The sequence below is a fragment of the Saccopteryx leptura genome, chromosome X (genome assembly GCF_036850995.1).
Source record: "Saccopteryx leptura isolate mSacLep1 chromosome X, mSacLep1_pri_phased_curated, whole genome shotgun sequence".
Taxonomy (NCBI): Eukaryota; Metazoa; Chordata; class Mammalia; order Chiroptera; family Emballonuridae; genus Saccopteryx; species Saccopteryx leptura.
The window spans coordinates 37,207,837-37,496,194 of record NC_089516.1 but is presented as its reverse complement, the minus strand read 5'-3'; the positions used below and the strand labels follow the sequence as shown (position 1 = coordinate 37,496,194).

Sequence of the window (288,358 nt, the reverse complement as noted above, 5' to 3'; positions counted from 1 at the left end):
ATTTATGTGTCCCACCAAAACCTCTCTACATGTGGATGAATCTTTTTTTTTTTATTGTGATAGAGTCAGAGAGAGAAATAGAGAGAGGGACAGAGAGGGAGATCAGAAGCATCAGTTCTTTGTTGTGGCACCTTAGTTGTTCATTGATTGCTTTCTCATATGTGCCTTGACCAGAGGGCTACAGCAGACCAAGTGACCCCTTGCTCAAGCCAGTGACCTTGGGTTCAAGCTGGTAAGCTGTGCTCAAACCAGATGAGCCCCCGCTCAAGCCAGTGACTTTGGGGTTTCGAACCTGGGTCTTTTGTGTCCCAGTCTGATGCTATAACCACTGTGTCACCACCTGGTCAGGTCATATGGATGAATCTTATCTGGCACTTATGGGCAGGGAAATAAAAACATCTGTTCTTAATATATATTCAGATTTAGAAGTAACACTTAAGAGTCCATGGAATTGAACCAACAGGTTTTACTCACAAAGTCATATTGGCTTCCTTTCTGCACTGTAAACCAAACCCAAATTAGCTCATTTTTTATGCCATTTCCTTCAGCAAGTCTGGATAGAATAGTGACTTGAGTACCCAAATTTAACAGGGCCATAGGAGTTTGATTTTCTCCTGTCACCAAAATTTCCCAGCATATTCAGACAGGTGCATATGACTCTTGATTTCCATTAGGGATAGGGAGTCCTCAGCCTTCACCCTATAACCACTTCCCTAATCTCTCATTAAAAGCGATAAGACAATTTATCACATATTTGAATTATACATTTACTACTAATTCTTATAAATTACCCTCAAATTCCATTAATAAGCTGGTAAGGTCTTCATTCTTCTTCTTACAGAAAATCATGTCTCTTTCAGCATTTTATCCTTATTTCTACAAGTATCAAGAACTGTGAAGATTATGTTACCCTATTTGTGCATTAACAAGTTAGCATGTTAGTTTCTATAGAAGAAGACAGGAAACTTCTGGGTAGTAGAGGCCCTCAATAGGAACATAGAATAGGGCAGGGGTCAGGAACCTTTTTAGCTGAAAGAGCCATGAACGCCACATATTTTAAAATGTAATTATGTGACAGTCATACAACTCGTGTACATTACGCATTATCCAATAAAAATTGGTGTTGTCCCGGAGGACAGCTGTGATTGGCTCTAGCCACCGCAACCATGAACATGAGTGGTAGGAAATGAATGGATTGTAATACATGAGAATGTTTTATATTTTTAACATTATTATTTTTTTTTATTAAAGATTTGTCTGTGAGCCAGATGCAGCCATCAAAAGAGCCACATCTGGCTCATGAGCCATAGGTTCCTGACCCCTGCACACAGTACGTGATAAACACAGTACACAGTAAGGATAGAATCAGCAATTCTGGTTAATCAATAGGCAGGGTAGATATCTCAAAAGTAAACTATTTCCCTTGCCCTTTTGTCTGTTATAAGACAAGAAGTTTCCCTTCCTGACTTCCTCATTCTTATATGTTTCTACTTGTATGTGTCAATAAATATCCATAGGGACTGGGGGTCAGGGCTGTTCTCATGAAATCTGTATAGGAATTGTAAGGCGGTCTCCCCTAGGTCCCTCAGTGCCCTCCATCAGGTCTCCAAGTACTTTTTGTATCTGCAATATTGGGTTAGAGACAAAGGATAGTTTATTATTCACAGTAATAGTATTAACCTGAATATCAGCATTTATACCCAGAGAGCCTGAGTCTCACTTTGCACTGGGTGATATAAAATGGTCATATGACAACTACACGTAATGTAAATTGCATTACAAGAATGGGAGCCTAGTTTACAAAACTCAAACTTTTATAATGGGTAGTAAGTATCCCTTCCCTTGGCTTTTGAAATTGTTATTTTTATTATACTGAAATAAGCATTTCTTCACTTTGCTCCAGAGTGAATCACTCAATCTTCCATACTCTAAGCAAACCTGCTCTTTACTTCAGAGATAGATACTATCTCTATCTGCTCAAGTTGCCTGCTATTCAAACACCTTTAAAAACACATCTTAGAAGAGACTAGTTAGTGCCTTTCTTTCAAGATGTACAGAAACATATCAGACAAATGCACAATTGCCTTCCAACAATATGAGTAAAATTATTGGTAATGTGCCAGTTTCAGGCTCATAAGATAATGGCAAGTTTTTCTCTGACATAAACTATCACCTAAAGTGTGTAGTACCTCCCCCTTGTTTAACTGATCAATAAATATTTTCAAATTTCACATGTGTGGGTGGTTTGGTATTTAATATTTATTTATTTTATCATTTCAAATATTGAAGTTTGTAGCCTAATCTCATTCTAGTCCAAGTTGTATATGATTTTGAAATAGAGGTTTGCATATTTTCATATATTAAGATTTATCAAACTTTTCCCTCAATACTAGTGTATTTTTTGCCAGTAAGCAAAAATGTTCATTATTTCCACAAGTAAAAATATATTCTCTTCCATTTGATTTTAAAAATGTTGCATTCCAAAATTAGATAGTTTTTCCATCTACAATTTATTTTGTGTGTAAAGTGTGATGACGGAGCTCAAGTTAATTTTGTCCTAAGAGAAAAGAAACGTACCAGTTATTGAATAAATACCTTTCCTCATTTTCTAAAATGTCACTTGGATTATGATTAGTTTCCTACATGCAAATCTGTTTCCAGGTTCCTCTTACTTCACTAACATATTTGAACTTGATTTTTTAATTCTTGCACTTCATACAAACTACTTTCCAGAACTGCAAGTAATACTGTTAAAATATAAGACAAATCATGTCATGCTTCTGCTGAAAATACTTGAGTGGCTTCCCATAACAGTATAAAACCCAAATTCATTCTAGTTACCTCCAAGGTTCCAAGGTATCAGCTTCTCCCAGATCCCTATCACCTCTCTGAACTCACTTCCTGGTATTCTCTACCTTACTCACTCAGCTTCAGCTGTGATAGCATCCTCAGTGTTTTTAGAACAGGGCAGACCGACCACAAGTGCCTTGGGATATCAGCACTCACTGTCCCTCTACCTGGAATGCTCCTTCCCCAGACACAGGGTCAGTTCTCTCCTTGAGTACCTTTAGGTGGGTACTCGAAGGCCATTTTCTCAGGAAGGCCTGCTCTGCCCTTCCAATTTATCAAACTTCAGACTCCAGTGTGGAATTTCCTTCCCCATTTCTTGCTTCCCTTTTCTTCTTAACACTTATCACTTTGAAAATACTTTATATTTACTAACAGTATCTTGGCTATTGTCTGCCACACTAAACTGAAAGTTCCATGAGGGTAAAATTATTTGTTTCTTTTGTTCACTAACATACCATAAGTGTCTGTGCCTACAAGACAGCCTGGCAGAGAGCCTACCTGTAGTAACTATTGGTGGGAGAAAATAAAATAAAAAATTGTGGTCCAAGTAAGCCTAAAGGGGAGCTAGGCAGTTTTCGCTGGGTCTTGCCACAAAATTACACACATAAATGCACCCAAGGCACAACTGGACATTTTATTAGAGAGAAGCAGGCAAGCTGGGAGCATGGCCAACTTGAGAGAGGATTCTGATTCTATAATAGGCTGAGGCCCTCTTCAGACCCAGCTGCTTGTATTCTTGTAGGATCCTTGTTGAGCCTTAAATGTTAGTTTACTGTTTTGATTTGACATGATCTAGAAATAAGATTTTTTTAAATATGAAACCTTCCATTGTCAAAGAAACTAATTTAAACATAGAAAGCAATAAAAACATGAACACCAAACAAAGCAAGACAGCTGATTGAAATTGGCCAATGGGTGACCTACAGGTGTTTACCAGAATAAATTGACTGCTGTATGAAGAAATACTAACTCCTGCCGTGGTACAGTGGCTTGCTTGTGTAATTCCTGAGGTAAACATCTTCAGATAATGTTTGGTAGAGAAGGAAGAGGAAATACCACCTTCTTTCAACTCCTGGAATCTCCCTGCCTCTCTCCCAACATGTTATGCATGGAGTTTGGGAGACCCGAGCAGTAAGGAGTCCTCAGAACACTTCCATTTGAGGCAGTTGTATATTTCAGTGAAGTGTGCGGTAGGTAAATCAGAGAGAGGATTTTGAAGGGAATGTCCCTTGCAGGAGTGCAGAAAGGCGGGGGGGGGGGAGAATAGAAGGATGTAGACTCATGTGTTAAGATATATCTCTGAGAAACTTTACTGTGGTTACTTCAACCACTTGCCACCAACCACGAACCTCTATGTGATAATATAAAGTTAAGGATTTAAGTTATACCAAGCCTGACTGTTCCATGTATTTTCCATCACTTCCACAAACTTCCATTACTGTTCCCCTGTGCTTGGGGTGAACAAGACAGACCAGGAGGTCCCTGAGAAGAGTCAACAGTGACCCAATTTATTGGGATATAGCCAACAAATGGTGCTTCTGGGGGCAGGAAGCCTCAATTTGGTGGGGTACTAGGTGAAGCCACCTGTGGTTTCAGAAAGCTATTGAGAGAGCCATGGTCTGTCATGCCCCATGCCTTGGATATTAACAGTACACTCAATGTTCTGATGTCTCTCCTCTGTAGAAAATCAAGGTACAGTCCAGGGGGAAGAACAATGAAGGGACTGATGTATCTGGGTTCAGCTAGGTTTCATTTCTGTGGATAAAATACTTCCCAAAAGCAAGGTAGCACATTTCTTCACTTCTGAGAGCCCCACTGACCCATTCCCCATAGGAATACTTTCTACAGTATAGGGTAAAGGAGCCAAAACCTTCAGGTCCAAGGTTTACTTCACCTGGGTCCTCTGGGAAGTGTAAGGCAACCCACAGTCGCATGCCTACGTGTGCAATGGTAGTGCATTTAGGCTGAAAGTTTGGGGTTCTGCCTTGTAGTTGTGGTATGAATTCCCTGAAATAAAAGTTTTAGGTATAAACTTGGCTCCTGCTTAACCCTTGAGTCATCCCTGTCAAAATATGCATTTAAGGAATGCCCAGTCCATCTGGTTTCGCTGACAATTGCCACATCTTTTGTTTACAGAACCAGGGACAGCAATGCAGATACTGTCAGAAATCCAACTTTTCCTTGGGCTTCTGCATCTCACATGGACCCCACTACCCACACCTCTTTTTCTGTATTTTCACTCCCTTGTTCAGTCTTTCTTGATAAGAATTCCTCCTTTGTCCTTCGTCAGTGTCCCTGTCCCTCTGGTCTCTCACACATGCATAGACCCTCTCTTTGTTATTATATACCCTCTGAGTATTTGTTACCTCTCCCCAAATCCCTGCTAACTTTGTCTTTCTCCTGCTTCTTCTGGGCCTCTTCTAAGCTTCTTTGTGCCCTTCTCTACTCACTTTATTCTGTCTGCCTGTCTCTAAGCCCCAACATCTCCCTCTCCCTCTGTTTTTCTTCACCTCCACCCAGTTGGGTGCCCCCCCTCCTAAGACATCCCTCCTCCCAGGAGCTTCTCTGTTTCTGGCACATCCCCACCTCTTCCTAAGCAGTCACTTCCCTTTCACCTCTCAGCACAGTCCATGTCCAGTTCCTTCTCCTCCCCACTCCCCAGACCAGGACACCTAAGTCCTATTCCGTTCTCAGCTGATGATCATGACACTAGCCGAACTTAATCACAGCCTGAATTTACAGCTGTCCCTTCCTTTCATGCCCCATCCGCCAAACATACCCATTCTGTTCAACATGATAAAGTCCTTACACACAGCACGTCATGTCCACATACATTTGTATTTTTCAGAAGAAATCAACAGTTATGATGGCAACGATGTGGGTTAGTAGGGACTCTATAGCTTTCTACACATTGAAAAGTTACATTTTTTGTGTGTCTCCAAATCATACATGTGCCTCCACAAAATGTGGCAAAATTGTACCCTAACAGTTAGGACTTTTTCACCAAATCATAGACATAGATATGAAAATCATCATCAAACTTGATGAAATACACAGAGGGTTTAGCTTTGACTTGGTGAATTACCTTGCCTGTCCTTTTGGAACCATCTTCTTTGGTATATTCCACATGTTTACCTATCAGGCCATCTACAACTCCTTCTGGCTCCCTCTCTGCTGAAGGAGACTCAGTGGACTCTGGCATGATACGGAGGTCTCCTTCTTTATAATCATCTAGAAGCTGGTACATGTACAAGACAGGATCTTTCTCATAGGTAATGTAAAACCAGGCTTTCATGATTGGTGCTTGGGCTAAGACCATCCCTCTCCATTCATCCTTAGAACCATGCTCACCCTCAAACATATGTTCCACAGCTTTACCAATTATAGTATTTGCAAGGCGCACATCTCTGACTCGAGAAAATGGCACCTTATCAGGAAGGATTTTAAGCTTTAAAATCCTTTCATCTTTGTGAAGTTCCAGTCCATAGACACAGTCAATTCCATCATATTTCACCAGGTAAAGAGAGGGATTTATAGGCACCTGATCCAGAACAGTTCCTTTCCACTGGGTGATGGGCTCATCGCCTTCCTTCCATCCGTGTGAAATTCTGCATCCCACGATATTCCTGCGGGGCTCGGATGAAGGTCTGCCCCTTTGTTTCTTTTGAGAGGTTTTTTTCTTCCTCATATTTGCAGATCCGGTGTGAAGATTGACAGCTTCTCTGGTTTCCTGACTCCCAGCTACTTTTTTGTGGGGGGTCTTCATACCTGCAGAGGGAGGAAAGAGGCTAGGGAGAAATATTTAGTGTATTATAGCATGAAAATATTTTTCTCTATCGCAAAGTCCCTGGGCACCATGTAAACTGCTGCCAAAATTATTCAGATCCGTCCAGCAGGAATACTGGTTATCAAGACATACTGGATGCTTGCCTGCAGCGCCCTCCCTCCAGGCTCCTTTGGCTGCGCTGGAGTTTTAGATAAGTGGTGGTTGTTTTGATTGAGGCCCCTGCAACAGGGATCAGAGTCTTTTGCATAATTTCTGATCCGTTGTTGCTATTCAAGAGTCCCCACACCAAACACAAATATTCACCATTTCTTACATCCCACTCCATCTCTCCATTTCCACTAATGTAGTCCACATGTCCCCTGCCCATCACGGTCTGCTCTTCATACCTCTAGCTTCCCATAATGATGCCTTCTGCCTGGTGTTCAACTCTCTTTTCTTTATCTCCTTCCTGTTCATCCCCATTTTCCCGCTGGGTGCCCACAACAATCCTCTTTCCCTTTCTGTCCGCCTTTGTACACCATCCAGGTGCTTTTTGTCTCCCCCCGCCTCCCATCCCTAGTCTCCAAGTTACTCGTCTCAGTTTCTCTTATGTCCCATCCCAGAACCGACCCCAATTGTCCTGCCTACACAAACCAACCCCCATTCTCCAGTTTTCTAGTCCAGTGCCCACCTCCCCGCGTCCGGGGATCGCGGGCTTCACGTGCCCAAACAGAGGACACTTCACTGCTGCCTTCGCTGTGAGTCTGTGGCGAAAGTGGTTCGGCAGGCGCGGAGCCGGGAGCTTGTAAAAGCTGCTCGGGGAGGATCCGTAAACCAGGAGCGCTTCTGGGAGGGCTGCCTGGTAAGCGAAGAGGATGGCGGCTGCCTCTCCAGCACTGTGCCCACGGGCCCTCTGCCTCCCAGTCTGCAGCGGAGGGCCCAGTGCCACATCGGGATCCCACCAGCCGCTAATGCTGCAGCAGTCTCCTCCCTCTTTCCGTAGCGCAGCTTCCTGCCAGGAGAGAGGCCTCCCCTTCCTGCCAAACAACGTGCGCCCCCTCCCCCAACTCTCACGCCCACCTCGGCCTTGGGCTTGGGAAGGGTTTCTTGGCTGCCGTACCCGCCCCTTTCCAAAATTAAGAGCAGCTTAGCCCACAACCCCACTCACTAATCACCTAGTGTTCGTTTCTCCAGTTCGGGGCCCCCGGCTCCCCACCCCCACCTTACCCCACCCCCACCACGGTGCCCTGCCCCATCTGCTTTCCATCTTCTAGGAATTCGCCCTTTCTTTTCCCTGTGTTTTCCTGCTGTTATTCTTTATATACAGAAACCTGCTCTTATTGTCATTTAAAAGGATTTGTGGTAGGATGAGAGAAATGCATTAGTGCTCAGTCTGCATTCTTGATCCAATCTCTAGGTATTTTTACTGCGTGGTCATTTCTAGACTTTAGTTCTTGAGGATAATCTTTTTTCTTTCTTCATTTATGTTTTTTTCCACCAATTGGAAAAAGAATTGCATGCACAATGTGGACACTGTAACATTCAGAAATTCACTTGAAGAAAATAATCCACCCTAAATCCAGTCATTCACCAGCACTCCTTTGCCATTTTTCTAATCTCAAAAATCTGAGATCATTCTTGCAAAATTAGTTTTCAAAATTATTTGTAAAATACCTTTTATGATATTTTAAAAATAGTGTTTATAACGTTAGAACTACTACTCTGCATTAAATTTAATTTAACTTATTTTTACTGAATCATTTAAAAATAGAAATAAAATATTACAAATAAAATTTAGTTCTTTGTTATCCTCAAGTCTTGATCCTATTTTCTTCTTTAGTATTAGCATTCATGATTCAAGTTTTGTGTATTTTAATAATCATATCACACACAAGTGAGGAGTATTCATTTTGTCTCATATTTATTTTTAAAATGTACATTATGAAAGAAAATGACTGCATACTCTTAGGGGAAAAAAGAATAATTTTTTTTAATGGCCCATACATGACATCTGGGATATGGTTCTGGGTCATTGTGACTCAGGTGTATATACTGTGCAGCTGATAGGAATATGACATCTATACACATTGTAAAGTAACCAATAATGCATTTAGTTAAACAATACTTTCTAGAATTTCTTTTTTTACTATATAAATCTACTGTAACAATATTGAAGAAAATGTTTGATTTTTTTCTTTTGTCAACAAACCTGAAATTGAACTCTGATATTTCTCATAATCTAACTTGGCTCAGCATTATTTTAAACATAAGTTTTAGCTCAGGAAAGTTATTTTTTCTGAATCTTGTTTTTATTACTCAGTATTTTGTTTTTGTTTTTGCTCTTTTAGTATATATGCTGCCAAAGTGAGCACAGTATTTTTTTAAAATTTGTCTATGTTATATTTCTAACATTTTTTGTTACCTTCAAACTCTTGCAGAGTATATGTATATGACCTTTCGTCACTCATTGAACAATATATTCAAATATCCATTCTGCTTTAAATGATGATTTTGGTTCATTACAAATTTCATTAAAAATATATATATTGCAATAGCCTGACCTGTGGTGGCACAGTGGATAAAGCGTCAACCTGGAAATGCTGAGGTTGCCGGTTCAAAACCCTGGACTTGCCTGGTCAAGGCACATATGGGAGTTGATGCTTTCTGCTCCCCCCCTCCTCTCTCTCTCTCTGTCTCTCTCTCTCCCTCTCTATAATGAATATATAAAATCTTTTTAAAAATTTAAAAAATATTGCAATAAATATCTTCTTATACTCGTTCCATAGTTTCTGCAGTGTATACATTAAAAGAAGAAATATTGAGTTGTATGTATCAGCCCTTCAAAGTTTAAAAATGGAACCAACTGCTACATTAATTGGCTGTGCCAAATTATGGTATACTTAGCATTGTAGTTATTCCATCTTCTCCATATCCTAGACTACTCTTGATATATCATCTTTTTGGTGTGCACCAAACTAGCGAGTGAGTAATGGCAGCTCATTGTTTTAGTTAATATTTTACTGATTATTAGTGAGTTTCAACTTATTTTCTAGTTTGTTTTTTTGCCATTCAGTATTTCTGTAGTGTGTGTTTTAGAATTGTGAATTTTTTTTCATTCACTTGTATGTCATTTACTCTAAAGTTAGCCAGTTTTACATATTCTACATAAAATTTTATATACACATAAAATATTGGCATCCATTCCCCTTTTAAGTTATTAGAACATTGCACATAAAAATTTATAAACCTTCACAAGGAGTTATTCTCCCGATTGTTATTCCTGTTTTGAGTTTGCTTTTTTGCCTTCTTTACTTATGTACTTATAGAAAATGTATTTTGAATATCATCGAGTGTAACATACTATTCTGTGACACACTTTAATTTTGTGTACCAATAAAAAAGAAAATTACTGCCAATTCAACTATGATGAGTCATGAATTGTAAAACATGGACCACATTTACAGAGGTTAAAATATGAAAAAATAAAAAGGGAAAAAAGAAAATAAGGAAAGCAAATAGAAATATATATTCAGATACTACGAAATTTGTGAAAAACTTCTTAAATTAGATGAAGTATGGTATTATTGATGAAAATTTTAAAGTATAAATTGTGCCATGCTGTTTTTCCCTTCTACAACTTGCATATTTTTGCATCAAGCATTATGTTATCAGGTTATATAAACATAAGAACATGTTATTACTCTTTCCTTCTCAAAAAATACTCTTCTGATTCCACTTAATCTTCTAGTAACTATCTTATTTTTCTATTATTCTATGCAACAAAACTTAAAAGAGTTGCCTATCCATTTTCTTCAATGTCTTTCCTCCCATTGTTTCTGTATAACCTATTCTGATTCTAGTCTGGTTCCCTTGCTCACTCCCCGAACATGTCATAAAAACTGCTCTTAAGGTCATCAATGGCCTCTAATTTTCATTTATTATTTGCCTTCTTACTTTATCAATCAGCAGTCTTTGATTATCAATTTTCCTTGAAAAACTTCTCTATTTGACTCTCAGGGTCCCACACTCTCTAGGTTTTTTTGGTAATTCACTGACTACTTTGTCTTTTTTTATTCAGTCCTCCTTATTACTTCCATAACTTAATGCTGTTATGTCCCAGGGCTCAGTCTGTAGATATCTTCTCTAGCTACACTTTCTTCCTTGATTATTTCATCAGGCTTATGACTTTAAATGTCATCTGTAAATTGTCATCTTTCAGTTGACCTCTCTATGTACTCAAGACTTGTAAATCCAGTTATTTACTTGACATCTCCATGGGGCTGTCCAACAAAATCAATATACCCAATCTGAGAATGTTATGTTTCTCCTAAGACCTGCTTCACCAGCAGACTCACCTTCCCATCACAGTAAATGGAAGGTCCATTTTTCCATTTGCTCAAGGTATAAATTAAATATAATTCTTTCTCACAGCCCACATATAATTTTTCATAAATTTTTTGGCCCTACTTTCAAAATTTGTCCCAAATATGACCATTGCAAAGCCATCCTAATTCTATAACCAGTTTACTGAAAAGGTCTCTTTACTGGACTGATTGCTTGTACTCATGTTCCTTTATAGTCTGATCTATATATGAGTCAAAACCTACAATGTCTTCCCATTTCACATAGAAAAATTCCAAAGTACCTAGAGTTTCTTACAAGACTGTACATGGTTCAGCTTTTATGCCCCCTCTCTGTTATCTTTCTGATATCATCTACTATTCTAACAAAGTAGAAACAGACTTGTCAATACACAGAACAGACTGACAGCTGTCAGAGAAGAGGCTAGGTAAAAAAGGCAAAGGGATTAAGCAAAGAAAATAAAAGTAAAAAGACACAGACAACAGTGTGGTGATTATGAGAAGGAAAGGAGTGTGGGAGGAGGTAGAAGAGGGTAAAGGGGGCCAAATGGTAATGAAAGGACACTTGACTCGGGGTGGTGAATGTGCAGTGCAGTGTATAGATGATGTATTTTGGAATGGTAGACCTGAAACCTATGTAATTTTATTAACCAATATTACCCCAATAAATTCAATTTAAAAATTCACTCAAAATGAATTAAAGGGCCTGACCAGGTAGTGGCACAGTGTATAGAGCATCAGCATGGGACGCAGAGGACCCAAGTTCAAAACTCCAAGGTCGCCGGCTTGAACACAGGTTCATCCAGCTTGAGCACGGGGTCACCAGCTTGAGCACGTATGTGGTCACTGGCTTGAGCACGAGATCATAGATATCAACCTCTGGTTGCTGGCTTAAACCCAAAGGTCACTGGCTTGAAGCCCAAGGTTGCTGGCTTGAGTAAGGGGTTATTGGCTCAGCTAGAGACCCCTGGTCAAGGCACATATGAGAAAGCAGTCAATGAACAACTAAGGTGTGGAAGCGAAGAATTGATGTTTTTCATCACTCTCCCTTCCTACCTGTCTGTTTCTCTCTCTCACTCACTAAAAAAATGGATTAAATAAAACATAGGGAAGCACTTATTTGACACTGGTCTTGGTGGTGATTTTATAGATATAACACAAAGGACAAGCAACAAAAGCAAAAATCAACAATAAGGACAAGGTCAAACTAAAAACTATGCATACCCTGGCCAGGTAGCTCAGTTGGTTAGAGCTTTATCTCAATGTCTCAGGGCTATGGGTTTGGTCCCCAGTCAAGGCATGTGCAAGAAGAAGCCAATGAATTCATGAAGAAATAGATCAACAAATTGATGTTTCTCTCTCTCTTGTTTTCTTTCCTTTCCTCTCTCTCTAAAATCCATCCATCCATCAATAAAATGATATGCACGACAAAATTAACAATCAGAAAAAAAGAAAGGATGGGGAAAATATTTGCAAACCACATATCTACTAATAGGTTACTCTCCAAGATATGTAAGGAACTCACACAACTCTATGGCAAAAAATAAAAACAATCCAAATAAAAAATAGGCAAAGGAACTGAATAGACAATTTTCCAAAAAAGATATTCCAAGAGCCAACAGATACATGAAAAGCTGTTCAACATCACTAATTATCAAAGACATACACATCGAAAACATGATGAGATATCACCTCACACCTTTTAGAATAGCTAAAATAAAAAAGCCAAGCAATAATAAGTGTTGGCAAGGATGTGGAGAAAAGGGAATCCTTCTATACTTTTAGTGGAAATGTAAATTGGTAGCAGCACTATGGGAAATAGTGTGGAGGTCCCTCAAAGATTCTTAAATAGAACAATCATATGATTCAGCAATTCCACTTCTGGGAATATATTTGAAGTAAATGAAATCACTATCTCAAAGAGATACCTGTACCCGTACGTTCATTGTGACATTACTTACAATAGCCAAGACATGGAAACAACCTGTGTCTATTGATGGCCGAATGTATAAATAAGATATGACAATATATATAATGAAATATTTAGTTATAAAAAGAATAGGGGCCCTGGCCAGTTTGCTCAGTGGTAGAGCGTCAGCCTGGGGTGTGGATGTCCCAGGTTTGATTCCCAGTCAGGGCACACAAGAGAAGCGCCCATGTGCTTCTCCACCCTCCCCCTCTCCTGTCTCTCTATCTCTTTCTTCCCCTTCCACAGCCAAGGGTCCATTGGAGCAAAGTTGGCCCAGGTGCTGAGGATGGCTCCATGGCCTCTGCTTCAGGCACTAGAATGACTCCAGTTGCAATGGAACAATGTCCCAGATGGGCAGAGCATCGTTCCCTAGTGGGCTTGCTGGTAGATCCCAGTCGGTCACATGCAGGAGTCTGTCTTCCTGCTTCCTAACTTCTCACTTCAGAAAAATACAAAAAAAAGAAAGAAAGAAACAACGACAGAAAGAAAGAAAGAAAGAAAGAAAGAAAGAAAGAAAGAAAGAAAGAAAGAAAGAAAGAAAGAAAAAGAAAGAAAGAGAAAGGAAGGAAGGAAGGAAGGAAGGAAGGAAGGAAGGAAGGAAGGAAGGAAGGAAGGAAGGAAGGAAGGAAGGAAGGAAGGAAGGAAGGAAGGAAGGAAGGAAAGAAAGAAAACAGGGACACTTTTGACAATATGGATGAATCTTGAAGGCATTATGTCAAGTGAAATAAATCAGAGAAAGACAAATGCTGTGTAATTTCACTTTTATGTGGAATCTAAGATCCTCAAACTCATAGAAGCAGAAAAGAGTGGTGTTTGCCAGGGTTGTAAGTGGCTGTGAGTGGAGAAATGGGTGAAGATGGTCAAAGGGTACAAACTTCCAGTTAAAAGATGAACAAGCTCTGAAAATGTAAAGTCCAGCATGGTGACTATAGTTAACAGTTATGTATTCTATGTTTGCAAGTTGCTAAGTGACTATCCAGCCGGAACTCAGACACAAGGTCTCAGTCTAGCTGGAAGGGATCTACAAAATTCAAATTAAGTGAATACTTAGAGGAAAGAGGAGAAAAGCCGATATTGGTGAGCATAACAATCTGTCTCAGTACTAAGTCAAGTAGAATATTGAACTCTTCCTGGTTAATGGCAGAGGCACTCCTTTTCTCCCATTTATTCATTCAAACATTTATTAACATCAGTATTACTTAAAGTATTTATTACATTTTCTAGGTAATTAAATACCTTATTTATTTTATTATTCAAATTATTCCCACCGTGACAATTGGGGACATGTTCAGGTTAGTTCTTGTGGTCTTTTGACCACAAGGTTTATTATTCTGTTATTCCTCATTTGCTTCATACTTTATATACAGCAGTGAGAAACTTGGGTTCCAATATCTGTAATATTTTTACTTAGTTGTTTAACCTGTGAACATGTAGTTTTAGAATTGCTAACCCATACCAATGTAAGAAACAAACTTACCAATTTACCAACCAGAATACTAACTGGTGTCAGCATACAGTTCTTTTTGTCTTTAGTCAACAGTATTCAGATAAGATCATGTTTTCCAAAGTCATTTAGTTACAAAGTTACTTTTTTCCTACCCCTTTCAGTGTGTTTATGACATTTTCTGTAATACAGTTGAATTTCTTTGTCAATGTCTGTATCTTTGTTTCTCCTGAGACGGTAATTAACTTCTTTTAGTTAGCAGGCAGTAAAATACACTGTTTTTTGGCATACAGTTCTATGGATTTGATAACTGCAGGAAATCCTATGTCCACCACCATAGCATCATACAGAACAGATACATGTCCCTTAAAAATTTCTTCATATTTCCCAGTTTTAATCAACACTTTATCTCATTTCTACCGAATAAAAACTACTCATCTTTTTTCAATCCTTGTATCTTTATCTTTTCTAGAATTTTATTGTAAGTGGAATCATAAATTATGTAGCATTTAGAGTTTGGTGATCAATGAACAGCTAAGGTACTGCAACGAAGAATTGATGCTTCTCACCTCTCTCCGTTCCCGTCTGTCTGTCCCTATCTGTCCCTCTCTCTGTCTCTGTCACACACACACACACACACACAACGAGATATCAGGTATTTGTGATATTTGTCAGAATGGCTGTCATCAATAAATAAACAACAAGTTCTGGCAAGGATATGAATAAAAGGAAACCCTTGTACCCTGTTGGTGTGATTGTAAATTGGTGCAGCCACTATGAAAGATGGTATGGAGGTTAATCAAAAACTTTAAAATAGAACTACCATATGACCCAGCAAATCCAGTTCTGAGTATTTAGCCAAAAAAATCCAAAACAGTAATTCAAAAAGATATATGCACCCTTATGCTCATTATGGCATTATTTATAATAGTCAAAATGTGGAAGCAACCAAAAATGTCCATCAGTAGATGAGTGGATATTATTCAGCCATAAAAAAGAATAAAATCTTGCCATTTGTGACAACATGGATGGACTTAAAAGGGAATAATGCCAAGTAAAATAAGTCAGAGAATGATAAATACCATATGAATTCAGATATATGTAGAATGTAAAAGAACACAAAATAAATGAATAAACAAAACAGGAACAAACTCAGATATGGAGAACAATTTGATGGTCACCAGATGGGAAGGCAGTTAGGGGGATTGGTGAAAAAGTTGAAAGGGGTTAAGAAGTACTAATTTTCAGTTATAAAAATAGTGACACGGATATAAAGTAAACCATATTTAATATTATCAATAATATTGTATTATCTATGTATGATGGTAAATGAGTGCTAGACTTATTGGGATGATCAGGTCACAAGCTATATAAATATCTAATCATTATGTTGTATACCTGAAACTAATATAATGTTGTATGTTAATTATAATTTTTTATTAAAGAAAGAAAATCAATTAGTGCAAACTGTACTTGAAAGTATTATTTTTTAATTCTATTGCAAATGTAATTTTTTTCTTGATTTGCATTCATAGGATAGTTCATAGGATTTAATTTGGATAGTTTACTTGTATAGAAATACAAGTGAACATACACACATCTTTATCTATATCATCTGTATCTATAATCTATCTATATTCTATATCATCTATCTACATCTATCTATCTATTTATTATCTATCTATTTATCTATTTATCCACACACATATTGATATACTGAAAGACAGGCAGACAGACAGGAAAGGATAGAGATGAGAAGCATCAACTCATCTCTACTAAGTACCTTAGTTGTTCATTTATTGCTTTCTCATACGTGCCTTGACTCGAGGGGTTCCTGCCCAGCCAGTGATACGTTGCTCAAGCCAGCAACTTTGGGCTCAAGCCAGAGACCTTGGTCTTCAAGCGAGTGACCTTTGGGCTCAAGCCAGTGACCTTTGGGCTCAAGCCAGCAACCATGGTGTCATGTCTAGGATCCCATGCTCATGCCAATGACCCTGCGCTCAAGCCTGTGACCTCGGGTTTCAAACTTGGGTGCTCTGTGTCCCAGGCTGACGTTCTTATCCATTGTGCCATCGTCTGGTCAGGCAGCATTTTTTTTTTCATGACAGTCACATGCTTTTATTTTATTGTGTGTGTGTGTGTGTGTGTGTGTGTTGTTTTTTATTTTATTTATTTATTTATTTTTTTACAGAGACAGAGCATGAGTCAGAGAGAGGGATAGACAGGGACAGACAGACAGGAACGGAGAGAGATGAGAAGCATCAATCATTAGCTTTTTTTTCATTGCGCGTTGCAACACCTTAGTTGTTCATTGATTGTTCATTGTGCCTTGACCGCGGGCCTTCAGCAGACCGAGCAACCCCTTGCTTGAGCCAGCGACCTTGGGTTCAAGCTGGTGGGCTTTTGCTCAAACCAGATGAGCCCGCGCTCAAGCTGGCGACCTCGGGTCTCGAACCTGGATCCTCTGCATCCCAGTCTGACGCTCTATCCACTGCGCCACTGCCTGGCCAGGCAGCATATTTTTATATGTAGCTTTTGTATCCTGAAATTTTACTGAATAAGTTTATTAGTTTCTATCAGTATTCTACCTCTATTTTTATAGTTTTACATATATAATATATACATATTACTTCTTCCTTTGTGATTTGGCTTTTTATTTCTTACTCTTGTCTAATTACTGTTCTGTTAATGTGGTAAGTTACATTTATTAATCTGTATATGTTAAACTACTTTTGCATTACAAGGACAAATACCACCTGATCATGGTGTATGATCTTTTTAATGTGTTCTTTATTTCAATTTTCTGATATTTTGGTGAAAATTTTTGTACCTATATTCAACAGGGATATTAGTCTATAGTTTCATTTCCTTATAGTCCCCTTGTATGGTTTCGGTATCCGAGTAATGCTTGTCTCATAAAATGAATTGGAAGTGTTTTTACCTCTTCAAATTTTGAAAATTTGAGAATGATTAGTATTAATTATTTTTTAAATGTGTGGTAGAATTTGCTAGTAGAGCCACTGGCATGTTATTTTCTTTTTTGAGTGGCTTTTGATTACTGATTCACCCTCCTTCATCATTATTAGTCTGTTCAGATTTTCTATTTTAAAGATTCACCCTAGGTATATTGTATATTTCCAAGAATGTCTATTTCTTCTAGGATATTTACTTTGTTGTCATGTAATTTTTCATATTTTTATGATCCTTTGTATTTCTGTGTTATCAGTTGTATGTCCTCTTTTACTTTTCTGATTTTATTTCAGTCTTTTTTATCTCAATTAAAGTTTTGTCAATATTCTCTTTAAACAAACAAACAAACAAACACCCCTTAGTATTGTTGACCTTTCTTTTTACTCTTTATTACATTTATTTGTGTTATGATCTTTGTTGTTTCCATTTTTTGGCTAAATTTGGGTTTAGTTCTCTTTTTTCCTAGGTTCTTAAGTGAAAAATTAGGCTGTTTATTGGAGATCTTTTTTATTTTTACTTTTTTATGTAGGCCATGAATTTCCCTCTTAGTGTAGGAGACAACCCTGCACCAATATAAACAGCAGTTAACTGCAGAGCAAGGGTACATTGGAGACAAGAGATCTTGGAGTATATTAGCCATAACAGGAGACTGGCCGGGATTACTTGAATGCAAGTATGCAGGATTCTTGAAGGAATGCCTCCAAGAACCAGATGTCCTTTACGATTGATAAGCTTGGAGACTCTGACTCTTCTTGTGTCCTTGTTTATGAAAAGAAACAGTAGACGTGCAGGATTGGGGATGAAACGGATGGGAAAAAAGGCTTGTGTAACTTTCTAGTTTTATCTGCTGAGCTATGGCTTTTGGAACTCAATTAATATGCAGTGGCGCTATTTCTCAGGGCTGATACCGCCTAAGAGTTTCAGCCCTCTGCCCAGTTATTTGAATCTGGTGTGTCTTTTGCTTTGCAAGTCTAAACCGTAAAGAAATTTGTAACATCTTTGAACTTCTTTTATTGTATCCCATAATTTTTGGTATTTTGTGTTTCTTTTTTCATTTATTTAAAAACATTTTTTATTTCCCTTTTCTTTCTTCTTTGACCCATTTTTAAGTGTATTTATTTTCCACATATGTATAAGTTTTTTTAGTTTTTCTATTGTTATTTATTTCTAGTTTTATACTATGACTCTAGGAAATACCTGGTATGATTCCAATTTTCTTAAACTTTTTACTTATTCTGTGACTTAATGTATATTTTTATTTTATTTACAAAATCAAATTTAATGGGGTGATACTGATCAATAAGAGTACATAGGTTTCAGGTAAACATTTCTATAGCATTTGAACTGTTGATTATGTTGCTATTCCATGTGCACTTGAGGAAAACATTTATTTTGCTGCTGTTTAATTTGATGTTCTTATAAGTCTCCCAAGTCCATTTGTTTTAACATTTTATTCAAGTTTTCTGATTCTTTATTGATTTTCTGTCTGAATGATTTACTCAATTTTGAAAGTGGGGTATTGTGCTGGCTGGTTGGCTCAGTGTTAGAGCATTGGCCCAGCATGTGGATGTCCCAGTTTTGATTCCCAATCAGGGCACACAGGAGAAGTGACCATCTGCTTCTCCATCCTCCCCTTTCTCTCTCTTTCTTTCTCTCTTCTCTTCCCAGAGCCAGGGTTCAATTGGTTCGAGCGAATTGGCCTTGGGCACTGAGGATGGCTCCATGACCTCTGCCTCACGCACTAAAGAAATGTCTTCATTGCTGAGCAATGGAACAACAGCCCCAGATGGGCAGAGCATCACCCCTTAGTGGGTTTGCTGGGTGGATCCAGGTCTGGGCGCATGCAGGAGTCTGTCTCTCCACCTCCCCTCCTTTCACTAAAATAAAAAAAAGAAAAAAGAAATTAAAAAAAGGAATTGGGGTATTGAAGTTTCCTAGTATTATTGTATTGCTGTATCATTCTCCTTTCAGTTCTGTTACTATTTGCATTGTTTATGTAGGCATTCCAATATTAGGTGCATATACACTTATAATTGTTATATTTTCATGATTTAATAACACTTTTTCATTACAGAATGACTTTTAGTGTCTCTTGTGACAGATTTTGACTGAAAATCCATTTCGTCTTATATAATTATAGTTACTCTTGCTTTCTTTCGATTTCTGTTTGCATGTACTATTTTTTCCAGTCCCTTCTCTGTCAGGCTATATGTGTCTCAAAGCTAGAGTAATTCTCTTGTAAGCATTGTATGGTCATTTTTTTACATATATTCAGACTCTTTGTGTTGTTTTAATTGAAATATAACAACATTATATAAGTTTAAAGTATATATATGTGTTGGTTTTATATATTTACATATTGCCATATGATTACTACAGTAACATTAGTTAACATATCATATATCAAATTTACAATTTTTGGTGTTGAGAACAGTTAAGACTTATTCTATTAGTGACTTTTAAGTTTATAATATACTTTTGTTGACTATAATAACTATATTGTGCATTAGATATCCAGAACTTATTTATCTTCTAGTTATAAGTTTGTACACTTAAACAACATCTATCCAATTTCCCACCATCAAAGCACTGGTGACCACCATTCTAGTCTTTGTTTTTAGAAGCTGATTTTTAGATTCTACATATAAATTCTACCATGTGGTATTTGCACTTTTCTGTCTGACTTTACTTATGTAGCATAATGTCTTCAAGATTCATACATGCTGTTGCAAATGGCAGGATTTTCTTATTCCTGATGATTTAATAATATTCCATTGTGTGTGGGGGGGTTTAAGACATCTTTATTCATTTATCCATTGACAGTTTGTTTTTATAACTCTGTTATTTTGAATAATGCTGTGAGGGACAAGGGTATGCAAATATCTCTTCAAGATAGTGATTTAATTTTTTTTCAGATTTATACCCAGGAGTGAGATTCCTGGATAATATGGTATACACTTTTTAATTTTTGTTGAGAAATCACCATACTGCTTTCCATAATAGATGCACCAATTTACATTTCCACTAGTAGTGTATAAGGATTTTCTTTTCTTTACATCCTTACCAAAATGTATCTTTTTTCTTTTGATTAAAAAACATAACAACAGGTGTAAGGTGATATCTCATTGTGGTTTTGATTTATACTTACATGATGATTAATGATGTTGTCTTCTTTGGAGAAAAATCTATTCAGGTCCTTTGTCCATTTTTTGTATATTAAAATATTTTTAATTGATTTTAGAGATAGAGGAAGGGAGAGAAAGAAACAGGGACATAGATATCCTCCCATATATGCCCTGACCAGGAACTGCACCTGCAACCTCTGCACTTCAGGACTATGCTCCAAACAACCTATCTTTCTAGCCAGGGCTTTTGAAAAAAAAATTTTTTTTTGTATTTTTCTGAAGCTGGAAACGGGGAGAGACAGACAGACTCCCGCATGCACCCGACCGGGATCCACCCGGCACGCCCACCAGGGGCGATGATCTGCCCACCAGGGGGCAATGCTCTGGCCCTCTGGGGCGTCGCTCTGCCGTGACCAGAGCCACTCTAGCGCCTGGGGCAGAGGCCAAGGAGCCATCCCCAGCGCCCGGGCCATCTTTGCTCCAATGGAGTCTTGGCTGCGGGAGGGGAAGAGAGAGACAGAGAGGAAGGAGGGGGGGTGGAGAAGCAAATGGGCGCTTCTCCCATGTACCCTGGCCGGAATCGAACCCGGGTCCCCTGCACACCAGGCTGATGCTCTACCGCTGAGCCAATCGGCCAGGGCTATACACTTTTTTATTGAATGTTTTAATATTTGCTATTGGGTTGTATCAGTTATTTATAAATTTTGGATATCCTTTATCACATATATGGTTTCCAAATATTTTCTCACTTTATGTAGTTTGTCTTTCCAATTCATTATTTTTTTTGCTATACAGAACCTCTCTATTTAATATTTTCTTACTTGTTTATATTAATTTTTTCCTAATGCTTTAGTGTCTCACCCTAGAAATTATTTCCTAGAATATCAAGGATATTTTTCTTAATGTAGTCCTCTAGGTGTTTTATAGTTTCAGATTTCACACATGAGTCTTTGATCCAATTTAAGTCAATGACTTGAGGATAATTTCTTTTTAAAAAATTCAATAACATGATACCTACAAGAAACTCACCTTAGTCTAAATACATTATAGACTAAGAGTGAAAAAAATGGAGAACATATTTCAAGAAAATAAAAAAACACACTAAGCACAAATTAGTAGAAGGAAGAAAATAATAAAGATTAGAGCAGAAATAAGTTAAATAGAGTACAGGAAAACAGTTTTAGAAAAGATTTAAAAAAACTAAGATTTGGTTTTTCAAAAAAAAGAAGGAACAAAATTGAAAAAATATTAGCTAGACTAAAAAAGATAAAGGACCCAAATTAACAAAGTTATAAATAAAAGAGCAGGCATTAAAATATTACAAAGGGGCCCTGGCCGGTTAGCTCAGTGGTAGAACGTCAGCCTGGCGTGCAAGGGGTCCCGGGTTCAACTCCCGGCCAGGGCACACAGGAGAAGCGCCCATCTGCTTCTCCACCCCTCCCCCTCTCCTTCCTCTCTGTCTCTCTCTTCCCCTCCCGCAGCGAGGCTCCATTGGAGCAAAGATGGCCCGGGCGCTGGGAATGGCTCCTTGGCCTCTGCCCCAGGCGCTAGAGTGGCTCTGGTCACGACAGAGCGACCCCCCGGAGGGGCAGAGCATCGCCCCCTGGTGGGCGTGCGGGGTGGATCCTGGTCGGGCACATGTGGGAGTCTGTCTGACTGTCTCTCCCTGTTTCCAGCTTCGGAAAAATACAAAAAAAAATATATTACAAAGGATCATATATTAGAGGCTGTTATGAACACTATATAACAACAATTAGATAGATCTAAAAAAAAATGAAAAATTCTTAAAACATATAATCTACCAAGACCAAACAATGAAGAGATACAAAATCTGAACAGAAAAATCACTAGTAACAGATAAAATTAGTAATCTGATTATCTCCCATAAAAGAAAAACCCAGGAACTAACAGTTGACATCACTGATGAATTTTACTAAATATTAAAAAAAGAATTTGTACCAATCCTTCTCAAACTCTTTCAAAGAACTGAAGACCATTATCATTAATAAAAATTTATTAAAAAAAAAAAAAGAACTGAAGAGAAGGGAGCACTTCCCATCTCATTTCACAAGGCCTGCATTATCTTGAAACCAAAGCCAAAAATGAACAAAAGAAGGAAAGTAAACTACAGGCCAGAATAAATAAAATACTAGCAAGTATAATTTTTTTTCTTTTTCTTTTTTTTTTTTTTTTTTGTATTTTTCTGAAGCTGGAAATGGGGAGAGACAGTCAGACAGACTCCTGCATGTGCCCAACCGGGATCCACTCGGCACGCCCACCAGGGGCAAAGCTCTGCCCACCAGGGGGCGATGCTCTGCCCCTCTGGGGCGTCGCTCTGCTGCGACCAGAGCCACTCTAGCGCCTGGGGCAGAGGCTAAGGAGCCATCCCCAGCACCCGGGCCATCTTTGCTCCAATGGAGCCTTGGCTGCGGGAGGGGAAGAGAGAGACAGAGAGGAAGGGGGGGTGGAGAAGCAAATGGGCGCTTCTCCTATGTGCCCTGGCCGGGAATCGAACCCGGGTCCCCCGCACACCAGGCCAACGCTCTACCGCTGAGCCAACCGGCCAGGGCCACAAGTATAATTTTTAGCAAATTAAAAGAATAAGTCACCATGACAAAGTGAGATTTATTTTTGGGATAGAAAGATGGTTCAACATAAACACATCAATCTTGTGGTACACCACATTAATATAATAAAAGAAAAAATCAAGTGATCTCAATGGACACAAACGAAGCATTTGATATAACAAAATATCCACTCATGATAAAAATCTTTTAATTAGGTATAGAAGGACTATATCTCAACATAAAATTTATATATGACGAGTGCACATCTCACACTATACTCAAATGTGAAAGGTTGAAATATTTTCTTCTAAGATATTAACAGGACAAAGATTTCCACTCTTATCAGCCTTATTCAACATAATACAGAAATATTAGCCAGAGAAATCAGTTAAGAAAAAGAAGTGAAGGCCTCAAAATCAACAAGAAAGAAGTAAAACTATATTTTTAGATTACAATTTCATACAGACAACATAAAGACTTCATTAAATGTTTTTAAATGTTTGGTAAATCTACTAGATCTAATCAACAAATTTAGTAGAGTTGTAGGACACAAAGTTAACATACAATAGTAAGTAGTGTTTCTACATACTAACAATAAATTTTCTGAAAAAGTAAAGAAATTATTCCATTTACAACAGAATCAAAAACAATAAAATGCTTAGTAATAAATTTAACCAAGGAGGTGAAAGTTCTCTACACTGAAAACTATAACACATTAATTACAGAAATTAAAGAAGACATAAATAAAAGGAGTCCTGTGTTCATGGATTGAAAGAATATTGTGAAAATGTCAATACTCAATGCAATTTATACAAAAATTTTGATGACTTTTTTTTAGTGAGAGACACAGAGAGAGATAGATAGGGGCAGACAGACAGAAAGGGAGAAAGGTGAGAAGCATCAATTTTTCATTGTGGCACCTTCACTGATTGCTTTCTCATATGTGCCTTGACTGTGGGGCTCCAGCTGAGCCAGTGACCCCTTGCTCAAGCCAGCGACCTTGGGCTCAAGCCATATGAGCCCACATTCAAGCTGGTGAAGTCAGAGTTTCAAACCTGGGTCCTCTGCATCCCAGGCCAATGTTCTATCCATGGCACCACCGCCTGTTTAGGCTTGATGACATTTTTTTACAGAAGTAGAAAAAAAATCCTAAAATTTACATGGAACCATAAAAGACCCTGATTAAATGGAGCAAGTATGAAGAAAGGATGAAGTTGAAGGTATCACACTTCCTAAATTCAAGCTATTCAAAACAGTATGGTACTGACATAAAAACACACACATAGAACAATAAAACAGATTGGAGACCCCAAAAATAAACCCATTGATATATAGTCAAATATTTGATAAGGGAGCCAAGAATAATCAATGGAGAAAAGATAGTGTTTTTTTTTAATTTATGATGCTGAGAAAAATATCCACATGTAAAAGAATTAAACTAGACCCCATCTTACACCAGTTACAAAATAACTCGAAATGGATGAAATACTTAAATGTGAGACTTGAAACTATAAAATTCCTAGCAGAAAATAAGAAGAAATATCTTTGACATGGGTTTTGGCAATGGTTTTTTGGACATAACACCTAGAGCACAAACAAAAAATAAAGAAAAAAAGATGTGGAACTATACCAAACTAAAATGCTTCTGTAAAGACAAAGATACAAGAAACAAACAAAAAAAGGACATCTTATAGAATTAGAAAATAATATTTGTAAGCCATAGAAGTGATAACTGGTTAATATAAAAAATATACAGAGAACTCACACAACTAAATAGCAAAATATAACAATTAAAAATGAGCATAGGACATAAATAGATATGTTTTTGAAGAAGAAGACATGTGAATGGCCAACAGGTATATGTAAGGATGGTCAGCATGACTAATCAGTAGGGAAATGCAAACCAAAACTACATTTAAGCCTTTGATTAATTTTGAGTTAGTTTTTATGACCGGTGTAAGGTAGGGCTCCAGTTTCACCCTTTTGAATGTGGATATCCAGTCTTTACAGCATTATTTATTGAAGAGACTGTACTTTCCCATTGTTTCTTCTTGGCACTTCTGTCAAAAATTAGTTGAGTATATATTTCTGGGTTCTCTATTTGCTTACACTGGCTATGCTCACGTTCTTATTCCAGTACTGCACTATTGATTACTAGTGCTTTGTAATATAGTTTGAAAAACAGTTTGTGATGCCTGCAGCATATTTTTCTTTTCAAAACTGCTACCTCATTAGTAAAATAATATCTCGTATTTTCTTACATATTTTCAAGATAAAAGCTAAGGAACTTTTCCAGGCATGTGGGACTGATCAAGAATTTACCTACATTTCTTTGATTCAGTTTCTCCTCTTTTGGTCGTTAACTTCATTAGAAAAATATTGAGCAGTAAGAACCCAAATACTATTCAATGACTCATTTATGATACAATCGGAAATTGGTTGTCTTAGAAAATCTCCCTGAGAGGGCCAAAACTCCCTTAAGCAGAAAGTAAGCACTGTTAAAACCAACCAAACAAACAAAAAGTAATTGAGTAATTTGCTCTTATCTCTGAATGCATTTAAGGTTTGTAAGGCCATGTGATGGATAAGCTGAGTCATAAGACAGCCAGCTGTTTACATCCTTCACTACCAGCTTTTAAAAATTCTTTCCCAGTCGTCACATCTCCAACTTCAAATAGCAAAAGTTCTGCATCTGGCAGCTCTTTTTTTTTTTTTCTCTGTGACTTAACTTCCTTTAAGTCACAGTGTCTCTATGTGTCTCTCTCTGTGATATGAAGGGAAACAAAAAGTTCTACTAACCCAGGATCAATCTTAGTACTATTTGTTACAATGTAGTGAACCTGAAGTTAATGAATAGATTTGAGGCTTCACCAAGAGTTGGAATCACAAACAATGCATGGTTCCAGTGTCTGTCTTTGAATCTACTCTCTGGTAATTATCCTGCAACCATTTTTCAATTCCTCCTCATTAACAATTTATTATTTACAGCAACAGCAATAGCCAGGGCATTAGCAATTTCACCCTAAGTCCCTGAGCCCCACTTACCACAGTGTGATGCAAAATGGGCACCTGACACAGAAGTACACAATATAGAGCAATAGAGGAAAGGAAACTTCAGTTTAATTAACCTCATCTTTTATACTGGGCAGTAAACATGCCTTCCTTTTGCTCTTGAAGGAGACATTATATTTATTACATTGCAGTAAACATTACTGCCTATTGCTACAAAGGGCACCACTATCTCATCTTACAAAAATGTTTGTTATTCAAACATGCCTCAAAGGAAAGTAGCAAACAAAAGACATTCAGTGATTGCTTACAAAACCCATAGAACAGTGAAAGATCCACACAGAATCGTCTTCTAACAATGCAAAAAGTAAAATTGCTGGAAATATACCGTCTTCAAACTCACTATATAATGGAAAATTTATCTCCATTTAAACTCTCACCAACAATGTATAGATTCTCCCACTTGTTTATCTAATTGAAAACACATTTCCAAACTTCATACATGTAGCTGATCTGATGCATATGAAATTGTATGTCATTTTAATTTCTATTTTTCTGATTCTCAGTGAGACACAAAGTCAAGATGTATTACTGAGCACCAAATATTCTCCAGATATTATTTTAAGTATGTGGGCATCATGGGTGAAAAAAAAGGAGGAAAATCACATACTTACATACTTTATGTTCTGACAAGGGTAAAACAATAAATTTATTAACTAAGTAAACTATACCGTACCTTATAAGTTGACATATGTTATGGACAAAAGATAAGGTAATGAACAGCAGATTAAGATAATGCATGTTAATTGACCATATGATTTATTTTGTGAAATGACTATTAATGTTTTTGTTAAATTCACTATTGCAAAAATCTTACTGATTCTTTTTATTCTTACTGAATACATTTTATTTATTTCATTCATTTTAACAAATTAAGTTTATAGTATATTTTTATTCTTACTGAATACATATTTTTATTTCATTCATTTTAACAATTGACATTTGCAGTCTAATAATTTTTTATTTATTTTATTTTTGCTCAGTGTACAATGGAATAATTTTAAAATGAGATGGTTTCATATATTAATGTTATCAAATTTGTCAAAATTCCCATCAATATCTGTGTGTTTTGGCCCTTTAAAAATATTCCCCATTCCCATAACAAAAACTAGAAATATTCTCTTCCATTTGAATCTAAACACTATCACTTTGAAAATCCTTTATATTTACTTAGTGTATCATGGCTACTGATTGCCCCACTAAAATGAAAGTTCCATGAGGGTAAGATTACTTTATTTGCTTCTTTTGTTCACTAATATACCATAAATGTCTGTTCCTAGAATACTGCCTGGCAGAGAGCCTACCTGTAGTAACTATTGGTGGGAAGCAGATAAACAAACAAAAAATTGGGGTCAAAGCAAGCTAAAAGGGGTGCTAGGAAGATTTCCTTAGGTCTCATTTCAAAGCTACATACAAATGCCTTTAGAGAAAAACTGGGCATTTTATTAGAGTGAAACAGGCCAACTTGAGATAGTATTTTGAGTCTATAATGCGCTGAATATTTCCTCAGACCCAGCTGTTTGTGTCCTTGTTGAAATATGGGCCCTAATCATCAATTTACTCTTCTTATTATTTTTTTACACGTGAGCCAGAATAATAACTCTCCCAAATGTTCAAATAGCTATTTAAACACAGAAAAAAAACCCACAAATATAAAAAAAAGAGAGAGAGATAAAAGTTGGTTACGAAGTAGGCGGAGGAACATTCCACTTGCCCACTCCCAGGACCAAACTGGAGTTAGAACTAAATTTAAGGACAACCATCATTAAAAACCAACTCAGGATTCAAAGAGGAGTCTGTAAACAAGGTTTTACAGAAGCCACATTGAGACTGGTAAGAAGGGCAGAGACACAAAAAGGGCTGTCCCAGTTCCCAGGAGTGAGCAGGTTCTGAAGGTCCCAAAGGAAGATCTCAGCAGTGGGGGAAGTTAGCCCTGATAGGTATGGGTCCTAAGCCCCAGACTCAGTGCCCCAGGCTAGAACACTGGGGCTTAGAATAGAGGCCCACATAGGATTTAGCAGTGAAAAGCAGTGAGATTTCTGTCGCAAGAAAGAGACAGGAGTTGACAGAGACTCAGACACCCTCATAAAGGGCCATGCAGAAAATCTCATTCACAGCCACCCACCCTGGGCTCCTGTGGAGAGAGGGCTGAAGGGACTAGAGTCCCGTGAGGAGAGTGTGAAATTGGAAGACACAGTGGGGGACAGCCACAAGAACCCCAGTGCTGAATCATTCTCCAGTACCGCAATCACTATCTTTCTTAGGTGGAGCAGTCTCCTCCATGGGACATCAATTTGGAGGAAAACAACTTTCCCACCCTCGGGCTCTCTTGCCCCACCCTAAGGAGATAGGGCCCTGTTGAGAAGTAAGCAGTCTTGGCCAGGGACCAGGAGGATGAAAAGGCTAAGGAGGTGACAGTGACTCAGTGGTCTGCCGTTGATGCTGGAGCTTTCCTGTGAATATGACTGGTGTTTCCACCTAACGGGAAATTCAGTAGAAACTGTTGGAACTGTTGGCAGACCAAATCTCTGGGTTTCAGAGGCCATACCTATCAGACTTCTAATGTCCACACCTTACTGAGAATTATGAAAAAATTCAGAACAGAACAACACCTGGGTCCTTGGGTAAAAACCACACCCACCACCTTTCCTGATGCCTGATTAGCTCTAGCTTCTAACTATACCAGGGATGTTTCAGGGGCCAAGCCTAACAAGCAGCCAGCAGACCGAGGCAGGAGGAAGTGGTCTCAGGGAACCTTGGGTCTTTTTCTGAATTGCCCCCAGGTTCTCTGCTGGTAAAAGCCAGCTTAGGTGTGCAGCTTGGTCCTTACATGTGCATCTAGGACTAACAAAGGAAGCCACTAATCCTGGATTACTTGTAGCTCCAAAATGGTTGCAGAGGGCCAGTCACAGGCAGTATCTTACACTGGTCTGCACCAGGCTCCCTTATAAGAGGCCCAGAACCAACACATCTAGTGGCAAGCTACAGTTATCAGAGGAGGATCCAAGTAGCATTACTAGCAACATATCCAAAGAGAGATCTTGGCAGGCAGTAAATCCAGCTGAGCCGCATTCTGCTATCTGTGGTCAGCACCTGTACAGCAGCACACATGCATTGGATGAGACAGAGCCTCACAATCAACTGGCCCAAGTCCCAGATACCCTGCCCCACTGGGCTAAGCAACACAGCAGGAAGGGAGAGAGGCTTAGAGATCAGATATTCAAAGAGTTCCTTGGAGCCTACTTTTGGATCCAGTCAAGGAGCTTAGACACTTCCTGGGGGAAGGATCCTAAATAGCACTAGGGGAAGACTCTCACAATCTTTCTCCCTGACAGCAGGGGATACTCAGCTGAACAAACTACTGCAGAGAGGACTTTTGGCCCCACCTAACCTGAATCTGATGTTCACTTCTCTGGGAAAAAACATAATTGGAGTATCCATCAGTGGCTGAGGGATTAGTCTCTGGAGTAGGGGAACATGTTCCCCATATGGAACCCATGACCAAAAACCACCCAAGTAGCGGGTCCCACTAACTTGTCCTCCTTACCTCAGTTGCTCTAATTCACCAAGCTTGTAACCTGTGGAAGCATTGGTGGGGTGAGGTTAGTCTGAATCCACTCTACATTCTTCCTACAAAAGACTGCAAGAAGACCAGGCAGCTGCAAGAGGAGGTGTAGCAGCTAAAAAGTGGAGGGAAATCTTAAGGAACTTGAGCCCTTTTACAGAGCTGCTATCAGCACTAAGTAGGAAGAAATCAATCCCTACACACAGATTGACCCCTCACATACACACGCAGGCACAGGAAATGCAGACACACATAGTGAACAGATGGTAGCTCCAGACAGGTTGCCCACGGTGGGTTACAAACAATGTCTAAGTCAACCAATACCCAAACTGCAGGAATATGCTCTGAAAATATGCAGAGTTTAGAATAACAATCAGAGACAGTAAGGCACCCTAGGGAGAAAACCCTGAGCAGATGAGAGTTCAGGGGCCTCTCTGACCCATACTGGAAACAGTGTGTGATGCAAACAGCAAAACAGCAGGATACAATTCAGTGACACAAATGTTTAGGCTTTCAGAACAGAGATTAGGAGTCAGCATGTTCCTTGTCTTTTACTTCACCCCCTGAAAGCTTCTGCTGTCTGCTTCCTTGAGTTATTTGCACTGGCTAATAATTATCTGAGTAAGGCTGGGGATGGGGCTTCAGTCGTTCAGTCTGCTAACAGGGGCTGATGCCTTCCTTCAGCCCCTCGGAGCATATCATCTGGTCTCCGAGTAGTTCATCATTATCACAACAAGTTGGTGTCTCATGTGAGGAACAGGAATCAAACGATAGGTTTGCTACTCTGAGTGATTCTTTGCCACTGCAACAAGTGGTTCCTCAAATAAGGAACCAGATGAAACGACTTCCCAAAGCCTGGCAAAGGAAAAGGACATCTGCTTGTCCCATTTGGTAAGAGATACAAGCAGCAGGGGAATAGCCCTTGAATGCTTGCCGTGAGGTCAATTTTAGGGATTAGGCTAGGGGATTTCTCTTTCCCTTCAGCTCTCCTTTATCATGGGGAATTCCCCTTCCCCTGAGCAGTGGAGTCTCAGGTTACAGCTATGGAGACTCCTTGGAGCTGCAGGGTGTTGTATTGGAATTTAACTGCCCTCTTGCTCACTCTGACAACAATGCTCTTGGTATCCGAAGAGGGAAGGTCAGACTTAGAAGACTGAAAAAGCACTTTTACCAAGGGGATGGTTGAAGCAATAGGGATGGGATATGAAATGACCCCTTGGTATTTGAAAGGGCTTGTAAAAACTGTTCTTACCACTTAGCTTGAACCTCAGACCAGCCCCACTTCCTAGATATTTCACCAGCCCTAATCAGCAGGAAGTAGCTACAGAAGAGACTTTTTGCTCTTTTTCCTTAAACAACAAAAGGCTGGGATGTTAGGTTTGGGTCTAGGGCTCCTTTAAATCCAGAGCCCCTTTAAACTCAAATTCCCCTTACCCAAACTCCCACTAGGGTAACATCTTCATTAACCATCTCCCTCACCCAACCTTCTCCTCCCCTTAAACAACTCCCCTCCACCCTGGGAAAGTTCTGGGAAGTGTCCTTGGGACAAGGCCTTCAGGAGGGACCTGAGGGTTGGGAAAAAGATAATCTATAACCAAGGCCACAAACCTGTTACAACTGTAGAAAAGAACATTTTCAGAAAGATTACAGGCAAAGCCTAATAGCAACTGTGTAGCTTGGCTTTTATGTGTGCCCTGAAAAGCTAATTAAAATTCAATCTAAAAATTCCTTATAAAGTTCCAGCAAAGCAGATTGTAAAATGCCAGTAGTATGATCAATTACTGTTTTTGTTGTGTTTATACAGGCCAAGTTAAAATTAGACTTGATATTGTAACTAGGATAATCTTAATTTGTCTCTTAAATAACTAAGTCCAATTTTAGGAAGAAAAAAAGATAAACCAGGTCATTTAAATAATTCAATTAATGTATTTTAAAGTTCTTAACAAAAAATATGTTTGTTTTCCTTAGGTTTACAAAAGGTTCCAGTTATCTCTAGTATATCTTTTGAAAATATGTTTGTTTGCCAATAGGAAAAAAAAAAAAAAACTTTCTAAGGGTCATAAAATATGTTCATAAAAGTATCAATCTCAACTTGCTAATTACTGACTTAGTTGTCCCTGAAAGTTAAGGTTTTTATAAGTTGAGAATTCTGATTAATTAGAAAGAAACTGTATTGTTTTAATGATAAAAGGTATAAGGTATGGAGATACTTTTGATAAAAAAGGAAGAAAGTAAATTGTTCTGAAAGCTGGTTATTTCTAAATATTGAAGAAAGTTTATGAAAGTTAAGGAAGTTTTGTGTAAGTTGCAGAAGGTTTGTGCAGGTTGTAGAAGGTTTGTGCAGAGGGAAGAAACAAAAAGAGAAAGAACTGAGAAAATGAACAAAGGTGAGAAAAGTAAAAAAGGAAAGACTTTAGAAAAAAGATTGTCCAGAAAGGAAAATAAAAAAAAATTTTGGGACATTCTTGGGGGCCTCAGAAGTTTGAGAAATTCACTCAAACTTATAAATATTGCAGAAAGACCCAATGGCCTTCTTAAGCCCCAACTGCACAAAGAAAAAAGGGGGAGTCAGGAGGACTCACCCCCTAAGAACAATTCTATAAGGCTCTTTTTACTCCGAATTTTTAAAATATTTCCTCATATGGACTTACTGCAGCGAAGGGGCATTTTATACCAGCCGAGCAATGGCTTAAGCCTCTCGTGTTATACCGGGACATATTAGCTGGCCCTGAGTGGCAGAATCAAATTGCTAATGTGGGGGTGAGGGTATGCTGCAAATTTGTCATCAACAGGTCCTCTTTGGATACCAGTGAGGAACTTGTGAAGCCTTATCATGAGTTGGCACCAGCCCCTAGAAAGCAACCCAGTTCTAGAGGTCCAGAAGCTGATAGTGAATCCACCTCTAGAAATTAACCCCCCAAAAAGGACATCTAACTCGCTCCCAAGCACCCAGGAAACACCTGACATCACCTGGATGCTAAAACATCTAACCAGTCAGGTTGAAGAAGCTTTGCAAAATAGAGACATACCTGAAACCCCTAAAAACCTGTTTCTTTCTATGTTTGCCCTTCAGCTTCCACTGTAACCACCTAACCATCTTCCTCTCTGTTAATTTTTACTAAAACAAAAATGTGAAATATGCTATGAAGACATGCAGAGTTAGGAACACAGTTAGAGACAGCACATTGCCCAAGGGCAAAAGCCCTGAACAAATGAGAGTTCAGGGACCTCTCTGACCCTGTACTACAAACAGCAAAATAGCAGGATAAGATCCAGTAACAGAAATGTTTAGGTTCTCAGAACAGAGATTAGGAGTCAGCATGTTCCTTGCCCTTTATTTCAACCATGAAAATTTCTGCTGTCTACTTCCTTCTATTATTTGCACTGGCTAATAAATATCTGATTCAGGCCGTGGATGGGACTTCATTCCTTCAGTCTGTTGATCAGGGCTGTTGCCTCCCTTTAGCCCCTTGGAGCATGTCATCCAGTCTTTGAGTAGTTCATTGTCATTGCAACACCAAAACACACCCTAGAGGAACCAAAATCAACACAACCAGTGGAGGGTTGTAGACCACACCAACAATAGACTCAATTAGCCACATGAACAGCATGCTGAAGGGAGGAGTCTGATGAGTCCAACACGCACCAGGCCCTGCTGAGAATAACTATCCTAAAATGACAGACATTGCACAGCGATTAATACACATGATCAAGCTTGACCCTTAGAGCAATCCAGCCTGAAGGGTTAACTCTGCCCAAGCTAGGCCCAATAGCATTAAAGACACACATACAACAGGAGGGTAAATATAACCCTCAGGAAGCATTCTTAGAGCAAAGAGCTCAGGTTGCCTAGAGTTTGTTCCACTGAACACACCTTCCTCAAAGACACCAGAAGAAATTTAGGAGTCAGAGAATAGCTACTTAACATAAAGAAAAAATGGACAAAGAAACAGGCCTCAAATGAATCAACATGAGAAATCCCCAGAAACAGAATTAAAGGAAATTGAAGAAACCAAACTACCAGACTCAGAGATTAAAAAGTAATGGTTATTAAGATGCTCAAGGATTATAGAGTAAGAATGGATGATCTTAGTGAAAACTTAAACAAAGAAGTAGTCAACATTTAAAAAGGGCAGTGAAATCATAAAAATAAACTAGTCAAAAGTAGCATATACAATATCTTAAGACTGCACTAGAAAGTATCAACAGCAGGTTGCATGAAGCAGAGGATCAAGTAAGTGATTTGAGAATGAGACAAATGTAAATACAAAAGCAGAGCAGCAAAAAGAAGAGGTTCAAAAAGGCTGAGGAAATTCTAAGAGACCTTTGCAACAACATGAAATAAAACCACTTCCACATCATAGGGTTTCCTGAAGGAGAAAAAAATGAAAAAGGAATAGGGAATTTGTTTGAAGAAATCATAGCTGCAAACTTCTCTAACCTGATGAAGGAAAAAGTTACACAAGTTCAAAAAGCACAGGGAGTACCATTAAAGATGAAGCCAAAGAGGCCCACACCAAGACACGTCATAATTAAAATGCCAAAGATGAGACAAAGAAAGAACCCTAAAAGCTATAAGAGAAAAGCAATTAATTACTTACAAAGGAGCCCCATAAGGCTGATATCTGATTTCTCAACAGAAAAACTTTTGGTCCAGAATTGGCTGTGAAGAAATATTCAAAGTGATGAAAAACAAGAACCTACAACCAAGACTAATCTGTACAGCCAAAGCTGTGATTTAAAATTGAAGAAGACTAAATAACTCCCTCACACACACACAGGAAAAGGCTCAAAGAGTTCATTACCACCAAACCAGCATTGCAAGAAATGTTCAAGGGCCTATTGTACAGAGGTAAGGAAAAAATAAATTGAAACAAATAGGGTTATAGCTATAATGAATACAATGGCAATAAATAAGTACATATCAATAATAACCTTAAATATAAATGAATTAAAATCTCCATTCAAAGGTATAGGGTAGCTGCATGGATAAGAAAACAGGACCCATACATATGCTGTCTATAAAAGACCCACCTCAGAACAAAAGATATACATAGACTGAAAGTGAAGGGATGGAAGAAAAATTTCCACACAAATAAAAATGAAAAAAAGTTGGCATAGAAATATTTATATCTGACAAAAGAGTCTTTAAATCAAAGTCCACATGTACTATTGTCAAAAAGACAGGTAATGGCATGTGTTGGAAAGGCTGTGAAGAAAAAGAAACCCTTCTTCACTGCTGGTAGGAATGCAAATTAGTACAGCCATAATGGAAGAAAGTATGTTGGTTCCTCAAAAAATTAAGAATAGAATTATCATATGACCCAGCAATCCTTCTACTGGGTATCTACCCCCCAAATTTGAAAACACTGGTACATAAAGACACATGCACACTGCCTTGGGCATTTGGCTTAGTGGTAGAGTCTCAGCCAGGCATTTGGAAGTCCCAGGTTTGATTCCTGGCCAGGGCACATAGGAGAAGCACCCATCTGCTTCTCCACCCTTCCCCTTCTCCTTTCTCTCTATCTCTCATTACTTCTCCCACAGCCAAGGCTCCATGGGAGTAAAGTTGGCCCAGGCACTGAGGATGGCTCCATGGCCTCCACCTCAGGTGCTAAAATGGCTCCGGTTGCAATGGAACAATGCCCCAGATGGGCAGAGCATCACCCCCTAGTGGGCTTGTCAGTGTATCCTGGTCGGGTGCATGCAGGAGTCTGTCTCTCTGCTTCCCTGCTTCTCACTTCAGAAAAATAAAAAAAAAAAAAAAAAGACACATGCACCCCCATGTTCATTGCAGCATTATTCACAGTGGCCAAGACATGGAAACAACCTAAGTGTCCCTTGATAGAGAATTGGATAAAGAAAAAGTGGTACATATATACGATGAAATACTACTCAGCCATAAAAAATGATGACATAGTGAAATTTATGACAATATGGATGGAACTTAAGAACGTTATACTAAGTGAAATAAGAAAATCAGAGAAAGCTATGAACTGTATGAGCACTGTATGATTTCATACACAGGTGGGATATAAAACTGAGAGTCACAGACATAGATAAAAGTGAAGTGGTTATCAGAGGGAGGGAGATATGGGGTAGGGGATGAGGGAAGGTTTTAAAGAACAACATATATAAGGTGATGGAAAATGATTTCACTTTGGGTAAAGAGTATACAACATAATCAACAGTTCAAATGCTATAGAAATGTCTAACTGAAAGCTATGTACTCTTATTTATCAATGTCACCCTGTTAAAGTTAATATTCTAAATTAAACTTTAAAAATCAAAGTCTATAATAAGTGACAATGAAGGTCACTACATAATAATAAAGGGAACAATCCAACAAATAGATATAGACATTTTAAATATTTATGCACTCAATATAGGAGCACCTAAGTATTTAGTGCAAATTTTGATGGACATAAAGGGAGAGAACGACAGCAACATACTCATAGTAGGGAACTTAACACCCAAAGATATCAATGAATAGATCCTCCAGACAAAAAAAAATCAACAAAGAAACAGTAGTCTTAAATGATAGATTAGATCAACTGGATTTAATTTGTATCTTCAGAACATTTCACCCCAAAGCAGCAAAATATACATTCTTTTCAAGAACACATAGTACGTTTTCTAGGATAGACAACATGTTAGGGCACAAAAAATTTTTAAGACTGAAATTATTTCAAGCATCTTCTCTGACCACGATGTCATGAAATTAGAAATCAAGTAAAATAGAAAAACTAAGGAATGACATCAGAGTAATGGTGGCATGAGAGATACTCCTGAGAGCTCCTTGAAATTTCAATAAATTGAACTACAATGCAAAAAAAGAACCTCAGCTTGGCTCACAGACATGCCTGAAATATCCACACACCAAATGGGATAAATGGGGGAAGGGTTGAAAGGGGGACAGAAGTAAAACACTTGCACTTAGAGTTGCTCCTGGAATGACTGATGTTTTTTTCTCCCTTGGCTGGGACTACAGGAAGATAGGAAGCTCGGGTAGTCTGGGTTCTGTCTGCTGGGATACAGAGAGAGAAACCCAGGGTGACTGGGTCTTCTTCTGCCAGGAGGAGCAGAGAGATTGAGAGGCATAAGGGGAGATAGTAAACCAAAGAAGTGACAGAACGAAGGGTAATGATCAGTGTTCCCCTGGTCTTCTGACAGCCCAACTTGGAGCAAAGATAGAGAAAACAAAAGTTCAGCCCCCCCAGGTTCCCAGATTCTGCTTCCTTCACCACATAGGTATGGAAAGTGGAGGACAGTGGTAGTCAACCTGGTCCCTACCGCCCACTAGTGGGCGTTCCAGCTTTCATGGTGGGTGGTAGCGAAGCAACCAAAGTATAAATAAAAAGATAGATTTAACTCTGGTAAGTTGTTTTATAAAGATTTATTCTGCCAAACTTAGGGAAAATCCAACAAAGTACTTGGTAAGTAATTGTTATTATATGCTTTAACTTGCTGTAACTCTGCTTTCTAAATTTTATAAACTAAAGTTACTTCTCTACTTTATAAATCACCATTACTGTGGAATCGGTGGGCGGTTAGAAAATTTTACTACTAACAGAGATACAAAAGTGGGCAGTATCTCAACAATGTAGGTATAAGAAGGTTGACTACCCCTGGTGGAGCAGATAGACATCACAGCTAACTCCAAAGCCACCAAAGTCCTTAAAAAACAGAAGTGATCCACATCTGATCCTCTGTTCAGTTGAGAAGAGGGGAGGAGTACCATGAGTCCTGAAATCTCCATTGCTAAAGCCATAAAGCTATAAAGCCATAATACTCTCAAAACACCTTCCACCCACCAATGCAACTGCAGTCTCAACTACATCATTGCAACAGTAACATCTCAGCAGTGATCAGCCCAGGAACTTCACAGAGCTAAAGCTTATAATACTGTGACACCTAGAGGAAGATAACAGTAACCTCTCAAACCCTTATTTTTTCCTTTTTTTTCTTTTTTTCGCTTTTTCTCTGTAGAATTTCATTTTATTTAACTTTTATATTTCATTCTTATTTTTTTAAGGATGTTTTGTTTGTTTTGATTTTTTGTTATTCACTCATTGTTTTTTGTGGTTTTTACTTTTTACTTGTCCATTATTATTAAAAATTTTGTATTTTTCATTGTATTATTTCAATTTTTATTTTCAGTTTTTAGGTTATTTTTATTAAAGTTCCTAACAATACCACTCTCAAAGATCATTAAGAAAGAAGAAATCAAAAACCATAGCTACACAAGACAGGCAAGAAGTTCAGGAAGAAAATAAAAAATCTCCAGAAAGCAATCTCCATCACAGGAAAACCTGGGAGTTAAATTATAGAGAATTCAAAATCAAAGTCCTGAAAATATTCAGTGAGATGTGAGGAAACACTGAGAGAAAAATTAATGAGCTAAATAAACAAATTAGTGAACAAGGAGATTGAAACTTTAAAAAAGAACCAAACAGAGATGAAGAATCCAATATATGACTGAAGAAAGAGGTAACAAGTTTACCTAAAGGAACAGGCCAGACAGAGGAAAGAATCAGTGACATCAAAGACAGGCAAACAGAGATGCTACAGAAAAGAGAGAGAGAGACTAATGAATTTTTAAAAAGGGCTCTACAAGAATTATCTGACTTCATCAGAAAGAGCAATAAAATAATAATGGGTAAAACAGAAGAAAAAGAGAGAAGAGAATGGAGAGCTTGTACAAATAAATAATTTATGAGAACTTCCAAAGCCAATGGAAAGAGTTAGAGCCTCAAATTTAAGAAGTAAACAGAATGCTGAGTTACCTCAACCTAAATAGATCTTCTCCAAGGCACATCATAATAAAATTGTCAAAAATCAAAAGCAAAGAAAACATCCTAAAGGCAGCTAGTGAAAAGAAGAACATAACCTATAAAGAAAAGTCTATTAAATTATCATCACATTTCTCAGCAGAAACTCTACAAAGCAGAAGAGAGCTGACTCAAGTATTCAATGTACTAAGAGAGGAATTACCAGCCAAGATTACTATAACCATCAAAGATATTCTTCAAATATGAAGAAGAAATAAAAACTTTTCCAGACATAAAGAAGCTGAGGAGATTTATCACCAGAAAATGCCCACTCCAGGAAATACTCAAGGGGTTTAGTTGACCAGATACAAAAATCAAAACAAATCAAAATTACAAGTAAAAGCTCCAACAATGTAACAATAAAAACGAGGGAAATCTGGCCCTGACCGGTTGGCTCAGAGGTAGAGCGTCGATCTGGCGTGCGGGGGACCCGGGTACAATTCCCGGCCAGGGCACATAGGAGAAGCGCCCATTTGCTTCTCCACCCCCCCCCTCCTTACTCTCTGTCGCTCTCTTCCCCTCCCGCAGCCGAGGCTCCATTGGAGCAGAGATGGCCCCAGCGCTGGGGATGGCTCCTTGGCCTCTGCCCCAGGCGCTAGAGTGGCTCTGGTCGCGGCAGAGCATCGCCCCCTGGTGGGCATGCCGGATGGATCCCCGTCGGGCGCATGCGGGAGTCTGTCTGACTCTCTCTCCCCGTTTCCAGCTTCAGAAAAATACAAAAAAAAAAAAAAAAAGGGAAATCTGTGACAATTATAACATAAAAGGGGAGAGGATAAAGATCTGCAGTAGAAAAGGAGGATGGAGTGCAGAAGCACACAAAAGATAAAGAACTCTTATACATATGGAAAGCTTTCCCTTAATAACTTAATGGTAACCACCCAAGAAAAAGCCACTACTGAAACACACAACTTTAAAAATGAAGAAACGGGGAAAAGTAAGGAGAATCACCAAACAAAAACAACTCACAGAAACACAAAAGAGAAGAACCAAACAAGACACAGAGCTACCAGAACATAAAAATAGAATGGCTATAGGAAATCCTCAAGTATAGATAATTACCCTAAATATAAATGGACTGAACTCACCAATAAAGAGAATTTCCAAAAGCAAAACTTTCAAAAAGAGAAACTCAAATGTATGCTGCCTTCAAGAGACATATCTGAGGCCCTGGCCGGTTGGCTCAGCGGTAGAGCGTTGGCCTAGCGTGTGGAGGGTTCGATTCCTGGCCAGGGCACACAGGAGAAGCACCCATTTGCTTCTCCACCCCTCCGCCGTGCTTTCCTCTCTGTCTCTCTCTTCCCCTCCCGCAGCCAAGGCTCCATTGGAGCAAAGATGGCCTGGGCACTGGGGATGGTTCTGTGGCCTCTGCCTCAGGTGCTAGAGTGGCTCTGGTCGCAACATGGCGACACCCAGGATGGGCAGATTATCGCCCCCTGGTGGGCAGAGTGTCGCCCCATGGTGGGCGTGCCGGGTGGATCCCGGTCAGGTGCATGTGGGAGTCTGTCTGACTGTCTCTCCCCGTTTCCAGCTTCAGAAAAATGAAGAAAAAAAAAAAGAGACATATCTGAGCTGCAAGAACAAAAGTAGACTCAGAATGAAAGGTTAGAAAATGATTCTCCAAGCCAATAATATAAAAAAAAGCAGATGTAGCCATACTCATATCTGAAAATGCTGACTACAAGACAACAAAGGTAACCAGAGACAAAGATGGACATTTCATAAGGATAAAGGGGACATTATATCAAGAAGACATAACACTTCTTAATATATATGCAATGAACCAGGGAGCACCAAAATATATAAGACATCTACAGACTGACCTAAAAATAGAAAGAAACAAAAACACAATCATAATTGGAGATTTCACTACACCATTGATAGCTTTAGATAGATCATCCAAAAATAAAATCAATAAACAAATAACAGCAGTAAACAACATACTAAGACAAATGAACATAAAAGACATGTGCAGGACATTTCATCCCAGACCATCAGATTATACATTCTTTTCCAGTGTGCATGGAACATCCTCAAGGATAAATGATATGTTGGGCCACAAAACTAACAACAAATTCAGGAAGAATGTAATTATACCAAGCATATTTTATGAACATAAGGATTTGAAATAATAATTTAACTGCAAAAAGGAAGTAAAGCAACCCACAAAACTGTGGAAATTAAACAACAAACCTCTAAATAATGACTGGTTAATAAGAAATAAAAGCAGAGATCAAAAGATATATACTCTACAGACAAATGAAAATAACAACACTACACATAAAAATTTCTGCAATACAGCAAAAGCAGTATAAGAGGGAAGTTTATATCATTACAGGCTTATATCAAGAACCAGGTGAGATCACAAGTAAATTACCTAACATCACATATAAAGAACTAGAAAAAGAAGAACAAAGGCAACCCAAAGTCAGCAGAAGATAGGAAATAGTAAAAATTAGAGCAGAATTAAAAGAGAAAAACAACAACAAAACTACAGAAACATTTAATACACAAAGAGCAGGTTCTTTGAAAATATCAATAAAATTGTCAAACACATGGCAAGACACACTAAGGAAATAAGAGAAAAGACTCATATAAACAAAATACAAAATGAAAGAGGAAAAATTACCATGGACATCATAGATATACAAACAGTCACAGTAGAATACTATGAAAAATTATATGCAACCAAATTCAAAAACCTAAAAGAAATGGATAAATTCCACGAATTATACTATCTTCCTAGATAGAGTTGTGAAGAAGTGGAAAACCAAATTCATCCATAAGCAGGGAGGAAATAAAAACCAACTATCAAAAATCACCCCTAAAATAAAAGTCCAGGACCTGATGGCTACACTAGTAAATTCTATCAAACATTCAAAAAAGAGTTGATACCTATCCTTCTCAAAGTCTTCCAAAAAATAGAAGAAGCAATACTCTCTAACACATTTTATGAAGTCAATATAACCCTGATAAGAAAACCTGGCAACAACAAAACAAAGAAAGAAACCTACAGACCAATATCTCTAATGAATACAGATACAAAAATCCTAAACAAAATACTAGCAAATCAAATACAGCATCACATTAAAAAAATAGGACATCATGATCAAATGGGATTCATTCCAGGAGCAGAAGGAGGGTTCAACATATGTAAGTCAATCAACATAATACACCACATCAACAAAAAAAAGAACAAAAATCATATGACCTTATCAACAGTGGTAGAAAAGACATTTGATAAGAGACAACATCCCTTTATTTTGAAAATACTACATGAAATGGGTATAGAAGGAAAATATCTCAACATAATAAAGGCCATATATGACAAACCACCAGCTAATATCATACTAAATGGTGAAAAAATTAAGGCTTTTCCTCTAAAATCAGGAACAAGACAAGCCTTCCACTCTCTTCACACTTTCTTAACATATTTCTTTATGTTTTAGCCAGAGCAGTCAGGTAAGAGAAAGAAGGCATCTATATTTGGATAGAAGAAGTAAAGGTATCACATTTTGCAGATGACACAATCTTGTATCTAGAAAACCCCAAAGACTCCATCAAGAAATTTTTAGAAACAATAAACCTATGAAGTTGCAGAACACAAAATCAGTATAGAAAGGTCTATTGTGTTCCTTTACACCAATGATGAAACTTCAGAAAATGCATTAAAAAAAACAGTTCCTTGGCCCTGGCCGGTTGGCTCAGTGGTAGAGCGTCGGCCTAGCGTGCAGAAGTCCCGGGTTCGATTCCCGGCCAGGGCACACAGGAGAAGCGCCCATCTGCTTCTCCACCCCTCCCCCTCTCCTTCCTCTCTGTCTCTCTCTTCCCCTCCCGCAGCCGAGGCTCCATTGGAGCGGGGATGGCCCGGGCACTGGGGATGGCTCCTTGGCCTCTGCCCCAGGCGCTAGAGTGGCTCTGGTTGCAATGGAGCGACGCCCCGGAGGGGCAGAGCATCGCCCCCTGGTGGGCAGAGCGTCGCCCCCTGGTGGGCGTGCCGGGTGGATCCCGGTCGGGTGCATGCGGGAGTCTGTCTGACTGTCTCTCCCCGTTTCCAGCTTCAGAAAAATACAAAAAACAAAACAAACAAACAAACAAAAAAAACAGTTCCTTTTACAATTGCAACAACAATAAAATAAAATACCTAGGAATATGAAGAAACTATATACTGAAAACTACAAAGCATTATTGAAATAAATGGAAAAAAACACAATGAAATGGAAAAATATTCCATATTCATGGATTGAAAGAATTAATACAGTTAAAATTGTCATATTACCCAAAGCAATAACAAATTTAATGTAATCTCCACCAAAATCCCAATGTCATTTTTTAAAGAAATAGAACAAAAATCACCAGGTTTGTATGGAACAATAAAAAACCCTGAATAGTCAAAGTAATTCTAAGGAGAATGAGTGAGGCTGGTGGTATCACATTACTGGACTTCAAATTGTACCATAGAGCCACAATAATCAAAACAGCATGGTATTGGCAGAAAAACAGACATACACACAAATGAAACAGAATTGAGCCTCCAGAAATAAAACCACATATATATGAACAAATAATCTTCAACAAAGGAGCTAAAAACACATAACAGAGAAAAGAAAGCCTCTTCAGTATATGGTGCTGGAAAAATTGGAAAGCCACATATGAAAGAACAAACCTTGACTACAGTTTGTCCCCCTGCACAAAAATTAATTTAAAATGGTCAAAGACCTAAATATAAGATCTGAAACAATAAATTACAAAGAAAACCCGACAAAATAAAAAACAAACAAACAAACAGGTGTATTAAACTCATGGACCTTGACCATAGAAAACAATTTACGAACTCGACCCCAGAGGCAAGGGAAGTAAAGGAAAAAATAAATGAATGGGTTGTATCAAACTAAAAAGCTTCTGCACAACAAGCCAAACCAGTAACAACACAGTAACAAAATAGGAAGCCAAATAAATGGGAGATGATATTTGCAAACAACAGCTCCAATAAGGGGGTTATATATCCATAATATATAAAGAACTCACAAAGCTCAGCAACAAACAAGCAAACAATCCAATTAAAAAATGGGGAGAGGACCTGAACAGACACTTCTCCCTGGAGAACATACAAATGGACAACAAATATATGAAAAGATGCTCATCCTCACTAGCTTTGAGAGAACTGTAAATCAAAACTACAATGAGATACCACCTCACACCAGTTAAGTTGGCTATTATCAATAAGACAGGTAATAGCAAGTGTTGGAGAGGCTGTGGAGAAAAAGGAACCCTCACTCACTGCTGGTGGTAATGTAAATTAGTACAACCATTATGGAAGAAAGTATGGTGGTTCCTCAAAAAATTAGGAATAGAATTACCATATGACCCAGCAATGTCTCTACTCGGTATCCACCCCCAAAACTCTAAAACATTGGTACATAAAGACACATGCACCCTCATGTTCATTGCAGCATTATTCACAGTGGCCAAGACATGGGAACAACTGAAGTGTTCCTTGATAGAGGATTGGATACAGAATATTTGGTACATATATACAATGGAATACTACTCAGCCATAAAAAATGATGACATATTGCCATTTATGATCATGTGGATGGACCTTAAGAAGATTATACTGAGTGAAATAAGTAAAACAGAAAAAGCTAAGAACTATGATTCCACACATAGGTGGGATATAAAACTAAGACTCATGGACATAGATAAAAGCAAAGTAGTTATTAAGGAGAGGGGAATGTGAGGAAAGGTAGGGGAAGGGAGTAAACAGAGACAAATATATGGTGACAAAAATGATTTGACTGTGAGAGACAGGTATACAATATAATCAACAGTTCAAATGATATAGAAATGTTTACCTGAAACCTATGTACTCTTATTGATCAATGTCACCCTGTTAAATTAGTTTTCTAAATAAAAAATTTAAAAAAAACTAAAAAAACAAAAAACTTAAAAACAGTCAAACACTTGGAAACTAAATACCATGTTATTAAATTATGAATGGGTTAACACAGTGAGATCAAGGAAGAAATAAAAAAGTTTCTTTGAAACAAATGAAAATAAACACACAAAACCCTAAATCTATGGAAATTCATAGCATAACAAGCATTCCTCAAGAAGCAAGAAAAATCTCAAATAAACAATATAACCGTGGCTCAGACCCAGTGGCTCAGTGTTAGAGCATCAGCTATGTGTGTGGTTGTCCCTGGTTGTATTCCTGGTCAGGGCACACAGGAGAAGCGACCATCTGCTTCTCCAAGCCACCCCCTCTCCTTTACCTCTTTCTCTCTCTCTTTCTCCCTCACAGCCATGGCTTGATTGGTTAGACCATATCTGTCCCAGGCACTGAAGATGGCTCCCTGGAGCCTCTACTTCAGGCACTGAAAATAGCTCAGTTGCAAGCATGGCCCAGGTGGCAAAACATCAGACTCAGATGTAGTCTGCAGGATGCATCTTGGTCAGGACACATGAGGGAATCTGTATCTCTGTCCCCTTCATCTCACTTGGAAAAAGAGAATAAAATCTAAACATACACCCTAAAGAATTAGAAAAAGAATAACAATCAAAGCCTAGCGGAAGTAAAATGAAAGAAATAATAAAGGTGCAAGCAGAAATAAATGGCACAGAGGCTAAAAATCCGATACAAAACATCAATGAAACCAAGAGCTGGTTCTTAAAAAGGTAAACAACATATACCTTTAACCAGACTCACTAAAATAAGAAAAGAGAGAAAGAAAAGAAAAGGAGGGAGGGAAAGAGGGAGGGAGGAAGGGAGGGAGAGAGGGAGAGAGGGAGGGAGGGAGGGAGGGAGAGAGGGAGGGAGGGAGGGAGGGAGGGAGGAAGGGAGGAAGGGAGGAAGGGAGGAAGGAAGGAAGGAAGGAAGGAAGGAAGGAAGGAAGGAAGGAAGGAAGGGAAGAAGGGGAGGGAGAGGGGGGAAGAAAGAAAAGAGAAAAGGAAAGAAAGAAAGAAAGAAAGAAAGAAAGAAAGAAAGAAAGAAAGAAAGAAAGAAAGAAAGAAAGAAAGAAAGAAAGAAAGAAAGAAAGAAAGAGGAAGGATAGGAAAGGAAAGGAAAAAAGGAAAGGAAAGGAAAAAAGGAAAGGAAAAAAGGAAGGGAAGGGAAGGGAAGGGAAGGGAAGGGAAGGGAAGGGAAGGGAAGGGAAGGGAAGGGAAGGGAAGGAAAAAGTGGAGAGAGAAAAAAGAGGAACCAAAAAAATAAGAAATGAAAGAGGAGAAGTAATAACTAACATCACAGAAAAAGAAATGATTGTAAGAAAATATTATAAAGAACTATATACCAAAAAATTGTAGAACCTAAGTGAAATGGATAAATTTCTAGAAATATACAATTTTCCAAAACTGAGTGTGGAACAATCAGAAAACCTGAGCAAACCAATCACAACAAATGAAATTGAAAAAAATTATGAAAAAACTCCCAGCATAAGAAAGTCCTGGACTGGATGGCTTCACAGGCGAATTTTACCAAACATTCAAAGAACTAACACCTATCCGTCTTAAGCTACTTTAAAAATTCAAGAGGAGGAAAGACTTTCAAGCTTATTTTAGGAGCCATGCATTATTCTAATTCCAAAAACAGGTAAAAACACTACAAAGAATGAAAACTATAGGGCAATATCATTGATTAACATACATGCTAAAATCTCAACAAAATATTAGCAAACCAGATCCAGCAATGCATTAAAAAGATCATACACCATGATCAAGTGGGATTTATTCTGAGGAGGTAAGACTGTTACAATATTTGCAATAAAAAAACATGATTCATCACTAAAATTAAGATAAAAATGACATGATCATATCAATAGATGCAGAAAAAACATTTGATAAATCCCAGTACCCACTTTTGATAAAAACTCTCAAGAAAGTGGAAATAGAGGGAACATAATTCAATATTAGAAAGTCCATATATGACAAACCTACAGCTAACATCATATTCAATGGGCAAAAACTAAAAGCGATCCTCCTAAGATCAGGATAAAGACAGAGGAGTCCCCTTTTACAGTATTATTCAACACAGAACAGAAAGTACTAGCCACTGCAATCAAACAAGGAGAAAAAATAAAAGGCATCCAAATTGGAAAGAAAGAAATAAAACTGTCATTATTTGCTGATGACATGATGCTATACATAAAAAAAAAAAAAACCCTTAAGTCTCCGCCAATAAAAGAGTAGACCTGATAAACATATTTGGCAAAGTGGCAGGATATAAAATTAATATTCAGAAATCAGTGGCATTTTTTTTTTTTTTTTGTATTTTTCTGAAGCTGGAAACGGAGAGAGACAGACAGACTTCCGCATGTGCCCGACCGGGATCCACCCGGCACGCCCACCAGGGGCGACGCTCTGCCCACCAGGGGGCGACGCTCTGCCCCTCCGGGGCGTCGCTCTGCCGCGACCAGAGCCACTCTAGCGCCTGGGGCAGAGGCCAAGGAGCCATCCCAGCACCCGGGCCATCTTTGCTCCAATGGAGCCTTGGCTGCGGGAGGGGAAGAGAGAGACAGCGAGGAAGGGGGGTGTGGAGAAGCAAATGGGCGCTTCTCCTATGTGCCCTGGCCGGGAATCGAACCCGGGTCCCCTGCAAGCCAGGCCGACACTCTACCGCTGAGCCAACCGGCCAGGGCCAGAAATCAGTGGCATTTTTATATTCCAATAATGAATTGTCAAAAAAGATATTAAGGAAACAATCCCATTGACTATTGCAACAAATAAATAAAAAATATATAATGTACATAGGAATAAAATTAAAGAAGGAGATAAAAGACTTGTATTTGAAAAACTGTAAGACATAGAAAAAGAAATTGAAGATACAAACAAGTGGAAGCATATACTATTTTCATGGATAGGAAGAATTAATATCACTAAAATGTCCATACTACCAAAAGCAATCAATAGATTCAATGTAATCCCTATTTAAATACCAATGGAATACTTCACAGATATAGAACAAACACAATATTCCAAAAATTTATATGAAACCAAATAAAAGGGCCTCAGCAATCTTAAAAAGAAAAAAAGAAATGGGAGGTATCACACTTCCTAATATCAAGCTATATTACAAGACTATTTTAATCAAAACAGCCTGGTACTGGCATAAGAACAGGCATACAAATCAATATTAGAGAACCGAATAGAGAAACCAGAAATAAATCCACACTATTATATTTGAAAAAGGAGACAAGAGTACACAACAAAGTAAAGACAGTCTCTCTAATAAATGGTGTTGGGAATATTGACAGGAACATGTAAAAAAATGAAACTACACCATCAATGTATACTATTCCCAAAAATAAACTCAAAATGGATAAAAAACTTAAAAATAAGTCATAAACCCATAAAAATCCTAGAAAAAAACATAGGTAGTAGGTTCTCAGACATCTCTCGTAGCAATATTTTTGCCAGTATATCTCCTGGAGCAAGTGAAACAAATGAATGGTACTATATCAAATTAAAAACTACTTGCACAGCCAAAGACACCATTAACAAAATCAAAAGATAACCCACACAATGGGAGAACATATTAGCCAATATGTCTGATAAGAGGTTAATAATCAAAAGTTCTAAAGAACTTATCAAATTCAACACCAGGAAGACAAACAATCTAGTTTAAAAATGGACAAAGGACCTGAATAGATACTAAACCAAAGTGGACATACAGAAGGCCAACAGGCATATAAAAAAAATGCTCAGTGTCACTAATCAAAAGAGAAATGAAAATTAAAACCACAATGATACTACCTTACTCCTACCAAAATGGCTTTTATTAATAAACCAATAAAAAAGTGTTGGGGAGGGTGTAGAAAAAAAAGGGAACATTCGTGAACTGCTGGTGGGAATGCAGACTTGTGCAGCCATTGTAGAAAACAGGATGGTATTTCCCCCAAAATATAAAAATGGAACTACCTTATAAGCCAGCAATCCCACTTCTAGGGATATAGCCTAAGAATCCAAAATCCTAATCCAAAAATGAAATGCACCCGATGCTCATTGCAGTGTTGTTTGCAATACCTAAGATGTGGAATCTGCCCAAGTGTCCATCAGTGGACAGACAGATAATAAGCTTTGTACACTTACAAAATACAATACTATTTGGCCTTCTAAAAGAAGATCTTACCTTTTGCAACAGCATGGATAAACCTGGAGATAATTATACTAAGTGAAGTAAGCTAAGTGAAGGATAAATACCACATGATCTCACTTACATATGAAATCTAATGAACACAATAAACTGAGGAACAAAATAGAAACAGAGGCAAGGTCACAGAAAACTGATGGACAGCTGTAAGAGGGAAGGCTGTAAAGAGAATGGGATCATAGAAAGTGAAGGGATTAGTCAAAAAGCAAAAATACATTACACATATATTCAGATAATAGGGTAGCAATAACCAGAGAGAAAGGGAGGAGGAAGTAGAGGGTCACATGGGCAGAAAAGGGGGGGGGGGGAGAAGACTTCGCATGGGCCATGGGGACACAGTGGGTGTACAGATAGTGTTATATTGAGTGGGGAATTTGAAACCATGTCAACACTACAAATTAAAAATAAAAATTAGAAAATTACCGCAATAATTAAATGAAACGTGAGAGCTCACTGACTGCAACTGGCACATGGGTGGCCTGCAGGTGTTTGTCAGAATAAACTGCATGATACATGAAAGAAAATTAATCCATGCTCTGGTGAGGTGGACTTCCACTGTGTCATTCCTGACACCAATAACTTCAGATCATGTTTCCTGGAGAATGAACAGGTGTTACTACTTCTTTCAACTCAGGGAATCTCCCTGCCTACCCCTCTCCATGCTTGTCATGAAGATAAGAGAACCTGGGCATAGGAGAGTCACAAGAACTCTTTCTTTGAGTGTGGGAGTATATTATGCTGAAGTTGTGGGGTGAGTGACCCAGAGAGAAGATTTTTGAGGGGAACTTCCATAGCAGGACTGGGAAAAAGCAAGGAAGGAGAGGAAGAGAGGAACATAGACCCATGCGTTGGGATACCATATCTCTGAGGGACTTTATTGGGGTTAATACTCCCAGTTACTACCAACCACTACACTTCTATATGGCAATACAGAGTCAAAATTGGGACATACATGGTGAGATATCCAAGCCTAACTGCCCCATGCCATCTATCTCACCTAGCAACAGAGCTGTACAGACTTCCATCACTGTTTCCCTGAGTTTGGGGTGAGCAGGAATGACCAGGAGGTCCCAGGGAAGGGTCAGTAGAAACTCAGTTTGTTGGGGTATAGCCAACAAATTGGGCTTCTGGAGGCAGCAGACCTCAGTTTGGTGGGGTACTGGGGGAAGCCACCTGTGGTTTCAGGAAGCTACTGAGAGAGGCATGGTCTGTCATGCCCCATGCCCTGGAGATTAACAGTAGACTCAATCTTTTCATGCCCCTTTTCCATAGAAAATCAAGGTACAGTCCAGGGGGAAGAACAATGAAGGGACTGATGTATCTGGGTTCAGCTAGGTTTCATTACTGTAGATAAAATACTTCCCAAAAGCGAGGCGGGAGCCCCACTGACCCATTCCCCACAGGAATACTTTCTACAGTATAGGGTAAAGGAGCCAAAACCTTCAGGTCCAAGTTTTACTTCACCTGGGTCCTCTGGGAAGTGTGAGGTAACACGCAGTCGCATGCCTACGTGTGCAATGCTAGTGCATTTAGGCTGAAGGTTTGCGGTTCTGCTTTGTAGTTCTGGTATGAATTCCCTGAAATAAAAGTTTTAGGTATAAACTTGGTTCCTGCTTAACCCTTGAGTCATCCCTGTCAAAATACACATTTGAAGAATGTCCAGTCCATCTGGTTTCACTGACAATTGCCACATCTTTTGTTTACAGAACCAGGGACAGCAATGTAGATACTGTCAGAAATCCAACTTTTCCTTGGGCTTCTGCATCTCACATGGACCCCACTCCCCACACCTCTTTTTCTGTATTTTCACTCCCTTGTTCAGTCTTTCTTGATAAGAATTCCTCCTTTGTCCTTCGTCAGTGTCCCTGTCCCTTTGGTCTCTCACACATGCATAGACCCTCTCTTTGTTATTATATACCCTCTGAGTATCTGTTACCTCTCCCCAAATCCCTGCTAACTTTGTCTTTCTCCTGCTTCTTCTGGGCCTCTTCTAAGCTTCTTTGTGCCCTTCTCTACTCACCTTATTCTGTCTGCCTGTCTCGAAGCCCCAACATCTCCCTCTCCCTCTGTTGTTCTTCACCTCCACCCAGTCGGGTGGCCCCCCTCCTAAGACATCCCTCCTCCCAGGAGCTTCTCTGTTTCTGGCCCATCCCCACCTCTTCCTAAGCAGTCACCTCCCTTTCACCTCTCAGCACAGTCCATGTCTAGTTCCTTCTCCTCCCCACTCCCCAGACCAGGACACCTAAGTCCTATTCCGTTCTCAGCTGATGATCATGACACTAGCCGAACTTAATCACAGCCTGAATTTACAGCTGTCCCTTCCTTTCATGCCCCATCCACCAAACATACCCATTCTGTTCAACATGATAAAGTCCTTACACACAGCACGTCATGTCCACATACATTTGTATTTTTCAGAACAAAACGATAGTTATGCCGGCAAAGATGCTGAATTAGTGGGACCCTGAAGTTCGCAATACACTGAAGAACAACATTATTTTGCATGTCTACAAAGTATACACTTGCTTTCACAAGTGTGGCAAAATTGTACCCTAACAGTTAGGACTTTTTCACCAAATCATAAACGTAGATATGGAAATCGTCATCAAACTTGATGAAATACACAGAAGGTTTGGCTTCCACTTGGTGAATGACCATGCCAATCCGTTTGGAACCATCTTCTTTGGTATATTCCACATGTTTACCTATCAGGCCATCTACAACTCCTCCTGGTTCTCTCTCTGCTGGAGGAGACTCAGTGGACTCTGGCATGATACGGAGGTCTCCTTCTTTATAATCATCTAGAAGCTGGTACATGTACAAGACAGGATCTTTCTCATAGGTAATGTAAAACCAGGCTTTCATGATTGGTGCTTGGGCTAAGACCATCCCTCTCCATTCATCCTTAGAACCATGCTCACCCTCAAACATATGTTCCACAGCTTTACCAACTATTGTATTTGCAAGGTTTGCATCACTGACTTGAGACGATGCCACCCTGTCAGAAAGAATTTTAAGAGACAAAACTCTTTCATCCCTGTGAAGTTCCAGTCCATAGACACAGTCAATTCCATCATATTTCACCAGGTAAAGAGAGGGATTTATAGGCACCTGATCCAAAACGGTTCCTTTCCACTGGGTGATGGGCTCATCGCCTTCCTTCCATCCGTGTGAAATTCTGCAGCCCACGATGTTCCTGCGGGGCTGGGATGAAGGTCGGCTCCTCTGTTTCTTTTGCAAGGCTTTTTTCTTCATCATGCTTACAGACCCAGTGGCGCGTCCCACTGGTGCCCTGGTTTGTTGCCCTCCGACTTCCTGTGCACTGGGGGTCTTCATGCCTGTCACCGGAGGGAAGAGAGAAGATAAGAGGAAGGAAAGGAAGAACACACTCAATATGCCGTAAGGTGAAGTTCTAGCGACAGCGACGTCTCTATATACCGTGCGCTGGCAACTAAATTTCCCCTATGAGCCTGGAATCACTGCTGGAAATCCTGGCTGCGTGCCTGTAAGTGCTCTCCCTCCTGGGTTCCTTTAGTTTGCAGGGAAAGTTAGCAGGGGCAGTGGTGCTGGCCGGGCTTAGGAACTCCACAGGAGAGAGCAGGTTACCTCCGTGTGCAGGGACCCTGCCTCCAGTTCCCGCCACTAGTGCTCACTCTAAATCCCCAGCAAAGCGTTTATCTCTTCCCCACTTTGACCCGCAAGCCCTCACTGCCCTCCAACCCTGAACCACCCAGCCTGCTGCACCCACTCTCCCTGCAACCCTCAACTGCTGTCCTGGCACCCAGTGCCCACGCTTCAATTTCGTGCCTGTCTCCTAAAGCCACCCCCCTTTTCCCTAAGGCTCATCGCACTCTCTCACCCCAGCCTTGCTCGGAGTCAGCCTCCACCCCCTATCTCCTGCAGGAATCACACCGTGTCCCTTCTCCATCCCGGTACCCACCAATGGCCTTGGACTTTCTGGCGTCCACCGCCATAAATCGCGGGTCTCACGTGCGCAAATTGGACACCTGGTTTCTGCCTTCGCTGTGCGCCTGATTAGCGGGCGCAGAGCCAGGAGCTTCCAAAACCTGGTTGGAGTGGATCTGTAGACGTGGAGCGAGTCTAGGAGGACGGCAGGGCAGACGAAGGGATGGTGGCTGTGTCACCAGTACTGTACTCGCCGGCTTGCTGCCTCCCAATCTGCAGCGGAGGGCCCAGTGCCACATCGGTATCCCTACCCGCCGCTAATACAGCAGCTGTCTCCTCCCTCTTTCCGTAGCGCAGCTTCCTGCCAGGAGAGAGGCCTCCCCTTCCTCCCAAACACTGATTTTCCCCGCCCCTAACTCTCAAACCTTTGCATTGCCTTTGGCAATTGAGATAATCCTAGTCTCCTGTTCCCGCCGGTTTGCAAAATCAAAACCTACTGGGTCCACAACTGGGCCTCCATTTTCTCTCCTTTTCAGAGCTCTCTGGCTCCTGTGCTTACCTCTATCTCCAGCCTCTAAGTAGTTTATCTGTTTTTCATCTTCCAGGAATTTGTCTTTTCTATTTTACTGTCCTTATGCAGTTATTCTTCATACATTAATCTGCCTTTCATGTCATTTGTAAGGATTTGTGATAGAAAAAGGGAAATGTGCTAATTCTCAGTCTGCCATCTTTACCCAATCTCTATGTAATGTTTCCTGAGTAGTCTTCTTGGATTTTACTTCTTAAAGATTACCCTTTCCGCCTGACCTGTGGTGGCACAGTGGATAAAGCGTCGACCTGGAATGCTGAGGTTGCCGGTTCAAAACCCTGGGCTTGCTGGGTCAAGGCACATATTAGAGTTGAAGCTTCCTGCTCCTCCCCTCTTCTCTCTCTCTCTCTCCTCTAAAATGAATAAATGAAAATAATTTTTAAAAAAGATTACCCTTTCCTTTATTTTTCATTTTTTAACTATTGAAAATGTATTGCTTGCACAATATTAATTAACACTGTGTAAATTTCAGAAAATTGATTTGAAAAGAATAAGCACCTAAAATTCCAGTTCCCATTTCTCAGAGCTCACAGCAAAATATGAGTACTTATTTATTTTGCCATTTTTTTCTAGGTTCTTACAAAACTGGAATCATTTTGCATATGCAATTTCAGGCTTTGTTCTTTTTCAATAGAATAAGTATTTTCTCAGGATATTAGATATTTTTTTTATAAAATCATTATATCTCTTATTCAGTTGTCAATTATTTCTTGAGCACATATTACATATATGACCATTTATCTATAAAATTAATTTTATAGTGACAATTTAACTTTTCCCTCATTACTGAATGTTACTCAAAAAAGTTTGTAAATATGATATATATGTTTGCTCGCTTATAGTTTGCATTGGGTGTGGGAGACAGGCTGTAAACTGGCAAGGTCCTCATAAGCCTTTCCCACCCTTTCAATACTAAGATCTTTTAAACATCCTTCTAATACTAAGATCTTCTCAAAACTAAGCTTTTCCCCACACCCTTGACTGTTGCATGATGTGGGATGGTGCACTCTTATGAGGAATCCCATTTATGCCTCAGATAAGTGGCTTTGCATCAGAGACTTCCTTATTTGTAAATTGGCTTAAAGGCTTTAATTTCTACACTATAAAATAAGGGGAACAAAAGTGAATAAAGCTGGTTAGGTAGAAACCTTTGATTCTAGGAAACTCCGATAAGTCATTGGCTTTGGGAGCCCTGAATGGAAAGGAAAGTGTTTTCCCACTGTGTGTGTTTCTCACCTGCTAGGTACGGTGCGGTGCGAGCTAAGATTAATGCTAATGGCCCACCAGTTCTTGGCTCCCTTGTTTCATTACCATCTGTCCGAATCAAATGCAAACCTGAACAGGCCAGGCAGCTGTGATGGTGGCCACGGCTACTAGCTTTAGTTACTTTCTTAAAAAGAAAAAAAATGAAAAAGAGGGTAACTGTTGTTCTAGTGACACATTATGTACCTGTAGGTGATCAGGGCCAGGCCACGGACTTCCCAATATATAATATATCTCCTTCTAAAATGTTACTCTAAGCTAATCGTGGTAATACCTTCCTCCTTATAAGTGATTGGTTTAGCATTTGGCATATGATATAATCCTGAACAATTAAACATGACAATCTGTCCACTAGGGGACTTCTGGAAAAAATATTTACTCTCAAGAGAAACAAGAAATAATATTTTCCTTTTCTTATTTAGGGTAATGCTATGTCACATGCAGAGCAACCAGCCTGAGGGCAAAACCAGAATAACCAAGATAACAGAAGAGAGAATGGGAATATTCTGAGTCCTTTGGTCACTTCATTTAGCTGCTGATCATATCATCTCTCAAGTCTTATTTTGACCTCAATTTATGACATTAAAAAATTTTGTTATAGTTAAAGCAACTTGAATCTCAATTGTTTATTACTTGCACTCAAATTTAAAACAATTAAATATCTGTTTAGTAAATGTATGTGTTTTGTGCTTAATACATATAATTACATAAAATAGGAAGTTTTATGTAGGATAGGAATAAATAAATTTGAAGACAGACATTAAATTAAAATTTAAGAAAATAACATCTATTTTATCTGTTGAGTGACTTTTATTTTTTTTTGTATTTTTCCGAAGCTCGAAATGGGGAGAGACAGTCAGACCGACTCCCGCATGTGCACGACCGGGATCCACCCGGCATTTTCACCAGAAGCGAAGCTCTGCCCACAAGGGGGTGATGCTCTGCCCCTCTGCGGTATCATTCTGTTGTGACCAGAGCCACTCTAGCGCTTGGGTGTTGAGTGACTTTTAATGGAATTTATTTACTTTATATATATTATAATGGCTACAATTTAGATATGTATCAGTATAATAATTTTTAAAATAATTCAGAACCTATTTTCCAAAGAAACAAAACATTTCAAAAAATCAATTTTTAAAAGCTCTTTTTAATGAACTTGACTTTTAACTTTTGCCTAATATGAGAAAAGTTTTAAATAGCTGCTAGATTTCACTCGTAAATTACTGACATTTTTTCTTTTCACCACTTGATGAAATAATTGATGGCTTGAATAATTAAATATATACCATTTTTATTTAATTTTCAAAGCCCAACAGCACACAAGGGCCTGGGGGACAAAATATAAAGACAATCAATGCCAGCCAATAGGCACACAGGCCACTTCTTACGATATGACTACAAGAATTAACAATAGATTGAAAGTCCTCCAATCACAGCCATCTATTTGCTATGGTCTTGTAGCACTGATCTTAAATGGACCTTGTATATCTCTCATGAACTCAGTGTTTATGGTGATTTTGTGATATCCACAAAATCCTAAAGAGTAATTGAATCTAAGGAATAAGATTTTGTCAGGTATAGTTGAGCTTTGGAAGACTACAAACCACTGTAATAGCTAAGTTCCTTTTTTTTCTTCACACAGAAGGATTAATTTTCTCACCTTTGTGGGCAATATCATCTTAATTGAGAGTACATGGTCTACAGTTTGCAGGGTAAAGCAAGAAAATTGGGAAGGCTTTGAAGAGTTTTAAATAGGAGAGTAATACAATAACATTTATATTTTTAAAATTTACTCCGACCATTATGTGGAGAATTGAAAGATAAAGAGACCTTAATATCCAACCCAATTCAATCATAGTTAAGACCTTATTTTCTTTTCTAAATCTTTTTATTTTTGAGACAACACCCTTCTCTCTCCATGCTACCAAAGCATCAGGGAATGCGCTTAGCTGCTTTTATTTTTAGTTCTCTCTTTATCATTGTTCTCTGGGGATTTTATTCAGTTTTTAATGCTCAACTATACATTTAAAAGGAGGTCTGCCACCTGACCAGGTGGTGGCACAGTAGATAGAACATCGGCCTGGGACACAGAGGACCCATGTTTGAAACTTTGAGGTCACTGGCTTGAGCACAGGCTCATCCTGCTTGAGCACGGGCTTTCCAGCTTGAGCACAGTGTTAACAGCTTGAGCATGGGATCATAGACATGACTCTGTGTTCAATGGCTTGAGCCCAAAGGTTGCTGACTTGAAGCCCTACTGGCTTGATCACAATGTCAGTGGCTTGAGCAAGGGTTCACTGATTTGGCTGGAGCCCCCTGGTCAAGGCACATATGAGAAAGTAATCAATGAACAACTAAGGCACTACAACGAAGAATTGATGCTTCTCATCTCTCTCCCTTCCTGTCTGTCTGTCCCTATCTGTCTCTCTCTGTCTCTGTCTCCCTCACTAAAAATTAATTAATTAATTGAGGTCTATCACATTTTATCTGAGATTTTTAAGTGATTTTAGTGAAATAATGTTCCTCTATCCACATTTTAGTCTTTTTTTTTAAGCAAGTAGGTTTATTAACCACTTCTATGGTCAACCAGTGGTATAGTTCTCTCCCTTCATGGTAAAGACAGGAAGATTATAGGGAGCCAGAGGAGTCTTGCTCACAATTTATGAGGGCCTTCCTTCAATATCTACCATTGCTTCTTTAATGAATGTGTCAGAAAGTTCATGGTTTTCCTCAGAATTCTCTTGGATTGATTTTTAAAAGTATATTAAAGCCACACTGACAATATTAATCCCTTAAACTATAACTCATTACAAATTATGCTCAGATATATTATGTAAATATTAACTGCACAAAGTTAAGAAGTGGTGAGTGAAATGGGTGAAGATAGTCAAATGCACAAATTTATAGTTATCAAATAAGTCATGGGGATGTAATGTACAGTATGGTGATTATAGTTAATAACAATATGATGAATATTTGAAAGTTTCCAAGAAAGTAGATCTTAAAGTTTCTAATCACAAGGAAAAAAACTGGACCTATGTATGGTGACAGATTTTAACTAGACATATTATGGTAATTATTTTATAATATATACAAATATCAAGTTATCATGTTGTACACATGAAAATGATATAATATTACATGCCAATTATATACCTTAATAAAACTTATTTTAAAAAATATTTCATCTGACCTGTGCTGGCACAGTGGATGGAGCATTAACCTGGAATGCTAAGGTCACTGGTTCAAAACCACATGCTTGCCTGGTCAAGGCACATATGATAAGTAACTACAAGTTGATACTTTCCACAACCTTCTACTCTCACCTCACTCTCTCCTCCCTTTAAAATCAATAAATAAAATCTTAAAATAAAAAAGAGATCTCATTTTGTTTCTCCTACCAAATACTAAGTATAGTGGTTGCCAAATAGGATGTTAATTCTTCTGGCTTAATATTTCCCAATAATGTCGCCAAATGATGAGGTTGAAAGCAGTTGGGTATATGAGAAACCTGAGTTATTTCTTGGATTTATCTCTCTTAGGTAGAATATGCAATCTATTTTATTCTCAAACAGAGAGTAAGTTTTTGGGGCCAAGGGCATATATTCCTATCTAGAGTTAACTAGCTCTGCCTATGACTGGGTGAAGTATGAGTGTCACAGAGAAAATAACTACTCAAAGACCAGATGGAGTGCACCAAGGGACCTAGGGGAGAGCGCCTCACAATCCCTTATTGGGTTTCATGAGAACAGCCCGATCCCTAGTCCCTATGGGTATTTATTGATGCACACAGAAGCAGAGATGAGAATAAGGAAGTCAAGAAGGGGAACTTCTTTAGAGCAGACAAAAGGGAAAAGGAAGTAGCTCACTTTTGAGATCTACCCCACCTATTGATTAATCAGAATTGCTGATTCTATCTTTATTGTGTGCTGTGTTCAGCATGTACTGTGTTTAGTACTTTCTGCCAGTGACATCACTGTGGCTTTTGCCTCAGGGCATTGAACTGTGTCCCTGTTCTATGTTCCTATTCAGGACCTCTACATCTCCCCCTTTTTTCTTTGGGCTGTCTAATAACAGTACAAATCTTCAACAGGTTTAGGAGGACATTTTTCTTTTTCTTTTTTTTTTTTTCCACAGTTAGGTTCATTTTTTTTTAATAATTTTATTTTTAATGGGGTGACATCAATAAATCAGGATACATATATTCAAAGATAACAAGTCCAGGTTATCTTGTCGTTCACTTATGTTGCATACCCATCACCCAAAGTCAGATTGTGGAGGACATTTTTCTACAGGTGGCGGTAGTTGCAGTGTAAGGTGAAGGGCAAGCATAGAGAGAAACAAGTTTTCAGGGGTCATAGGTATGTCTGTATTTTTGCAAAACTTCTTCAGTATTCCCAGTTAGAAGCTTCAATGCACCCCAAGTGGTGTCAGGTACTCCCTGAGTGCTTGGGAGCAAGTTAGGTCTCCTATTTGGGGGGTTCATTCCCGGAAGTGGACTCATTTTTAGCTTCTGGATCTCTGAAACTGGGTTGCCTCCTAAGGGTTGATGCGAACTCATGTTAAGGCTGGGATCCAAAGAGGACCTGTTGATGACAAAATTGCAGCATACTCTCGCTCTCAGGTAAACAATTTGACCGAACCCTGACACTCAGGGCCAGCTAATACATCCCAGTACAATATGACAGGCTTAGGCCGCTGCTCAGCTGATATAAAATGGCTCTCACTGCTGTAAGTCCAGAGGAGGAGATGTTCAAAAAATTAAGAGTAAAAACCCAGCATTATAGAATTGTTCTTGTAGGATGAGTTTCTCCTCCTGATTCCCCCTTTTTTGTTTGTGCAGTGGGTGCTTAAGAAGGCCATTGGCTCTTTCGGCAATACTTGTAAGTTTGAGTGAATTTCTCAAGCTCCTGAGGCCCCCAAGAATGTCCCAAGGTTCCTTTTTATTTTCCTTTAAGGACAATCCTCCTTCTAAAGTCCTTCCTTCTTCTCCTTTTCTCACCTTTGTGCACTTTCTCAATGCCTTCTCTTTTTTATTTCTTCCCTCCGTGAAAACCTTCTACAGCCTGCATAAACCTTCTGTGACTTACACAAACCTTCTTCTTTATTCAGAAATAACCAGCTTTCAGAGCAACTTACTTTTTTCCTTTTGCTTTTAAAAGTACCTCCATACCTTATACTTTTTATTATTGAAACCACACAATTTCTTTCCAATTAATCAGCATTCTCAATTTTCAAAAACCTTAACTTTCAGTGAAGACTAAGTAGTTAGGAATTTTAGATTGATAGTTTTATAAACATGTTTCATGACCTTTAGAAACAGGTTACTTCACTGGCAAACAAACATATTTTCAAAAGATATAACAGAGATAGCAAGAATCTTTTGTCCAAAACATTCAAGAAAATCAGAAAAATTCCGGATCTAGTCTAGTTTCTGATATTCATAATTGTATGCTAATGGATTTTACTGAAATATAATTTTTCTCCCTAAAATTACCCTTAGTTTTTTTAAGAGCCAAATTTAGATTATCCTAATTACAGTATTAACTCCAGTTTTAACTTGGCCTGGTAATTTGCATAAACAACAAGAATAGCAATTGATCGTATTGGTTTTTTACAATCTGCTTTATAAGGAATTTTTAGATTGAGTTTTAATTAGCCCCTGAGGACACACACAAAAGTCAAGCTTACACAGTTGCCATTAGGCTCTGTCTGCAATCTTTTTGGAAATGTCCTTCTTTGCTGCAATGAAAAGATGTCTGTGGTCATAATGTGGTGGCAAAGACTTGGACCTTGTGTATTTCTGGCCCTACATTTTAACACGCTCTAATCATTTCTGCTATATTAGGGAACTTTGATTTAAGAGGAGCCAAGACCTTTGGGCAATCAGTATTTGCATTCTCATAAGCTAATTGTAGGATCAGCACCTTTGCTGCTTGTTCATTATCTACCTGTAGTATGATGGCAGTTTGCAGGCGATTAATGAAATCAATATAGTGTTTGTTAGGTCTCTGATGGATTGTTGCAAAGAAACCCATGAGGGCCTTAGTATCTGGAATCCAAATCCATACCTTAAAAGCCACCATAAAAACCTGAGAAAAGGCAATGCGGTTCATGTGGACCTGATCTTGGGGAGTGTCATAAGCCCCGAATCCTGTGAGCATATCACCAATTGGAACTTCCACATTCAGATTCCCTACAACTTGTGTCTGAGCTGCATCCTGGTATTCTTGTACCCAAACATTGTATTGAGCAGTAGTGGTTACTGCTTGCACTAATCCCTTCCAGTCTCATGGGATCACCTCATACCCTGTGTCAATTCCCTCAAATATTCCCTTGGTAAATGTGCTTTGTACCCCATTTTTGATAATAATTTTTCTGAATTCCTTAAAGACCTGGAATGGGAGACTCTCATGTCGCACAGGCTTCCCTGGAGTTCTTAATACAGGAAAAGCCTAAACAAATTCTCCATATTTCTCTAAACCTTCCCTTAGACACTTTTCAGCCTTGCTTTCATGTGGAAGTAAAGGTGGGAGAATTGTATCTAGAGTGAGGGTCTTGGTAGAAGTTGACTGATTGGTGAGATTCTCATCAGGAGAGGGCTGCTGCTTATCCTTCCTCTGGATAGGACAGAGTGCTAGCTGGCATAAGTTCCAATCAGTAGGGTGTTGTATGGGCCTGACTGAATTATGTAACGATCTCTCAATGTTTTCCCAATCTTCTAAGTCTAGGCTACCCTCATGAGAATACCAGGGATATTGTTGCTGAATAACTATGAGTAAATCAGTGAGATGTTAGTCTGTTATGCTACATCCAGCTGCTCATAAAAGGCCCTGTAGTTAGAGCTTATGATTTTGCTTCTCTGGGGACAGGGAATTCCCCATAATGTTCAGGAGAAAGAAATGGGAAAAGGGAGGGGGAAAATGGGGAATCCTTTGGTCTGAAAGCTATTGACCTCACCAAAGATATTTGGAGGCTATTCCCTTGTCTTCTGTGTCCCATTTACTGGGATGTGTCAGACGTCATTTCCCTTTTCCAGATTTTGGGAGGTTGTTTCATTCCTGTTCCTCACATGAGACAACACTTGTCGTGGAGACAATAACTACTTGAAGACCAGCTGGAGTGCACCGAGGGACCTCGGGGACATCGCTTCACAATCCCTTGTACGGGTTTCATGAGAATAGCCCTTTTCTCAGTTCCTATGGGTATTTATTTATACACAAATCATAAGCAGAGACAAGAATGAGGAAGTCTGGAAGGGGAACTTCTTTAGAGTAGACAGAAGGGTAAGGGAAGTAGCTTATTTTTGAGATATCTACCCCACTTATTGATTAATCAGAATTGCTGATTTATCCCTATTGTGTGCTGTGTTCAGCATGTACTGTGTTTAGTACTTTCCATCAGTGACACCACTGTGGCTTTTGCTGTAGGGCACTGAACTGTGTCCCTGTTCTATGTTCCTATTCAGGACCTCTACATAAGAAGAAATCCTTGTGATTTCATAAAAAAGATGTCCTACTAATTCAGCTTCTATGAATTATAAAAATATATTTTGACCTCTATTTTTGTGACTATTGTACCTGTCTCTCAAATGGTTACAAAACTTGCAAAAAGATAAAGGATTGTATTTATTAGTCTTCTAAAATCTCCACTGAACATTATGTTGAACTGTGACACAATTTCAATCTGGAAAAGAAGGTAAGCCCATTGCAAGTATGGCAAGACCTAGCACCACTTCACTAACAAAAATACAGTATGATGGTTCCTATCTCTAAGATAGGAAAGACGACTTTTGGCATTCCAAAGTTGTATTTTGCAATTGTTTTCAATAATTGCCTGAGGAAAAGCTGGAAGACTCTGACCGTTCTCATTAACAGTAATACATGCATAAACCAAGAATGATTAACTGTGTAATCCCATCACTAAAAATTAATCATTAATATCATACCCAACCCACTTTAACTCACTTATACTTAGAAAGGACAATATCACTTGGGTTTGGGGAATGGAGAATGGGTTGTGACACATGCAATACACTTGAAAAAATTCTAAATCAGCATAGGCATCTGTCCTTTCTCAAGATACAGTACAAGTTCAAGATCTTTCTGAATCCCACCTCCTTTTGAACAAACACTTATTTTAAATTCTGTACTATTTTAATCCATGACAAACACTATTTGAGGTACTTGCTCCTTATTACAATCATAGCACATTTTAATCTCACCTAGTTTGAATAGAGAGGTAGGTAACATTCTAAGAGGTTGAATTTGACATTAACAATTTACACAGGTTTGTTTGTTTTTTGTTTGTTTGTTTTTTTGGGGGGAGGTTTGGTCAGTTTCTCATCCTCTGGTAGGTCAATCCATCAGCATAATACACCCAGACAAAAGCAGTAACAGGCCACATCCTTCATATGATTTTACACATAGGAGGTTGTGTGGTTCAAGGATATCAGAAAATGCATTGTTATTGCCACTCATTGTATTTCTCTTCCATAATATATCTTGTCTAAGGTAAAACATGAAGCAATTCTTCAAAATATAACCAGAATTCAAACAATTCTCATCATACCCACTATTACTAGACTGATTTAAACCACCATAATCTGTTACCTGGAATATTAGAAAGTTCCAAATTTCCACCATTGTACTCCACACAGACTACTCTTCAGAGTTTTCAGAGTAATCCTGTTGAAATATGGGACAAATCACATCACATCTCTGATAAACATAATCAAATGGATCTGCATTACATTTAGTGTAAAAGCCAAATTGACAATAGTACCTCCAAGGCTCTTAAGTTATCTTCTTCTTCCAGATCCCTATTATCTCTCTGAACTCACTAACTGATATTCTCTACCTCACTTATTCAGCTACATACTACTAGCATCCTCAGTGTTTCTAGAACATGGCAGACCACAAGTGCCTTGGGACATCAGCACACTCTGTCCCTCTTCTTAGAATGTATCTCCCCTAGACAGACACAAGGCCAGTTCTTTCATTGTCTTTAGATTTTTACTCAAAAGCTATGTTCTTATTAAAGTCTGCCCTGTCCTACCATCTATCCAACCTCAAAATTCCAAAGTTGTGTGGAGTTTCCTCCGCCAATTCTTGCTTTCTTTTTTTTCTTCTTAACATTTATCACTGTGAAAATATTTTATATTTACTTACTGTATTTTAGCTACTGTCTGACATCTACAATAGAAATTTTAAGATGGCAAGATTATTTTATTTGTTTCATTTATTTATTAACATATCACAAATGTCTGTGCCTAAAAATCTGCCTGGCAGAGAGCCTACCTGTAGTACTATGAATGGGAAGAAGATAAAACAAACAAGTAAAAAATTCGGGTCAAAGCAGTCCAAAAAAGGTGCTTGGCAGATTTTCCAGGGTCATGTTCTAAAGCTACACACACAAATGCCTCCAGGGTATAACTGAGCATTTTATATGAGTGAACCAGCCCAGCGTGAGATAGCATTATAAGTCTATAATAAAATGAGCCATTCCTCACCCTAGCTATTTATGTCCATGTTGAAATGTGGTTCCTAACCGTCAGTCCACTCTTCTTATACTTCTTTTTTTTTAATAACTGAGCCAGAAATAAGAATTCCCCCAAATGTCCAAGTAGCTATTTAAACATAGAAAACCAAAACAGAAAGAGCAAATGAATTGTGAGAGCTGATTGCAACTGGCACATGAGTGGCCTGCAGGTGTTTGTCAAAATAAACAGCATGATACATGAAAGAAAATTAATCCATGCTATAGTGAGGTGGACTTCCACTGTGTCACTCCTGGCACCAATAACTTCAGATCATGTTGCCTGGAGAATGAACAGGTATTACTACTTCTTTCAACTCAGGGAATCTCCCTGCCTACACCTCTCCGTGCTTGTCATGAAGATAAGAGAACCTGGGCATAGGAGAGTCACCAGAACTCTTTCTTTGAGTGCAGGAGTATATTATGCTGAAGTTGTGGGGTGAGTGACCCAGAGAGAAGATTTTTGAGGGGAACTTCCATAGCAGGACTGGGAAAAAGCAAGGAAGGAGAGGAAGAGAGGAACATAGACCCATGCATTGGGATACCATATCTCTGAGGGACTTCATTGGGGTTAATACTCCCAGTTACTACCAACCACTACACTTCTATATGGCAATACAGAATCAAAATTGGGACACACATGGTGAGAAATCCAAGCCTGACTGCCCCATGCCATCTATCTCACCTAGCAACAGAGCTGTACAGACTTCCATCACTGTTTCCCTGAGTTTGGGGTGAGCAGGAATGACCAGGAGGTCCCTGGGAAGGGTCAGTGGAAACTCAGTTTGTTGGGGTATAGCCAACAAATTGGGCTTCTGGAGGCAGCAGACCTCAGTTTGGTGGGGTACTGGGGGAAGCCACCTGTGGTTTCAGGAAGCTACTGAGAGAGGCATGGTCTGTCATGCCCCATGCCCTGGAGATTAACAGTAGACTCAATCTTTTCATGCCCCTTTTCCATAGAAAATCAAGGTACAGTCCAGGGGGAAGAACAATGAAGGGACTGATGTATCTGGGTTCAGCTAGGTTTCATTACTGTAGATAAAATACTTCCCAAAAGCGAGGCGGGAGCCCCACTGACCCATTCCCCACAGGAATACTTTCTACAGTATAGGGTAAAGGAGCCAAAACCTTCAGGTCCAAGTTTTACTTCACCTGGGTCCTCTGGGAAGTGTGCGGTAACCCGCAGTCGCATGCCTACGTGTGCAATGCTAGTGCATTTAGGCTGAGGGTTTGAGGTTCTGCTTTGTAGTTGTAACATGAATTCCCTGAAATAAAAGTTTTAGGTATAAACTTGGCTCCTGCTTAACCTTTGAGTCATCCTCTCAAAATACACATTTGAAGAATGTCCAGTCCATCTGGTTTCATTGACAATTGCCACATTGCTTGTGCACAGAACCAGGGACAGCAATGTAGATACTGTCAGAAGTCCAACTTTTCCTTGGGCTTCTGCATCTCACATGGACCCCACTCCCCACACCTCTTTTTCTGTATTTTCACTCCCTTGTTCAGCCTTCCTTGATGAGAATTCCTCCTTCATCCTTCATCAGTGTCCCTGTCCCTCCGGTCTCTCACACATGAATAGACCCTCCCTTTGAGTATTTGTTACCTCTCCCCAAATCCCTGCTAACTTTGTCTTTCTTCTGCTTCTTCTGGGCCTCTTCTAAGCTTCTTTGTGCCCTTCTCTACTCACCTTATTCTGTCTGCCTGTCTCTAAGCCCCAACATCTCTCTCTCCCTCTGTTGTTCTTCACCTCCACCCAGTCGGGTGCCCCCCCTCCTAAGACATCCCTCCTCCCAGGAGCTTCTCTGTCTCTGGCCCATCCCCACCTCTTCCTAAGCAGTCACCTCCCTTTCACCTCTCAGCACAGTCCATGTCTAGTTCCTTCTCCTCCCCACTCCCCAGACCAGGACACCTAAGTCCTATTCCGTTCTCAGCTGATGATCATGACACTAGCCGAACTTAATCACAGCCTGAATTTACAGCTGTCCCTTCCTTTCATGCCCCATCCACCAAACATACCCATTCTGTTCAACATGATAAAGTCCTTACACACAGCACGTCATGTCCACATACATTTGTATTTTTCAGAACAAAACGATAGTTATGCCGGCAAAGATGCTGAATTAGTGGGACCCTGAAGTTCGCAATACACTGAAGAACAACATTATTTTGCATGTCTACAAAGTATACACTTGCTTTCACAAGTGTGGCAAAATTGTACCCTAACAGTTAGGACTTTTTCACCAAATCATAAACGTAGATATGGAAATCGTCATCAAACTTGATGAAATACACAGAAGGTTTGGCTTCCACTTGGTGAATGACCATGCCAATCCGTTTGGAACCATCTTCTTTGGTATATTCCACATGTTTACCTATCAGGCCATCTACAACTCCTCCTGGTTCTCTCTCTGCTGGAGGAGACTCAGTGGACTCTGGCATGATACGGAGGTCTCCTTCTTTATAATCATCTAGAAGCTGGTACATGTACAAGACAGGATCTTTCTCATAGGTAATGTAAAACCAGGCTTTCATGATTGGTGCCTGGGCTAAGACCATCCCTCTCCATTCATCCTTAGAACCATGCTCACCCTCAAACATATGTTCCACAGCTTTACCAACTATTGTATTTGCAAGGTTTGCATCACTGACTTGAGACGATGCCACCCTGTCAGAAAGAATTTTAAGAGACAAAACTCTTTCATCCCTGTGAAGTTCCAGTCCATAGACACAGTCAATTCCATCATATTTCACCAGGTAAAGAGAGGGATTTATAGGCACCTGATCCAAAACGGTTCCTTTCCACTGGGTGATGGGCTCATCGCCTTCCTTCCATCCGTGTGAAATTCTGCAGCCCACGATGTTCCTGCGGGGCTGGGATGAAGGTCGGCTCCTCTGTTTCTTTTGCAAGGCTTTTTTCTTCATCATGCTTACAGACCCAGTGGCGCGTCCCACTGGTGCCCTGGTTTGTTGCCCTCCGACTTCCTGTGCACTGGGGGTCTTCATGCCTGTCACCGGAGGGAAGAGAGAAGATAAGAGGAAGGAAAGGAAGAACACACTCAATATGCCGTAAGGTGAAGTTCTAGCGACAGCGACGTCTCTATATACCGTGCGCTGGCAACTAAATTTCCCCTATGAGCCTGGAATCACTGCTGGAAATCCTGGCTGCGTGCCTGTAAGTGCTCTCCCTCCTGGGTTCCTTTAGTTTGCAGGGAAAGTTAGCAGGGGCAGTGGTGCTGGCCGGGCTTAGGAACTCCACAGGAGAGAGCAGGTTACCTCCGTGTGCAGGGACCCTGCCTCCAGTTCCCGCCACTAGTGCTCACTCTAAATCCCCAGCAAAGCGTTTATCTCTTCCCCACTTTGACCCGCAAGCCCTCACTGTCCTCCAACCCTGAACCACCCAGCCTGCTGCACCCACTCTCCCTGCAACCCTCAACTGCTGTCCTGGCACCCAGTGCCCACGCTTCAATTTCGTGCCTGTCTCCTAAAGCCACCCCCCTTTTCCTTACGGCTCATCGCACTCTCTCACCCCAGCCTTGCTCGGAGTCAGCCTCCACCCCCTATCTCCTGCAGGAGTCACACCGTGTCCCTTCTCCATCCTGGTACCCACCAATGGCCTTGGACTTTCTGGCGTCCACCGCCAGAGATCGCGGTCCTCACGTGCGCAAATCGGACACCTGGTTTCTGCCTTCGCTGTGATCCTGATTAGTGGGCGCGGAGCCTGGAGCTTCCAAAACCTGGTTGGAGTGGATCCGTAGACGTGGAGCGAGTCTAAGAGGACGGCAGGGCAGACGAAGGGATGGTGGCTGTGTCACCAGCTCTGTGCTCGCTGGTTTTCTGCCTTCCTGTTGGCGGCAAAGGCCCCAGTGCCACATTGGTATCCCTACCAGCCGCTTATACTGCAGCAGTCTCCTCCCTCTTTTCGCATATGACCTAAGATCTTCGTTTTTTGTCAGTATTGAGACCTTCCCTCCCTGCTATAAACTGCACAAGCATCCTTTCTTGCTTAGGAAAAAAGCCTAAGCTTCTCCTGCCGTTCCATAGTTTTAACTTGTGTGACCTGTTGGTGGTCCTTTCTTCTTCTTTTCATCCCTATCGCCACCCTTTCAGGCTCTGTAGCTCCACCCCTCCGTTCCCTGCTGGAGTTTTCCATTTTTAACACATTCCTCACAATTTTGTATAAATACATAACACAGAGATATACATTACTTTATTTAGAACATATATGGATACAGAAATCCTTTATGTTCATATACAAATACATGTGCATATGTACATTTCTTATATTTTAGCAGTCATTCCTAGTCACCAGAACATAATCCCAAATATACACCTTTTCCCAATCACAACACACAGATAAAATTTTTCAAATACTCATACACAAAAATACATATAATGTGAGTTTTTTGAAAACAAGAACATGCTCTTTTTATATATGGAGACCTAATTTTGGAGAAAGAAAGCTTAACCTTAGAGAATATTTTTCAAATGTAATTGCAATTTATGACAAACCATATCTAATTTTGAATAAACCAACATCCATTTTGAATTTTGTTTTATCCTTTTTTTTATTCATAGTTTTTTGTCCATAGTATACTAAATACCAATATATATTTTAGATATGCTAATATCTAAAATATCAATATTATTAGGTTGCTATATCAGGCAGAACATTATCAGTTACATGCAAGTTGAAAACTATCTCAATCTGATTTAAACAAAAGGAATTTATCGGCTACTTATTTGAAAAATCTAGTAAGTGTTAGATTAGATTTAACCAAAGTGCTTAGTGTGATGGGCTGAGTTCTGATTTCTTTCCCCTCCAAATTCACATGTTGATGTCCTTGCCCCCATTACATCAGAATGTGAAAATATTGGGAGGCAGGACCTTTAAAGAAGTAATTACGGTAAAATTGGGTCACATATTTTGGCCTTCATCTAACATTAGCAGGATCCTTATAAGAAGAAGAGAATAGAACACAGATGTACATAGAAGAATGATCATGTGAATACTGAGGGTGAAGATGGCCATATATTGATACAAGCCAATGGGACAGACCTCAGGTAAAAAAAAACAACAACCTTGCAGACACCTTGATCTTGAACACCTGGCCTCCAGAACTATGAGAAAGTTAATTTTTGTTGTTTAAACCATTGAGCTTATTGTGCTTTTTTATGGGAGCACTAATGAATGAATGCACTCATTGATGTCACCAAAAACCTAGTTGTGTTCTAACATCTATGTTCTCTCTGATGTCAGTTTTATTCTAAAGTTTATGTTACATTATAGCTGTTGACAACTTTGGGAATGTATGCTTCCTGCTTCCTTATTCATATATAGTGACAGAGAGAAACTATTTACAGCAACTTTTTAGAATTATATTTGACATTCAATATTATATTAATTACAGAAAGTTTTTAATCAAAATTTTGTTTCACTTTGATTGGGATCATCATAGGTCATTTGCCTGCCCTTGTAATATGGACAAAGATAACGCTATGTCCGCTTGCCTTAGATCCCATTTTTTATAATTATGTCAGAAACAATCACATTAACAAAATGGCACTGTTTGACTAATTGACTTATGATAATCAAGTGCCATCCCTGAAGTAGGGGGTGGGATCAATCCCACCAAAATGACGTAGATACTACACAATCAAGGAAGATTGAAGTGGATATTGGTGAGCTAATCAACAATGTCCACAGCAATTCCAAGTTTTTATTATCAAAGACAATCTAAAATTTTTATTATTCTTCTAAAATTTGTGTTTTTCTGATACTATTCTTAGATATGTCATTGCCAATTAATTGAAAATTTGTTTATATTTCTTTGACTAAGTCAACAATTTACCCCCTTTCACAATTTTTATTTCTAAATTCTTTAAACTTCTTGGTATATTTACAACATTCCCTGTGAAATCACCTGTCTTGGTGGTTTACTTATGAAAAACATTCACACATAACTGAACCAACCCCTTTTACAATTATCCTCTTGTAGTCATAATTTTGAATAGTCAGGTCCGATAAGGGTAATCAGTAGAGATAGTTAGTGCATTTAGATGTTCCAGGGCATTGAAGCTCAATTTTTGAAAGATTTTATTTACTCATTTTTGAGAAGGGAAAGAGAGAGAGAGAGAGAGAGAGAGAGAAGGGGAAAGAGCACAAAACATCAACTCCCATATGTGCCTTGACTGGGCAAGCCTAGGGTTTCAAACTGACAACCTGATAATTCCAGGTCAATGCTTTTACCTACTGTGCCACCAGAGGTCAGGCTGAAGCTCAATTTTAAGTTGAAAACCAATGCAAATCTGAAACACAGCTTTCTGACAAACTTTTGTAGAGGATCATTGTCTTCAAAGGGAATCTGGATACCTAGTGAGTTTTAACTTATGCACCTTCTTAAGAATTAAGATGAAGTAGAAATAAGTTGATAATAGGCCCATTACGTAACAGGCCCAAAGTCCTATAGGAAAGGCTTTGATGTTGCCTTAGAAAATATTTATTCTAGTACCACTATATCTAAAAACTGTGCAGTGCATAGGAATGGCCCTTTAAATACTGACCACTAAGGGACTACCTGACCCAACTATTTTTATTCATCCCACCTTGTGACTTCCAAACCACAAAGATTTTTTTTTTTTTTTTTTAAATAAATTTTTATTAATGGTAATGGGATGACATTAATAAATCAGGGTACATATATTCAAAGAAAACATGTCTAGGTTATTTTGTCATTAAATATGTTGCATACCCCTCGCCCAAAGTCAGATTGTCCTTCGCCACCCTCTGTCTAGTTCTCTGTGCCCCTCCCCCTCCCCCTAACTCTCCCCCTGCCCTCCCTCCCCCCACCCCTGGTAACCACCACACTCTTGTCCATGTCTCTTAGTCTCATTTTTATGTTCCACCAATGTATGGAATCATGTAGTTCTTGTTTTTTTCTGATTTACTTATTTCACTCCTTATAATGTTATCAAGATCCCACCATTTTGCTGTAAATGATCTGATGTCATCGTTTCTTATGGCTGAGTAGTATTCCATAGTGTATATGTGCCACATCTTCTTTATCCAGTCTTCTATTGAAGGGCTTTTTGGTTGTTTCCATGTCTTGGCCACTGTGAACAGTGCTGCAATGAACATGGGGCTACATGTGTCTTCACGTATCAATGTTTCTGAGTTTTGGGGGTATATACCCAGTAGAGGGATTGCTGGGTCATAAGGTAGTTCTATTTGCAGTTTTTTGAGGAACCACCATACTTTCCTCCATAATGGTTGTACTACCTTACAGTCCCACCAACAGTGAATGAGGCAAACCACAAAGATTTTAAGGCCAGATATATTTATTATATGTTATCTTTTCTCTTGGTTTTATTTATAATTTTTTCAAACTGAGCCCCCACATCTTACCATTTGTCCTCAAGATCCCATTGCTTTATACGTTTCAGGCTTCTCGTTTACTTTTATAAGTTTTTATATACCTCAGATTCACACAGAAATGTTTTAATTCCACAACACTGTCTTGATTTTCTACATGTTAACTGGATCATATATTTATTAATAAATTACAGTTAAGTTTATCAGGATGAGCATGTATAATGGCATTACATACTGCCATGGTACAAACTCAACCTGGAAGAAAACAAAAACTATACCACATTTATGGTTTCTGGTCACTGGACTAGTACTCTACTTCTAAAGCAAAAATTTTTATAAGACAGTTACAGTGATCTTTAAGAAAGATGTCTTGTCATATCATATTGAAATCATCACTTTCTTTGGTTTGGTGCACTGGAAAAAAAAGGGAAACTCTTTATCATGGAGCTGTCCATTGAAAGACTGGCTTGAGACAGGATACAACATAGTGTCAGAGTAGATATATGTTCCACTCACCTACTCCTAGAACCAAACTGGAGTTATAACTAAATTTAGGAACAATAATCCTGAAAAACCAAATCAAGAACTAAATGAAGAAGAGTCTTATAACCAAAAGAGCTGGCCCTGCTCAAATGAGCGGTGGCTGAGGTTCCAGAGGGATATCTCAGCTGCAGGGAGTTCACCTTGACAGTTGTGGGTCCTAAACCCAAAGTCAAGTTCTCCAGCCTAGAGCACCAGAGTCAAGAAGAGGTGCCCATATAGCATTTGGAGGTAAAAAGAGGTGAGGTTTCTGTCTGCCAGAAACACATGGATGTTCTCAGAGCTGCAGGCACCCTCTTAAAGGACCAATGCAGAAAATCTCACTCACAGTCACTTATCCTGGGCTCCAGTAGAGGAAAGGCTGAGTGGACTAGACTAAAATAAAGAGAGTATATGATTGGCAGATTTGGGGAGAGACATGGTGGGGTACAGCCACTAGAACCTCTGTGCTGAATCATCCTCCCACACCACTGTTACCATATTTCTTCTGTGGAGGAATCCCCTCTGTGCAGCATCATCCTGGGGGAAAACAACTGCTCCATTTCAGGAATCTCTCTTGTCTGACCGTATAGAGATTGGCCCTGCAGAGAAGTAAGCAGCCTTGGCTAAGGAGCAGAAGGCTGAACTCTCAGGGGGTGAAAGTGACTCAGTTGTCTTGCTTTGAGGCCATAGCTTCTCCCTTCACTTTCCTGATAATATAACTGGTGCTACCCCCTCACAGTATAAATTCAGTAGAAAATTTTTTAATTTTTTAATTTTTATTTTTTATTTATTCATTTTAGAGAGGAGAGAGAGAGAAACAGAAAGAGAGAGGAGAGAGAGACAGGGGGGAGGAGCTGGAAGCATCAACTCCAATATGTGCCTTGACCAGGCAAGCCCAGGGTTTCAAACCGGCGACCTCAGCATTTCCAGGTCGACACTTTATCCACTGTGCCACCACAGGTCAGGCCATAAATTCAGTAGAAATTGTCTGTGCTGTTGGCAGACCAAATCTCAGGGTTTGGAGGCCCCACCCACTGGTTTCCTAGTAGCTACACCCTACTGAGGTCTGAGAAAAAAATCAAGACAGATCAAAACCTGGGACTCTAGGGTGGGAACCACACCCACCATCTTCCTGATGCCTCATGGACACCTGCCCCTTAGGGGAAATTCTCTAGCCCCCACCTCTCTACTCTCCCAGAGGATTTTTTTCCACAGGCTGAGGCTAACAAGAAGCCAGACAGAGGCAGCAGGAGGTAGGTGTCAGGGAACTTTGGGTCTTTTGCTGACTTACCCCCAGGCCTGGTGCTAGTAAAAGCAGCCTAGGTATGCAGCTTGGTTCTTCCATGTGCACATAAGACCAGCACAGGAAGCCACAACCACTGAATCACTTGTAGCTCCAAAAAGGTTGCAGAGGGCCAGCAACAGGCAGTGTCTTACACTGTTGTGCACCACATTCCTTCATAAGAGTCACAGAACCAATACATGCTGTGGCCAGCTACAGAAAACCACAAGGCAGGATCTAAATAGCATTACTAGCAGCACATCCAGAAGGAGAGCTCTTCGGGCAACAAACCCAGGTGAGGTAAATTTTGCTTTCTGTGTTCTGAACACAGCTGACCAATTGTCCTCCTTTTGGGAGGACAGTCTTTCTTTTGTAAATTCTGTCCTCCCTTGAAAAGTGTCCTCCTACATGTCCTCCTTTTTGATATTGGAAGAATAATCTGTAAGTGTCTGTAATCAATTGATGCAGAATCAATCCATTGCGTGTGATGTGACATACATATTTGTATTTGACATGATGATTCATCAAGGATCAGTACAGTGTGGCAAGACGCAATTATGAGACACATTCGCTCTGCATGGGAGACGTTGAGAAAGTGTGTGATATACTGAGCATGCAAATGGCTTTGTGTACTTCTTACTGAAACATGACACAGCACATATGACATTGTAGATTCACAATTATTTCTTTCTCAGTGAATATTCAATCCTAGACAGGTAAGCACAATTCACATTTTATTAATTCATTATCTATTTAATAATTTTCAAATGCATATAATTTTATTTACAAGTATGTTCCCAAAATTCGAGTTTTAAAGTGGAAATCCAACCTCAAACCTTATCTATTAATAATGTATTTTGATTAAATAGTTGCATAAAACAGACATTTTTAAATTAGAAAATGATAAATACACCTGAATATCACTCCAAATTAGTGGTTTTGTTTGATATTTAGTTTTACTAAATGAGTACTTTTTTCCTACAATTATTATTGAAAAATAAAAGGCATGTAAGCATAATTACAATATAAAATATTACAAATGTTTTATTATGCATTTATTATATTATAGTCTATTATTGTTGCAGTGAATAAAATGTTTCTTTTATTTATGATACTGTTTTCTTCTATTTATTTTTGTCCTCTTTTCCATTGTAAAAAAGTTCATCACCTTAGTGTTTAGCATCTGCATGCATTGGATGAGGTAGAGCCTCACAGTCAGCCAGCCCAAGTCCTAAATACCATGCCATACTTGGGTAAGTTCTACAGGAGGGAAGATAAGAGGCTTAGAATTCAGACATTCAAAGTGTAGGTTCCTTGGAGTCTATTTTTGGGAATGGACAATGGTCTTAGCCACCTTCTGGAAGCAGGGTCACAATTAACTGCAGTGGAAGACTCTCTCAGCTAAAAGAACTTCTGCAGAAGGGACTATCACATCACCCAACCAGTATTTTCTGCTCACCTCTCTGGGGAGAAATAACATTGGAACATCGAGCAGAAACTGAGAGATTAAGCTCTGAAGTAGGATGACTAACTCATACTGAGTGCCTGACCATAAGACCCCCCCCAGGTAGAGGGTTCCACTAACATTGTCTTCCCAAACTCAGTTGTCCTAACCTACCAAGATTGCAACCTGTGGAGGGGTTGGTGGAGTGAAGCCAGTTTGAGCCCACTCTGCTGTCTTTCTACAGAAGAATCTTCAGAAGACCAGACAGCTGCAAAGGAAGGTGGAACAGCTGAAAGCTGGAGGCAAATCTTAAAAAGCTTGGTGTCCTTTACAGAGCTGATTTCAGCTCTAAGCAGGAGGGTGTTATCCCTTAAACACAGGTTGCTCCCTTCCACACATACACAGGCAAAGAAAATATTGACAGAAACAGTGAACAGAGTGGAAGCTCCAGACAAGTATTCCACAGCTGGTTATAAACAATGTCTGATATCAACCTGTACACAAACCCCACCCAAGAGGTTCCAGAACCAACACAATCAGTAGTGGGTTGCATATTGCACCAGTACTACATCCAACTAGCTACACAAGCAGCATGCCAAAAATGTAGAGTCTAGCAGGCACCAAGCCTTGATGAGAATAACTATGTCCAAAGGAACACTGTACAGCATCTAATAAACGTGATCAAAGTAGACCCATAGAGACAGACAGCTGAAACGTTAACTCCACCCATGAAAGAGACAACATCATTCAAGACTCTTATACAACAGTATGGTACATATAACTCACAAGAAACATTCTTAGAGAAAGAAGCTCAGGTTGCCTGGAGTTTGTTCCAATGAGTCCACCTCCCACGTAAAGACATCACAATAAGTTTGGCAGTCAGAGTAGAGCTAAGTAACACACAGACAAAATGAGCAGACAAAGAAATATACCATAAATGAATCAACAAGAGAAATCCCCAGTAAAAGAATTATATGAAAGTGAAGCAATCAAACTATCAGATGCAGAGTTTAAAAGAATGGTTATTAGGATGCTCAAAGAGTAGGAATGGATGATCTCAGTGACAACTTAAGCAAAGAGATAATAAGCATTAAAAAGAACATTGAAAACATAAAAATTGAACCAGTCAGTAATGGCAAATACAATATCTGAAATAAAGACTGCACTAGAAAGAACCAACAGCAGGTTGGATAAAGAAGAGTTTCAGATCAGCAGTTTAGAGCAGTGGTCCTCAATATTTTTTGGGTCACGGACTGGTTTAATGTCAGAAAATATTTTCATGAACCAGCCATTAGGGTGGGATGGATAAATGTATCACCGTGACCGAGACAAGCGTCAAGAGTGAGTCCTAGACAGATGTAACAGAGGGAATCTGGTCATTTTTAAAAAATAAAACATTGTTCAGATTTAAATATAAATAAAACATAAATAATGTAAGTTATTTATTCTTTCTCTGTGGACCAGTACCAAATGGCCCATGGACCAGCACCAGTCCGTGGCCCAGGGGTTGGGGACCACTGGTTTAGAGGACAAGATAAATGTAAACACAGAAGCAGAGCAGCAAAAGAAAAGAAGATTAAAAAAAGGCTGAGACGTCGGCCTAGCGTGCGGAGGACCTGGGTTCGATTCCCGGCCAGGGCACACAGGAGAAGCGCCCATTTGCTTCTCCACCCCTCCGCCGCGCTTTCCTCTCTGTCTCTCTCTTCCCCTCCCGCAGCCAAGGCTCCATTGGAGCAAAGATGGCCTGGGCGCTGGGGATGGCTCCTCGGCCTCTGCCCCAGGTGCTAGAGTGGCTCTGGTCGCAATATGGCGACGCCCAGGATGGGCAGAGCATCGCCCCCTGGTGGGCAGAGCGCCGCCCCATGGTGGGCGTGCCGGGTGGATCCCGGTCGGGCGCATGCGGGAGTCTGTCTGACTGTCTCTCCCTGTTTCCAGCTTCAGAAAAATGAAAAAAAAAAAAAAAAAAAAAAAAAGGCTGAGAAAACTCTAATAGACCTCTGCAACAACGTGAAGTGAAACAACATCCATATCATAGGGGTTCCTAAAGAAGAGAACAAAAAAGGAATAGAGAGCCTGATGGAAGAAATCATAGCTGAAAACTTCCCTAACCTGGTGAAGGAAAAAAATCACATAAGTTCAAGAAGCACAGAGACTCCCACTCAAGACAAGGTCCAGACCAAGACATGTCATAATTAAAATGCCAAAGATAAGATAGAAAAAAAGAATCCTAAAAGCTGCGAGAAAAGCAATTAATTACCTAAAAAGGAGCCCCCATAAGGATGGCATTTGAATTCTCATCAAACACTTGAGGCCAGAAGGGATTGGCAAGAAATATTCAAAATGATGCAAAACAAAAACCTTCAACCAAGACTACTTTATCCAGCAAAGCTAACATTTAAGATTGAAGTAAAAATAAAAAGCTTCCCAGACCAAAAAAAAAAGTATAAAGGAGTTCATTACCACCAAACCAGCATGGAAGAAATAATAAAGAGGAAAGGAGGGAAAAAAGAAATTGAGACAAAGAGCATTATAGTTTTAATGAATAACATGGAAATATGTAAATAAGTATGTATCAACACAGAAGGTCCTTGGGTTACAACACAGTTTTGTTCTGACAGTGACATAACCCAAATTTTGGTATAAGTTGAAACACACTCTAGCCACTTACCTATCCTAACACAGATGTAAAATTAAAATCTAGAACACAAAAACACAACTAAGCCACAGAAAAAAGAAAAGGACATAAATATACTGTACTGTATTAACAGAAAAAAGGACAAAATATGAGTGTAAAATAAAATTCTTTACCTTGTGGTTAGCTTGCACATTGGAAGGGGAATTACAATATGGGAGAAAGTGACCTATTGGGAGGAGGAAGCTGGAGAGGCAGGAGAACCTGCAGAAGATGCTGGAGATACTGGGTCAGGTGAATCAGGATTGCCTAAGGAACATGCAGGAGACACTGGAGATGACTACTTGTACTATAGGTGTTCCATCTCGAGAAACAGCTGATGTAGAGGGTACTGGATCTGTTACAGGGCTCTATACCTTCTTAAAGAATTGTTCCAAGCTAGTCTGGAATGTTGATGACTTGTTATCTTCCAAAATCTGCTTATAACATTGCAAAGCATCTATTACAGCTCTGTAGACCTTACTGATTCTGTCATGACTGGGATCCTCAGCCTGAAATTTTGCCAACCCATCCTCTAACATAGAAAAACCTTCTGCCAAATCTCTAGTAGTAGATCCCTTGAGTTCTGGGGTTTCTATCTCTTCCTCTTCAATCAGCTGCTTCTCCAGCTAAATCAGGTGCTCAGCAGACATCTCCTCTCCATGTGATGCCAGTAGCTTGGTGACATCCATCGTGATGGCTTTCCTTTTCTTTGAAGCACTACCATCTGAAGACTCTTACTTTCATTTAGAAACCATGATAAAGGCCAAAAAGTCGCCAAACAAGGCAACACAAACAGAATATTTGTGCTTTTAACAGTCTGAAATAGCATAGTAAGCGTACTGGGAGACACCGAGTCCTTCATTCATAATCTGCATTACTGAGTGTTCTTCTGCCACATGCAATCATGTAGTCCATAAGTACTATGCTAACAGCATAAGCCAAAACACTCACATGTCAATTTTTTTTTGTTTTTATGGGAATGAGTGTAGTAAACTTGAAATGTCATATGTCAAGACTGTTGTAACCTGAGGACCCCCTGTAATAACCTTAAATGTAAATGGATTAAATGTTCTAATCAAAAGACATAAGAGCACTTCATGGATAAGAAAACAAGACCTATACATATGCTGTCTACAAGAGCTCCACCTTAGAATAAAAGATACACATAGACTGAAAATGAAAGGTTGTAAGAAAAATTTACACACAAACAAAAATGAAAAAAAAAAACTGAGGTAGCAATACTGATATCTGACAAAATAGTCTTTCAAACAAAGGGACATACACGCTCACTACATAATGATAAAAGGAACAATCCAATAATAAGATATAACCATTGTAAATATTTATATACTCAATATAGGAGTACTCAAATATAAGAAGCAGATTTTGATGGACATAAAGGGTGAGATCGACAACAAAATGTCATAGTAGGAGCTTTTGACACCCTATTGACATCAACGTATAGATCAATCCTTTCTCATTTTTTTTGTTAGTGAGTTTATCCAGAGGCTTGTCAATTTTATCTTTTCAGAAAAAAGCTGTTATATTGTTTTTTGTAGTTTTAATGTTCTCTATTTCATTAAATTCTGCTCTAATTTTTACTATTTCCTTTCTTCAGATTACTTTGGGTTGCTTTTGTTTTTTCTTTTCTAGTTCTTTAAGATGTGATATTAGTTTGTTTACTTCAAATATTTCTTGTTTCTTTTTTCTCTTTTGACAGAGACAGAAAGTCAGAGAAAGAGACAGATAGAGACAGACAGACAGGAAGGGAGAGAAATGAGAAGCATCAATTTTTCATTGTGGCTCCTTAGTTGTTCATTGATTATTCTTTCATATGTGCCTTGACCAGGGGACTACAGCAGACTGAGTGACCCCTTGCTCAAGTCAGGACTTTGAGCTTAAGCCAGTGACCTTGGGCTTCTAGCCAGTGACCTCTGGGCTCAAGCCAGTGACCATGAGGTCATATCTATGATCCCATGCTCAAACCAGTGACACCACGCTCAAGCTGGTGAGCTCATGCTCAAGCCGGATGAGTTGCACTCAAGCCAGTAACCTCAGGGTTTCAAACCTGAGTCCTCCATGTCCCAGTCTCATTTTCTGTCCACTGTGCCACAGCCTGGTCAGGCCTCTCTTGTTTCTTGATATAAGCTTGTAATGATGTAAACTTTCCTTTTATTACTGCTTTTTTTGCATCCCAGATTTTAATATGTCATGTTGTCATTTTTGTTTGTATATATCTTTTGTTCTCTGCTATAATTTATTCTTTTACCCAGTTAATTTTTAGAAGTGTTTTGTTTAATTTATGCATTTTTTTCTTTCTTTCTTCTTTTTCAGTTAAATTCTAATTTCAAAGCCTTATGGTCAGAAAATATGCTTGGTACAATTTTCATCTTCTGGAAAGAAGAAATTAAAAATAATGACAAGTAAAAAAGAAAATGGACAAAAAATGAAGAGCAAAACCCCAAAAAAACCCAAAACAGAACATCCACAAAAAATAAGAATAAAAATATAAAAATTAAATAAGATTAAATTCAAAAGTAGAAAAGAAGAAAAAATATTTCACTTTTGAGAGATTTTCTCTTTTGCTCCAGTAGGTGGCACTAAATTACAAGTTTTAGCTCTGTGAAATTTCTGGGCTGAACTCTGCTGAGACACTGCTGTTGAAATGATGAAGGCGGTTGCAGTCACATTGGTAGGTTGGGCACATTTTGAGGGCATTTTTGGCTTTATGACTTTAGCAATGGTGATCTCAAGCCTCCAGGCACTCCTCCCCACATCTCAACAAACCAGGAAACCAGACACAGAAAACCTCTGTTCCTCAGAAGAGTGGCTCTGGAGAGTTAGCTATGGGGTCTGTCTCTGCCACTCTCCATACCTGTGAGGTGAAGGAGGCATGGTCTGGAAGACTGGGGGCCACACTTTGTTTTTCTCTATCTCTTCACTTAATCCTTTATTCTGCAGCTGCTTTGGCTTAGTGTCTTCCCCTCTGCCCCTCAATCTCATCATGCCTCCCTTCAGAAGGAGACCCAGTCACTTTGAATTTCTCCACTGTCTGTAGCCCCAGCAGAGGAAAAACTCAGACAGTCCTGACTACTCCCTTCTCCATAGTTCTGGCACAGAAAAAAAGAAAAAAGAAAAGAAAAAGAACCAGTCACTCCAGGCTTCTTTCCTCTCGCAAGTGCAATTAGATGAAAATCCATACAGTCTGGGCCCCTCTCCTCTCTGGAGCTGACCACAAGTGTGTTTTATCTTTGACCTCCCCATCTCAACCTTCCCCAGCTATAGTCCATTTCATGCACTGATATTTCAGACAAGCCTGTGATCCCAGCTGGGATTGTTTCACTGTGCTATAGCTATTCAATTTGTTGAAATGTCAAGGGAAGAGATCAGGGTTCTCTCTTACACCACCATTACTCTAACCTAGAAAAAAAACACATGTGAAATTTATAAGTCATTAGCTAATGTTACCACAATAAATTTAATTTAAAAATTGTATTAGAAACAAAATTTGGATAACAGGTGTGCTTGATGCTGCTAAAGTGTCATTTCTTGGAGGATCTTCAGCTGACAGAAAAAGAATATATTTATTACCTTTTCAATCTATGTATACATATATACACATATATATGTATTTATATATGTATATAAATATGTAACCATCTGCATCTGTATACTCTATAATATGTAACCATCTGCACATATATTAAGCTAACATAAATTTATACTAATGAATTCACATCAAAATAATTACCATGTGGATTATTTGACCTTTGCTTGTCTGTAATCTCTCTACAATAGTGAGAAACCTGACTCCCAAAATACATACAATCATTTTTTAATTGTTCAATTCCAGTATATGTATATACTGATTTCAGATTTGTTTAGCCTGAAACTTTGTAGGAAAATACTTTATCAACTAGAATACATTGCTTATGCACAGTTATATTTGCTATTAGGCTTATAGGCTCCACTCATTTCTGACGTTAATTAGGTCAGCAACTTTTCTCCCCATTCTCTTCAGTGTATTTCATATATTTGTAATACAGTTAGATTCTTATGTTACAGTCTGCATTACATCCTAATATCTCCTATCTACTAAATTATTTTTAAAATTCATATATGTTAGGCCCTGGCTGGATGGCTCAGTGGTAGAGCGTCAGCCTGGCGTGCAGGAGTCCTGGGTTTGATTCCCGGCCAGGGCACACATGAGAGGGGCCCATCTGTTTCTCCACCCCTCCCCCTCTCCTTCCTCTGTGTCTCTCTCTTCCCCTCCCACAGCCAAGGCTCCTTTGGAGCAAAGTTTTCCTTGGGCGCTGAGGATGGCTCTGTGGCCTCTGCCTCAAGCGCTAGAATGGCTCTGATTGAGGCAGAGAGATGCCCCAAGATAGGCAGAGCATCGCCCCCTGGTGGGTGTGCCGGGTGGATCCGGGTCAGGCGCATGCGGGAGTCTGTCTGACTGCCTCCCCGTTTCTGGCTTCAGAAAAATACAAAAAAAAATTCATATATGTTAAAGTTTATTATGTGTACTCTATAATTTTCAATGGATTTTTGGCACATAAATACATTAAATGTCATTTATCTATCTCTATTGACTTACTCAGTCTACCATAAGAAAATATCATGGACTGAGTGACTGAAACAATAGAAATTTATTTTTTCACGGTTTTGAAAGTTAGAAGTACAAGATAAAAATACTGTTCTGTTTGCTTTCTGGTGTGACCTCTCATCCTTATTCTGTTCTCACATGCTACTTCTTCTGAGAAATCTTAGAGAAAGATAGAGAGAGTGTGTGTACTCTGGTATTTCTTCCTTTTCTTTTAAGAACACCTGTCCTATTAGATTAGGTCCCCACCCTTATGACATCATTTTAACCTTAATTACCGCTTTAAAGGCCTTTTCTCCAAAATAGTAAGGTTAAGGGATTAGGAACTCAACATATAAATTTTGAGGGGACACAATTCAGCCCATAACACAGTTATAGTATATTATACAGCAGGGGTCTCCAAACTACGGCCTGTGGGCCTCATGTGGCCCCCTGAGGCCATTTATCCGGCCCCCGCCGCATCCGGAAGGGGCACCTCTTTCATTGGTGGTCAGTGAGAGGAGCATAGTTCCCATTGAAATACTGGTCAGTTTGTTGATTTAAATATACTTGTTCTTTATTTTAAATATTGTATTTGTTCCCGTTTTGTTTTTTTACTTTAAAATAAGATATGTGCAGTGTGCATAGGGATTTGTTCATAGTTTTTTTTATAGTCTGGCTCTCCAACGGTCTGAAGGACAGTGAATTGTCCTCCTGTGTAGAAAGTTTGGGGACCCCTGTTATACAGGATAGTTTCATAGCCTTAATAATTGCCCTATCTGGCCCTGGCTGGTTGGCTCAGCGGTAGAGCGTTGGCCTGGTGTGCGGGGGACCCGGGTTCAATTCCTGGCCAGGGCACATAGGAGAAGCACCCATTTGCTTCTCCACCCCCCCTCCTTCCTCTCTGTCTCTCTCTTCCCCTCCTGCAGCCAAGGCTCCATTGGAGCAAAGATAGCCCGGGCGCTGGGGATGGCTCCTTGGCCTCTGCCCCAGGTGCTAGAGTGGCTCTGGTCGTGGCAGAGCGATGCCCCAGAGGGGCAGAGCATCGCCCCCTGGTGGGCAGAGCATCGCCCCTGGTGGGCGTGCCGGGTGGATCCTGGTCGGGCGCATGCGGGAGTCTCTCTGACTGTCTCTTCCTGTTTCCAGCTTCAGAAAAATACAAAAATAATAATAATAATTGCCCTATCCTTCACCTATACAAATATCCTCCTTTCACAAACCTCTGGAAACCACTGTTCAGTTTATCAACTGAGAGGATTAATTTCATGTGTCAATGTAGTAGACTATAGTACCCAGGAATTTTGTAAAACATCAGTCCAAAATTACTGTGAAGGCATTCTAAATGTAATTAATATTTAAAGCAGTAGACTTTGATTAAAGCATACTCTCCTCATTAATTTGGGTGGACACAAACATATCCTATTGGTTACATTTCACTTGAGAATCCTGACGAACTAAACACTCTAGAGTTTGACTTTTATCAGAATGTTATAAATGGATTATTGCACTATATAGCCGTTTCCAATTGAATTCTCCCACTTAGAAATATGCATTCAAAATTTGTCCATATTTTTGTTTGCTTTATTTCATTTTTATTATAATAAAAATATATAAGAAAACTTGTCATATTAAGCATTTTTATGATCCTATTTTATTTTTTACTTTTTATTTTATTTGTGCATATATGTATATATAAAATCTTTTAATTACAGTTTACATTCAATATTATTTTGTACTAGTTCAGGTATACAACATAATGGTTAAACAATCATATACTTCATAAATGTTCCCCAGATATTTCCAGTACCTAACTAGCATCATACATAGTTAGTACAATATTACTGATTATATTTCTTATGCTATACTTTACATCACCATGACTATTTTGTAACAACAAATATGTACTTCTTAATCCCTTCACCTTTCATACCCAGTCCTCCAGCTCCCCTCCCTCTGGGAACCATTAGTCTGTTCTTTGTATCTATGAGTCTCTTCCTGTTTCATTTGTTCATTTATATTGTTCTTTAGATTCCAAATATAAGTGTAACCATATGCTATTTGTCTTTCTCTGACTGTCTGATTTTACTTAGCATACTATCCTTGAGGTCTACTCATGTTGTAGTAAATGGTAAGACTTTGCTTTTATTTATGGCTGAGTAATATTCCATTGCAGGTATGTACCACAACTTGTTTATCCACTTGTTTATTGATGGGTATAGGGTTGCTTCTATAACTTGGCTATTGTAAATAATGTTCCAATAAACATAAGGGTGCATAAATTATTTTAAAGAAGTGCTTTGTGATTTATCAGATTACACTCAGAAATGGAATCACTGGGTCACAGGGCAGTTCCATTTTTAATATTTGAGAAACCTCCATACTGTTTTCTGTAGTGGATGTACCAATGTATATTCCCACTTTCAGTGCAAAAGGGTTTTTTTTTTTCTCCTCATCCTTACCCAACACTTGTTTGTTGTTTTATAAATGAAAGCTATTCTGACAGGTGTAAAGAGATATCTCATTAGGGTTTTAATTTACATTTCTGTGATGATTAGTAAATTGAGCATCTTTTCATATGTCTGTTGGCCATCTGTATGTCTTCTTTGAAGAAGTGTTTATTCAGGTCCTTTGCTTAGTTTTAAAAGTGTTGTTTGTTTCTTTGGTGTTGAGTTGTATGAAGCCTTTATAAATTTGGATACTCACCCCTTATCAGATGTATCATGAATGAATATGTCCTCTGATTTAAAGGGTTGCCTTTCATTTTTTATGTTTGTTTTTGTTATGCAAAAGTTATTTTTAAATTTGATATACTCCCATTTGATTTTTTGTTTGTTTTTTTCCTTTGCCCAAGGAGAAAACACTACTAAGAAAAATGTCTGAGATTTTACTGCCTATGTTTTCTCCTAGGAGTTTTATGGTTTTAAGTCTTATGTTTAAGTTTTTAATCTACTTTTGTTTATTCTTGTAAATGGTGTAAAGACATGGTTTAGTTTAATTTTTGTGCATGCATCTGTCTAATATTTCCAATACTATTTATTAAATAAACTGTCTTTAACCCATTGTATATTTTTGCCTCCTTTGTCAAATTTTAATTGACTATATATGAGTTTGTTTCTGTGCTCTGTAATTCTGTTCTGCTTATCTTTATGTATGTTTTTATGCCAGGACAATGCTGTTTTAATTACTATGGCTTTGTAGTATAGTTTAATATCAGGTAGCATGATTTCTACCATTTTGTTCTTCTTTCTCAAGATGGCTGTGATTATTTGTGTTTTTTCTGATTCCATATAAATTTTTGGAATATTGTTCTAGTTCTGTAAAATACGCCACTGGTATCTTGATAAGAATTGCATTGAACGTGTAAATAGTTTTGGGTAGTATGGACATTTAATGATGTGAATTCCTCCTATCTATAAACATGGAATATACCTTCACTTATTAGTGTCTTTAATTTCTTTCTTTCTTTTTTTTTTTTTTTTTTTTTTGTATTTTTTGAAGCTGGAAACAGGGGGAGACAGTCAGACAGACTCCCGCATGCGACCGACTGGGATCCACCCGGCACGCCCACCAGGGGCGAAGCTCTGCCCACCAGGGGGCGATGCTCGCTGCAACCAGAGCCACTCTAGTGCCTGGGGCAGAGGCCAAGGAGCCATCCCCAGCACCCGGGCCATCTTTGCTCCAATGGAGCCTTGGCTGCGGGAGGGGAAGAGAGAGACAGAGAGGAAGGAGGGGGGATGGAGAAGCAAATGGGCGCTTCTTCTATGTGCCCTGGCCAGGAATCGAACCCAGGTCCCCCGCACACCAGGCCGATGCTCTACCGCTGAGCCAACAGGCCAGGGCCTTTAATTTCTTTCTTAATGTCTTATATCCTTGATTAATTTTATTCCTAAATATTTTTGATGCAATTGTGAATGTGATTTTTTTTAGTTTTCTTTTCTTTTATACACCATCATTGGTGTATAAAAATACAAATGAAATATAGATATTAATTTTGTATCCTGCTATTTTACTGAATTAATCAATTTTAGTAGTTTTTGGTGAAATCTGTAGGGTTCTCTATATATGCTATTATGCTATATGAAAATAATGAGAGTTTTATTTCTTTTTTTCTAATTTGGATGCCATTTATTTCTTCTTCTTGTCTGAATGTTGTGACTAGAATGTTCAATATCATGGTGAATAAAAGTGGTGAAAGTGAACATTCCTGTCTTTTTCCTGATCTTAAGGAAAATATTTCTAGTTTTTCCTGGTTGAGTATGATGTTAGTTATGGGTTTGTCATATATGGTGTTTATTACACTGAGGTATATTCCCCCTATTCTCAATGTATTGAGAGATTTTTTTTACTATAATTGGGCGCTGGACTTTGTCACATGACCTTCTGCATCTATTGCAGTGACCACATGATTTTTATCCTTCATTTTATTTATGTGGCTTATCATGTTAATTGACATGTAAATATTGTACCAACCTTGCATTCCTGAAATAAATCCAATTTATCATGCTCTGTGATCTTTTAACTGTAATGCTGAACCCAGTTCACCAATATTTTCTTGAGAATTTTTGCATCTATGTTCATCAGGGATATTGCCCTATAATTTTATTTCTTTGTAGTGTCTTTACCTGGTTTTAGTAAAAGGCAAAAGATTTATGCGATCTGAAGAGAAACCAGAGTATACCTGGTTTTAGAACTAGGATAATTATGATCTCATAAAATGAGCTTAGGAGTCTTCCTTCATCTTGAATTTTTTTAGAATAATTTAAGAAGAATAGGTGCTAGTTATTTGAATGGTAAAATTCACATGTGAAGCCATCTTTACAGGACTTTTGTTTGTGGGGAATTTTTCATTACTGCTTCAGTTTCATTAGTTGTAATTGGTCTGTTCTTATTTTTTATTTCTTCTTGAATCAGTTTTGGGTGATTGTATGTTTCTAAGAATTTATCCATTTCTTTCAGATTGTCCAATTTGTTGGCATATAATTGTTCCTAATACTTTCTTCTGATTTCTTTTTGTATTTCTGTGGGGTCACTTATTACTTCTTTCTTTTTTCTTTTTTTTTTTTTTTTGTATTTTTCTGAAGCTGGAAACAGGGAGAGACAGTCAGACAGACTCCTGCATGCGCCCGACCAGGATCCACCCGGCACGCCCACCAGGGGCGACGCTCTGCCCACCAGGGGATGATGCTCTGCCCCTCCAGGGCGTCGCTCTGCCACGACCAGAGCCACTCTAGCGCCTGGGGCAGAGGCCAAGGAGCCATCCCCAGCGCCTGGGCCATTTTTGCTCCAATGGAGCCTTGGCTGCGGGAGGGGAAGAGAGAGACAGAGAGGAAGGAGGGGGGGTGGAGAAGCAAATGGGCGCTTCTTCTATGTGCCCTGGCTGGGAATCGAACCCGGGTCCCCCGCACGCCAGGCCGACACTCTACCGCTGAGCCAACGGGCCAGGGCTTTATTACTTCTTTCATTTCTGATTTTATTATTTTGATTAAAGATTTATAAATCTTGATTACCTTTCAAAAGAGCAAGCTTTTGATTTCTTTGATCTTTTCTATTTTTGTTTGGACTATTTTGTTTATTTCTGCTCTTATATTTATTATTTCCTTCCTTTTACTTACTTTGAGCTTTCCTTGTTTTTCTTTTTCTAGTTTGTTAAGTGTAAGATTAGATTGTTTATTTTATATTTTTCTTGGTACTTTAGGTAAGCCTGTATGGTATAAGATTTATTCTAAAGACTGCTTTCACTGTGTCCCATCGATTTTGCATTGTTGTTTCCCATTTCCATTTGTTTCAAGGTATCTTGATTTCTTTTTCAATCTTATTATTAACCCATCCATTGTTTACTAACATATTATTTAGCCTGCATGTGTTTGTGTGTTCTTCAGGGACTTTTTTTTGTGTGATTGATTTCCAATTTCATACTAGATTTAGAAATGGTTCTTGATATGATTTCAATTTTTTAACAATTTCTTGAGATTTGTTTTGTGTCCTAACATGTTGTCTACCTTGAAAAATATACCATGTGCTCCTAAAAAGAATGTATATTCTGCTGATTTAAGGTATAATGCTCTTAAAATATCAATTAAATCCATGTAATCTTCTGTGTCATTTAAGGCTGTGTTTTCCTTGTTGATGTTCTGCCCAGAAGACCTACCCATTGATATCAGTGAGGTTTTAAAATCCCCTAATATTACTGTGCCACTGTCAATCTCTTCCTTTATGTCCATCCAGATTTGCTTCATATATTTATATGCTCCTATGTTGGGTGCATAAGTTTTACAAGGGTTATCACCTTTTGTTGGATTAATTTGTTTCTTATTATGTAGTATCTTTTGGGACTCCTGTTATAACTTTTACTTTAAAGTCTATTTTGTCTGATACAAGTATTACTGCCCTAGATATTTTTCTCATTTCTGTTTGCATGAAATATCTTTTCCAGCCTTTACATTCAGTTGGTGTGTGCCTTTCAATCTGAAGTATATCTCTTGTTAGCAGCATATATATATATCTGTTTTCTTACTGGTTCAGTTCTCTTAAGTCTTTTGATTGCAGAGTTTAAGCCATTTATATTTAAAATGATTATTAAATGTTATGAATTAAGAACTTTGGCTTGAAGAGGTCAGAATAATTATAGCATGAGAGATATACTTGATCACTCCCCTTGAAATTTCAACAAATTGAACAGCTATAATGCAGCAAAAGAAACTTGGCTGGGCTTGAAAGATTGCTTGAAAATATCCATGCATGGTTCTCTGGAGAGGGGAGAAACCCAGAGTGACTGGGTGTTCCTCTTCTGGGAGAAGCAGAGAAATGGGGGGCAATGGGAGAGACACTAAACCAAAGCTGCAGCAGAACAAGGGATCATGGCCAGTGTTCTCATAGTCAGTCGGCAGCCTGCACTCTGCACAAAGATAAAAAGAAACAAAGTACAGCCCCAAGCCTCCCAGATCCTGCTTCCATCATCTCATTGGTATGGAGAGTGGCAGAGACTTATGCTACAGCTACTTTTCTAGAGAGATTTTCTCCCCTGAAGAATAAAGGTGCTCCATGGATGGTCCCTTACTCTGTTGAGATGTGGGGAAGAGAAAAGGGAAGACTGAGATGGTCATTGGTAAAGTGGTAAAGCCTTCACAACACACCCCACCCAGCATTTTAGGGAATCATGAAACATCCTGAATAGCCCAAGCAATCCTGATGGAAAAAAATAAGCCAGAGCTATAACTTCAAATTATACTACAGAGCCACATTAATAAAACATGGATGGTATTGGCAGAAAAAGAGACATACAGACCAATGGAACAGAATTGAGAGCCCAGAAATACAACCACATATGTACAGTCAAATCATCTTTGATAAAGGAGCCAAAAACACACAATGGAGAACATAAAGCCTCTTCAATAAATGGTGCTAGGGAAATTGGATAGTCACATGCAAAAGAATAAAACTTTAATACAGTTTGTTCCCCTGCACAAAAATTCATTCAAAATGGATCAAAGCCCTAAATATAAGATAAGAAACAATTAATTACATAAAGAAAACATAATTACTAAACTTATGGATCTTGGCCGTAGAGGAAAATTTATGTATTCGACCCCAAAGGCAAGGGAAGTAAAGGTAACAATAAATGAATGGAACTATATTAAACTAAAAAGCTTCTGCACAGCAAAAGACACTCAGAACAGCCTGACCCCGCAGTGGCGCAGTGGATAGAGCATCGGACTGGGGCACGGAGGAACCAGGTTCAAAACCTTGAGGTTGCTGGCTTGAGTGAGGGCTCATCTGGTTTGAGCAAGGGTCACTGGCTTGAGCCCAAGGTCTCTGGCTTGAACAAGCAGTCACTCCATCTGCTGTAGCACCCAAGGCACATATAAGAAAGCAATCAATGAACAACCAAGGTGCTGCAATGAAGAACTGATGCTTCTCATCTTTCTTCCTTCCTGTCTATCTGTCTCTATCTGTCCCTTTCACTGTCTCTGTCACAAAAAAGGATACTTAGAACAAAACAAAAAGTCAGCCAACCAAATGGAAGATGATATATATAAACGACTCCAAAAAGGTATCAAATCCAAAAATATATACATAATTCACAAAACTCAGCAAAAAAACAAAAAAATCCAATTAAAAATGGAGAGAGGACTTAAACAGACACTTTTCCCAGGAAGGCATACAAATGGCCAACATATATATGAAAACATGCATATCTTCACCTCACGCTTGTTAGATTGGCTATTATCAACAAGACAGGTAGTAACAAGTGTTGGAGTGGCTGTGGAAAAAAAGGAACCCTCATTCACTGCTGGTGAGAATGTAAACTGGCACAGTCATTATGGAAGAAAATGTGGTAGTTCCTCAAATAATTAAGAATAGAACTACCATATGACCCAGCAATTCCTCTACTGTGTATCAGTGCCAAAACTTGAAAACATTGATATGTAAACACATGTTCACTCCCATGTTCATCATAACATTATTCACAGTGGCCAAGGAATGGAAACAACCAAAGTGTCCTTTTATAGAGGATTGGATGAAGAAGACGTGGTACATATATACAATGGAATTCTACGCAGCCATAAGAAATGATGACATATTGCCATTTACAACATGGGTGGACCTTGTAAACATATACTTAGTGAAATAAGTAAATCAGAAAAAGCTAAGAACTATATAATTTCACACACACAGGTGAGAAATAAAACTGAGACTCATGAACACAGATAAATGTGGTTGGTACTGGAGGGGTTTTTGGTATAGAAGATTATGAAAGAGGAGAAAATAAGGAGAAGTATACACTGACTGAAAATAATTTGACTTTGGGTGATATGTATACAACATAATCAATAGTTCAAATGCTTTAGAAACTTTAACTTATAATTTATGTACTCTTGTTGATTAATGTCACCCATTAAATTTAATATTCTAAATAAAAATTTAAAAAGTAGCCAAAACTACTCTAAAAAATCTATGTTTTAGAAACAAAGAAGAAATAAAAACTTTCCTGGAAAAATAAAAGCTGAAAAAATTTACCTCTTTAAGACCTGTATTATAAGAAATGTTGAAAGGATTTTTACTACCTAAAAACATATTAGTAACTGAGTAAAAAGACAAAGAGAAAGGTAAAAAAAATAAATTGTATTTCTGTTTCAGAATAGTGTGCTAAACATTTAATCATAATGTGAAGTTTAAAGGGAAAATCATTAAAAATAAATATAGTTACTTCATTGTGTTAATAAAAACAAAACATAAGAAGGGATAATTTATGACAACAAAAACCTGAAAAAGGAAGGAAGGAAAAGATGAAAATTGTATAGGCACATGAAAAGATAGTATCAGAAAGAAATTATTTTATTTATGAAAAATTTTATACAAATATCATAAGTACAAAACAAAAATCTAGAACTAAGACAGAAAACATAAAAAAAAGTGAAAATAGAGACAAACATTGGAGAAACAGGCACCTAAAATATATAGAATACAGAAAGAAAGGGGAAAGACACAAAGTATATACAGAGCAATCAGTAAACAGATAAAATATTAATTGTAATTCTTCATATATTAATAATCATCTTAAATTTAAATGGAATGAACGCACCAATCAAAAGGCACATAGGTTTGGATAGATTGAAAAACAAGTGTAAACTATATACTGCCTTCAAAAGAATAATCTCAACTCTGAAAATAAACATAGTCTAAAAGTGAAAAAGTGGAAGGTGATACTTTAAGCCAATGGTATCCAAATTAAAGTGACAGAACCATATTTACAACAGGCAAAATATAGTTTAAGACCAAAAGAATGTAACAAGAAATAAAGGTGTGGCATATTATAATGATAAAGAAGACAATCTACCAAGAAGACATAATATTTATTAATATATATGCACCCAATTTAGGAGCATAAAATATATAAGGCAATTATTATCATACCTAAAAGAAGAAATAGCTGCACATAATGGATAAATCATCTGGACAGTAAATCAGCAAGGTTCTCTAGTGCACATGAAACATTCTCAAAGGTAGAAAATATGGCGGAATACAAAATACATCTCAAAATGTTTAAGAAAATTGAGACCCTGGCTGGTTTGCTCCATGGTAAAGCATTGGCCCAGTATGTGGATGTTCCAGGTTCAATTACTGGTCAGGGCACACAGAAGAAGTGACCACGTTTTTCCCCACCACTCCCCCTCCACCTTCTCTCTCTCTCTCTCTTTCTATCTCTCTCTCTTCCTCTCCCACAGCCATGGCTTGATTGGTTCCAGTTCATTGGTCTCAGGTGCTGAGGATAGCTTGCTTGAGAGCATTCCCCCAGATGGGTAGAGCATCAGCCCCAGAGGGGTGTTGCTGGGTGAATTCCAGTCAAGGTACATGAGGGAGTTTGTCTTTCTATCTCTTCTCCTCTCACTTGAGAAAGAAAAAAAAGAATAAAAGAAAATTGAAATCATATAAAGCATTTTTTTTTACCTCAATATTATGAAACTAGAAATTAACTATAAGAAGAAAACTGGGGGAAAAAAGTCCATGAATATGTGGAGATGAAACAACATGCTACTGAACAAGTATTGGGTCAATAAAAGAATATAAGAAAAAAATCAAAGATACATTGAGACAAATATAAATAAAAATATGACACATCACTTGATGTCAGAGGAATGATGATGTAACAGATCCCTTTGGCCCCTCTTGAAATTTTAACAATTTTGGCAGTTGTAATTCAACAAAAATTTCACTGCTCAACACAATGCTCACAAACATGCTTGAGAGATTCACACATTGAAACATCTAAAAATGGGCAAGTGAGAGTAAACTAGGGAGTCCAGAAGGGTGAAAAGTTCAAAGGAACCTTGGGTGAAGCCCCATACCTGGAATCCCACTATGGGGCTCACCTTGAAAAGCGGAAGAATCAGGTTGTGGCTGGCACTCCCTTCATCTGGGAGGAGCAAAGAAACTCAGTGAGCATTCCTGAAGAAATAAGCAGTAAAGGCTGTGACTCAGCCCAGTGATCTCAGCCCAGTGATCTGGGCTGAGACACAGCACAGGACTGTGCTATGGTTTTCTGGCAATAAGCATTCCCGACAGAGAAACAATCTACAGAGAATGACCACTGTTTAACCTCCCAGAGCTTGTCTTTCTTCATTCTTCATGTCACGTTTCAGAGCACATTATCTCTAAATGCAAGAACTAGTACTATAGAAACAATTTTCCCTTATCAAAGGGCACACTCTGTGAATAATCCCAGGGTTGGAATACAATGTGGACTCCATGGAAGTTTAAGCTGCTGGTACAGTGATGACAAACCAACAAAGGAAGTGTCCAAGTTCTTGCAGCCCACCCCACCCCCACATATCACAGCTACACTGGTGGCAGCATCTGACTGCAGAAGACAGCACTGAAATTTCCTGGACTTGAAGCTGCATTGTCCAATGCATATCCCTGTAAGATTGATCCCTTGTAATGGGAACAACCAGATTACAGGGACAAATCCACCTCCCCAGTAACATAGACCATTTCCCCCTACTCCACAAAGATCTGAAAAGCTAGAGAAGTGCAAGAAAGCTAAACAACTTGTGCAAGACTTCCTCTTATTAATCTACTAGAGAAGTGCCACTATACATCAATGCCTAGACAGAGAAGGAATTTGTTAAATATCATGAATAGTCAAGGTAATGAGGCAGCTCAAAAAGAAAATTAAAAATATCCAGAAAATAAATTTAGAGATGTGGAAATATGTGATTTAAATGAAAAAGCATTCAAGGTTGCAGTTCTGAAAAAAGTCAATGAGATGCAACAAAATACAGATAGGCAGTTTAATGAGCTCAGAAAATACATTTTAAAAATTAGTACTTTACCAGAGATTAAAATTTTAAAAGAGAACCAAACAGAAATTTTGGAGATGAAGAACTCAATAAAAAAGATCATGAATGAACTAGCATCACACCAATGTGATGTCAGAGGAGTGGTGCATGAGAGATCTCCTTGTTCTATCCCCTTAAAGTTACAACAATTTGAACAGCTACGATTTAACAAAAGATACCCTGCTCAATAAACAAACACACCTGAGAGATCAGCTCATTGAAACACCTAAAGGTGGGCAAGTGAGAGTGAAAAGGGAAGACAAGAAAATAAACAAGCTGAGATGAGCAACTGATGCAGCCCTACAGCTAAGAGGTCACAGCAGAGCCAAACCCAGAAGAGGAGTAATTAGGTTGTGGCTGACACTCCCTTTAGCTGAAAGTAGCAAAGAGATTCGGTGGGCAATCTTGCAGGAGTGGGCACTACAAACTGCAGTTGAGCCCAGTGACCTGGGCGAGGACACAACAGAGAGGTAAAGCCACAGTAGTCAGGTGGTCAGCATCCAGACAGAGAAACAAAGCCACAAAGCCTGATTCCCCATAACCTTTTAGAGTTTTCCTCTTTTTGCCCTTGCTGTCAGGTTGTGGAGCACATTATCTGCAAACCTGAGAAATGGTACTATAAAATCACTTTTTTCCCCTGAGCAAATGGTATACTTCATGACTGGTCCCAAGGTTGGGCTGCAAGGTCCAAGGTTGCCATTACCAGGAAGGCAAAATAACACAGAACCTTGCTGGGTTTACCCAGCCCATCCCACCTCCACATATTGCAGATACACTGGTGGCAGCATCTGGCTGTGTGGGACAGCATTGAAATTTCACAGATTTGGAACATCATCACCCACTGCAGCCCCTTGTGGAGTTGGTACCCTCGCCACTTGGGAAACTCAATGACAAAGGAGGCATTTACCTATCAGAAAACACAAACTCACACAAAACTAAAAATCCAGAGAAGTACAAGGAAGCTAAACAACTAGTGATTCAGCATCAACAACTGAAAAGTAATAGAAAGACCTCTTGGTAGTATCTGTTAGAAAAAAGCCACTCAAACACATATGCCTAGAAAGAAAAACAACACATCAGGTACCATGAATAATCAAAGTAGCAAGGCAGCTCAGGGAAAAAAACTCTTCAGTAAACAAATTTGAAGATATTGGAATATATGATATAAATTACAGAGAATTCAAGACTGAAGTTCTGGAAAAAATTGAACAGCATGCAATAAACTACACTCAGGTAGTTTAATGAACTCAGAAAACAAATCAATGAACAAAACAAGTACTTCGCTAAAGAGATTGAAACTTTAAAAAATAGAACCAAGCAGAAATTCTCGATAAGAATAACTCAGTACAGTTTTTAACTTTTTCTGATTTACATATTTTGCTCAGTAAAATGTTATCAAGGTCCATCCATGTTGTTGCAAATGATACTATGTCATCATTTCTTATGGCTGAATAGTATTCCATAGTATATATGTACCACATCTTCTTTATCCAATCCTCTATCGACGGGTACTTTGGTTGTTTCCATGTCTTGGCCACTGTGAATAAGGCTGCAGTGAACATAGGGGTGCATGTGTCTTTGCGTACCAATGTTTTTGAGTTTTTCAAAATTGAGACTTAAGCTCACTGACATAGATAAGAGTGCAGTGGTTACCAGGGGGAGCAGGATGTGGGGGAAAGAGAAGGGGGAGTGGGTAAAGGGAAGGGTATAAAGAGGAACAAATATAAGGTGATAAAAGATGATTTGACTTTGGGTGATGGGTATACAACATAATCAACAGTTCAAATGATGTAGAGATGTTTACCCAAAATCTATGTACTCTTATTGATTAATGTCACCCTGTTAAATTTAAATTTTTAAATAAATAAAAAGATATGTTTTTTAAATACAAAAAAAGAATAACTCAATAAAAGAGAGCAAGCATGAACTAGTGAGCATAAGAAATACAGCCAATAGTATGAGAGAAAATATTAGTGATATTAAAGGTAGAAATCTAGATATGAAGCAGAGGCAAGAAGAGGGAGAGTTGGGCATTAAAAATATAAGGAACTCTACAAGAACTACCTGACTCCATCAGAAAGAGGAACATAAGAATAATAGACATATTAGAAGAAGAGGAGAGGGAGAAAGAAATGGAGAGCTTATTCAAACAAATAGTTGATGAGGACTTCCCAAACCTATATAAAGAGCTACATGCTAGAACCCAATAAGCAAACAGATCACTTAATTATGTCAATCCAAAAAGACCTTCTCCAAGTCACATTTTATTAAAACTTTCAAAAAATAATGACAAAAAAAGAATTCTCAAGGCACCCAGGGGAGAAAAGAAACCTATAAAGGAAAGTCTGTTAGGTTATCATTGAATTTCTCAACAAAAACTCTATAAGCTAGAAGAGAGTGAAATCAAATATTCAAACTACTGAAAGAGCAAAATTATGAGCCAAGAATAATGTATACAACAAAGTTATCCTTTAGATATGAAGATGAAATAAAAATTTTTTCAGACCCACAGAAGATGGGGAAATTTATTAACAGAAGACCTCCACTGCAAGAAATATTCAAGGGGATAATTCAACCTGGAACAAAAAAGTGGTCACAAAAGTAGAAGTAAGTTCACCAAAAATATTGCAGCAAAATCATGGATAATTTGTGACAACAAAAACATCCAAAGGGAGGAAGAAAAGGTCTGAATTTGTCATCCTAAAGTAGGATAGATATCAGATGCCCTGAAAAGAAAAATGGATACTGTATATATATGAAGCTTCCCTTTTCATAAACCTAATGATAACCACACACACACTACCAATCCCAAAACTGGGATACATCGCATAAAAATGAGGAAACAGAGGAAAGAAGTATGGAATACAAAGAAACAAAAACAGAAACACAAGGGAAAAGAACCAAAGGAGGAATAGAGCTACCAGAAAACAAAAGATAAAATGGTTATAAGAAATCTTCATACATTAATAATTATTCTAAATGTAAATAAATTCACCAATAAAGAGGCATAGAGTAGCAGATTGGATCAAAAAGCAAAAACCAATCATTTGCTGCCTTCAGGAGACACATTTAAGCTGCAAAGATAAAGTTAGACTCAAAGTGAAAGAGTGAGAAATGATTCTCCAAGCAAACAGCATCCGCCAAAGAACAAGTAAAGCCATACTTATAACTGATAAAATAGATTTTAAGATAACAAAGGTAACAAGAGACAACGATGGACATTTTATAATGGTAAAGGGGACAACATATCAAAAAGACATAACACTTCTAATACATATGCACCCAATCAGGGAGCACTGAAATTTATAAAGCAACTACTAACAGACCTAAGAGGAGAAACAGACAAAACCACATTCATAGTTGGGGATTTTAATACTTCACTACTATTCAGTACAGCTCTAGATAGGTCATCCAAACAGAAAGCAGTAGAGAAATATCAGCCTTAAACGACACGTTAGACCTAATGGACATAATTTACATTTACAGTACCTTTCATCCAAGAACAATAGATTACACATTCTTATCCAGTGCACATGAAACATTTTCAAGGTTAAGGTCACAAAACTAGCCTCAGCAAATTCAAGATCAAAATCATACCAAGCATATTCTCTGACCACTATGCTATGAAATTACAAATCACCTGAAAAAAAGGAACTAAAGAAATCCACAAATATGTAAAGATTAAACAGTGTACTAATAAAAAAAAATGATGGGGTTAAAGAAGAAATAAAAGCTGACATCAAAATATAGAGAGAGAGCCCTAGCCAGTTCACTCAGTGGATAAAGTGTCAGCCTGGTATATGGACATCCCGGATTCAATTCCAGCCAGGGCACACAAGAGAATTGACCATCTGGTTCTCTTCCCCTCCCCCTTCCCCTATTCTTCCTCTTCTCCACAGCCAGGGGCTTGATTGGTCCAAGTGTCAGCCCAGGTGCTAAGGATAGCTTGGTTGGCCTGAGTGTCAGCCTCAGGTACTAAAAATGGCTCAGTTGATTGGAGCATCAACCCTAGATAAGGTTTGCTGTATGGATCCTGGTCGGGGCACCTGCAAGAGTCTGTTTCACTGTCTCTGCTCTTTACACTTAAAAAAAAAAAAAAAAAAGAACCTGACTAGGCAGCGGTGCAGTGGATAGAGTGTCAGACTGGGATGTGGAGGACCCAGGTTTGAAACACTGAGGTTTCTCACTTGAGTGCTGGCTCATCCTGTTTGAGTACAGGTTCACCAGCTTGAGCAAGGAGTAGCTGGCTGGAGCGTGGGATCATAGACATGATCACTGGCTTGAGCCCAAAGGTTGCTGGCCTGAAGCCCAAGGTCGCTGACTTGAACCCAAGGTTGCTGGCTTGAACAAGGGGTCACTCACTCTACTATAGCCACCCAGTCAAGGCATATATGAGAAAACAATCACTGAACAACTAAGAAGCCAAAATGAAGAATTGATGCATCTCATCTCTCTCCCTTCCTCACTGTTTGTCCTTATCTGCCCCTCTCTCTGATTCTCTATGTCAAAAAAAAAAAAAAAGATATATAGAGACAAATGAGAATGACAGTATGACATATCAAAACTTTTGGGATACATCAAAAGCAAAAGTAAGAGGAATGTTTATATCATTACAGGCCTATCTCAAGAAACAAAAGAAATCCCAAGTAAACAACCTAACATTACATCTTAAAGAACTAGAAAAAGGACAAAAGCAACTAAAAGTCAGAAGAAAGAAAATAATAAAAATTAGAGCTGAATTGAATGAAATAAAAGACTATAGTGAACAAAAAGACTATGCAAAAGAATAATACAACAAAAAGTTGATTTAAAAAATATTAATAAAATAAACATACCCCTGGCTACATTCACTAAGGAAAAAAGAGAAATGAGTCATATAAACAAAACCAGTAATAAAGCAGGAGAAGTTACCTCAGATATCATAGATATGCAAAGGGTCATTGTAGAATACTATGAAAAACTAACTATATGCCACCAGACTCGATAATCTACAAGAAATGGATAACTACCTAAAACTATATAACCTCCCTAAACTGAATCATGATGAAAACCTAAATAGATCAATAAACAGTGAGGAAACTGAAGAACCATCAAAAACTTCCTTCCAAAATAAAAGCCCAGGACCAGATGGCTTTACTAATAAACTGCACCAAGCATTCAAAGAAGATTTGATATCTATTCTTCTCAAACTGTTACAAAAAAATGAAGAAGAGTTAGTACATCTTAACAGAGTTTATGAGACTAGCATAATCTTGTTATCAAAATCAAGCAAGGACAACACAAAAAAAGAAAAACTATAAACCAATGCCTCTAATGGATACAAGTGCAAAAAATCCTAAACAAGATACTAGCAAATCAAGTTGAACAATCTATTTTAAAAAATAATATATTATGATAAATTGGGGTTTATAACAAGAGCACAAGCGTGGTTCAATATACACGAATCAATTAGTGTAACACACAGCATTAACAAAACAAAGGACAAAAATCATATGATCCTCTCTTGATAGTTGCAGAAAAGGAATTCGATAAAATACAACATCCACAAGTTATGATTAAAACACTCAATAAAATAGGTATAAAAAGAAAGTCCCTTAACATAATAAAGTTCATATTTGGCAAAACCTCAACCAATATTATACTCAGTGATAAAAGCTGAAAGGTTTTCCTCTAAAATCAAATGCAAGACAAGATTGCCCACTCTCACTACTCTTAGTCAACATAGTTCTGGCAAGAGAAAGAAATAAAAGGCATCAAAAATGAGGAAGAAGAATGAAAGGTGTCACTTTTTGCAGATGACATGATTCTGTATATATAAAACTTTAAAGACTACACCAAAAACTTAACAGAAACAATAAACAAATACAGTAAAGTCACAGATTACAAAATTAATATACAAAAAAACAAGTACTTTCCTGTATACTAACAGTCAAAAAAAAGAAATGAGGCCCTGGCCGGTTGGCTCAGCGGTAGAGCGTTGGCCTGGCGTGTGGGGGACCCGGGTTCGATTCCCGGCCAGGGCACATAGGAGAAGCGCCCATTTGATTCTCCGCCCCCCGCCCCCCTCCTTCCTCTCTGTCTCTCTCTTCCCCTCCCGCAGCCAAGGCTCCATTGGAGCAAAGATAGCCCGGGCGCTGGGGATGGCTCCTTGGCCTCTGTCCCAGGCGCTAGAGTGGCTCTGGTCGCGGCAGAGCGACGCCCCGGAGGGGCAAAGCATCGCCCCCTGGTGGGCAGAGCGTCAGCCCCTGGTGGGCGTGCCGGGTGGATCCCAGTGGGGCGCATGCGGGAGTCTGTCTGACTGTCTCTCCCCGTTTCCAGCTTCAGAAAAAAAAAAAAAAGAAATGAATGAACAATTATTTTTACAACTGCAGCAAAAAGAATATAATACCTAGGAATTAACTTAACAAATGATGTGAAGGACCGATATACAGAAAACTACAAAGCATTATAAAAGAAATTGAAAAAGACACTATAAAATAAAAATATATTACATGTTCATGAATTGGAAAAATCAACATAGTTAAAATAGCCATGTTATCCAAAGTAATATACAAATTTAATGCAATCTCAATTAAAATCCTAAAATCATTTTTTAAAGAAATAAAACAAAAAATCATCAGATTTGTATAGACCCACGAAAGATCTTGAATATCCAAAACAATACTCAGAAAAAAAAACAAAAAAAGCAAAGCAGGAGATATCACACTACCTGACTTCAAATTATACTAGAGCTACAATAATCAAAACAGCGTGTTATTGGCAGAAAAGTAGACATACAGACAAAAGGAACAGAATTAAAAACTCAAAAATAAAACCGCACATGTAAATGGGCAAATAATTTTTGCCAGAAGAACCAAACACACACAATGAGAAAAGAAAATTTCTTTATTAAATAGTGGTGGGCAAATTGGAAAGCCACAAACAAATGAATAAAACTATAGTTTGTCCCATGTACACAAATTATTTCAGAATAGATCAAAGACCTAAATATAAGATCTGAAACAATTACATAAAAGAAAAGATAAGTAGTAAATTTATGGAGAACTTCTTAGGGAAGATTTTATGAATTTGACTCCCAAAGCTAAGGGAATTAAAGGCAAAATAAATGAATGGGACTATACCAAATAAAAAAACCTCTTCACAGTAACAACAAAACAAAAATGCAGTCAACCAAATGCGAGAAAATATTTGCAAACAACAGCTCTGATGGGATTACTATCAAAAAGATATTTTTAAAAATTTATAAAACTTAACACCAAACAAACAATCCAATTAAAAAATGGGTGGAAGGCCTGAGTGGTGGTGTATAGACCACCGACCCGGGATGCTGAGGTCCCATGGTTGAAACCCTGAGATTGTCAACTTGAACATGGGCTCATCACCTTGAGTGTGGGGATGCTGGCTTGAGCATGAGATTATAAACATGATCCCACAGTCACCAGCTTAACCCCAAAATCATTTGGCTTGAGCAATGGGTCACTGGCTCAGCTGGAGCCCCCCTGATCAAGGCACATATGAGAAGCAATCAATGAACAACTAAGGTGCCACAATGAAGAATTGATGCTTCTCATTTCTCTCCTTTCCTGTATCTCTTTCTCTAGTGCCTTGTAGCAGATTATAGGAATTATTTAGAAATCCAAAAACCAAGTTTGCAATAAAAGATCACAGGCTACGCCTTTTAAGAAGGGCGGCTAGACCCTGGCCAGATAGCTCAGTTGGTTACAACATCGACCTAGAGTGCAGAAGTTGCTGGTTTGATCCCTGGTCAGGGCACATACAGGAACAGATGTTTCTGTCGCTCCCTCCTGCTCTCTCCCTTCCTTTCTCTTAAAAAATGTCTCCAAAGAGGACATAGAAATGGACATATAAAAATAATACACATATAAAAAATGCTCAGCTTCGCTAATCATCCAAGAGATGCAAATTAAAATCACAATGAGATGTCCCCTCATACCTGCCAGAATGGCTATCATCAATAACAAACAACAATTTCTGGTGAGGATGTGGGAAAAGAGAACCCTCATGCATTGTTGGTGGGAATGCAGACTGGTGCAGCCACTGTGAAAAAAAGTATGGAATTTCCTCAAAAATTTTTTAAAAAAGGAACTGCCTTTTGACCCAGCTATTCCATTTCTGGTAATATATCCTAAGAATTCTGAAACGTTAATTTGAGATAATGTGTGCACATCTATGTTCCTTGCAGTGTTACATACAATAACCAAGATCTGGAAAAAGCCCAACTGCTCATCAGTAGATGAGTGATGAGCTGTGGTACATTTACACAGTGAAATACTACGCAGTAGTATTTATAATATAATAAATAATAAATATAATAAATAATATATATAAAATATATATATATTACCTTTTGTGACAGCATGGATGGGGTTGGAGATTATTATGCTTAGTGAAATGACAGTCAGAGAAAGACAAATACCATATAATCTCACTTATATGTGGGATCTAACCAGCACAATAAATTGATTAATAAAATATAAACAGAAGCATGCATATCTGGATCAGACGCAGTTGTCAGAGGTGAGATGGGTAGGGAGACTGGATGAAAGAAAGTGAAGGGTTAGCCAAAAACATATATACATAACACATCATCACAGAAAACAGTGCAGCGATAGCCAGAGGGAAAGCAAGGAGGGGTTTAAGTGGATGTGGGCAAAGGAGGGGGGATGAGGACAACAAGAGACTCTGCTGGGGGTGGAGGGCACACGATGTGTAGTCAGGTGACTTGTTGAGCTGTGCACTTGAAACCTGTTTGGTTTTGTGAATCAATGTCATTCCAATCAATTCAATTAAACAAATTAAAAATAATTATAGCTACAATACGATGTAAATGGACACAATAGAAAAATATTTTCAAAGAACTAGCTTTTAGTTTCATTGAATTTTATTGCATTTTTAATCTCTATTTTGTGTATTATTTAAAGTTTTCTAGTTTCTTGTGTAAACTTAAGTTGTTTATTTGAGACTTTTCTTGTTTCTTCACGTAAGCATTTATTGTTATGAACTTCTGTTTTAGAACTGCTTTTGTTGCATGTGATAAATTTTGGCATGAAATACTTCCATTTTATTTGCTACCTAACACCTTCCTCTTTATCTCTGGTTGCCAGAGAAACTGAAGAAGATTCTACCTGGTTATATCTGGATGATGCTGGGTTTTCTTTCAATTCATTGAAAATTTTGGTTGTGTCTGAATTGTGGTTATAGCCATTCTCAATAACAACATTGGCAGGAGAATTGAGGGACTAGGAAATAAAGGTGAAGGGATTAAGAAGTAAAAATGGATAGTTACAAAATAGTCATTGAGATGTAGATTATAGTATAAGAAATAGAGTCAATAATATTGTACTATGTATGGTACAAGACAAGTACTAAAAATATACTTTGCAAAGTATATGGTTGTTAACAACAGTGCTATACAACTGAAACTAATACAAAATAGTATTAAATGTAAACTGTGATTAAAAATAAAAAATACTAAAAAAGATTCTGAACTCACCTCTTCCCACAGACACACTGAGTATACAGCTACACACAAAACAGTTTCTTCTTAAAAGTAAATAAAAGCTGTCTGAGTGATAACTACACATGAAATAAATGGGAAGAAAACTACATTAAAGAAAGTAGGAGAGTCTGGGAAATAATCATACCATAAACTCCACCCAGAGAGTAGAAATTCACAATTGGGAGGAAATTCAAAACCTGACAAATAGAGGGTTCAAATAAGCACCCAGAATTTCGATACATGCCTTTGAGACATGATCTCCCAAAACATGTACTTCTGAAAACCAGAGGAACTTATGTTCTGAGACCCACAGACAGTAGCAATCTGAGGAACAACTTTTAAAGGGCTCATGTGCTTGTCCTCACCCACCCCAGGGTCCAAGTCAGAGATGTCTGATCATTCTCACACTTAAACAGGAAGCCCACTTGTTTAAATTAAAACCTCAGGCTGAGGTTAGTTACGTAATTTAAGATGCACATCTAGGAGCCTGCTAGAACTCTCTTTACCACAAGGAGCAGCAGGTTTCATGTTTGTTCTTTCCCTTTGTCATACTCCACAGTGCCAGTATCCCAAGAAAGGGAGTTTTACACACATCTGGTGCCCTGATTTTTCTGTCTGCTTCCCAAGAGATGTCTTAGCTCAGGAGACCATAAGAGCATGTGTTTCTGGTTACACGGGACTGTAATAATTGGTGTCACATGGAAAAGAGCTCATAACCAGGAAAACTGAATCTGGTGGCCAATAGGTTACGTTTCTTAGTTCCTCAGGACTGTAACCAACAGAGAAACGGTTTTTAAACAGCTATCACTCTTAGGACACAGGAGAAGGCAACAGATTCAGAGGGTCAGTCTCTTCGTGAAGAAAAAATAATAGCTAATCATTGTGATTATGGCCTAAGGGGCAAGTTTCTAATTAAATACACATCAAAATACATCTAAGGACTGGTTATAACTTTTTCCAGAGACTTCAAAAAGCAAGCACTATCTTTGTGCTCATTCTTACTATGCACCAGAGCACCAGTGACTTCTGGAGGAATGCTTCCATGCACCTTGTGCCCAGTTTTGTGGCTCATGCCCAGAGATTCTCCCTTGATTACCTGGCATTGCTGACCAGGAGGTCTGTGTTCCTGGATTTTGTGAGTGATTGGCAATTGGAGAGATGGTTCTTGGCAAGCTAACATAGCTAGGGCACTTCACAGACACCCTCTAGTATGTCTGTGAAGTAGAATTTTCTTGTCTGAGGTTCATACTGAAGTGTAGGCTTCAGTTTGTGACATGTTTAATAGCTTCTCTTAAAGAGGAGCTCCTCTTAAAGAACACACTGTGGGCACTATCTTCATGCTTTTCCTCTACCTTCCTCCAGTTCATTAATATCTCCCAGAAAGGAGCTATATACTTATGTGAAGCTCCAATTTTGCAATTGTAGCTGAAAGAAAGCCTCCAGATTGCCTGGTTCAGGTAGCCAGTGGACTTTAAGTTTATGACCTTTCAAGGAATATGTATATATATAATTCAGTCAGCCTGAATATGGATGCTAAGATTCTATGTTTGAAAACTGACAGGTTTTGGCATACCCTCAACTACTGGGAGCTTTCAAAAAGTAAAATCTCGCCCTGGCCGGTTGGCTCAGTGGTAGAGCGTTGGCCTGGCATGCAGAAGTCCCAGGTTCGATTCCCGGCCAGGGCACACAGGAGAAGCGCCCATCTGCTTCTCCACCCCTCCCCCTCTCCTTCCTCTCTGTCTCTCTGTTCCCCTCCCGCAGCCGAGGCTCCATTGGAGAAAAGATGGCCCGGGCGCTGGGGATGGCTCCTTGGCCTCTGCCCCAGGCGCTCGAGTGGCTCTGGTTGCAACAGAGCAACGAGCATTGCTGCCCCCTGGTGGGCAGAGCGTCGCCCCCTGGTGGGCGTGCCGGGTGGATCCCGGTAGGGCGCATGGGGGAGTCTGTCTGACTGTCTCTCTCCGTTTCCAGCTTCAGGAAAAAAAAAAAATAAAAAAAAAATGTAAAAAAGTAAAATCTCAGGTGTTTCAAAAAAGCATATGAACTGGGGTAAGATTGAATAACATGATTTCTCTCATACATGAGTCCACTCCTTTAAGACTGGAAAGGTAGCTATTTCATATCCTGTATAGAAACCAACACAGAGTCAAGCTAATTGAAGGACAAGAGGAATATTTTCCAAATGAAGAATAAAGTAAAACCTCATAAAAATCTTAATAAAATTGAGATAAGTAATTTACCTGATAAAAAATTTAAAGGAATAGTAATAAAAATGCTCACCTAACTGGTATGAAGAATGGATGTACACAATGATACCTTCCACAAAGTGATAAAAAATGTAAGAAAGTTCTAAAGTACAAAAACTGAACTGAAAAATATGCTAGGAGGGTTTACCCAAGTAGATAAAGGAGAAGAATCAGTCAATTTGAACACAGTGTAGTAGAACTCATGCAATCTGAGCAACAACAGCAAAAGAATTTTTTTTTTAAATTCTAGCTGAGGGGACTAGCTTAAGGAGTTATGAAACAACATCAAATAGACTAACATTTACAATTTAGGGCTCCCAGAGGATAAGATAGAGAAAAAGGATCAGAAATCTTATTTTTTTTTTAAAAATGGCTAAAACATTCCTCAAGATGGGAAACAAAGCAAACATTTAGATCCTGAAAGCTCAGAGAAACTAAATAAGAAAACCCAAAGAGCCTGACCAGGCAGTGGTACAGTGGATAGAGTGTTGGACAGGGATGCGGAGGTCCCTGGTTCGAGACCCTGAGTCGCCAGCTTGAGCACGAGCTCATCTGGTTTGAGCAAGGCTCACCAGCTTGAGCCCAAGGTCTCTGCCTTGAGCAAGGGTTCACTCGGTCTGCTGTAGCCCCCCAGTCAAGGCACATATGAGAAAGCAATCAATAAATAAAGTGCCACAACGAAGAATTGATGCTTCTCATTTCTCTCCTTTCCTGTTTGTCCCTATCTGTTCCTCTGTGACTCTCTCTGTCTCTGTCACACACACAAAAAATAAAACCCAAAGAGATTCATATCAAGTTGCATTATAATTAAAATGCCCAAAGTTAAAGACAAGGAAAGACTGTTAAAAGCAGCAAGAGAGAACAACATTTTATAACAAGGGAACCACCATAAGATGATAAGCAGAGTATTCAGCATAAACTCACAGGCCAGAAATGAGTGGGACACTATATTAAAAGTGCTGGGGGAAAAAGAGAAAGAGAAAGAGAAAATCTTCAACCAAGAATATTCTCTCTGGCAAAATTATAATACAGTACAGTACTGAAAAAGTAGATTTTTCCAGACAAGCAAAAGCTAAGGAAGTTCATAACCAGTAAACCAGCATTACATGAAATGTAAAAGGGACTTGTTAAAGTTGAAAATAAAGGATACTAATTAGTAACAAGGAACACATATGAGAGTAAATTTCCCTAGAAACATAAATATATATTTAGTAAAGGTAGCAGATTATTAGTAAAAATGCTGGTCTTTAGTTTAAAAAACAAAAGTAGTGAAATTAATTACAATGAGAATAATTAGTTAAATACACAAGATAAAAACATGTAAAATATGACATTAAAAACATAAAACAGCTTGACCAGGCAGTGGTGCAGTGGATAGAGCTTTGGACTGGGATACAGAGAACCCAGGTTTGAAACCTCAAGGTTGTCATCCTAAGCGTGGGCTAACCAGCTTGAGCACCAGGCCGTTGGCTTGAGTGTGGGATCATGGACATGACTCCATGGTCACGGTCTTGAGCCCAAAGGTCATCAGCTTGAAGTCCAAGGTTGCTGTCTTGAGCCCAAGGTGTCCTTCACTCTGCTGCAGCCCTCCAGTCAAGGCACATATAAGAAAGCAATCAATGAACAATTAAGGTCCCACAATGAAGAATTGATGCTTCTCATCTCTCTCTCTTCCTGTCTGTCTGTCCTTATCTCTCTCTCTCTCTCTCTCTCTCTCTCTCTCTCTCTCTCTCTCTGTCTCTGTCACAAAAAAATCATTTGAGTGGAAAAATAAGAATGTTGAACTTAGAATGGAATCAAACTTGAGTTGTTATCAACTTACAAAAGGCTATTATAGATATAAGCTGTTATATGTAATATTCATAGTAACCACAAAAGCAAAAACCTAGAAAAAATTTATAAAAGGTAAAGAGAAAAGAATATAAGCATACCATAAAAGAAAGTCATCAAACTATAAAAAAAAGAGAGAAAGCAAAAGAAGTAGAATAAAATAGCTAGAATAAATAAAACAAGACTGATTTATATGCTGCCTACAAGAGAATCACTTTAGATAGAAAGACACACAGATTGAAAGTTGAAGGGATTGGAAAATATAGCTCAGGTAAATAGAAGCCAAGAAGAAAGCTAGAGTAGCAAAATTTACATCAGATAAAATAGACTTTGAAACAAAGACTAATAAGAGACAAAAAGGGAACTAAATAATGGTAAAGGGGTCACTAAAAAAATAAACTAGGACATTAATAAAAATGTATGCACCCAACATAGGGCCACCTAAATATATAAAACAAATATTAACATAACTAAAGAGAGAAATAAGCAGCATTATAGTGACACTAGTGGATCTTAATACCCCATTTACATCATTGAATTGATCATCCAGACACAAACACAGTTAAGAAACATTGGCCTTGCATGACGTGAGACGAGGCAGACTTATAAGATATTTACATAATGTTTTATCCAAAGTAACAAAATGCAAATTCTTCTCAAGTGCACATGGAACATTTTATGAAGTAGACCATATATTAGGCCACAAAACAAATCTTAACAAATGTAAGAGGATTGAAATTATATCAAGCATTTTTTCTACCACAATTGTATGAAACTAGAAAATAATTGCAAAAAGAAAGCTGGAATATTCACATATATGTGAAGAGTAAACAACATGCTACTGAGCAACGAATTTGTCAAAAAGAAATAAAAAAGAAACTTTAAAATACCTTGAGACAAATGAAATTGTGTAAGATGCAGAAAATGTTACAGAGGAAAGTTTATAGCAATAAATACCTCAAGAAACAAGAAAAGTCTCAAATAAACAACCTAGCTTTATGCAGTGCAGGGTGTGGCAAAAGAGGGTTTATAGGCATGAGCACATGAAACACAGAATTTATTCTTGTATTATTATTAATTATTGTATTATTTTCCATATGAACAATTGTAAACCTACTTTTGTCCCACCCTCTATTTCACAAAATTGTATTTCTGAAAATTGTTTCTGCTGTTGACAAGAGTACATCTTCTGTCAGTTTTGATGACAAATATGTCTGTTTCATACACTGCAATTCAGACCACTTTTGCCTTGGCCTTGGACAGTTCTTTACACATAGACCCAAGAGCAGACATGAGAAATGTGAAAAATGAAGTACTAGGAAAAAAACTAATGAAGTTCAAAATTAGTATAAGGAAGGAAATAAAGATTAAGGCAGAAAAAATGAGGGCTAAAAAGACAATAAATTGCTGGGATTGCAATAAGAGCTGGTTCTTTAAAAGATTTAAAAGATTTATAATCCTTTAGCTAAACTCATCAGGAAACAAAGGAACCTAAATAAAGAAAATCAGAAATATAAAGGTGTTACAACTGATACTACAGAAATACAAAGGATCATAAAAGACTACAATGAAAAATTCTGTGGAAAAAAATTGGAGCAACCTGTAAGAAATAGGTAAGTAGCTAGAAACTTACAACCTACTAAGATTGAATCATGATGAAATTGAAAATCTAAACAAACTAGTTATTAACAAAGAGATTAGATCACTAATCAAAATCTCCCAAATAATAAAAGTACAGAACAAGATGGCTTCACTGGTGAATTCTACCAAATATTCAACCCAAAATTTATAGCAATACTTATCAACATCTTATAAAAATAAAAGAGGGGAGAACTTTTCCAAACACATTTTACCGGTGTCATTAACCTGAAACCAAAAGCAAAGAATACCACAGGAAAAAAATATTAGCAAATCACATTCAACAATACATTAAAAGGATTATACACCATGGTCAAGTGTAATTTATTCTAGGTATGCATTGATGATTTTGACACACAAAAATCAAACAATATGATGAACCACATTACAAAATGAATAAAAATAACCAACTCAATAGCTCTAATAAAAGCCTTAAAAAATCAACATCCATTTATGATAGAAATTTTCACCAAAACAGTTATTCAAGAAACATACCTCGCCCTGGCCGGTTGGCTCAGCGGTAGAGCGTCGGCCTAGCGTGCGGAGGACCCGGGTTTGATTCCCGGCCAGGGCACACAGGAGAAGCGCCCATTTGCTTCTCCACCCCTCCGCAGCGCCTTCCTCTCTGTCTCTCTCTTCCCCTCCCGCAGCCAAGGCTCCATTGGAGCAAAGATGACCTGGGTGCTGGGGATGGCTCTGTGGCCTCTGCCTCAGGCGCTAGAGTGGCTCTGGTCGCAACATGGCGACGCCCAGGATGGGCAGAGCATCGCCCCCTGGTGGGCAGAGCGTCGCCCCTGGTGGGCGTGCCGGGTGGATCCCGGTCAGGCGCATGCGGGAGTCTGTCTGACTGTCTCTCCCCGTTTCCAGCTTCAGAAAAAAAAAAAAAAAAGAAGAAACATACCTCAACATAATAAATGTCACACATATGACAAGCCCACAGAGAACACCATAATCATTGGTGAAAAACCTGAAAGCTTTTCCTGTAATATCAGGGGGAAAAAAGATTTCCACTTTGACCATTTTAATTTTACATAGTATTAGAAGTCTTATCCAGAGCACCTAGCAAGGAAAAGATTAAAGAACTGTGAATCATATATCTGATAAGGGCTTCCTATTCAATTATATATATATATATATACACACACACACACACACACACACACACACACACACACACTCATTCAATAGCAAAATATCTAACAATTCAATTTAAAATGGGCCAAAAATCTGAAAGGCATTTTTCCAAAAACTATACATATACATATGACCAAGAAGTACATAAAAATACAAATCAAAATCTCAATAAAGAACCTGGCTGGTTGGCTCGACGGTGGAAACTTGGCCAGCGCGTGAATGTCTCAGGTTCGATTCCCATTCCTGGCACACAAGAGAGGCGCCCATCTGCTTTTCCACCCCTCCCCCTCTCGCTTCTCTCTCTTCTCTTCCCCTCCTGAATCCATGGCTCAATTGGAGCGAATTGGTCCTGGAACCTGAGGATGGCTGGCTCCATGGCCTCTGCTTCAGACACTAAAAAATGGCTCCAGTTACAACAGAGAAAGGGCCCCAGATGGGCAGAGCGTCACCCCCTGGTGCACTTGCCCCGTGGATTCAGTCAAGGTGCATGCGGGAGTCTGACTCTGCCTCCTCTCCTCTCACTAAATAAATATTTTTTTAAAATCTCAATAAGATCTCACTTCACAATTGTTAAAATGACAGTTATCAAAAAGACAATTATCCTGACTAGGCAATGGCACAGTGGATAGAGTGTTGGCCTGAGATGCTGTGGACCCAGATTCAGAACTCCACAGTCACCAGATTGAGCACAGGCTCATCTGGCTTGAGTGTGGACTCAGAAGCTTGAGTGCAGGGTCACCAGCTTGAGCATGGTATCATAAACATTACCCCATGGTTGCTGGTTTGAGCACAAATGTCACTGGCTTGATGTCCAAGGTCGCTGGCTTGAGCAAGGGTTCACTGGCCAACTAGAGCTCCCAGGTCAAGGCACATATGAGAAAGCAATTATAGAATCACTAAGGTGCCGCAAAGAAGAATTGATGCTTCTCATCTCTCTTCCTGTCTGTCTGTTCCTATCTGTCCCTCTCTCTGTCTTTGTTTCTCTCTCTCTTAAAAAAAAAAAAAAGACAAATAAGAGTTGACAAGAATGTGAAGAAAAAGGAACTCTTTTGCACTGTTGTAGGAATGTAAATTGGTATAAACACTATGGAAAATAGTATGGAGGTCTCTCAAAAGATAAAAATAACCACCATATGATTTAGTAATCTCACTCTGGATATACATCCCAAAGAAATAAAAGACTATATTGAAAAGATATTTGAGCCTGACCAGGCAGTGGCGCAGTGAATAGAGCATTGAACTGGGATGTGGAGGACCCAGGTACAGACCTTGAGGTTGCCAGCTTGAGCGTGGGCTCATCTGGTTTGAGCAAAGCTCACCAGCTTGGACCCAAGGGCGCTGGCTCGAGCAAGGGGTTACTCGGTCTGCTGAAGGTCCGCAGTCAAGGCACATATGAGAAATCAATCAATGAACAACTAAGGTGTCACAACAAAAAACTAATGATTGATGCTTCTCATCTCTCTTTGTTCCTGTCTGTCTGTCCCTATCTATCCCTCTCTCTGACTCTCTCTCTGTCTCTGTAAAAATAAAAAATAAAAATTAAAAAATAAATAAATATATAAAAGAAAAGATATTTGAAACCCATGTTTCTGGAAACATTATTCGCAGTAGCCAAGATATGGTAATACCTAAATGTTCACCTACAAATGAATGAATAAAGAAAAAGCAATACATATAGTAGATACACAGTGGCATATTTGTCTTATAAAGAACAAAAATCTTGTCATATGTGATAACATGGATGAACCTGGAGACACTATGCTAAGTGAAATTAGTCAGATAGAAAGAGAAATATTATATAATGTCATATGTGGAATTTGAAAAAGTCAACCTTAGTAGAATGATGGATACCTAGGCATAGGGTTTGGGTAAAAGGATAGATGTTGGTCGAAGTGTACACACCTTCAGCTATCAAGTAAATTCTAGAAATCTAAATATATAACACAGTGAGTATAGGTCATAATAATGTATTGTATATTTGAGAGTTGATAAGAAAATAGATTTTAAGTGTTTTTATCACAAAAATTATAACTGTGTGGTGATAATTATGTTAATTTGCTTGATAGTAATAATAATTTCACAATGAACACATCAAAATATCACCTTATGTACCTTAAATATATGCAATTTATTTTTACATCATATTTCAATAAAACCAGGAGAAAGTTTAATGAACACCACTGGTTCTATAATACATCACAGATTCATATATTTTCTGCAAAACACCAGTTGAATAATGTAATTAGTAATCCTAGGCTTTAAATCTATTATAGCTTTACAAAAGTGTGTATTTTTAACTTTATCTTTCTTCTTTTTACATATTTTACCACCATCAGTTTTAATATATACTAGCAGATTCCACCTTGAATGTATTGAAATAGATTTTTCTAGCTTATTTGGAAATATCCTCACCTCTAGCTCTTTGACATACAGAATATATAAAGATTTATTTTCTAAGCACTTTAAAATTGGCATAGATTTCTTCAGTAAGCAACAGCAATTGAGAAATATTTATAACACCATATACAAGAATAAACTGAAAATGGATTAAAGACAAATGTAAGACTGGAAACCACAAAAATACTAGAAGAAAACATAGGCAGTAAAATCTCTAATATTTCTCTTAGCAATATTTTTTTCTGTTACATCTCTTCAGGCAAAATAAAAAAATTAAAAAATAAACGAACTACGGCAAACTAAAAAAGCTTTGCATAGCAAAGGAAACCATCATCAAACTGAAAAAACAACCTGCTAAATGGAGAATATATTTGCCAATGATACATCTGATAAGGGATTTATATCCAAAATTTATTTAAAAAAAAAACTCATACTACTCAATAACATCAAAACAAACAACCCAGTTTAAAAAATGGACAGAGGACCTGAATAGACACTTCTTCAAAGAGGACATACCCAACAGAAACATGAAAAGATTCTCAATGTCACTAATTGTCAGAGAAATGCAAATTAAACCACAGTGAGTTAGCATATTGCACCTGTCAGAATGGCTATCATTAATAAGTTTACAAATGACAGGTGTTGGCAAAGATATGGAGAAAAGGGAAAACTAGCATACTGTTGGTGGCAATGCAGATTGGTGCAGCCAATCTATGAAAAACAGTATGGAGGGACTGCCTTATGACTCAGTGATTTGAAAGAATATGTGCATGCCTATGTTTATTGCAGCATTATTTATAATAGTCAAGGTATGGAAGCATCCTAAGTGCCTATTAATAGATGAGTAGATAAAACAGCTGTAGTATATATATACAATGAACTGCTACTCAGCCTTAAAAAAGAATGAAATCTTACTATTTGCGACAGCATGGATGGACCTACAGGATATTATGCTCAGTAAAATAAGTCAGTCAGAGAAAGACAAAAATCATATGATTTCACTTATATGTGGAATCTGAAGAACAAAGTAAGTGAACAAACAAAATTTATACTGACTAATAGACACAGAGAGTGAACTGTCGGTTGCTACAGGGGAAAGGGACTGGACGACTGGGTGGAAAAGTTGAAGGGTTTAAGAAGTACAAATTGTGAGCCTAACCTGTGGTGGAGAAAGCATCAAACTGGAACGCTGAGGTCGCTGGTTCAAAACCCTGGGCTCACCTGGTCAAGGCACATATGGAAGTTGATGCTTCCTGCTCCTCCCCCCCTTTTCTCTCTCTCCTCTCTAAAAATGAATAAATACAATGGCCTTGTAGTATAGCTTGATATCAGGAAGTGTGATACCTCCCCCTTTATTCTTCTTTTTTAAGATTGCTGAGGCTATTTGTGTTCTCTTTTGGTTCCATATAAATTTTTGGAATATGTGATCTATATCTTTAGAGTATGTCATTGGTATTTCAATTGGTATTGCATTGAATTTATAAATTGCTTTGGGTAATATAGACATTTTAATGATGTTTATTCTTCCTAACCATGAGCATGGTATATGCTTCCACTTGTTTGTATCTTCCTTGATTTCTTTTATCAATGTTTTATAATTTTCCAAGTACAAGTCTTTAGTCTCCTTGGTTAAATGTACTCCTAGGTACTTAATTTTTTGGTTGTAATAGTGAAGGGGATTGTTTCCTTAATTTCTCTTTCTGACTGTTCATTGTTGATGTATAAAAATGCCTCTGATTTCTGAGTATTAATTTTATATCCAAGTGTCCATCAGAGGACGAGGGGATTAAAAAGCTTTGGTACATATATACTATGGAATACTACTCAGCCATAAGAAATGATGACATCGGATCATTTACAATAACATGGATGGACCTTGATAACATTATACAGAGTGAAATAAGTAAACCAGAAAAAACTAAGAACTACATGAACCCATACCTAGATGGGACATAAAAATGAGACTCAGAGACATGGACAAGAATGTGATGGTAATGGGGGGTGGGGGGTGGGGGGTAGGGAGGGGGTGAGGAAGGAAAGAGATGGAGTGGGGGGAGGGGAGGGTCACAAAGAAAACCAGATAGAAGGTGACGGAAGACAATTTGACTTTGGGTGAGGGGTATGCAGCATAATCAAATGTCAAAATAATCTGGAGATGTTTTCTCAGAACATATGTACCCTGATCTATCAATGTCACTGCATTAAAATTAATTTTAAAAAGATTAAAAAAAGAAAGAATAAAAATAAATTAATAAATAAAAATGAATAAAAATTTAAAAAAAAGTACAAATTGCTAGTTACAAAATAGTCATGAGGATGTACAGTACAGCCTGAGGAATATAGTCAATAATACTTTAATAAGTATGTACGGTGCCAGGTGTGATACTGGAACAAACTGGGATTCCAGTTGCCAATCACTGCAGAGACAAGCACAGAGATGAGAACTGAGTGGAATGAGTATCTTTAGTCAAATTGCCTGCAACCTGAGAAGGCAAGAGGCCTCACTGTATCCAAAGCCTGCCTTACTGGTCTTGGCTGACTGGCCTATATATATACAATATATATTTGGGGGAAGTTAGTGATTTATCATTGAGCATGCAGTTAGTCATGTAGCAGTGTGCAGGAGGTGTGAAGACCGGTCTGCTGGAGTGCCCTCCTGGAATGTCCTCCTGACACAAACTCAGGTCTATCTGGCATCCTTGCTGTTATCTCTGGAACAGAGGGGCTCATGATGCCTCTGGGAACTATCTTCAAGAGAATTCTCTGTATTCTTAAGGCAATAAAGTAAAGATTAAGGTTTGTGAACTAAGCTCCTAGCCATCTATAGTGCCTTAACCCATTATAAGAATTACTGTGACTTAACCCCTTACAAGTGGGTACTGGAAGTATTGGGGGAACAATATGTAAAGTATATGATTGTCTAGCCCAGGGGTCAGGAACCTATGGCTCATGAGCCAGATGTGGCTCTTTTGATGGCTGCATCTGGCTCACAGACAAATCTTTAATAAAAAAAAATATATAACGTTAAAAATATAAAACATTCTCATGTATTACAATCCATTCATTTCCTACCGCTCATGTTCATGGTTGCGGGTGGCTGGAGCCAATCACAGCTGTCCTCCGGGACAACACCAAATTTTTATTGGATAATGCGTAACATACACAGGTCATTGTATGGCTCTCACGGAATTACATTTTAAAATATGTGGCGTTCATGGCTCTCTCAGCCAAAAAATTTCCAGACCCCTGGTCTAGTCACTAAGCTGTACACCTGAAACTAATACAAAATAAAACTGAAGGTATAAATAAAACTAAAAAAAAAAAAAGAAAGAAAGAAAACTAGGGAGACACAGACATTCAAACCATAGCATACAATCTCTCCACCCTTTTACCCTTCCTCCTCATTCTTAGACTGGACTGTGAGACAAGGTTGTTCCTGTTACACTGGGTTCAGAGGCTGTGCCGTGCTCTCTTGTCTACTTTTCTTCTAGGTTTGTCTCTATCTTTAACACAAACTAAGAACCATTTCCTCCCCACACACTCTTCTAAGGTGCACTTTCAAATCTGCTGTGACATGGGAAATTCTTCCACCCAAATCGTCCCTTGAATTGTGTTTACACAAAAACTAATAAATGGGCTCCGGGCAAAGATCTAATGGCTTGCCTGTGTGTAAATACATAAACTGTAGGGAATGAATTCTGTGACATTTATTTTGGCTATGAACAGTCTTTTTTGTTTTGTTTCAGGATGATTGTTTTCTCACTTGCTTTTGGGTTTTGTTTATTTTTGCTTATTTTCTGGTTCCTGACAGTGTTGCAAATAACTGAGGTTGCTTTATCAATCATATCTGGATAAGTGAAGTGCTGTAGCCCATTGAAGTACTTCTCATTTAATTTTGTATTAAATTTAATTTACTCCATTATAAAAAAAGAGAGAGAGAGAAAAATCACCTAGGAAACTTCAAAAAGACCTGAGGTCTTCAGTACACTTCACACCAACATCAGGATTTCTTGGGATGAAACAGTCACCAGTGTTTTCTTTCTTTCTTTTTGTTTCTTTTTTTTCTTTCTGTCTTTAATTTTATTTTCATAACAGTTTTATATTTATAGAAAAATCGAGAAGATAATACAGAGAGTCCCTACATACCTCCCACACAGTTTCCCCTATTATTAACATCTTACATAATACGATGTGGTACATTTGTTACAATCAATAAACCTACAATCAATACATTATTATGAGATAAGGCCATTCCGTTATTCAGATTTCCTTAGTTTTTAACCTGATATCCTTTTTATGTGCCAAGATCCCATCCAGCATACCACAATACATTTAATTGTCGTGTCCCTTAAAACTCCTCTTTGTTGTTACACTTTTTCAGCTTTCTTTGTTTCCTTGTTTTTGATAACTATGATAATTTTGAGGAGTACTCCTCAGGTATTTTGTAAGATGCCCTTCCACTGGAATTTACTAAGGTGCACAGAAGAAATTTAATACAGGGAATTAATTGCTCATGTAGTGATGGAGGATCTGAGATTCAGACAGAAGGTGAAGTTACCCCAAATAATTTCAGCAGAAAGCCTTTAACATTCCTAAGCCGAGCGTTAAAAGAAAGTGGCACTATTACCTAAATTAGGGGGTTGGATTACTTGGTGGAAGCCTCCACCAGATGCAGCCACTACTGGAGATGCCATCAGAAGCAAGAGGGAGGGGGAGAACTTTTGGCTTTTCCTTTCCTCCTGCCTCCACTCTTTCTCCAGTAAACCTGCAAGAAGCTGTTCCTAGCAATACAGAGCAGAGGGCATGACAGAATGACTCTAAAGACAAACTGGTCCATAAGGGACAGTTGGCATTTGAACACATAACACCTGTGACATGGTTTTATTGCAGCACTTACCCCACTGCTCTACAATTCAATTGTTTGCCTGCCCACAGGCCCCAAATGATGACTAGTGCTTTGAGGGCAGTATTTACTTTTTTTTATATACTCATAACCCTAGAACAGTACCTTGCTCATAGTAGGTTTGCTTTTTTTAATTAAATGTATTGGATTGACATTAGTCAATAAAATTATATAGGTTTCATGTATACAATTCTATAATACATCATCTGTGTACCGTAGTGTGTATTCACCACCCCAAGTCAAGTCTCCTTCCATCACCACTTATCCCCCCTTTAACCCGCTTCTACTTCCTCCCACCCTCTTTCCCCTCTAGTAATCACCATACTGTTGTCTGTGTCTGAGTTTTTTTCCCCTTTGCTTAATTCCTTCACGTTTATCACTCAACCCCAAGCTTATTCCCCCATGACAGCTGTTATTCTGTTCTCTGTGTCTATGAGTCTGTCTCTAATTTTTTTTAGTTTATTTTGTTCATTAGATTTTACATATAAGTGAAATCATATATTTGTCTTTCAATTACAGTTGACATTCAATATTATTTTATATTAGTTTTAGATGTACAGTACAGTAGTAAGACAATTATATAATTTACAATATGATCTTCCTAATGATTCTAGTAACCACCTGGCACTATGCATAGTTATTACAATATTATTGACACTATTCTTTATATTGTACTTTACATCCCCATGATTATTTTGTAACTATCATTTTGTAGTTTAGGCATCAGTGTTTTTTAAAACTTCTCAGGTGATTTAAAACCAGTCAACATAGACAAACTGCATTAGCTCAAAATTAACTCATTTATCTTCACATGATTTTATTTCATAACAAATTGGTCTTCAGATTTTTCCAGTGGCACCAGATCCTCCTCACCATATTCTAAGACTCTCTTGAAAGTTCAGTAGAAACTTTTATTCCCTGATACAATTTGTATCAGTTTTTTATAAACTAATAAAAAATGAAAAAAAACTGAAGTGCCAACTCAAAATAAAATAATACAGTGTGTCCGTAAAGTTATGGTGCACTTTTGACTGGTCACAGAAAAGCAACAAAAGACGATAGAAATGTGAAATCTGCACCAAATAATAGGAAAACTCTCCCAGTTTCATACCTATTCAGTGCGCATCGGTGTGGGCTCACGCACAGATTTTTTAGGGCTCCTTAGGTAGCTACCCCGTATAGCAGGGGTCCCCAAACTTTTTACACAGGGGACCAGTTCACTGTCCCTCAGACCATTGGAGGGCCGGACTATAAAAAAAAACTATGAACAATGAACAAATTCCTATGCACACTGCACGTATCTTATTTTAAAGTAAAAAAAAACAAAACGGGAACAAATACAATATTTAAAATAAAGAACAAGTAAATTTAAATCAACACACTGACCAATATTTCAGTGGGAACTATGCTCCTCTCACTGACCACCAATGAAAGAGGTACCCTTCCAGAAGTGCGGCGGGGCCAGATAAATGGCCTCAGGGGGCCGCATGTGGCCCGCGGGCCGTAGTTTGGGGACCCCTGCCGTATAGCCTCTACAGACTCGTCACTCACTGATGGCTTACCAGAACGGGGTTTCTCCACCAAACTGCCGGTTTCCTTCAACTGCTTATCCCACCAAGTAATGTTATTCCTATGTGGTGGCGCTTCGTTTTAAACACGCCGATATTCACGTTGCGCTTTGGTCACGGATTCTAATTTAATGAGCCACAGAACACACTGAACTTTCCTCTGTACTGTCCACATCTCGACTGGCATGGCTGTGGGCTGCTCCGCTGTATACACGGTGTTACATCATCATCTGCACGTGTGCACATGCTGCCACATCATCCTACAGAAACTGGGAGGGTTTTCCTTTTATTTGGTGCAGATTTCACATTTCTATTGTCTTTTGTTGCTTTCCTGTGACCGGTCAAAAGTGCACCATGACTTTACAGACACACTGTAATGCATATTTTATTAAACAAAAACATGTATATGTGAATTCAATTTTATCTAAAGTGTGTACATACTTCAGTTTGTTACATAACAGTATAGATATGGGACAACTTATCAGAGAATATAGATTGGTCTACTGAGTTCTGTAAACCTTTATTTTAAATTTACTGAGAAGTAATTGACAAATATAATTGTATAATTAAGGTGTGCAATGTGATTATTTGATATGCAGTGTATAATGCTTTTCAAGATAAAGATAATTAAAAATTCATCACCTCACATAGTTAAGGTAGGTATCTTTTTGTGCTGAGAATGATTAAGATCAACTCTCAGCAATTTTTAAGTATATAATACCATATTAACTATAGTCATTATGATATTATACATTAGATCCTTAGAACTTCCCCTAGCAACCACTACTTTATTCTGTTTTTGTGAAATCAACTTTTATTTCTCTTCAGTTTTATTGAGATATAAGATTAGTGATGTTAAGTATCTTTTTACATATCTATTGGCCATTTTTCTTTGGAATACTTATATTTGTTTTCTTTGGAAATACTTATTTTAGTACTTTGCCCATTTTTTATCATTTTGGCTTTTTTCTTTTTTATTCTTTTTGCTAATGAGTCAATATAATTGCTTATATATTTTGTATATAAACTTATCAAATAATGGTTTGCACACATTTCTCCTATTACTTTCATGAGTTGCCTTTTTCATCAACTGAGTATTTTCTTTACTGTTTAGAAGCTTTTTGATGTAATCCCACTTGTCAATTTTTGTTCTTGTATTCTGTGTTTTTGGTGCCATGTCTAGAAAATCATCACCAAGACCAATGTCAAAAAGTTTTTTCTACGTCTTCTTCCAGGAGTCTTTCAATTTCCAGTATTACATTTAAGTCATTCATCCATTTTGAGTTGATTTTGTGTATAGGCAAACATAGCATTTGACTTTCATGTTTTGTATTTGGCTGTCTAATTTTCTCAACACCATTGTTTGAAGAGGTAATTATTTCCCTGTTGTGTATTTTTGGCACCTTTGTTGAAGATCAACTGACCATGTGTGTATGAGTTTATTTCTGTTTCTATTGCTCTATGTATCATTTTTATGCCGGTATCATACTGTTTTCATTACTGTAGCTTTGTAAAATGTTTGGAGATTACAAAATGTGATCCCAAAATATGAGGGTTCCAGCTTTGTTCCTCTTTCTCAGACTGTTTTGACTATTTGAGGTCATTTGTGCTTCTAAATGAATTTTAGAATTTATTTTTTCTATGTTTCTGAAGAATGTTAATGGGATTTTAATTGGGATTGCACTGAATCTTTAAGATTGTTTTGGGGAGTATAAACATTTCAACAATATTAGGTCTTCAATCCATAAGCATGAGTATATTTTTATTTATTTGTGCTTTCATTTCTTTTATCAATGACATAGTTTTCAATGTACTACTAGTTTTTACCTCCTAAGTTGTTTATTTCTAAGCATTTCATTCTTGTTATTATAAGTGGAATTTCTTCTTTATTTTCTTTTTATATTGTTTGTTGTTAGTATATGGAAAGACAGTGGATTATTGTGTGTTGATTTTTATTTTATTCATTTATTAGTTCTATTTTTTTCTGAGTTTTTTGTGGAGTCTTTCAGGTTTTCTACGTATAAGATCGTGTCATCTGAAATTCGATATTATTTTAGTTCATTTATATTTGGATATATTTAATTTTTTGTTGCTTTATTTCTCTGGTTAGGAATTTCAGTATTATTCTGAATAGAAGTAGCAAGAATGAGCATCCTTGTCTTGTTACTAGACTTAGAGAGAAAGCTTTCAGTTTTTCACCATTGAGTATAATTAGGCATTTTATATATGACCTTTATTATGTTGACAGAACTAGTCTGTTTTTTTATTATAAAAGTGTGGTCAATTTTTTAAAATGCTGTTTTTGTATCTATGGAGATGAACATGTGATTTTTACTTTTGTTTTTTTAATGTGATATGTGACATTGATTAATTTTAGTATTTTTCACAATCTTTTTGTCCCAGGGTTATAGTGTATGATCATTTTTATGTGCTGTTTAATGAGACTTGTTAACATTTTGATGATAATTTAAATTACTATTTATAAAGGCTATTAGTCTGTTGTTGTCTTCTGGTATTACTGGCCTCAAAGAATGAGTCTGGAATTATTTGCCACTCTTACTCTCTGGACCATTCCATTGGATGATGACCTTCCCAAAGTACAGCAAGAAGACATCACCTCAGTTAAAACTGTTCCAGCTCATTTCTACTTGCAGATGAGAGGTAGACACTGTTCAGGAAGAATTCTTTTTTGTTTGTTTTAAGATTTTAGTTTTTGATTTTAGAGAGAAGAGAGAGAGAGAGAAATGGTGAGTAGGATGCAGCAACTTGTAGTTGTTGCTTCTCATGTGTGTCTTGACTGGGCAAGCCCAGGTTTTGAACTGGCAACCTCAGATTTCCAGGTCAATGCTTTATCCACTGTGTCACCACTGTTCAGGCAGGAAGAATTCATAAGTACCAGGTAGAGAGTCTAGAGAGTCCCTGGGTCCAGGATATACAGTGGGTAGAATGTATTTTGGTGGCTCTGAACTTTTTCCTAGCCTTCATGTCATAGCCATTGTTCTCCACGTGTTTTATCCCAGAGACCACATTTCTCTTCTAGTACCTAAGGGCACATCCATTCAGTTATTTATTGAGCACCTGTTATGTGCTAGGTAAAAGAGAAACAGTGGTGAATTACACAAATGTAGTCTTTGCCCATGTGGGTGACAACAGTAAATAAACAAGGTAACTCTTGATGGTGGTAACTGCTGACACAGAAGTAAACACAGTGACAGACTTTTGACAGTGGTCAAGGCAGTCATCTTGTAATAAATGGAATTCTAGTTAAGATATTAAGAGAAATAGAACCAACAACCTGATAACTATTGAAGAGAATATCAGTGATAAAGACCCCTCAGCATGGAAGAGCTTGTTTTGTTCTAGGAACTGTGTGAATATCAGTGTGTGGTGGGATAGGGGGCAAAAGTCAGGCAACAACAAAATCATTAAGGACACCATGGCCTTAAGACCAACCCATTCCAGGAATCAGTTCTTATATTCCTGGCACTCCCCCCAAACCAGCATCCATCCTAAGCATCCTGCTCCACGAAGGGTATACAGCAAGTCTATCTGTAACAGAGAGACTTTGTCTTTGGGTTCCTTGGTGACTCAGTGTGATGACCTGAGCCCAGCAGTTCCTCAAGTCTGTTGAGACTGCTGAAATTCAAGAAGGTGGCTTTGGACCATTCTCAGAATTCTCAAGTTCATTCAAACTTCTCTTTTTATTTTCAATATCAGGTGCATATATTTCAGTTAATCAAACTCAGTTCATGGATAATATCATCATTAACCTTTACCAGCCTCCTCTCTTGTTTTAAAAATTTATGTATTCCCTTTTATCTGCATACATTATTCCCATGCCTTTCTTCACCATACACAAACATTTTGAGGCTTTAACATCTATCTTTTATTTTTATTCTGGTAAAATATGGTCTGCTGTTTTGTGTGCCTGTATTTTTTTCAAACAAGAGTTGACATTCTGTTAAATAAAAAATATTTCAAAATAAAGTTTAGCTTAATATTATAAAGCTATTGGACATAGAGACAAAGACCATACAAATCCTAGAGGAAAACATAGGCAGTAAAATCTGAGATATCTCTCACAGTACTATTTTTGCCAATATATCTCTTTGCACAAGAAAAACAAAGGAAGAAAATAAACAAATGGGCCTGACCAGGCAGTGGCACAGTGGATAGAGTGTCAGACTGGGAGGCAGAGGACCCAGGTTCAAGACCCTGAGGTTGCCAGCTTGAGCGCAGGTTCATCTAGTTTGAGCAAGGCTCACCAGCTTGAGCCCAAGGTCACTGGCTTGAGCGAAGGGTTACTTGGTCTGCTGTAGCCCCCCTGGTCAAGGCACATATGAGAAAGCAATCAATGAATAACTAAGGTGCCGCAACAAAGAATTGATGCTTCTCATCTCTCTCCCTTCTTGTCTGTCTGTCCCTACCTGTCCCTCTCTCTGTCTCTGTCACACAAAAAAAGAAAATAAACAAATAGGACTACATCAAACTAAAAAGCTTTTGTACAGCAAAAGAAAACATCGCCTCACACCTGCCAGAATGGCTTTCATCAATAAATCAACAAACAATAAGTGTTGGTGAGGATGTGGAGGAAAGGGAACCCTTGCGCTCTGTTGGTAGGAATGCAGCCTGGTGCAACCACTGTTAAAAGCAGTATGTGGTTTCATCAGAAAATTATAAATGTAACTGCCTTTTGAACCAGCAAGCCCATTTCTGAGAATATATCTAAAGAATGTCAAAATACTAATTCAAAAACATATATGTGTCTTATGTTCATTTTAGCATTATTTACAATAGCCAAGATTTTGAAATAGCCCAAGTGTCCATCAGTAGATGAGTTGATAAAAAAGCTGTGGTATATTTACACAATGGAATACTACACAACTAAAAAAAATTTTACCTTTTTACAACAACATGGATGGACTTGAAGATTATTATGCTAAGTGACATACACCAGTCAGAGAAAGAAAAATACCATATGATCTCAATTATATGTGAAATCTAATGAATAAACTGATAAAAAATAAAACAGAAACATGGAATAGACAGACCACTGTCAGAGGGGAGGGTGTTTGGGGATTGTGCGACTAAAGATGAAGAGATTAAGTAAAAAAAAAAAACATATATATATCACATAGAGACAGACAACCAGAGGGAATGGAGGGTGAAGAGTAAGGGGAGGTAGGCAAAGGGGTGAATAATGGGTATGAAAGAGACTTTACTTGAGGTAGAGGGCACATGATGCAGTGTGCAGATGATGTTTTGTTGGCTTGCCCACCTGAAACCTATTCCCCAATAAATTAAAAAATATATATATATAATGTATTTAAATAAACTAAAAATATATAAAATGTAATGCTTTTTAATGTTATTGAAATTATTAAGGTAATATTAGTTAATAAAATCATTTAAGTTTCAAGTGTAAAATTCTATAATACATCATCTGAATATTGTGTTGTATTTACCATCCAAAGTCAAGTTTCTTCTTATCACTGCTTTTTCCCTCTTTATCTTCTTTTACCTCCACCCATCCCCTTTTTCTTTTGTAATCACCATTCTGTCATCTGTGTCTATGTATTTTTTTGAAATTCTTATTCTGTTATGTAAGAAATTATATCAAAAGAAAGTTTAATTTAATAATATGAAAATATGTAAAATATATTTAAATAAATTAAAAATGTATAAAAATATTTAAAAGAAAAAATTGTCCTGGTGGAGGGTGTATGTGCATTAAATCCTATCATTTCTTATTTATTTACCTATTTTGTTACCATTTATTAAGCCACACAACCTTTGCCTACCTTAACCTGTTTATGGTTACTGAGACATATGTTTGTTTTTACATTAGTATCTTATGAAAAAGTAGCAGGAATAAATTTGTTTTTCATAGCTGTGATTATGTGTATATTCATCCATGTGTAAAGGTACATATTTTTATTATAAGTATGTGTTTGTTGAAATGAGTACATATTTTCATATGCATCTATGGCTGTGTTTATGTGGGTGGTTGTGGGTTGGGTATTGTTTGTGTGTGTGAGAGGGCACTTTGTTAGGAGTTCCCAAACAAAATTATCACAGTTCTTTTCATTCATTCAATTACTGTATTTAATCAACACTCTTTGAGTGCCTACCTTGTTCCAAGCTCTGGTGATATAGAGATGACTAAGACAGGGTCATTACAATAAGGAATTTCCACTCTTTTGGGGAGAAGGATATTTAATTACAGCACTTTGTACTGAGTGCTATGATAGGGCAAAATCTGGTGTGTTGTGGATGTGCAAAGTAAGAGTATCTAAACAGACTGGGATGGTAGTGAGCAGGAAAACTTCCTAAAAAGGTATGGTGTCTGAGTTGAGTCTTAAAGTTTAAAAAGTTGTATAGGTTTCAGGAAGCAGAAAGAAGAGGGCCGAAAGTAGATATCAGCTAAATGAATGTTATATAGCATATATAGTTTTGGTCAGAATCTTTATGGTGGGGGGTGAGCTCCAGGATAATACACTAGAGTGTGTAAAAATACTAGGACTTAAAAAAAATTCTGGGCCCTGGCCGGTTTGCTCAGTGGTAGAGCGTCGGCCTGGCGTGCGGGAGACCCGGGTTTGATTCCCGGCCAGGGCACATAGGAGAAGTGCCCATTTGCTTCTCCACCCCCCCTCCTTCCTCTCTGTCTCTCTCTTCCCCTCCCGCAGGCAAGGCTCCATTGGAGCAAAGATGGCCCGGGCGCTGGGGATGGCTCCTTGGCCTCTGCCCCAGGCGCTAGAGTGGCTCTGGTCGCCGCAGAGCGATGCCCCGGAGGGGCAGAGCATCGCCCCCTGGTGGGCAGAGCGTAGCCCCTGGTGGGCGTGCCGGGTGGATCCCGGTCGGGCGCATGTGGGAGTCTGTCTGACTGTCTCTCCCCGTTTCCAGCTTCAGAAAAATACAAAAAAAAAAAATCTTCACTTAAATTTATTTATTTGTGTTCTATAATGTACATTTTATATTTTTCCATAGGATATAATCTTACTATTTGCATTAGCACAGTTCAATGTAGTCTATATGTAAATGTGTGTGTGTGTGTGTGTGTGTGTGTGTGTGTGTGTGTGTATGTGTATTAGGGAGCATGACAATTATATTAACAGCTGCAGTTTGTAGACTATTGTTTTTTTGTTGTTGTTGTTTTTTGTATTTTTCTGAAACTAGAAACAGGGAGAGACAGACAGACTCCCGCATGGGCCCGACCGGGATCCACTCGGCACACCCACCAGAGGGCGGCGCTCTGCCCACCAGGGGGCGTCGCTCTGTCGCGACCAGAGCCACTCTAGTGCCTGGTGCAGAGGCCAAGGAGCCTCGGCTGCGGGAGGGGAAGAGAGAGACAGAGAGGAAGGAGAGGGGGAGGGGTGGAGAAGCAGATGGGCGCTTCTCCTGTGTGCCCTGGCCGGGAATCAAACCCGGGACTTCCGCACGCCAGACCGACGCTCTACCACTGAGCCAACCAGCCAGGGCCTTGTAGACTATTGTTTTAGGGAATTGTAAGAGGTTTGGTATAGTAGGAACAAAGGTTGTGTGTGTGAAGAATTTGGTGGGAAGTAAAACTAAGAATGCTAGCAATCACCTTACCTTTAATGGTCTCAACCCTACACTAGGATTTATGTACAGAGTAGAAAAAACTTTCTGAAAAAAATTAATAATAATAAAAATCAACCCAGACTGGTTTTCTCAGTGGATAGAGCATTGGCCCAGCATAAGGATGTCCTGGGCTTGATTCCTAGCAAGGGCACACAAAAGAAGTGACCATCTGCTTCTCTCCCCTCGAACTCCACCTTCTCTTCCTCTTCTCTTCCTCTTCCTTTCCCTTAGCCAGTGGCTGTATTGGTTCCAGTGTTGGTACCACCCTCAGACTCAGGAACTAAAAATAGCTCAGTTGATACAGGCTCAACAGAGGTTGCCAGGTGGATCCTGTTGGGGACACATGTAGAAGTCTCACTATCTTCCCTCTTCTCCCTTAAAAAACAATCCAGGCCTGACCTGTGGTGGCACAGTGGATAAAGCATTGACCTGGAAAGATGAGGTTGCCAGTTCAAAACCCTGGGCTTACCCAGTCAAGGCACATATGCGAGTTGATGCTTCCTGCTCCTCCCACCTTCTCTCTCTCTCTCTCTCTCTCTCTCTCTCTCTCTCCTCCTCCTCCTCCTCTCTTAAATGAATAAATAAAATATTTTTTTAAAAATCCAAAAAAGAAAGACAATATAAGTGAAATGCTAATTGATAAGCTGTTGAGAAAGGATATTAAAGATAATATTGGTGGCCCTGGCCAGAGATCTAGGTTGGTTCAGAGCATTGTCCCAAAGCACAGAGGTTGCCAGTTTGTCAGTTTGATCCCCAGTCAGGGCACATAACAGGAACAGATTGATGCTCCTCTCTCTGTTTCTCTTTCTCTCTCTCTCTCTTTCTCTCTCTCTCTCTCTCTGCCTCTCTAATATCAATAAATAAAAATAAAAATAGTGATTACATTTACTATTGGGAATGTAATCACTATTGGGAAGTTTAACAGACTTGTTTACACAAGTATTTACTATTTTATGTCTGATTTTTTTTAGAAAAAAATTTTAATTGAACTGTTGATTGTGTGTGTGCCCATCATCCAAAGTCAAATCATTTTCTGTCACTGTGTATTTGTCACTCTTTCTGTTTTAACATAACTTTTAATAATATTAAGTGAAAAACAACCCACTGAGGAAAATATAAACACATAAAGTATATACAAGGTAAATTAAGGACTCTTACAAATAAGTTTTTAAAAAAGATAACTCAATAGAAAAACTGGCAGGGGATATGAACAGGGAATTAACAACAGAAGATATGTAAATGACCAAAACTCATATTTAAAAAGTGTTCATCATCACTCTCAATCAAATAAATATATATTGAACAACACTGAAAATCTATTCTTCACCTATAAAATTGTGGCCTGATCAGGCGGTGGCGCAGTGGATAGAGCATCTGACTGGGATGTGGAGGACCCAGATTTGAGACCCTGAGGTTGCTGGCTTGAGTGCAGGCTCATCTGGTTTGAGCAAAGCTCACCAGCTTGGACCCAAGGTTGCTGGCTCCAGCAAGGGGTTACTCGGTCTGCTGCAGGCCCACGGTCAAGGCACATATGAGAAAGCAATCAATGAACTAAGGTGTTGCAACGAAAAACTGATGATTGATGCTTCTCATCTCTCTCTGTTCCTGTCTGTCTGTCCCTATCTATCCTTCTCTATGACTCTCTCTCTCTGTCTCTGTAAAAAAAATTGTAATACCCACTTCCATGAGGATAATAAAGACAGGTTAAATATATAGAGTATACCTATGAGCATAAATTACATATATATGGAAAAAAATAAAATTCAAGTGTAGTAAATAGTTTTGAAAAGGGATAGATTGAAGGTAGCACAGCACCAGTTAAGAAATTATTACATAATTCAGGTAGCAGCAGCATAAATGGAGAGTAGAGAACAGGTTGTGAATATGCTGATATAAATCTGTAGTGGAAACTGAAATTTAAGAAAGAGTCATGGATAACTCCTGAGCCTCTACCACTGATTGCTAAATAGACTATAGAATTACATAAATCCTCCCTGACTTCAATAGGGAGATTATACCTCCCCACCACACACACACATAACAGTATTTCTTTCTTTTTTTTTTTTCTTTTTGGGACAATTTATCCTATCTCTTTTTCTTAAACTTATATTGTGTATTTTGCCCAGTACAAACAAATATAAAGAGCTATGATGCATTAGGAAGGCACTGTAAAGTCTTTACATACATATCTGATTTACTCTTCATAACACCACGAGGTAGTTGTTATTCTTATTTTACAGATGCGCAAACATACTTAAAGACATTAAATGATTTGTACAAGAATGTGTGTGTGAGAGAGAGGTAGGTGTAGGATTTGGATTACAGGATTTGAATCCAAATCTATCTGGTCAGTGCTCAATAAGCAGATGTTCTTTGCACCATAGACTCATATAATGGCCATTTATAATCTAGATAAAATGTCAAAAATTAGGCAAAGGAAAGACTTTCACTTTGAATAAAGAAGATTAATTTAGCTACAGATTTTGCTCAAAACTGTAATGGAGCTTAGATTCTCACAATCTACTCTGTCGGCTGTGTTTAGTGGGTCTCTCAGATATGCCTATCATGATTAACCTGCATTCCACTGGGTGCTTCCAACTAGGCTAGATGTGCTGTGATTACACCTTTCAGTATCCAACTCAGTTACGCAAATGAAAAGACAGTTCCTGTGATGACCTCTACATTTCACCTACTCAAGGCCTTACCTGCCAAGCTCAAGGCCTATCGTCAATATTCATTCTTTCACAAACTCCTATCTTCAACCTATAAACTTGTACTGACTGCATGACAAACACTCTGTTGGGCTCTGACAATTCAAAGATGAATTATAGTGACCCTGTTCACATCTAGATGGGGAGTGGACAGAAAAAAACCTAACATGGAAACAGAGGGATAAAAGTGCTGTGAAATTGTTAATCTGTGGAGTATGTGGTTAAAAAGAGTAGCATGAAACCTAGTTTGGTATCCAGGGAAGACTTGGAGGAGGTAGTACTTATCCTAAGCCAGATGGAGAAGGAGAAGGTTAAGCAAATGCAAAGATATAGAATGGAAAGAAACCCTTTAGATAGTTTAGTTTGGAAGGATCATAGCACCTGAAAAGTAGAATGGGCTAGTGATGAGGTACAGATGTTTTCAGACACCATATTTGAATACCAGAGAAATCAGTTAGGGTTTGAACCTGAAGAAAGTGGGTGATGATTGTAGAGTCATTGGCAGGGAAATAACAAGGTCAGATTTGTATATTAGGAAGAACACTCTAAAGAAAGGCAGAGTAATCATTTGGTTATTTGTAGTTCACAGAAACATCAGTGAGATCTGAACTCAGGATGAGTCAAGAGGGAAAGTTATTAAGTGGACTTGGTGACTATTTATGAGGATGAAAGAAAAGGAAAGATCTGAGATGATTCATATTTTTAGCATGGCTGACTGGGTGGATGAAAATGCCACACAGAAGCAGAGTTTGGGGAAAATAATGAGTTTTAAACATGTTAAATTAGAAGAAACTGTGAGACATTCACGTGGAGATGTCAAACAGGCATTGAATTAAAGTATTTGGAGTTCAGGTGGGAGACACACCGACTAGAATTTTTTTTTTCATCAGAGATTTTTACAAGGATCAAATAATATGGATATAGATAATATGTATATGCTTGTTATTTAGATGTTGAACATACTGAATATTTGCATGTAAAAGTATACTTATAACACTTTTTCTACAGGTAAAACTGAAATAAATTATAACAACTACTACTTAAAATATTATTTGCATCCTTACCAGGCGGTGGCGCAGTTGATAGAGCGTCGGACTGGGATGGGGAGGACCCAGGTTCGAGACCCCACCCTGAGGTCGCCAGCTTGAGCGAGAGCTCATCTGGTTTGAGCAAGGCTCACCAGTTTGAGTCCAAGGTCGCTGGCTCGAGCAAGGGATCACTGGGTCTGCTGTAGCCCCGCCCTCCCCCCTCCCCCCCCCGTCAAGGCGCATATGAGAAAGCAATCAATAAATAAGGTGTCGCAACGAAGAATTGATGCTTCTCATCTCTCTCCGTTCCTGTCTGTCCCTCTCTGACTCTCTCTGTCTCTCCCACAAGAAAAAAAAATATTATTTGCCACTAATTGTGCTGCTTAATTATCTAATGTTTACCATAACTCTTTGATGTAAAAGAACGTATTTCCATTTTTCATTTGAGCTGAGTACTGGAAACTGGCGGAAGACAGCTAGTGGAAGAACTGGCAACACCAAACCCACTGTTCCTTCCATCTCACTTTCTGGGTTGGGTTACTCCAGCACTAACAATGGGCTGCATTACACTCAGGCTGTTGCTGGGAAGACTTGACTCCGCCCCCATCTCTTGCCCAGCAGGTGGTGACAAACACGCTCCTGTGGAATTGTGGGTAGATATCGGACTTGTAAATGAAAGGATCCGAGACACCTCCTCGGTTAGTCTTCTCTCTTCATTTTGCAGGGTGCACGCAACCCTCAAGCACTAGGACCGTGCGGAATCCAGGCCGGTATGGCACCTCTGCTGACCGCCAGAATTCAGTTGCTTTTCTTGCAGGCCATGGGCTTTCTCATTGGCCTAATAGGCCAAGCAGCTCGAGCCTTTGGCGGCCCCAAGTTTAACTCAAGGACCACACCGCCTGTGACTGAACCATTACTACTGCTTTCGGGGGTGCAGCTCGCCAAGCTGATCCGAGAGAGGAAGGTGAGGGCGCAACACGGGCTAATTCAAAACAGGGTGGAGAAAACAGGTCTTTTAGTGAAACTAAATTCCAGGTAGTTTTGTGGTTGTGGTTGTTGTTATGTTAACGAGATTAGGCTTCGTGGAAATCAATTTCTTTTCCACCTCTATCGGCAACAGGGGACAGGCATTCATTGGGGATAAAAGGAGGCTTCTGGGAGTTGTAGTGCGTTTATACCCAGAGAATTTACTGTAGGCATCAGTTGGAGTGTTTTGGCACCCCTCATATCCTTGTATTTTGTCCTGTTTGTGTGTATTAATTGTACGGGGATAAATCAGGTATGGTTTACAAATTGATTCTAAGAGAAGCTCATTCCATTTTTAGCTCCCTGCTCCCGCCTTCGCCCCTACCCTATCTGCTGCTTCTAGTGCAAAGTTCTAAGGATTTTTATATTTTAAAAAATGTGTACCTGCTGTAGATATACCTGCCCTAGGATAACAATAGCTGTGGCTACCGTATATTTAGTTCATAGTATATATCAAATTCTGTGCAGGGTACTTAAACATATTATGTCTTAGTAATGACTAAGTAATATACCCATTTTAAACAGGAGCAAGCCGAGGTAAAACGATTTGCAGAAATACACAAAAATTAATGAAAATTATAATCTAAAGATTTAAACAGCTAGTTACTTCCCTAGAGATTTTGAGTTACAGTCTAGTTTTCTTTCTTTATCCCCCTCTTGTCTTTTATTCGTTTGTTGTTTCATTTGTTTTTCCTCATTGGTTTATTACCATCATCTAGAATGACTTTTTTTTACACTCCTGATAACATTTCAATGGTATTTCCTGCCTTTTCCCTGTATTTTTCCTAACCTTTTGGCCCCCATGCATGCCTTTACTAACAATCGGGAAGTGAGATGTAGTGGAAAGGCAATAGGTTTCAAAATTTAGTCTGCCTCTTCATAGTTGTATGACCCTGGGCAAGGGTTGCCATGACAATTGGAGATAGAGCATGCCAAGTACCTGGCACATAACTATACGTTGTACCATTGTGTTTAGCAGGATGGACTCTGGAACCAGATTGCCTGGGTTGAGAAATCCTGGCTCTCCTACTATTTCGCTATGCAATCCTGGAAACATTCCATAACCTTTTTGTGCCTCTGATATCCTGCAAAAGAAATAGACTTGATAATAAAATAAACCTTAAAGAATTTTTGTGAGGGTTAAGTTCATATATGTAAAACTCTTAAAAACAACACCTGGCATAATTAATAGTCCTATATGTCTTGTTATTATTACCAGCATCATGTTTTTAAAAATGATAGCCATTATTAATATGTTATGCTTACCCATGAGAAGAGATTACCTACATACACTTTATACAAAAGTGTTCTGAAGGTAAGAAGTGGAGAGCATACAGTCTTATTTGTCCTAGTACTCCCTCAGTCCCTCCAAACTTCTACCTCAGTCAGTGTAGATATTAATTTCTGCCCTTTCTTTCTTTGATACTTCTTTCCTTTCTCTAGAGCAGTAGTTCTCAACTAGGGAGCAGTTTTGTCCTCCAGGGAACACATAACAATTTTTGTTAACATTTTTAGTTGTCACAACTGGGTGAAGGTGCTTTTGCATAGAGTGGGTAGAGGCTACGGACGCTGCCAAACATACTACAGTGCACAGGAAAGTCCAGTAAATAACAAAGAATTAATTTACCCAACCAAGAATGAGAAACACTGCCCTAGAGCATTTAATGTTTGAGAAAGCTTGCTTCCTTTCAGTCTTACTGCTAGGCACTAAGAGGAAGCTATTAAAATGTTAATGATGAGTTGACCTATTTTTTTATGTGACTGGGTCAGATTCAGTTGCATGTTTGGTCAAGTCTAGGATTCTAGATGGAATAATAATAGCGATCATTTATAGAGTGCCTACTGTATACTATGAACTTTATGTATATTATCTCAAATTCTCATATTAGCTAATTTTATAGAGCAAGAAATTACTCTAAGATCAAGATGAAAGTGAAAATATGAGGGAACTGCTGCTAATACTTGAAATATTGACTCCAACAGACTGTATATACTTACACAGATGTTACCCACATACATTCAGATATCTTTTGATGCCTGAGTACATGAATGGATAAATTCTGTACACTGGATGAAGGCAAGTTCTAAAGTTCTGGTATCTTCAGTTTGCCTTGAGACCTTCCTCAGAAAATTCAAGTATTTTCTTGTCTTCTTACTTACCCTGGCTTTGCTATCAGCATGGAAATTGTCCTCTTAATCTTTATACTGATACTGTAGGCTTGAAAAGGCCATTAGATCACTAGTCTATTTTCCTTATATCTGTGGAAGCCAAAGGTTAGCCTTTTATTTTACTCCTTAGGTTCAGGACTTGGGTACATGACTTAATGTCTATGAGCTTCAGAGTCCTTACTTGTAAAATGGTCATAAAATAGTACTTAATTTATAAAGTTGTCCAGATACTTTCATGGAATAATGGCTATGAAATACTTAATACATACTCAATCAAAGTTAACTAATATTACAGACTTTAGTCTTATATTTCAGTAGGAAATGGAAATACAATTATGGAGGCTAGCCTTTACTGAGGGATTTTTTTTGTTTGGTTTGGTGACCTTATCCCTACCACTTTATTTTGTTTTTTTGTATTTTTCCAAAGCCGGAAACGGGGAGAGACAGTCAGTCAGACTCCCGCATGCGCCCGACCGGGATCCACCCGGCACGCCCACCAGGGGGCGACGCTCTGCCCACCAGGGGGCGATGCTCTGCCCCTCCGGGGCGTCGCTCTGCCTCCACCAGAGCCACTCCAGCGCCTAGGGCAGAGGCCAAGGAGCCATCCCCAGCGCCCGGGCCATCCCTGCTCCAATGGAGCCTTGGCTGCGAGAGGGGAAGAGAGGGACAGAGAGGAAGGAGGGGGGGTGGAGAAGCAAATGGGCGCCTCTCCTATGTGCCCTGGCCGGGATTCAAACCCAGGTCCCCCGCACGCCAGGCCGACGCTCTATCGCTGAGCCAACCGGCCAGGGCCCCACTTTATTTTGGTTTTATCAAACCCATTTTTGCCTGGCCTGTGGTGGCATAATGGATGTAGCGTTGACCTAGAATACTGAGGTTGCCAGTTTCAAAGCCCAAGCTTGCTGGGTTAAGGCACATACTAGAAACAACTACTACAAGTTGATCCTTCCTGCTCCTCCAACACTTTTCTCTCCCTCCTCTCCCTAGAATCAATAAGTAAAATCTTTAAAAAAAAACAAAAACTTTTGTCATGATCTACATTCACACTGCTAAGGTAAATATTTTGCTTAGATGTTTAAAAATGGGATTTTATAACCTATTGAGATATGAATAATTATCACCATCTTATAGATGAGAAAAGCAAAGTTTAGAGCTCTCTAGTTACTTGTCCAATGCCATACATCTAGGAAGTGATTGAGCCAGGTCATTTTGATTCTGTTTTTTATTACTTCATGAAAGAGTTATACTTCCTGATAACCAGCTATCTGAACCATCAGTTTCCTGTGAGTCAATGTCAACTCTGTATGTGCTTCACCTTTGTATTCCAAAATAGTCTGTTTCATTATTCAGAATTGAGACTACCGCTATTTCATCTGAACTTCCACTATCTCAGTTGGCTTCCAGGATTGGACTTTACAAAAGGACATCAATTTATCATTGTCACCACTATTCATTAATGGACCATTGTCTTTGTACACTTGGAGGTTTAATTTTGTTGGTATTCCCAAAGATGGTGAGATTTCAAAGACATTTAGGTCCCACTCACAAGTTACCCAATGACATGTAAATTAGGATATCCTGATATGTTGTTTTTAATATCAAAAGCTTGTAAAAGCAAATTGGTATCCTCATTAAATTTAACATAGTATGTAAATACATTGAAAAACTATATAACAAATAAAAATAATAAAGTGGCTGTCTATGTACAAGATATGGAATGAGTTCCAAGATATGTTGTTGAATTTTTTAAAAATGTGGAACAAATCATATGCTATCATTTGTATGAAAAAATATACTCTCTCTTTCTTACTCTCTTTCTCTCTGAAAAGATGCACAAAAACTGATAGAGTAGTTGACTCTGGGAAGGGGAACTATGGGGGAATGTTAGGAGAAAGGACTGGTAAAGGACTTCATTGTAGACTCTTTTTTACCTTTAGACTTTTTTACCGTATGTGCTCATATTATCTATTTACAGTAATATAACCAATACTTAATAAATTAGGGTTTTTTTTCACTTTTTACATAATTATAAGTCATAAGAAAAGATGAAATACTGTCATTTGTGATAGCATGGATGATGGATCTTGAGAGTATTATGCTAAGCAGAATAAGTCAGACAGAAAAGGGCAAGAATCTTATGATTTCACTCATATGTCAGATACAAAACAGAAAACAAAAAAACAAACAATAACTTATAGACACGAACAACAGAAGGGTGGTTACCAGAAGGAAAGAGAGATGGGGAGTAGATGAAGAGGGAAAATGAGGTCAAATATATGGTAACAGAGGGAGATTTGAGTTTGGGTGGTGAGCACATAATATTCAGATGATGTATTATAGAATTGTACACTTGAAACTTTAAAAATGTTTTAAGCCAATGTTACCCTAATAAATAAATTTTAAAAGAATATGGTGCAGCCTGACCTGTGGTGGTGCAGTGGATAAAGCATCGACCTGGAAATGCTGAGGTCGCCGGTTCGAAACCCTAGGCTTACCTGGTCAAGGCACATATGGGAGTTGATGCTTCCAGCTCCTCCCCCCTTCTCTCTCTCTCTCTCAACTCTCTCTCTCTCTTTCTGTCTCTCTCTCTCCGTCTCTCTCTCTTCTCTCTAAAATGAATAAATAAAATAAAAATCCGGCTTAAAAAAAAAAGAATATGGTGCAGCCATTAAAAAAAGTGAAGTAGATATAAAGGTTCTGATATGGAAATAGATCTAAATTATATTAAATAGTAAAAAAATACAAAACAATGAATACAATATGATTCCTCTGTAAAAGGGAGGTTGAGAGAGAAGGAGGGAGGGAGGGAGAGAGAGAGAGAGAATGACTTTCAGTTTTAGTTTGTACCTTTCTATAGTGATTCAATTTTCTAATCATCTACATATTCAATTTTCTTACACCAGCAGGGTTCATTTAACCTTAGCCTCAATGGCATCAACAGTAAAATGTGGATATTATGTGTTGATAGAATTTCATGACATTAATAGATATAAACTGTATGGCACATAATAAGTGTTCAACAAACACAGTTATTATATTACTTTCTCCCTCTAATAACAGTTTTTTGTTTGTGTGTTTTGGTTGGGTCATATTCTTTGTGCTACAAGTTCAATTAAAGTAGTAGTTGGAGCTTTTAAAGATTATGGGATGGTACACTTTTGTGTAGTGGCCAGGCTTAAAGCCTCAGCTTGATACCTAGGCCCTTAGCTCTGGAGCTGTTTGTATACTAGACTAGAGCAGTGATTTTTCAACCTTTTTCATCTCATGGCACACATAAACTAATTACTAAAGTTCTGTGGCACACCAAATAATATTTTTTTGTTGATCTGAAAAAAAAAATAGGTAAAATTTTGTTTCATTCACTCCAGTCAAAATTGTTGTGTTGACTCTTGTCATTTTTTTTTGAGAGTTTAGGGGAAAAAATATTGTGTTCACTGTTGTCATTTTTTTTTAAAATTTGAGAGTTTAAGGGAAAACAGGTCAGTGCCCCTGACTAAACAGGTATTGCATGTTTTAAAAATTTAAAAATTCTTGTGGCACACTGGTAGAATATCACTGGACCAGAAGACTGATTTATAAAAATTAAAATCACTATTTATGCATGCATTTAGAAAATATTTACTAAATACTACTAGGTATACAATTCTAAAAGACAAGTCAGAATTAGCCCAATAGAGAAGATACACGTAACATTCTCTTATTTTTACAATCTCCCCTATTTCTATACTTACATCTTCTTTGTCATTATTAACTCATTTTGCTCTTTGTCTCTGTCTTCTTTCTTAGTTATGCTTGTCAAGATTTTTCTGTTTTATAGATTTTTAAAATTTTGTTTTTACTCATCCTTTTAAACTGGATTTGTTGTTACTTTTGCCTTCATTGGTAATTAAAATTTACCTTTATTTCCTTATACATTATTCATCTTTAAAATTTTTCATTTTATTTTTATTTACTATATTTTCCTATTATTTTAAGTTAGATAACTTATATTGTCTTTTATTTTATGGAAAAAAAACATTTAGAACAGTTTTAACTGTATTCTATACATTTTGACAAAAAATATTCCTCTTTTTGTGAATTTCTGGATTATTTTCTGTTTTAATTTTGTTTACCTCTTGGACACACTGGTTATATGGAAGAGTGTTTTTTGAAATAGTTAAGCCTTCTTGAAATTATCTTTTTCTGCCCTGGCCGGTTGGCTCAGCAGTAGAGCGTCGGCCTAGCGTGCGGAGGACCCGGGTTCGATTCCGGCCAGGGCACACAGGAGAAGCGCCTATTTGCTTCTCCACCCCTCCGCTGCGCTTTCCTCTCTGTCTCTCTTTTCCCCTCCCGCAGCCAAGGCTCCATTGGAGCAAAGATGGCCCGGGCGCTGGGGATGGCTCCTTGGCCTCTGCCCCAGGCGCTGGAGTGGCTCTGGTCGCAACATGGCGACGCCCATGATGGGCAGAGCATCGCCCCCTGGTGGGCAGAGCATCGCCCCTGGTGGGCGTGCCGGGTGGATCCTGGTCGGGTGCATGCGGGAGTCTGTCTGACTGTCTCTCCCCGTTTCCAGCTTCAGAAAAATTAAAAAAAAAAAATTATCTTTTTCTTACTTTGTTTTTCAGTATTACTGGATTATTAATGATTGACCTAATTGATATAAACTGTTTCTATCTTTTGCAATTTAAAGTTTCCTTCGTGACTAAATACATTATCATTTTCTTTTTTTTTTTGTATTCTTCTGAAGTTGGAAACGGGGAGGCAGTCAGACAGACTCCCGCATGCGCCCGACCGGGATCCACCCAGCACGCCCACCAGGGGGCGATTATCTGCCCATCCGGGGCGTCGCTCTGCCGCGACCAGAGCCACTCTAGCGCCTGGGGCAGAGGCCAAGGAGCCATCCCCAGTGCCCGGGCCATCTTTGCTCCAATGCAGCCTTGGCTGCGGGAGGGGAAGAGAGAGACAGAGAGGAAGGAGGGGGGGAGGGGTAGAGAAGCAGATGGGCACTTCTCCTGTGTGCCCTGGCCGGAAATCGAACCTGGGACTTCGGCACGCCAGGCCGACTCTCTACCACTGAGCCAACCGGCCAGGGCCCATTATCATTTTCTGTTCGTGATTTATGAAAAATATTTTTTTCTTGATGAAATAAAATTTCTCTGTCCATGAACAGATTATTAAATTCCTGTATATAATCTTACTTTTGACTACTTAATTTGACTATTTCTAAAATAACTATATTGGCCCTGGCCAGTTGGCTCAGCGGTAGAGCGTCGGCCTGGCGTGCTGGGGACCCGGGTTCGATTCCCGGCCAGGGCACACAGGAGAGGCGCCCATCTGCTTCTCCACCCCTCCCCCTCTCCTTCCTCTCTGTCTCTCTCTTCCCCTCCCGCAGCTGAGGCTCCATTGGAGCAAAGATGACCCGGGCACTGGGGATGGCTCCTTGGCCTCTGCCCCAGGCGCTAGAGTGGCTCTGGTCTCGACAGAGTGACACCCCGGAGGGGCAGAGCATCGCCCCCTGGTGGGCAGAGCGTCGCCCCCTGGTGGGTGTGCCGGGTGGATCCCGGTCGGGCGCATGCTGGAGTCTGACTGTCTCTTCCCGTTTCCAGCTTCAGAAAAAAAATAAAATAAAATAACTATATTATCTATTACTTTACTTGTATTTCTGATCAAGTTCTCTTTATATTCTTAGGAGTTTATGTTCTATATATTTGTTTGATTTTCTAATACAAAAAAAGTACAATATATGACATTTCATCTTTTTTTGTGTGACAGAGAGAGAGAGAGACAGAGAGGGACAGACAGGGACAGATAAACAAGAAGGGAGAGAAACAAGAAGCATCAATTTTTCCTTGCGGCACCTTAGTTGTTCATTGATTGCTTTCTCATATGTGCCTTGACTGGGAGGCTACAGCAGAGTTGAGTGACCCCTTGCTCAAGCCAGTGACCATGGGTTCAAGATAGTGATCTGTGCTCAAACCAGATGAGCCCTTGCTCAAGCCGGCGACCTTGAGGTTTTGAACCTGGGTCCTCTGTGTCCCAGTCTGACGCTCTATCCACTGCACCATCGCCTGGTCAGGTGTGACATTTCATCTTACTGAATTGTAGTATTTCATGTTTCAGTCTTGAAATTTGTTTTATCTAATATAAATGGTACCACCCAGGCTTTCTTTTTTTATTTTATTTTTTATTGATTTTAATTTATTGTGTTTACATAGATTCTAGTGTCACCCCAAATGCATCCCCCTCCCCCATATTCCCCTCAACATCTCCCTTGCCCCCCTCTCCACAGCACCCTCCCCCCTTCCCTTCAGGTTTATCCCATCCTATCATCCCCTTTCCCTCTGTCCTCTTTTCCTCTGGTCCCTTTGACCTCTCCTCTGTCTCAATTCCGTTCCTCAGTTCTCATTATTCCTTGGATTCCTCAAATGAATGAGGTCATATGATATTTTTCTTTCTCTGCTCACCCAGGCTTTCTTATTGTTTACATTTACCTAATATATCTTTGCCCATTATTTTATTTTTAACCTTTCATTGTCTCTTTGTGCCAGGTGTATGTCTTATAAACAATGTATAGCTGAGCTAAGCCTTTTTTCAAACCAAATTTGATGACTTTGCCCTCTGACAGAGAAATTCAGTCTTTACTTATTTTTTTTTCCATTTGATATGATGTTTACAATTTATTATACTTATTTTCTCGTTTTCCTTTCCTTATATTTTCTGGCTTGACCTAGTTTCTTTTCTTTTCTTTCCTCCTTATTTGGGAGTTCTACTTTGCTTTTTAATTTCCTAATGCTTATTGTCCCTTGTATAAAAATTATCATTAAAACTATAACTGTATATAATAAGTAAATACTAATCCTTAAGACCACCCCCCCAGTATTCTACTTGTCTTACCCCTCTTCACATTTCTAACCTAAGACCCTTAGCCTAGGGTTGCCAGATTTAGCAAAAAATAATACAGAACATGCAGTTTAATTTAATTTTATTTTCCAATAATTAATAATTTTTGGTAAAATTAACCCTGTGAAATATTTGGGACCTACTTATACTAAAAATTACTTGCTATTCATTTAAAATTAAAATTTAACTTGGTGTCCTTTATTTTATCTGAAAATTGCACCTTAATGTACTTTGTCTCTACTCCCCAACTCCTGGATTTTGCAAAGATGAAGTATATAACATTAAGTTTCAGGGTATTACTATAAAATGATACTTATCATTATGCTGTTATTTACTAGAAAAGTATTTACTATTTGAGTATATAGAGATAATATCTCTTCAATTTCCATTATTTAAAGGGGACTTTGTGTCTTTTATCTTGACCAATAGGGAGTATACTGATATATTTCTGACTTTTTAGCTTCAGAGTGAACATCTTTTACCTCTTAACAGTGGACTGCACTGGATAATTCATTGAAGATATCTTAACTAAAAATGGATTAATGCACAGAGGAGGATTTTATTAAATACTTGTTTAATGGATACATTATTCTTCAACTAAATAATTGTTAAATTACTGTATTTTGCAGGTGAAATGCATAGATGTTGTTCAGGCTTATATCAACAGAATCGTAACTGTGAACCCACTGATCAATGGAATTGTCAAGTACAGGTCAGCATTTTTACTCTGTCGTAGATTTTGTTCTTGTCATATTTCTTGGACTCCTCTTCTTCTGTGTCCTTCTTTTGGTCTTGATTTCCCACTGTGATGTGCCCTGATTTATAATTTAGCAATTCTTGCCCTTTATTGAGCTTTTATGTTTCCTATCCATTGACTTTAAGAACCTTTATGGTAAGAAATACATTTCATTGGTTTTAACATATTCAACATCCAGAACAAGGCCTAAAAGTTGGTAGACATCATTGAATGTTTATTGAAATAATGGGTTTTTATTAGCGACTATTAATAAGAGAACTTTCCAATACTACCATACTTTCCAATATATATTTAGTATAGTATACAGTATTTTAAAAAGATAATATATGTGTGATTTCTATGTCTCTATTACTAAGTAAAACCTTCCAGGGAGCTGTATTAGGACAAAACTTGGCATCCTACATAGCACAGTTCTTATCATACCATAATGTAGAGTGACATTTTCCAGATCTCAATCATACATATATTCTTTAAGATTCTTGTTTTGATTTCACAGCAACTCTTGTTAATTAATATACTTATTAAAATTGAATCACTTAAGTCAATTATTTTAAAATGAAAGTTTGTATCACTACAAAAATTGAAAAATATTATCACTTGACATAAACAGTAACTATATATATAAATAATGAAAAAATAATCACTATTATAAAATTAGAGATATTTAAAATATTTTTATGGAATACTAACACTACGAAAAATGGATTGTGCTTTATAGTTACTTGATACACATTTTCTTATTTAATCAGTTCAAAAGGTTTTCCAAAATATATTACATTTCTTATGTTATATATGTGAAAAGTGTAATTCAGAGAATTTAAGTTATTTGCCTAGCGTCACACAGGTAGTATGTGACTGGGCCATGTTCTAAATATATAAACATCTGGTGCAAAAACTAACAAAAGTAGAAGTACAGAGTGTCTTTATGTTCCAGGAGTTCTCCCTTGTCCCTTTCCTTTTTCTATGGACCAGCTCTACAGTGGTCCCATCCTCCAACAATTTAACAGCTCCACATCCTGGAGATATTTCCTCTAATTCTACACTGAGTTTTTATTTGAAATGTAATTTTTGGTTAATTTATTGACAAAGTTTATTTTTAAACATTTAAGAAAGAAAATGAAATTTTGTTATTTTTATTTTTCTATTGTATTTTAAGGAGTGAGAGTCCTAAGGAGAGAGGTCTTATGTTATAAAACTTATTTCTGTGTGTGCCAATACTAATAAAGATCTGAGAGAGAATTAAATTGCCATCCTTGTTAAAAATGGTATGTGGACCTAGAAATAGGAGAGACTAGGGAGGCTGGTAAGTGGGTGGGGTGGGGAGAGTGGGGAATGGCAGTGGCAATCAAGGGATTGAAGATTTGGAGAGAAAATATGGATGCCTGTAGGGTAGATGTTCACAAACAATTTTGTGAAGTTTATTTGTGCTGTGTGTAATACCAGTGGGGTTTTTTTTCCTACCTTCCTTAAAGTGCACCAAAATGGCTTTATTCTGCTAATTATGTTTCTATTTTGCTTGAAGTTAAAAAATATTGGTATTAAAATGTATACATATGTAAAGGACACAACACAGCCCTTCCATCAATCACTCAGTGTTAGCTACTGTTAGGACTGTGGTTGTTATTATAATAGGACCTCGTTAAATGGAACTTTTGTCATGATTGCACTCAATTTTATTGTATTGCTGTCCCCATTTACTTGGCACTGAAATGACTCCCAAGGCAGTTCAGTGTTTAAAGTCACACATTTACAAAATATAGTAGTAGAAAATATGGACTCTAAATCTGCTGGTTCCTAGCTTTCTGTTTCTATTCTTGATTGACTTATCAGAAAATGTTTACTAGTTTATCAACTTCTTCCCAAACCTGTCCTTCGGCCCAGTCACACAAAATACCTGGGTGTAACCCTGGGCTCCACCTTCACCCCTCCTTTCCAAATACTGTCTCTCAACTTCAGTTAGTCAGCAAGTTTTATCACTCTTCTTCCTTATTTCCCATGATGCCAGTGTATCTTGCTCTCTAACATACTGAACTACTCCATTTCCCCTGACCTATTGTTCTCTCTCTTATCTTTCTAACTTTGTATTGTTGTCCCTTCTTCCTGTAATAACTTCCCTTTCTTCCTCTCTCTATTTTTGGCTGAATTAGTTTTCCAGAACTCAGCTCAGGTCTCAGTTTCACTTTATTTAATCATCTCAGCTTTTGTGAAATGTCTACCTCTGAGCTCCCAGAGCACGTTGTGCTCTTGCTCTTATTTCATTCAAGGTCCATAACCACACTATTTTAAAGAATATAATACACAGAATTATTGAAATAAGTGTTTAAGAAATGGGGGGGGGGGAGATGTACCACTGAAACAACACAAAGCTAATGAATGCTGGAAACAGCTACTACCCCTAGATCTCAGAGGACAAAGGGAAAAAATTGGGATTATCAGAATTAAGAAACTCAGAGGAGGTTTCTGCAGAGCTAAAACGTGGATCCATGTGAGGGGTGCTACCTGACTGCTGCTACCTCAGAAGCTTAATGAGGAAACCTCATAAAGCTGTGATTAAGACCTCGGAGAGGCAGCTGCCAGCTCCTGTTACTGGTACTTCTGAGGGGGTGTACTGAGATTGGTTCTAGAGTATAGAAATAAATAGGAAGCTGGAACCAATTACCTTTATCTAGATAAAAGGCTGTTGTTAGGGCAGTATTATCAGGAACCAAAAACAGACTAGAAGAAGCAAATACATTCACATCTTCCTTTGTCTTTCCGTCTGTATATGAAGGAACTAAGAGTGTGCCAGTTGGCAAAAAACAGAGAAGCAAACAAACAAACAAAAAAACCCTGAATTTTCTGAGTTCCATCAGAAATTGGGGATACAGAATGCTTGGTTTGAGGCTGTGTCACCATTGTGATCTGAATTATCTCACCCACCAGACATTTGTTCAGTGCCTACTATGGTCCTGACACTGTGGTAGGTGTTGGAAGATACAAAAGTGAATAAAACACAGCTCTTGGCCTCTTTTAGCTCCCAGTCTTCTGGTTGAAATATACAAATAGCTACTGTTTACAGCACAACCAAGTTAAAACTCTGTAAGGAGAGAATACTGTGCAAGCATAGAAGAGGTGTACCTATCCGGGCCTGGAGAGGTGTCAGGGAAGGCTTTCTGGAGAAAGCGATGTACAAACAGAACTCTAAAATGAGTAAGACTAAACCAGATGATAATGGCAGTCTATAGCTGTTCTATACAGGTAAGGGTGCTGTCTAGCTTTTCAACAGAGCACAGGGGTGGAATCCTTGGATTTTTATCTCTTGTTCCCTGCTCTAGGGAACACTGGCAGAAGGCAGGATTTCAGGATATATAAGTATAGAAATGGCATCCCAGACCTCAGTAATGTGTTTCAGTTATCTCACACTGTCTAGCCTGTGTGTCATTCTGGTATCACAGCCTCGCTTAGGGCTCATTTTCAGTCTTTTTCCATAGAGGCCACGGTAAGGATTCTTCTCTGGGGTGTCTGCTTTTACATTATGAAGGTTTCTTGCTGCCTGTGGCACTGAGTCCAAGTGTAATGGTAGCTAGTGTCCTTTCTGCCTGTAACTGCCTTCTCTTAGAGTTCTCTGCATTTGTTCATTACATGTGGATTAAATTTGGGCAATGTTAATAAATGGGCGTTTAAGACCTTTGGAAAGTATACATTATTACCTCTGCCCTTTACTTGAGAGTAAGAGGATTTAGGAATCTGAGTGGCCTGTGATACCTGGCTAAGAAATGCCTGGGTGTCAAATGTTCGAGGAGTCCTGTTTACCACCAACAAATAGGTTGCCAGTAAATGTTGTTGATAATATATATCATACCACTAGGAGATGTCAGAAAGCACCTGCTACAGTTCTTGTTGTTTATTGTGATATAGAGGCTTGTAGCCTGTTTCCTAAATTTTATGTTGCCAATTAACTTAGCACTGTAATTTGGAGAATTTGGCTTTGACATAGTCTGCTAAAACCCTAACTCTTTAATTTTCCTAACAGATTTTGTTGACTGTCAAGACAACTGTATGATATTAGTAATGATGATAATAATAGCCACCCTTTATTGAGCGGTTACTGTGTGTTCAGTACTATATATTTTTTATATTTTTTCTGAAGTTGGAAACGGGGAGGCAGTCAGACAGACTCCCACATGCGCCCGACCGGGACCCACCCGGCATGCCCACCAGGGGGCGATGCTCTGCCCATCTGGGGCATTGCTCCGCTGCAACCAGAGCCATTCTAGCACCTGAGGCAGAGTCCATAGAGCCATCCTCAGTGCCCAGGCCAACTCTGCTCCAATGGAACCTTGGCTTCGAGAGGGGAAGACAGAGACAGAGAGGAAGGAGAGGGGGAGGGGTGGAGAAGCAGATGGGCGCTTCTCCTGTGTGCCCTGGCCGGGAATTGAACCCGGGACTCCTACACGCAGGCCGACACTCTACCACTGAGCCAACCGGCCAGGGCCTCAGTACTATATTTTATACACTGACAAAGCATGTAGGTCTTATCATATTATAGATGGTGAAATGGAGGTTTAAGAAGTTGTTACTTGCAAGGTCACATAGGTATCCCAGATAAGTATGTCTCCAAGGCCTGGACCCTGACCATTCTACAACAGTGCCTTCAAGTGACCAGATTCTGTGTATTTTCAGGAGCCAGGTTATAATACTTTCAGATGAATATTTTGCTGTACCTAACTGGCTATCATAATGCTCTCACTTTTCTAACATAAGCAAGCTTCTGTGAAATATAGTCAACAATTATTTTTTTCTGAATCTTTAACTCCTGTTTACACTAACACTCACTGAAATCTACCTTCTGTCCCTACTACTCAATTATAAGTGCCCTGCCAACTCTCTCGATTTAGCTGATTTTTACTGCAAACAGAAAACCCAACTCAAAATGACTGAGAACAATGAAGACAATATATTATCTTATAAAATAGAAGCCCATTGGTAGATTAGCCACATAAGTAATTCAGCAGCTGAAAAATGACATCAGTAACCTATGTATTCAGTTCTTTGTCTTGGACATCTAGATTGTCACACTTATTTTCAAGTTAAATCTTCTTATTGTTATAAGGTAGTTGCCATATTTCATGTCTCAAAGGCCAAAATTATGGCCAGAAGCCTATAGGAAAACCTATTTCTGACATATTGAATAACATCACTTTGATTGTATTAAACAAATAAGAAATCACACCCTTAAGGCTAGGGAATTGGATTTACTCCCCTAAATGGCAGGTAAGAAAGGTATTTCTTAGAAAAAAAATTGAGGTTCTGTTAACACTGGGGAAAAGTAGATCTTGGTTAGCAGCCAACATTGCCTGCAACACATCACAATATTACCTCAGTTTACTGGGGCAAATGTAACATATCTATGGGATTGTTCTGAGGACTGAATGAGTTAATGAATATAAAACACAATTATTGGCATGTGAATATCACTCAGCAAATGGTAGCATGTTTCTAATATCGAAATTATAACTGCCCTACTCTTTTTTTTTCTTTACAGAGACAGAGAGAGAGTCAGAGAGAGGGATAGACAGGGACAGACAGAAAGGAACAGAGAGATGAGAAGCATCAATCATTAGTTTTTCGTTCCGACACCTTAGTTGTTCATTGATTGCTTTCTCATATGTGCCTTGACCGTGGGGCTACAGCAGACCGAGTAACCCCTTGCTCAAGCCAGCGACCTTGGGTCCAAGCTGGGGAGCGTTTGCTCAAACCAGATGAGCCCGCGCTCAAGCTGGCAACCTCGGGGTCTCGAACCTGGGTCCTCTGCATCCCAGTCCGACGCTCTGTCCACTGCGTCCCAGTCCGACGCTCTATCCACTGCGCCACCGCCTGGTCAGGCATCCCTACTCTTGACATAGTATCTTCCTTTGGCTTTTAGAATAACTCTCTTTTTGTAATAGATACTTTCTTTTTTTCATATTTTTGAGAAAGATAAATAAAACTATATATATTTAAAGTGCACTACATGGTAATTAAATATATGTGTGCTTTGTGAAATGATTACCACTATAAAATTGGTTACCATCCATCACTGTGCAAAGTTATTTTGTTTTTGTGTGTGTGTGAGAGAGAGAATACTTAAGATCTACTCTCTTACAAATTTCAAGTATACAGTACCATGTTAATAACTATAGTCACTGTGCTGTGCATTAGGTCCTCAAATATATTGATCTTATAACTGAAAGTTTGTACCCTTTAACCAAAATCTCCCCAGTTCTCTCTATTCTAATCTCTGTTTCTATAAATTTAATCACTTTTTTTTTTTTTGGTTTCTCATAAAACCAACGTCAATCAATATTTGTCTTTCTCTCTCTGCCTTATTTCACTCAGCATAATGTCCTCAAGGTTTATCCTTGTTATCACAAATGACAGTACTTCCTTCTATTTATGTCTAAATAATATTCAATTTTTTATATATAGACATATTTTTTAATTTTTTTTTTGTATTTTTCTGAAGTTGGAAACGGGGAGGCAGTCAGACAGACTCCCACATGCGCCCAACCGGGATCCACCCAGCATGCCCATCAGGGGGCGATGATCTGTCCATCTGGGGCATTGCTCTGCCGCAATCAGAGCCATTCTAGCACCTGAGGCAGAGGCCACAGAGCCATCCCCAGTGCCCGGGCCATCTTTGCTCCAATGGAGCCTCGGCTGCAGGAGGGGAAGAGAGAGACAGAGAGGAAGGAGAGGGGAGGGGTGGAGAAGCAGATGGGCGCTTCTCCTCTGTGCCCTGGCTGGGAATCGAACCCAGGACTCCTGCACGCCAGGCCGATGCTCTACCACTGAGCCAACTGGCCAGGGCCTATTTTTTAATTTTTAAAAATTATTTATTTTTAATTTATTGTGTTGATATTGTTTCAAGTGTCTAACTCAGTATAACTCATGCAACACCATGCATTATGCCCCCCATGACTAATAGAAAGTCTCTTTCCATTCCCATTATAACCCTTTTGCCCCCCTCCCCCTACTTCCATCTCCCTTTCCCTCAGGGACTTGATACCCTGTTGTCTGTACCTCTGTGTTATGTATATAAATTTAGCTAATCCTTTCACCTTCTTTGATCTGGTCCCCTCTTCCCCGTTCCCTCTGACAGCTGTCCATCTGTACCCTGTTGTTCCCTGTGACACGGGCTCTGTTTCCATTTGTGCTTCATTTTATTGTGTTCATTAGATTCTACATATCAGTGAGATCATATGATATTTTTCTCTCTCTGCCTGGCTTATTTTACTTGCATAATAGTCTCCAGGTCCATCCATGCTGTTGCAAAAGGTAAGATTTCCTACTTTTTCACTGCCACGTAGTATTCCTCTGTGTATATGTACTACAGCCTTTTTATTCCCTCGTACACTAATGGACACTTAGGCTGTTTCCAGATATTGGCTATTGTAAACAATGCTGCAATGAACATGGGAGTGTATATCTTCTTCTGAATTAGTGTATTGGGATTCTTAAGCTATATTTCTAGAAGTGGGATAGATGGGTCATAAAGAAGTACCATTTTTTGGCCTGACCTGTGGTGGCGCAGTGGGATAAAGCGTCGACCTGGAACACTGAGGTCGGCGGTTCGAAACCTTGGGCTTGCCTGGTCAAGGCACATATGGGAGTTGATGCTTCCTGCTCCTCCCCCTTCTCTCTCTCTCTGTCTCTCTCTCTCACTCCTCTCTCTCTAAAAAATCAATAAATAAAATATTTAAAAAAAAAAAGAAGTACCATTTTTAATTTTTTGAGGAATCTCCATACTGTTTTCCACAGTGGCTGCCCAAGTCTGCATTCCCACCAGTAGTGCAGGAGGGTTCCCTTTTCTCCACATCCTCACCAGCACTTGTTTATGATTTGTTAATGAGAGCCATTGTGATAGTTATGGCATAGTATCTCACTGTAGTTTCTTTTTTATTTTAATGGGGTGACATTGATAAATCAGGGTACATATGTTCAGAGAAAACATCTCTAGGTTATTTTGACATTTGATTATGCTGCATTCCTATCACCCAAAGTCCAATTGTCTAACATCACCTTCTAACTGGTTTTCTTTGTGTCCCTCCCCTCCCCCAACTCCCTCCCTCTACTTCCCCCTCCCCGTAACCCCCACAATCTTGTCCATGTCTCTGAGTCTCATTTTTATGTCCCATCTATGTATGGAATCATATAGTTCTTAGCTTTTTCTGATTTACTTATTTTGCTCAGTATAATGTTATCAAGGTCCATCCATGTTATTGTAAATGATCCGATGTCATCATTTCTTATGGCTGAGTAGTATTCTATAGTATATATGTACCAAGGCTTTTTAATCCACTCGTCCACTGATGGACACTTGGGCTGTTTCCAGATCTTCGCTATTGTGAACAATGCTGCTATAAACATGGGGGTGCATTTCTCCTTCTGGAACCGTTCTATGGTGTCCTTGGGATATATTCCTAAGAGTGGGATAGCTGGGTCAAAAGGCAGTTCGATTTTCAATTTTTTGAGGAATCTCCATACTGTTTTCCACAGAGGCTGCACCAGTCTGCAATCCCACCAGCAGTGCAGGAGGGTTCCCTTTTCTCCACATCCTCACCAGCACTTATTCTGTGTTGTTTTGTTGATGAGCGCCATTCTGACCGGTGTGAGATGATATCTCATTGTGGTTTTAATTTGCATTTCTCTAATGATTAGTGATGTTGAGGATTTTTTCATATGCCTATTGGCCATCTTTATGTCCTCTTTGGAGAAGTGTCTATTCATTTCTCTTGCCCATTTTTTGATTGGATTGTTTGTCTTCCTGGTATTGAGTTTTACAAGTTCTTTATAAATTTTGGTTATTAACCCCTTATCAGACGTATTGTCAAATATATTCTCCCATTATGTAGTTTGTCTTTTTATTCTGTTCTTATTGTCTCTGGCTGTGCAAAATCTTTTTAGTTTGATATAGTCTCATTTGTTTATCTTGTCTTTTATTTCCCTTGCCTTTGGAGATAAATCAGTAAATATATTGTTGCAAGAGATGTTGGAGAGCTTACTGCCTATGTTTTCTTCTAAGATGCTTATGGTGTCACACCTTACATTTAAGTCTTTTATCCATTTTGAGTTTATTATTGTGAATGGTGAAAGTTGGTGGTCTAGTTTCAATTTTTTGCAGGTTGCTGTACAATTTTCCCAACACCATTTGTTGAAGAGGCTGTCTTTACTCCATTGTATGCCCTTACCTCCTTTGTCAAATATCAGTTGTCCATATAGCTGTGGGTTTATTTCTGGGTTCTCCATTCTGTTCCATTGATCTATGTGCCTGTTCGTATGCCAGTACCAGGCTGTTTTGAGTACAATGGCCTTGTAATATAGCTTGATATCAGGAAGTGTGATACCTCCCACTTTATTCTTCTTTTTTAAGATTGCTGAGGCTATTTGTGTTCTCTTTTGGTTCCATATAAATTTTTGGAATATGTGATCTATATCTTTAGAGTATGTCATTGGTATTTTAATTGGTATTGCATTGAATTTATAAATTGCTTTGGGTACTACAGACATTTTAATGATGTTTATTCTTCCTAACCATGAGCACGGTATATGCTTCCACTTGTTTGTATCTTCCTTGATTTCTTTTATCAATGTTTTATAATTTTCCGAGTACAAGTCTTTAGTCTCCTTGGTTAAATGTACTCCTAGGTACTTTATTTTTTTGGTTGCGATAGTGAAGGGGATTGTTTCCTTAATTTCTCTTTCTGACTGTTCATTGTTGGTGTATAAAAATGCCTCTGAGTATTAATTTTATGTCCTGCCACTTTGCTGAATTCATTTATCAGGTCCAGTAGTTTTTTGACTGAGACTTTAGGGTTTTCTATATACAATATTATATCATCTGCAAATAATGATAGCTTTACTTCTTCTTTTCCAACTTGAATGCCTTTTATTTTTTCTTCTTGTCTGATTGCTGTGGCTAGGACTTGCATGACTATGTTGAATAAGAGTGGTGAAAGGGGGCACCTCTGCCTTATTCCTGATCTTAAGGAGATTTCTTTTAATTTTTGCCCATTGAGTTGAGTATGATGTTGGCTGTGGGTTTGTCATAGATGGCTTTTATCATGTTGAGGTATGTTCCCTGTATTCCCACTTTGTTGAGAGTTTTGATCATGAATGAGTGCTGGATTTTATCAAATGCTTTTTCTGTATCTATTGAAATTATCATGTGATTTTTCTCCTTCCTTTTGTTTATGTGATGAATCACATTGATTGATTTGCAAATATTGTACCAGCCTTGCCTCCCCAAAATAAATCCCACTTGATCATGGTGTATGATTTTTTCCATAGATTGTTGGATCCGGTTTGCTAATTTTAGCATCTATATTCATCAGGGATATTGGCCTATAATTTTCTTTCTTTGTGTTGTCTTTGCCTGGTTTTGGAATCAGAATTATGCTCGCCTCATAAAAGGAGCTTGAAATCTTCCTTCCTCTTGAATTTTTTGAAATAGCTTGAGAAGGATAGAAATTAGTTCTTCTTTGAATATTTGGTAGAATTCACTTGTGAAGGCATCAGGCCCAGGACTTTTCTTTGTTGGGAGTTTTTTGATAACTGTTTTGTTCTCATTTGTTGTAATCGGTTTGTTTAGGTTTTCTGATTCTTCCAGATTGATTTTTGGATGATTGTATGTTTCAAGGAATTAGTCCATTTCATGTAGGTTGTCTAGTTTTTTGGCATACAGTTCTTCATTATATTTTCTTACAATATTTTGTATTTCTGTTGTGTCAGTTGTTATTTCTCCCCTCTCATTTCTAATTTTATTTATTTGAGTCCTCTCTCTCTTTTTCTTGGTGAGTCTAGTTAAAGGTTCATGAATCTTGTTTACCTTTTCAAAGAACCAGCTCCTAGTTTCATTTATCCTCTGTATTGTTTCTTTAGTCTCTATGTCATTTATTTCTGCTCTGATCTTATTATTTCCTTCCTTCTACTACATTTGGGCTTTACTTGCTGTTCTTTTTCTAGTTCTTTTAGATGCAGGGTTAAGTTATTTATTTGGGATTTTTCTAGTTTCTTAAAGTGTGCCTATAGTGTTATGAACTTCCCTCTCAGTACTGCTTTCCCATAAATTTTGAGTTGTTTTATGCTCATTATCATTCGTTTCTATGAATTTTTTTATTTCTTTTTTTATCTCATTCTTAATTCATTCGTTATTTAACAACCTGCTATTTAGTTTCCATGTGTTTGAGAATTTTTGAGCTTTTCTGTTGTGGTTGATTTCTAGTTTCATGCCATTGTGATCAGAGAAAGTACTTGATATGGTTTCAGTCTTCTTAAATTTGTTGAGACCACTTTTGTGCTCTAACATGTGGTCTATCCTAGAGAATGTACCATGAGCACTTGAAAAGAATATATATTCTGCTGCTTTAGGGTGAAAGGTTCTGAAGATACCTGTTAAATCGAGTTGATCTAGTGTGTCCTTTAAGTCTGCTGTTTCTTTGTTAATTTTCTTTCTTGAGGATCTATCTAGTGATGTTAGTGGGGTATTAAAATCCCCTACTATTATATTACTGCTGTTGATCTCGCTCTTTATATCCATCAAAGTCTGCTTTCTATATTTAGGTGCTCCTATATTAGGTGTGTAGATATTTATAATAGTTATATCTTCCTGTTGGATTGCTCCCTTTATCATTATGTAGTGGCCTTCTTTATCTCTTACTATATTCTTTGTTTTAAAGTCTATTTTGTCTGATATAAGTATTCCTACCCCAGCGTTTTTTTCATTTCCATTTGCATGAAATATTTTTTTTCCATCCTTTTACCTTCAGCCTATGTGCATCTTTTGTTTTAAGGTGTGTTTCTTGTAGACAGCATATGTACAGGTCCTGTTTTCTTATCCATGCAGCTACCCTATGTCTTTTGATTGGATCATTTAATCCATTTACATTTAAGGTTATTATTGATATGTAGTTGTTTATTGCCATTTTATTTTTTAAATCTGTATTCCTCTTTTGCTATATTCTTTTCCCACTTTGATCTGTTTACACCATGCCCCTTAACATTTCCTGCAGCATTGATTTGGTTGTAATGAATTCCTTGAGGTTTTTTTTGGGGGGGGGGACTTTTTATTTCTCCCTCAATTTTAAATGATAGCCTTGCTGGATAAAGTATTCTTTTTTTTTTTTTTTTTTTTTTTATTTAATTTTATTTTTTTAATGGGGTGACATCAATAAATCAGGAAACATATATTCAAAGATAACAAGTCCAGGTTATCTTGTCGTTCAATTATGTTGCATACCCACCACCCAAAGTCAGATTGTCCTCTGTCACCTTCCATCTTGTTTTCTTTGTGCCCCTCCCCACCCCCTATCCCTCTCCTATTCCCCCCACCCGCTATCCCTCTCCCATTCCCCCCTCCCCCCCGTAACCACCACACTCTTATAAATGTCTCTTAGTTTCACTATTATGTCCCACCTACGTATGGAAAACTGACTAGTATTTTTTTTTAATTTTTATTTTTTTATTTTATTTATTCATTTTTAGAGAGGAGAGAGACAGAGAGGGAGAGAGAGGAGAGAGAGACAGAGAGAGAGAAGGGGGGAGGAGCTGGAAGCATCAACTCCCATATGTGCCTTGACCAGGCAAGCCCAGGGTTTCGAACCGGCGACCTCAGCATTTCCAGGTCGACGTTTTATCCACTGCGCCACCACAGGTCAGGGATAAAGTATTCTTGGTTGTAGGTTCTTGTTCTGCATTACTTTGAATATTTCTTGCCATTCCCTTCTGGCCTCAAGTGTTTCTGTTGAGAAGTCTGATGTCATCCTTATGGGGGCTCCTTTGTAGGTGATATCCTTTTTTTCTCTAGCTGCTTTTAATATTTTCTCTTTATCACTTAGCTTTGGTATTTTAATTATGATGTGTTCTGGTGTAGGTTTCTTTGGGTTTCTCTTTAATGAAGTTCTCTGTGCTTCTTGAACTTGTGAGAGTTTCTCCTGCATTAATTTAGGGAAGTTTTCAGCTATGATATGATTGAACAAAGTCTCTATCCCTTGTTCTTTCTCTTCTTCAGCAACCCCTAAAATGCAGATGTTATTTCTTTTTATGTTGTCACAGAGTTTCCTCAGTCTTTTTTAGTCTCTTTTCTTTTTTCTTCTCTGCTTTCATGCCTTCATTCCAGTTGTCCTCCAACTCGCTGGTTCGATCCTCCGCTCCATCCATCCTATTTTTAATTCCTTCCATTGTAGTCTTCATTTCTGATATTGTATTTGTTATCTCTGACTGATTCTTTTTTAATATTTCAATATCCTTTTTTATACTTGCTATTTATTTAGGTGTTTGTAATGACCATCCATTGTTGTTCTAAGATCCCTAAGTGTAAAGCCAGTAGTCACGGCCAGGGCCACCATCACAGCGGCCACCTGGCCCATGCAGGTTCGCACTGGATTCAGACAGTCTATAAAGAAACAACGGAGCCAAAACCTGATAGGCCATTTTCTTTAATTCTAGCTTGCACCTGGCGGGCAAGTAAAAACACACACTGGGCTCCAAAACCCACTCACATTCAGTGCTCACAAAGCTACTGACTTATCCGAGTTTCCTAGAATCAAAGGTTTCTAGCTCACCAGCCTTATTCTCCTCAGTACCCCATCTCCTTCCTTATCCCAGATACAAACTCTACACAAACTGGCATCTCACTCAGCACTCCGCCATCTTGGCTGCTTTTGCTGGCATCCTCCACGTGGCCTCCTTCCGCTGCTGGCTCTACTCTCTCTGCTCTCTCATTCTAATCTCAGGAACCAAGAGAGCAAGCTCCTGTTCTGCCCCCATTTTATAGTGTAGCTTCACAACCTTTAATCCAATATACAAAATAGGGAAGTCTCTAATTATACAAAGTCACTTCTCTGAGGCATGATTGGATTGTACCGCCCCACATCAAAAAGGATGGGAAAGGCTTAATCCCAAAACCAAGCCCCAGGCTACAACAATCCTGCCTGCCCCCAACACACATTAATATCACCTGGGCAACAGCCTCCATGTGGGCAGCGGTATCTTTTACAAAGTGAGCATAATATATTTTTTTTTCTTTTTTTTTTTTCTTTTCTTTTTCTGAAGCTGGAAACGGGGAGAGACAGACAGACTCCCGCATGCGCCCGACCGGGATCCATCCGGCACGCCCACCAGGGGGCGACGCTCTGCCCACCAGGGGGCGATGCTCTGCCCCTCCGGGGCGTCGCTTTGCCGTGACCAGAGCCACTCTAGCGCCTGGGGCAGAGGCCAAGGAACCATCCCCAGCGCCTGGGCCATCTTTGCTCCAATGGAGCCTTGGCTGCGGGAGAGGAAGAGAGAGACAGAGAGGAAGGTGGGGTGGAGAAGCAAATGGGCGCTTCTCCTATGTGCCCTGGCCAGGAATCGAACCCGGGTCCCCCCGCACGCCAGGCTGACGCTCTACCGCTGAGTCAACCAGCCAGGGCCAAGTGAGCATAATACATTTTATCTGCCCAACACTAAGCATCCTTACAATCATTATTTTGAACTCCACATCCAGAAGTTTGGTTATTTCCATATCACTCAGATCATTTCCTGGATGTTTCTCTTGTGGTTTCATTTGGATTGCACTTATCTGTCTTCTCATTATGTCTGTGTGTTTGGGTGTTTTGTTTGTAGAGCTGGTTGAGTCTAGGCTTGGTGTTGTCTGCCTCCAGTTTTCAATTGTGTTATTTCTATGTCTTCTTGGGTTGGCATCAGCTATTATTTGTAATCCACTTTAGGATTCGGGCTGCTTTGAAGTCTTGATTTGTTTGTTTTCTTAACAGGTGATTGTCTTGTTTGCTGATCTCAGCAGGGGGCTTATTTGAAACTGTATCCAGGAATGCAGTGGGTGTGACCTGAGGCTCTGTAGTCCTCTTCTGCCAGTTAATCTCTCTGGGGGCGGGTTGCTTTCTCAGCTTCAGTAGGGGGCGGTGTATTTCAGATCTCCATGGAGACTTGAGTTACTGCCCCTCCTCCCCACTTCTTGTTTTCAGCTGTGTCTTGTTGCACTGATTGGAGCTGGCAGATGTCTGTATCTCTTTGACCTGGAAGTACTGTTGTATTTTGCTTCGTGGAAGGATCAGTCCCTCCCCCAGTTATGGCCGCCTCCAGCACTGAATGAGTCAGGTTTTCATGTCATCGCCTGTATTCCTCTCCCCCTCACCATCCGTCTCTCTCTCTCTCTCCTTTCTTTTTGGAAGACAAGCAGGCCCTTTCAACATACCTCATTCCCTGGTCACCAGGCAAGTGGCTGTGAGCAGTATTTACTGCTCTTTTCCTTGGAGTGAGAGCCCAGCTTCACCCTTCACTCCCTGTTCCTGTAAGCAGGGGAGATTCAGGCACTCCCTACCAGGTTTGTTGTGGCTTCTTCTTTGCTCCTTGGTTTTTGAGAGCTGTTCTTGTAGTCCAGATTTGGTTTTTCATGCTGATTGTTCATAAATTAGTTTATAATCCAGTTCGGTGGTGTGAGCTGGGAGTCTTTGCGTCTGCCTACTCTGCTGCCATCTTCAGGTCTCCATTATGTCCTTTTTAATGCTTATTATCTTTTTGTTTAACTTCTCACTGAGATCATCCATTCTCCTGAGATCCATGAGCATCCTTATAACTATTGTTTTAAGCTCTGCAGCTAATATAGTTTGGTTGCTTTGATTTCATTTAATTATTTTTCTGAACATTTCTCTTGGCTCATTTAAGGCATATTTCTTTGTCTTTCCATTGTGTCTCTGTATTAGGTTGCTCTGCTATGACCCCCAAACTGTTACAATGTTTTTGTGATGAAGGTGTCTTATTGGGTTCAGTGGTACAAACCTCCAGATTACCTGAGCTCCATGTTCTAGGAATGGTTTCTTGTGGATTATATGCCTCCTCCTGTTGTATATAATTCTTGAATGTTGTTGGCCCTTTTATGGATGGATTTAACCCCAGTCTGGCTGGCTTTAGGGGTCAGCCTCAATCAGTGTGTATGAGACACTGTGCAGTGGCTACTCCCTGAGGTGGTGTTGTTCCCAGCAGGATTTGGTGCATGTTGGACTCCCCCTTTGTTTGTGCTGCTTTTGTGGCTCATTGTGTCTAGCTCTGGAGTGATCTGAAGCCTACCATTGGTCATGTTTGTTATTGGTCCACTTGAGCTGATGTCAGATGTTGTTTGTAACCCACTACTGGCTACTTGTCTGAAACTACTACTCTGTTCACTGTTGTGGCTGTGTTTACTGTGCCTGGGTATACATGGGTGTATTCAATCTGTATAAAATTGTTGACTTCTTCCCATATTGCTGAGGGCAGCTCTGTAATAGGGCTCAAGGCCCTTGAAATTCACCTCCACCTGTCAGCTGTTTCTCCTCTCCTTGCAGTTGTCTGGTGTTCCCACCAAGCCTTCTGTAGAAAGACTGTAGAGTGGGCCCAGACTGGACTTGCCCCACAGACCTTTCCACAGCTTGCAAGGTCGCTAAGGCAGGGCAACTGGGGTTGGGAGGACAGGGCTAGTGGGTCCCTTACTTGGGGATTATTCAGTCAGGCACTCATTGAGGGGAAATTGGCCCCTACTCCAGAGCCAAAGCCCTCAGTCATTGCTGGAGACTCCAGTCTTACTTCTCCCAGGATAGGTGAACTGCAGATTCAGGTTGGGTCAGACTAGCAGTCTGCTCTGCAAAAATACCTTCAGCTGAGGAACCACTGGTCTAGAGAGGCAGATTAAGAGAATCTCCCTCTGGGACTGATGGTGGTCCAGCCCACAGGAGGGGCTGAGCACTTCATCAGGGTCCTTGACAGTAGTCTCCAAGGGACTCACACTTTGAATATCTGAACCTGAGCCTAATGGAGCAGAGAATCCGGGACTTGGTAGTGTTAGTTTGTACAGCTTCCCTTTGCGGTTGGTGCCTTCAAGTCTGTAGAATGGGATCGGGCACTTCTTTCCCTTCCCAGGGTAGCTCAGGCTGGGCTCTCAGGTAAGGCATGAGTCACCCTGGCCCCACCACCACCACTGTGAATTAGCCACACACCCTAGCTCCATGCATGAGGGTGAGTCTTAAAGTACTGGCTGGCTCTGCTCTCCCTGCACACCATGCATTCTTTCCAAGGCCCTACCAACAGTCCCCCTTGGGGGTGGTGCCTGCAAGCCTGTAGAAGGAGGTTAGGCACTTCTTATCCTTCCTGATACAGCTTCGGTTAAGCTCACAGGAGAGGCAGGAGTCCCCCCTCACTGCAAAGTAGCTACATACCCTGCCCATCTGGCTCCTGGACCAAATTTTCCATGGGGAAACAGGTTCAGAAAGTACTGGCTCTCTGCATAGCACTCTGCTCTCTCAGCACTCTGTGTGCTCAATGTGGGCAAGGCTGGATCCTAAAGTCCTGACTCTGAATGACACTCTGCTCTCCCAGTGTCCCATGCTTTCTTTCTAAGTCCTCACCAAGCCTTGGTTCCTACAAGCCTATAGAAAAGAGGCTGGAACCTCTTCCTTATCTCAGGGTAGTAGGGGTTCTGCTTTCCAGGGAGACAGGATTTGTGCCCCTACGATGATACCTCACATCCCAGTTCCCACCATCTGGTTCGTGGACAAAAGTTTTTTAGAGACAGATGTGCACTGGAGGTGTGGGAGGCTGGCCCTCTTTCCAAGGCCACAAAGTTTAGTCATTGTCTAGGTCTCTGTGAAAAGCCTTTCCAGAAAACGGTTGCCATAAAAGACACTGCTAGGACTAAGAATGGCAGACTGGCCCTGCTAGCAGATGGGGATGAGCTATGCACTCACTCCCCTGGCTGGTTTTGTGATGATAAGAGTGCCAGTACATGAGAAGGTGGCATCTGGGTCTCTGATTTTCACCACCAGATGCTATATAGGCTCCTCTTCCTGTCTCTTGTTCTGGGTTCAGGTTTCATATGTGGGTTCAAGACCCCACTTTTCTATGGGGAGGGAGCTCCATAGCTGCAATATCCCTCTGGCTTTTCAGCCACTGCACATGGGTGCAGGGGCTAGCCCTTTCCATACCTCTACTCTTTTTATGAGTCTGTCTGGCTTCTGTAAATCCTTGGTTATGATACTTCAGTTCAGCTAGCCTTCAGTTGATTATGCAGGCTGATTGCTCTATATTTTAGCTGTAAATCCAGTTTGGGGCTGGCAGCAGGTTTGTGTAGCTTTCATTTATTCTGCAGCCATCTCAGAATCCTTCAACTTTTTTTTTTTTTTACTTTTTGTTTTTGAATTTTCCTTGACCCATTGGTTATTCAAGAACAGGTTATTTATTTTCCACATTTGCAAATTTCCTAGCTTTCTTTTTTATAGTTTTACACCATTGTGATCGCAAAAGATACTTAATATGATTTCAATCTTCTTAAATTTGTTAAGACTTTTTATGACCTAACGTATGATCCATCTTGAATAATGATTTGTGTGAACTTGAGAAGAATGTGTGCTTTATTTCTTTTCTCTGTATCTTTTGTGTGTATATATTTAAGTGCTCCAAGTGAATTCATGTAGGTTTACAGTTAATATATTTTCTTAATGAGGAATGACTTATTTGTCTGTTATACTTTTTATGTAAAGTATATTTTATTTAAAAATGTATTGTATAATAAATATGTATTTTCTGATGGCTTTAGGCAACCCCTGTGTTTTGGTTGTTCGACCCCCGCCGGGGTCGCGACCCACAGGTTGAGAACCGCTGCTTTAGTGGTATGTTTTGTTTCCTTTCTTTTTATCTTTTGTTTAAATACTATAGGTTTTATCATGAGGCTTACATAAAACACCTTGTAGTTGTAACAGTCTGTTTTAAGTTTATAATAATTTTGATTACAAACAAAACTTATCCTTTCCCTACCCCTTCTACATTTTGTCTTTCTTGACTTTTTCTGTCTGACTTATTTCGCTTAGCATGATATTTTCAAGATCCATCCATGTTGTTATAGGTAGCAGTATTTCATCTTTTCTTATGGTTGACTTCAGCATTTTTTTATAAGATAAGTCTAAAGGGTTGTGGGTTTTTTGTTTGTTTTTTTCTCTGGTCTGGAAAGTCTTTATATTTCCTTCCTTTCAGATGGACAGTTTTTCAAGTAAAGTATATTCACCTGGTAGTTTTGGAGGGCTTTTTTTTTTTAGCACTTTGTATTTATCATCCTACTCCCTTTGGGCCACTGAAGGTTTCTTCTGAAAATGTACTGATACCTTATTGGAGTTCCCTTGTATGATATAAGATTTTTTTTTCTTTTTTTTCTAGCTATTTTCAAATTTTTTATTGTCTTGATTTTCTACAGTTTTATTATAATAAAGAAGTTATATAAAGCTATATAAAGAAGTTGTCTTTGCATTTAATGTATAAGGAAATATATACATGCCCTGGCCAGTTGGCTCTGTGGTAGAGCGTCGGCCCGGCGTGCAGAAGTCCCGGGTTCGATTCCCGGCCAGGGCACACAGGAGAGGCGCCCATCTGCTTCTCCACCCCTCCCCCTCTCCTTCCTCTCTGTCTCTCTCTTCCCCTCCCGCAGCCAAGGCTCCGCTGGAGCAAAGATGGCCAGGGCGCTGGGGATGGCTCCTTGGCCTCTGCCCCAGGCGCTAGAGTGGCTCTCCGCAACAGAGCGACGCCCCGGAGGGCAGAGCGTCGCCCCCTGGTGGGCGTGCCCGGTGGATCCCGGTCGGGTGCATGTGGGAGTCTGACTGTCTCTCCCTGTTTCCAGCTTCAGAAGAATACAAAAAAAAAAAGAAAGAAATATATACATGAGTTTCATATAAGTTGATGTCCATGTCTTTACTCCGATTTGTGTAGTTTTCAGTTATTAGTTATCATTTTTCTGCCTTTTTCTGTCTGTCTACTAGGAATTCAATAATGTAAATATAATTTTGTTTGTTGAATGCATTTTATTTGATGAATCCCATAATACATGTAGGTTTTCTTCACTCTTTTCTTTCTTTTTCTTTTTTGGCTATGTAATTTCAAATGACCCATTTTCATGTTTACATATTCTTCCTCCTGATTGATTGACTCTGTTGCTCTATTTCATTTCACTTAATGTATTTTCAGCTTCATAATTTCTGTTGGTTCTTTCTTATGATTTTTATTTCTTTGTTGAACTTCTCATTTTGTTCATGTATTGTTTTCCTGATTTTGTTGAGTGGCCAATGTGTGTTTTCTTGTTGCTCACTGATCTTCTTAAAATACTTTTTTGATTTATTTTTCAGGAAATTCATAGATCTTCATTTCTATGTTGTCTGTTTCTGGAAAGTTGTTTTTTTCGTTTAGGGATGTTATACTTTAAAATTTTTATTTTCCTTGTAACTTTGTCTTTATATGTGTTCATCTGATGATGTGGATACCGCTTTAGACTTTACAGATTGCTTCTGATTGGGTAATACCTTCACCAGTGAGTGGGCTTGAGGGAGCCAGCAGAATAGAGTGGGGTAATTCTGGCCCTGGGATAAGCCCAATGGCATAGTCTCCTTTCAGCAAGCTCTGTTAGCTGAAGTCAATGTAGGGATCTTTGGTGGCCAAAGCTGCAGGTGTCTGCACTGGAGACATCCTGATTTCTTTATCTCTTGTGAATGATATCTTAGTTGAAAAGGTCCTTCTTGGCCCTGGCTCTGGATCTCGTATTATTTTACTCTGTTGGTGCCATTGATTTCTGATACAGGGGCACCTATAGAACAGCCACAGAACCAGTGTCTGGATTATATGTTCTTACAGAGTGATAGCAACTCTGGGGTCTGGGGCACTGGCTAGCTTGAAGTGGTGACACTGGTGTCTGATGTGTGAGCACACAAATAGCCACAATAGAGTTAGTCTTAATCTCAGATGCTTGTGGAGGGCAAAGTTTCAGGGGCCTGTGTCATTGGCACTCTGCAGCAGCAGTAACTCTACTGCTTGACGTGTGGGCACACACAGAGCTTCCATGAAGTTTGGATCTGGAGTATTGGTACATGTGGATAGACAGTGCCTCTGAGGTCGTCTCTGCTCAGCCTGTAGCGGTGGTAGTTATGGTGCCTGAGACATGAGACATTATATATCAGGAATTGGAGGTGAGAATTGGAAAGTGGGTATATACAGAGAGTGGTTGAAGAACTGATCATAGGAGTGTGTGGAGCTCTTTTTGGATTGGATACAGTAGTGTTTCCTTCTCTGGTGGGTTCAGGTTCGTGATGGCTATTGGTTACATCATTGTCAAAAACCCCTGGTGTCCATGCAGAATAGTCTATTAGGGTCTGAACACTATGTGATTCTCTGCTATGAAAGCTTCATGGAGTTTATGATTGTTGTAGGTGATAGAATCAGTCGGAGTCTGAAAGACCAGTGTAACAGGCTTTAATGAAAGGAAACCTGCTGGGCTGTCTGGTAAGGGAGAGGGTTCTCTAACAGGTAGGGTTAAATAGGGGATATGAGGGTGGGGGCTGGTAGTCATTAAGGAAAAAATATATCTTTTAGTGATTTATGTAAGATTAACCGTAAATAAGCTAAGGGACCTTCCACAGCCAGGTTAGTCACCCAGATGCCCAGGGGGTAGTAACCTGGAACATCCAGTTTGTCAGTGTCCCTTTGTCCCCTTAAGGGAGGACGGGTCATGGCCCCCCCACCCGCAACCCTATCATTCCAGCCTTTTGTTATATGGTTGAGAGGTGATGATCATTTTTCTGTAGCTACTTCCTGCTGGTAAGGGGTGGCGAGTCTGAGGAAGAGATGGCTGACCTCAGGCTGTGGTGGCGAAGTACCAGAAGTCGGTGGCTTGGAGTAACAGGAGTTCATGGACAGTCCAGTTAGTGAAGGCTTTTAGGCAGTCCTGGAGGAAATTAGAGAAAAGGCACAGGAGACAGACCACATGCTGAGAATGTAGAAGGCAGGGTAGGGTTATAGGGGTGGTAGTCTCTCTTCTGTAACTTCTTCCTGCTGTTTAGGGGCATAGTCATAGGGGATCAAATTTTTCTGCCTGGTGAGTGTAAGTTTCAGGGGTGGTGTGTAGAGCTAGGTAGATTTCTCCAGTTTTCTGATTGGCGAAGGCCTGCATGCGGTTCTGTAAGAAGCTAGAGAATAGACATAGGAGACAGGGCCCCAAAGCTAAAATGACAAATATGAGAGTGAGTAGACCAATAAATGGTAGTAGCCAAGACACCCAGTTTGTGTGGAGCCACTGATTCCAAGATTCGGCTTGTTTTTCATGGATTTGTTGAGCTCCAGAGAGAGAGTGGAAATAAGACAGGGAAGTGGCCAGTCCCCCCACCCCCAGACCTAGTCCTGTAGAGATTCCTAAGGCAATAAGAAGAGGGATTACCTGTATGGCTTGTCTGGTCCTTTGATTGACGGGTAGAGTACTAGGAACTGGGAGAGACTCATGGGGTGGGATTATGTTGATATTCAGGGTGAAACAGACTAGGGTATAGGTTCCCATCCAATTAGTTGGGAGGCACATATAGGTGTTGGTCTCACACATATAGAAAGCCCCTGATTGGGTGAGACAGGCTGAGAGGTGAATAGAGAATAGATGGACAAGGGGTCGGTTTCCTCCGTCTGTCTCTAAACTCCAGATGGTCAAGGTGGAGGAAAGTGCTGCCCCGACTAGGGGGGAGACATGGTCAGAGGCCTGCTTTGAGTATTGCAACTGTATGGAAGGAGTAGTAAGTTAGGGATAGAGTCATGTGGTAGGATAGGAACATTTACGTTGTGAAGCTGTAAGAGTAGGGGGTTCTGTGAACCGAACAGGGTTAGAAAATAATCAGTTTGCTTCTGGAGAGACTTGATAGTTAACTCGATGGTTCTGATGGTCTTTGGGAAATTGAATAGTTATTGTGGTGTTGCAGAGGTTAGAGGGGAGAGTGACCAACTGGGACATCACCCTGAGCCTTGAAGCATAGGGGAACAGGTGAAAGGAGAGGGGTATTTAAAGTGACTGGTCCTTGAGCAGGAGGCGTTTGGGGTTTTAATTTTTCAAGCTGGGAATAGTAGGTTTAATATAGCTTGTGTGCTCGGTTTGCAGCTGAGGTAGGGTAATCTCCTATGAGAGTGCTGGCTCTCTCAAAGAAGGTGGCCCTTTTCTAAATCTTGTACATAAGAGTGGTGTGAAGGAGATGAGTATTATTAAGAGGAATAGAGAGAGCTGGGTAAGCTGAAGATGACATAGACAGACAAATCCAGCAGTCAGCTGCATAGGAGGAGTTAGTCTTGATTACGAGATTTTAAATAAGATTAAGAGAGCTTTCTAGATGTGAGGATTCTAAGAGGGAGGGTATGGGGGCAGAGTATGCCTTTAAGGGTAAGGAGATAAGAAAGAATAGAGCAAGCTGGAATCGCCATCCTGTCTGTTGCCAGAGGGTAGTCATAGTTACTCAAGGCTCAGGCTGTTCTTCTTCTGAGATTTTAATCAGTCTGACGTTGGTGAGCCCTAAGGGGGAGCAGGCATAAATCTGGGTGGTGATTCAGGTTGACTAGAAGGGTCATCCATAGGCATGTGTGGAGATGAAGCTTCTGTTTTCTTTAACCTGGAGACATGAAACTAGGGGGTCTTTCCCTGGAGTTTTGCCACGGTGGGGGTGGTGAGGAGAACCTTAGGATTCACTATGCTCGGTGGTAGAGGTAAATTTATAACAGAAGTGGGCAAATCTGGCCGGCTAAGAAGCAGTAACAAGCCTGACTCCAAGGATGGGAGGTGAAAGGAGAGAGAGGCTCTGTATTTGGAGAGTAGGTCCTGGCCTAAAATAGGTGTAGGGCATCGAGGTAGGAGGAGAAAAGAGTGTGTAAAGAAACACCATGTATTAGACAAGGCAGTGGATCTGTGGCCAACAGAGAGGGAATAAGACCATCAACACCAACAACAGTGATCTTTAAGGGATGAGAAGACCTGAATATTCAGGCAAGGCAGAGTAAATGGGCCCTGTATCTATAAGAAATGAGATCGGCCCTAGCCGGTTGGCTCAGTGGTAGAGCGTCGGCCTGGCGTGCAGAAGTCCCGGGTTCGATTCCTGGCCAGGGCACACAGGAGAAGCGCCCATCTGCTTCTCCACCCCTCCCCCTCTCCTTCCTCTCTCTCTCTCTTCCCCTCCCGCAGCCGAGGCTCCATTGGAGCAAAGATGACCCGGGCCTGGGGATGGCTCCTTGGCCTCTGCCGCAGGCGCTAGAGTGGCTCTGGTCGCGGCAGAGCATCGCCCCCTGGTGGGCAGAGCGTCGCCCTCTGGTGGGCATGCCGGGTGGATCCCAGTCGGGTGCATGTGGGAGTCTGTCTGACTGTCTCTCCCCGTTTCTAGCTTCAGAAAAATACAAAAAAAAAAAAGAAAAAAAAGAAATGAGATCGGCTTACCTTCACTTGGATGGCTACCCTAGGCTCATCCATGGTGACATGAGATAGGGTCAGTGGCCCTGGGCACCTTCAGTCTTCAGTGGTATGTCCCAGTAGACTGGGCAAGGTTAGGTTGGAGGTGGTAGGTAGGGGTGGAAGAGACTGAACCCTCCCTTGGAGGAAGCAAGAGGGCAGTTTACCTTCCAGTGTCCCTTTTTCCCACAGCTGAGTCGCGATTGGCCCACCATGAAAGCTGGAACGCCCACTAGTGGGCAGGAGGGACCAGGTTGACCAGCACTGCAAAAGTGGGTGGTTTTTATAAAAAGGCACGCCATCACGGTTCTAGTGTCTATCTCTGTCTGGGTCCTCCTTTTTCCAGACTTAGACATTGTTCCTCAAGGTCCTCTTTCCTGATCTCAGGCCCTTTTCCTGACTTCTTGACCCTTCTGTTTTAGATAGGGGGAAAGATCTGTGGAAGCTTTCAAGAAATAGCACTCTTAGGCACATGGATGCTTTACTGGGGTTACAATTTTTCTCCTGTTGGAGATGCTGGTCTTAGATTCCCCAGTGCCTCTGAATTGGTAACTTAAAATCCTTTTATTTCCAGAGAATGCTAATCCCCAGCTTCACAACCATCTGACCTGCTTCATATAAAACCAAAATGTGAGAGATGAGTTATAGACAAAGTAGAAAGTGCCCCTTTTTTCTCAGATAGACCTCAAGGGACCTGGAATGTGCACCACCCAGGGTATTAAGCTTTACTTAACAAATGCTAATGAACTAACCTTGCTTATAGCTCTAGAAATGTGGAAATATCCATAGATTCTAAATGGCTGTGCTTTATTTATTTATTTATTTTTTTGTAATTTTTTTTTTTTTTTCATTTTTCTGAAGCTGGAAACAGGGAGAGACAGTCAGACAGACTCCCGCATGCGCCCGACCGGGATCCACCCGGCACGCCCACCAGGGGCGACGCTCTGCCCACCAGGGGGCGATGCTCTGCCCATCCTGGGCGTCGCCATGTTGCGACCAGAGCCACTCTAGCGCCTGAGGCAGAGGCCAAGGAGCCATCCCCAGCGTCCGGGCCATCTTTGCTCCAATGGAGCCTTGGCTGCGGGAGGGGAAGAGAGAGACAGAGAGGAAAGTGCGGCGGAGGGGTGGAGAAGCAAATGGGCGCTTCTCCTGTGTGCCCTGGCCGGGAATCGAACCCGGGTCCTCCGCACACTAGGCCGACGCTCTACCACTGAGCCAACCGGCCAGGGCGGCTGTGCTTTATTAAAACTATTTTGCTTGAAATAAACTTTGACTATAATTTAAGAGGAAAAAGGTAATGGCTGGCTGAGTATTTGTAATGATCCTAGCAATTTTACAGAATTCAAAAAAGATTTGAACAAGCAGAACCTGGGAAGGCCAGATCTGAGGCAGTTCTGGAGCTCTCAAAATTAGATGTGTGGGCCTTCTTTTTAGTGTCCTGCTATTCATTCTTAATTTCAGAACCCTGTCATAGCTCTAAACAACCCAGGCACCTATTACTTTTAGTTGAATGGAGAGAGAGAGAGAGAGAGAGAGAGAGAGAGAGAGAGAGAGAAAGGGTTTTTTTGTTTCACTTGGTAAGGTTTCCAACACATTGAGAATAGAAACATTCTGCAGTGTAGACCTGACAACAGAGTTCCCACTCCTGGTGGTGAGCAAGTAGTTCTCAGTAAACACAAGATAAAGAAATACTTTAATAGATTTTTCACAAAAATGGGCCATGATTTTTCATTGTATCAATTTTTTTGTGTATTTTTTTTCAAAGTTAGAAGTGGGGAGGCAGTCAGACAGACTCCTGCATGCACCCAACTGGGATCTACCCGGCATGCCCACTAGGGGGTGATGCGCTGCCCATCTGGGATGTTATTCCGTTGCGTCTGGAGCCATTCTAGCACCTGAGGCAGAGGCCATGGAGCCATCCTTCAGCACCCAGGCCAACTTTGCTCCAATGGAGTCTTGGCTATGGGAGAGGAAGAGAGAGATAGAAAGAAAGGAGAGGGGGAAGGGTGAAGAAGTAGATGGGCGCTTCTCCTGTGCACCCTGACTGGGAATTGAACCCGGAACTTCCACATGCCGGGCCAACACTCTACGGCTGAGCCAACCAGCTGGGATTTTCATTGCATCATTTTTTATTTTGTATGCTTGGAGTTCCTTTTCTCTTTAATAAGCCTTAATAATACCAGTAAAAATATTTTAGTGTTTAAAATGTTCCAGGCATTTGGTTGTATTTACAAATGTATTATCTTTTTAAGTTATAAGTATTTTAACTTGTAAATATTTACAAGTGTGTTAACTCATTAAATTATATCAACAATCTCATCAGGTAAATATTATTAGTTTTGTTATTTATATTTATTATTCATTATTTGTATGTGTAAACTGAAATATAAAGAGTTTAAGAAACACTCCTAACAAGATACAGTAAACAGTGGAGTTGGGATATAAATTTATGTATTCTTGCTCTAGATGATTACTATGCAATAGAAATAAAATGTGAGTTATACGTAATTTTGAATATTCTACTAGCAATTTTTTTAAAAAAATTAGAAAACAAGTGTAATTAATTTTAATAATATATATTATTTAAACATGTCAAACATATAATTTTGACAAATTGCACTAGTGAATTTTCAAATACTCAATAGGAACATGTAGCTAATGGCTACTGTATCAGACAGCTCAGGTCCAGAGCCTGTGTTTTTAGACTTCAGAACAAACTAAACCTTGGTATAAAATCATTATTTTTGTCATTTATTAGATGTGTGATCCTGGGCACATTTCTAAATGTCCCAGAGCCTAACTTTTTACCTCATGTGTAAATTGTGTATAGTAATTGTACCTACCTCACAAAATTGTTAAGATTGAGCAATTTTACCATGTTTAGAGCAGTGCTTGGCACATATCACTGATTAACTATCACTGTTATCATCCATCATCATCATCATTTATTATCATGGCACACTATAGAACTCATGTTTCTTCCTTTTCTGGAATATTGTCTTACACACCTGGCAGTGATAAATCCTCCTTACTCTGTTTGCACCCATTTTTTTCACTGCATCTTCACAGCCACCCTGCTAGGTAGATATGCCAAATTTCCAAATGAGGCAGCTGAAGTCCAGCAAGATAAAATAACTTGTATAGACCTCAGAAGTAGGAAATGATAGCTCCAGAAGTATTGTTTGTTTTGAAGTCATAGACTTTTTAAAATTTATTTTTGTTTGAATACTTCTTTCTCAGGATCTGCAGTTCACAGCTTTATGTAGCTCTGTTTCTTTCTTAATTTTCTTAGGTTTGAAGCAGCTAAGAAGGAGGCTCATGCTGTCGATAAAAAGCTTTCAGAGAAGCAGGAAGATGATGCCACTCTGGAAAAAAAATGGCCCTTCCTTGGGGTTCCTTTAACAGTCAAAGAAGCTTTCCAGTTACAAGGTACTGTTCTTTGTATTTTCTTTCTTTAGACACATAAGGTGAACTCACAAATGGCATATATATTCTGAAGTTAAAAAACAAAAAAATATGTTACCAAAATAGAAAACTAATGTAAGGTTCTTCTCCAATTTTGAATTGATGGGAAATATTTTGCAAGTTTCCTTGAGAAGAGAGACAGTAATGGCCATCATCTCTTAAAATTCTATAGAATATGAGGGGCTATGTGCAGTGCCCACTAGTCCTCCACAAAGACTACAAGAATAGTATTATTATATCATTTTTCAAGTAAAAAAACTGAATTTCATGACCCTAAAGTAGCTCGACTAAAGCTGAACTGGGACTCTGATAAAAGCCCATGTTTTTTCTGTAATGCAATTCTTATTTTATAACTCCTGGATGTCCTCAAAAATAAATGAAAATCTCCCCTATACCCTCCTCCATCTCCCCTGCAGATGAGGACTTGACTTGGGGGTGGGTGAACACACAATATGGTGTACAGGGATGTGTTGTAGAATTGGGCACCTGAAACATGTATAATTATGTTATCTAGTGTCACAAAATAAAAATAAATTTATAAAAGTAAATGAATATTCCAGATGTTTGACATGAACATCTTTCCAAATAATTCATCAGTTAAAAAAAAAAAAGAAGTGTTTGAACTGAAAATAAAGAAATAATATAATAACATCTAATGGGATAGAGCTGAAAAAGTGATCAGAGGGAAATATATATAGTCGGCTGAGTATATTTGAAGTAAAGAAAGATTAAAATCAATAATGTAAGTTTTCACCTTAGCAAACTATAAAAAAAGAGAATAAACTAAAGTTACAGCAAGTAGAAGGGAAAAAATACAGATTAGACTGGAAATCACTGAGCTAGAAAATACTTAAACATAATTAAAATGGATGAAAACAAAAGTTGGTTTGAAATGACAAAAAATAAAATTGATGAAGTTTTAACTACATAAAATGAGAGACGAGAAAGAGAGAAAATAAGAAGTTTTAAAAATCATGAGAGAGGTGGAATAACAACTACTAATCATATTAAAGGAATTATAAGTTAATAATAACTTTGTATATTGCCTGACCTGTGGTGGCGCAGTGGATAAAGCGTCAACCTGGAAATGCTGAGGTCGCCGGTTCGAAACCCTAGGCTTGCCTGGTCAAGGCACATATGGGAGTTGATGCTTCCAGCTCCTCCCCACCTTCTCTCTCTCTCTCTCTCTCTCTCTCTCTCTCTCCTCTAAAATGAATAAATAAAATAAAATAAATTTATTAAAAAAATAATAATAACTTTGTATAAACACATTAGACAACATAGATGAAATAGAAATATTCTTAGAGAGATGAAAATAAAAGGGATTCAAGAAAACAGAAAATATGAATAGACATATGGCAAGTAAGATGACAAAATTAATCATTTAAAATATCTGCACAAAGAAAAGCCTAGGCCAAGATGACTTAACTAGAAAATTCTACTGAATATTTAATGAAGAAATAGTACCTAAAACTAAAAATCTCATTTAGAAAATAAAGTAGGACTTCCAGTTCTATGTTGAATAACAGTAGTCTAATCCAGAACAATCAGACAAGAGAAAGAAATAAAAGGCATTGAAGTTGGAGAAGGAAGATATAAAATCATCACATTTTACTGACAACATGATTCTTTAAACAGAAACCCTAAAGACTTCATCAGAAAAACTATTAGAAATAATAAACAAATACAGTAGTTGGCAGGGTACAAAATCAATGTATAAAAATACATTTTGTTCCTATACACAAACAGTAAGATTTCAGAAAAAGAAATTTTTAAAAAATTTGTTTTGCAATTGCAACAAAAAGAATAAAATACTTAGGAGGAAACCTTTTTTATTTTTTTTAAATTTTATTCAGAAAACTAAATTTAATGGGTTGACATTGTTCAATATGTCTGATTACATAGATTTCAGATAAATATTTCTATACCACTTGAACTGTTGATTATGTTGTGTACCCATCACCCAAAGTCAAATCATTTTCCGTTACCATATATTTGTCCCTCTATATTTCCATCCCCCCATCCCCAACCTCTACAACCCCATCCCCCTGGTAACCACTTCATTTTTATCTATGTCAATGAATCTCAGTTTTATATTCCACCAATATATCAAATCATACAGTTCTTAACTTTCTCTGATGTAATTATTTCACTCAGTGTAATGTTCTCAAGGTCGATCCATATTGTTGTAAATAGGAACATGTCATCATTTCTTATGGCTGAATAGTATTCCCTTGTATATATGTACCACATCCTCTTTATCCAGTCTTCTATTGAGGGACACTTTGATTGTTTCTATGTCTTGGCCACTGTGAATAATGCTGCAATGAACATGTGTCTTTTAATACCAACATTTTCCAGTTGTTTGGGTGAATACCCAGTAGAGGGATTGCTGGGTCATATGGTAGTTATATTCTTAATTTTTTGAAGAATCACCATACTTCCTTCCATAATAGCTGTACCAGTTTGCATTCCCGCCAGCAGTGAATGAGGGTTCCTTTTTCTCCACAGCCCCTCCAACACTTATTATTACCTGTCATGTTGATAATAAGCAATCAGGTTGAGATGGTATTTCATTGTACTTTTGATTTGCATTTCTCAAATAGCTAGTGAAGGTGAGCATCTTTTCATATATCTGTTGGCCAACAGTATGTCTTCTTGGGAGAAGTGTCTGCTCAGGTCCTCTCCCAATTTTTTCATTGGATTGTTTGCTTGTTTTTTGCTGAGCTTTGTGAATTCTAATAAGCCTATATTGCAGCTGTTGTTTGTAAATATCATCTCCCATTTGGTTGGCTGCCTTTTTGTTTTGTTGTTTTCTTTTATTATGCAGAAGCTTTTTCATTTTGATATAATCCTATTCATGTATTATTGCATTTACTTCCCTTGCCTTTGGGGTCAAATTCATAAAATGTTCTCTACAGCCAAGGTCCATGAATTTAGTACCTATTTTTTTTTCTACATGATTTATTGTTTCAGGTATTATATCTAGGTCTTTGATCCATTTTGAATTGATTTTTGTGTAGGGGGAAAAACTGGAGTCAAGTTTTATTATTTTGCATGTGGCTCGCCAGTTTTCCTAACACCATTTATTGAAAAGGCTGTCTTCATTATGATTTTGTCTCCATTGTCAAAGATTATTTGTCCATATATATGTGGTCTTATTTCTGGGCTCTTGATTCTGTTCCATTCATCTGTATGTCTGTTTTTCTGCCAATATCATGCTGTTTTGATTATTGTAGCTCTATAGTATAATTTGAACTCAGGTAGTGTGATACCTCTGGCTCTATTATTTTTTCTCAGGATTGCTTTGGCTATTCAGGGTATTTTATGGATCCCTACAAATATGGTAATATTTCATTTTTTATGGCTGAGTACTATTATATTATATACATTTACCACATCTTCTTCATCCAGTTATCCATCAAAGGACAATTTCTATGTTTTTATGTCTTGCCCACTGTTAATAATGCTACAATAAATACAGGGGTGCATAAATTTTAGAAAATAAAAGTTTTAAAAAAATTTGGTTAGATACCCAAAAGAGGGGTAGCTAGATTATAGTTACTTTATCCTTAATTTTGTAAGAAGCCTCCACACTGTTTTCATAGTGGAAGTACCAATTTATATTCCCAACAGCAGTGAATGAAGGTTCCATTTCATTCACAACTTCTCCAACACTTGTTATTGTTTTGTTAATAATAGTCATTCTAAGAGGTGTGAGGTGATATCTCACTGTGGTTTGATCTGCTGTTCTCTAATAGCTAGTGAAGTTGAGCAACATTAAAAGAGATTCAAAAAGACAAAATGAAATAGAAAGGTATTCATATTCGTGGATTGGAAGAATCAACAGTTAATGTATTTTATTACCCAAAGCAATATAGAGATTTAATGCATTCCCCATCAAAACCCCAATTACATTAATAAATAAATCGAACAAAAAAGCATGAGATTTGTATGGAGCCCAAAACAAAACAAAACAATGAAACAAACAAAAGAAAAATAGAAAAGCTTAAGCAATCCTGACAAAAATGCACAATATTTGCAAAAACATAGAAATTGTCCTTTGATGGATAACTGGATGAAGAAGATGTGGTAAATGTATATAATATAATAGTACTCAGCCATAATGCATATTACCTGTCTTCTAATCATTCTATGAAACAACAATAATCAAAAAAGCTTGGTATTGGCAGAAAAACAGGCATACAGAACAATGGAACAAAATTGAGAGTCCAGAAATAAACCCTCCTGTATATGGGCAAATAATGTGGGCCATAATATATAATGGAGGTAAGAAAGCCTCTTTAATTAATGAATGGTGCTGGAAAATTTGGAAAGCCACATACAAAAGAATGTCCCCATATATGAAAATTAACTCAAAATGGATTAAATACTTAAATATAGTACCTGAAACAATTAATTACATACAAGAAAACATAGGTACTAAAGTTAAAGACCTTGATCTTAGAGATTTTATGAATTTGACCCCAAAGGCAATGGAAGTAAAGGCAAAAATATAAAATTGGACTATAACAAACTAAAAAGCTTCTGAACACTGAGAGAAACTGACAAAATAAAAAAGCAACCAACTGAATGGGCAATAATATTTACAAAGAACAGCTCCAACAAGAGACAAATATCCAAAATATATAAAAAGCATATACAATCAACACCAAATATACAAACAATCTAATTTAAAAATAGGTAGAAGAGGCCCTGGCCGGTTGGCTCAGCGGTAGAGCGTCGGCCTAGCGTGCGGAGGACCCGGGTTCGATTCCCGGCCAGGGCACACAGGAGAAGCGCCCATTTGCTTCTCCACCCCTCCGCCGCACTTTCCTCTCTGTCTCTCTCTTCCCCTCCCGCAGCCAAGGCTCCATTGGAGCAAAGATGGCCCGGGCGCTGGGGATGGCTCTGTGGCCTCTGCCCCAGGCGCTAGAGTAGCTCTGGTCGCAATATGGTGACGCCCAGGATGGGCAGAGCATCGCCCCCTGGTGGGCAGAGCATCGCCCCATGGTGGGTGTGCCAGGTGGATCCCGGTCGGGCGCATGCGGGAGTCTGTCTGACTGTCTCTCCCCGTTTCCAGCTTCAGAAAAATGAAAAAAAAAATAAAATAAAAATAGGTAGAAGAGTGAGTCCAAGATGGTGACAGAGTAGGTGGACGTTCTAACTGCCACCTCCCAGGACCAAATTAGATTACAACTTAATTTAAGAACAGTAATCTTGAAAAACCAACTTTGGACTAAACGAAGAGGAGTGTATAACCAAGGATCACAGAAGAAGCTACACTGAGACTGGTAGGAAGGGTGGAGACACCGAAAGGGCTGTCCTACTCCCAGAAGCAAGTGGCAGCTGAAGGTCTAGAGGGATTGTCACTGTTGGGAGGGTTGTCTGAGAGGTGTGGGCCCTAAGCCCCAGGCCAGGAGCCCCAGCCTAGAGCCCCAGAGCCTAGAAGAGGCGTCCAGACAGCATTCGGTAGTCAAACGGGCCAGGGTTTCTTTCTGCGTAAAAGAGACAGAGCTCTTAGAGATTCAGGCTCCATCTTAAAGGGCCAGCATTGAAAATCTCGTTAACAGCCACTTACCCTGGGCTCTGGCGGGGGAGAGCTGAGAGGACTAGAGTTACATGAGAAGAGTGTAACGTTGGAGGCCGAGGGAGAGACACTGAAGGGGACAGCCACAGAACCCTGTGTTAGGTCATTCTCCAATACTGTAGTAACCATCTTTCTTGGGTGAAGCAGTCATCTCTGAGCATCATCAGCCTGGGGGAAAGCAACTGCTCTGCTTCGGGAGTCTCTCCTGCCTCAGTCATGAAGACTGGGTTGTGCTGAGAATCCAGGAAGCAAGGGGCACGTCAGTGACTCAATTTTCTGGTTTTGTGGCCAGAGCTTTCCCCCACATGCTCCCAAATCTAAGACTGGTGCTTTTGCCCCACAGGAGACTCAGTAGAAACTGTTTGGACTGTGGGAAGACCACACCTTTGGGTCAGAGGCCACATCCACCAGACTTCTGGGGCCACAGAGGTCTGTGAAAAAGGTCTGGACAGACTGACACCTGGGGTAAAGGGGTGGAGCTACACCCACTACCTTTCCTAATCACTGAATTGCCTCAGGTTCTAGACACTACCAGAGGTTTTTTCAGTGGCTGAGCCCAACAAGCAGCCAGCAGACAGAAGCTGCAGAAGGTGAGACTCAGGGAACCTTGGTCTTTTAAGCAGATCTTCCCTCAGGCCCAGAGTGGGTAAAGCCAGCCTATGTGTGCAACTTGGCATTTCCACATGCATCTAGGCCCAGCAGAGGCAGCCACAAACTCTGAATTGCTTGTAGCTCCAACAAGGTTGCTTAGGGCCATTCACGGGCAGTGTCTCCCACTGGTCTGTGCTGGGTTCCTGCCAGGGAGGCACAGGGCTGGCACATCCAGTGACAAGCTTCAGAGAGCATAAGTTCAGGAATTATCAACCCTTGATAGAATAGTATTGTAAGGAAGGGCTCCTCACACCTGGCCCAGCTGAGTCTTTCTACAGAAGACTCTGTGGGAAGACCAGGCAGCTGCAAGAGGAGGTGAGCAGCTGAAAAGTGGAGGAAAATCTTATGGAGCTTGTGGCTTTTACGGAGCTGCTCTCATCTATAAGTAGGAGGAAGCTGATCCTTATACACAAGTTGGCACCTCCCATACTACCCAGGCACAGAAAATGCTGACACAAGCAGTGAAAAGAGCAGTACCTGCAGACAGCCCACAGCAGGTTACAAACAATGGCTGGTGCCAACCAAAGAAGATACAGAACCAACACAACTGGTAGTGGGTGGCAGAAAGCACCAACCTAGATTCAGCTAACTACACAAGCAGCACACCCAAAGGAGGAGTCTAGCAGGCAACAGACACTGGAGAATAAATATGCCCAACAGGAAACATTGCACAGTGTGTAATACACATGATCAAGACTGGCATTTAGAGTCAGTCAGCCTGAAGAGATAACTTTACCCACGAAAGGGCCAACTGCATTGAAAAGTCGCATACAACAGGAGGGAAAACAATACCCTCAAGAAGCATTCCTAGAGCAAGGATAACAGATGGCCTGGAGTCAGTACCACCGAGCCCATCTTCCTCATAAAGACACGACAAAGATTACAAAGTCATCGCTACCTAATACACAAACAAAATGGGCAAAGAAATGTGACCCAAATCAATCAACAAGAGAAATCCCCAGAAAAAGGACTAAATGAAATGGAAGCAACCAAACTATCAGACGCAGAGTTTAAAATAATGATTTTTAGGATGCTCAAGGATCTTAGAACAACAGTGGATGGTCATAATGAGAACCTAAATAAAGAAATAGAAAGCATCAAAAAGGACATTGAAATAATAAAAAAAGAACCAGTCAGAAATGAGAAATACAATATCAGAAATGAAGACTGCCCAGAAGGAATCAACAGTAGGCTGGATGAAGCAGAAGATCGAATCAGTGATTTAGAAGACAAGATAAACAGAAGCACAGAAGCAGAGCAGCAAAACGAAAAGAGGCACAAAAAGATTGAGGAAACTCTAAGAGAGCTCTGTGACATACAGAGAAACAACATTTGCATCATAGGGGTTCCTGAAAGAGAAGAGAACGAACTAGGAATAGAGAACCTGTTTGAAGTCATAGCTAAAAATTCCCATAAAATGATGAAGGAAAAAGTCATAAAATATCAAGAAGCACAGAAAGTCCTATTAAAGAGGAACCCAAGGAGGCCTACACCGAGAAACATCAAAATTAAAATGCCAAAGTTAAGAGACAAAGAATACTAAAACTGCAAGAAAAAGGCAGTTAATTTCCACAGAGTAGCCCCCATAAAGATGACATCCGACTACTCAAGAGAAACACTTGAGGCCAGAAGGGAGTGGCAAGAAATACTCAAAGTGATGCAAAACAAGAACCTACAACCAAGACTACTTTATCCAGCAAGGCTATCATTTAAAATTGAAGGAGAAATAAAAAGCTTCCCAGACCAAAAAATAAAAAAATGGAAAAACTCAAGGAATTCATTACAACCAAAGCAGTACTGCAAGAAATATTAAGGGGCTTGCGGTAAAAAAGTGCAAAGGAAAGAAAGAAATTGAGAAAAAGTGGATTGTAGATTTAGAGAATAAAATGTCAATAAATGAGTACTTATCAATAATAACCTTAAATGTAAATGGATTAAATGCTCCAATCAAAAGTTATAGGGATAGAGTAGCTGCATGGCTAAGGAAACAGGACCCATACATATGCTGTTTACAAGAGACTTGATTCAGAACAAGCGATACACAGACTGAAAGTGAAGGGATGAAAAAAGTATTTCATGCAAATGGAAACAAAAAAAAGCTAGGGTAGCAAAACTTATATCTGACAAAATAGCCTTTAAAACAAAGGCTATAGTAAGGGATAGAGAAAGTCACTATGTAATGATAAAGAGAACAATCCAACAGAAGGATATAACCATTGTAAATATTTATGCACCTAAAGGAGCACCTAAATATATAAAGCAGATTTTGATGTACATAAAGGGCAAGATTGACAACAATACAATAATAGATTTTAATACCCCACTAAATCAATAGATAAATCCTCCAGACAGAAAATTAACAAAGAAACAGTGGCCTTAAATGGCACACTAGAGCAATTGGATTTAACTAATATCCTCAGAACCTTCCACCCCAAAGCAGCAGAATATACATTCTTTTCAAGTGTTAATGGTACGTTCTCTAGGATTGACCATGTTAGGACACAAAACAAATCTCAGTAAATTTAAGAAGATTGAAATCACATCAAGTATCTTCCCTGATCACAATGGCATGAAACTAGAAAACAACTATTATACAATAGAAAAACTGAAAAACATTCAAACATTTAGAGGCTAAATAGCATGCTTTTAAATAATGAATGGGTTAACAATGAGATCAAGGAGAAAATCAAAACATTCCTTGAAACAAAAGAAGACAAACATACAATAACTCAAAATTTATGGGACACTGTAAAAGCAATCCTGTGAGGGAAGTTCAAAGCATTACAAGCATACCTTAAGAAGCAAGAAAAAGCTCAAATAAACAACTTATCCATGCATCTAAAAGAATGACAAATAAAGCCTAGAAGATGTAGAAGGAAGGAAATAATGAAGATCAGAGTGGAAAGAAATGACGTAGAGGCTAATAAACAATACAAAAGATCAATGAAACCAAGAGCTGGTTTTTTGAAAATGTAAACAAGATTAATGAACCTTTTGCCAAACTCTTCAAGTAAAAAAGAGAGACAACTCAAATAAATAAAAGTAGAAATGAAAATGGAGAAGTAACAACTCACATTGCAGAAATACAAAGGATTGTATGAAAATACTATGAAGAACTTTATGCCAAAAAATTGGACAACCTAGACAAAACGGATAAATTCCTAGAAACATGCAATTATCCAAAACTCAATCTGGAAGAATAAAAAAACCTAAACAGACCAATTACAACAAATGAAATTGAAACAGTTATCAAAAAACTCCCAACAAATAAAAATCCCGGATTGAATGGTTTCACAGTCGAATGTTATCAAACATTCAATGAAGAACTAACAACTATCCTTCTCAAGCTATTTCAAAATATTCAAGAGTAGGGAACACTTCCAAACTCTTTTTATGAGGCAAGCATAATCCTCATTGAAAAACCAGGTAAAGACACTACAAAGAAAGAAAACTATAGGCCAATATCCCTGATGAATATAGATGCTAAAATTCCCAATAAAATATTAGCAAACTAGATCAAATAATATGTCAAAAAGATCATACCTCATGATCAACTGGGATTCATTCTGGAGAGGCAAGGCTGTTACTATAGTGTACCAGCCTTGTACATTTGTAGCAAAAAAATGAAACTAGACTACCAACTTACACCATTCACAAAAATAAACTCAAAATGGCTAAAAGGCTTAAATGTAAGTTGCAAAACCATAAATATCTTGGGAAAAAACATAGGCAGTAAACTCTTTGATATCTCTCGTAGCAATATTTTTTGCCAGTTTATCTCCATAGGCAAGTAAAATAAGGGACAAAATAAAAAATGGGACTACGTCAAACTAAAATTTTGCACAGCAAAAGACGCCATTTGAACAAAAGAAAAAGACAAACCACACAATTGGGAGAACATATTCAACAATACATCTGATAAGGGGTTAATAACCAAAATTTATAAAGAACTTGTAAAACTCAACACCAGGAAGATAAAAAAATCCAATCAAAAAATGGACAAAAGAAATGAATAGACATTTCTCCAAAGAGGACATACAGATGGCCAATAGACAGATGAAAAAAATACTCAATATCACTAATCATTAGAGAAATGCAAATTAAAACCACAATGAGATACCACCTCACACCAGTCAGAATGGCGCGCATTAACAAAACAACACAGAATAAGTGCTGGTGAGGATGTGGAGAAAAGGGAACCCTCCTGCATTGTTGGTGGGAATGCAGACTGGTGCAGCCACTGGGAAAACAGTATGGAGATTCTTCAAAAAATTAAAAATGGAACTGCCTTTTGATCCAACCATCCCGCTTTTAGGAATATATCCGCAGAACACCACATCAATGATTTAAAAGAAGAAGTGCACCCCCATGTTTATGGTAACGTTGTTTACAGCAGTGGTCCCCAAACTTTTTTGGGCCACGGACCGGTTTAATGACAGAAAATATTTTCATGGACTGGCCTTTAGGGTGGGATGGATAAATGTATCACATGACTGAGACAGGCGTCAAGAGTGAGTCTTAGACGGATGTAACAGAAGGAATCTGGTCATTTTTAAAAAATAAAACATCTTTCAGACTTAAATATAAATAAAACAGAAATAATGTAAGTTATTTATTTTTTCTCTGCGGACCGGTACCAAATGGCCCATGGACTGGTACCGGTCTGTGGCCCGGGGTTTGGGGACCACTGGTTTACAGTAGCCAAGATCTGGAAACAGCCCAAGTGTCTGTCAGTGGACAAGTGGATTAAAAAGCAGTGGTATATATACACAATGGAATACTATGGGGCTATGAAAAAGAAGGAAATCTTACCTTTTGTGACAACATGGATGGACCTGGAAACTATTATGTTAAGTGAAATAAGCCCGGCAGAGAAAGAAAAATATCATATGACCTTACTCATTTGAGGAATCCAATGAACTGAGAAACGGAATAGAGACAGAGGCGGGACCAAAGGGTCCAGAGGGATAGTGGACAGAGGGAAAGGGGATGATAGGAAGAGATCAGAAAAGGGAAAGAGATTGGTAACATTATACACACATAACACAATGCTATAGAGAGCAGAAAAGCAAATCCTGGAGGGAAAGGGGAAGGGTGTTGAGGGGAGGGGGGAAAGGGGAATGTTGTGGGGAACACAGGGTAGGGAGAATGTGTTCAGGGGGACACTAGAATCTATGTAAACACAATAAGTTAAAATTTAAAACTGTGGTACATATACACAATGGAATACTATGTGGTTGTGAAAAAGAAGGAAATCTTACTTTTTGCGATGGCATTGATTGACCTGGAGATTATTATGCTAAGTGAAATAAGCAAGACAGAGAATGAAAATTATCATATGATTTCACTTATATGTGGAATCTAATGAACAAAGTAAAATGAGGAACAGAATAGCAGCAGAGGCGGGGTCATGGGGAGCAGAGGGAGAGCTGTCAGAGGGAAGGGGAATGAGAGGACAGGATCAGAGAGGATGAAGGAATTAGTGAAATTTTATATACATAACACATAGGTGCAGATAACAGGACAGGAAGTCCCAGAGGGTAGGGAGGAAGGGAGTTAGGAGGAAGGGGGTAAAGGGGGTAAAGGGGGTAAAATAGAAGACATGGAGTGGGGCCTAAGGGTGTTATATTGAGTGGGGTACTTAAATTTATATTAACACAATAAATGTAAATTAAGAAAAAAATGAGCAGAATACCTGAACAATTGGCCCAAGAAGACATTCAGATGGCTAAAAGAGGTATGAAAACATGTTCACCTCAATGGAATTTTGATATGGATTCCATTTAATCTACAGATGACTTTGGTTAGTATGGACATTTTAACAATATTAAGTTTTCCTATTCCATAAACATGGAATGTCTTTCCTTTGTCTCTTTTTTTTTTTTTGTATTTTTTTTTTCTGAAGCTGGAAACGGGGAGAGACAGTCAGACTCCCGCATGCGCCCGACCGGTCCACCCGGCACGCCCACCAGGGGGCAATGCTCTGCCCCTCTGGGGCGTCGCTCTGTTGCGACCAGAGCCACTCCAGTGCCTGGGGCAGAGGCCAAGGAGCCATCCCCAGCACCCGGGCCATCTTTGCTCCAATGGAGCCTCGCTGTGGGAGGGGAAGAGAGAGACAGAGAGGAAGGAGAGGGGGGGGGGGTGGAGAAGCAGATGGCGCTTCTCCTGTGTGCCCTGGCCGGGAATCGAACCTGGGACCTCTACACGCCAGGCCGACGCTCTACCACTGAGCCAGCCGTCCAGGGCCATTCTTTGTCTCTTCTTCAATTTCTTTCAATAAAATGTTTTAGTTGTCATTGGATAGATCTTTCAATTTCTTGGTTAAATTTGTTCCAAAGTATTTAATTGTTTTTGATGCTAGTGTAAATAAGAGTTTTCTTTATTTCCTTTCAGATTTCAGATGTTTCATTATTGATGTATAGAAATGGAACAAGTTTTTATATGTTAATTTTATATTCTGAAATTTTGTTGAAATCATTGAGTAGTTTTAATTGATTTTTCATTGAATCTGGGAGTTTTTATATACAAAATTATACCATCTCCAAATAGCAGTGTTTACTTCTTTTCAATTTGGAAGTTATTTATATTTTGTATTGCATACTTTCTCAAGCTAAAACTTTCAATGCTATGTTGAATAAGAGTAGTGAGAGTGGTCATCCTTGTCTTGATCCTGACCTTAGTGGAAAAGCTTTTACTTTTTCACCATTGAGTATAAGGTTATCTGTGGTTTTGTTGTATATGGCCTTTAATATGTTCAGATATGTTTCCTTTCTACCAGTTCTGTTACGGTTTTTGTCATGAATTGATGTTTATACTCAAATGCCATTTCTGCATCTCTTATGATGGTCAGGTGATATTTATATTTTATTCTTTTAATGGCATGCATTACATATATTTATTATTTATGTTCATTTCCTTTTTATTCAATTTATTAGGGTGACACTGGTTAACAAAATTATACAGGTTTCAGCTTCACAATTACACTACACCTCATCTATATAGTGTATTATGTGTTTACCACCCCATGTCAAGTCCTCTTCCATCACCATTTATCCCCCTACACCTTCCTCCACCAACCCCCGCCTCCCTCTCCTTGGCAGTCACCACACTGTTCTTTGTGTCCATGAGCTTTTTCACTTTTTTTTTTGCTTAAACTCTCCACCTCCACTCAGACCTTCAAATCCCCTTCCTGACAACTGTCTGTCTGCTCTTTACCTGAGTCTGTATCTATATTGCTTGTTTGTTCATTTTGTTCATTTCACATAAGAGTGCAGTCATACATAGTAGTTGTCTTTCTCTGACTGACTTATTTCACTTAGCATAATGCTTTCCAGATCCATCCATGCTGTCACAAAAGGTAAGAAGAATTCATTCTTTTTTATAGCCTAGTAGTATTCTATTGTATAAATCTGCCACAGCTCTTTTATCCACTCCTTTACTGATGGACACTTGGGCTGCTTCCAAATCTTGGCTATTTTATTTATTTGTTTGTTTGTTTTGAGATAGAGAGAGGTACAGACAGGGACAGACAGGCAGGAAGGGAGAGAGATGAAATGCATCAACTCATTTTTGCGGCACTTTGGTTGTTCATTGGTTGCTTTCTCATATGTGCCTTGACCCCGGGGACTCCACCCAAGCCAGTCACTCCTTGCTCAAGCCAGTGAACTTGGGCTCAAGCAGCGACCTTTGACTTCAAGCCAGTGACCTTTGAGCTTAAGCCAGCGACCATGGGGTCATGTCTATGATCCCATGCTCAAATCAGCAACCTCGTACTCAAGCTGGCAAGCCCACATTCAAGCTGGATGAGCCTGCACTCAAGCCTGTAACCTTGGGGTTTCAAACCTGTGTGCTCAGCATACCAGGTCAATGCTTTATCTACTGCACTTCCACCTGGTCAGGTAAAATTTTGGCTATTTTAAATAACGCTGCAGTGAACATAGGGACACATATATTCTTTTGAGTTAGTGTTCCGAGTTTCTTTGGCAAATTCCCATAAGTGGAGTTGCTGGGTCACAAGGCAGTTCCAATTTTAATTTTTTTGAGAAAACTCCATATTGCTTTCCACAGAGTCTGTACCAATCTGCATTCCCACCAACAGTACATAAGCGTTGCTTTCTTTGACACCTTCTCCAACTCTTGGACAGGTGTGAAGTGATATTTCATTTTGGTTTTAATTTGCATTTCTCTGATGATTAATGATGTTGAACATCTTTTCATATGTCTATTGGCCATGTGTATTCTCTCTTTGAAGAAGTGTCTATTCATGTCCTTTGCCCATTTTGTAATTGGGTTCTTTTTGTTTGTCTGTTTGTTTTGAGTTTTATAAGTTCTTAACAAATGTTAGATATTAACCCCTTATCAGATGTATCATTAGTGGATATGTTCTCTCATACAGTGGGTTTTTTTCATTTTGTTTATAGTTTCCTTTGCTGTGCAAAAGCAATTTTGTTTGATATAAGTCCATTTGTTAATTTTTTCTTGTTTTTCTTGCTCAAGGAGATAGATCAGAAAAATTCCTTCAAAAAACATTTGAGGTTTTACTGCCTGTCTTTTCTTCTACAGTTTTTTTATGGTTTTAAGACTTACATTTAAGTCTTTAATCCATTTTGATATTATCCTAGTGTGTTGTGTAAAAAGGTGGTCTAGTTTCTTTTTTTGCACTTATTTGTTCATTTTTCCCAGCATAATTTATTGAATAGACTGTCTTTATCTATTGTATGTTCTTCCTTCCTTTGTCAAATATTAATTGACCATAAAGGTGTGGGTTTATTTCTGGGCTTTCTTTTCCATTGATCTGTATGTCTCTTTTGGGGGGGGGGGTTGCAACTACCATGCTGTTTTGATTACTATGGTCTTGTAATATAGTTTGATATCAGCTAGCATATTCCTCCAACTTTTTACTTATTTCTCAAGATTGTTGTGCCTATTCAGGCACTTCTGTGGTTTTATATATATATTTGGAATATTTGTCCTTGTTTGTGTAATACACGATTGGTGTTTTGATAGGAATTGTCTTAAATCTATAGATTGCTTTGGGTAGTTTAGACATTTTAATGATGTTGATTCTCCCTATCCATGAATACAATATATGCTTCCACTTATTTGTATCTTCTTCAGTTTCTTTCTTCAGTGTCTTGTAATTTTCCATGTACAGGTTTTATACTACCTTTGTTAAATTTATACCCAGATACCTTATTTTTGGTGTTGTTGCAATGGTAAATAGGAATTTTTTTCCATTTTTTATTGATTTTAGAGAGGAAAGGAGAGAGAGAGACAGAAACATTAATCTGTTCTTACATGTGCCCTGACAGGATGGGACCGACAACCTTCGCATATCAGGATGGATACTCTAACTAACTGAGCTATCTGGCCAAGGATTGGCTTGTTTTCTTAATTTCTCTTGGTGTATAAAAATGCCAACAGCCTGACCAGGTGGTGGTGCAGTGGATAGAGCATTGGACTGGGACACAGAGGACCCAGGTTCGAAACACCAACGTTGCCAGCTTAAGCGTGGGCTCACCAGCTTGAGCGCAGGGTCGCTGGCTTGAGCATGGGATCATAGACATGACCCCATGGTCACGTGCTTGAGCACAAAGGGTGTTGGCTTGAAGCCCAAGGTCACTGCCTTGAGTCCAATGTCGCTGGCTTGAGCATGGGGTCAGTCCGTCTGCTGTAGCTCCCCAGTCAAAGCACATATGAGAAAGCAATCAATGAATAAGCAGTCAACTAAGATGCTGCAACAAAGAATTGATGCTTCTCGTCTCTCTCCCTTCCTGTCTATCCCTATCTGTCCCTCTCTCTGACTCTCTCTGTCTCTGTAAAAAAAAATGCCAACAATTTCTGAATATTGATTTTGTATCTTGCTACTTTGCCAGATTTACTTACTGGAACTAGTACTTTCCTTGTTTTGTTGTTTTCTTTTTATTGTTGCTTTGGTGGAATCTTTAGGGTTTTCTATGTACAATTATGTATTGGTGAATAATGAATTTTACTTTCCTCCTTTAAATTTGGATGTATTTTATTTTTTCTTCTTGTCTAATTGCTGTGGGTAGGACTTCCACTATTATGTTGAATAAGAATGGTAAAAGCAGAGATCCCTATTTTTGTTTGTTTGTTTTTGAGAGTATGTTTATTAAAGCTGAGGACAGTGTAACAAAGGAAGGGCTTAGGGTAGAAGAAGTAACAGTTGAGAGCCTAGACACTGCTCTGCTTCAGTTCTCTAGAAACATTACAGGAAAGATGTGAGCCTAGGCAAGTCTGCTATTAGCTCACTGAAAAGTCTAGAAAGGAAGAAAAAACAAGTGAGAGCCTAGGCCAGTGATTTCCAATCTTTTTACACTTAGGGACTGGTGAAAATAGAATTATTTCGGGGACAGCTAAGGCAGAAATAACATTAATAATATATTGTGCAGTGTCTTTTAATTATAATACTGTAAAATGAAAATTCTCTAAAATAACCAGATGAACAGTAAAAAAAATTAATAGAATACAACTGAAAGTTCTAGAGAGCAATATTTAATTCAAGTAAAGCTAATGCAAAGTCTGCTATTGCATCGTTGCAAGAATACTTGATAACCAAGGAAACAGTTTTGTTTCTGAGATACAAGTATTGCACTGACATCCATTCGGTTTCTCTGGTTTTTATTAGTGATTAGGCTGAAAAGGTTTCCTCACACCAGTAGGTAGTAGAAAATATGATTAAAAATTTAATCCTTTGTAATTATGAGATGGATATTCTTCCAGTGATACCCAAAATTTTAACAATGATTACATTTTATATTTGGACTCCAGAGTGACATCAGAAGGTAAATCTATCAGTTTTTCTTTTTTTTTTTCTTTAGTTTTTCTTTTTTATGATGATTAAGGGAGCAGGACTTCATAGCTTCCACAACTGAGTTATTGATACCTTATGATGAACCTCATTTTCAGGGCAATTATGGTCAAAGTTTTGAACTAATGCTCTTAAATTTTGACTTAGTATATTAAATATGAATTTCCAGATGATGTCTCCAGCAGTCAATAAGTCTCAGAAAAGTGGAAACATTCCTACATCTTTTTCCTGTCTATGACTTTCCCAAAGAACGTTTCTTTCTTTCTTTTTTTTTTTAACAAATTTTTTTTTTTTTTGTATTTTTCTGAAGCTGGAAATGGGGAGAGATAGTCAGACAGACTCCCGCATGTGCCCGACCGGGATCCACCCGGCACGCCCACCAGGGGGCGATGCTCTGCCCACCACGGGGCGATGCTCTGCCCACCAGGGAGCAATGCTCTGCCCCTCCAGGGCGTCACTCTGTTGCGACCAGAGCCACTCTAGCACCTGGGGCAGAGGCCAAGGAGCCATCCCCAGCGCCGGGGCCATCTTTGCTCCAATGGAGCCTTGGCTGCGGGAGGGGAAGAGAGAGACAGAGAGGAAGGAGGGGGTGGGGTGGAGAAGCAAATGGGCGCTTCTCCTATGTGCCCTGGCCGGGAATTGAACCCGGGTCCCCCGCACGCCAGGCCGACGCTCTACCGCTGAGCCAACCGGCCAGGGCCAAGAACGTTTCTTTCTTAATGCCTCTATCTTATTTATTAATATAAAAGTGTTTATGTTAAACCCCTGAAGAGAAATATTTAATTTTTTAAAGAGGGTAAATATATCTGCCATGTATGCAACCTTAGCCATCAATTCTTCATCCAACAGAAGCTATACTAATACAGTTTTGCTCTTGCAGAAACTGTTCCACCTCTTCTCTCAGCTCAGAAGGCATAAAAGAACCCTTCCTCGTGATATCCACCTCATTTCCATATAGAGAAGGAGATCTTGGTGTTGTGAATCCATGCTTTTACATAGGATTATGAATAGTCTGGAGTTCAAACCTCAACTATGTATATCATTAATGATCTTTACTGCATTATTCATTACTGTGTTCAATTCAGAGAAAAGTTTCTTTGCAACTCAATGCTGCTGGTGAATCATGCAGTGTGTGGACAACATTTCTGGATATTAAATGTCCTTTATTTTTACAACTACCCCTGAGTGATATCCAGTGATGCTCACAGTACTGTCCATACACAATCCAATGCACTTTCACCAGTCTAAGTCCTCTGCTTGAAAGTACTCATTAAGAGCATCAGATATCTCTGAACAAGTAGTCAGACCAGGTAAATCAAGACAACAGAGTAGTTCTTCTCTATAGTCTTTACCGTTAATATTACCTCATGAAGAAAAGTAGGATAACATAGTTACTCATGTCAGTTCATTCATCAAGTTGATTGGCAAAACATTTTCATTGCTATATCCCCTCTCTAATTTGCTCTTCAATATTGTTGGCCATATCAGAAATTCTTCCCTGAACTGTATTGTTCGAAAGTAGTATATCCTCAATTTTTTGTGCGGTTTGAGGACCAGGAATTTCCCGAGTGACATCTAAGATGCAAGGCTTTACTAATCCTTCACTGATAGTTAATGTTTTTATTTTATTTTTTCAATATTTGAAGGGCAACTAAATTAGATGCTTGAAGCAGTACTATGTCACTATCCATCATTTTCTTCATTTGAATTTTCAGTCTTTTGTAGTGCCATAGGATCTCAGGAAGTCATCAGGGTGTTACCAAGAGAGTTCCTCAGGCCCAGTAAGACCAAGATTTGACTAGGTGAAGGGATGGTTCTATGCCAGTCAAGCATGCAAGGGTAAAAATGTCCCCGTCCTAAAGCCACATAACTCAGTCTGTCTCATATTCTGCTGGGACCTCCTGGAGAACCCCAGCTCAACAAGGCAGGGCCACCAGGTGTTGAAGGATGAGGCCAGAGGATCTCACATGAGGGGTTGTGCCAGTCATGTTTATAGGAAGATGGGGGGGACTGGTTCATGCCCCAGTGCCATACAACTCTTATCTGTCCCAGATTTTGCCCAAACATTTTAGAGAGACCTCAACACAGTGAGGCCACTAGAAATCAGGAAGATGAGGCTGCCAGGAGCCCAAGCATGGGACTACTGTGTCATGATTAGGGTGTGCTGGTCAGGCTCATGGGAAGGTGCAGAGAATGGCTTCTGCCCCAAAACACAATGCAGTCAATGACACCCCCTGAGTCTGCCCTGGATCTATACACCCTGGGCCCAAGTAGCTGACTTATCTGAAGTGTATCAGCTCCTCAGGGTGGAGCACCAGGGTGTCTAATGGATGGGGCTATTGCATTCCCCTAAACTTATGCAATAGCCTAAGAAAGGGAGGGGAGAACTCCACCCAAGAAAAATTATATCTGTGGTGTTTGACAGGGGCTTAGCACAGGGCTTCAGTTGGCTGTTCCTTTAGCTCTCTCCCTTGTGCCTCAAACCCCATCTCTCTTCACACAACTCCAGTCTTCTCCACCTTCCCTCTGCCAGAGCCCAAGGTGAGTGGCTGCAAATGAGATCCTGTGTGTTGGGCTTTCAAGAGGGTGCTTTTGTCTCTACCAGATTCCTATCTCTTCCTGGTGGACATAATCCTTCTTGATTTTCACAGCCATTTGTTATGTGTGTAGCTCCTCCCAAATCTGGTACTCTGGGCCAAAGAGCTCCAGGGAGCTCCAGGAGTGGTCTAGACCAGTGGTCCCTAACCCCCGGGCCACGGACCACTACCAGTCCGTGGGCCATTTGGTACCAGTCTGCGGAGAAAGAATAAATAACTTACATTATTTCCGTTTTATTTATATTTAAGTCTGAACGATGTTTTATTTTTAAAAAATGACCAGATTCCCTCTGTTACATCCATCTAAGACTCACTCTTGACACTTGTCTCGGTCACGTGATACATGTATTCGTCCCACCCTAAAGGCCGGTCCGTGAAAATATTTTCTGACATTAAAATGGTCTATGACCCAAAAAAGGTTGGGGACCACTGGTCTAGACCACACTCTTTTTAGGGGGAATCTCTGCAGCTGTGATATCCTTTCGGAATCTTAGCCGCCACCCAAGGGAACATGGCCAGCCCTTTTCACATCTCTGCCCTTCTTACCAGTCTTGATGTAGCTTTCTCTGTTAATCCTTGGTTATAAGAGTTCTCTTCAGCTAGTCTTCTGTTGGTTATTTTGTTTGATTGTTCTATATTATAATTGTAATTCCAGTTTGATTCTGGGAGGAGATGGTGTAACTTTCACTCATTCTTCTGTGATCTTGGATCTCTTCTAGCTGTTTTTATTGGTATTTTTTATCTTTCTACTATAGAGCTATAGGATTTTTTAAAATATTTTTTACATATTCATCTTTTGATATTTATAGTCAAATAATTGCTCTTAGTTGGTTGCTTGTCTTTTAACTTTTTTATAACTTCTTTCATTGAACAAAACAATGTAATATTTTGAATGAATAAATCTTACATTTTATAATTTCTGCTTTTATGCCATTTATAAAATATTTCTCAAGTCAGATTATAAAATATTTGTATACATTTTCTTCTAATATTTTAATGCTTAATTTTTTTACATTCCATTGTTTACTGTAGCTACATTTTATTTTTTTTCACTTCTTTATTTTTACTTTTTTTAATAATTTTATATTTTTAATGGGGCGACATCAATAAATCAGGATACATATATTCAAAGATAACAAGTCCAGGTTATCTTGTCATTCAATTATGTTGCATATCCATCACCCAAAGTCAGATTGTCCTCTGTCACCTTCTATCTAGTTTTCTTTGTGCCCCTCTCCCTCCCCCTTCCCTCTCCCTCTCCCCCATCCCCCCCGTAACCACCACACTCTTATCAATGTCTCTTAGTTTCACTTTTATGTCCCACCTACGTATGGAATAATGTACATTTTATTTTTGTTTACACTGTATTTTTTTCATATGAAAGCCAGTTTTCTAGTATATTTATGAGGACATTCTTTCATTAATAGTATAAAGGGTACTTTTATTTTATACTGAATTATCATATATTTCTCAATTCTTTTCTAGCTGCTCTCTTGCTTTTCATCAGGACCTTGATTCTGCTTTTTTATTTCTCTAAACCTATTCTTGTATAGATGGGCTAATAAAAGTACTTAACAATTAATGTTATTGAATGGTGGAATTTATATCAATTGCTTTTATTTATTGAATAGATTCACATACTTCACATACAACATCTCATATATTCCTATAAAAACTGAGAATCAGAAAAAATAAGTGACTTTCCCAAAGTTTGTAGAGTTGGTAAACTACAGAAGTGTGATATGAACTTAGTTTTGATTCCAAAGACTGTGTACTCTCCACTGAGTCATACCACCATCAGTACTAAGGAAATCACCCCCAACAGCTGGGTTGGTTCATTGAAGGTACTCAGTAAACTGTCCTTATTTTTATTTAATAACATTTTAACTTCCTTTTCTTGTGGATTTTACAGGAATGCCTAATTCTTCTGGCCTTGTGAAGCGTCGTAATGCCATTTCCAAAACAGATGCCACTGTAGTGGCATTACTGAAGGAAGCTGGTGCCATTCCTCTAGGCATAACTAACTGTAGTGAGCTGTGCATGTGGTATGAATCCAGTAACAAGATCTATGGCCGATCCAACAATCCATATGATTTACGGCATATCGTAGGTGGAAGTTCTGGTAAGTTTAACATTTTTGTCAGTAAGTCATTGTGAGGAGGGGGTATAGATACTATTGTACAAACCTCTGGGAATGTCATTAATTAGGTGTTTATGGTGAAATCAATTGCAAAATTTATCATATATTGGTGATGAGCATTGTAGACAATGAATATTCATACTCTTGGTTCCTCTGTGTTTATGTGTGTGTGTGTGCATGTGCATACAGGTGTATGTGTGGGAAGAGAAAGAAGGAAAGAGCAACAGAGAGAGAGAGATGGAGGTAAGCTAAACCAGCTTTGCTAAATCAGATTAAGGCCTATATTGGCCCTGGACAGTAGGCTCAGGTGTAGAGCATCGACCTGGTGTGTGGATGTCCCAGGTTCAATTCTTGGTCAGGGCACACAGGAGAAGCAACCATCTGCTTCTCCACCCCTCTCTCCCCCCCTTCTCTCTCTCTCTCTCTCTTTCTCTCTCTCTCCCTCCCCCTTCTGCAGCCATAGCTCAGTTGTTTTGAGCACATCATCCCCGGGGCTGAGGATAGCTCTGTGGAGCCTCACCTCAGTCGCTAAAAACAGCTCAGTTGCATCGGCCCCAAATGGTTTGCTGGGTAGATCCCAGTCAGGGTAATGCAGGAATCTGTCTGTATCTCCTCTCCTCTCACTTGGATAAAAGAAAAAGAAAAAAAAACTATATCTTCTTGAGACAAAGATGATAAAATAATGTAAGGACACTGAGCTCTGATAACTGTGCTGTGTACCAGAAACTGTGCTAATGGAGGAATATAGCAGATATGATCATGGAAATGCTCTCTAAAGAGGTGATATTTATAATGAAATGTAAAGGATTAGAGTTAGCTAGCCACTGAGTGGCTGTAGGGGTGTAAGGGTAGTGGATCAAGAAGATCCTCTACCTCTGCATTTCAGTTAGAGAATACAGATAGTGCAAAAGCCTAAGGTGGGAACATGCTTAGTGTGTTCAGTGAGCTTAAAGAAATCCAGCATAGTGCGTAGGACAGAGGATTTAGAGATGAAATTAAAAAGGTTTATCCAGGTCAGATGATAGAACAAAAGCTGAAGCAAATGGAGAAACTACAGGTCTATTTTAGTTGTCCAGAAGATAAATGATAGTGGCTCCACCTAGTGTTTGTGTAGTTGAAGAAAAGGAGATGGGACACAAGATATATTTTAAAGGTAGTTGGAACATGACTGGCTGACAGATTGGTAATGGGAAGGTGAGAGTAAAGGTTAAAAGAGAAGTAAAAATTAACAGGGCTGCTTACTCAAGAGATGGTATAAGCATTCATTTAGACGGAAAAAACTGGAAAAGGAGGGACAAATGGGATGATATGATTTAGCAATACCACTTTGAACATGTTTTGTTTAAGATATTCATAAGATACTCTTTGGAGATGTCAAGTAGCCTATTATATATATTATTTATATAAGTCAGAGTAATAATTTAGGTTTAAAATAATTTAGTAGTTGTCCTCATAAGCATGGTACAGTATCTAATCTATAACTTATAAGAATAGATGCAAAAAAAAGAAGAAAAAACACAGTGTGAGTGTTGATAGAAATGAAATGTGGCCCATGACAGAGCTTTGTCATTTTTAAGGTTAAAAAGAGAAGACATATCTAATAAAGGAAATTAAGAATGAACAACAAGTAATGTAAGAGGAGAACATCAGGGAGTATATTAAAGATGAGAGTTTACATGGATTTTATCAATCCTGAAGACAAATCTATGTCAGTTAGTAAAATACGGTGCTTAAGCTTGTGGTTGCTAGAGCCAAAGAGAACATTGACAGTTTTTTTTGCTGGGTGACCTTGGTACCATAATGAAGTTACTCAGTGTTTCAGTTTCCTCAACTTATAAAGTAGTCATTATTAAAGAAGCCTGTCTTGTAAACTTCTTTTGATAATTAGAAATATAAATGTGACTTTAGGTTTCTGATCTGGCATGTTTGGAGTTTGGAAATTTCTATTCCCATTTCCACAACAAGAAAAAAGCTAAACAGACTGAATATCAACAACTTTTCTCATAAATATCAGAAAAATTATGTTACAGGGAAAACTACTGTATCAAAAATTGAAGAGAAAGACAAGCAGATACAGAGAATCAAAACTTGCCTAAGCAGAAGGCCAAAAGCAGAAAACTTTATGAGAAATACTACAGACAAAAAAACCCAAACTGTAAATGATCAATTGTTTAAGATTTAATGTGAAAAAGTTTGAGAGTTAAAATACTCAGGGGTCCCAACATATTCATAAATATTATTGCTAGGAGCCCTTCTATGTTCACAGTGAAGATTGGAGAAAACTCATCTTATGCTTTTGTCAGAGGGAGGGCAAAGTTAGCCATCTTGAAATATGACCAAAAATTCTATTATTTTAACTAGTAATGCTCTCAGATAAACTATTTTACCACAGGCTAACTGGTTTTACTAGAGACTAGCTGATCAGACCCGATAAAGGAGAATACCCAACTCTAGCCCCCCTCGCAGCTTCTTGTCCCCCTCCCCCAAAAAAGAAAAACATAACAAATTTGAGAAGCATGAATTAATGTTACAGGCCAGTAGTGCATTCTAACTAAAAGACTATGATGTAATCAATGGACTGTAGAATACTTCCCTCCCCACACACCTTATTACCACATAAAAAGAGCTTCTGTATAATAAATGAATACAACTAAAATAACTGTGCATCACAGGTGTTATTTAATATGGCTCCAGGGAAACCCAAAAACCGCAGTGGAAAAAAAGCAAGGATGCAAATTTAACATCTGATGCTTAGAGATACAGCAAACAGTAAACACAGCCTGATGCCTACACAGATAATTGCAAAATTTCACACTGCAAGGCTATTTAGCTCAGTTCATTTTACCCAGTACATCATATCTTGCTTTCAACAACAAAATAAAGGCATACTAAATGACACATATCACAGTTCAAAAAGACACTTAGGTGTGCCAGCAATGTTGAAATTAGTTCATGAATTTAAAACAGCTATGATTAACATGCTAAAAGTGTCAATGAAAAAATGGAAAACATGCAGGCACAGATGTGTAATGTGAGCAGAGAGAAGGAGAGTCTAAGAAAGAATCAAGAGGAAATGTACACCAAAATAGAAATGAAGAATTCTTTTGATGAACCAATTGATACATTTGACAGAGTTAAGGGAAGATGCGATGATACTGAAGATAGATACATCAGTAGAAACTTCAAAAACTAAAGTGCAAGGAGGAAAGAAAATAATAATAAAAAACAAAATATTCAGTAACTGTGGGATATTAAAAGGTGTAACATACATGTAATGAGAATACCAAGAGAAGAAAAAATAATGAAAGAACAGAATAGTACAACAATAATGATAATGTCCCAGAATTAATTATAGATATCCAACTACAAATGCTGGAAGCTCAGAAAACAACAAGCAACATTTATACAGAAATAATATTATCCCTAGGCATCATATTCAACTTTCAGAAAGTCAAAGAGAAAGGACAAGTTTTCAAAGAAACAAGAGGAAAGAATACACCTTACCTATAAAATTACAAGGATAATTATGCAATGAACTGCATGTTTGTGTCCTCCTAAATTTATATGTTGAAATCCTTAATAGATGATATTTAGAGTGCAACATTGGACAAGTACTTAGATCATGAGAGTGGAGCCCCATGAATGGGATTAATGCCCTTATAAAAAGACCCCAGAAAGCTCTTTCTTTCCAACATCTTAGAATACACTAAGAAGACAGATGGCAGAAACCTGAAGAGTAATTTCAACAGAACCAATCCATATTGACTACCTTATCTTGGACTCCTAATCTCCAGAACTGTGAAAAATAAATTTCTAATTAATAAGCCATTCTGTCTATGGTACTTTGTAATACAGACCAAACTGACTAAGACAAATTACATCAGACATTTTATTAGAAACCACACAAGCAAGAGGTGAGTGGAATAAAATATTTAAACTGTATAAAAAAAAAAAGAAGAACACTGGCCTTCGTTTATATATCCAGCAGAATTATCCTTCAAAAGTGAGAAGGGAAACAAACAAGTAAAGTTGTCCACCACCAGACTTTCAATACAAAAAGTATTAAAAGAAGTTCTTTAGAGAGAAAGAAAATGATATAGGCTAGAGACTTACATCTACATTAAGAAGAAATCATTAGAGAAGCAATAAATAGAGGTAAAATGTTTTGTTTTTATAATTTTAATTAATCTAACAGATAACAGCTTGTTAAAATAATAGCAACAATAAGAATATTGTTAAAAGGTAATATCAATATTTGGCAAGTAGCAAAGTGTTAGTTAAAGGAGGACTTGGATTAATAAATGTGTATTGTAAACTGAAGAGCAAACACTAAAAAACTTTTTTAAACATCTAATTTGTATATAAGAGAGGAGAAAAAAGGGAAACAAAAAATGATCAGTAATAACCAGAGTAGGCAGAAGAAAAAACATAGACAATAGTAACAAATATGGTAGATATTAATCTAACAATATCAATTATCACTTTAAGACATTCTCAAAATGGATTAAAAAGACGTGAATATATGTTGTCTAAAAGACAGACAAATTAAAATATAAAGAGAAAATAATAATTAAAATAAAATATATAAATAATTTTAAAGTAAAATGAAAAATATATAAAACATAAAGACAATTAGGATAAAATTAAATATAAAGACATAAATTAAAAGTAAAGAAATGGAAAAATATAATATGATAACAGTAATCAAAAGAAAGCAGGAGTGATTTTATTAATTTTAGATCTGGAAGACTTCAGAGAAAGCATAATTATTAGGGATAAAAAGGGCATTTCTTCAAGAAGGCATAAAGAACCTTAATATGTATGTTTGTATGAAACACCAGAGCATCATATGTAAAACAAAAAATTATAGAACTGCAAAGAAAAATAGATGAATTCACTATTATAGCTGCTGACTTCAACACCCCTCTATCAATGATTGACAGATCCATAGCCATAAAAATTTTAAAGACATTTTTTAACTGAACAACACTATCAATCAGCTGGTTCTATTTTACATCTGTAGAGGTTTTTTTTTCCAAGAACTGCAGAATACACATTATTCTCAAGCTCACATGGAATAGTTACCAAGTAGGCCACATTCTGGTCCACAAAACACACTTTAACCAATGTAAAAGAATAGAAATCATCTAAAATATGTTTTCAGACAACAAATAAAATTAAACTAGAAATCAATTACAGAAAGCTGGAAAAACTACAAACACTTGGAGATTAAACAGTATGATTCTAAAAAGTAAATGGATTAAAGAAGAGATACATGAGAATGAAAATGTAACTCATCAAAATTTATGGGGGAGTGATGTCAGCAAGATAACAGATTAGTTATTTCCAAGCCTTCTCTTCTTAATAAAAACATTAAGAAACAAGTAGAGAGTGGGTAATATAATTTTATAGGAGCTCTGAAAAATAGTCAAAGGTCTACGGATATAAAGTAAAAGCACAATCAAGAAAAATTAATATTCAAATTAATCAGACATTTCACAGTAATTTTATTCACCCTTGGCCCACTCCTTTGCTGGGAGTGTGGTCAAGAGGAAGCAACCACTCAATTCCTCACTTCTTGTTTCTAAATATAGAAACAGAACAGAACTGATTCAAAATGTTCTAACCAATAAGGAGACTTCTTGAATAACTGGTTTCTGTTTTTCCTAACTCTGAGCTCAGATGGGAAACTGAAGCATAGCTTAGAACTCAGGATGGGAAAAGGTACAGGAAAAAGAGCAGGCACTGCTCATGAAAGCTGCAGGATAACTATAGATCTACAGACCTTTAAGGCAAGAAATTACAGGTACAAGGATACAAGACACTATCTAAAATTTTAAGAATAAGCTAGCATATGGAAAACTATAATAGGTAAAGGAACTCCTGGAAGTGAGAGAATTGAAAAAAAAACACACACACACAGAAGCAAAACTCACTCTTAGAAAAGAATTGAAAAGACACTATACCATCACCCCTTGGCTGATCTTAAGGCTCAGAACATGTCTTGCTTATTAGTGAAGGATTTCCTCGGAATAGTCTGTGAAAACTAAAAGTGGATGCTTTCTCAAATGTCCAAATTTCAACAAAAATCTTGAGGAATACAAAGCAACAGTAAAACATGGCTCATTCAAAGGAAGAAAATAAAGTGATATAAGCTGTCAGTAAAGAAGCACAGGCATTGGACTTACTAGATAAAAATTTAAAGGAACATCAAATGTGTTGCAATGAATGCTAAAGCAAAACATGGACAACGAACTAAACAAAATCAGGAAAATAATATGTGAACAAAATGAGAATATGAAAGAAAAAGACATTTTTCTAAAAGGAAACAAAAGTAATTCTGAAACTGAAAAATATAACTGAATAATTATCAGAAGGGTTCAATAGCATCTCAAAAAGTCAGATGGCAAAATGAATAGAGACTAAGAAACATAAGGAATATCATTAAAAAGATCAATTTATGCATTATAGGACTACTTAAATGAGAAGAAAAAAGAGGGAATTATTTGAATAAATATTGACCCCAGACATCCAACATTTGAGAAAAGACGTATCTACAAATTCAAACATAAAACTGCTGTGAAACACATAAACTAACAAGCAAACAAACAAATTCCATATAGATTGACTATATATAGACCCACATTGAGACACAGAATCAAACCATTGAAACACAAAGACAATGAGAAGATCTTAAGGTGACATCAGATTTCTCAGCAGAAACCTTAGAGGCAAGAAGGCAGTGAAATGCTATATTAAAATGGATAATTGAAAATAACTATCAAGTAACTATTTTATATCCAGATAAAGGGGAAATGAGGGAGAAATTAAGCTATCCAAAGATAAACAAGCTGAGAGGGAGTTTATTGCCACCAGATATGCCCTAAAAGAAATGAGAGTCCTTCAGGTTGTAATGAAAGAATACTAAAGAGTAATTGAAAGGCATATGACTACAAAGATCTATGATAAAGGTAAATACATGAGCAAATATAATAATGAGTATTAGTGTATTTTGGTTTGAAAATCAACTTTTTTATTTTATACAGTATTTAAAAGACACATACAAAAATAATTATAAATCTATGTTAGTAGGTAAGTATATAATGTATGGAACCAGTTATATAAAATGGAGGAAAGGGAGCTGCATAAAAGCATAGTTTGAATATGCAATTTAAGTTAGGTTAGCATACATTTATAACAGATTGTTACAATTGTAGAATGTTACTTTACATTTTTATAAGATGGTCATTCATGTGTAGTCACAGAAGGAGACACAGAAGAAATTTAGGAAAACAAAGTTTACTATACTCACAGGTCCTAAAGCCAGGAGGTAATACTCTGGTTTCTCTTCAGATTGCATAAATCTTTCACTTTTTACTAAAGCCAGGAGGCACAGCAAACTATATAGGACAACATGGGAAAGACACCAGGGTATTCAGGCGATAGAAAACAGGAGCAGGGGAAATTATTAAGCCACAGTCTTTATTGGGTTTCTTCAGGAAAGGCTATGTAGGGTAGGATAAACAGCTTAAGTCTGGCTAGTTTGAATAAATTCAGAGGGTTTTGGAATCTGGGTGTGGTCTCTATTTGCCTGTACCTGGCCCTGAGATGATTGCGGTATAGGAGTAATGCCTCCTGTGGTACCTCAAGGAAGAGGATATATGGCTCTGTATTGGTTAGTTCACATAAAAGGCAGCTTACGGATAGGACATTTTCTGTTTCTAAGAATTAGCTAGCCCAGGGAGAAGCCATATCCAATTAAAATGTTTTTTAAGATGTCAAAGCATCATAATATACATATATCTAGATAGATTATAGATAGATAGATGGTAGATAGATAGATAGATAGATAGAGATAACAGATGGTGTTTGTAATTCCATGGTACCTACAAAGAAAATATCTATAGAATATACAAAAAAGAGGGGAATGGGAGAAAAACATTAAATGTCACTCACTACAAAAAAGTGAAGTAAACACAAAGAAGTCAGTAATGAAGGCAAAAAAGGACCAAAACTAAGACATACAGAAAATGGGAAAAAAAAAGTCAAAATTAAGATCTTCCTGATTTTACATTACATCTCATGTAAAGGATTAATCTCCTAATTCAACAATATAAAAGAAATGGATAAATTCCTAGAACTAACAATCTTCCTACACTGAGCCACAAAGAAGTAGAAAACCAAAATAGACCCATAAGCAGGGAGGAAATTGAAACAACTATCAAAAACCCACCCAAAAATAAAAGTCCAGGACCAGATGACTATAGTAGTGAATTCTACCAAACATACAAGAAGATTTGGTCCCTATGCTTCTCAAAGTCTTCCAAAACATAGAACAAGAAGCAATACTCCTTAACACATTTAATGAGGCCAGTATAACCCTGATACAAAAACCTGGTAAGTGCAAGAACAAAAAAAGAAAACACACCAATATCTCTATTGAATATAGATGCAAAAATTCTATACAAAATACTATCACATCAAATATAACAACACATTAAAAAATATTGCATCACAGTCAAGTGTAATTCATTCCAGGAACACAAAAATGGTTCAACATACATAAATCGATCAATGTAATACACCACATTAACAAAACAAAAAGCAAAAATCACAATTTTATGAATAGATGCAGAAAAGGCATTCAATAAGATATAACATTCCTTTATTTTAAAAATACTCAATAAAATGTGTATAGCAGGAACATAATAAAGGTAATATATGACAAACCATCAGCTAATATCATACTAAATGGTGAAAAAATGAAGACTTTTCCTCTAAAATTAAGACGAGACAAAGGTGCCCAACATCTCCACTTTTATTCATATAGTTCTGGAAGTTTTAGCTAGAGCAGTCAGGCAAGAGAAAGAAATAAAAGGCATTCATATCAGGAAAGAAGAAGTCAAGGTATCACTTTTTGCAGATGGCATGATCCTATACATATATAGAAAACCTCAAAGACTCTATTGAAACACTATTAGAAACAGTAAACCAGTACAGTAAAGTTGCAGGATGCAAAATCAATATACAAAAGATCACTGCTTTCCTATATAGCAACAATGAAGCATCAGAAAATGAACTCAACAAAACAATTCCTTTTATTATTGCAACCAAAAACAAATAGCTAGGAATAAACTTAACAAAGGATGTGAAGGGCCTTTATATTGAAAACTACAAAGTATTATTGGAAGAAATTGAAAAACACACAATGAAATGGAAAAATTTCCATATTCATGAATTGGAAGACTCTACATTGTTAAGATGGCCATATTACCCAGAGCAATATAAGGCAATCCCCATCATAATCATAATATTATTTTTTTAAAATAGAACAAAAAATCACCAGATTGGTATAGAACCATAAAAACACCAAATAGCGACAGCAATCTGAAATGAAAGAATGAAGCCAGGCATGTCACCCTACCTGACTTCCAATTATACTATAGAGCCACGGTAATCAAAACAGCATGATATTGGCAGAAAAACAGGCATACTGACCAATAGAATAAGATTAAGAGCTCAGAAATAATGCCACAAGTATATGACCAAATAATCTTCATTTGACAAGGGAACCAAAAACACACAATGGAGAAAAGAAAGCCTCTTCAATAAATGGTGCTAGGAAAATTGGAAAGCCACATGTAAAAGAATGAAACTTGACTACAGTTTCATGACAAAAATTAATTCAAAATGAATCAAAGTCCTAAATATGAGATCTGAAACTATAAATTACGTAGAAGAAAACATAGGTACTAAACTCATGGGCCTTGGCCATAGAGAACAATTTATGACTTTGACCCCAAAGGCAAAGGAAGGAAAGACAAAAATAAACAAATGGGACTATATCAAACTAAAAAGCTTCTTAACAGCAAAAGAAATTGACCAAAAAAAAAAAAAAAAAACCCAATAGGTAGACAACAAATAGGAGAAGATATTTGAAATAACATGTCCAATAAGAGGTTAATATCCAAAATATATAAAGAACTCACAAAGTTCAGCAACAGACAAGCAAACAATCCAATTTTAAAAAATGGGGAGAGGATCTGAACAGACACTTCTCCCAAGAAGACATACAAATGGCCAACAGATATATGAAAAGATGCTCATCTTCACTAGCTTTTAGAGAAACGCAAATCAAAACTACAATGAGATACCACCTCATACCTGTTACATTGCCTTTTATCAACAAGACAGGTAATAACAAGTGTTGGAGAGGCCATGGAGAAAAAGAAACTCTCATTCACTGCTGGTGGGAATGCAAACCTAGTACAACCATTACGGAAGAACGAATGGTGGTTCCTCAAAAAATTAAGAATAGAACTGCCATATTACCCAGCAATCCCTCTACTTAGAATCTACCCCCAAAATTCAAAAGCATTAGCTCATAAAGAAACATGCACCCCCATGTTCATTGCAGCATTATTCACAGTGGCCAAGACATGGAAACAACCAGTGTCCTTAGATAGAGGATTTGATAAAGAAGAAGTGGTACATATATACAATAGAATAATACTACTCAGCCATAATAAATGATGTCATATTGCCATTTACAACAACATGGATGGACCTTGAGAACATTATACTGAGTGAGATAAGTAAATCAGAAAAAGCTAAGAAGTGTATGATTTCACACATAGGTGAGATATAAAACTGAGACTCATGGACATAGATAAAACTGAAGTGGTGACAAGGAAGAGGGCGATATGGGGCAGGGGGTGGGGGAAGGTTTTAAAGAGGGACAAATAGTATAAGGTGACGGAAAATAATTTGACTTTGGGGGATAGGTATACAACATAATCAACAGTTTAAATGGTATAAAAATGTTTACCTGAAAGCTACATGTTCTTACTGATTAATGTAACCCTGTTAAATTTAATTTTCTAAATAAAATTGAAAAGTTTTTTTTGTTCATTTAGAAAAAAATGTTACATGATAAAATATATTCCATGCAAATAGTAATCTAATTTGTTGATTATAAAGGAATGTTTTGCATTTCCCATAGGTGGTGAGGGCTGTACCCTCGCAGCTGCCTGCTCAGTGATTGGTGTGGGCTCTGATATTGGTGGCAGCATTCGAATGCCTGCATTCTTCAATGGCATATTTGGACACAAACCTTCCCCAGGTAATATTATATGGTGATAAGGGTATTTCTACTTTTAGCAATACAGAAATTTGGTCCCTACCAGAATAATCTTACCTATAAACATGATTTTATATCTATAAATATCTATATCTATATCTATATATATATATAGATATAGATATATATTTAACAATATACTTAAATTAAAATAGCTACTTTTTATTGAGCACCAGCTCTATGTCAGGCACTCTTAAGTTTCCTACCATACTAATTGTATTTAATCTCTATAATAACACTTTCAGGAAGTAATTATGCCTATTTGGCAGATCACAAATCTAAAAGTCAAGTATTTTAAGTAAACCTGCACATAAGGGGTCCACATGGCTTTTCAAATTATTGTTCTTGTTTTTCATCTGATAGATACCCAGTAGTGAAATTGCTGGGTCCTATGGAAGTTTAATTTTTTGTTTTTTGAGGAACTATCATACTATTTTCTATAGTGGCTGCACTATTTTACAATATAGGCAGGAGTGCATGGGGCTCCCTTTCTTCCACCTCCTTGCCAATACTTGTTATTTGTTTTATTTTGGATAATAGCCAACCTGACAAGTGTGAGGTAATATTTCACTTTGGTTTTTATTTCTATTTCCCTTATGATTACTGATATTGAGGCTCTTCTAATGTATCTGATGGTCATCTGTATATCTTCTTTAGAATAATGTTTCTCCAGATTCTCTGTTCATTTTTTAATTGGATTATTTTTTATGTTGAATTTTATGAGTTTGTTATATATTTTGGATATTAACTCCTTATTTGCAAACTCCAAATTTGCAAATATTTCCTCCCATTAAATGGGTTGACTTTTCATTTTGCTGATGTTTTCCTTCACTGAGAAAAAGCTTATAAATTTTATGTAATCTTGTATATTTTTGCTTTTATCATTCTTGCTTGAGGAGACATAGCAAAGAATGTATTACATAGGCCAGTGTCAAAGAGTTTATTGATTATGTTTTCTTCTTGAAATTTTATGGTTTCTGGTCTAATATTAATATGTTTTCATTTTATTTTTGTATATAGAGTAAGTGGTCTAGTTTCATTTTTTCCAAGTAGCTGTCCAATTTTCTCAATACCATTTATTGAAAAGGTTCTCTTTTCCCATCATATTTTCTTCCCTCCTTTGTCATAGATTAATTTATTGACCATATAAGCCCAGGTTTATTCTGGTATCTATAAACTGTTTCACTGATCTATGTGTCTATTTTTGTGCTATTACCACATTGTTTTGACTACTAATAATTTTGTAGTATAATTTGAGGTGAGGAAACATACTTCCAGTTTTGGGTTTTTTTTTCAAGATTTCTTTGGCTATTTGGAATCTTTTGGGGTTCCATATTAATTTAAGATTATTTTTCAAGTTCTTTGAAAAGGTCCATTGATATTTTAATAGGAACTGAATGAAATCTGTATATGACTTTTAATATATAGAAATTTTACTTTTAAAGTATAGAAAATTTAAGACTATTAATTCTTCCAATCTATGAACACATAATATCTTTCCATTTATTTCTGTCAGCTTTTTTTTTTTATCAATATCTTATAATGTTTTGAGTACAGGTGTTTTACCTTCTTGATTAAATAAGTTTTTTGTTATTTATTTGATACAGCTATAAATGGATTTTTTCTTCATTCATCTTTCTCATAGTTCATATATTAATATACAGGGGTTGGCAAAAGTAGGGGTACAGTTGCATTGTGACATTCTTTTGAGTTACTAAAGCTATTATCATAATTGTAACCTGCATGTCTTTTTCCACACAAACAACTATAAACCTACTTTGCTAACTCCTGTATAAAAACACAACCAATTTTTGTATATTAGTTTTGTATCCTGTAATATTACTGAATTTATTTGTTCTAATAATTTTTGGTGGAGTATGTAGGGTGTTCTATAGTTAATATCATAATATCTACAAGTAGTGATATTTATTTATTCCTTTCCAATTTGGATGCCTTTTATTTCTTTTTCTTGTCAAATTACTATGGCTAGGACTTCATGTACTTATAAGTTTTTAGCTGTCCTATTGATGATTTCTTGTTTAATGTCATTGTGATCAGAAAAGACACTTGGTGTCATTTCATCTCTTCAATTTGCTAAAGATTTGTTTTGCATACTGTAATATGGTCTGTCCTGGAGAATGATCTGTGCAATTGAGAGGAAAGTGTATTCTGCTGTTGTTGAATGGAAAATGATATCAATGTCTATTGGGTTCATTAAGTGCAATGTATACTTCATGTTCATTATTTTCTTGTTGATTTCAGTCTAGGTGATCTATTCATTACTTGAAAATGGGGTATTGATATTATTTTGGCTGTAGTAAATTTCTCCCTTCATCTTAGTATTTCATTAATGTATTTGGATGAACTGATATGGGTTGTATTTATATTCACAACTGTTATAGCTGTGTGAAGAATTAACCACTTTATAATTATGTAATGACCTTCTTTACTTCTTGTTACTGTTTTTAGCTTAAGGTCTATTTTCTTTTATGCAAATACAGTACTTGCATACTTTCTTTTGGTTTCCACTTGCTTAGAATATCTTTTTTATCCCTTCATTTTGAAACTCTATGTGTCTTTAAAGCAAAAGTGAGTCTCTTGTACACAGCATGTAGTTGGGTTTTGGTCTTGTGTTTTGTTTTTGTTTTTGTCTTATGTATTTTTATTTTTTTTTTACCCATCCACCCATTCTGTACCTTTTGATTGAAGAATTTATAATAATTCACTTACATTTAGAATTTTATTGAAATGTTAAGACTTAGTACTGCCATCTTATTACATTTTAGTTGTTTTCTGGTGGTTTATATTATGATATTTTCTTTTTCCCTCTGCTTCTGCCTACCTTTGTAAATTGGTAACTTTCTGTGATGGTAGGCTCTATTTTCCCTTTCTTACCATTTGTGCATCTGCTTTACCTCTTTGCTTTGTGGTTACCATAAAGTTGCATAAGATATATTATAAATAAAATATTTCATTTTAAGCTAATAGCAACTTAACTTAGTCTACAAAGCTTACCCTTTTACTCTCCCCTTTATATTTTTATGTCATTATTTAGCCCTTCTTATATTCTGTATTTGCATTATTGTAGAAGTTATATTACTTTGATACTCTTTTCTTTTGACTTCTATGTTATAGTTAAGTGGTTAACACACCTTACTATTTCAGATTTAGAGGTATCTACATTTCTACTTTGACTATATATTTACTTTTACTAGTATGTTGCATGCTTTCATATGGTTTATATTACTGATGAGTGTTTCCTTAATTTCAGCTTGAAAATCTTCTTTTAGCATTTATTTCAAGTCAGGTATAGTTTTAAGAATTCTTTCAGCTCTTGTTTGTGTAGGGAAATTTTTTATTTCTCCTTAATATCTGAAAGATTACTTGGCTCGATTGAGCATTCTTGGCTGTCATTATTTTTCTTTTAACACTTTGAATATGTCATTCCTCTCTCTCTTGGCCTGTAGAATTTCTGCTGAAGAAATCTGCTGATAGCTTAATGTGAGATCCTTTGTAGAGTACAATTTTTTCCTGGCGGCTTTTGTTTTTCATTAAATTTATTCGGATGACATCAGTTAATAAGATAATATAGTATACAATTCTATTATACATCATCTGTATATTGTATTGTGTGCCCACCACCCAAAGTCAAATCTTCTCCTATTACCATATATTTAGACCCCTTACCCTTTACCTTTACCATTCCCTCTGGTAACCACCATACAGTTGTCTGTGTCTCTGTGTTTCAGTTTTACAACATGGATGAACCTGAAGAATACCATGCTAAGCAAAATAAGTCAGAAAAAGCTAAGAACCTTATGATTTCACTCATATGAGGGTTCGTGTCTTATTTTGGACAGCTAACCTGAGTATCTAACCTTTCAGGTGTGGTCTCTAATGACGGTCAGTTTCCTGTGGCCAGGGGAGCCCAGGAGGTGTTTCAATGCACTGGCCCAATGTGTCGCTATGCTGAAGACCTGGCCCCCATGCTGAGGGTCATGGCAGGACCTGGGATCAAAAAGTATGTTTGCTTCTTTATCTTATCTCCTTCCTGTCCAGACTTTCATTCTCTCTGTTCATTAGAGAAATAGAGGTAAATTTCCAGTATTCAACCAAAGAATTAGAGGGTTTTTTGTTGGTGATGGTATTTGTTTGTTTGTTTGTTTGTGGTTTTTTTGAGAGAGAGGTGTTGTATGTGTGGATATCATGCTTCACAGACTGGGAAGATAGTTTGTAAAAGTATTTTACTGTGTAAAAATATTACACAAAGCCCTGGCCGTTTGGCTCAGTGGTAGAGCGTCGGCCTGGCGTGCAGAAGTCCCAGGTTCGATTCCCGGCCAGGGCACACAGGAGAAGCGCCCATCTGCTTCTCCACCTTCCCCCTCTCCTTCCTCTCTGTCTCTCTCTTCCCCTCCCGCAGCCGAGGCTCCATTGGAGCAAAGATGGCCCGGGCACTGGGGATGGCTCCTTGGCCTCTGCCCCAGGCGCTAGAGTGGCTCTGGTCGCAACAGAGCGACGCCCCAGAGGGGCAGAGCGTCGCCCCCTGGTGGGCGTGCCGAGTGGATCCTGGTCGGGCACATGCGGGAGTCTGTCTGACTCTCCCGTTTCCAGCTTCGGAAAAATACAAAAAAAAAAAAAAAAAAAAAAAAGATCTCATTAGAATTAGGGGACTACCTAATAAAACTTATATAAACAAGTTTCATTTAAAAAAATATTTCACAAAGAAAGGCCTATTTGGGGATGCAAACAATTATTGCTGTTCATTTAGCAATTTGAATATATAGATGTATCTTATTTTATATTAAGCTTTTCTGATACTTCTGCCATCTGTCACCACATGTTTTCAATACTTACTGGGATGTTGATAATGTATAGAAATCTCTCTTTCCATTTATAGCTCCTTATCACATTCTCCGCAGCAGCAATTTCAGTGTTTTTATTTTTGGCAAAACTATGATTTCCTCATCTAGCTTTTGCATTCAGAAAATGATCCCACATTCTACCTCACCAAGAAAATGCAATCTGTGAAATTTTCTTTAGTTTTTTTAGATCAAACTTTCTAGTTCCCCAGCCATGAATTTCTCATTTTTTATTTTAGAGTGTAGAAAATGTCTTTCTTTTTGCTTTAGTATATCAATACTTTGAACTGTGCTCTGGATCTCATGTTCTGGTGCTCTTTCAGCTCTTTGTTCTGTTACTTGTTTTACCTTCCTTGGTTTCAACTTTATTTATCTATACATACATATAATATATGTTTCTGTTTATACACATTATATATATATATGTGTGTGTGTGTGTGTGTGTGTGTGTGTGTGTATTCATTCCTATTTGTTGTCATTAAACATGCCTAAACTACATACTGGTTTCCACCTTCCCACCACTAAAATTTTGTTGTTAAGTTCTCTGATCTTGTAACTGGTGACTTTATTGACTATTCTTTCCTTCTTGAAACAATCTCTACCTTGGATTTTGTTATGCACACACTTCTGATATAGCTTCCATATATGTCCTTCCCTTTTATTTCTCTTGGTGGCTCATCATTAAAATATTGTTACTTGAGGGTCTTGGCTCACTTCATTCTTCTCTCTTTGCTCGGCCTCCAGGATGACTCCATTTACACCTGCTACTGCAATTACCTTACATATATAGAGGATTCAGAAATCTGTATCTCCAGTTCTTTCTTTTAACCTTGACTACAGTAGTGTGTATTAATTGACATACTGGGCATCCCAATGACCTAAAATTCAATATGTCTAAAACTGATTTCATTCTTCACTTAAGCCCCACAAAACTGATTTGATACTTCTGTTCTTCCCCATTCCAGTGACCACACCAAAATCAACCAAGTCACTAAAGTGCCTGATTCTCCATCTCTATTACTCCTTCTGTCTAAGCAATCTCCATTGAATATTACCCCATACTTTGCCCTACATCATTACATTTCTATCACCATGGTTACAATTCTGGTATAGGCTACAATAATTTCTTACCTGGACTACTACTAGAACCTTCTGACTTTTAATTCCATCTTCAATCTTGACTAATCCAAACTGTTCTCTCTTGTAGGCAGAGCAATATTCTTAAAAGAAAATCTGGATTATATTTCTGGCACAAAATTCTGAAAAAAAAAAAAATTTCCATGAAGCAAAAACTCAATTGTTAGGATTAAACTAATGAGTATATATAAGTAATTTGTTCATACCAGTTTCTTTTTATTCTTCCACAGATTAAAACTAGATGAAAAGGTAAATTTAAAGGACTTGAAATTTTACTGGATGGAACATGATGGTGGTTCATTTTTAATGTCCAAAGTGGACCAAGATCTCATTCTGGCACAGAAAAAGGTAATTATAAATATAATTAATCTCTTTAATGGAATTCTTATTTAGGCCAATAGATGTCATTTTCACCCTTTTTACTTTACTATCTGCCAGATATTTCTGTGTCAGCATATAGAATTAAGGTGATCACAATAGCTGTACTAAGTCATTTTTGGTGCTATTTTTATAGTTATTTTTGATATTTTTTAATTATAAAATGAAAGATTTGAAAAATTATGTATAATAAAGCAAAGAAAGAAATTGCTCAGAGGTAACTGCTATTACTATTTTGTCATAGCTATCCAGTTTTCTTATGGTTATGTGTAGATGTAAATTTTATATAATTGAAATCATACTGCATATGTAACAATCATAATCTGCTTTTTATATTTTAAATACTTCTATAATCAAATGAAATAAACAGGTTTGTCTTTTTAAAAGTAAAAGCTCATTCAGAGAAGACTATTAAGAGAAAGAACCCTGTGAAATTTTAAAAATAATTTAAAAAACTACAGTAAATCAATATGTGACACCATTAAAAATAATACAGATTATTATTTGGAAAAGATGGAATTGTATATCTCTAATGTCAATAAAATTTATTTAAGAACTCTCACAGTAAGGTAAACAAGTATCTTAATTAAAGTCATGTAATCCCTAAATCAGAATCATCCCGATATACCAGAAACAACTAATAGAAAATGATTTTACAATACCTATGAGTATGTTGAAACATATGTGTGAAACCTAAATAAAACAATTGTAAACTTGAAAACTATTAAAGATCACTGTAATATATGAAGACAGACATAGCAGTTCCTTCTCTCCTGGCATGAAAAGTTTCTGTTGAGAAATCCATGTATTGCCTTAATAAGAGTGCCCTTGTAACTAACTTCTCTCATTGCTTTTGCTGATTTTAAGGTTCTTTCTCTCTGATCTTTGACAATTTAATTTTAAGGTGTATGGTGTACCCCTATTTGTATTCAACCTATTTGGGATCTTTTGGGATTCATGACTATGGATGTACAGGAACCTGGCTTTAACCAGGTTTGGGAATTTTTCTGCCATTATTGCTTTAAATATACTTTCTGTCCCTTTATATTTCTCCTCTCCTTATACAATTCCCATAATGTAAAATTTGTTTATTTTCACTGTGTCTCATAATTCCCATAGGCTTTTTTCACTCTTTTTTTAATTTTTTTAATGCTTCTCTGGGTAATTTCTAATGTTCAGGTCACTGATTCTTCTGCTTGGTCAAGTCTACCTTTGAAACTGTTTATTGAATTCCTCAGTTTGATTATTATATTTTTTATTTATTTGAATTTCTGGGTGTTTTGATGGTTGCTCTTTCTTTGTTGCACTTCCCATTTTGTTCATGCATCATTTTTCTAATTTTCTTTAGCTGTTTCTTTGTGTTTTCTTGTAGTTCACAAAACATCCTTAAGAGAATTATTCTGAATTTCTTGTCAGTTTATTTATCTCCACTTCTTTAGATAAGTTATTAAAGCATTATTTGTTTCCATTGGTGTTGTCATGCTTATTTGGCATGTGTGTGTGTGTGTGTGTGTGTGTGTGTGTGAGAGAGAGAGAGAGAGAGAGAGAGAGAGAGAGAAAGAGATATCTCCTTGCTTTCTTACATTGGTATATGTGCATATGAATAATCAGGCAAAGACAGATCTTTACCAGCCAGCTCAGTTTTGATTTCTGGGTATATCCTTCAGCAGGTGAGGGTGCGGTTACGGTCTATTTTAGGTGGAATACTGTTCAGGCTCTGAGGGTAAGGATGCAGTTCTGCTTCTGGTTGAGAAAAGTTGGATAGGACTGCCGACTTTATTTCCTACATAAGCGAGGATTAGGTTTGGCTCTATGATTGCCTGAATTCCCTATTTAGTCTTCGTAGATGGTCAAGAATGGATACTATATTCAGTTGTAGATGGAGCTATGAATTAGCTTCTCTGACTGGCTTACTTCATTTAGCATAATATTCTCCAAGTCCATCCATGCTGTTGCAGAAGGTAAGATTTATTTCTTTTTTCAGCCAAGTGTACCACTATTCTATTGTGTAAATGTACACAGCTTTTCTTTTCTACTCATCTACTGATGGGCACTTGGGCTGTTTCCAGATATTGGCTATTGTAAGTAATTCTGCAATGAACATAAAGGTGCATATATTCTTTAGAATTAGTGTTTCAGGTTTCTACAGATACATTTCCAGAAGTGGAATCACTGAGTCAAAAAGCAGTTCCGTTTTTAAATTTTTGAGTAAACATCATACTGTTTTCCACAGTGGCTGCATCAGTCTGCATTCCCACCAGCAATGCTCGAGGGTTCCCTTTTCTCTGCGCCTTCTCCAGCCCTTGTTTGTTGACTTATTGATGATAGCCATTCTAACAGGTGTGAGGTGATATCTTATTGTGGTTTTAATTTATATCTCTCTGATGATTAGTGACATTAAGCATCTTTTCATATGTCCACTGGCGATCTGTATGTCCTCTTTGAAAAAGTGTCTATTGAGATCATTTGCTCATTTTTTGATCGTTTGTTTTCTTGATATTGAATTGTATAAGTTCTTTATAAATTTTGAATATTAACCCTTTATCAGATGTGTCATTAGTTAATATGTCCTCCCATTCAGTGGGCTGCCTTTTCATTTTGTTGATGGTACCTTTTGTGTTACAGCAACGTAAGTCATGTGCTCGCTCTGTGTGTATGTGTGTGTGTCTCACTTTTGTTGATTGATTTTAGAAAGAGGAAAGGAAAGAGAGAGAAGTGTTCATTTGTTGTTCTACTTAGTTGTGCATACATTGGTTACTTCCCATATGTGCCCTGATCAGGGATCCAACCGACAACCTTGGCATATCAGGACAGTGCTCTAACTGACTGAGCTAAATGGCCAGGGTCTTCTTTTTCTCTATTTTTGAAACTAATTTGATATCCATATCTGAACAAAAGTGGCTCCTCACATTACACCAAGGGACTCAAGAGGCTTCTAACATGACTATGCATTCAAAACCAACAAATGGAACCTAAGTGGGGCCTGTAGATCCAAGGGAGTCAGCAAAGTTGCCACATTCCTACTCTCAGGTATTGAGAATAAGAAACTTGGATAGTGCACAACTGGACAGATATCCTTGAGTGAGATTATTCATGGAATGCCTGAGGGATGATTGCAGTATGACATTGGAGAGGGATAGAGACAAGTTAGAAAGAAGAGGAGCAGGAAGAAATTGCCAAGGCAGTTCTCCTCCCCTGGATGACACTGTAAATTGATGAGGCTTTTGGTAGCACCAACAGCAAACTCCCTGGTACACTGGAAAATGAACCACAGTTTACATTAAATGCATTTAAAAGACATACATAGAACATCACACCCAACAGTAGTGGAATACACATTCTTCTCAAGTGCACATGGAGCAGTCTCTGGGATATATCATATGATTAGACACAGAAAAGGTTTTAGCAAATTTAATAAGACTGAAATAATAACTACCTTTTTTTTTTTTTGTATTTTTCTGAAGTTGGAAACAAGGAGGCAGTCAGACAGACTCTCCCGCATGTGCCCGACCGGGATCCACCTGGCATGCCCACCAGGGGGCGATGCTCTGCCCATCTGGGGTGTTGCCCTGTTGCAACCAGAGCCATTGTAGCACCTGAGGCAGAGGCCATGAAGCCATCCTCAGCGCCTGGGCCAACTTTGCTCCAATGGAGCCTTGGCTGTGGGAAGGGAAGAGAGAGACAGAGAGGAAGGAGAGGGGGAGGGGTGGAGAAGCAGATGGGCCCTTCTCCTGTGTGCCCTGGCTGGGAATTGAACCCAGGACTCCTGCACGCCAGGCCGACACTCTACCACTGAGCCAACCGGCCAGGGCCATAACTACCTTTTCTGACCACAATAGTATGAAGCTAGAAATCAAGAACATGAAGAAAGCTGGGAAAACCTACATCTATATAAAAACTAAACAACACATCTGTGAACAATCAATGTATTAAAGAAGAAATTAAAAGGGAAATAAAAATTGTCTTGAATCAAATAAAACACATATATAAAATTCTAGAGATGCTGCTAAGGCTTATTTAAACAGCATTATAAACCAAAAGAACCTGAGCAAAGTCAGAGCATTCTCTCTAACAAAAGCAGAATATACATTCTTCTCAAGTGAACGTCAAACATTTTCCAGTATAGACTATATGTTAAACTACAAAATAATGTTCAAAAAATTCAAGAGGATTAAAATCATGTCAAATATCTTCTCTGTCCATAGTGCTATAAAGCTAGAAATAACAACACAAGAAAAAGTAGAACACTCACAAACACATGGAAATTAACAACTGGTAGATTAAAGAAAAAAATTTTAATTTTATTTAGAAAATGTATATATTATTCCACTTGATGTTATCTTATGAATCCCTTGGTCTCTTTTCACATTTTTTTATTATTTCTTTTTGCTCCTCAGACCCAGTGATTTCAAGTGATCTGTCTTCAAGTTTGTTTTGTTAATTTCTTATTCCGCATGTTTCAGTTTTCTGTGGAAACGTTTTGAGTGAATTTTTTACTTCATTTACTCTGTGTTGTAGTTCCAGAATTTCTGGTTGTTTATTGTAATTTATATCTGTGTGTTTATATTGCAATTTTATTCATATAATTTCCTGATTTTCATTTGTCCATGATATTCTTTAACCCACTGAACATTTTTAAGACAGTTGTTTTAAAATCTTTGTCAAGTAAGCCATAGGTCTGTGTTTCTTTAAGAATTAGTACTAGAGATTTATTTTGTTCCTTTGAATGAGATATGCTTCCCTTTTTCTTTTCATGCCTTGTTATCTTTTATAAAATTGAATAGTTAAGACAATATCTACCTCTTCTCATCTTTGTGGAATGGCTTTGTGCAGAGGAAGTGCTTTACTAATTAACCTGGCCTAAATATTTAGTGTTCTCTCAAAACACTAAATGGGTCTTTCTTGGGCCTGCATATTTTAAAATTCCAATTTGTCTGTACCTGTGACTAGTTTTTAATGACTTAATTTCTCCAAATGTCTCATCCTTGCTTCTCATGCCACAGCTCCAACCACTGCTTTTGACAGCTGCCAACCTGATATAAAAACTATGCCTCTATTCCCATCAGTGCTCCCTTTCAGGCAAGAGAAAAATCATTGTTTCAGGGTGCCCTTATACTAGCCCAAAACTGTCCAAGCAAATTCTACTCTTTTCTATCATCCCAAGGTAGAAGTTAGTAGTTGGGTGACTTCCTCCCAGTCTTTTCTGCACTGTGCCAGGAAAGGGGTGGGACTAGAATGAGCAAAGGTGCCATGAGATTTCTTAGTATTTTGAGTGTAGATTCTCTTTTTTAGTTCTTTGCTTTATTGCTGCAGTTTCTTAACTAGTTTCCAGAAATCTCACAGAGCTACTTTGGTCTGTGTGTTGGTGTCTCCATGAAGAAATGAGAGCCTGGAGCTTCCTTGTCAGCCATTTTGCTGACATCTCTCTTCAATTATATCTTTTTTATAAACATGTTTGTCTGTTGTTGTATCTTCATTTTCTAAGGTTGTGGCTCACCTGGAAAATATGCTAGGAGCTTCGGTTCAACATGTTAAACTGAAACAAATGAAGTATTCTTTTCAATTATGGGTCACAATGATGTCAGCGAAGGGACATGATGGGAAGGTATGTTCACTACTTTCCTTCCTTCTTTTATAAATATTTATTGACCTTCAATTGTGGTTCATATGTTGTAGATAGGGAGGAATAAATTTCATAAGCAAATAGGTGACATAGTTAAAGATTATACAGTTTGGTGAGTACTAAACTAGTATAAACATATATGGTTGTAGGATCACAGAGGGCAGGCCCATCTCCATGTGAAATTCAGAGAAACTTTCTGGTGGAGGAGTTTCTATCCACCAATAGTTGAATAATTTGGAGGCCTTACCCAGTTAAAGAAGTGATAAAAGGTGTTCCAAGCAGAGGTAACATTGTGGATATGAGCACAGGGGCATGATGTTTATTCTCATATAGCATGTGCTGGGTATCAGAGCATTTAGGCTTTAATAAAGCATAAAGTGATTAGGTCACCCTAATTGTCAAGATCCCACTTTGCCTCCCCCATCAGTGGTATGTAGGGATTTGCACACAGTTATCTGCATTCTTACTGTATATTTTCACCCTCCTGTTATTTGCTAAGTTTGAGAGTTGATGTGGGTTCTTGTGAAAGATGCTTTACTTATGATTTCTTCAGCCTTGTTGAGGATTTTAAATATTAATTTGTTAAGAGTAATAAGTTGAACTTGACATTATGTCACTGGCCAGTTAGCTCAGTGTTGGCCTGGGTGTGAACATCCTGTGTTCAATCCCTGGTCAGGGCATACATGAGAAGCAACCATCTGCTTCTCTTACCCTCCTCCCTCTTCTGTCTCTCTCTCTCCCCTTTTTGTAGCCAGTAGCTTGATTGGTTCAAGCATCAGCCCTGGGCGCTAAGGATAACTCAGTTGGTCCGAATGTTGGCCTCAGTTGCTGAGGATAGCTCAATTGATTGGAGCATCATCCCCAGATGGGGGTTACTAGGTGAATCCTAGTCAAGGCACATACAGGAGTCTGTGTCTCTATCTCCCCTCTTCTCACTAAATAAATAAATAAATAAATAGACATTTGACATTATGAAGCATATGCTGGCCATTAGGAATATGTATGTGGGAGTGTGACAGACCCAAATTCAAATCACAAGCTACTTATTAGCTTTTTTCTTTTTGGTGGGAGAGTTCTTATCTATTCTTTACCGATCTGTGAATTGAAGGTACTGATACCTATGTTACAAGATTAATTTTTCTTTTTATTAAAGAAGTGGGGAGGTATAGAGACAGACTCCAACATACCCCCTGACCCGGATCTACCCAGCAAGCCCCTTGGATGATGCTCTCTACCAATCTGGGGCCATTGTTCTGTTGCTTGGAAACTGAGCTATTTTAGTACCTGAGGCAAGGCCAGAGAGCCATCCCGGGGTCAACTTGCTCAAACCAATTGAGCCATGGCTGCAGAAGGAGAAGGGGGGGAGACAGAGACAGAACAGTGAGTAGGAAGGGTAGAGAAACAGATGGTCATTTCTCCTGTGTGCCCTGACTGGAAATCAAACCAAGGACTTCCACACACCAGGCCAAAGCTCTACCATTGAGCCAACCAGACAGAACAGTGAGTAGGAAGGGTAGAGAAACAGATGGTCGTTTCTCCTGTGTGCCCTGACTGGAAATCAAACCCAGGACTTCCACACACCAGGCCAAAGCTCTACCATTGAGCCAACCAGCCAGGGCCACAAAATTATTTTCTGAATTAAGAATATTGCGCCTGACCAGGTGGTGGCACAGTGGATAGAGCATTGGATTGGGATCCAGAGGACTCAGGTTTGAGACCTAGAGGTTACCAGCTCTAGTGTGGGCTCATCTGGCTTAAGTATGGGCTCACCAGCTTGAGTGTGGGGTTGCTGGCTAGTCCGTGGGATCATAGACATGACCCCATGGTCACTAGCTTGAGCCCAACAGTCACTGGATTGAAGCCCAAGGTTGATGCCCTGAGCCCAAGGTCACTGACTTGAGCAAGGTGTCACTCACTCTGCTACAGCCCTCTACTCAAAGCATGTATGAGAAAGCAATCAATGAACAACTAAGGAGCCACAAAGAAGAATTTATGCTTTCCATTTCTCTCCCTGTCTGTCTGTCCCTATCTGTCCCTCTCTCTGTCTCTATCACAAAAGAAATATTTCTTGTGGGCCTGAACAGCAGTAGTGGTGCAATGGATAAAGCATCAGCCTGGAATGCTGAGGACCCAAGTCCAAAACCCCCAGGTCACTGGCTTGAGCATGGCTCATCCAGCTTGAGCGTGGGGTTGCTGACTTGAGCGTGAATCATAGACGTGACCCCATGGTCGCTTGCTTGAGCCCAAAGGTTGCTGACTTAAACAAGGGGTCACTATCTCTGCTGGAAGCCCCCGATCAAAGCACATATGAGAAAGCAATCAATGAACAACTAAGGTGCTGCAACGAAGAATTGATACTTCTCATCTCTCTCCCTTTATGTCTGCCTATCTCTATCTGTCCCTCTCTCTCTTTCTCTGTTTCTGTCACCCACAGACACACAAAAAAATTAATCTACTTTCTATATCTATTGATTTGCTTATTCTAGACATTTCAAATAAATGGAACCATACATTGTGTGGTGTTTTGTTACTGGATTCTTTCACTTAGCATAACATGGGTTTTTTGTTTGTTTTGGGGGGAGATTGCTTGAGGTTTTTTTACATTTTATCCATGTTGTATCAGTACCTTATTTCTTTTTTGTGTGTGTGGCAGAGGCAGAGAGAGGGACAGATAGGGACAGACAGATAAGAAGGGAGAGAGATGAGAAACATCAGTTCTTTGTTGCGGCTCCTTAGTTGTTCATTGATTGATTTCTCATATGTGCCTTGACCCAGGGGCTACAGCAGACCAAGTGAACTCTTGCTCGAGCCAGCGACCTTGGGCTTAAGCTAGTGAGTCTTGCTCAAACCAGATGAGCCCGCGCTCAAGCTGGTGACCTCAGGGTCTCGAACCTGGGTCCTCCACATCCCAGTCTGACGCTCTATCCACTGTGCTACTGCCTGGTCAGGCAGTACCTTATTTCTTTTTATGTCTGGATAATATTTTATCCAATAATTCATGAATCTGCTAAAAACATTCTTAACCACACTTTTTTTGAGAGAATACTTATATTTTTTGTTAGCACTTTGGTAAGTTTATTTTCACATTTACATTTTAATCTCTTCTTTTCCTAGTTCTTTTTTTTTAATTAAATATATTGGGATGACAATGGTTAATAAAATTTTCTTCAATTTCAGGAACCTGTGAAATTTATAGATCTACTTAGTGACAATGGGAAGCCTATCAACCCTCTATGGGAATTGATCAAATGGTGCCTGGGCCTATCAGTGCACACCATCCCTGCCATTGGTATATAAATCATCTTTTCTCTGGTTTGATGTTATTAGGGGAGGGAAGGATGCCTTACTAGAAATGTAAAAACCTCTTGCAGCATTCTGAGGAAAGCTGAAATATATGAATAATAAATTAGTATCCATTATATGTTGACATCCCATTATGGCTAAGCACTGTCCTGTGCATTTTATCCCATTGATTTGCAAAGTATCTATTATAATGTCCATTTTATAAATTTAGAAACCTTAATTCATAAAGGTTATAAGGCTACCAAGTTAAGAAGTACTCTTCAAATGTTTGTCTTACAATCTCAAATGCTTAGATAGGATGTTTTCTATGTGTCATGCATTGTGTTTAAATATCTAAACAGAAATTTTGGACAATATATTTTACTTTAGGTATAGGTCCATTTGGGCATATTTTGGTGAATTAACATAATCAAAATATTAATTATTGGTCCTGTAGAGTAAGTTTAGTATAAGCAGCTCACCAAAGAAATTAGTGCAGCTATGGATACTTGTTGCAGAATTGGTGATTGTTGTTATTGTAAAGAAATGCTCATTGAGTACCTAAGTACCAAATATTAGATTTTGGTACCTTTGCATGTGTTATCTCTTTAAATATTTAAGAGAGTCTGATAGAATAAGTAATGTCATCTCTTTATAGTCAGAAGCTGAGGCAAATAGATATTGGTTAATTTATTTCAAACTCAGGTCTAATCTCTAGATAATAGCTTGCTTAACCTTCATTCTATACTTTATATTGTCAGTGCATCTATAAAGTAGAATTAATAAAAGTGTATTACCTATGTGATTGAGTGGATTAAATATGTATTTCTTGCATTGTTTTGCTAGTTAAATGAGATTATGCATCTAAACATCCTAACCATGCATATATTGGGAATTTCAAGTTTATAAAGATGAAACTACAAATCTTGTAACATCATAAAAATCAATAAATAGGAGCTACTTTTCTTATTGTTGTTATTATTATATAGCTCTAGTAATGTCTCCATCATCAGAAAAAACACTGTGCCTTCACTGGATATATTATTATGGTATCATGAGGAAAAGAATTTTAAGAACAATGAACACTCAATGCACTCATTTGCCAAATATATATCAGAGTTACTTTTCTTCAAAAGAATCTTGACAGTATTCTAGTCACTGATGTCCTCTTTTTTGTGTATAGCAATAAAAATTCAAGGACAGAATACTGATATTGAATCTAAGGAACTTGGGTTATCCTATGCTAGCTCGATTCATGCAAAAATGAATCACATTTTATCATCCTAGAAAATGTCAGAGGCTTAGCTGAGCTGCCATGTGTTGAGATGGCCAATAAAAGCAACAGGCCAGAATAAGGTAGCAATAGCCAGAGGGAAAGGGGGGGTGGAGGTAGGGAGTAAGAGGAAAATGGAGGTGGAAAGAAACTTGGAATGGGGCATTAGAGGCATAATGTGGTGTGTAGGTGGTGTTATATTGAGTGGGACACTTGAAACCATGTCAACACAATAAATTAAAAGTAAAACGCTACAGTGAAGCGTTTAGTCACAGTGATAGTATAAGCAGGAAGCTAAAACTGGAGAAAACTATATTCCTCTTTTCCATTTCCCCCCTGTGAAAATTTGCATCAGTGAAGGGCCAAATAGATTAGCACAAATGTGGAGATCTTCTCACTGTTGAAAAAGACCTGAACAAAGGGCTCTGCAGTTTTACAGACTCTGAAGACAGGAATAGCATCAGGGAGAGAAACTAGGAGTTGAAAAGTTCTGAATAGTGAGTTAAAATAGGGAAAGTGTCTTCGAGGTTTCCTCTACCTCTTCCATAAAGAAGCCTCAGCAAAGACACCTGAAGAAAACTTCTGTCAAAGGCCTCAAATAAAGAAAGTGCCTTGGGCCTGACCAAGCGGTTGCCTAGTGGATAGCGCTTCGGACTGGGACACAGAGGACCCAGGTTCAAAACTCTGAGGTCACCGATTTGGGTGCAGGCTCATCTGGTTTGAGCAAGGCTCACCAGCTTGAGCCCAAGGTTGCTGGCTTGAGCAAGGGGTCACCCACTCTGCTTTAGCCCCCCAGTCAAGGCACATATGAGAAAGCAATCAATGAACAACTAAGGAGCCGCAACGAAGAATTGATGCTTCTCATCTCCCTTCCTGTCTGTCTGTCCTTATCTGTCCCTCTCTATGTCTCTGTCACAAAAAATAAAAAGAAGGTGCCTTGGCTAAGAATGCATATATGTACAAGAACATCATAGGCTACAAGACCAGAGTCCCTGACTGCAACACCCTATAGAAGTTTCAGTGCACTGGCTGTGTACCATATCTGGTTTGGGGAGGAAAGGCTGTTGTTCACCCTCTTGAGTCTTGCCAAATAAATTTTTTTTGTAGTTGCTGATAGTCACACCTGAAAAATCAAACAAGGATTTTAGCCATAAGCTGGACTCTTCTGATAAAAATGTTCCAAATCCAAACCATAGTAAAAAAAAAAAAATAGTCACAGAGATATACATTGCAGCATGTGTTATAACAACAGAAAATTAGAAGCATCCTAAATGTTTCACAACAGAGGAGTAGGTGGTGAATTATGACCCATATGTAGGATAATATTGTATGCAGGCACTTAAGGCCATGTTTAGGAAGATATGTTGATAAAATGTGTATAGATGTTAAAATGGTGAGTGGAAAACTTGGAAAAATTTACATACTACATTATAAACTCTCCTATAAGATACAGTGTATGCATAGAAAAAAATACATGGACTAAGTATACTAACATATTTTTAATTATTTTCCGTGGGTACTATATTTTTGAGTGAGTTTTTTCTACTTTAATTTTTTGAATTTTTATTAGACTTATGTGTCCCTTTTATAACAGGAACAGTAAACTTATTTTAAAAATAAACTATTTTAAAATGAATAAAATATTAATATTAAATATGATTTATTAAGGACATAGGATGTATACTTTACTGTGAAAAATATGTATATATGTATGTATTAATTAGCTTTTCATAAAATAATTTAAAACTTGAAGATACATTAGATAGAATTCTCTAAAACTATAATTTTATTATAAAGTTTCCTAAGAATTACATGCATGAATGTTTATTGCAGCATGTGAATTTTGGACAAAGTTGAGATGCCCAACAATCACAAGCTAGTTAAAAAGAAGCTATGATGAATTTTTACAATTAAAATAATTTACAGTCATAAAATTCCTTATGATATTCTGTGGGCAAAGCTGAGCTCTATATATAGCATTACCAAAAATACTAGGTGTTAAAATGAAGTAGTCAACAATGTACATGTATGGCTGGCAAGGTTGTAAGGTTTCTTTTCATCACTTTCTTATTTTCTCAATGTTCTAGAATAAGAAAAGGTAAATTAAAGAACACTGGGATTTAAAAAATTAAGTTTCATACCTTAACTTGTTGTGTTACTATTCTGTAGGACTGGCCTTGTTTGAAGAAAAGCTCAAATATAACAGTGAGAAATTCAAAAAGTTTAAGGCAATAAAAGAAAGTCTGCACAAGGAATTGGTGGAGATGCTAGGTGATGATGGTATTTTCTTATACCCCTCCCATCCCACGGTGGCTCCCAAGCATCATGTTCCTCTGACAAGGCCTTTCAACTTTGCTTACACAGGTATGTAATTGTACTCTTTAATCTTTTTTGAGTTTTAAAATTTTTTATTGATTGATTGATTTTAGAGAGTGGAAAGGAAAGGAAAAAAAAAGACATTGATTTGTTGTTTATGGATTCATTGGTTGTTGTTTTTTATGTACCCTGGCCAGGGATCGAGCCTGCAATTTCCTTGTAGTCTTTGACCTTAAAGAAATAGAGACATTTCCCAAGAAAAGCTTAATTTCCTTTTGCTGTTGGACAAGGTTTATAGATGCATGTCCAAAAATGTTGTGTTATTTAAAAAATTCCAGAAAACAGTTTCTATTGTCATATATGGAAGATAATTTGCTAATATCTGCATTCTCCCCAAGAACCCTACAAGTGAGTATGAGAGTCACATTTTACAACACTGAGCTTCAGGGAGGTTCAGTCACTTGTTTTCAATAACACAGCATGAACTGACTGAATCCAAAGGTTGCCTTGGCTATTCGGATGCATAGTAAAGCAAAGTCAGATTTTTTCTCAGGATTTTTGATTTCCCAGAAAATGGTGGTACAAAATATAATTCTCCATGATAATTATCTATTTGCCTTAGCTATCAGCCCTTCTGAGTTTGATTTTGATTCATTCTAGTATTCACCCAATTAATTTGTTTCAGTTTGAAATGGTTCGGGAACTGTCCGGGTCATGGTAATGTGAGGTCTCAAGGCCCCTGGAAATGTACTAGGTCGGTTTTTATGGTTTCTATAGGGTCTCTTCCATAGAACCACACTGTATACTTTCCTACTGAGAAACTTTTGATCCACTTTAAGTTGGAATTTGGAGCTTGGTTTATTTGAGTTCAAATGCTGGGCTCTATTAGCTTCTACTATGTTTCCTGATGCAAGACACTGAATGTTTTTCTGAATCTATTTCTGTCTCTAGGAACTCAAGATAATCCTTCCCTTGCACTGTTGCTGTGAAAAGTAAATTAAATAATGCATGTAGGGTACTTGGCATAGGGATTGTGGAGAATGAGGGGGAGAGGGTGTCAAATAATAGTTTATATTCTTCATTTACTCATCTTTATTCTAATTATTAGCTTTGGTCACTCAATTCCAATTCCTTGAGTCTTAAAACAAGTTTCTGTCTAAATTTCTATTGCCTAGCTACTCAAATTCTGAAGACAGAAAACATAATTTTCTATAGGAAATAATCTAAAGAGAAAGTTACCAGTTACAGTTTTTTGGTTTTGTGTTATTTTGCTTTTGTTTTTATTTTTGTTTAATTTAGTTTTATAAGCATTTGTATGTTATTTAGTAGCTTGTTCACTAATTATTAACACCAGAGATAAGTCTAATTTGATGTTCCCTAAGATTAAAAAGAGCAACTCAGCTTGAATTTTAGCCCAAAACCAACTCATCTTTGAAAACCTAGTTCATATCTGAACTCTGACCACTGTCACACTCAGCCCACAGTGAAAGATCCCTCTTTTGAGATTATTTACCACTTTTTACCTAAATCATTATTTTGTTGGCTTCTGAGAATATTTCTTCTTATTTTATTAGAAGTATTTTTAAGTTTGTGCCTTAACTCCCTGTCTAGACTGCATTCCTTGAGAAAAGAGGCTGTTTTTTTTAGTTTGAGGTTTCTGTGGTGAAGGTCATTTGCTCATAGGTGATAGCTGAAATTCTGACAATGGCCAAGATTCCTGGGTAAGTGTGTAATAGCATAAGAACATACAAGGACAGACTTTGGCCTCTTCTCTCTAATGTTTGCTCCTTCCAACAGCCTCAATAATCAGGAGCACCAGAAACCTCCCACTCTTGACATTGCAAATGGCCTTGCCTATTTAAAACTCATTGGCCTCCTTATCAACAAAGACAGCCTAGGAGAGCTAATGCTGCATAGTTTATTTATTCCAGTCTGTTAGACTTTTGATCACCCATGATATTACAGAAGTAGGAGAACAGTACGTCCCACAGGGTCTTACAGAAACAGATAGCAAAACCCACTTGCTTACCCAAACACTTGCACCCAGCCCTTCTGGCAAAAATCCCAAGAATAAAATAAGGGGATGTGGGAGGAATGTGTTTTATTGGTGAGGCACAGCAACAGCCAGCTCTCTCTATAATGATTATTTGTGTTCATAAAGAATTCTGTTCAACTAAGAAATTCAAGCTCAGAAGGAGCTCTTCGTTTATAATACAAATCAGAGACCCACAAAGTGTTTCCATAATATTCTCTATCTCTGCCCTGGGGCTTTGAAGCACAACAGGTAATTCAAAGCTTCTAAGAATGAATAAGTAAAAGTTGAATCATCATCTGTAGTTTAGAACACTTTGTCATGGAGGCCTGCCTAGTGACTCCAAAAGATCAATTTTCACACCAAAAATCACACTCTTGCTTCCTAATTTTTATACCAGAACTCTTCCTCTGTTCTAACAGTAGTTTGCTAAAAAATTTACTTTACCTCCTAAAAGTTTTATCAGTCTTAGCTTATCAATATAGTACCATTCAAAGGTTATACAGTAAGCAGAGACAAAGTGAACGATGATTTTGTACAAATTTAGCCTCAAACTATTCTGTCTAAGTTTTTCTGGAACATTTTTACCCTATCTATTGTACCAAGGTTATATATTAGAAATTGTCTATCTATATGTTGTTTAAATTCCCTTTTAAATTTGCTTATGGAGTACTCATTCATTTCTGCTTGTAGACCCCAAGAATGTGAAATTTGTTATCACCTAGACCAGTGCATTTAATTTTTATGTAGAATAAAAACTTAAAGCTTTTTGGAGATAGTCTTCTCTGCTTGAAGTTAGCCACAACTGGGAAGTTTTTCCTCTAGTTCAATCCTAAACACACTTAACATTTTCTACCATAAGCCATGTGATATGCCAGGTGATATGGATACAAGATCAATGATAGATAATAGTGCCATTTATCAAGTATATTATATGTCAGATAGTATGAGCTAGAAATGCTATACATTATTTTATTTAAGACTCCCAGAAATCCTTCATGGCAGGTACAATTATCTTTGTGAAAAAGATAAACAAAGTGACTTAAAGGTCAGAGTCAGGACTGGAATCCAACTGTATTTAATCTGACTTCAAAGCCAGTGTAATTTCCACTATATTCATGGGTCAATAATACTTAGCATTGCTTTGCTTTTATTTCCTCCACTGAAGCGAAAACTTATGACGTTTTGGAGACCTTCTGTCAAAGACATAGAACTGTAGGATTTCAAATACCTTGAGATTTTAGCTGTGTTTTTATTTTTCCTCTAAATCAATACTCTTCTCAGTTTCTACCCAAAAAAGTATAAGATTTTTATACTTCTCTGAGTGGTAAATTAAGTCAAATATTTGATTTCTGTACCTTTTTTATGGCAAAGATGAGGATGCTACATGTACTTCCAGGATTGTTGGAAGAATTCAATGTTAGAATGTGTATGAAGTGCCCTATAAGTATTAGTAATAGTGATAATAATATTACTTATTGAACACATGCATATTTTTATGTTGACTTTAAGTAATATTAATATCTGTTTTACTTCTTTATATATATATATATATATATATATATATATATATATATATATATATATATATATATTTCCCCTTTCTTTCTGGTCTAGGCATTGTTATAATAGTTTTATATGTATCATCTAATATCCTCACAGCAGTTCTAAAAAAGAGAAACTATTATTATCCTCATTTCGTAGATGAAGAAATTTAAACACAAAGAACTTCAGACACATTTCCAAAGGCACATAGCTAAGGTGGTATTGTAAATGAGAATTGAACTCAGGCCCCCCCATCCCAAAGTTTGTAAGTTGTTTCACTGCACAGAGGAAGAAACAAGAGGTTGGCCAGAGCTCCTCAGTTCTGCAGTAAAGGAGATAAAAATTCAAACACAGTCTACCTGACTCCAATCCCCTTACCGTGAACCCTCCTTCCCTGTTCTTCTGCCCCACTTGGTGCTCAGTAAATGCTAGTATCTTTTACTACTAGATTTCATTGATATTCTATAATGAGAAGATATTTATTAAACTCCCAGCTGTATGCACTGGGGTTAGAGAGATGATTCTGACATATTCAACACATAGTTTAGTAAGAGATACAGATATGAACAGGGGGTTTCAATAGAAGGAAGAAAATACAATGTCAGAGAAATTGACAGTGGACCTGGGTCCTGAGGGAGGATTAGGAATTATCCAGGTGAGGGAGTAGGGGATAGGGGAAGGGGGAAAACAATCCAGGAAGTACGAACCCCATGAGAAATAGTACATCCAAAACCTTGAGGATTGGGGAGTACAAATATTATACTATCTGCAGAGTGTGAATTGTTAATGGAGGTGTGGGACATGAGCATGAATTTGCAAGGGAAAGCAGGTCACGGAGAACATTGAGAGTCATGCTAATAACTGCTATCTTTATTGTATTCTCTGGTAATAATACGGATTGACAATATTACAATTTAAGTATTATCTCAACAGATTCATTTACAGTTTTCTCCCACTTCAGCTTTACCACACTTATCACAACACCTATGCATCACAATAAATGGGAAAGGTGATTACCAGGAGAGATGGAAGGACACAGGTTACAAAAATGGCCTTCACTGGCTTTCCCCTCACACTCCAGTTTAGTTTAGGTGTCTGTACTCATATATCTCTGGGGCCATTTATATCCTGAGATGAGCAGCATTAGGGAGTCAGCATTTTAAAGACCTCATGTGGGAAACCCACTGCTTTTGCTTTTTAATTCTTCCTAGAGGTTCTCTGCCCTCCATAGGACCTGACATCAGAGTATATCTCAATATTTTTATATATCAGGGCAAAAGCACAGGGCACCATCATCAAGGGTGCCTCTTATACTCACAGCAGCCATTAATAATTGATCATGACAGTCTTTCCTCTTAGAAAAAAAATGTCTCATGATATTTCAATAAACTGGTCTTAGTAATCTCATTCATTGGTAAGCTAGGCACACAAGATGAAACTTTGATAAATTCTAAACATAGATTCTACATAAACTTGCTATATTATAAGCTTTATGAAGGTTGCAGTTTCTGCAGCCTTCTTGTTCACATATGCAACTCCCACTGACTAGTACATTGCATTTTTGAACATATAACTAAATATGAATTAGTAAGGATGGCTTTCCAAAATGACTGTGGGAGGACCGTGGCATATCCTCTCTCCAAAAAACAGCAACAGAAGTAGACAAAATTATCAAATAAACTCCTGCAAGTTTGAAATTTGATCACAAGGCATAATACAACTTGAAAAGCATTTATTGAAAAAATCTGATTCTAGATCAGGACAGTTGGCGTCTATGGCATTTAAGATGGAGGTTGTTCCCATCCTTCTCTCTTAAGCTCAAACTCTGAGGTGCAAAGATTCCACTTTGGTAGGAAGAACAGAACTAAAGACTGGCAATACCCATCATTCCCAGGCCTATATTGCAAAAGTTCCTTCATGGGCAGACAGGAAAGACTATGAGGTCCAACATCTTTCATCATCCACAGCACTGTTTTGGAAGTTCTAAACAAGGTCATGGTAGGCCTAGAGTATTGGCAACTCTGCAGTCCTGCCTGCCTGAGGTAGCTGCTTTTACATGATTAAAAACATAGAAGATCCCAGTTATGATAAATCAATGAAGGCTCAAGTTCTATAATAATAATTGAGCCAAAACAAACAGAAGAGTGACCAGAAATTTAACACAGGGACCAAAGAAACAAAGTGGGTGCTGCAAAGATCACATTCATGACTTAATGGTCACAAGGACTATGTGCATATGCAAAGCTGCAATTGCTAAGGAATAATACTTAGGAGAGGGTATTGGTTCTTGGCTGAAATATAGGGCAAATTCATAAATTCCTGAAACTTTAAAAGCATTTCCAAAATCACACAGATCCAACAAAAGATAGAGGATTTACTGCCTGAAGGGATTTAAGAGCAATCTCTGACGTTTTATTGGTTTACCACTAAACTTTCTTGACCTAAGAGTAACCTAGACAAAGCCAGACTTAAAATTAAAAACAAGAGAGAAGCAACTGAGCAGTGACATAAAAAGCTCCACTTTTTGTGGAGAAACAAATTTCACAAAAGTAGTCAAGGCAAGTCATTAAACAAGTAACCTAGCAACAACAAGCCCTAGAGTCAAGGAGGAATCAGAATTGTAAGTTGATAAAATATATTTTTTAAATGTCTAGGTTTCAGTGATAAAAATATGAGATGCAATAAAGAGGAAAGTGTGGCTCATACAAAGAAAAATTAAAGTGGGAAATAGAAACTTACCTTGATGTACGACTTACAAGACAAAGACTTCAGAGTGTACCTTTTACCTTATTTCCTCATGTATAAGATGCTCCCATGTATAAGACACACCTTAATTTGGGGGCCCAAAATTTGGAAAAAAAAATATTACATAAAGTAATTGAACTGAAGTTTTATTCATTATAAAATTCATACAACTCATCTGTGTGAAAAAGTGGGAAATGCAAGTAAAAAATCCACAACCACTGTATAAGATAAGATGCACCCAGTTTTTAGATCCACAAATTTTTGAAAAAAGGTGCATCTTATACATGGGGAAATATAATAAATATATTCAAAGAACAAAAGGGTACTATATTTAAATAAAGGGCAATATGATGACAATGTATCATTCAATAAAGCAGCGGTTTATTGTGGGTCATGACCCACAGGTTGAGAACCACTGCAATAGAGAATATCAATTAAGAATTACAGATTATTAATAAGAAAAACAACCAAATGAGAATTCTAGAGTTGCAAAGTACAGTAACTGAAATGAAAAATTCACTAGAGGTACTCACAAATAGGTATTTGACTTGCAGAAGAAAGAAAACTAAATAAACATCTGACTTATAGATCAATAAAGATCATTTAATCTGATAAATAGATGAATACAGAGAAAAATTAATAAAGAAAAATGAACAGTCTCAGGGACCTGTGGGTCACCATCAAGCATTCAAGCATATGCATAATGAGAGTACCAAAAGGAGAGAAGGGTAAGAAAGAAGGAACAGAAATAAAAACAGTTATGGAAATAAGGAATGAACATAATGCAATAAGAAAAAGACAATAATGTCTAAATAGATGAACCTAAAATACTCTATGTAGGATAAATGCAAAATATACACCCTTAAATGAGTGGAAATCTTGAGAGTAACAAAGAATTATTTATCATGTATAAGAAAACCACAATAAGATAGGTGGCTGATGTCTCATCAGAAGTCATGAAAGCCAGAAGACAGATGACATTTTTAAAATTCTGAAAAAAAAAAAAGAATGTCAACCAAAAATCTTCTATTCACCAAAAACACATTTCAAACGTGAAGGTAAAATAAAGGCATTTTCAGACAAACAGAAACTGAGAGAGAATTTATTACTAACTGACCAGCCTTATAAAAATACTATGGGAAGTTCCTCAGGCTAAAAGCAAGTGACAAAGGCATATGGAAAACCAAAGAGCTCTGACAAAGATAATTTAAAAAAAGAAAAATAGTATAATTGCTTATTTGTTCTCCTGATTTAAATACTATTGCATAAAACAATAATAAAACATTATTGTTGGCCCTGGACAGTTGGCTCAGATGATAGAGTGTTGGCCCAGTGTGCAGACGTCCTGGGACAGGGCACACATGAGAAGTAACCATCTGCTTCACTTCCCCTCCCTCTCCCCCTTCTCTCTCCTCTCCTCTCGCAGCCAGTGGCTTGATTGGTTCAAGCATCAGCCCTGGGCGCTGAGGATAGCTCAGTTAATTAGAACATCAGCCCCAGATGGGGGTTGCTGGGTGGATACCAGTTGGGGCGCATGCAGGAGTCTCTCTCTCTTCAAAACAAAACACTATTGTTGGACTTATATAGAAATCTAATATATATGCCAATAACAATGCAAATGAATGGGGAGGAAAGAAAGCTATGTTGGAGCAAGAAAATGATACCAAACCATAACTTAAATCCAAAGGAAAATGGAAACTAATAATAAATAAGTAGGTTAATATAAAAGATTATAAGTATACTTTATTCCCTGTTTTCTTAGTTTCTTTAAAAAATATAGGACTGTATAAAGCAAAAGCTACAACACTGTATTTTTAAGTTTATAACATATGGATGTAATATGTGTAGCAGTAATAACACAAAAAGGGCAGGGAATGAAGCTATACTGGAAGACATTTTCTGTACTTTACTGTAACTAATTTGCTATAAATGTGAAATAGGTTTTGATGAGTTACAATGTTTAAGTTAATCCATAAAGCAGCCATGAAGAAAATACCTCAAAAATATAGTTAAGAAATGAATAAAAGTTTAAAAAGGAAATTTAAAAATATTAAAATGACCCAGGAAAATAGATTCATTTATTACATAAGTTAATGAAATGGAGAGAGAAAACCACATAAGACATACATAAAACAGGTAGCAAAATGGAGGATGTAAATCTAACCTTATCAGTAATAAAAATAAATTGAATAAACAATCCAATTAAAAAGCAAAGATTGCCAGATTAGATACAACATATAAGATACAATTTTGTGTCATATGCAAGGATGCACTTGAGATTCAAATATACAAATGAGTTGAAACAAAAAGTATGAAAAGGCCCTGGCTGGTTGGTTCAGTGGTAGAGTGTCGGCCTGGTTTGTGGATGTCCCAGGTTCGATTCCTAGGCAGAGCACACAGGAGAAGTGCCCATCTGCTTCTCCACCCCACACCCTCTTACTTCTCTCTCTCTCTCTCTCTCTCTCTCTCTCTCTTTTTCTCCTGTAGCCATGGCTCAATTGGAGCAAGTTGGCCCCAGCCACTGAGAATGGCTACATACCTGGCCTCCTCCTCAGGCACTAAGAAGAGCTCGGTTGCTGTGCAACAGAGCAGTGCCCCAGACAGGCAGAGCATCACCCCCTAGCAGGCTTGCCAGATGGATCCTGGTTGAGGTGCATGCAGGAATCTGTCTCTCTGACACCTCTCCTCTCACTGAATTTAAAAAAAAAAGTGAGAAAATATATACTCTGTGACCTCACTGGTGGTGGCCCAATGGATAGAACATCCACTCAAACACTGAGGTCACTAGTTGGAAACCACAAGATTGCCATCATAAGTGTGAGATTTTTGGCTTCAGAACAGGCTCACCAGCTTGAACAAAGAGTCACTGGCTAGAGCATGGACAATCACATGATCCCAAAGGTCACCAGCTTGAGGCCAAAAGCTGCTGGCTTGAGCAAGGGGTCACTGGCTCAGCTTGAACCCACCGTGAAAATCACAACCAAGGCACATACAAGGAGCAATCAATACACAAATAAAGCAAAACAGCTATGAGTTGATGCTTCTATCTCACTCTCTTTCTCAAAAAAAATACACACACACACTAGCAACTATATATGTGTATTTATATGTGTATATATATGTATATACACACATATATACTAGCAACTATAAATATATTTTTCCTTTTTTCTTAAGTGAGAGGAAGTGAGATAGAGAGACAGACTCCCGCATGTACCTCGACCAGGATCTACCCAGCAACCCACATCTGGGGCCAATGTTGAATCAACTGTGCTATCCTCAGCACCTGAGACCAATGCTCAAACCAGTCGAGCCACAGGCTATGGGAGGGGAAGAGAGAGGAAGGGGAGAGGGAAGGTAAGAGAAGCAGATGGTTGCTTCTTGTGTGTGTCCTAACTGGGAATCGAACCCTGGACGTATGCATGCTGGACTAACGCTCTATCCACGGAGTCATAGGGCCTATTTTTTTTTTCTTTTAAGGTGAAAAACTTGCTGAGACAGAAAGAGGTATTTTATAATAATAAAAGGGTCAATTTATGAGGAAGATATAACAATTTCTACCTAAAAACAGAGGCCTAAAATACGTGACTCAAAAACAGAAAATTATAGAGAGCTACCTAATTCAACAATAACACAAAGATTTGAATATTCAACTCTTGAAATGTACAGAACAACTAAAAAGAAAATCAACAAGGATATAGATGATTTGAAAAATGCAAACTGGACATAACTAAAACTACCATCTATAGAATATTTCACCCAACAATTGCACAATTCACATTCTTCTCAAGCATTCATGAAACATTCTCCAGGATAGACTATATATTAGCCTATAAAAAACATTTCAGTAAATTTAAAAAGCTTGAAATCATACCAAGTATGTTCAGTTACAGTGGAGTGAAATTAGAAATCAACAAGAAAATTTAGGAAATTCTCAAATAATTTAAAAATGAATAATGCACTTTTTTTTTTCTGAGGCTGGAAATGGGGAGGCAGTCAAACAGACTCCTGCATGCACCCAACCTGGATCCACCCAGCATGCCCACCAGGGGGCGATGCTCTGCCCATCTGAGGTGTCACTCTGCTGCAATCAGAGCCATTCTAGCGTCTGAGGCAAAGGCCACAGAGCCATCCTCAGCGCCCGGGCAAACTTTGCTCCATTGGAGCCTTGGCTGCAGGAGGGGAAGAGAGAGACAGAGAGGAAGGAGAGGGGGTGGGGTGGAGAAGCAGATGGGCGCTTCTCCTGTGCGCCCTGGCCGGAAATCAAACCCGGGACTCCCGCACGCCAGGCCGACACTCTACCACTGAGCCAACCGGCCAGGGCCGAACAATGCACTTTCAAATACTGAAGAAGAAATTATTAGGTAAATTATAAAACCTGTTGAAAACAAATGAAAATAAAAACACCCTCCATGCACACACACACACAAACAAGAAAAGAAGAAAGATCTCTCACTCATAACTTAATTTTCCTCCTTAAGAAACTTAAGAAGCGTAAATTAATTTAAACAAATCCCCAGGAACAAATAAAAAATATTGGAGTAGAGATAATGAAATAGAAAAAAATAGAGAAAAGCAATGAAATCAAAATTTGGTTCCTTGATGAGATCAGAACTTCTGAGAAACCTTTAGCTAACCTGATTAAAACAAAAAGAGAAGACTAAAATTACTAAATTTGAGTTGAAAAGGGGGACATCACTACCAACTATTCATGAATTAAAAGTATAAGAGGCCCTGGCCGGTTGGCTCAGTGGTAGAGCGTCGGCCTGGCGTGCGGGGGACCCGGGTTTGATTCCTGGCCAGGGCACATAGGAGAAGCGCCCATTTGCTTCTCCACCCCCCCTCCTTCCTCTCTGTCTCTCTCTTCCCCTCCCGCAGCCGAGGCTCCATTGGAGCAAAGATGGCCCGGGCGCTGGGGATGGCTCCTTGGCCTCTGCCCCAGGCGCTAGAGTGGCTCTGGTCACGGCAGAGCGATGCCCCGGAGGGGCAGAGCATCGCCCCCTGGTGGGCAGAGCGTCGCCCCTGGTGGGCATGCCGAGTGGATCCTGGTCGGGTGCATGTGGGAGTCTGTCTGACTGTCTCTCCCCGTTTCCAGCTTCAGAAAAATACAAAAAATAAAAAATAAAAAATAAATAAAAGTATGATAAGAATATTATAAAAAATTGTAAAACACATTAGACCACTTAGATCAGTGGTAGTCAACCTAGTCCCTACCGCCCACTAGTGGGCATTCCAGCTTTCATGGTGGGCAGTAGCGGAGCAACCAAAGTATAAATAAAAAGATAGATTTAACTATAGTAAGTTGTTTTATAAAGATTTATTCTGCCAAATTTAGTGAAAATCTTATATAAAGTACTTGGTAAGTAATTATTATTATATGCTTGAACTCTGCTTTATAAATTTTATAAAGTAAAGTTACTTCCCTACTTTATAAATCACCATTACTGTGGAACCAGTGGGTGGTTAGAAAATTTTACTACTAACAGATACAAAAGTGGGCGGTAGGTATAAAAAGGTTGACTACCCCTGACTTAAAGTGGATAAATTTTTAGAATGTCCCAAACTGCCAAAATCAAGAAAAATAGAAAACTTAAAGTAAGAGATAAAATTAATCATTTTAAGAGTTCCAGCAAACAAAAGTCCTAGCCCAGACAGCTTCACTGGTAAATTCTAACAAACGCTGAATTACTGCCAATATTTCACAAACTCTTCCTGGAAAAATTGGAATGGGAATACTATAAATTTCTTCTCTGAGGTAGGTAATAAAATAAGTTTTTAAAATTGTACTTATTGGGGTGACATTGGTTAATAAAATTATATAGGTTTCAGGTAAGCAACTCTATATTCATCATTTGTATATTGCAGGGGTTCCCAAACTTTTTTTTTTTTTCTGAAGCTGGAAACGGGGAGAGACAGTCAGACAGACTCCCGCATGCGCCCGACCGGGATCCACCCGGCACGCCCACCAGGGGCTATGCTCTGCCCACCAGGGGGCGATGCTCTGCCCATCCTGGGTGTCGCTATGTTGCAACCAGAGCCACTGTAGCGCCTGAGGCAGAGGCCACAGAGCCATCCCCAGCGCCCGGGCCATCTTTGCTCCAATGGAGCATTAGCTACGGGAGGGGAAGAGAGAGACAGAGAGGAAGGAGAGGGGAAGGGGTGGAGAAGCAGATGGGCACCTCTCCTGTGTGCCCTGGTCAGGAATCGAACCCGGGACTTCTGTACGCCAAGCTGACGCTCTACCACTGAGCCAACCGGCCATGGCCACCAAACTTTTTATACAGGGGGCCAGTTCACTGTCCCTCAGACCATTGGAGGGCCGGACTATAAAAAAAAAACTATGAATAAATCCGTATGCACACTGCACATATCTTATTTTAAAGTAAGAAAACAAAACGGGAACAAATACAATATTTAAAATAAAGAACAAGTAAATTTAAATCAACAAACTGATCAGTATTTCAATGGGAATTATGGTCCTGCTTTTGGCTAATGAGTTGGTCAATGTGCTCCTCTCACTGACCACCAATGAAAGAGGTGCCCCTTCCGGAAGTGCGGTGGGGGCCGGATAAATGGCGTCAGGGGGCTGCAGTTTGGGGACCCCTGGTATATTGTATTGTGTATTCACCATCTCAAGTCAAGTCTCCTTCCATCACCATTTTCCCCCTTTTCCTTCTTCTGACTCCTTCCACCCCAATTTTCCTCTATTGCTATTTTCTTTGTCTATGAAGTTTTTGGTTTGTTTGTTTGCTTGCCTAATCCCTCCTTTTTCCTCTGACAGCTGTCAGTATATTCTCTGTATCTATGAGTCTGTTTCCATTTTGTTTGATAGTTTATTTTGTTCATTAGATTCCATGTATAAGTCTAATCATATGGTACTTGTGTTTCTCTGATTGGCTTATTTCACTTAGGATGATAATCTCCAGGTCCAAACATGCTGTCTCAAAGTGTAAGATTTCCTCCCTTTTAACCACTTAGTAGTATTCCATTGTGTAAATGTCCCACAGCTTTTTTATCAACTCATGGACACATGGGCTGCTTCCATATCTTGGCTATTGTAAATAATACTGCAGTGAACATAGGTGTGCATATGTTCTTTCGAATTAGTGTTTTGAATTTCTTCAGATATATTCCCCAAAGTGTAATAATGGCTGGGTCCTAAGGCAGTTCCGTTTTAAATGTTTTGAGATAACTCCAAACAGTTGTCCACAGTGGCTGCACCAATCTCATTCCCACCAACATTACACAAGGGTTCCCTCTTCTCAGCACCCTCACAACCACTTGTTGTTTGTTGATTTGTTCATGAAAGCCATTCTGGCAGATGTGAGGTGATATCTCACTGTGATTTTAATTTGCATTTCTCTGATGATTAGTGACTGAGTATTTTTTCATATGTCTAGTGTCCATTTGTATGTCCTCTTTGAAGAAGTGTCTATTCAGGTCCTTTGCCCACTTTTAATTGGATTGTTTGTTGCGGGGCATTGGAGTTGTGTTGTATCTGTTATTTATGAACATTATAAATTAACCTCTTATCAAATGTGTCACTTGTGAGTATGTTCTCTCATTCAGTGGGTGATATTTTCATTTTGTCAATGGTGTCTTTTGCTGTGCAAACATCTTTTAGTTTGATGTAGTCCCACTTGTTTACTTGCTTTTGGTTATCTTGTATGAGAAGATATACCTGGAAAACATATTTCTACAAGAAATGTCCAAGATTTTACTGCCCATGTTTTCTTCTAGGATTTTTATGGTTTTGATTCTAAAATCAATCCAGTAGTTGTTGATCCATTTTTTAGTTTTCTTGTGTACTGTGTAAGAACACAGCCTAGTTTCATTTTTAGCATATATCTGTCCAATTTTCCCAACACCATTTATTGAAGAGACTATCTTGGCTCCATTGTATGTTCATGCCTACTTTGTCAAATATTAACTGACCATAAAACCATGGATTTATTTCTGGGCTCACTGTTCTGTTCCACGGATCTATATGTCTGTTTTTATGCCAGTGCCATGCTGTTTTGATTACTATGACTTCTGTTTGTTTATTCATTCATTAATTCATTTTGTGAGGCCAGTAACTGTTATAACAAAACCAGATAAAGACATCACAAGGAAAGAAAACTGGAAATCAATACCTATCATTTATATAGATGCAAAAATTCTAAAGCATATTAGCAAATCAAATTCAGCAGGATAGAAAATAGTATGCACCGTCAACAAGTGGAATTTCTTCTAGAAATGTGAAGTTGTTTTAACATCTAAAAATTACTTTATGTGATATGCCATATTAATAGAACAAAGGACATATAAATACATTACTATTACAACAGGTACAAAAAAAGAAAAGCTTTTCAGAAAATCTTGAACCCATTCATATTAAAAAAAAAAAAACATTCAAAAAAAAATAGGAGTAGGAGGGTACTTAGTCAAGATCAGGGATCTACCAAAAAAGCCACAGCTAACTTCATACTTATTAGGGAAAGACATTTCCCTCTAACCTCTAGAAAAAGACAAGGATTTCTACTTTTACCACATATCCTCAACATTTTTCTGAATGTTGTAATAAGTGGATTTAACCAACGAAAAAGAAATAAAAGGCATTCACATTTTAAAAGAGCAAGTAAAATTGCCTTTATTCACTAAATACATAATCATTATATATAAAACCTTAAGGAATTTTCAAAAACGTAAAACTAGAAATTAGTCAACAAAGTCATAAGGGAAAAGGTCAGTATGCAAGTAAGGGCAAAAGTAGGTTTACAGTTCATATGGAAAACAGTACTATAGCCTGACCTGTGGTGGTGCAGTGGATCAAGCATTGACCTGGAACGCTGAGGTCACGGGTTCAAAACCCTGGGCTTGCCTGGTCAAGGCACGTATGGGAGTTGATGCTTTCTGCTCCTCCCCTACCTCCTCTCTCTCTCTCTCTCTCTTCTCTAAAATGAATAAATAAATAAAAATAATTAAAAAAAAGAAAACAGTACTATAATTAATACATAAAGCAGTACTATAATTAACACATAAATAATAAACAAGAATAAAGTCCTATATTTCGTGAGCTCACAACCATAAGCCTACTTTGTACAAAAATCAATTGTATTTTGTATACAATCAAAGAAAAATATAAACATGAATTTATGAAACAATGTCATTCAAAATAACCTCCAAAGGGTAGCATGATTATGATTAAATTAAACAAAAGAAGTGCAAGACTTATAAAATGAAAACATTCCAGAAATAAATTAATAAGGTCCTAAAAAAATGGAAAGATGTCCCATGATCATGCACTGGAGAAGTTAATATTGTTAAATTGCAATACTCCCAAAATTGATCTACAGAATAAATGCAACCCATATCAAAACCGCACTGTTTTGTTGTTGTTCTTGTTTGCAAAAATTGACTAGCTGATCCTAAAATTCATATGGGAATCTAAAGGTCCTGGATTAGCCAGAACAGTCTTGAAAACAAAGAAAAAAGGTGGAGTACATATACTTCTCAATTAACAAAGCTACAGTAATCAATAAATTGTGGTACTGGTACAAATATATATTAAAATGAGTGGAAATAATATATATAATATATAATGAATGGAAAATAATTCAGAGTACAAAAATAAGTCACTATTTTATTTTCCACTGATTTTTTTACAAAGGTTCAAGGACAATATGATAGGGACATAGTAGGCTTTTGAATACATCGTGCTTTGATAATTGTATGTCTACATGCAAAAGAATTAAATCTGTTTGATTAGACCCCTATCAAATACCATATACAAAAAAAGAATGACCTAAATTGGATCACAGACTTAAATGTAAAAACTAAAACATAATAAATTTTGAAGAAAACAGAAGTGTTAGTCTTTGGTGACCTGGGATTAGCAAAAATTTCTTAGATTCAGAACTAAAGTTCCGGCAATAGAAGAAAAAATGATGTATCAGACTTCATCAACATAAGAAAACTTTTCTCTTTGAAAGAAGACACCTTCAAAAATGTAAAATATCAACAGATTGAAATTATTTTTAAATTCTGTATTCACTAAGCGATTTATATTCCAAGTACATGGAAAACTCTTGCAACTCAGTAATAAAACTAAAACTCAATTAGAAATGGACAATGGATTTCACTATGTATATTTACAAAGAATACACTCAAATGGCGAATAAGTGCATGGAAAGATGCTCAACATCATTAGTCATTAAGGAAATGCATATTTGAAATTACAATGAGATATCTGGACACCCAGACAAAGAGCTATAATAAATAATAATCGTTAACAAAGACGTGGAGAAACTGGAACCCTCACGCATTGCTGGTGAACATGTTGCAAAACTGGTGCCTCCTTTCAGAGAACAGTTGGGCATTTCCATTAAAAGTTTAAATGTTAATTTACCATGTGACCCAGCAGTATCACTCCTATTTAAGTACACAAGAAAAATAAAATCATGACCTTATAAAGACTTGTCCATGAATGCTTATTGCAGCATAATTAATAATAGACAAAACGTATTAACCAAACTGTCCATCAACTGGTGAATATATATTCAAAATTCTATACATCCATTCAATAGACACAATTTGGCAATTAAAAAAATACCCACCTCGATCAACCTTGAAAACATTATGCTAAGTAAAAGAAGGCCAAACACAATAAGACTACCTATCATATGATTCCACTTATATTTAATGTAAAGAGTAGTCAATCCATGGATATGAAAAATAGATCAATGGTTTTAGAGAATCAGGAAAAAGGGGAATGGAGAATAACTTCTAACTTTTATGTAGTTTCTTTTCTAGGTGATCAAAATGTTCTTCTGAACATAGAACGTGGGGATGGCTACACAATGCTGTAAACTTATTACCATTAATTTGTACATTTAAAACAGAAATCTTGCCTGACCAGGCAGTGACTCAGTACATAGAGTGTTGACCTAGGATGCGGAGAACCCAGGTTCAAAACCCCAAGGTCACTGGCTTGAGCGCGGTTCATCCTGCTTGAGCGCAGGCTCACCACCTTGAGCACTGGGTTGCTGACTTGAGCGTGGTATTATAGATATGATCCCATGGTCACTGGCTTGAGTCCAAAGGTCACAGGCTTAATGCCCTAGGTAACTGTCTTTAGCCCAAGGTCACTGGCTTCAGCAAAGGATCATTCGTTTTGCTGGAGCCCCCTGGTTAAAGCACATATGAAAAAGCAATCAATAAACAACTAAGGTGATACAATGAAGAATTGATGCTGCTCATCTCTCTTCCTTCCCAGCTGTCTGTTCCTGTCTGTCTCTCTCTCTCTGACTCTCTCTCACTAAATGTATAAGTAATTAAATTAATAAATACATAAATGGATAAAACAGAAAATCTTATTTTATGTACATTATACTACTAAAACACTATACAAATCATGAATAATGTAAAAAAAAATTACAGTTTGCAAATCTAGACTACTACGGAATCACTTTAGAAATGTTCGTAAATAAAAACAATTCATAATACAAGAAGATATTGCCTCATATTAGCATGTACTCTAATTTTCTGAAAATGCTACAGAGGGCAAGATAGGAGTAGCATACCAGAAAAACGGCTCTAGCTCTCATTCACATTTTCTACATTCAGACTCTGATTGGAGCTTTGACTAGCCCGGTAACCGTAGATATATTATCTAACTTCTCTGTTCTTCAGTTATTTTATCTGTAAAATACAAATTAATAGTTCCTGTCTCATAGGTTTGTTGTGAAAATTCAAATGTTTCTTACTCATCAAGTCCCTAGATGAGGCTTCGGCAGATAATAAATTCTAAGTATATGTTTGTAACTATTTTCATCATCATTGTACAATTGAGGGGAGCAAAGAAGTTTTAAGAACGGGTCTTGCCTTCTCACATTATTCCTGTTTGTTCCATTCAGGTATCTTCAGTGCCTTGGGTTTGCCTGTGACCCAGTGCCCACTGGGTCTGAATGCCAAAGGACTTCCTCTAGGTATCCAGGTGGTGGCTGGACCCTTTAATGATCACCTGACCCTGGCTGTGGCCCAGTACTTGGAGAAGAGTTTTGGGGGTTGGGTCTGTCCTGGAAAATTGTAGTTAAGACCTCCTCAAGGTTGTGTGAGGATGTGTGTGTTTCCATAAACAGGCTGGGTGACATCAAGCACCAGCAAGCCAGTAACGAAAAACTCAACTGCAAAATTATCACTTGTTTACTTATTCTTGACACTCCCCTTTCGTTCACTAACCGTTGAATTTAATAAAATGGTAATATTTGACTCCTGCCCTCAGTTGACTGGAGAAGGTGGGCATGTAATTGAATAAGTGCAATAAAGTTTTCTATATGTGGTGATGGCGTCTGTTTTAGGCACAAGAGTGAGGTCACAAAAGGGAATATTCGTTTTAATTAAGGAATCATAAGCAACTTTATAGTGTTGTAAAAGTGCCATTCTGCCGGGTTTACACAGAGACACCAAGTCCAAATTAATTTTGAGGGTTTTATTAATAGGAGTAGATTTATTAATAAGCCGGCTGAATATGAAAAACACGAGGCATAGATAACCCAAATCGTGCAGTGTCCAATATAGCTCTGAGGCTAGTTATATACACTTGATCACATACAGGTTGGCGAGGGTGGGGGGTGAAGGGGGAGGAGTAGGGGAGCATGACATAATTATTAACATTTGTTTACAGGATTTATAAAAAAAGTTCTTACATATTAAAATTTATAAGGTAACACAATAGCTGAAAAGGTTGTTTTACACGTTAAAAGACATCCCCAAATCCTTTAGTGTCCATCTGCCATCCCTTTGTCTAGAGGTACATACATAAATCACGTTTTCAGGATACGAGGGGCTTACCTGATGTCAGAGGATAAACGTTTGCAAATCGCCCATTAAGGAGAAAGAAAGAGGAAAGGAAAAGGCCACTTAATCTTTCCTCCCTTCCTCTGCACCTGGCTAGTTGTTTACCTTCTTACTTAGAGGTGTGGGAAAGGGATGGAATCCAAGTGTCCTTTCTATTTTCATTCAAAATTTAGTACAAAACCTCTTTATGCATCCTGAGCTGGTGTAAATCACACACAATTATACAAATCATATTTACAAAATCTCTCTGTGTGCTTAGCCTAAATTATAAAATGCCCTTTAAGCTTCTTAGTAAAAGGAGGTTTCTTATATAGTTTGTTCTTTAAGCCAGGAAACTCCCACATTTCACTACCTTTACTCTCTACAGATAGGAGGGGGCAAGAAACATAACCCTTTTTCCTAAAATATTAATACTAATTTTCACAATTCTTTGGTACCTTACCACAATAGAGAAGATAATGCTTAAAGACAATCGAAAGACAGATATGTATTTGCGCGCAGGCCGTGAAGTAAGGTAATTCCACTTAGAAGCTATAGTGACAAAGACAAGGCATGAGGGCTACGTGGTGAACTCATATAAGTGTAAGTTAGTGTGAACAGTGATGAGCTGGACAGAAGGAGGGAAGCAAATGAGAATACAAGAAAAGCTCCTCCCATATCGTCAGAAAAAGCAGATGTCACAGTTTTGTCCAACAGGAGGGTCCAGAAGGATGCCACCTTAGTACAGATAATCACATATAGCACCCAGATCTTCATTTCCAAATGCCTTTTTCCGATAAAAAGAACCAGAGCTTATCGTAGAAAAAGCTGGTACTCCGAGAGAGAGAAACTGTAAAATGAGACTGGAATAGATTTTTGTGTCAGAAAGTTCTAAAGGGCTCAACACTCTAGTAGTCCAAAGCAAATAAAAGAATGAGATACCACTGTTCACCTTTTTAAATCGCTACAAGTTGTACGTAAATGATTGTGTTCACTACTGCTGACATTGGATTCTCCCTCAAGCTGACATTGGGAGTGTGAATGTGTTAACAATCTGCAACACTCTGAGCAAAAGCCTTTGTTTCAGCCATTTCCCTTACAGAGAAACATTCTCAAGGATAGCCTGGAGGCTGGAGCCCTGCCAAAGGGAACAGACTCCTGGGAAAACTGGAGGCAGGGGGAGGGGCCACAAGAATGGAGGGGCGGGGCGAATAAGATTGCAGGGCTGCTTCTGTGAAGCTTAGAACTGTGTCAGAGGGTCCCAGTGAGACTAGTGCTTATGCAGATGTGACAGGACAGGGCAATGCCATGGCAAGGAAGTCTTTGCAATAGTGTCCTTAGGGGTTCTGAGGGACTTCATCTATGGGGTCCGTGGGCAGTCGGCTCCTAAGACGCAGGGAATCAGTCATAGCAGATCCGTGTCAGCCAGGAGCTCAGGCAGGCACCAGTTATGGATCTGACAGCCATAAGCGAAGGCGCCACAGTCCCTCCTTGGGCCCAGAGTCCGAGAATAGCCGCAGTCACCTAGACCCAGAAGACAATCTACAGCAAGTCTTCAGCGGAAACCATCATAAAAAAGTTAAGCTCGCATCTGAATACGCTTCCCAAACTTAATTTCTGAATGGGGAGACCAGTGACATTAAAATCCGCACTCTGGGCCTGACCTGTGGTGGCGCAGTGGAAAAAACGTCGACCTGGAAATGCTGAGGTCGCCGGTTCGAAACCCTGAGCTTGCCTGGTCAAGGCATATATGGGAATTGATGCTTCCAGCTCCTCCCTCCCTTCTCTCTCTCCACTCTCTCTCTCTCTCCTCTCTAAAAAAAAAATGAATAAATAAAATAAAAAATAAAAAATTTTTAAATCTCCGTTCTGGGGAAAGAATGGTGTTTACACAAAATATTTTTATGCCAGTCAGGCTACTTTGCAACTATGTTGAGAGCTTCTGGGAATAAGTCTCAGGAAGATGTTATTGACCTGGAGATTAATGACCCTAACATAGATGTGGACTCCCTGCACTTGGCACTAGGCTCGTTGTACAATCATGACTATGTCTTCAGGGAGCCCCTTCAGATTCCAGGAGTTTTGGCAGCAGCATGTCTGCTTCAAGTAGAGGACTTACTTTATCAGTGTGATAAGAACATGAAGGAAACAATTAACGAGAAAACTGTATGTGGCTATTATGCAGCAGCAGAAACCTATGGGTGCAGGGGTCTCAAACTCGCGGCCCACGGGCCGCATACGGCCCGCCGAACAATTTTGTGCGGCCCGCCGACTAATCCACGGGCTTACTTAATTTTATCCAAAATATTTTGAACTTCGTAGATTAGTCGGCGGGCCGCACAAAATTGTTCGGTGGGCCGCGAGTTTGAGACCCCTGGTAGAGTCTGTAAAGACAAGGTGCTTTGAATGGCTTCACAATTTGATGACATATCCAAGTGTGGAACTTTTCAAGGAACTCAGTATAGATCTCATGAATCAGCTCATTTCTTCTTCTAATTTACTAGTAATGCAAAAGGAAATAGATGTATACACCACACTGAAAAAGTAGCTGTTCTTTCATCTTAACCCAGCCTGGAACAGATCAAGAAGTCAGCTTTTAGTGAATGCAAACAACTGGTGTTCCAGTCACAGAGAACATGTTGGTAACATCGCCTTCCTTGAAACCGAATGAGGTATAGCATTTCAACCAGTGTTTAAAATATTGAGGTTTCAGTATATCATCTCTTGCCTGGCCTCCACAAGACTTATTGTGCGAGATGTTGTGATACCTTTACAATGGTTATCACATATTTTTAAACAGCAATGGTTTACCTGGCTTAGAGCACAACAATGCAGGGAAATCGGTGCGAGCTATGTCAGTGAAACAGAACTTGAATGTAGCATGAGGTGCGGTAAAATGATTGTCACGGATGGAGAATACGCCTGGAGGTGGTCAGGTTGCAACTGTTACTTTCCCTTATGTGTTATCTTTACCAGGAATTATATAATTTTCAAGCAAAATACTTTCACTCAGCCAAGTGATGGTTCAGTTTACTCACACCCTCTAAGAAATATTGCATTCAGACTCACTTTGGCTCATTTTGACTCTAGCGGAAACCTAAGTTTCAGTAAAACAACTGGTTATCAAATACTAACCTTTCAAAATGATGAGGAACAAGTGGTAATGGGTTGGATGGCACAGCTCTGAGCTTTCCTTGCTATATATTCTGTAACTTCCTATTTATGCCATTAGAAAATCCAGGAAATTGATCATCTTGTCAATAAAGGTATAGTCACATTTTGAAAACTCCTGATGTTTCGTTTCATCTAATGGCCCTACTGTTAAACACGATAAAGGTGATGGATAACAGAAATGAAAACCTTTCAAATGTAGAAATGATCACAAAGGACTATCTTCATTTTAGTTCTATGGGTTTAAGAATAAACAGTTTAATTCCAATAAAAATCTGTGAAACCAATAGTCGTCTACTCTGTCATCTCTTTTCATGTATCAGTAACAGAAAAGCTCCAAATGGGAATAAGAGACATTTCCAAGGAATAAAAAGTACCATAAATAATGAGATAGAGTTTTACCCTAATATTGAGATAAAATATGGAATTGTCTTCCTTGCTGAAATTGTTGTGCAAATGTGGCTTTGATTGTAGCGATAGTACAGGAGAGAGTTGGTCATTGGGTGAAACTGGAGATTAGAAATTCTTTTGGACTCTGTAATGTACAGTTTTAAATAGCCAGACAATCTCAGGTTTAATAACATTACATACTCTATAATTTACAAAATTTACAAAAATTTGCCACGTGGCCCATTTACTTTATGGTTTGCAGAACTCAAATAGCTGACTATATGGGAAAAAAGTATACATTTTTTCACACTTAAAGAGTGGAAAATAGACCAAAGACTATATACACATTGCATAATCATATATTTGTGATATTAATATTATACTATGATATAGTATATAACTATGTTTGAAATTATATTTATAAAATATCATATATGATAGATACGTAAATTCAAAAGTTCCCTTTTTTTTTTTTTTTTTTTGTATTTTTCTGAAGCTGGAAACTGGGAGGCAGTCAGACAGACTGCCTCATGCACCCGACCAGGATCACCCAGCACGCCCACCAGGGGGCGATGCTCTGCCTATCCAGGGCATCGCTCTGTCTCGACCAGAGCCACTCCAGCACCTGGGGCAGAGGCCAAGGAGCCATCCCCAGCGCCCGGGGCCATCTTTTGCTCCAATGGAGCCTCGGCTGTGGGAGGGGAAGAGAGAGACAGAGAGGAAGGAGAGGGGGAGGGGTGGAGAAGCAGATAGGCGCCTCTCCTGTGTGACCTGGCCAGGATTCGAACCCGGGACTTCCGCACGCCAGGCCGCCGCTCTACCACCGAGCCAACTGGCCAGGGCCTAAACCTCCCTCTTTATGTTCCGCTTACCTGTCAGACCTCACCCTTACTGGACTATCAACCCTGAGACAGAGGAATTCCAGGAGGCTGGTCAACCTGCCCCAAGAAGGAGCATTCCAGTAAGGTGAAATCCTAAAACCATAAAAGGGAACATACCAGAACTTTTGCCTCAGTATCCCCTCTGGCTCTCCGAAACACTATTTAACTCGCCCCTTGTCTGTAACCGGTGCTCTTCATCCCGGGAGAAATGCCCGGCAGGGTTCTATTCTTCCTTTCAATAAAGCCTGTTACTCTGGTCTTTCAGACTCCCGTGGATTCCAACATTTGGTGCTGAAACCCAAGACAGGGTACTAACCGCCTGGACGATCCCTCTGCTGTCCAAACTTACAACCAGGGAAGCAATGGGCAGTGGCGGTTCGTCCCGGGCTTACTCCCTGATTCTGTTTGGACGTGTAATTGTAGGTCGATTGGCTGGCAGTCTAACCCTGTTCTGAACCCCTGCTAGACCAGAAAGGTAAGGAGTCTCTCCCTTCCCCTTCCCCGGTTGGCCTCTAAATTTCTCTCTAAAATCACCCCTTCCTGGTTCGATGGTTTTCCCTGACACACCTCACCTTTTGAGGGGTTTGACTTTCAGTCTCAGTGGACTGCAGAGAAGACTAGGCACCTAGCAAACCTCTCCACTCTCTCAGACTTCTCATCCTTGGAGCTCCCTGACAGGTGGTGATGACCTCTATCAGTGACGACTCCCCCACATGGAGATTCTCTCCTCTTGGGACAGTGACAAAAGGTGGGGACGCCCCCTCTTGCTCGCCTGTCTCCACAGCTCTTCAGAGTCTAAGCCTTCCAACCAGACCCCTGTAGGATGTCTCATAAAAACCTCACCAAACTTGGTCTCTCAGACCTCAAAGCAAAGAAATTAATCTTCTTCTGTAACATAGCATGGCCTCAGTACAAACTAGACAATGACTCCCATTGGCCTGAAAACATGACATTTGATTACAATATCCTAAGAGATCTTGACAATTTCTGCCACCAGACAAGGAGGGTATCAGAGATTCCTTACGTGCAGGCTTTTCTTCTCCCTTCTCTACTGTCCTTAATTTCTGTACCTTCTGTTCTACACGCAGGCCATTTTTGGCCATAGAAACCTCACCTAAAACTACTGCTCCTAATCTTTCCTTCTCCACAGACTCCCAACTCTCTCCTCCTGCCTGACCCCTGAGGGCACCCCTCTCTCGGGACCCCTCTCTGGTCCCTCTGAAAATCTTTTCCACTGGAGTCTCTTCCCTCCAAGAGCCCCCTCCCTTCTCCACTGTGTTCTTCATCCCTTCCCCACTCCTTAGAAGCTGTGTCTTCTGCTGTGGTGCCTATCTCTTCTCTGACTCCTCCTCCCTCCTTACAAACTGCAATTCTGTCTGTCTCCTCTCCGACCCCTCCTCCCTCTTTACAAACTGTGACTGTGCCTCTTTCCTCCTCGCCCCCTCCCCTCTCCTCAGAGCTCTAAATCTTATTTGACTCCTCTGAACACGTAGTGCCACACCAATACTTGAACCTCCTCCTCCTCCTCCTCCTCCTTCAGATTCTGACCCTCCTTCTTTTCCATTCAGCTGCTCACACTATCCATCCATCTCCTTTCTCTCTTCCTCCCCTCTACACTGGCAACTCCCTGCCATCTTGAAAAACTTAAAAAGCAGAGTTGTCTATTAAGCTATGTGAGTAAGTAATCTGTCTTGTCTCTTTGTTTGTCAGAAAATATCTCTAGTATAATTTTAATTGAAACAAGTAAAGCATGCTCATTTAAATTCCTTAATTTATAATATGTGAAGTCTTTCTTTAATGTGTAACTGTGTCTTTTTCTAAGGCCTTAAACCAATAATTACCCACATCTTAAAGGAGGCTTACACATCCCCACAGACTTTCCCTGCAATACACCCATCCTTCCTGTTCGAAAACCTTCAGGGGCTTATCGCCTCGTACAAGCCTTACATCTAATCAATAAGGCAAGAGTTCTCCTACATCCAGTAGTCCCTAATCTCTACAAGTTGCTGTCACACATTCCCTCAAACACCAGTCACTTCAGGATCCTAGACCTCAAGAATGCCTTCTTTACCATTCCTCTACACCCTGACTCTTACTTTCTGTTTGCCTTTACCCGGACACTAATGCAGCCCAGCAATTACCTGGATTTTCTTAACCCAGGGATTCAGAAACAGCCCACACCTGTTTGGGCAGGCACTAGCTCAGGATTTAGCAGCATGCAATCTCAAAACTAGTACTCTCTTACAATATGCAGATAACCTACTCCTCTGCATCCCCTCCTAGCCTGCCTCAAGGAGACACACCACCACCCTTCTTAACTTCCTCGCTGTAAAGGGATATCGTGTCTTCTCTACTAAGACTCAACTTCACTCTTAATCCGTAGTCTATCTGGGCATCACCTTAACCACCACCACTGAGGACTCACCCAAGATCGAACTCAGACCCTCCACAGTCTCCAACCACCTACCACCGCAAATCAAATACTTTCTTTCCTCAGTCGAATAGACTTCTTTAGACACTGGATTTCCAATTTTGCTCTCTTAATCAAGCCCCTCAGTGAGATCTTCTGAGCATGGCTTTTAAGGTCTATAATGGCCAAGGAAGTAACAGAAAAGGCAAATAAGGCCCAAAAGAAGTCAGGAAATACCAGCTTTTGGCATACACTCTTAAAGGCTCCAGTGCCCTAAAGGGCTTCATAGGATTCTATCGGGGCCGTACTTCAAGAGTGAAAAGAAAGGTCATTGAACTGAAGCCTGCCAGGCTTGCCAGCCCCACCAGTTTACATGTCTGCTGTGGAAAGAGGGACACGAGAAGGTAAGCTGCCCCCTTTTTCCACAGAGGGAGGGTTCAGTCTCTTCTAGCCCTGCTCCAGCTACCTGTGACCTGACCTTGCCCAGCATGCTGGGAATTGCCACTGAAGGCCCAACGACATCGTTCACAAACCTAAGGTATTTCTTCCAAGTAGCAGATAAGGTGACCTCATTTTTTGTAAACACAACGGCCATCTACTATGCCTTGCCTAAATATTTGAATTTTATTTATCCCTCCAAGATCTCTAATGTGGGTATTGACAGTCTGATTTTGTTACTTTATTTAATGTATCATATCTCCTTTATTTCTCTTGTCTCAATGCCCCATGCTTATTATAGGCTGGGACCTGCTGCTAATTCCAGCTAGAAGCAGTAGTCACTAGGACTTAACTCTAACTGCAAAGTATAGAAATGTAACCACCCTTTCTCTAAGCACTTGCAGGATTTACAGGTAACTCAGCAAATTGTTCAAAGACGGTCCAAGAGGCGCTTCCAGCATTCCATCACCCAGGGACTTACTTTCGGACAGTGAACTGGCCCCCTGTATAAAAAGTTTGGGGAGCCCTGCCAACCATAAACCTGACGCTGGTTGGTCTACGTATGGCAAATATATGAAAAACTAAGGACTCTTTTAATCAGTCTTTGGGAAAAGGGAAAGTAGGATAAAAAAAAAGTCAACTTAATTGTCACTAAAGGTTAAAGATTTTTTTTAAAGACTTTATATTTTTTAAGATATTTTATTTATTCAGTTTAGAGAGATGAAAGAGAGAGAAAGAGACAGAAAGAGAAAAAGATGGGAGGAAGAGAAGGAAGCATCAGCTCCTATATGTGCCTTGACCAGGCAAGCCCAGGGTTTGGAACCAGCGACGTCAGCATTCCAGGTCGATGTCTCATCCACTGTGCCACCACAGGTCAGGCAAGGTTAAAGATTTTTAAATCAAGAGTTCTGACTAGAAAGGAAATGTATGGTTTTGATAATAGAAGGTATAAGTATAGAAATACTTTTGAAAGAAAAAGGAAAAAGCAAGTTGTTATGAAGGCCAGTTATTTCTGGATAAGAAAGTGTATGAAAGTTGAAGGTTTATATAAGTTGTAGAAGGTTTGTGCAGGTTGTATGAAGTTTGTACAGAGAAAAAAGTATTTGAACAATCAGAAAACGGGTTTTTCAAAGAACGTTTAATCAATCACCCTAGCTAACAATCCTCTACTCTACCCACTTATGGGGAGACTCTTTCCTCCACGCTGACCATCTGGAGCTCAGAAACAGAGAAACAAATCTGACCCCTTGTCCTTCTATTCTCTATTCACCTCTCAACCTGCGTCACCCAAGCAGGGGCTTTCTACTCCTGTAGGACCAACACCTATATGTGTCTCCCTACTAATTGGACAGAAACCTGTATCCTAATCTCTCTCACCCCAAATATCAACCTAATCCTACCCCATGAGCCTCTTCCAGTTCTTAATACACTACCCGTCAATCTAAGGACCAAACGAGCTGTACAAGTAATCCCTCTACTTACTGCTTTAGAAATCTCTACAAAAGCAGGTCTAGGGGCAGGGGGACTGGCCACTGCCCTGTCTTATTCCCAATCTCACTCTCTGAAGCCCAGCGAATTCGTAAACATGGAATCAATGGTTTCACACAAACTGGGTGTCTTGACTATTGCCTTTCATTGGTCCACTCACTCTCCTATTTATTTTTCTAATTTTTGGACCCTGCCTCTTGTGTTTGTTCACTAGTTTCTTACAGAACCACATGCAGACGTTCGCCATTCAGAAAGTTGGAAAAATCTCCCTAACCCTACACACCAACCGTGAAACTGCCCTCGCAAAACAGAAAAATCTGAAACCCTATTATCAGCAAACCTCCTAAATCATATCTTTCAACCCCTACAGGTCCCCTAACCCTAAAGCTCTCCCATATCCCTGAAGAACTAGGAGAATGAATAGCATTCACCTCTTAATGCTTCTCAGTCTTTTTACGCTTCACATAGTAAGGGGACAAGATCGCTGGGTCTTCTTGGCTGAAGAAGAGCCTACAAACACGAAACACTTCTTTTAGCTCAAGCTAACTGCTCTCTCCAGGGCTGCCAGGAAAAAATATCTGTAACTTACCATGGAAGAACTTTCACACACACCCCCAGTATATAATATTCCTTATTCAAATATTTGCCTCCTTCTTTATCAAGTTCCTACAGGCCTGGATGAGAGAAATCTCTAGGATTACCTACAATCAAATGCTCCTACACTCTTATGCCCAGTACACCAAGGAGAATTTCACGAGGGACATATCAAATAGGTAGGGATGACAGCAGGAAGAAGCCGCCCCTCAGCCCAAGAAGTTCCCTACTGAATGTTCTCCTAACCCCCTTCCTTTAAAACCACACATATTCAGTCCTTCTAAAATTTACACCAACAGGTTCCCTGTCTCTAAAAATCTCCACATGTCCTCCCATTGAAGAGGAACCAGACCAGCACGTCTCATGAGGTTCATCCAGGAGACTGTGTATCACCATGTCACTCTGTCCACTCGGCACTTGCAGCAAGTAATTCACAATTATTACCTCGCAATTTTTTTTTTTTACTTCCTCACTCAGGTTTTCGAGGACATCACCTGGTTCAAACCTCACAGCATGGATATTGACGACCTCCTTAACTGGATGAGGGACTTGGCTTGGCAAGGTTCCTTCTTGAGTTCTCTCCAGAAGAAGCAAGAATTTTTCAATTTTTTCTCCTCTTTCTCCTTGTCACCCCTCACCGTATATTATAAAATTAACAACTGCCTTTCTTTTATATGTAACCACAGATTTGAGAAATGATAGATATGTCTATTCGAAACTTCCCTCTTGGTGTTCTGCTTATCTGTCAGACCTCACTCTTACTGGACTATCGCCCCTGAGACAGAGGAATTCCAGAAAGCTGGTCAACCTGCCCCAAGAAGGAGCATTCCAGAAAGCTGAAATCCTAAAACCATAAAAGGGAATATACCAGAACTTCTGCCTCAGAATCCCCTCAGGCTCTCCCAAACACTATATAATTCCCCTCTAGTCTGTAACCTGTGCTGGTCTTCCCGAGAAGTGCCCAGCAGGGTTCCTTTTTCCTCTCAATAAAGCCTGTTACTCTGGTCTTTCATCTCCCATGGATTCCAACAATATATTGATATAATGATAATTATATAGCATGTCCCTGGATCTAAAGTGCTTCTCTAATAAAAAGCATGTTGAAAAATCATTTTTAAATTCCATTCCAAAAATCTTTGTCATTTCATTAGGGATGTTAGGGCATTTATATTTAAGGTATTTACTTATAGGGAAGGAATTTCTTTTCCTATTTCATTATGTGTTTTCTGTATGTCTTGTAGCTTTTTTCTTTTGTGGCCACCATTGCTGTCTTCTTTTGTGTTTACATTAGTTTCCCTTATTTACTTTCTATGATGTCAGGTCCCCGAGTTGAACAGCAGTTTGAAAATATTCACTGGAAAGGTTAAGAAATCAACATACATTTTAAATTTAATACTAATCTTAGTGAAATGGGAAATCTCACACAATTCCATTTTGTCCCTCTCAGGACATGTAATATAACTACCATAAATACATGAACAAATACTTACATCATTACACATATTGAGAGCCCAAGATTGGGGTTTATCAAGTGATGGCAAAAAAGTTCCTATCCAGGACAATAATTTGACTTTTGTCTTTAAAATTTGAATTCTCAAGACTTACCTGACCTGAGAAGATAAACGTTTTCAAATCACCCATTAAGGAGAAAGAAAGAGGAAAGGAAAGGGCCACTTAATCTTTCCTCCCTTCATCTGCACCTGGCTAGTTGTTTACCTTCTTCCTCACAGGTGTGGGGAAGGGAGGGAATCCAAATCTTCTTTCTATTTTCATTCCAAACCTAGTACAAAACCCGTTCATTCACAATATACTGTAGTCCATCCTGAGCTGGTGTAAATCACACACATGTATAGAAATCATATCTACAAAAACGCTCTGTGTGCTTAGCCTAAATTAAAAAATGTCTTTTAAGCTTCTTAGTAAAAAGGGGTTTCTTATATAGTATGTCCCTGTAAGCAAGGAAACTCCCACATTCCTATTATTTCATTCACTACAGAAAGGAGGGGGCAAGGAACATAACCCTTTCTCCAAAAATATTAATATTAATTTTCACAATTCTTTGGTACCTCACCACAATAGAGAAGATATGCTTAAACACAATCAAAAGACAGATATGTGTTTGCGCACAGGCCGTGAAGTAAGGTAATTCCACTTAGAAGCTATAGTGACAAAGACAAGGCAAGAGGGTTACGTGGTGAACTCATATAAGTGTAAGTTAGTGTGAACAGTGATGAGCTGAACAGGAGGAGGGAAGTGAATGAGAATGCAACAAGAAAAGCTCCTCCCATATAGTCAGAAAAAGCAGATGTCACAGTTTTGTCCAACAGGAGGGTCCAGAAGGATGCCACCTTAGTACAGGTAATCACATATAGCACCCAGATCTTCATTTCCAAATGTCTTTTTCCAAAGAAAAGAACCAGAGATAATCGTAGAAAAAGCTGGTACTCGGAGAGAGAAACTGTAAAATGAGACTGGAATGGATTTATATGTCAGAAAGTTCTAAAGAGCTCGACACTCTAGTAGTCCAAAGCAAATAAAAGAATGAGATACCACTGTTCACCTTTTTAAATCGCTACAAGTTGTACGTAAATGATTGTGTTCACTACTGCTGACATTGGATTCTCCCTCAAGCTGACATTGGGAGTGTGAATGTGTTAACAATCTGTAACACTCTGAGCAAAAGCCTTTGTTTCAGCCATTTCCCTTACAGAGAAACATTCTCAAGGATAGCCTGGAGGCTGGAGCCCTGCCAAAGGGGACAGACTCCTGTGAAAACTGGAGGCAGGGGGCGGGGCCACAAGTATGGAGGGGCGGGGCGAATGATAAAGATTCCTGGGCTGCTTCTGTGATGCTTAGAACTGTCAGAGGGTCCCAGTGAGACTAGTGCTTATGCAGATGTGACAGGACAGGGCAATGCCATGGCTAGGAAATCTTTGCGGTAGTGTCCTTAGGGATTCTAAGGGACTTCATCTATGGGGTCCGTGGGCAGTCGGCTCGTGAGACGCAGGGAATCAGGCATACCGGATCCGCGTCAACCAGGAGCTCAGGCAGGCACCAGTTATGGATCTGACAGCCATAAGCGAAGGCGCTGCAGTCCCTCCTTGGGCCCAGAGTCTGAGAATAGCCGCAGGCACCTAGTCCCAGAAGACAATCTACAGCAAGTCTTCAGCGGAAACCATCATAAAAAAGTTAAGCTCGCATCTGAATATGCTTACCAAACTTTATTTCTGAATGGGGAGACCAGTGATATTAGAATCCGCGCTCTGGAGAAAGAATGGTGTTTACACAAAATATTTTTATGTCAGTCAGGCTACTTTGCAACTATGTTGAGAGCTTCTGGGAATAAGTCTCAGGAAGATGTTATTGACCTGGAGATTAATGACCCTAACATAGATGTGGACTCCCTGCACTTGGCACTAGGCTCGTTGTACAATCATGACTATGTCTTCAGGGAGCCCCTTCAGATACCAGGAGTTTTGGCAGCAGCATGTCTGCTTCAAGTAGGGGACTTACTTTATCAGTGTGATAAGAACATGAAGGAAACAATTAATGAGAAAACTGTATGTGGCTATGATGCAGCAGCAGAAACCTATGGGTTACAGTCTGTAAAGACAAAGTGCTTTGAATGGCTTCTTCACAATTTGATGACACATCCAAGTGTGGAACTTTTCAAGGAACTTAGTATAGATCTTATGAATCAGCTCATTTCTTCTTCGAATTTACTAGTAATGCAAAAGGAAATAGATGTGTATACCACAGTGAAAAAGTGGATGTTCCTTCGTCTTAACCCAACCTGGAACGGAACAACAAGTCAGCTTTTAGTGAATGCAAACAACTGGTTTTCCAGGCACAAAGAACATGTTGGTAACATCGCCTTCCTTGAAACCGAACGAGGCATAGCATTTCAACCAGTGTTTAAAAACTTGAGGTTTCAGCATATCATCTGTGGCCAGGTCTCCACAAGAGTTATTGAGCGAGATGCTCTGATTCCTTCAAAATGGTTATCTATTTTTAAACATCAATGGCTTACCTGGCTTAGAGCAAAGCTATGCAGGGAAATCGGGCCCCGCTATGCCAGTGAAAGAGAATTTGAAAAAGGTAGCATGAGGTGCGGTAAAATGATTGTCACCGATGGAGAATACGCCTGGAGGTGGTCAGTTAGCCACTTTTGCTTTCCCTTATGTGTTATCTTTACCAGGAATTATATAATTTTCAAGCAACATACTTTCACTCACTCAGGTGATGGTTCAGTTTGTTCATACCCTCTAAGAAATATTGCATTCAGACTCACTTTGGCTCATTTTGACTCTAGCGGAAACCTAAGTTTCAGCAAAACAACTGGTTATCAAATACTAACCTTTCAAAATGATGAGGAAAAAGTGGTAATGGAATTGGATGGCACAGCGCTGAGCTTTCCTTGCTATGTATTCTGTAACTTCCTGTTTATGCCATTAGAAAATCCAGAAAATTGATCATCTTTTCAATACAGATATAGTCACATTTGAAAACTCCTGATGTTTCGTTTCATCTAATAGCCCTACTGTTAAACACGATAAAGGTGACGGATAACAGAAATGAAAACCTTTCAAATGTAGAAATGATCACAGAGGACTATCTTCATTTTAGTTCTATGGCTTTCAGAACAGACAATTTAATTCCAATAAAAATCTGTGAAACCAATAGTCGTCTATGCTGTCATCTCTTTTCCATCAGCAACAGAAAAGCTCCAAATGGGAATAAGAGACATTTCCAAGGAATAAAAAGACCTTAAATAATGAGATAAATTCTTACCCTAATATCGAAATAAAATATGGAATTGTCTTCCTTGCTGAAATTGTTGTGCAAACGTGGCTTTGATTGTAGCCATAGTACAGGAGAGAGTTGGCATGAGGTGAAACCGGAGATTAGGGATTCTTTTGGACTCTGTAATATATAGTTTTAAATAGCCACACAATCTCAGGTTGTATAACATTACATACTGTATAATTTAGTGTTATTTTACAAAAATTCGCCACATGGCCCATTTACTTTATGGTATGCAGAACTCAAATTGCTGACTCTTTATCTCAAAAAAAAGTATACATTTTTCACACGTAAAGAGTGGAAAACAGACCAAAGACTATATACACATTGCATAATCATATATATGTGATATTAACATTATACTATGATATAGTATATAACTAAGTTAGAAATTATATATGATAAAAAGATTTAAAGTGCTTCTCTAATAGGAAGCATGTTGAAGAATCATTTTTACAATCCATTCCAAAAATCTCTGTCATTTCAATAGGGATTTTAGGGCATTTATATTTAAGGTATTTACTGATAGGGAAGGAATTCCTTTTCCTATTTCATTATGTGTTTTCTGTATGTCTTGTAGCTTTTGTCTTTTGTGGCCACCATTGCTGTCTTCCTTTGTGTTTACATTAGTTCCCCTTATTTGCTTTCTATGATGTCAGGTCCCCAAGGTGATCTGCAGTCTGAAAATATTCAGTGGAAAGGTTAAGGAGAAATCAACATAAGTTTTAAATTGTGTGCTTATCTTAGTAAAATGGATACTCTCACACCATTCCATATTGTGCCTCTCAGGACATGTAATATAACTGCCATAAATACAGGAACAAATACTTACATCATTACACATATTGAGAGCCCAAGGTTGGGGGTTATCAAGTGATGGCAAAAAAATTCCTATCCAGGACAATAATTTGCTTTTTGCCTTTAAAATTTGAATTGTCAAGACTGGTGGCCCTGAAAAGTACAGTAAACGGCTGTGTGGAACTGGTTGCTTTTTTGTAAGCACAAAAACAATAACAAACAAACTCTTTTGGGGCCCCTAAAACAGCTCTGGAGCTAGAGAAGAGGAAGCCATGTATGAAAAAGAAATGTTTTACATGTTCAATGGGAACATGAAGTAGATAAAACTTTTCGGAGATATTGATCTTCCTGATAGATCAAAATAGCATCGATGTCAAGTAAGGGCACTATCCCTAGAGTTGGCTGGTCAGTTTCTGAAAGCAGGACACCTAAGCATGCATTGGTTGTGTCCATCCACTACAGTCAGGATTTGGAGATGTTATTAGAGGCCACTTTGGACATTGTCCTTTTTGGCAACTGCATGTCAAAAACTCAAAAATGTGTCTGACCTGTGGTGGCGCAGTGGATCTAGTGTCGACCTGGAACACTGAGGTTGCCGGTTCAAAACCCTGGGCTTGCCCGGTCAAGGCACATATGGGAGTTGATGCTTCCTGCGCCTCCCCCCTTTCTCTCTCTCTCTCTCTCTCTCTCTCTTTCTCTCCTTTGAAATGAATAATAAATAAAAATAATTTTTAAAAAATGTCACAGATTTTACCCTATGTGTAAGCTATCAATTTCGTTTGACACAGGTTCACAGATGCTGGAAGAAGATATAAGACTCCTGCGTCATAAGTACATGGTGGTTTGTTACTCATGCCACACTAGGCAGCCTGAAAGTCTCTCCACTGATCCCCAAATGTCCCCAAGTCCCACACTGATGATAAGGAGTACTGCAGGTGTATGAAAGGACAACGGAGTTTGCATTACAATGTAGGAAACTCCAGTATGACAAAGGACCTTGTAATAAACCTCCTCAGAAAGAAGCACTGTCTTTAATATCCTGAACAGAAAACAAATATGCCCTGTGTCCCAGAGGAAAACACTATCTGTATTTTCTTGCAAGACTTGTTTGTTATGCAACTAGTATTGAAGAATAGTTTGAAACAAAATTTGTTAATTCGTGTGATCAGGATTCAAGTAGACATATGAGATCTATAAGGAACTGTTTCCCACCCATGTCAAGCTATTTCTAAGATTTAAATAAAAATACATAGGACTTAGTGTAAGGTCAGTGGCCTTTGCCACGGCCACACAGGTTCTCACTGGATACAGGCAGATGGTAAAGAAACTGTGGAACCAGAAAATAGTTGGCCATTCCGTTAATTAAAGTCTCCTAACAGCAGCCAAGCAGACAGACAGGGAAGACAGCTTCCCTCTCTCTCGGGGCTCCCAGAGCCCTGATTCATTTTCTGGACTTTCCCAGACTTATAGGCCCCCACCAGCCTCAGCACTCTCTTTCTTTTTCTTTTTCTTTTTCTCTTTCTCTTTCTTTCTCTATCTCTTTACCTTTACCTCTCTCTCTCTCTCTCTCTCTCTCTCTCTCTCTCTCTCTCTCTCTCTGATGTCTCCAGCTAAAGCCAGCTGGGGGAAAAACTTCCTTCTCCACCAAACAATAGCAAAAATGGCCCCTTCCAAGAAGGAAGGCAATTCACAATTTGCAATCCTCTGCCCTGAGGGCAAGCGCCCCAGCCTTCCAAACACTATACATACATGGCGCTGCCCCAGTTCCAAGGAAGCAAACTTAAAAAACATTTGTTTGCCCAAACCTGAACATGTCCAAAACTACATTGACTACGAAGGCCAATTGTGGAGGACTCCCACTGCCTGTCAGGTTGCAAGAATTCTTATAAAGGTACATAATCCAAGGAAGTGTGGTATTGGCATAAAGTATAGGCACATAGATCAATCTAACAGAAGAGAGATTCCGGTAATAGACCCTCATGGATACATTCAATTGATTGTCAACCAAGATGCAAAGCTAATTTAGTGGAGAGAGGACAGTTTTATGAGGAACTGGTGCAGGGACACCGGGATACCCCTAAGTTAAAAGAAATGACCATTAAGCCTTACCTTACACCATATATAAAAACAGAGAAGGGATAGTAAGAAGCTAGGAAAATTCCTTGGCCAGTAGAATGGGACACTGAGACATGCACTCTCCCTCCCTGGAGCGCCAGCTCCTTTCCTTTACCCCTGACCCTTTTCCTCCCCCACAGGCAGGTATCTTCTGAACCGGAAGGCTCCTCCTGAGGCTTGCAAAGAGGGAAGCAGTGGGCAGAAGCAGCTTCTCCCAGGCAAACCCCCTGCACCTGTCTCCAAGGCCCCCTTTTCTCTGACTTCCCAGTGAGACAAAGCAGCACCACTTAGGATCTCTCCTGCTGCTGCTTCCATTCTAGGCCCTTCTAGTTTCACTGTTCCCACGTTTAATACCCTTACTCTCAAAGTCTCCTGACTTGTGTTGTGAAATTTTTCCTGCAGGGAGATAAGAACTCGCACGTAACCACCTGGCCCCAGGCAGACCTAAAGCATTACGTACTCTGTCCGGTAACAACACAAAATAGAAATTGACATTAGGCTTAAATGTAAGAGCTAACCCTGTAACATTTCCAGAAGAAATGATAGGATAAATACCTAACTGAAATTGGAATAGGCAAAAATATCTTAAATAGGCCATCAAAAGCATGAGGGGCATGAATAAAATAGACAAAATTCATAAACTGGACTTTATCCAAACTAAACTAATTTGTTCCAATACATACAAAGAAAGGGAGAAATGTCTGCAAAAATATAACTATCTATGATCTTGTAATTCAAATATATAAAGAACATTTGAAAATCAACCACATTTAAACAAAAACAAAATTATAATGGGCAAATATTTGAACAGAAACTTCACCAGATAAGATAAATGGATGTCAAATAAGCCCATGAAAAGATGCACAACAATGCCTGACCTGTGGTGACGCAGTGGATAAAGTGTCAACCTGGAAACACTGAGGTTGCTGGTTCAAAACCCTGGCTTGCCTGGTCAAGGCACATATGGGAGTTGATGCTTCCTGCTCCTCCCCCTTCTCTCTCTCTATCTCTCTCTCTTTATCTCCCCCCTCCTCTCTAAAATAAATAAATTAATTTAAAAAAATGCACAACATTTAAGTATTTAGGGACATGATAATTACAACTAAAAAAAATGGTGTTTGGCAAACCTACCTGTTTCAAGTGTGAAACGAATGAGTTAGCTTTGCTCACTTGTATTTTGCATTGGTGCAGGACAGAGCCTTGTGTGTATAGTCCAGTGGTTCTCACACCTTTTCAAGTCGGGGCGTATTTAAATTCCTAGGAATAATTGTAGGCGCAGTATATACACATTTCTAAAGAAATATGTTATTATAATTAAGCCAAATATTAAAGAAAAAATATAAAATCCAAGCATGCTTTTATAGTAATTAAACAAAATAAATACAACAAAATGAAATTTATTCTGACAGTAAAAAACATTTTCATGTTACATTTTTTAAAAAGATTTTATTTATTAATTTTAGAAGGGGGAGAGAAAGAGAGAGGGAGAGAGAGAGAGAGAGAGAAAAGGAGGAGGAGCAGGAAGCATCAACTCCTTTATGTGCCTCGACCAGGCAAGCCCAGGGTTTTGAACCAGAGACTTCAGTGTTCCAGGTCAATGCTTTACCCACTGTGCCACCACAGGTCAGGCCCATGTTACATTTTTTAAGTTACACGTTTTAGAATTCATAAAAAAGAGGGTTTAAAAATTTTTAAAAAACCGACAAAACAATTATCTTTTTAAATATATAGATATATTCTTAGTAAAATATAGTAAATGCCACAGGTCCCAAGGTGAATATGTTAAGTTCTTTCATTCTTATGTTTAGGAGAAACAGGAGCCTGAGGTGTGCTAGCGATTTCTTCAATGTTTGGGCTTTATTTGAAAGGCAAACTCTCATTTCCTCATCAATACATTGAAGAATTCCTCTCTTTTTACTCTTAATAGTGTTGAGGGTAGAAAATCCTAATTCACATAAATAGGATGTTGAAAATTAGAGTAAAATGTTCAAAGCTTCTTTAGATATTGCCACATATTCTTCTTTTATAGAAATCCAAATGGCTTCAAAAGACAACTCCTTATGTTTAATCATCAGTACACGATCAGTGAATATAGCTGCCAGTTTTTCTTCTGCTGTTACTGTTAAACCAAAATCACTGGAAGCTTCCATGAATGGGTTTCTAACCTAATCATATTGTTCAGTGTTAAGTGATGGAAAATGCTATAAATTAAATTCTTCTTGTCAGCCCTCAAGTCCTGTTTTATTTACAGTTAACTTTTGCTCACTGCCAAAATCGAATTCTTCAATATAACACTTCTTTTTGAGAAATCTATCCATTTTATTTGGGTGTATTTGTCTAAAAATAATATAATGATGTGTTAATAATAAATATAATAATGATGTGTTAACAAAAGCAGTGGTAAATCCATAAGGTGTAATAGAGTAACTGTATTTATTTTTATATCTGGGCACATGCTGCGAACCAGCACAGCTAGTATTTCCAGGTCCTCAGTGGGAATGGTGCAGAATTAAGAAAATACACAAAATTTAAAAAATATGGGGTTGGGTAGCCCTGTTATTGCTGCTAGCAAAAACAAAGCATGCCCAAAAACTACTTCTTGCTTTACTTATAGGGCAAAGTGGGCCATGAGCAAATCAATGAGATCATCATGTTTCCAAGGCAACGCAAGAATTTTACCAAGTGCAGAAAAACCCCACCATATGTTTCATTTTAACTTTACACCAAACAAAGGATGAAAGAAACTTGCTTCCAGTCTTTCCATGAGCATGGGGGTACTGTAAACCAGGGGTCCCAAAATTTCTTGGGCCACGGACTGGTTTAATGTCAGAAAATATTTTCATGGACCGGTCTTTAGGGTGGGACGGATAAATGTATCACGTGATGGAGACAAGCGGCAAGAGTGAGTCTTAGATGGATGTAACAGAGGGAATCTGGTCATTTTTTAAAAATGAAACATCGTTCAGACTTAAATATAAATAAAACGGAAATAATGTAAGTTATTTATGCTTTCTCTGCGGACCGGTACAAATGGCCCACAGAACGGTACCAGTCCACAGCCCGGGGGTTGGGGACCACTGCTGTAAACAATCCAGAACCACAGCTTAACAGCCTTTTGCAATCTAATCAGGCAAGTGAGGTGGGGGTTTGGGCAGACTGTCAGTTAACAGCTAATTCCTCACACCTCTGTCCTCCAAAAATCTAAACTCCAAATCCCTGTTAGTGTTTTGGTCCTCAACAGGCACATATTTCTATGGAATACCATAAGGCACACCCAAAAGTCATCCAGGATGCACCAGTGCGCCCTGGCACACGCTTTGGGAACCACTGTTCTAAGGAGACATCTTCAGCCTTTCAGCTCAGCCAAGAAAAGGCAGTCTTCAGCATCAGGAGGAAAGAGAAAGTGCACACTCAGAGTCAGAGAGGAGCCAGCTTATGTGTTCAGATGTCCCTGCCCCTGGTCCCTGATTGGCCTGTCCTCATGCAAAGCATGACTCCAAATCCTTGCACCTTGACTGGTCCCAAAGGCACTGTCCTGGTAGGTCAGAATAGAGCTGCTCTGGTTGATTGGAGCTGTGCAGCTCTAATTGGATGGTGAAAGCCTTAGTCCTATTGGATGTAAAAGGATTCCAGGAACTGTTTCATAAGGGCTGGCTCAGAAGGCAGAAACACAGTGCAGGCAGGCAGGCAGTTCAGGGCAGACGCCAGTAGTCCAATGAAGGTTTTTCTGTGAAGTGCAGTTAGTGTGAACCGCCCCTGTGTAGAAATAGCTAGGAGGCACATTTTACAGCTCCGTTAGCCACCAGTAACCGTTTTTATTAGGCATCTTCCTATTTAATCAGGTCCACATACTTTAAATGCTGGTTGGACCATTGGCCTGGTCCACTGCCTCTCTACCAGTGGTGAAACACAGAGGTGTAGTCTGAAACTTGCTCACTAACAAAAGAAGTAGTTCTCTAGGCCTTTCAGTTGGGAAGCTGTCACCAGTGAGCATCCAAGAAGGCACTCTCACTGGCGAGAATTCATTGAAAAGCAGGATTTGGCCCTGGCCGGTTGGCTCAGCGGTATAGCGTCGGCCTGGCGTGCGGTGGACCCAGGTTCGATTCCCGGCCAGGGCACATAGGAGAAGCGCCCATTTGCTTCTCCACCCCCTCCCCCCCTTCCTCTCTGTCTCTCTCTTTCCCTCCCGCAGCCAAGGCTCCATTGGAGCAAAGATGGCCTGGGCTCTGGGGATGGCTCCTGGGCCTCTGCCCCAGGCGCTAGAGTGGCTCTGGTCGTGGCAGAGAGACGCCCCGGAGGGGCAGAGCATCGCCCCCGGGTGGGCAGAGCGTGGCCCCTGGTGGGCGTGCTGGGTGGATCCGGTCGGGCGCATGCGGGAGTCTGTCTGATTGTCTCTCCCCGTTTCCAGCTTCAGAAAAATACAAAAAAAAAAAAAAAAAAAAAAAAAAAAAAATAAAAAAGCAGGATTTTTGGAAACGCACACCTCCAATATGTAGTTTCCGTGGTATCTTTCTCTGCAGGAGGAAGGGAAATTTGCGCATTCCTCATGAAGCGATGGGCTGGGAGGGACCCACCAAATGTCACATCCTCCCACTGACAACCGGACTGACCCCCGCCCTGTCACTCTTGAACCGCAGTGAAAGAGCACAGGGGACTAAGTATGAGGTATTGACATTGTGAGCGTGCAGTCTTACTCCGTCCCTTATTCCAACCTGCAATACTCTGGCAGAGGATGCAGAGCTACAGCCAAATTTGGTAGTTCCTGAAAATTCAAATAATAGATTCTACCTGGTCCAGTTGAGGGAAGAGGAGATGGGGCCAGGGTAAGAAAATCTGGTTATGCTTGGCTACCAGGTGTGCTTTGGGCAAACTGGACAACTACTGCACCATAGAAATTCTGCCCAGGCCCTGCATCCGCTTGCAAAATGTAATGAAATTTCTCAGTGTCAAAGCAAACCCAGCCAACACTGGACCTCTGCTTTCATAACAAGACCTGGAACCAAAGTTTATGAGCAATTCTTAGGAACACCACTCATAAGTCACCATTGTAAGCTCTTAACTGCTTCCCCAGCCCAGCAAGAAAGGACTGGAGCATGACTGGAACCCAAACACTGAAACCCTTTCAATGTCATCCAGGAAGAGCTGGTGCTGAAATCCTTTAAATCTTATCCTGAAATCTGCCTGGATCAAGAGATAGATTTGAGCCTGGCTTCTTGTCACCTTGCCGGCTGGCATAACAAAAAAAAAATTGTTTTCTCCAAAGCCAATACCACAATATTGGCTTCTGTGCAGAGCAGCATCAGGCAGCATGCCCGTGCCCAATAATACGAGGAGGCCTGGGCTCCATTTCATTTAGCTCCGGATTTCTCTCAAACACATTATGAGTATGTGGATTTTCTTTCTGTTTCTCTTACAGTCACCTCAATCCACACTCATGGATCCCACGACTGCTCCAAGACTTTGCGTAGGCCCTGATTTCCTGCAGTCTGCAAGCGTGGCACCTTCCAAGGGACACAAAGAGATTTGATGTCAGAAACAAACTTGTTAGAGAAACCCTCCTTCCTAGAGAGGGTGTTCTGAACAGCATGTCTCTGGGGCTAGAAAATGAACCAGGGATTGACGGCCTGAGCCGTCCGGTTGGACAGTGTCTGCCAGCTGAGCACAGGCTGGGAAGGACTGTCTGGCTATCTGCTCGGCAACGTGCTTTGCAGGACCTCCCCCTCTGCCCTCCAGGTCTCTTGGAGATCAACGCTCTTCCTGTCCTGAAGATGGTTAACTTTCTCAGAAAGGTCCATGCTACATTTCACTCATCTGTTATCCATGTGATCTGGTGAATCTAGAAACCACCATCTATCCACATTCCTTTTCAGCTTCTCACTGTTGTCCCCACCTCCTTCCTGTCTCCTCTAGGAGTGTGATGGACCTCAAGTCACAGTAATGCATCCTCACCTGGGTGGAGCTGTGGCTCTGAATTCTCAAGTCCATAGGTTAACTACTGTCTTGAACTCAGCCCAGAGGGAAGGCCTGGTATTAAAAGAGGTACACTGTTCTGACGGCTACTTTGGTCAGAGAAAAACTTTCCCCCCACGATCCTGCTCTGCCAAGACATAATTGTTTTCAGGTCATGCATTCCATATGTGCAGAAGCGAGATCCCCGCCTCAAAGCCTGGTGGATTCCGAGTCCTGTCTTGTTGCTGTTGTCCCTATTCAGTATTCCCCAAACTCTCCAGGCCCAAGCCAAAGAGAGCTCTTTAGTCCCCAACCACCGGCTGCCCTTTGCCACGGCCTACCATATGCATGTCTAATATTTCCATAGAAAAGCACTTTCCCAAAAGCCTACTGCAGTGGTACTCAAAGTGTGTGCCAGGGCACACTAGTGCACCCTATGGTATTCCAGAGAAATATGAGCCTGTTGGGGACCAAAAAACCATCAGGGATTTTGGAGTCTAGATTTTTGGGGGACAGAGGTGAGGGGAATATGCTGTAGGCTGACAGTCTGCCCAACCCCCCACCTCACTTGCCTGATTAGGTTGCAAAAAGCTGTTAAGCTGTGGTGCTGTATTGTTTACACTACCCCCCATGTTCCCCGGAAAGACTGGAGGCAAGTTTCTTCTATCCTTTGTTTGGTGTCAATTTAAGATGATATGTATGGTGGGTGTTTTCTGCACTCAACATAATTAAGAGTAAAAAGAGAGGAATTCTTCAATGTATTGAGGAGGAAATGAGAGTCTGCCTTTCAAATATATGCCCAAACATTATGAAATATCTAGGACATATCAGGCTCATGTTTCTCATAAACACAAGAATGAAAAAATTTAACACATTCGCACCAGGACCTGCTGAGTTTACTAAATCTTACTAAAAATGTATCTCGCTATATAAAAAGATAATTTTTTGTCATTTTTAAACCCGTTATTTACAAATTCTAAAAAGCATAACTCAAAAACTGTAACATAAACATTGTTTCTTAATGTCAGAATAAATTTGATTTTGTGTTATTTTTTGTTTAATTACCATAAAAGCATGCTTGGACTTTATATATATTTTAAATATTTGACTTAATTATTATAACATATTTCTCAGAAATTTGTATATAGTGTACTTACAATTATTTGTAGGATTTTAAATGCGCACTAATTTCAAAATGTTTGAGAACCTCTGCCTTAGAGCAAAGCACAGTAGACCAGCATGGGAGCAGAGTGGAGCACAGTGTGGCACGGCACAGCACAGCACAGCACAGCACAGCAGAGCTGTAAAGAAGAGAGGCATTTGGTCCCAGGGCTGCCTCAGAGCCATGCTGTATGTATCACAATGGAGCTCTTTTGCACTGAATAAAGATTCCTACTTCACTGCACCTCAAACTGGGAATTCCAGTTGTCACTGAACTACTGTCATTGGACAGGGGCAAACCCGTTCATTCAGATATTCTCATGTATAAGAACACAGGGTGCCTAGTCAGGAAGCCAGTGCAGTGCTCTTTGTGGGGGAAGGCTGCTGGGTTAATTTGTCTTGTGTGGCTTCTGAGCACAAGAGGTGAATATGCTTCATACAGTGACAGTGCTAGAAAGACAGTACAAGAGTACAAAGATTGACAACTATTAAAGTGTTGTGTTTTTTTTCTCTCCTATCTCAGGGCTCTTATTCTATTGACTGAATATGGACTTACCAAAAGAAAAGGGGGCCCTGGTTGGTTGGCTCAGCAGTAGAGCAACCGCCAGCTGTGTGAAAGTCCCAGGTTCGATTCCAGGTCAGAACACAAAGGAGAGGCGACCATCTGCTTCTCCACCCCTCACGCTCCCCCTCCACTACTCTCTCTCTCCTCTTTCTCTCTCTTCTCCTCCTGCTGACATGGCTCAGATGGTTTGAGCAAGGTGGCCCCAGGTGCTGATGATGGCTCGTTGGCCTCGCCTCAGGCTCTAAAATAGCTCAGTTGCCCAGCAATAAAGCAGCTACGCTAAATCGGCTTAGCATCCCCCAGTATGGGGCTTGTCCAATGGATCCCTGTAGACAAGTCCTCCCAGAGGTGAGGACCACGGAGACTGAAATACCTGAAAATGGGGGACCAGGTTCAGTGATGCAGATCCAATTTCTTCAGGAAGTAAGCTAACTTAATTACACAGGTTCAGCCTATAGGGTGTTACAGTGTGTCCTTCATAGCCAATGGCTGAAAAGATCAGGAAGCTGCGTGGTTGACGCTAAGTCACTTCCTTATAGCGGGTGAGCTCCCTTCCAGGGTATGCCTAGGAGGATTCTGGGAGCTGGAGTATTCTCACAGCATTGCATCAGCCACAGCTGCTAGGAATGCGCTCTGCGCTCCACACACAGATCCCGGCCCCAGGGCACATGCAGGAGTCGGTCTCTGCCTCCCTGCTTCTCACTTAATAAAAAAAAAAAAGAAAGAAAAAAGAGAAGGGTTTTTTAATTATTAATATTGAAATGTCTTTCCTTCTCAATGTAAGTTGCCTTTCAACCAATAAAGAATGGATTATTTCCCATTTAAGAAAGGTTAAAATACATATCATTTTCTCCCGTCAATTTTTTTGTCCATTTTGGAGTCTGAAACCACTTGAGAAAAGTGCAATCAAAGCACTCAAATTGCCAACACTGGTAAATATATACACTTGCTAAGACTGACACAGGAGTCTTCTACCCTGCTCCTCCACAGTTAGCGTTCCGTTTGGGCATGACTTTGAATGAAGTTCCAGGATCTCTTCCTGTTTCGTTCAGGCGCAGCTACCAGGAGAACAGAGCAGCATTTAAGGTGTGGACAAGTCTATTCCTGAGAACAAAATGTGCTACTCACACTTATGGTGGAAGAGGCAATGTCAACACACTCCAAGGCTCTCCCTGTAGTGCAGTAAGCACACCCTGAGTAACACTACAGTGCAGAGCTCAAAGGTTCTCTGCCCTAACACCACGATATAACATTGTGCCAGAGCCTGAGTTTTGCAGCAAAACTCCTTTCATGCCAGGAAACCAAGAAGTCACAACAATCCTAAGCAGTCTCTTAAAACTCCTGACATAGCCAGTCCTGCTGCTTTAATCCTTAACATGCTAGAGAAACAACAGGATGATCAATACTCTTCATTGGGTGAACTAGTAATAACCTTGTAGGTAGAGTGACTACTACCAACACAAAATAAGAATAGAAGGGGCTCCCCTAAACTGATAAAGGATATGAAGTCAATTATTAACGTCTCTCAGCTCTAAATTCCCCTTTCAATGTGCGCTCTCGGATAATGGACAGATTCCTTTAAGTATCTCTCCTCCAAGTTGAGCAGGATGTTACACCTAACAGGAGAAGATGACAGAAGGACTCCAAAGGAGGAAATGAGCCTCCTATGATTTCTGGCTCTGGGAGGTGTGGTTGTGAGGGTATCCTGAGTCCGCTTTCCAAGGCATGAGCCCATAACAACTTTTCTCGTCTCACTGAATGCGTGATCCTGATGTAGCCTGGTGATCAGCTTTCTGTGACCTTCTTCCTAGGGATGTCCTGTGCCACAAGCCACCTGCCCACTGATTCTCTCTGTGTGCTTGCTCTCCCACCCCACCTCCACCAACGCAGGCTTTATCTCCTGTAGTGCCCCCAATGCTGCAGCCCTCCCCACACCCACACCCTCTTGATTGTATGGACAGGACATTGGGAGTTACAGGCCTCCACATCCACCAGGACCCCTATTCCTATGACGAGCCCACACACCAGCCACTAGCCGTGACCTGTCCACACGGATATGCTCCAGAGCACAGCCTGCAACTGTAGACCATCTATGGTTCTGTTGTCCAGCTCTGGCCCGGGCAAACCAGCCAAGTTCTCTGCCATCCAGTGGCATCACCTGCACCTTTGACAGTGAGGACTCAATGCCATCCTTGGGGAGGGGCCCCCATTCTAAGTTTGTCTTTCTTTGTCTACTCTCTTTCAACTCTAAAATAATACCATGTAGATTTTTCTTATATCCTATGTATTATACTTTGTATAATACATAATTTAGTAATTCTTTATGCTAAACTTCCCCTGATTACTGTGTACTTCCTATCACCTGACTGGATCAAGATTGCTACAGAACACAACATCTATAACAAATATTGCTCTTAGAATTACTTGAAGTATAACAATTATGGAAGAAAGTATGGTGGTTCCTCAAAAAACTGAAAATAGAACTACCTTATGACCCAGCAATCCCTCTACTGGGTATATACCGCCAAAACTCAGAAACATTGATACGTAAAGACACATGCAGCCCCTGTTCATTGCAGCATTGTTCACAGTGGCCAGGACATGGAAACAACCAAAAAGCCCGTCAATAGATGACTGGATAAAGAAGATGTGGCACATATACACTATGGAATACTACTCAGCCATAAGAAATAATGACATCGGATCATTTACAGCAAAATGGTGGGATCTTGATAACATTATACAAAGTGAAATAAGTAAATCAGAAAAAACCAGGAACTGCATTATTCCATACGTAGGTGGGACATAAAAGTGAGACTAAGAGACATTGATAAGAGTGTGGTGCTTACGGGGGGGAGGGGTGAGAGGAAGAGGGAAAGGGGAGGAGGAGGGGCACAAAGAAAACTAGATAGAAGGTCACAGAGGACAATCTGACTTTGGGTGATGGGTATGCAACATAATAGAACGACAAGATAACCTGGACATGTTTTCTTTGAATATATGTATCCTGATTTATTGATGTCCCCCATTAAAAAAATAAAATTATAAAAAAAAAAAATTAAAAAAAAAAGTCAAATGCAAAAAAAAAAAAAGAATTACTGAAAGCTTTCTTTGGAAATGAATAGATAAGATAGGCATTATGTGCAAACGATATGATTGTGGGCATTAAAATCTACAGTTATTTAAGGACAAATTGTTTGACTCAATAAAAGTATCTGAACATTTGAGGACAAAAAAATGAACATAGAAAAGCCAGTTACATTCTATTTGTCAGCAACAAATTTAGAAAAGAAAAAAATAAAAATAGGATTTTCAAAATACAAACTATCTAGGATAAAACGTCCTCTTATGTGAAAAATATAAAATGTTATTGGGACACATTAAAGAAGTTCTTATTAAAAGGAGGGATCTGGCCCTGGCCGGTTGGCTCTGCGGTAGAGCGTCGGCCTGGTGTGCGGGGGACCCGGGTTCGATTCCCGGCCAGGGAACATAGGAGAAGCACCCATTTGCTTCTCCACTCCCCCCTCCTTCCTCTCCGACTCTCTCTTCCCCTCCCGCAGCCAAGGCTCCATTGGAGCAAAGATGGCCCGGGCGCTGGGGATGGCTCCTTGGCCTCTGCCCCAGGCGCTAGAGTGGCTCTGGTCCGGGCAGAGCGACGCCCCGGAGGGGCAGAGCATCGCCCCCTGGTGGGCAGAGCGTCGCCCCTGGTGGGCGTGCCGGGTGGATCCCGGTCGGGCGCATGCGGGAGTCTGTCTGACAGTCTCTACCTGTTTCCAGCATCAGAAAAATACAAAAAACAAACAAACAAACAAACAAAAAGGAGGGATCGAACATATCCACAAATCAGATGTCCAGTATTGAAAGGAAGTCAGATCTAAAAATTCAACGCAGGCCTAATTAGAACCCCAAAGAAGCTTTTGGTTGAACTCCTACTAATGACTGGTCATTTAAATGGAGTCAAAAGAGGCTGAAAATAACCAAGATAGTTTGATGAACAAGGTAGAATTGACTGGCCTTATCCAAATATCAGGATTGATGATAGATCTGTAGTCATTAATGCGGAGATGTGGTATTTCAAAGAGACAGATGAATACAAACTAATCCACACATAGATAGATACTGGATTTATGATACATGGGGCGCTGCAGGAAAGTTGGATCAGTGCAGACTTTTCAGTAAATGAGTCACTGAGACAATCAGATATCCACATGAAAAACAAAAATAGAAGCCCTCTCACCACCATACACAAACAACAACTGCAAGTGGATTCAGACCTAACGGTGAAAGGCAAAACCATAAATATTTTATAAGACAATACAGAGAATATTTTCATGGCCCCAGGCCTGGGATAGATTTCTTAAAGCCAAAAGCACTAACCATAAGGAGAAAATGGATAAATTTGAGTACAGTAACCCTCTTTTATCTGCAGGGGATACATTCCAAGACCCCTGGAGTATGCCCGAAAGCCTGTCTATATTATGTGTTCTCCTATACATACATACATACATGCATACATCTGTACATGCATACATACGATCCTGTTTAACATATCGATTAGGCACAGTAAGAGATTAACCACTAGAACTACTAATGAAGTAGAACACTTATGACAATATACTGTAATAAAAGTGATGTGAGTGTGGACGCCCCCTCTCTAAAAACATCTGACTGTACCCTATGTCCAGAGTCCATACACTGGACAAAGGAACTCTTCCCATCTTGGGTAGGAAGGAGTAGGGACAGTGTGAGATATCGTCACGCTACTCAGAACGACGTGTCATTTAAAACTCAAAAGTTGTATATCTCCTGAATTTTTCATTTCATATTTTCAGACCCTAGTTGACCACAGAAACCTGACACCACAGAAAGCGAAACCAGAGAGAGGGGGGACTACTCCATATGATAACAGCGATCTTCTGTTCACAAAGATTCCAGCAGGTGAAAACACAGACACAGAGGAAGGGCCCATCTATTTTGGCCAAAGCTATAACCATCAATGGACGGACCGGTATTGAACACACAGGAAAAATCCATTTAAGTAAGTAAGTACACGATGGAAAACAATAGAAAAACAGGTGAAAGAGTTAGATTTCAACAGGCCTTTCTCAGAGGAGAAAAAGACATCTATAGGGCTACTAGACAGGCAACTATGTAATAGTTTAATGTAACAGTAAAAATTGATACTAAGTTCTGACAATACTTGGTGGTTCTGGCACTAAATACTGTCTTGCCAACAGGTGAGACTGTAAACTGATACAACTGCAGAAGAGGATCTGGCATCCTCTAGAAAAGCTGAAGATATGCGTACCCGGCGGTTGTGTTCTCAGACGTATCCACAAGATATTTTTACAATGTGTCCCGTGGGAAATGTCCAAGAGAATTCATTGCAACACTGTTCATAGCAATCGTCAAACTGAAAACAAGCCTTAGTGTCCATCCAATCTAGAATGGTATAATCATATCATAATCCCTTTGCTGAAATCATACACTGGAATTCTTGTCAACAGTGGAGACAAAGGATGGACAGCTACAAACGAATGATATGGATGAGTCTCTCAAATGTGATACAGAATGGAAGAAGGAAGCTATAAAAGGAAGCATGCAGCATAATTAATTCTGTTTACATAACTTCATATAAAGTGGCAAAGCCATCAAGAAAAGCACGGAGATGATGATCATGAAGTCCGTGTAATGACTGTATCCATAGGGGAGGGAGTGGGTTGTGATTGGAAGGAATTCTGGACGGCTGGCAACGATCCTTTTCTTGACCTGGTTCCTGGACACAGAGGCGTTTGCTTTTATCAAGGACCTAAACCTGGCAAGGATGTTTTATGCACTCCTCTGTATCTCAGATTGGAAAAACGCTCCCTCCAAAACAATGGAGTACAAAGAAAATATGTGAAGTAGAAATGTTGATGAGGTTTGAGTGGTTATGGAGGAGACACTTGATCTTCTAATCCAGAGATCAGCAAGTGTACACTATCATTAAACGATGGGGGAAGCAGGGATTCTTTAAGCTATAGGCAGCCCATAATCAAGTCATCTCTCTAAACCTCCCTCTTGCTAGATAGTTCACCCTATCCTATGTGTACGTCAATTTCCAACTCACCGATGACAAATTGGGGGATCATCATCATCATCCGTGATTAAGATCTTTAGGCGGCACAGGCCAAATCCATTCCAGTCAGATTGGCCCACAACTAACTGCAAGCAGATATAGATACACGCGGTGCTGGTGGGGGTGGGGGGTGGACTGCACATGGTCATGGTCGTCTGTGCGTGTCTCCCAGGAGATGCACTGCAGTGACGTAGGTTGTAACGTCATCACGTTGAACAAACAGTACTGCTGCCCAGAGCCCTCCCTGTGCTGGAGGATCTAGGAAGCTGAGGACTGTCGTCGCTGTGCCGTGAGACTGGACATAAAATTTTCCATGGCATGACCACTGGTGGAAGGGCAAAGACTTGGCTTAGGTTGCGTGCTGTACACCGAGAACCCTGGAGGGGGTTGGGTTGTCCGGATTTCAATATACATTGTTTCATCTTCCAGCCTTCGCCTTGCGAGGCCGAACAGTACTCCTCTGTTCCGGCCCCGCCTCTTACTGCTTCTGGTCTCTGCACCGGCAGGACAAAAAATGTAACTATGTGCCTCATTTTCCCGCTCAAGCCGGTTTTGGATATGGGACTTGTCCAGGAAAAATAAATCAGACAACACATCGTTTTCAGTAGGAATTGCTAGCTAGCACTGTGGTGGTTTAACGTGGACACGTCCTGTCTTCTCTGAGGAGTATCCATCCTGTCATCTATCAAGCCCGCCAGCCAGCCAGCCAGCCAGTAAGTAAACGGTTTTCACACAGAAGTACTAAGTAAGCACCGTGCTCAGCACTGGGAGGGGCAGGGTGTTTGTTTTGGTTTGTACAGGGAGGTGCAGATTTCCGTGGCGTTTGGCAGACAGACACTAGGTATTCCAGCACCATTTACCAAAGGAACTGTTATTTCCCCATTACCTGCAAGGTCTGCTGCATTTCCTAGTCAATTCACTGTGGAACTTATTATGCATACCAGGCTCTGCCTCTGGGCTTTCTGTTCTGTTCCAGAGACCCAGTGCCACAGTATTTAAATCACTGTGGCGTTCAACACGTTTTAATATCTGATAGGGCCAGTTTCTGCGCATTGCACATTTTTTTTTCCCTTTCAGGAACGTGTTCAGGCCCGCGGCAGGGGGCGGGGTCGCACCTCCTCCGCGGCTCTGGTTCCAGCGGAGCCTCACGGACGCCGAGATGGAAATCCCGAGGCTGCTCCCCGCCCGCGGGGCGCGACAGGGCGGCGGCGCTGGCAGCCCCGCGGGCGGCGGCCGAGTCCACGGAGGCCCTGACCCGCGGGCTGGCCAGGCCCCCGCGCGCCGCCTCCTGCTGCTCCGGGGCCCCCAAGATGGCGGGCCCGGGCGGCGGCGCGAGGAGGCCCGCGCGGCCTCACGGGGCCCGGGCTCGGGCCCGAGCCCTTTGGCGCCGAGGCCCGATCCGGCTGGCGGCGGCGGCGAAGACTTCTTCCTGGTGCTGCTGGACCCGGTGGGTGGCGACGTGGGGACCGCGGGCGCTGGGCAGGCCGCGGGGCCCGTCTGGAGGGAGGAGGCCGGCCCCGGGATCCAGGGCGGCGAGAGCGGCGCGAACCACGCGGGCCGTGCTGCGCCGGGCCTCCGCGGCCTGTCCGCGCTGCCGGCCCGGGCCCCGGCCCTGGCCCCGGCCCCGGCCCCGGCTCCGGCCCCGATCCCGATCCCGATCCCGGTTCCGGTCCCGGCCCCGGCTCCCGCCCCGGCCCGGGTCTCCGCCCCCGCCCCCGCCCCCGGCCTGGGCCCCGCCGCGGCCTTCGCGGGCACTGTCACCATCCACAACCAGAACCTGCTGCTGCGCTTCGAGAACGGCGTCCTGACCCTGGCCACGCCCTCGCCGCCAGCCTGGGAGCCGGGGGTCGCGCCGGCCCCGCAGCCCGGCGGCCTGATCGCCCCGCCAGCGGGGGTCCCCCACGCCGCGCAGCCGGGCGACTGCCCGGAGCTGCCGCCGGACCTGCTGCTGGCCGAGCCGGCGGAACCCCCGCCTGCCCCGGCGCCCGAGGAGGAGGCGGAGGGCCCGGCCGCCGCCTCCCCCGCCGCCGCCGCCGCCGCCGCCGCCGCCGCCGAGAGCCCTCGCGGGCCGCTGTGCCCGGGCTCCGGCATGGTGCTCTACCTGTGTCCGGAGGCGCAGTGCGGGCAAACCTTCGCCAAGAAGCACCAGCTGAAGGTGCACCTGCTGACGCACAGCAGCAGCCAGGGCCAGAGGCCCTTCAAGTGCCCCCTCGGCGGCTGCGGCTGGACGTTCACCACCTCCTACAAGCTCAAGAGGCACCTGCAGTCGCACGACAAGCTGCGGCCCTTCGGCTGCCCGGCGGAGGGCTGTGGGAAGAGCTTCACCACGGTGTACAACCTCAAGGCGCACATGAAGGGCCACGAGCAGGAGAACTCCTTCAAATGCGAGGTGTGTGAAGAGAGCTTCCCCACGCAGGCCAAGCTCAGCGCCCACCAGCGCAGCCACTTCGAGCCCGAGAGGCCCTACCAGTGCGCCTTTTCCGGCTGCAAGAAGACGTTCATCACGGTGAGTGCCCTGTTTTCCCATAACCGCGCCCACTTCAGGGAGCAGGAACTCTTTTCCTGCTCCTTCCCGGGCTGCAGCAAGCAGTACGACAAGGCCTGTCGGCTGAAAATCCACCTGCGGAGCCACACCGGCGAGAGACCTTTCCTGTGTGACTTTGACGGCTGTGGCTGGAACTTCACCAGCATGTCCAAACTGCTAAGGCACAAGAGGAAGCACGACGACGACCGCAGGTTCATGTGCCCCGTGGAAGGCTGTGGCAAATCTTTCACGAGGGCCGAGCATCTGAAAGGCCACAGCATAACCCACCTGGGCACAAAGCCGTTTGTGTGCCCCGTGGAAGGCTGCTGCGCCAGGTTCTCAGCTCGCAGCAGTCTCTACATCCACTCCAAGAAACACTTGCAGGACGTGGACACCTGGAAAAGCCGCTGCCCGGTCTCCACTTGTAATAAACTCTTCACGTCCAAGCACAGCATGAAGACCCACATGGCCAAGAGGCACAACCTCGGCCAGGATCTCTTAGCTCAGCTAGAAGCTGCGAATGCGCTCACGCCCAGCAGTGAGCTGACCAGCCAGGGACACAGTGACCTCAGTGACGCAGAGCTGGTGTCCCTCTTCTCCGATGTGCCTGGCAATAGCTCCGCCGCCGCGGTGCTGGACACGGCATTGGTGAACTCTGGCATCTTGACCATTGATGTGGCTTCTGTGAGCCCCACTCTGGCCGGGAACCTCCCTGCTCACAACAATAATTGCTTGGGGCAGGCTGTGGACCCTCGGGCCTTGATGGCCACCACTGACCTTCCTCAGAGTCTGGATACCTCTCTCTTTTTTGGAACCACAGCCACCGGTTTTCAGCAGAGCCCCTTGGACATGGACGATGTCTCGAGCCCGGGGGCGGGGCCGTTGGGATCTCTGGGCTCTTTGGCTATGAAGAACGCGAGTCAAGAGCCCCAGGCGTTGACCCCCAGCAGTAAGCTAACAGTGGACACAGATGCTCTGACTCCTTCAAGCACCCTGTGTGAAAACAGTGTCTCAGAACTACTGACGCCAACCAAAGCAGAATGGCACGTGCACCCTGGCTCTGACTTCTTTGCACAGGAGGAAGAAACCCAGTTTGGATTCTCCAGTCCGTCCGGAAACCATGCTTGTCAGAAAGAAACAGATCTCATCACAGTGACTGGCAGCTCATTTTTGGTATGAACTAACTCGGTTCATTCCTGGCCACATGGCTTACTTTTATTAAGGACACTCAATTTTAAGGATGTCCTGGACTAAATGTGTAACTAACTGCAGTCATGTTTTCTAGGTTTGAAAAAGAACAAAGCTCCAGGCTACGCGTTTGCAGATTTAAATGCTGATCTGGAGTCTGGAACTCTCAAGCTGTGTGACCCTGAGCAAGTGACTTAACCTATCTGAGCCTTAAATGTCCTTATTTATAAAGTGAGCTGGTTTGAATAGATTGTTTCTAAAGTGTTTAAGCTCTGTGATTACTTGGTAATATGCTTCTTTCCATGAAATAATGACAGTTTTCAGTAATGGCATTGCATGTGCTTTTTAAAAAGATATTCATGAAATATACGTTATGTATAGAACATCTGTGTTTGGCACCCAATTTCAACAATTATCCATTCATGAACAGTCTTGTTTATCTAATCACCTGAAGCCTTCCAGTATTATTTTAGAGTAAATACATGACATTATATCATTTTATGGTTGATTTTAACCATAAATACTCAATATATAGTTCTATGTTATAGGCCCTTTTGGGGGAAAAAAAAGACTACAATTTCATTACTATGTTAAAGTTGACAATAATTTTATAATACTAATAAATGTCCAGTCAGGGTTCCAATATCCTATTGTGTCTCATAAATGTTAGTTGTTTTAATCTTTTTAATAATTAGGATACCAATAAGCCTCTTGTGTGTATTTTTAATTAAATTAATTTTTTTTAAATTTTCAATTACATTTAACATAACAGAACATATTCAGGTGTACAGTATCATTATCAGCCATTAGATAACTTAAAACATTATCTCCCAAATAAGAAGTGTGTTTTTAGTCTCTATATATATTTCTCCTTTGGCTACTTTTCCTACAATCTTATTAGTTTTAAGAAATGAGGTTGTTTTACATGTAGAATTTGCCAGTCTTAATTATTGTTGATTACACCCCTGTGGTGGTAAGTTCCTCTACCCGTTTCCTTAATTTTATAGTTGGATCTGGAGACTTGATCAGATTGGAAATGTGACACTTTGTGCAGGAATGTTTCATAGGTTGTGTTGTGTTCTTTTATCAGATAACACACAATATCTGGTGTTAACTCATGATGTCCTTAGCTGCTGGTGTTCAGTGCATTAATTTATGAATACTTGTGCTTCTGATATCATGAATTGTCTGGTAGAGTTACTATTAGCAGAGGAAGGAATGCTGTTTAAAGCATTTATAAATGATTAATAGAAATTTTACTCAATGCCAAAATATTTTCTTAAATATTGATAGAACTAACAAAAAAATGGTAGAAAAAAAAATGTTGGCTGTTCTCACCATTTATCTTTCTGACCTCTTTTGATATGGGGGGCTTCTTTGTAGAAATTGCCAGTCAGGACTTTGATTGACATGAAATAGACCCAGGGTCAAATTTGTAATGGGTAAGTAGCCTTGAAAAAATTGGTGACACAAAGCCTCAGTTTCCTAGTTTTCAAATAATCATAGCAATGCACACACATAGTTAACCTACCTTAGACTTTTCCAGTTTTTAATATGTAAGGAAAAATAAGTGTTTGATGTATTCTGATGAATTTATAGAATCTTTTTACCCTCTCATTTCTTCCTACTTTAAAGGAAAAATTGGGATAATTTAGTCCTATTCCTGTTCGTACAATAAGGTTTTGAGGGTTTAGGTGAAGCAGGATAGGGAATCCCTTTATTCCTTCCATGGAATAATTCTAATGTGCATTAGATCAATTGACACCATTTTTGCTCTGCCTCCAAAGTCATAACTTCACTGTCACTTATGTCCTGCTGTTGTAAGAATCACTTATAATGGAGCAGAGAAGGTTTCCTCTTCTAGATGCTTTGGAGAGTGAGTTCATTGTTTGCATTTTCCTAGAGTTTGAAGGAAAGGTTTAATATGAATATTGTATAAACTGTCACCTTAAATGAGTGTAGCATTTTGAATTCTGTGGAACATCTTTACAGCTGGTGAAGATGAAGAAATATTATTTGGTGTTCAGAATGACCCTGTGTGGTAGTTTTGACAAAGTTTGTGCTTTGGTTCATGTGACAATTTAGCCAACTCACATTCCAAATGGGCTTTGGCTAGCGACTAACAGTTCAATATATATAGCTTAAAAAATAAAGAAGTGACATTCTTTTTTACCTCTCCCTTACCACCCATCCGACTTTAATGATATGTTCTTGAGTCATAATTAGCTGCTATTTTCTACTTTAATTAGTTTGTTACTTTCTGCTTTCTTCCCACTCCACTCGTTTGCATGTGCGTTCCAGTTCTTGTGCCTTTTTTTTTTCTTTTTTAATAGTTAGAGGTCTTCCTGCCACTATCCTTCAGACATTTGCCTCACGGCCCATTTTCTTCCAATGATAACATTTTCTGAGTGTACACTGCAGTTCTGTGTATACAGTAACAAGTTTTCTGAGCTTACATGATAATGTGTGTATGTGATGTGACTCGGATAATAGATTATTTTCTATGCTGTTCAAATGAGAAGTAGATTTCTGTTTCATTATTTCCATTTTTAATAGTTTTTGTAAAGAAGTTCTGCTAATTCTTAGTTGCTCTATAGCGTTTTAGTCCAATAGTGTTTGCATGTGAATGTGTATGGATGATAGTTATTGTAGCATTTTGGCAGTGCACTAAATATTTTCCACTTTGAACTGTTTCTGTACTGTGTGTGTGTGTGAGGGGCTTACACACATATTTTTTACAGTGGTTGTATTCATTTATTGAAAAACAAATCAGTCATACTTTTGTAAATCAAAGAAATGCTCAGAATTTCATTGTGTCTACTCATTCAGTGGTTTTCTCTCTTTGCTTTGGGAATATTTATAGTCATAAAATGCTTTTCAAAAATATTGTCAATCATTAAAGCCTCTTAAATAGACCACTATATTTCATGTCTGACAGATAATGTGTGTTAAATACTGAAATGAACACACAAGTAACGAACATCAAATAAATTATTTAAACATGAATATAATTTAATTGACTTCAGTTTTTAATTCCTTAAACCAGCTTCTTTCCAATAAAAAATCATAAGCTAGGTGTTTAATACTCACTGGAACTTTCAAAGGACATATGTTACTTTTCTCAAAACTAAAATATTTTATTTGTGAGCTCACAGTTTCACTTAACAAATTTGTTCAAATGATTTTCCTTTCTATGCCATTTTCCAGAAAAATAATGAAAGCTTTATACTTTCAATGTAAGAAGTTGTATTTCTGTTGATGGTAGCATAAAGTTGCCATTGCTTCTTTTCAATACTGATACATATTTTAATTTAATCCTATTCCCTTTCTGTTTCTCTTCAATTACTGGTTCTATTTTAAAAAAATCTTGCCAATTGAAAACACAATAACATGATGACTTAAGAAGTCTGTTTCGGCCCTGGCCGATTGGCTCAGCGGTAGAGCGTCGGCCTGGCGTGTGGGGGACCCGGGTTCAATTCCCGGCCAGGGCACATAGGAGAAGCGCCCATTTGCTTCTCCACCCCCACCCCCTCCTTCCTCTCTGTCTCTCTCTTCCCCTCCCGCAGCCAAGGCTCCATTGGAGCAAAGATGGCCCGGGCGCTGGGGATGGCTCCTTGGCCTCTGCCCCAGGCGCTAGAGTGGCTCTGTTAACGGCAGAGCGACGCCCCGGAGGGGCAGAGCATCGCCCCCTGGTGGGCAAAGCATAGCCCCTGGTGGGCATGCCGGGTGGATCCCGGTCGGGTGCATGCGGGAGTCTGTCTGACTGTCTCTCCCCGTTTCCAGCTTCAGAAAAATACAAAAAAAAAAAAAAAAGTCTGTTTCTAGGGGCTCTGTTTATCATATTGATCATAAGTTAAAAATATATTGGCCTTGACATTTTTACCAAATAGTTAATTAAAATAATACAACACTTGAGTAGTAAGAGTGAAACAGATAGGTTATGAAGTTTATTTGTTTCTGTGACCTAAACTCATGTTCTTATCCAAAATACATGAGAAAGCAGTTTGTTAGCTTGGAATTCTACTGTATTCAAATTAATAAATATTCATTAAGCATCGTTGTACAAAGTACAACATAACATATTGGCGGTTCTATGAGAAGACTAACATGCAACTCTGACCTTCAAGGAGATCATAATTGATGGGAATGATTAAAAAACATATTAGACATCTGGATAACAAAAATGGGAAAAGTTTAATACAGTACCAAAAATGACTATGAGGTGAAATAAACAGTAAGAATAATGAGTTTATTCTGGGCACAGATAAGAGCCAGTGAATATGTTCTCATGGAGGAGTCAGATAATGAAAATGATGTCTACTAATGCAAGTATACAATATGGATTAGATTGGAGAGACTGGAATAAAAACAGTGAGAGAGCTTTTGTAGCAATTCAGGTACGATTTGATGAAGCCTGGACTGGAGTGGTGTCAGTGGGAAAGGAATGGAAGGAACAGATATTAAAGATATTTTCAAATAGAAGAAGGAACATTACTTGGTGTCTCAGGGATATAAATGATAGCTAGATAGATATATATAGAGAGAAATCAAGAATAATAGCTCAGGTTTGCCTTGAGACTATAAATATACTGGGTGGGACAAAGGTAGGTTTACAGTTGTTCGTATGAAAAATAATACAATAATTAAATAATATAAGAATAAACTTTCATAGATTAACAACTGTGAACCTACTTTTGCCTCACTCCATATTTTTAATAACAGTAAGGGAAGTAAGAAAGTGTCTTTTTTGGAAATAAGTGTGTAAAGGTGGTGTTTATTTAAATGCTCTTTGATAAATGATAGTTTTCCCTGTATAAGTTATCCATATTGTGCTTAATCTACCTTCTAGAGGACAAGAGAGGGTCACTTCCTCTTTTTTGGTTCCCTCAAGTATGCTGAGAAAAACCTATACAGTTCTAATCCTTTTACTTGCTTTTGAATCACCAGAGGCCCCTCATCTTATCTGGAATGATCTAGATCTGCACTGATCAGTATGGTAGCTACTAGTCATATGAGGTTATTGGGCACTTGAAATGCAGCTAGTCTGACTGAGTGAGAGAATGAATTTTTAATTTAATTTAAACTTAAAAATTGAAACAGCTTAAAATACTTTTTGTAAAACAACTTTTGTTATTTTAGTAGAATTAAATTTCAATTTGACGGTTGAAAATTTAGCATTTGAATTGATATGTGCTATAAAGTACAAATCCGATTTGGAAAAGCTTAGTATAAAATATCAAAATATTTTATTAGTATTTCATATTGATTACTCATTGAATAATATTTTAATATTTTCCAGTTTTATTGAGGTATAATTGTAAAATAATATTGTAAGATATTTATGTAAATTGTGGTGATTTGATACATGTCTACATTGTGAAGGGATTCCCATCATCTAGTTAATTAACACATCCATTGTCACACATATTTATCTTTTTTTTGTTTGTTTGTTTTGGTGAGAACATTTTATTTTGAATGCAGTGGCTTAAAAATATAATAAAATTAATTTACCAGCTTATTTTCTTCTTTAAATGAGGCTGTAGAAAATTTTAAATTATACATATTATCACAATCAATATTTTATTTTATTATTTTTTTTGTATTCTTCCAAAGTTGGAAATGGAGAGGCAGTCAGACAGACTCCCGCATGCACCCGACCAGGATCCACCCGGCACGCCCACCGGGGGGCGATGCCCTGCCCATCTGGGGCCTCGCTCTTGCAACCAGAGCCATTCTAGTGCCTGAGGCAGAGGCCACAGAGCCATCCTCAGCGCCCGGGCAAACTTTGCTCCAATGGAGCCTTGGCTGTAGGAGAGGAAGAGAGAGACAGAGAGGAAGGAAAGGGGGAGGGGTGGAGAAGCAGATGGGAGCTTCTCCTGTGTGCCCTGGCTGGGAATCGAATCCGGGACTCCTGCATGCCAGGCTGATGCTCTACCACTGAGCCAACCAGCCAGGGCCAATATTTTATTTTTTTCATTTTAGAGAGAGGAGACAGAGACAGAGGGAGACAGAGAGAAAGGGGGAGGAGTAGAAAGCATCAGCTCCCAGATGTGCCTTGACTGGGCAAGCCCAGGGTTTTGAACCAGCAACCTCAGCATTCCAGGTCAATGCTTTACCCATTACGCCACCACAGGTCAGGCATCACAATATTTTGAATTAAAAATTACATGTTATTCTTATATTTCTATTGACCACCATCAATCTGGAAATTACATTACTTTTCCAGTTTACTATGTATCAAAATAACCTGCAGTTTCTAGTTAAGTGTCCTGTTCGTCAAGTGTCTTGTTTTTTTTCTTAATTTATATTTTTAGTGAGAGGTGGGGAGGCAGAGAGACAGATTCCTGCATGTTCCCTGAAAGGGATCCACCTGGCAAGCCCCCTACTGGGGGATGCTCTGACCATCTGGGCCTGCTACTCCGTTGCCTGGCAACTGAGCTATTTTAGCACCTGAGGTGAGGCCATGGAGCCATCCTCAGCATCCTCCCCTTCCTGGGGCCAATTGCTCCAACCATTTGAGCCATGGCTGCAGGAGGGGAGAAGAGAGAGAGAGAAGAGGGAGGTGGGTAGAGAAGCAGATGGTCACTTCTGTGTGCTCTGACTGGGAATCAAACCCAGGACTTCCACACACTGGGCCGATGCTCTACCACTGAGCAAACTGGCCAGGACCTCAAGTGTCTTTTCTACTACTGCTTTTCAGAATCAGTGGCTATTCTATTTTATGTTTAGGGTAATAATAATCTATGAATTACCACAGAATTCACCATGTTTTGGTGAAGTTTTGTCATGAACTTCAGAAATTCCTCATGAAAACTTTATTGAAGTATTACCTGCATTTGTATCAGTTGGAGTAGGATCGTCAAAGTCTAATATCCCTGGATCTATGTGAGATTGGCTTGGGGCTCCTTAGAGTCACTTCTGACTCTGAAGAAAACAGACAAATGATGGCATGAGAACCTGGTCATGAGAATCTCTACTGTAGTCTCTACTTTGTTGACTAAATTTCCCTGTCCACTAAAAGAGAGAACCCTAGAATGAGTAGAAGGGAAAAATGTAAAATATTGAAGAGCATGAATAACTTTTCAGGCATTATGCTGATTTAATAAGTTTGACAAAAGTTTTACACTGCCAACTAGAATATTTTTTGTTCTTGTTAATTGCTAGCATTTAAAGAATTACAAAGCCTTGTAACTGTCAATTTTTCTAAAGAAAACATCCTAACATTAATTTTAAAGGAAGTATACATGGATCTCTAAAAGCACCAGCAATCTCTGAATCCTTTAAAACCATCCTTTATACTTACCAAATTACCTAATATATGAAGTATTACACCTAAGTATTACTCATTATTAATAAATATTTTACCTCTTATGTGACACATGTTGTACTTATATGCAAAGACATGATCTAAATGAAAAACTATTAAAACCAATGTATTACAGAGTTCTAAGGGGTACTTTATAGATGTTGCCAGAATACGAGGTATCATTTTCTGTGAGTAGATAGAAAGTTTGATGAAGATAAATCAATATACAGAATATCCTCAATAATTTCTTTCAGTAGAATATAAAATTTCATTTAAAGTATAAACATTAGAACAAAATTGTTCTAAATTAAATTTGACAGATGTTTTAGTAGTAGATTCAATAAACAACTAGAGCAACTTTTTAAAATCAATTATAAATTAGGTTTTATTTTTATTTATTTCTACATTATAGTTTTTGACTTGAGATATGCTAGAAGTGATCCTAGAGATTTTATATTTTTCTCTCATTTTATGAATGAGAAAAAGTATTATTGCCTACACTTTTGTATGTGAAAAAATATTTTCTTAGAAAACATGGTCACCTCATCCTGATACACCAAGGTTATAGGTTCGATCCTTTATCAGGACACATACAAGAATCAACTAATGAATGCATAAATAAGTGAAACAACAAATGTTTCTCTCTCCCCTCCTCTCTCTCTAAAATCAATAAATTGGCCCTGGCCAGTTGGCTCAGTGGGTAGAGCATCAACCCAGCATATGGACGTTCTGGGTTCAATTCTCGGTCAGGGTACACAAGAGAAGTGATCATCTGCTTCTCTCCCCCTCTCTCTGCCCCTCTTCCCTTCCCACAGCCAGTGGCTCAGTGGGTCCGAGCACATCAGCCTCAGGTGCTAAAAACAGCGCAGTTGATTTGAGTCTGTCTCACTATCTCCTCCCCTCTCACTTAAAAAAATCAATAAATTAAAAAAAAGACATGATTACAAAAGGTAACTTCAAAATATAGACACACTAGCTAGAAGGAAGGAAATAGTAATTCCATATAACATTTCAGGCTGAAATAGAGTTTAATGTGGAGGAACCTAAAATTCACCAGTGCTCTGGAGTGGGGAGATTTCTAGATAAGCAAACAAGTGGGGGTTTTTTGTTTGTTTGTTTGTTTGGGGGTTTTTTTGGTATTTTTCTGAAGTGGAGAGGCAGTCAGACAGACTCCCGCATGTGCCCGACCGAGATCCACCCAGCATGCCCACCAGGGGGCGATGCTCTGTTGCATCCAGAGCCATTCTAGCTCCTGAGGCAGAGGCCATAGAGCCATCCTTAGCACCCGGGCCAACCTTGCTCCAATGGAGCCTTGGCTGCAGGAGGGGAAGAGAGAGACAAGAAGGAGAGGGGGGGGTGGAAAAGCAGATGGGCTCCTCTCCTGTGTGCCCTGGGTGGGAATTGAACCGGGGACTCCTGCACGCCAGGCTGACGCTCTACCACTGAGCCAACCGGCCAGGGCCGCAAACAAGTGTTTTGATTCCTAGGTTTAAAAAAAATAATAAAAATAATAGCTTAACATTTTTAGTCTGTTCCATAACAACAAAATAAAATATTCTTTAATGATAAGCAATTTAAAGTGTACAAGATGTGAAACAGGCACAAAAAGTAACAAAAACAAACAGGACTTCAAATCTCAGATATTCTCTCTATAGCATGATTGCAAAAGAATGCCATTTATTTTACACTAGCCTCCCTCTTTTTTTTTTTTTTTTTTTTTTACAATATACAACAGAAAGGGAAGATAAGGTTAAGGGGAGATTTGACTCATGTGACAGAAGGAAATTGGCCACCTGTCTGCTTGGAAATTAGTCAGAACAGAAAAACCTAGTGAAATTCCAGTGAATGTGTTACTCAGCTCAAAGGGTTCATCACTTACAGTGTTCTGTTCAAGAATTAGACATGGCCCTGGCCGGTTGGCTCAGCGGTGGAGCGTAGGCCTGGCGTGCGGGGGACCCGGGTTCGATTCTGGCCTGGGCACATAGGAGAAGCGCCCATTTGCTTCTTCACCCCCCCTCCTTCCTCTCTGTCTCTCTCTTCCCCTCCCACAGCCGAGGCTCCATTGGAGCAAAGATGGCCCGGGCGCTGGGGATGGCTCCTTGGCCTCTGCCCCAGGTGCTAGAGTGGCTCTGGTTGCAACAGAGTGACGCCCCGGAGGGGCAGAGCATCGCCCCCTGGTGGGCAGAGCATCGCCCCCTGGTGGGCGTGCCGGGTGGATCCCAGTCAGGCGCATGTGGGAGTCTGACTGTCTCTGCGCGTTTCCAGCTTCAGAAAAATACAAAAACAAAAACAAAAACAAAAAAGAATTAGACATGGTTTTATTAGGTAGTTTTATTTACTTAGAATAAGTAAAGGAGCCAGAGATTCACATGTAAAACTGTCTCTCCAATGGGAGGCTTAGCCATTGCTTATATATGCTATTTGGTCAATTACACATTGATTTATTCTTTGCATTTGGCTGCACTTACTGGGTTGAGTCCTTGCTTATCCTGTTTACAAATGTATCTGTAAAAAACTGTGCTATATTTTAACATTTAACAAGAATAGCATTTAATAAGAACTGCCCTAAACTTGAAACCCTTGTCCTATCAATTCTACCCTGAGATTTTTTTCACTCCTCATTATTGAGGGAATGGGGATGAGGGTCATAATTCTGTAACTGCTTCCTGCTGAACATGGACAGAGTGTATCTTTGAGTTAGAGGAATGAAATTCTCTGGCTGCCTGACTTGTGAAAGTATTGGGATCCTTTAGGTTCTGGAGTCCTGAGAACAGGAGTGCATAAAATAAAACACTTCTTCAACAGGAGACATGTACTATAAGAGGCAAAGCAGAAGCAGGGAGACTGAAAATCAAAGCAAGACCCAGCCTCTCAAACTCACACTTTGGTGGGGAATCTAATGGGAAGATGGACCTGAGAGACAGTCTCCCTAAGGACAAAGAGTTCTAAGCCTCAGAATTGATGCCAGCAAAGGAGAGAAAGGGGAAGGTGCTGTCATATTTGAATCTTCCCATAAGATCCAGGATTTTTATTTATTTATTTATTTATTTTATAGATTTTTTTTTTTTTGTATTTTTCTGAAGCTGGAAACAGGGAGAGACAGTCAGACAGACTCCCGCATGCGCCCGACCGGGATCCACCCGGCACGCCCACCAGGGGCAATGCTCTGCCCACCAGGGGGCGATGCTCTGCCGTGACCAGAGCCACTCCAGCGCCTGGGGCAGAGGCCAAGGAGCCATCCCCAGCGCCCGGGCCATCTTTGCTCATCTTTGCTCCAATGGAGCCTTGGCTGCGGGAGGGGAAGAGAGAGACAGAGGAAGGAGGGGGGGTGGAGAAGCAAATGGGCGCTTCTCCTGTGTGCCCTGGCCGGGAATCGAACCCGGGTCCCCCGCACGCCAGGCCGACGCTCTACCACTGAGCCAACCGGTCAGGGCCTTGATCCAGGATTTTTATTGAGGAATCACTCATTGAGCTTCTAGGTCTATGCAGGACCTTAAAGGACAGGTAGGGACTGGGCAGGAAGTGACTATGTAGAGTGGGCAAGCCCAGTGCATGAAGCACAGTGATCCCAGAGGTGGGAAGGGATACTAGATATGACAGCTCTACACAATATCATCATGTCCCATTGTTTCTCAAGAACAATAATACTTGCCGTGTGGCCAAATGAAGAGCTGCACCTTGTAAGGCACCTTAACCTGGAGAGGAGGGACAGCTCAGAAGGAAGTTCTGACGTGGCCCTCTGCATCCATTTTCTTGGGACAGTGCACCAGGGAATATAAACTTGTGTGTGTGTGAGTGTGTGGGCACGCGCACAGGATCAGACATCCAGTTAGACACCATTCCCTAGTTTACCAGCTAACAGCTGCAACGGAAAGACCAAAGCTGTTTTGAAAATCAGGATACAGGGAGAAACCACCACTCACTCGCTACCTCTTTGCTCCCCGAACCCACTGCTATGTCCTTGCTGAGATGAACCTTGAGATGAGCAGATCACCTGAGGTCTATGTAACCCACAGTTTCCATCGTTCATAGTTTGTGGCTCCTCCAACCCCTACCCATAGTTTGAAAGTATTAAGAGCTCAAGACTGAAAGTGAAGTTCCAATTCTGAACCCAAGAAAGTACAGGAAACAGCTGTGGGCACAGGTTGTTCATTCAGAATGAAACAAGGAAAAAGTAAGAAGATGCCACAAGGGACTGCTCACATGAGACATCAGCCAGCCTCACCTTTTCTCTCTGGCAGCAGCTGCTCACACTGGCAGAGTGACCTCCTACTGCAGTTACAGGTCTAGGCTCCTGTCAGCCCTCTAGCTTCTGGACTTCTGGAGAAAATGGGCTGAGAAGACCTCCTGGGGTTTGCCTCCTACGTCCCAGGCAAGTAGGACTGCGAGAGGCAGAGGACAGGCCCAAAATGTCTGGTTTAACAGCTTGGCTCACATGCCACAGTTCAGACCCATTCTGCTAAAGAGAAGGCTCTGGGTAGTATGGCCTCCTTGCATCTCTCTTATTTCCAGCTCATACCGTAGCAGTGCAGTATTATGTTGCTGAACTTCCATGGCTGTCTCTGGCTATGATAAAACACTGGGATGCTCTTCCTTGCTGATTCTACCGCAGGGCAAGGGTCTGGGTCAGCTCGTTTCACTGCCAGTTAGAAGACTCCCAAAGCCAAAAGGGCCTGTAACCAGGCTGAGTAGTGGCCACTCCCCAAGAAGGGGATATAACTTGGAAACACCTCCTCCTACCTGTGGATGCAGAGAGGGAGTTCCCTCACATCGACCTCTCTCAGCCCCAGCCTTGGAGGAGAGAGAGGAAGCTGATGGGCTGCAGCTCAGAAAAGAACCTGAGGTCTCACAAGTCTTCTTGTCTTGACTGGGCTCTGACAGAGGGAATGCATGACTGTAACTGCCCAAAGTCAGTGATCTCAAAACTATCCTTGCAGATAATGTGCTCTTTCATATGAATGTACAGGGAACTGTAAGTTACTTTTAAAGACTACCCTAATCCTGGCCAGACAGCTCAGCTTGTTAGGGCATCATCCTAAAGTGCAGAGGTTGCTAATTCGATCCCAGGTCAGGGCACATACAGGAGTGTATTGATGTTCCTCTCTCTCTCTCCCTCTCTCCCTTCCTTTCTCTCTTTCTAAAATCAATATAATAAGCATTTTAAAAAATACCACTCTAAAATCTTATTTTTTCCCCCATAATACTAAAGCAATTTATTTTCCTGTGCCATTTCCACTTTCCTCCCACACGATGTAACTAGGAAGCCCAACATTTTGGCTTTTGTTACTCAAAATACATGTGGTAGATTCTACCTGCTTCATTTTGCAAGTCCAGTAAAGCTGACTCAAACCACATTTTCACTTTTCTCTCTCTTTTCTGGCACCAATCCAATCAGGTAATATTATATTTAGTTTTCAATACTCCTAGGGCATTTGACCCCTGTTAACACACTTTAGTTAAAATTTCTGAAATCACACCTGCTGATAGAACATCTCTTTATTTTAATGACTTCTTGAAGACAGGTGTCATGTAATTTACCCCCTTACCCTTCAGAAGAAGGGAAGCCGTAGGAGAGTTATTCAAACAGCCTACAGAACTTTTTTATGGGGGGGGGGGGAGGCCTCATAGGTAAAAGTATCCCAGATCACCTCCACCGGAGACAAATTCATTTGCTTGTCCTCCTAAGTGAAGGTAGTGTGGCCTGTCTGATGAAAACTTTGTTATTCAGGGAACTGCAAGACTTGGAAGGCATTACCATTTCCTTCATGAGTTCCTGGCTTCGGGTGCTCCAGAAAGTGCACTCCTTCGATGGAAGCAGGGCAGGGGTCTCAAGGGAGAACTTTTGTGTGTAAAGTAACAAGTGAAATTTTACATAATCTCATGGGCAATGCTAAAAACAAAGCCTACAAAACCCACAATTCCCAGCCTGGGGTGAGGCTGTCTTGGACAGGACAGGCAGTTTCCTACCACTGATCCATTTGTAAGTGCTTAATTACTTTAAGTCAAATAAACAGACTTCTAATCTAATTCTGAAGAATGCACCTGCACTGCCAATTGCATACCAGTCTAAAGTGAACCCTGCTCGCTGCACCAGGTGTAATGTCAGTGGCCAAGGCTAGGAAGCTTCACGTGGGATTCAAGCAGACCACAGAAGAACCACAGAGTCAAAAGGCATTGGGCCATTTCTGTTTATTGGATTCTCACAGAGATGGGCAAGCGAACAGGCAGGGGAAAACTGCTCTTCAGGGTGGTGGGCGAGCAACAGGCAAACCACCCCTCACGGTGGTGGGCAAGTGATATGCCCCAAGGGAAAGTACCTGTAGCCTTATATAGCCTTATATAGGCCACACATACTTGGCTTTCTGCCATGTGCTCACTCACTCATCATGCAAAGTGCTTGCAGCAGGAGAACAAGCGAGCAAGCCTAACCACAACTGTTTTCCCTATACTCCACCCCAGAGGTCCCCAAACTTTTTACACAAGGGGGCAGTACTCTGTCCCTCAGACCATTGGAGGGCCGGACTATAAAAAAAAACTATGAACAAATCCCTATGCACACTGCACATATCTTAAAGTAAAAAAGCAAAATAGGAACAAATACAATATTTAAAATAAAGAACTAGTAAATTTAAATCAACAAACTAACCAGTATTTCAGTGGGAACTATGGGCCTGCTTTTGGCTAATGAGATGGTCAA

General features: G+C 39.2%; 6 protein-coding genes, 1 non-coding gene and 1 pseudogene across 11 annotated transcripts; 4 read left to right on the top strand and 4 right to left on the bottom strand.

Annotated features, from left to right (window-relative positions):
- Nucleotides 1-2,627: 2,627 nt before the first annotated feature.
- Nucleotides 2,628-7,602, bottom strand: LOC136385567 (spindlin-2). 3 transcript variants are annotated; one of them, XR_010747845.1, is made up of 3 exons: nt 7,308-7,602; nt 4,745-6,638; nt 2,628-3,642 (listed from the first exon to the last, which is right to left on the bottom strand). XR_010747845.1 is itself a non-coding variant. In XM_066356625.1 (2 exons), the coding sequence occupies exon 2, from the start codon at nt 6,614-6,616 to the stop codon at nt 5,840-5,842; it is 777 nt and encodes a 258-aa protein (XP_066212722.1). In that variant the 5' UTR covers nt 6,617-6,638; nt 7,308-7,602; the 3' UTR covers nt 2,628-5,839. The 3 variants fall into 3 exon arrangements, 2 of the variants coding, with proteins under 2 accessions (XP_066212722.1, XP_066212723.1); XM_066356625.1 differs by having other exon boundaries at nt 2,628-6,638; XM_066356626.1 differs by having other exon boundaries at nt 2,628-6,618.
- Nucleotides 7,603-50,565: 42,963 nt separating this feature from the next.
- LOC136385566 (spindlin-2-like) lies at nt 50,566-52,886 on the bottom strand. The gene is made up of 2 exons (XM_066356624.1): nt 52,602-52,886; nt 50,566-51,999 (listed from the first exon to the last, which is right to left on the bottom strand). The coding sequence occupies exons 1-2, from the start codon at nt 52,633-52,635 to the stop codon at nt 51,221-51,223; spliced, it is 813 nt and encodes a 270-aa protein (XP_066212721.1). The 5' UTR covers nt 52,636-52,886; the 3' UTR covers nt 50,566-51,220.
- Nucleotides 52,887-65,411: 12,525 nt separating this feature from the next.
- Nucleotides 65,412-130,332, bottom strand: LOC136385505 (spindlin-2). Its single transcript, XM_066356484.1, has 3 exons — nt 130,283-130,332; nt 67,567-67,727; nt 65,412-66,964 (listed from the first exon to the last, which is right to left on the bottom strand). The coding sequence occupies exon 3, from the start codon at nt 66,960-66,962 to the stop codon at nt 66,186-66,188; it is 777 nt and encodes a 258-aa protein (XP_066212581.1). The 5' UTR covers nt 66,963-66,964; nt 67,567-67,727; nt 130,283-130,332; the 3' UTR covers nt 65,412-66,185.
- A 563-nt stretch (nt 130,333-130,895) lies between these two features.
- FAAH2 (fatty acid amide hydrolase 2) lies at nt 130,896-239,266 on the top strand. Its single transcript, XM_066357639.1, has 11 exons — nt 130,896-131,210; nt 140,950-141,032; nt 168,632-168,768; nt 190,386-190,595; nt 201,616-201,735; nt 205,639-205,774; nt 207,980-208,097; nt 213,613-213,732; nt 216,928-217,039; nt 220,475-220,669; nt 238,841-239,266. The coding sequence occupies exons 1-11, from the start codon at nt 131,019-131,021 to the stop codon at nt 239,014-239,016; spliced, it is 1,599 nt and encodes a 532-aa protein (XP_066213736.1). The 5' UTR covers nt 130,896-131,018; the 3' UTR covers nt 239,017-239,266.
- Nucleotides 166,494-166,569, bottom strand: TRNAT-AGU (transfer RNA threonine (anticodon AGU)). Its single transcript has one exon. It is a non-coding gene; the product is annotated as a tRNA-Thr (tRNA).
- A 1,858-nt stretch (nt 239,267-241,124) lies between the features above and the next one.
- Nucleotides 241,125-243,011, top strand: LOC136386169 (germ cell-less protein-like 1; annotated as a pseudogene).
- Nucleotides 243,012-252,106: 9,095 nt separating this feature from the next.
- LOC136385306 (germ cell-less protein-like 2) lies at nt 252,107-253,606 on the top strand. The gene has a single exon (XM_066356057.1). It carries the CDS (start codon nt 252,107-252,109, stop codon nt 253,604-253,606), a length of 1,500 nt encoding a protein of 499 aa, XP_066212154.1.
- A 17,146-nt stretch (nt 253,607-270,752) lies between these two features.
- Nucleotides 270,753-277,366, top strand: LOC136385441 (zinc finger X-linked protein ZXDB-like). Of its 3 annotated transcripts, XM_066356356.1 has the most exons (3): nt 270,753-271,356; nt 271,721-274,340; nt 274,453-277,366. In XM_066356356.1, the coding sequence occupies exons 2-3, from the start codon at nt 271,803-271,805 to the stop codon at nt 274,456-274,458; spliced, it is 2,544 nt and encodes an 847-aa protein (XP_066212453.1). In that variant the 5' UTR covers nt 270,753-271,356; nt 271,721-271,802; the 3' UTR covers nt 274,459-277,366. The 3 variants fall into 3 exon arrangements, with proteins under 3 accessions (XP_066212453.1, XP_066212451.1, XP_066212452.1); XM_066356354.1 differs by having other exon boundaries at nt 271,721-277,366; XM_066356355.1 differs by having other exon boundaries at nt 270,753-271,360; nt 271,721-277,366.
- Nucleotides 277,367-288,358: the final 10,992 nt, after the last annotated feature.

What these genes read in the sequence shown, in the direction of transcription:
- LOC136385566 (XM_066356624.1), bottom strand. Translation starts at nt 52,635, where the DNA reads ATGGCGGTGGACGCCAGAAAGTCCAAGGCCATTG. An exon ending in CAGAAAGTCCAAGGCCATTG is followed by an intron (nt 52,000 to 52,601) that starts GTGGGTACCGGG and finishes CTCCGGTGACAG; the next exon opens with GCATGAAGACCCCCAGTGCA.
- FAAH2 (XM_066357639.1), top strand. Translation starts at nt 131,019, where the DNA reads ATGGCACCTCTGCTGACCGCCAGAATTCAGTTGCTTTTCTTGCAGGCC. An exon ending in TATCGTAGGTGGAAGTTCTG is followed by an intron (nt 190,596 to 201,615) that starts GTAAGTTTAACA and finishes CATTTCCCATAG; the next exon opens with GTGGTGAGGGCTGTACCCTC. An exon ending in GCACACCATCCCTGCCATTG is followed by an intron (nt 217,040 to 220,474) that starts GTATATAAATCA and finishes ACTATTCTGTAG; the next exon opens with GACTGGCCTTGTTTGAAGAA.
- LOC136385441 (XM_066356356.1), top strand. Translation starts at nt 271,803, where the DNA reads ATGGAAATCCCGAGGCTGCTCCCCGCCCGCGGGGCGCGACAGGGCGGC.
- LOC136385567 (XM_066356625.1), bottom strand. Translation starts at nt 6,616, where the DNA reads ATGAAGACCCCCCACAAAAAAGTAGCTGGGAGTCAGGAAACCAGAGAA.
- LOC136385306 (XM_066356057.1), top strand. Translation starts at nt 252,107, where the DNA reads ATGGGGTCCGTGGGCAGTCGGCTCGTGAGACGCAGGGAATCAGGCATA.
- LOC136385505 (XM_066356484.1), bottom strand. Translation starts at nt 66,962, where the DNA reads ATGAAGACCCCCAGTGCACAGGAAGTCGGAGGGCAACAAACCAGGGCA.